The sequence below is a fragment of the Saccopteryx bilineata genome, chromosome 4 (genome assembly GCF_036850765.1).
Source record: "Saccopteryx bilineata isolate mSacBil1 chromosome 4, mSacBil1_pri_phased_curated, whole genome shotgun sequence".
NCBI lineage: Eukaryota > Metazoa > Chordata > Mammalia > Chiroptera > Emballonuridae > Saccopteryx > Saccopteryx bilineata.
Window position 1 is genome coordinate 203,166,091 of NC_089493.1, and position 243,793 is coordinate 203,409,883.

The following is a 243,793-nucleotide window of genomic DNA, read 5'->3' on the forward strand; positions in this document are numbered from 1 at the left end:
ACCAGACAATCTCTATATCTGCACAATGAAACAACAAAAAATAATGTATACCCACAAGCATTGTAAAATTAAACATATTAGAAATGTGTGCTTTCTCTTTTCTTTCTTTTCCATTTAACCAGACTGAGCCATAGCAACGTGTGACCGGGTACAGCTAGTTTAAAAATAAATTTTAAAATTAACAAAATTTATGATTTTTATTACATTAATGAAAAGTTTTAAAATAGTAAGAATAACAAGGAAAAAATATGTGGATACTATCATTGAAAATAATTTGTTAAGTAAAGTGCTAGGCATCAGAATAGATGGTTATGCCTGCATGCATGCGGGAGGGGTGTGTGTGTGTGTGTGTGTGTGTGTAAATAAAAACTATCCCTGACTTTCAAGCACTTACCACATTTTCTTTTTAAAATAAATGTTCACCTTGAGAAAACCAATCTGTTATTTTATCATTGTTATACTGTCAGGCTGAAGCTATTTATAAGAACTATGTATTTCTTATAAAAGCTGTATTTAGTTTATTTATAATTAAATCTACCTTTCTACTTGTTGTGTTACATCTGTTTTGATTTATTAAAATACATAAAAGTGTTTGTAAAATTTTTACTGTTCCTGAAGGGAGTTAAGCTCAAATCTTCATAAATGCCCCAAACTTCTGGATTCCAAGAACTACGTAAAATTTCAACAAAAATTCTGCATAATGACAGAGTTGCCCACTTTTTAGTTTGCCAAATAAAAATGTTAGCAAAAACTACCCTCTAGTATTACCACTGTCTCATTAAAGACAGTAGGAAGGATGTTTGCACTCATTTGAATACTAGTACAGTAGCCATTTGTATTCCTCTTAATTAATGACTGCTCAATATTTTGAGCTAATGGTCTTTAGACACTATTTTTTTTAATTCTCAAAATATTTTTTGGCCAATGCTATATTGACCTTTTCAATAACCATAAACATATCTCAAGAGGAGACCTGACAGAATTTAATCACATCTAATGAAAAGTGTAATTAGTCACAACTATATCTTGCTCTCACCTGAAATATTCTCAAATATATACATGTCATACATATAGTATTTAAAAATACATAATTACAGTCCAACAACACTCATGAAAATGTCCTCTCACCTTCCCAAATATCCTCCCAACCCTTTTCCATTTCAGTTAGTAGTCCTAACATTCCTCTAGTTAGGCTCCAGTTAGGGTCCTTGACACCTCTCTCTCCTCTCATTCAAATCTAGTCAGTAATTAAGACCTCTAAATCTTCTTTCATGATGTCATGATGTTGCTCACACATCTCTTCCTCTTCATTACCTACTTACATCAACAGAGTCTAAACCAGGGGTCAGGAACCTTTTTGGCTGAGAGAGCCATGAAAGCCACATATTTTAAAATGTAATTCCGTGACAGCCATACAACAACCTGTGTATGTTCGCATTATCCAATAAAAATTGTGTTGTCCCGGAGGACAGCTGTGATTGGCTCCAGCCACCCGCACCCATGAACATGAGCGGTAGGAAATGAATGGATTGTAATACATGAGAATGTTTTATATTTTTAACACTATTATTTTACTAAAGATTTGTCTGCAAGCCAGATGCAGCCATCAAAAGAGCCAGATCTGGCTCACGAGCCATAGGTTCCCGACCCCTGGTCTAAACCATTATCATTATTTAGACTTTTCTAAAATATTTCCTTTATTGTTCCTCTGTAGCAGTTTTTTTTTCTCAATATAATGCCAGATTAATCTTCCCAAAACTCCACTGCAGTAAGCATTTGTAATCAACTTCTGTGCTTAGAATGGAAGTTAACATCCAACTTCTGTCACACTCAATGACTGCTAGAAAACTCAGAGCAAAATTTGTGGTCTGCAGCTTGCAAGCATATGGAGCTTTGTGGCATGCCTTATTTGTGGCTCTATTTTAATTTCCTTTTTTCTCTTTTGCCCACTAAAAATTTAGTCTTGCTATATATTATAAATAATTGAGTAAGCCCCGTAAAGTGAAGTTAGGAAACAAGGCAGGGCATAAATAAATATGCCTAAGCAATTATTAAAGGCAGTAACAGTTCCTTTTGTCATTCATCACCATACATAACCATCACCTAATTGTCATACATTTATTCTATGACTACTCTGCAGCTTCTACTCTTGGCTTGGGGCCAAGAGCATTATAATTGTAGTAATAATACCATATATTTTATACTTTTATTTTCTATGGTTTTTCTTCCCAATCCTCCATACACCTCAAGAATCCATACATCCTCGTCTTTCTAGTAACATTTAGTCCTGTTGTCAGTCCTGCTTACTGAACATTGGTGTTAGAATCAAGTCTGAATTTTATCTGTTCTAAACCACTCATTGTTCCTAAACTTGAGCATCCTTTTTCCTTCTAAACCTCATTCAGCCCCAAACCTCTTTTGGTATAATTATTTGCTCTAATGCATATAAAACTTCTACTCACTATGGTTATAGATATGGGTCCGTTATTTGACCAGAAACCATTTCTGAATTATAATTATCTGAATCATTATAGCTCTAAATATCTTTTCGTGAGGATAGACTCTTCACTCTATCTAACTCCATATCCTAATACTCTCCCATATACTCTTAGGCTCACTCTTTACGGGTCACACCTTCAGTTTTTATAGGACTCCATCCCCACTTATTTGTATGATTTCGCTCTTTTTGAGTCCTCATTATCATCCAAGGTGTGTAATTGTCCAGAGGGTCTCTTAGTTTCCAACCTAGAGATACAGTTCCCATGTTGTGTCATGCACGCTATTGCCTCATGCTTCCAGGGCTTTAGAATTCAAGAGCTTTTTCTTTTTTAAAGAAGTTTTCCATGGCTCATATATCCACGTCAGTTTGCAAAAATTTTCACATACTTTATTTACCTCTAGTTGAGCTGTCAGAACACCAACATTAAAAAAAATGGTTAGGCCTGAACAGGCAGTGGCGCAGTGGATAGAGCGTCAAACTGGGATGCGGAGGACCAAGGTTTGAGACCTCGAGGTAGCCAGCTTGAACACGAGTTCATATGGTTTGAGCAAAGCTCACCAGCTTGGACCCAAGGTCGCTGGCTCGAGCAAGGGGTTTCTCGGTCTGCTGTAGCCCCACAGTCAAGGCACGTATGAGAAAGCAATCAATGAAAATCTAAGGTGTCGCAATGAAAAATTAATGATTGATGCTTCTTATCTCTCTTCATTTCTTTCTGTCTGTCCCTATCTATCCCTCTCTCTGACCCTCTCTCTGTCTCTAGGGGAAAAATAATGGTTAGTACTTGCTTAATGTCAAATGGGATAAATACAACGACAGAATATTGAAGGACAAAGTTGTCAGTGAAGGCTGGAGCTTCTAAAGGTAGATTTTGATTTAAGCCTTCATACAAGGATTAGGAAAGAATGAAAGGTAGGGGAAACCAAAAATGAGGGTAAAATATTCTGGGTTTTTTCTGGGAACAGTGAGTGAAGTTCAGGGAAAGAAGCAGTACAAAATATCTAAGTAATTGGCCAAGAGTAGTTTTCTTGATATATGTGTTTGTGTGTGTGTATGTGTGTGTGTGTGTGTGTGTGTGTGCTGCTCACAAAAATTAGGGGATATTTCAAAATGAATATGAAGCGATAAAAAAAATATTTGATATTTTTATTAAACAAGAACTTCAGAAAAACAAACAAGTCAAAGAAAGTTGCTCAATTATGCAAATTAGATGCAAACTCAAGTATCATGATTGAGTAGCAAGTGACATTTTGGTGAGGGTGAACAGAAGCATGTCAAACTGTGCCACACATTGCCTGTTCAGTAGGGTGTATGGTCACCCAGGACTGCCAAAACACTCTGACAGCGATGAGGCATGGACAAGATCAGAGTGTCGAGCAGTTCTTGTGGGATCCTCTGCCACTCTTGCTCCAGGGCAACTTTCAGCTCAAGAAGTGCTGTGGGAGGCATTGGACCGTTTGCCAGACATCTTCCCAGTGCATCCCAAGCATGGTCAATGGGATTCAGTCTGGAAAACCTGAAGGCCAGTCCATGTGTTCAATTCCTGCCTCCTGAAGCATGTTGTTGATGAGATGCACACAGTGGGGCCTTGCATTATCATCCATGAAAAGAAAGTTGTTTCCAACTGCTCCAGCATAGGGTACCACTATAGGGTGCAGGACCTCATCTCGATATCTGACAGCAGTCAGAGATCCGTTTCTGATGATGTGGAGGTTTGTACAACCTCTAATGCTGATGCCAGCCCACACCTACCACCACCAAAGGAGTCCCTTTCTCGCATGAAACATGGATTCTCCCGTGTGCCTTGTTCATGTCAGATCAGGACATAATGATTGGCAGGCTGCAGACTGAACCATGACTCATCAGAGAAGAGGATAGCTGACTCCTCATCATGTATCCAATGACAATGCTCATCAGCTCATCAGTTGTTCATTGACTGCTTTCTCATATGTGCCTTGACCGTGGGCCTTCAGCGGACCGATTAACTCCTTGCTCGAGCCAGCGACCTTGGGTCCAAGCTGGTGAGCTTTGCTCAAACCAAATGAGCCTGCGCTCAAGCTGGTGACCTCGGGGTCTCGAACTTGGGTCCTCCGCATCCCAGTCAAACGCTCTATCCACTGCACCACTGCCTGGTCAGGCGAGCCTGTTGATTTCTTAATGTGATACTCTTTTTAGGGCAAATTGGAATTAAGCCACTATCTTGGCAGAAGCACTAAATTGTTAGAAAAGTAAATAACTATGGTATACAAATGAAGTTATGTAGCTAGTTCCACTAAAGACTTTAAATATTCTTTTGTAGAATGGTACCTTATTAGTTAACTACATAAATAAAAGGAATACCCTAGCAAAAGAATACTAATAAATGGTATGTTAGATGGTAGTACTGAACAGGGCTTTTCATACATATCTGTGCTTACCAGGCAGAGGGCATAGAATATACATAGGTTTAGAGTTGTGCTGTTCAATACAGTAGCCACTAGCCAAATGTGACTATTAAATGAAAATTAAAAATTTATTTTCTGAGTCATACTGGCCACATTTTTCTGTGCTCAGTGGTAGCTAGCAGTCACTATATTGTATGCACATAAAGGATATTCCCAGTTCACAGAACATTCTGTTGCACACTGATAGTTTAGAAGCGGAGATTTAGGGCTCCTAGGGGACAAGGAAAAATCCAATTTGCCTGAGGCACAAAGTTGGAGGGTTGTGAGAAACTGGGGAAAGATGGCTGAGGGTAATCAGAATCTAGATTATGGAGGGTCTTGTATTCCATGCTCAGAAATTTGGACTTTATCATGAAAGTGTGCAAGAATTTTAAGCAGAGGGGCAACATAGTGAGACTTATTTTAGAAAGATCACTCTGGCTGTACACAGTTTTGGATTGGTCAACTCTATTACTAGTGTAAGTATTCTGTGATATTGGAAACACAGAAAATAGGGCTAGTTTGGAGTGAGGAGAAGTACTGAATTCTGTTTTGAATCTGTTGAATTTGAGAAGATAGTTGGGCATCCATTAAGCAGTTAGATATATGAATGTGGCACTCAGCAGAGATACCTAGGCTGAAGATAGAGATTTGGGAGTTGTCAGTTGATACATGATTTTGGAAGCCATTGAAAGGAAGATGTGTGGTATGAGAGAGGGCCAAGGTAGAATCATAGTAAAGTCAACACTGAGGGAAGAGAGAGAAATGAAGCTCACTTAGAAGACCAAGAAGGAAGAATGACGTTTGTGCAAACATTTGAAGTTGATTGTATAAACAGTGCTTTTGAACTGTATTTAAGATTTAGGAAAAGGGTCAAACCCACTTTCTACTTATATAGGAGGAAGATGGCAGATAAATTATTCATTGTGGTTTGTTGAGGCAGTATGGTGATGCTAAGCACACCTACTATGGAGCTACTCTGTCTGGGTGTGAAAACTTGACCGAGATTTACTCAGTGGTACTTGGGCAGGTTACTTTACCACCCTAAGCCCTTGGTGTCCTCATCTGTAAATGAGGATGAGGATGATAATAGTACTTATACTTACTGAATTATTATGCGAATTAAAAGAGTTAACATATGTGGCCATGGCCATTGACTCAGTGGATAGAGCATTGGCTTGGCATGTGGATGTCCCAGGTTCAATTCTTGGTTGGGGCACATGGGAGAAGTGACATCTGCTTCTCTCCCCCTTCTTTCCCTGTTTCCATCCTGCAGCCAGTGGCTTGATTGGTTTGAGCATGACCCTGGGTGCTGGGGATAGATCAGTTGGTCTGAGCATTGTCTCCCAACTGGGGTTGCTGGGTGGGGCACGTGTGGGAGTCTGTCTATCTCTCTTATATTTTTTTAAGTGAGAGAGAGAGAGCGAGAGTGCCAGACAGGGCCAGACAGGAAAGGAGAGAGATGAGAAGCATCAACTCTTCGTTGTAGCAACTTAGTTGTTCATTGATTGCTTTCTTATATGTGCCTTGACCAGGGGGCTCCAGCTGTGCCACTGACCCCTTGCTTAAGCCAGCGACCTTTGAACTCAAGCTAGCGACCATGGGGTCATGTTCCTAAGATCCCATGCTCAAGCCGGCAAACCCACCACCAGCTCAAGCTGGTGAGCCTGTGCTCAAGCCTGCGAGCTCAGGGTTTTGAACCTGGGTCCTCAGGGTCCCAGGCCAATGCTCTATTCACTGTTACCACCTGGTCAGGTGAGTCTGTCTTTTTATCTCCCCTCCTCTCACTTAAAATAAAAGAAAACATGTAAACAGTTAACAGTGCCTGATACATAATAAGCATATTAATTATTACTATTGTAACACCACAGGATCATTTGAGCTTTACAGTGTAGTTCTTTAACTGTTAAAAGTTTAGCCATTGTTAATTTCCACATTAACTATTGTTTTATGTTTTTAATTTTTAAGTTATTAAGTTTCACACTATTGGTTCTCTGAATCATATCTCACAGCATTTGAAACTACTAAATTATATAAAGTATCTTTAATGTGCACGACATAAAAACAAATGTATAAATGGTAGGTGAATTCAGTGTGGACATCAAGGATTTGGGAATTATGATTTCAGTATAAAGAAGTACAAATATATTTGTTTTAGACTTTTTATTTAACATTCACTCTTGCTAACAGATATTCTGTTGCTTTATAGCAGTCTCTTCTTAGTGGAGGAGTTCATTTATTTCCCGTTTTGCTTTAATAGAAGATAAAGGAACAAAGTTTTAGAAAGGAGTTACATGCTTAGCAGTGCCTGTTGCTGCCAAGTCCAGTAAAATGAAGTCAGGAAAGCCTTTCTTGGGTGCAGTTATTTGACAGTTGGTGAATGTGGTGACTTGCAGTGTCAGGGGAAATCACTGAAGTGGATTGATGAGAAGTGAGTAATGGAAGGCCACTTCTCCAAAAATCTTAGAGAAACTTTACACCGTCAGTGATTCGCAGTGTCGAGAAATAAAGGGCAGGGAATACCTCAAAAGAAATAATTATTTCTGATCCTAGACTTAATGTATCCACACAGAAAGTATCTTCAAAAATAACTGCCACTGAGCTTAGCTACCCCTATTCATCCTTGCTGTTATCTCTCACTCACCCAGTTGACAGTTTAGCAACTGGCTGTTATTATGAGTGACTTTAACATTTATTTGGAAGCCTATCCAGTACAATGGTTTCTTCTAAGTTCCTTGTCCAAAACATTTTACTGATTCTCACCTCTAGGCAACTTTCAGCTATTCACTGCCATAGTCATTCCCTAAATCAAACTCAAACCTTGTAAACACCCAAAACCACTCAATCTAGTTTCATACAACTCTCTTTCTGATCATATTCTGCTGTCCTCTGGCATTCTCATTCATTTACTGCTGATACACTTATTCCTTTGACTTAGAGACTCCTTGTACACTCTTTGCTCTATGTTTTTCTCTTTCAGCCTCCTGTTACCTTTACTTCTTTCCAACTCAGCATTTTTCTTACCAAGATCCTAAACTTCATTGCCAAACTGTCATTCATAGCACCCACTTAGTGAAACCTTAATTCTGCATCAAGAATTGACCATTTTCTTCACATCTCAGCAGGGACTGTTAAGCCCAGCTAGAGGAAAGACCAGAGTGCTGACAGTAAAAGTCAGTGGTCTCTTACCTCAACTGGGCAAGCCCTCAATATCATCCAATAAGCCTTCCTGGTTTGTCTGTCAGAAGGCCTTCCCATGATCTGTAGCAGCTTTCCAGACCTCTCCTCAAAAGTGTATCCCTTCCATTGCCCACTCTCATCAGATGTTCTAACCATTTTCCCCTCTTATTAACAGAAGGCTATAAATTTAGCCTCTAAATCCATCCTTTCTTCCTTTTCTCTATTGTGCTTGTCCACAGACCAGCTGTTAATAAGATACAACATACATATATATATTTAAAACACTCAATGAAATGGGTATAGAAGTCCCTCAACATAATAAAGGTCATATATAACAAAACATCAGCCAGTATCATACTAAATGGTGAAAAACTGAAAGCTTTTCCTCTAAAATCAGGAACAAGACAAGAATACCCACTCTCTCCACAGTTACTCAACATAGTACTAGAAGTTCTAACCAGAGCAATCAGGCAAGAGAAAGAAATAAAAAGCATCCATATCAGGAAAGGAGAAGTAAAGATGTCACTTTTTGCAGATGACATGATCCTGTTTATGTAAAACCTTGAAAAATCCACTGAAAAACTATTAGAGGCCCTGACTGCTTGGCTCAGCAATAGAGTGTCAGCCCAGCATGTGAAAGTCCCAGGTTTGATTGCTGGTCAGGGCGCAGGAGAAGTAACCATCTGCTTCTCCGCCCCTTCCCCTCCTCTCTCTCTCTTCCCCTCCTGCAGCCATGGCTCAACCAGTTCGAGCAGATTGGCCTTGGGCACGGAAGATGGCTCCCATGGCCTTGCCTCAGGTGCTAAAAGAGCTCAGTTGCCAAGCAATGGAGCTGCGGCTCCAGATGGACAGAGCATCGCTTGGTAGAGGGCCTGCCAGGTAGATCCTGGTAAGGGCACAAAAGGGAATTTGTCTCTGCCTCCCTGCCCTTTCACTTAATAAAAATAAAATCTATTAGAAACAATAAACAAATATAGTAAAGTCATGCAATACAAAACCAATATTCAAAAGTCTAGTGCTTTCCTATATGCCAACAATAAAACTTTAGAAAATGAATTGAAAAAACAATTCCTCTTACAATTCAACAAAAAAATAAAATACCTAGAACTTAATAGAGGATGTGAGGAATCTATACACTGAAAACTACACGATGTTATTGAAAGAAATTGAAAAGACACAATGAAGTGGAAAAATATTCCGTGTTCCTGGTTTGGAAGAATCAACGTGGTTAAAATGTCCATATTACCCAAAGCAATATACAAATTTAATGTCATCCTCATCAACATTCCAATTTTTAAAGAAATAGAACAAAAAAATCACCAGATTTGAATGGAATCATAAAAGACCCCAAACAGGCCCTGGCTGTTGGCTCAGTGGTAGAGTGTCGGCCTGGCGTGAAGAAGTCCCGGGTTCGATTCCAGGCCAGGGCACACAGGAGAAGCGCCCATTTGCTTCTCCACCCCTCCCCCTCTCTTTCCTCTCTGTCTCTCTCTTCCCCTCCTGCAGCCAAGGCTCCATTGGAGCAAAGTTTGCCCGGGCGCTGAGGATGGCTCTGTGGCCTCTGCCTCAGGCGCTAGAGTGGCTCTGGTCGCAACAGAGCTACGCACTGGATGGGCAGAGCATCACCCCCTGGTGGGCATGCCAGGTGGATCCTGGTTAGGTGCATGCGGGAGTCTGTCTGACTGCCTCCCTGTTTCTGGCTTCAGAAAAATACAAAAAAAAAAAAAAAAAGACTCCAAACAGCCAAAGTAATCTTGAGAAAAAAGAATGAAGCCGGAGGTATCACCTTACCTGACTTCAAATTATATGATAGAGCCACGATAATCAAGAAAATATGGTATTGGCAGAAAACCAGACATACAGAGCACTAGGACAGAATGGAGAGTCCAGAAATAAAACCACATATACGTAGAAAAATAACCTTTGACAAAGAAGACAAAAACACACAATGGAGAAAAGAAATGGTGCTGGGGAAATTAGAATATCACATGCAAAAGAATGAAATTTGACTACAGTTTGCCCCCCTGCACAACAATGAATTCAAAACGGACCAAAGACCTAAATATAAGATCTGAAACAATAAATTACATAGAAAAAAACATAGGTCTAAACTCATGGACGTTGGCCATAGAGAACAATTTATGAATTTGACCCCAAAGGCAAAGGAAGTAAAGGCAAAAATAAATGAATGGAGTATATCAAACTAAAAAGCTTTTGTACAGTTAATGAAACCGACAACAAAACATAAAGACACCCAATCAGATTGGAGTTGATATTAAAAAACAGCAGCTCTGACAAGGGGTTAATATCCAAAATATATAAAGAACTCACAAAGATCAGCAACAAACAAGCAAGCAATCCAATTAAAAAATAGGGAGAGGAACTGAACAGACACTTCTCCCAAGAAAACATACAAATGGCCAACAGATATATGGAAAGGTGCTCATCTTCACAGCAATTCAAGAAATGCAAATCAAAACTACACCCGTTAGATTGGCTGTTATCAACAAGATAGGTAAATAACGAGTATTGGAGAGGCTGTGGAGAAAAAGGAGCCCTCATTCACTACTGCTGGAATATAAACTGGTACAACCATTATGGAAGACAGTAAAGTGGTACTTCAAAAAATTAAGAATAGATTACCATATGACCCAGCAATCTCTCTACTGGATATATATCCCCAAAACTCTAAAACATTGGTACACAATGACAGATGCACCCCCATGTTCATCTCAACATTATTTAAAGTGGCCAAGACTTGGAAACAACCAAAATGTCCCGTGACAGAGGATTCAATGAAGAAGAAGTGGTACATATCTACAGTGGAATACTACTCTCATAAGAAATGATGATATAGTGACATTTACAAAAACATGGATAGACCTTGAGAACATTATACTAAGTGAAACAAGTAAAATCAGAAAAAGCCTAAGAACTATATGATTCCAGATATAGGTGGGATATAGAACTGAGACTCATGGACATAGTAAAAGTGAAGTAGTTACCAGGGGGAGGCAGGTGGGAGAGAGGGGAGTAAGGAGGTACAAATATAAGGTGATGGAAAATGATTTGACTTTGGGTGATGGGCACACAATGCAATCAGCAATTCAAATACTGTGGAGATGTTTACCTGAATCCTATATACTCATTGATCATGTCACCCCCATTTAATTTCTAAATTTAAAAAATATATACTGCTCACAAAAGTTAGGGGCTATTTCAAAATGAATAGGAAGTAATAAAAGAAGCATTTGATTTTTTTTATTAAACAAGAACATCAGAAAAGCAAACAAGTCAAAGAAAGTTGTTCAATTATGCAAATGAGATGCAAAACCAACTTTTATTTTATTGGTGAAAATGTACTATACGAAAGGCTGAAAGTACTGGAGTATCTTCATGTTTGCTGAAAGGAGATTCATCAATGGCTGTTAAATTTAATGAGAAGCAAGATATCTGCATTGTCTCAAAGCATCCCTGTTAAACATTGGAAAAACAGGACTAATGGACAACTGGACAATTAGTATGAAGATAGGCATCCAACGCCTCCAGATGTAAGAGTCTGAGAAGGCCACATCACTATGGTGTTACTATGGCCAGGGACACATCAAGTAAATCTAAACAAGAGGAAATACTAATAAAACCAAATTGATTACAATGCTATAAAATAATTGGATTGCATTCTTCAAACACCAAGGTAGTAAAAACCAAAGGCTAAGGAACTAGACTAGATTACAGAAATTAAAGAGGTTAGACAACTACGTGTAATACATGATTCTGGATGGGATCCTGTACTAGAAGGGAAAAAATACTAAAATAAAAAATTATTTCTCGGAACAAGTGACAACACTGGGTTACAGACTGTAGACTGTACTGATGTTAAATTTCCTGACTATAACAGTACTGTGATTGTTTAAAAGAATACTTTCATTTTTTTAAAAATACACACTAAGGTATTGAGAGTTAAAGGACATGATATATATACAACCTAGTCTCCAATGGTTCAGAAAGTATAATGTGAATGTGTATATGTATCTGTGTATAGAGATAGAAATAAAGCAATGCATATTTTTTTAATTATTGAATCTGCACAGAAGGTGCATTGCAAGTATTAGAACACTTGCAACTTTTTTGTAAATATGAAGCCACTTCAGAGTAAATCATCAAAAATTAAAACAGAGGAAAAGAGTAAGCTTTTACATTTTTTACATGAATTTTTGTCATTTTTTTAAACCAAGTAATATCATCATTTTATAAATGAGAGAAATAGGCTCAAAAAAAGATCAAGTGACCACTTCCAGAACAGGGGTCTCCTTGTTTTTTGAACAACTCCATTATGTTGCAGTCCAATGGCCAAAATGCTTCTGATTCCTGGAAGCTAAAAGGTCTTACTTACAGTGTCTACAGCTACTACTCAAGTTTTAAACTTTTAATGTGATGAATACAGTCTCTAATATAAGCACCATAAATTTCATCAAGTAGAAAGTAGTATATCAAAGTGCTTAAATGAACTCTTAATAGTGTTTGGGTTCAAATTCAAACAGTGCAGTGCTCTAGCTTTTGCATGCGTTTGTGCATGCATGCATGTGTGCATTTTGTGTGTGTGAGAGAGGAGAGAGAGGGAAAGCGAGATCTTGGGCAAATTAATCACGTGTGCACCAATTTCCTCATAAGTAAAGTAGAATCAAAGAAGTACAGTATCTGGTAACAAGCAATAGGATGTTAAGGAGCACTATAAAGCCAATATCCAAGGCCACCATCACAGCCGCCTGGCCCATGCAGGTTCGCATTGGATTCAGACAGATGGTAAAGTAACAAGGGAGCCAAAAACTGAAGGGCCATCATCTTTAATCCTAGCTTGCACCCAGTGGGCAAGTAAAAACACACACTGGGCTCCAAAACTCACTCATTCAGTGCTCACAAAGCTACTGACTTATCCGAGTTTCCTAGAATTAAAGGTTTCTAGCTCATCAGACTTATTCACCTCTGTTCCCCATCTCCTTCCTTCTCCCTGCACAAACTCTGCATGAACTGGCTTCTCACTCAACACTCCGCCATCTTGGCTGCTTCTCCTCTCCTCCACGTGGCCTTTCTCTGCTCTGCTCATGCGTGCTCTCTCTCTCTCTCTCTCTCTAATGCTAATCTCAGGAACCCAGAGAGCAAGCTCCCTTTCTGCCCCCATTTTATAGTGTAGAAATTAAAACCTTTAACCCAATATACAAAATAGGGAAGTCTCTAATACAAAGTCACTTATCTGAGGCATGATGGGATTGTACCACCACACATCAAAAAGGGTGGGGCCTGACCAGGCGGTGGCGCAGTGGATAGAGCGTCAGACTGGGATGCGGAAGACCCAGGTTCGAGACCCTGAGGTTGCCAGTTTGAGCGTGGGCTCATCTGGCTTGAGCAAAAAGCTCGCCAGCTTGGACCCAAGGTCGCTGGCTCGAGCAAGGGGTTATTCGGTCTGCTGAAGGCCCACGGTCAAGGCACATATGAGAAAGCAATCAATGAACAACTAAGGTGTCACAATGCGCAACGAAAAACTAATGATTGATGCTTCTCATCTCTCCGTTCCTGTCTGTCTGTCCCTGTCTATCCCTCACTCTGACTCTCTCTCTGTTAAAAAAAAAAAAAAAAAAAAGGGGGGGTGGGAAAGGCTTAGTCCTAAAACCATGCCCCAGGCTACAAGGATTCTGCCAGCCCACAGCCCGCCCTCAACACACATTAATATCACCTGGGTGACAGGCCTCCCCGTGGGCAGCGCCATCTTTAACAAAGTGAGCATAATATATTTTATCTGCCCAACAAGCACTGAATGAGATAATAAAGTATTATACACAAATGTACAATACTGAATGTTAGCTATTTTTATTTTAAATCCAATCTGTTCAGTCACCTCAACAGCACTGATCGTCAAAGCCATACTTTGCTTTTTCCAAATCAGATCCAAATCTAATAAAAGTGGGAAATCAGAGCCTCTAAGAAAAAACATCTTAGATGTTCACAAACCATAAAAGTAATTAATTGTAAGCAAATGACATGCAAAAGAGACTGATGCAGACTTATGGGTCAATTCAGCAGCTGAAATATTTTGCTAATAAAACTGTGGAGTTGCAACTGTTTTAAGGTGCCAAAAAGCTGAAAATTGATATTGATATTCTGGGAGGAAAGGTCAGGCTTTCTGGCTGCAGGAACAATGGGTCATTCAGTTTTAAATCCAAAATAAAGGTTAACAGAGAAACTTCTTCTCTTTCAACAGGAGACAGGATTTATATACCACCTTGCACTGATTGTAGTTCCTCCCCCTTCCTGGAATCTTGAGAGTAAAGTATCTCTAGGTTAGTGAGGGAAGATGAACCCTGAAAGATCTGTAAACATCTTTGATTGTTACCTTGAAAGTCTTAATGTTTCTGTATATCCCCTAAACCAGGGGTCCCCAAACTACAGCCCTTATGCGGCCCCCTGAGGTCATTTATCCGCTGCACGCACCCCACCCCACCCCCACCCCCCGCACTTCTGGAAGGGGCACCTCTTTCATTAGTGGTCAGTGAGAGGAATACTGTATGTGGCCGTGCCAAAAAGCGCATCACCGCTCACGTACAGTACTACTGCCAGTGACACGGGACGCACGTATCACAGCTAGCAGTGACAAATATGGAACCGGACATTAACCATCTCATTAGCCAAAAGCAGGCCCATAGTTCCCATTGAAATACTAGTCAATTTGTTGATTTAAATTTACTTGTTCTTTATTTTAAATATTGTATTTGTTCCCGTTTTGTTTTTTTACTTTAAAATAAGATATGTGAAGTGTGCATAGGGATTTGTTCATAGTTTTTCTTATAGTCCAGCCCTCCAGCGGTCTGAGGGACAGTGAACTGGCCCCCAGTGTAAAAAGTTTGGGGACCCCTGCCCTAAACAAATGTTGTCAGCCTGTGCCATGATGTCATGCTCTGCCCCGCCCGTGTGTGATCAAGGGTATATAAACAGCCTCTGAACTACTTTGGGGGCTGGCACACAATTTGGGTCTGTTGCCCTGTGTCAGCCATATGTGACCGGCATATTTAGTAAATCTCCTTTAATAAAACTTTTCAAAAACTTATTTGGACTACATGCCTCTATGAAAACCCGCAGAATTGTGAATTGGGTACTTTATAACACAACAAGCTCCTTGTTAGAAAAATCCATCATTTAAGTGTACAGAATGAAAAATGAAAAGAAATTAGTTATCTTACCTGAGAACTAGGAGAAAAAACTGTATTCCACATGCTGTATTATAAGATTTCAGTCAATTTAATACAGTCAAAATTTAACCCCAATTTCAAATACTAGCACTTTCCAGACTGCCCTATCTTCTTAGTAAAATTTAACTTAAAATTTAATTACACCCTTCTGACATCTCCAAAGTCATGAGCAAAGGTACTTTACCTTAATTTAGCATGAATTTAGTGGCAGCCTGTTTTGTGACAATAGTGATTAGTACTGAGAGATTTAAAATTTTTTAAAAGTAAAAATGATTACAATAAAATATAAAGTTACTATGATCTGTAAGTTTGAAACCCTCTCCCTAACAATTTAGAAATCATTTTTCTGTGGTACTTAAAATATTCTTACTTTTTTAAAACAAAGTGCACATTGTTTAGTGTCCGATTTTAAAACTCATATTAATTTATAAAATTACAGTTTTGTTCATAATAACACTAACTACTCTCTACTCATAAGATTATTACTGTTTGAGACTGGGGGAAGGCTGTCTTAGTGCAAAGGGGCAAAGGGCATCGTCCAAGAACATTGTAGAAATCGGTTCGTCCATTCAAAAAGCGCTTAACGGCTCCTTGCTCCTATACTCCAATAGTTTCCCATAAGCAACACTCCCTCCAACACTTCCTCTCAACTCCCGAAACACTCTTTCGCCCTAATATGAGAATTTCTCCAAGTCTGATCCAACAAATGTTAAATTAGCTAGAAGTATTTGCTCAAATTTCAGATCCCTGCGTCCCAGACCAACTCAATCACTCTTTGGGGATAAAACTTAAGGTCTGCAAACGGTGCTTGTTTCACTGAAGTTTGAAAACTACTCCAGATCCTCCACACCCGCCCCTGCCCGCCGACCCAGCCCCAGCCCCGCCGACCCAGCCCCAGCGCGGCGGGACACGTTACCGCCCGGCCCTGTGCAGTCTCAGGACGACCCGTCTCCAGGGAGCCCGGGCCCGGTGACCGCTCCGCCGGGGTCTCCCGCCCCTCCGGGGTCCCCCACTCCTCAGCCCCGTCCCTGCACCCCAAACCTTTCTCCTCACTTCTTTAAATCGCTGCTGAAGAGCCCGAAAGCGCCAGAGGGGGAGATGGTTGCGGTCGCCTCCTGCCCCAGCTCCATCGCCTCCCCTCCCCCAGGCTGCTCATTGTAAGCGAAGCTGTTGCCAGACATGCTGCGGGGCTAGTCGTGCTTGCGGGTCCCGTCCGGGGTTCTCTCGGAGCCGCTCGGAGCCAAAGAACACGGAACAAAACTAGTTCTCGCGCGGAGGAGCACGCGCTGGCGCTTCCGGACTCGTCACGGATTCCTAAACCGACCCGGTGGCCCACCCCCTGCGCATGCGCATTGTGCAGGACGGCCGGAGGCCACCGCGGGACGCTACGGGTCCGGTCCGGAATCCGCGCCGCCGGGTCTTTGCGGTGGCTGATCAGCTCGGACCCTGGCCGTGTCTGACGGCGGCCCCGAGTGTGCACCAGATGAGTCCAGGGCTTCAAAGTTTCCTAGAAGGAAGGCACTTATTGTACCCATTCTGATCCCTTAAAGGAGGCTCCCGACCCAGACCAGCAGAAGCCTTCAGATTTCTCCTGAAACGCCAGGGAACACACCAGATCCATTCACCGTACACAGGACGATTCCCCTTCCTTCTTAGACTGGTTTCTGCTCCCTCCCTCCAGCCAGCCTCACCTTGCCTTCGCAAGCAACTTTCATCCAGTAGCTCTCCACTTTAATGAAACTTCTTTCCGCTGTATTTTGTAAGACAAGCATTACTAATATCAAAGCCTGAGTTTTTTTAACACAAAATAAAGAAGTAATAATTTCTAAAAAAAATACTAAACAAATATTAAATGCAAACATTAAAATGACCCAGTAGGGCCCTGGCCAGTTGGCTCAGCGGTAGAGCGTCGGCCTGGCGTGCGGGGTACCAGAGTTCGATTCCCGGCCAGGGCACACAGGAGAGGCACCCATTTGCTTCTCCACCCCCCACCCCCTCCTTCCTCTCTGTCTCTCTCTTCCCCTCCCGCAGCCAAGGCTCCATTGGAGCAAAGATGGCCTGGGCGCTGGGGATGGCTCCTTGGCCTCTGCCCCAGGCACTAGAGTGGCTCTGGTCTCCGCAGAGCGACTCCCCGGAGGAGGGGCAGAGCGTCGCCCCCTGGTGGGCGTGCCGGGTGGATCCCGGTCGGGCGCATGCGGGAGTCTGTCTGTCTGTGTGTCTCTCCCCGTTTCTAGCTTCAGAAAAATACAAAAAAAAAAAAGTTAATTTATGCAGGTATTTGAGGTACATATAGACATCATAGTAATGAAAGAATCAGAGGCACTTTCACAGACATTAGAATAATAGAGAAATTTTATATCTAAAGTGAATATAAAAGTCTTAAAGGCTTAAAATTGAGCAATGTACCGTATCTCCCCATGTATAAGACGCCCGCATGTATAAGACGCACCTTAATTTAGGGACCTGAAATTTGAAAAAAAAATGTATTACATAAAGCTATTGAATCAAGTTTTTTTTTTAATGTTTTTTTATTTATTCACTTTTAGAGAGGAGAGAGAGAGAAAGAGAGAGGGGGGTGAGGAGCAGGAAGCATCAACTCCCATATGTGCCCTGACCTGGCAAGCCCAGGGTTTCGAACTGGCAACCTCAGTATTCAAGGTTGACACTTTATCCACTGCGCCACAACAGGCCAAGCGAACTCAACTCCCATCCATTAGCTTGTTCTCCTCTGTGTCTGATGACAACTCACTATCTTCATATATTGCCTCGTCCTCAGTTCCACTTATGGCATCTGAAATGCCACAACCACTGTGTAAGATGCACCCAGTTTTTAGACCCCAAATTTTTCGAAAAAGGGTGCGTTCTATTCATGGGGAAATATGGTAGTTTTTGATGTTAACAGTTAAAGGAAATAAAAAAGGAGGCCCTACAATGGTCAGAAATAAATCTTCGTGATACCATAAAAAATTTCCTAAACCATTGATGTAGAGTATATAATGCATGCAAATGTGCCAGTGCAGCTGGAGCAAATAGTGTGACAGCAGTTGGTATAATAGCAGATGGAGTGATTATAATAGAAGTAAAAAAGCAAAAGGGGATAAAGCAAAACTCCAAGATTTAAAATTGAGTGATTTACCTTAAATTAGGTGGTAAATCACTCAATTTTAAATCTTGGAGTTCAGAATTCAATCCAAGGGCCTATGTTTGAGGAAACTAATAAAAATTTTGCTAGAAGTCATTCAGAAGGCACTGAAAAAGAACACAGCATTTATAATGGAAAAATATTTCAAACCACTTAAAAATTCAATGTTAGCAGAATAGTTAAGGAAATCATGGCACTACAACTCAAGAAAATATGTTACTGTATGTATATTATTAACATGAATACTATTTTCTTAATTGGGACTTCTTTTGTTACAAATGAAAGAATACCTGTTAAAGCAACTTAGCAAAAAATAAATGGGAGAAAAAGATGTGGGGTAAGAGACCTATTGACAAGGGTTGCACTGCTCTCAGAGATGAGTGGCTCTAGGGGCTCAAATACCTCCCACCCCCCAATTTTCTCTCCTATCTCTCAGCTCTGCTTTCTCTCTGTGTTGTCTTCATTCTCTTGACTTGCAGACAGCTGAGGGCATAGCTGCAGGGAGCTTCAACTTTACAAAATCACAGTTTAGCAACCCCCAGGAAGTAGTCTTTTTTCAAGAAAATTCCCAGGATAGGGCTCTGATTGGCCCCACTTGGGTCATATGCTTATCACTGAGCCTAATCGTGGTGGCTGTGGAGATGCATTATTATGACTGGTCAGGGCTGGGTCATTTGTCCACACCTTTGACTGAGGAAAATACCCTAGGATCAAATGATTGAAGTGAAGAAGGCACAGTTCCACAATGGACAAAGGGGTGTTTGTTGTTATTGGATAGGGGCATAATGGTGCTAAGACAGAAACAACAAATTTCTGTGTCATATAGCCACAGTGAAAGTACCTGTTACAAGGTTACAAAGTGCCAAAAGCCTGGGGAAAGTGGTCCCACAGAGTGCTGAGGCATTCTGGACACGCCTAGAGGCATATAGAAAGGCACTTTGAAAACAATTGGCTCCCAGCCCCACCTGATTATGCTAGTGGCTCTAACTGATAGAGCCTTACCAGAGCCCTGCGCTGAGAGGGAATAGAATGGGGATTTGCCAGCTCTTTGAGCCTCTTACTCTCCAGGCAGAGCAGCAGCAACCCCATAGCTGGATCATCAGGCTGCTAATTCAGGAAGGAAAGACTAGGAGAGAAGCTCTGGGAAAACGGACTCTCTCATTGTCGGAGCATGCAAATGCTAATGAGCCTCAACTGCCAATGAGACTGAAGCCTAATATATGACATCGCCATAGAGATTTATCAATTGCAAACCTCTACCTAAGCCTGCCACAGGGGCAGAACTCGGGGTACAGAGTCACCGACCAGGAAGAGGGAGAGGAAAGAAAAGGCAAGAAGATAACCTCTCAAAATCAAGAATAATCCACAGGCTTTATAACCTTTTCCATTTTATTTTATTTCTTTGTTTGTTCCTTTCATCTTCTTGTCTTGATTACTTTCTTCTTCTTCTTCTTCCACTTTGGTCGTTTTATTCTCTGCCAGTCTTACTCTTTCCTCTTCTTGAACTACACTACCCATAAGTGTTACATTTCCCATTTTCTTTCTTTTCTTCTTTCTTTCACTCTATGAGAGTTGCACGCCAAAACCCTTAACTCTCTCTCTTTTTGTTCTTTTTTCTTTTTTCTTCTTTTTGTTTTGTCCTCTCTTTTTTTCTCCCTCTATATTAATTTCTTCTTTTCTCCTTTACTTTTCCTCTCATTCAATCCTCAATCACAAACAAATTATTTTATTTGGGACTCAAATTTTTCTTTGTGACGCTTTGGGTGTTTTTTACTTAGCTTTTTTAACTCATTAGCGTGCTCACAACCCTGGCTCTCCATTTTATCTAGTTTTTGCTCCACTAAATACAATAGTAATTTTTAAATTTTTTCCCATTTTTCCTGTTTCCCTCTTATCCCTCTCATTATATCTCTTAGTCAACTATCACTTAAAAGCAAATCATTTTATTCTTGACACAATTTTTTTCCTTTTTTGCATTTTGTGGGTCCATACCCCCCTTTTTTGCTCCTTTATCACTTCTCCCAACCTCAGGCCCTCTGTTATAGGTAATTTTTGTTCTACCTATAATGTGTTTAGAACAATATAATTCACAGATCATCACAATTTTTTCTCAAGGAGGGGAGAGGAGAGGAGAGGGAAAAAAGGGAAATAATAATTTCTTTTTTACTTTTTATTCTTTATTTTTTTAATATATTTTTTTAATTTTTTAATTTATTAATTTTAGAGAAGAGAGAGAGAGAGAGAGAGAAGTGGGGAGGAGCAGGAAGCATCAACTCCCATATGTGCCTTGACCAGGCAGGCCCAGGGTTTTTAACCGGTAACCTCAGCATTCCAGGTTGACGCTTTATCCACTGCACCACCACAGGTCAGGCCTCATTCTTTATTAATTCTCATTAGTACTATCAATAAAACCACCCTCAGATGCCATTAAGGAAAAGGAAATCAAATATCATGGATACAAAAGACAAAGAGATAGCACTGATAGATGAGGAAAAATCAATGGAGAAAAAATTTAATATATTGGAAATCTTGGAGCTAAATGACAGAGTATTTAAATTAGAAATCCTAAAAATACTCACAGAGATATACAAGAAAACACAGAAAGGTAATTTAGGGAGCTCAGAAAACAACTCAACGAACACAAAGACTATATTACCAAGGAAATTGAAACTATAAAAACAAATCAAACAGAGATGAAAAACTCAATTCACGAACTGAAAAACAAAGTAACAAGCTTAGCTAATAGAACAGGCCAGATAGAAGGTAGGATTAGTGAAATAGAAGACAAGAAACTTGAGGTACAAAAGAGAAAAGAAGAAAGAGACACAAAAATTAAAAAAAAAAAAATGAGAAAGCCCTACAGGAATTGTCTGACTCCATCAAAAAGACTAACATAAGAATAATAGGTAGGTCCTGGCTGGTTGGCACAGTGGTAGAGTGTCAGCCTGGTGTGCAGGAGTCCTGGGTTCAATTCTCGGCCAGGACACACAGGAGAAGTGCCCATCTGCTTCTCCACCCCTCCCCTTCTCCTTCTTCTCTGTCTCTCTCTTCCCCTCCTGCAGCGGAGGCTCCATTGGAGCAAAGTTGGCCCTGGTGCTGAGGATGGCTCCATGGCCTCTGCCTCAGGTGCTAGAATGGCCCTGGTTGCAACAGAGCAATGGCCCAGATGGACAGAGCATCGCCTCCGGTGGGCATGCCCGGTGGACCTTGGTCGGGCGCATGTGGGAGTCTGTCTGACTGCCTCCTTGTTTCCAACTTCAGAAAAATACAAAGAAATAAAAAGAATTATAGGTATATCAGAGGGAGAAGAGAAAGAAAATGGAATGGAGAACATATTCAAACAAATAATAGAAGAGAACTTCCTAAGCCTGTGGAAAGAATTAAAGCTTCAAATTCAAGAAGCAAACAAAACACCAAGTTTTCTTAACCCCAACAAACTTACTCCAAGGCACATCATAATGAAATTGGCACAAACCAATGACAAAGAAAAAATTCTCAAGGCAGCCAGGGAAAAGAAGAATACAACATATAAAGGAAGGCCTATTAGATTATCATCGGATTTCTCAACAGAAACTCTACAAGCTAGAAGAGAGTGGACCCCAATATTTAAAGTCCTGAAAGAGAGGAACTTTCAGACAAGAATACTATACTCATCAAAGCTATCCTTCAAATATAAAGGAGAAATAAAAACATTCACAGATACAGAAAAGATGAGAGAATTTATCATTAGAAAACCCCCACTCCAGGAATTACTAAAGGGGGTTTTCCAACCAGATACAAAGAACAAAACAAAACAAAACCACAAGTAAAAGCTCCACCAAGAACACAATAAAACCAAATTTAAACTGTGACAACAAAAACAAAAAAAAGGGGAGAGGACGGAGATTAACAGTAGCAAAGGATGATGGAGTGCATAAGTACTCACAAGATAGTGTACTACAATGAACAGAGTAAGAACCCTTTTCATTACTTAATGGTAACCACCCTTGAAAAAACCACCACAGAAGCACATGACTTAAAAAAAATAGCAACAGAGGAAAGAAGTACGGAATACAACCAAACAAAAACAAAAGATAGCCTGACCAGGTGATGGCGCAGTGGATAGAGCATCGGACTGGGATGCGGAAGGACCCAGGTTCGAGACCCCGAGGTCGCCAGCTTGAGCGCGGGCTCATCTGGCTTGAGCGAAAAGCTCACCAGCTTGGACCCAAGGTTGCTGGCTCCAGCAAGGGGTTACTCGGTCTGCTGAAGGCCCGCGGTCAAGGCACATATGAGAAAGCAATCAATGAACAACTAAGAAGTCGCAATGCGCAATGAAAAACTAATGATTGATGCTTCTCATCTCTCTCCGTTCCTGTCTGTCTGTCCCTGTCTATCTCTGCCTCTGTAAAAAAATAAAATAAAATAAAATAAAAAAATAAAAATGACTAAAACTGACAAAAGAAGAAATAAAAATTAAAAAAAAAAACAAAAGATAGAAAAACAAAAGAGAAGAATCAAACAAGATACAAAACTAACAAAAAGGAATTTATAAAATGGCAATAGGGAACCCACAAGTGTCAATAATTACTCTAAATGTAAATGGATTAAACTCACCAATAAAAAGACACAGAGTAGCAGAATGGATTAAAAAAGAAAATCCAACTGTATGCTGCCTATAAGAAACACATCTAAGCAACAAAGGATAAAAACAAATTCAAAGTAAAAGGCTGGAAAACAATACTCCAAGCAAATAACATCCAAAAAAAAGCAGGTGTAGCAATACTTATATATAATAATGCTGATTACAGGACAGCAAAAGTACTCAGAGACAAAAATGGTCATTTCATAATGATTAAGGGGACACTGAATCAAGAAGACATAACAATCCTTAATATATATGCACCAAACCAAGTAGCACCAAAATATATAAGATAACTACTTATTGACCTTAAAACAAAAACTGACAAAAATACAATCATACTTGGAGACCTCAATACACTGCTGATGACTCTAGATCAGTCATGCAAACAGAGAATCAATAAAGATATACTGGCCTTAAACAAAACACTAGAGCACCTGGATATGATAGACATCTACAGGACATTTCATCCCAAACTGACAGAATATACATTTTTCTCCAGTGTACATAGATCATTCTCAGGAATTGATCATATGTTGGGCCACAAAAATAACATCAGCAAATTCAGAAAAATCGAAATTGTACTAAGCATATTTTCTGATCATAAAGCCTTGAAACTAAAATTTAACTGCAAAAAAAGAGGGAAAAAAACCCACAAAAATGTGGAAACTAAACAACATACTTTTAAAAAATGAATAGGTCAAAGAAGAAATAATAAGCACAGAGATCAAAAGATATATACAGACAAATGAAAATGACAATATGACATATCAGAATCTATGGGATGCAGCAAAAGCAGTGATAAGAGGGAAGTTCATATCACTTCAGGCCTATATGAACAAACAAGAGAGAGCCCAAGTGAACCACTTAACTTCACACCTTAAGGAACTAAAAAAAGAAGAACAAAGACAACCCAAAACCAGCAGAAGAAAAGAAATAATAAAAATCAGACCAGGGCTTGACCAGGTGGTGGCGCAGTGGATAGAGCATCAGACTGGGATGCGGAAGGACCCAGGTTCGGGACCCCGAGGTTGCCAGCTTGAGCGCGGGCTCATCTGGCTTGAGCAAAGAGCTCACCAGCTTAGACTCAAGGTCCCTGGCTCCAAAAGGGGGTTACTCGGTCTGCTGAAGGCCCGCGGTCAAGGTACAGGTGAGAAAGCAATCAATGAACAACTAAGAAGTTGCAACGCGCAACGAGAAACTGATAATTGATGCTTCTCATTTCTCTCCATTCCTGTCTGTCTGTCCCTGTCTATCTCTGCCTCTGTAAAAAAAAAAAAAAAAAAAAAAAAAAAAAAAAAAAAAAAAAAAAAAAAAAAAAAAAAAAAAAATCAGACCAGGAATAAATGAAATAGAGAACAGAAAAACTATAGAAAAAACTAATAGAACAAGGAGCTGGTTCTTTGAAAAGATCAACAAAATTGACAAACCCTTGGCAAGACTCACCAAGGAAAAAGAGAAAGAACTCATATAAACAAAATCCAAAATGAAAGAGGAGAAATCACCACGGATATGATAGATATACAAAGAATTATTGTAGAATTCTATGAAAACCTATATGCCACTAAATTCAACAATCTAGAAGAAATGGATAAATTCCTAGAATAATACAACCTTCCTAGACTGAGTCAAGAAGAAGCAAAAAGCCTAAACAGACCAATTAGCAGGGAAGAAATAGAAAAAACTATTAAAAACCTCCTCAAAAATAAAAGTCCAGGTCCAGTCGGTTATACTAGTGAATTCTAGCAAACATTCAAAGAAGACTTGGCTCTTATTTTACTCAAAGTCTTCCAAAAAATTGAAGAAGAAGCAATACTTCCAAACACATTTTATGAGGACAAATAACCCTCATACTGAAACCTGGCAAGGACGGCACAAAAAAAGAAAACTACAGACCAATATCTCTAATGAATACAGATGCTAAAATACTAAACAAAATACTAGCAAATCGAATAGAACAACATATTAAAAAAATAAGGCCCTGGCCAGTTGGCTCAGTGCTAGAGCGTTGGCCTGGCCTGCAGGAGTCCCAGGTTCAATTCCTGGCCAGGGCACACAGGAGAAGCACCCATCTGCTTCTCCACCCCTCCCCCTCTCCTTCCTCTCTGCCTCTCTCTTCCCCTCCCGCAGCCAAGGCTCCATTGGAGCAAAGTTTGCCTGGGCACTGAGGATGGCTCTGTGGCCTCTGCCTCAGGCGCTAGAATGGCTCTGATTGTGGCAGAGCATCGCTCCCTGGTGAGCATACCAGGTGGATCCTGATCGGGCGCATGCGGGAGTCTGTCTGACTCCTCTCCATTTCCAACTTCGGAAAAATACAAAATAATAATAATAATAATAATAATAATAATACAACAAGATCAAGTGGGATTCATCCCAGAATCTCAAGGATGGTTCAACATATGTAAAACGGTTAACATAATACACCAAATCAACAAAACAAAGAACAAAAACCACATGATCTTATCAATAGATGCAGAAAAGGCATTCAATAAAATACAACACAATTTTATGTTTAAGACACTCAACAAAATGGGTATAGAAGGAAAATATCTCAACATGATAAAGGCCATATATGATAAACCATCAGCTAACATCATATTAAATGGCACAAAACTGAAGGCTTTCCCCCTTAAATCAGGAACAAGACAGGGTTGTCTACTCTCTCTACTCTTATTCAACGTGGTGCTAGAAGTTCTAGCCTGAGCAATCAGACAAGATAATGAAATAAAAGTCATCCATATCGGAAAAAAAGAAGTAAAGGTATCACTTTTTGCAGATGATATGATCCTATACATCGAGAACCCCAAAGAATCTACAAAAAGATTACTAGAAACAATAAGCCAATATAGTAAGGCCGCAGGATACAAAATTAACATACAAAAGCCCATAGCTTTTCTTTTTTTGTTGTTTTTTTGTTTGTTTGTTCTGTTTTTTTGAAGTTGGAAACGGGGAGGCAGTCAGACAGACTCCCACATGCGCTTGACCGGGACCCACCCAGCACGCCCACCAGGGGGTGATGCTCTGCCCATCTCGGGGCGTCGTTCTGCCGCAATCAGAGCCATTCTAGCGCCTGAGGCAAGGCTACAGAGCCATTCGCAGCACCCGGGCAAACTTTTGCTCCAATGGAGCCTTGGCCATAGCCTTTCTATATGCCAACAATGAAATATTAGAAAATGAACTCAAAAAAATAATCCCCTTCACGATTGCAACAAAAAAATAAAATACCTAGGAATAAACATAACAAAGAATGTAAAGGACCTATATAATGAAAACTACAAAGCATTGTTAAAGGAAATTGAAAAAGATACAATGAGATGGGAAAATATTCCTTCCTCTTGGTTAGGAAGAATAAATACGATCAAAATAGCCATATTACCCAAAGCAATATACACATTTAATGCAATTCCCATCAAAATTCTAATGACATTTTTTAAAGAAATGGAACAAAAAATCATCAGATTCATATGGAACTATAAAACACCCAGAATAGCCAAAGCAATCCTAAAAAAAAGAATGAAGCTGGGGCATTACAATACCTGACTTCAAAATATATTATAGAGCCACTACAATTAAAACAGCATGGTATTGGCAGAAAAATAGATACTCAGACCAATGGAACAGAATAGAAAGTCCAGAAATAAAACCACATATATATGGTCAAATAATTTTTGATAAAGGGGCCAACAACACACAATGGAGAAAAGAAAGCCTCTTCAACAAATGGTGCTGGGAAAACTGGAAAGCCACATGCAAAAGAATGAAACTGGACTACAGTTTGTCCCCCTGTACTAAAATTAATTCAAAATGGATCAAAGACCTAAATATAAGACCTGAAACAATAAAGTACATAGAAGAAGATATAGGTTCTAAACTCATGGACCTTGGTTTTAAAGAGCATTTTATGAATTTGACTACAAAGTCAAGAGAAGTGAAGGCAAAGATAAATGAATGGGATTACATCAGACTAAGAAGTTTTTGCTCAGCAAGAGAAACTGACAACAAAATAAACAGACAGCCAACTAAATGGGAAATGATATTTTCAAACAACAGCTCAGACAAGGGCCTAATATCTAAAATATACAAACAACTCATAAAACTCAACAACAAACAAACAAACAATCCAATAAAAAAAATGGGAAGAGAATATGAACAGACACTTCTCCCAGGAAGAAATATAAATGGCCAAGAGATATGTGAAAAGATGCTCATCTTCATTAGTTATTAGAGAAATGGAAATCAAAACTGCAATGAGATACCACCTCACACCTGTTCGATTAGCTATTATCAACAACACAGGTAATAGCAAATGTTGGAGAGGCTGTGGAGAAAAAGGAGCCCTCATTCACTGTTGGTGGGACTGTAAAGTAGTACAAACATTATGGAAGAAAGTATGGTGGTTCCTCAAAAAACTGAAAATAGAACTACCTTATGACCCAGCAATCCCTCTACTGGGTATATACCCCCAAAACTCAGAAACATTGATACGTAAAGACACATGCAGCCACATGATCATTGCAGCATTATTCACAGTGGCCAAGACATGTAAACAACCAAAAATCCCTTCAATAGATGACTGGATAAAGAAGATGTGACACATATACACTATGGAATACTACTCAGCCCTAAGAAATGATGACATTGGATCATTTACAACAAAATGGTGGGATCTTGATAACATTATTTAAAAAAAAATATGTTGAAGACTTTATTCATTTTAGAGAGAAGAGAGAGAGAGAAGGGAGGAGGAGCAGTAAGCATCAACTCCCATATGTGCCTTGACCAGGAAAGCCCAGGGTTTTGAACTGGCAACCTCAACATTTCAGGTCAATGCTTTATCCGCTGCGTCACCACAGGTCAGGCGTCTTTATAACATTATACGGAGTGAAGTAAGTAAATCAGAAAAAAACAAGAACTGCATTATTCCATAGGTAGGTGGGACATTAAAACAAGACTAAGAGACATGGACAAGAGTGTGGTGGTTGGGGGGGAAGAGAGGGAGGGAGAGGGGAAGAGGGAAGGGGAGGAGCACAAAGAAGACTAGAGAGAAGGCAACAGAGGACAATCTGACTTTGGGTGATGGGTATGCAACATAATTGATTGACAAGATAACCTGGACATGTTTTCTTTGAACATATGTACCCTGATTTATTGATGTCACCCCATTAAAATTAATAAAAATTTTAAAAAAAGAAAAAAAGGAAAGTACCTGTTACAAAATGTTAAATAAAAATAATAGAATAAATATTGTATCTATTCTATGATTACATAAACTTTGAATTCATATTGACTGGAATTAAAAGGGAAGTTAATGAATAAAATAAGAACCACTGCCAAAATAAGAATTATTTGGTAATAGTTCTCAAACAAGAACAATTTCGACTCACCCCACCCCAGGGGATATTTGGCAATGTCTAGAGAAATTTTTGGTTGTCATAAATAAAAAAGTGCTATTGTTATCAAGTGGGTAGAATACAGTGATGCTACTAAGTATTCTACAATTTTCAGGACAGCATCACCCCTCCAAAAATAATTACTTAAACCAAAATGTAAATAATGCTACTATTGAGAAGCCCTGGCAGAAGTGAAACAAAAAAATTAATTTTTTCTTTAAAATGATCTCTTGTTGTTTGCTCAATAGAAGCAAGGAGAAATAAGAAGGAAAGAAAAAAATGAAAAAGAAAGCAAATAAAAAATGAAGGATGGGCCTGACTTTTGGTGGTGCAGTGTATAAAACGTCGACCTGGAAATGCTGATGTTGCCGGTTCGAAACCCTGGGCTTGCCTGGTCAAGGCACATATGGGAGTTGATGCTTCCAGCTCCTCCCCACCTTCTCTCTCTCTGTCTCTCCTCTATAAAAATGAATAAATAAATTTTTTTTAAAAAATTCAATAAAAAAAATGATGTATGGTGATCTCAGAGAAGATGATGAAAGAATTAGGGGCACAAGTATATTGGAAATCAAAACACCTTATTTCTGGTCCTATCTCTACATTTAACTGGCAGTGTGACCTTGGAAAATCACAGACTCTTTGAGACTCAGTTTCCTCACTGGTAATAAAAGGAATTAAGCTGGTTAACGTCCTCTGAGGTTTTTCCAGCTCAAAAAAAATTTTTTTAATGTATTTTTCTGAAGCCGGAAACGGGGAGAGACAGTCAGACAGACTCCCGCATGCGCCCGACGGGGATCCACCCGGCACGCCCACCAGGGGCGATGCTCTGCCCACCAGGGGGCAATGCTCTGCCCTCCGGGCGTCGCTCTGCCGCGACCAGAGCCACTCTAGCGCCTGGGGCAGAGGCCAAGGAGCCATCCCCAGCGCCCAGGCCATCTTTGCTCCAATGGAGCCTCGGCTGCGGGAGGGGAAGAGAGAGACAGAGAGGAAGGAGAGGGGGATGGGTGGAGAAGCAGATGGGCGCTTTTCCTGTGTGCCTTGGCCGGGAATCGAACCCGGGACTTCTGCACGCCATGCCGACGCTCTACCACTGAGCCAACCAGCCAGAGCCTCAGCTCAAAAATTTTATAACATTACCTTGGACAGTTAAGCAGATTTAAGAAAAAGGTAATCAAGCTTTAAAAAATTTTTTATTTGCCTGACCAGGCGGTGGCGCAGTGGATAGAGCGTCGGACTGGGATGCAGAGGACCTAGGTTCGAGACCCCAAGGTCGCCAGCTTCAGTGTGAGCTCATCTGGTTTGAGCAAAAGCCTACCAGCTTGAACCAAAGGTCACTGGGTCCAACAAGGGGTTACTCAGTCTGCTGAAGGCCCGTGGTCAAGGCACATATGAGAAAGCAATCAATGAACAACTAAGGTGTTGCAAAACGCAATGGAAAACTAATGATTGATGCTTCTCATCTCTCTCCGTTCCTGTCTGTCTGTCCCTGTCTATCCCTCTCTCTGACTCACTCTCTCTCTGTAAAATAAATAAATAAATAAATAAATAAGAATTTTTTAATTTATTGATATGAGAGCAAGAAAGAGAGAGGAAGAGACACAGAGAGAAAGAAACATTGATTTGTTGTTCCACTTATTTATGTAGTTTTTGGTTGATTCTTATATGTGCTCTGACCAGGGATCAAACCCGCAACCTTGGTATATCAGGGAAAACTCTTTAACCAACTGAGCTACCCAGCCAGGGTAGTAATCAAGTTTCAATAATATATGTTCATGGGCCTGACCAGGTGGTGGTGCAGTGGATAGAGCGTCAGACTGGGATGCGGAAGGACCCAGGTTCGAGACCCCAAGGTTGCCAGCTTGAGCGCGGGCTCATCTGGCTTGAGCAAAAAGCTCACCAGCTTGGACCCAAGGTCGCTGGCTCCAGCAAGGAGTTACTCGGTCTGCTGAAGGTCCCCTGTCAAGGCACATATGAGAAAGTAATCAATGAACCACTAAGGTGTCGCAACGAAAAACTGATGATTGATGCTTCTCATCTCTCTCAATTCCTGTCTGTCTGTTCCTATCTATTCCTCTCTCTGTCCCTGTAAAATAAATAAATAAATAAATAAATAAATAAATATATGTGTGTGTGTGTGTGTGTGTGTGTGTTCATGGCTACTTATAAATCCTGGTCTTGATATAAAATCAGTTATGTTGCCAGTCTAAATAACTTAGGCTAATGGGCTTTTTCTCAGACATTGGCAACAGAAAAAAAGTAACACACAGTCCATTTATCAGTACTCTTTTCTTCAAATTTTTAATTTTCTTTCAGTAAAAAAGAACACATAAGCCTAGACCCAGAAAAATTCTGTATTATGAGTCTAAGAAGGCAGGCAAAAGGTGAAGGGATTAATCAAAGAAAAGAAAAAGATCACAGACACTGACAACAGTGTGATGATTACAGGAAAGAAAGGGGGTGAGAGGAATAGAGTAAGGGGAGTAAATGATGATGAAGGAGATTTGACTTGGGATGGTGAATGTACAGTGCAGTTTACAGATGATGTATTATGGAATAGTACGCCTGAAACCTAAGTAATGTTATTAACCAGTGTCATCCCAATAAATAAACAAACAAACAAACAAATAATTAAATAATAAGAGATTAAGGAGACAAAAAACAAAATGCAATGTATGAAACTTGACTGGATCCTGAATTTAAAAAGAAAAATAACATAAGAGATATCTTTCAGACACTTAAATGTGAATATATACTCTGTTACATATTATTGAATTAATGTCACCTTTTTAAGTTTGGTTATGTAAGATAAATTTCTGATTTCTAGGAGATGAATGCCGAAATATTTATGGGCGAAGTGTTATGATACTGCAACTTACTTTCCAGTGGATCAGGAAGAAATAGTCTCCTTAAAATGTATATAAAAGATATAGCCCTGGCCGGTTGGCTCAGCGGTAGAGCGTCGGCCTAGCGTGCGGAGGACCCGGGTTTGATTCCCGGCCAGGGCACACAGGAGAAGCGCCCATTTGCTTCTCCACCCCTCCGCCGCGCTTTCCTCTCCGTCTCTCTCTTCCCCTCCCGCAGCCGAGGCTTCATTGGAGCAAAGATGGCCCGGGCGCTGGGGATGGCTCTGTGGCCTCTGCCTCAGGCGCTGGAGTGGCTCTGGTCGCAACATGGCGACACCCAGGATGGGCAGAGCATCGCCCCCTGGTGGGCAGAGCGTCGCCCCATGGTGGGCGTGCCGGGTAGATCCCGGTCGGGCGCATGCGGGAGTCTGTCTGACTGTCTCTCCCTGTTTCCAGCTTAAGAAAAATGGAAAAAAAAAAAAAAAAAAGATATAAAAATATATCTTGTTGTATCTATATATTTGAAAGAGAGAAATGTGGTGAAAAGTTAATATTTGGTGAATCTAGATAAAGTGTATGCATGTTATTTGATTTTCAACTTTTCTATAGATACGAAATTTTATTGTGAAAAGAAAAAGAAAAAGCACATATATCTAAAATGTCAACATTTTAAAGGTTCTTAAAGTTCTAACCAATTTCCTTAGTGTACCTAATAGAGAATAGATAGCAGTACAAGTCGGAAACCCTCAAATGACCTTCATCACCATGTAAACTGCTAATCTGTGTGACTGAACATTATTTTGTAAGAGTCATCCACAATACCATTGATAAGGAAATGGATTATTAACTTTCAATTAAATGTGACTATCAAGGAAATGTGATACTCATGTAAGGCCTGATTACCACGCAAACAAAATATACCAGAAAAATACACACAGCATTTTTCTGAGAAGTGCACTTGCCCAATTATCTCCATTACTAACTTCCATACACCTAGTTTGGAACTAATAAATCACAAGATTCAATAAATTATTTTGGACCAACTCTAACCAATCTGTATGTCTCCATTTAGATTATAAATTTCTCAAGGGTAGTGACTGTATCTTATTCTTCTTGATGTCTTTCTACCTAGCACAGTACACTACAGAGTCAGTAAATGCTGGTGATGTTTCTTGCAATGAAAATAAAGGAAACTGCTGAATCTTTCAACCCAGTAGGATTTTTTTGTGTGTGTGTGACAGAGACCGAGAGAGACAGAGGGACAGACAGACAGGAAGGGAGAGAGATGAGAAGCATCAATTCTTTGTTGCGGCACCTTAGTTGTTCAATGATTGCTTTTTCATATGTGCCATAGGGGAGGGGCTACAGCAGACTGAGTAACCCCTTGCTCAAGCCAAGCGACCTTGGGCTTAAGCTGGTGAGCTTTGCTCAAACCAGATGAGCCCACACTCAGCTGGTGAGTTTGGCGTTTCGAACCTGGGTCCTCAGCATCCCAGTCCAATGCTCTATTCATTACGCCACCACCTGGTCAGGTAACCTAATAGAATTTTTGAAAGATAATAAAGTTCTTTATAATTATTTGACATTGCCTGGATGCGATTCTATTGTTTGAAGAGTTTAACAAAGATTATAAAATTTAATTAACTCAGAGACAGTGAAGAATACTTGAGAAGATTTTATTTTCCCTTCATAACTGCAATCAATAGGATAAAAATTGTCCCCAAGCAGTCATTCTTGTCACATGAGCATATACCATACAGTTATTTTGAAGTCCCAGATGATATCTTCTCCCATTGTTTCATGTTTCTTGACTGTAAAGGTTAATAGAAAGGGCCCACGTTCATTAGAATAAAGTACAAAAACTATAATCTGATCCAATTAGTAAAAGAAGCTCTTGTCTGGGATAAGTGGTAATTCCAGTTGTAGGCAGCAGAGGGCAGAGGTAGTTGTTTTCACAGAAAATATGAGGTAGTAATTGCTTGTTTGAGTTTCTCTCTTAATTTTAATTCAAAATGTTAAAATCTTATAAATTATTTATCTTAAGTACTATAACTCATCTTTTTTTTTGCCCTTCTTTTCTAGCAAATATGTTTTGCCATATAGGTCAACACTATCAATAATTTTTGTTTGCTCAGTTTTTAACTCTCTAATTGGGTCCTCAATTACTATTGACAAGCATAAATATCCCAAGTTGGACACTAGCATAATTATACCACTGCTATAAAATGTTTCTTTTTGCTCCTATAAGAGATTTTTAATTAAATTTAACAGATATTTATTAAGTAATCATAATGTAAAAGTACTGTGGATGGTGGCATAAGAAAAATAAAGGTGAACAAACATCTACCTCAGAACAAGAGGTTTAAAGCAAGAGTCTGGCGATTGTGAATATAAGACACGCAACTCTGAACACTATTTCATTTCAAATCCTCTCATATGATTATCTTAGACCTCTGGTGTCTTGAGACGAGCTAGTGTCAGCATTCAAAACAAGAGCACCCTGGCCGGTTGGCTCAGCGGTAGAGCGTCGGCCTAGCGTGCGGAGGACCCGGGTTCGATTCCCGGCCAGGGCACATAGGAGAAGCGCCCATTTGCTTCTCCACCCCTCCGCTGCGCCTTCCTCTCTGTCTCTCTCTTCCCCTCCCGCAGCCAAGGCTCCATTGGAGCAAAGATGGCCCGGGCGCTGGGGATGGCTCTGTGGCCTCTGCCTCAGGCACTGGAGTGGCTCTGGTCGCAACATGGCGACACCCAGGATGGGCAGAGCATCGCCCCCTGGTGGGCAGAGCACCGCCCCATGGTGGGCGTGCCGGGTGGATCCCGGTCGGGCGCATGCGGGAGTCTGTCTGACTGTCTCTCCCTGTTTCCAGCTTCAGAAAAATGAAAAAAAAAAAACAAGAGCAAATCCATGTTGACCTATTTTGTCCATATGTTGACCTATTTTGTCCATTCTTTTTCCCCATTAGTGTTTCTGCTAAAGCAATTAACTCTGTTTAATGCATAATCAGGGATTCTCAGTGAATTATTTCACTGCTCTCAACTTCAGTATCTCCAACAGTAAAATTAGGATAGCAGCATAAATTTTAGAGTATAGTGGTGGCCAAATGAGATATGGAATGTGAAAGTATCTTCACAGCGCATGTCACCTGTAGGTGTTCAATAAATACTAGTTGTTTTTCTCTGTCTGCGTGTCTACCAGTAGCATATCAACCATTTGACTAGCTCGACATTCAGGACCACAAGGGTGGTATGGCAAAGGAAAATTATCACTGTTTCCAGTGATAATACTGTTAAAACCCTGACTTCAAAGCCTCTCTGCAGGATATTTTTTTCTATTTGATTTGTATTCCCTCTGCTCCCCTCATTCCTCAACCCTTACTGCCCCTCTGAGAGTCCCAACAACCCAAGTTTATTTCCCACTGGGTACCCTACTTGCATAAAGTTCTGTTGTTTAAAAACAATTAAAGATAAAACACAGAAAAGCACACAAATGTTGATAAAAGAATAATAATTTAGATGGCACCATAAGAATAAAAGACAGAAATAATAATAAGAGTAATTTAATATATTTCATTCTTCTGATATGTGAAAAATGGGGCAAGATTCCGAAGAGAGAAGAAGTAGCTTCAATTACTGTTAAGTATGGTAAAAATCATTTTAAGACATTGCCAATCAGTCAACAAGATAATGCTTTATAAAACCAGAATGTATTTGTTTTTATCATATCCATGATGAATGGTAACATTTTTACTAAACTAAAGTAGATATGAGTGTGTGCTACTGTCATATGTTTGAAGTCTTAGACAAGTTAGTAAGAATAGCACATCGTTTTTAACCTCTTTAAACAGAGGGAAAAATAAATAATTCAACTAAAAACTGGTGTCTGTTGTGCTGATCATGCACTTAATTTAAAACAAATATAAAAAATCCCTGTAATACACAACATCAAAGCAATTTTGACATTATATTAGAGAAAACCTTTTGCTTTGTCTTAAAGTAATGAAATTCTAAAAATATTTGAAGTAGCAAGTGCTAACATAACAATAACATTTTGGAATATGTTTATCAAAAATATACTTTCTTGGAGTATTTTTATTCAGTCATTTTTTTGGTCTAATATGATGATATTTTACAGTGGAAATATATGACCTGATTTTTTTTCTGCTGAACTCAAGAGAATACAATTAAACCAGCAATTACTAGAATTCAGCAAAACTAAAACAGCTGAAGTGGTATTGATTAGTTATTTATAATAATGTAATTTTGATGATAATTTAAGGTTATTTAGTAAAGGGTTTAATTTCCTATCTAAAAATTATTCTTTTCAATTAGAAAGATATACTCCAAATAATTCTGTATTTTTGTTATATAGTAGTAAAAATTACTTGAAATGGCTGGAGGCAAAAACAGAATCATTTCCTGAGTCCAGCAAGCCATAACATTTCAATATAATCTAATGAGTAGAGTGAATCAGTAATGCAATCATTGTCAACTATTTTTGCTCTTCTCCCAGGCACTAGAGTGAAGAACAGAGTATTTGTCAAATATTAAACATTTCAGACAAGAGCTAAGGTAATTTAACTTTTTTATTGCTACATTTAGGCGTTGGCTTTAAACAAATTAAAAATGAAGACAACTAAAAACAAAAGTAATTTACTAAATCATGGTTACCAATCAAATCATGAACAATCCAATTGCAATATTTGGCTTTCCTTGGGTTCCTTTCGTATTGCTAAGATATTGGACAGGTCTGACTGAAAAGGAATATTTTGCAGAAAATAAGTTCAGAATGCTCTCTCCACAAGGCTGAAATAGGAATATAGTGCCGGAGGCTATCATCTTATTTTGTAACTTAGATGCTTTTGCTGCACTTCCCTCTAGGTATTACTTGCCCTTGGAATGATTAGCATTGGTTTCAAATTCCCAGTTCACAGGCTCATCAATCTGGTGAGGCTCCAGTAAATTTCCTAGGCAGCTTAGGTCAATGACCATTAAAAATTCAATTATTCCTACTTGATCAGGTGGTGGCGCAGTTGATAGAGTGTCAGACTGGGATGCGGAGAACCCAGGTTCAAAACCCAAGGTCACCAGCTTCGGCATAAGATTGTAGATATGATCTCATGGTTGCTGGCTTTAGCCCAAAGGTCACTGGCTTGAAGTCCAAGGTCACTGGTTTGAGCCCAATGTCACTGGCTTGAGCAAGGGGTCACTAGCTCTGCTGTAAACCCCCCCCCACACAAGGAGGAACATATGAGAAAGCAATCACTGAACAACTAAGGAGCTGCAATGAAGAGTTGATGCTTCTCATCGCTCTCCTTCCTGTCTGTCTGTCCCTCTCTCTGACTCTGTCTCTGTCAAAAAAAAAAAAAAAAGGAACAGTGACCCAATGGTCCCAATGTCCTGGTCATCAGGGTAAACACACACACCAACAGTGGTTTTAAATATAGCATAATCTTTCTTTCTGTAGTTTAAATCTAAAATGTGAGGCCCTGGCCTGTGGCTCAGTGGTAGAGCATCGGCCTGGCATGTGAATGTCCTGGGTTCGATTCCTGGCCAGGGCACACAGGAGAAGCACCATCTGCTTCTCCACCCCTCCCCCTCTCCTTCCTCTCTGTCTCTCTCTTCCCCTCCCACAGCCGAGGCTCCATTGGAGCAGACTTGGCCTGGGTGCTGAGATTGGCTCATGGCCTCTGCCCCAGGTACTAGAATGGCTTTGGTGGCAACAGAGCAACACCCCAGATGGGTAGAGCATCGTCCCCTGGCTTCTAGCTTCAGAAAAATACAAAAAAAAAACAAACCTGGAAACTTAAATGTGATCATCTAAAATACCAAATCTATTACTTTTAAATCATTTAAAATGTATTGATTTTTTGTTATATAAGTTACTGTGCTAGAAACAGTGAATATAAACTATAATACTGTTGGATAAATATTTACTGAATGATGACCTTGTGTCTAGCCCTTTTGTAAGTTCTTCAAATGAATCAGTCCAGTTAATGTTTACAATAACCCTACAAACATGAATAAGGCATGGTTCTGTCTTTTAAATTTGGATAATAAAAGTCCCACTCTGGTCTTCATCTGACTATGCCACTCCCTACAGTTCTAGACAATGTGCTTACCTACACCTGCCACCTCATTTCTAAACCACTTTAGTTACATGAGGCTCGGCATTGACTGAATAAATGGCTTAAGATCACTTCAGGGAGGATGTGACCCTTTTCCCCTTGTCCATCCTGCTTAGAGTAGATCACGCCACCTCTATTGCACCTTAGTCCTTTGGTCAACTTTGAAAGTTTGTCACGCTCTTCCTTTTGACATATTTTTTTCTCATGGCTTTTGGCTCCCCATTCTTCTTGGTTTTTCACCAAATTCACTCACTGTCTTGGACTACCTTTGCTATTCCTCATTATACCCCCAACATCTGACTGTTCAAGTATTTCAGGGCTGTCTTCAGTCTTCTTTTGCCTTCACAGTCCATTATTAAGAAGTCCTGTAAAGATGGGCAGAGAGCTCTAACAGGTTTCTGTGTGTAGACAAATTAGAGTTCCCTAGAAAAACCATCAAAGTAAAAGGCTCAAAAACAGAGTTTAGGAAAACAGTTAAAGGCATTAGCTATATGTAGACTGGAGGAGAAATGGCATCAGGTGATGTAATAACCGTATGTCTTTAAATACTACTTTTAAAAGCTTCCAGGTAGAAAAAGAATTAAGCTTTTCTGTATGTCTACAATAGAGAGAATCAGAACAAGGGAGTGTGAGTTTGAGAGTGTAAGAGACTAGATAGATACGGAGCTTTCTAGTCATCACAGCAAGAATGGCTTGTCATGACAAAGAAAAAAATACCCTGGCACTCAATGTATGTGGTTATGGGTCAGGGCTATGGGGCTGAGGAGAGGGAGTAATCATATAAAATTGATTTCAAGAATTGGAAGACAGTTAGACTATATCATGTTTGAGTCTACTCTAGTTTGGGTAATCTAAGATTAATTCTTACCTTAATAAAAATAACCATGATAGTCATGATAATTCTAGAAGAGAAAATTAAACCTGGCTTATGAAAAGTTAAATCCAATGAAAATACAAAAATTTTGTCATTGCTTTAGCATTCACATTTTATTCTGTCTTCTTTCATTTTCAGAAATGAATTCATATGAAGCAAATATGTAAAGGAGGGCAGTAGAGGTGAACATATTGCAGAAAAGGCGGTAGGTAGTTTGACTAGTAAACTCATCAAGTTGAGACAAGTGTGAAAATCATTACAATCTGAATTTCTCACACATCTCAGTTTTTTTCCCCTTTAAACTTCCTAATAGGAAAAGTTGAATTCACATTATTGGCAGCAACACTATTTGCTCTCACTTCAATAAAAAAAAAATCATAATTAATTAAAAATACCTCCTTTTCTACATTTATTTTAGACTTGAATGTTTTGCTCCCTATGGTTTATTTTCTAGTTTCTCAAAAGACCAAATCTTAAAAAACTCACTCTTAAACCCATTAGGAATATGTGTATTTCTCTATTCTTTGGGTAAGTAAATTGAAAGGGAATGGCATTTGATTTAACACTTTTTAAATTCTGTAGACTATATATCAAAGGTGTTTCAGAAAAAGTAAATACAGCAATAAAGTGTTATTTTATTCTGTATTTCAAGATAATATTATTGACCATTGTATTACTTGTATATTAATAAAATTAGAAAAAAAATTAATTTATAATCTCATCAGCTTTTATTAATGCTATATTTTTCTCTAACACAACAGTCTTGCTATCTTTTTTAAATTTTATTTATTTTTTTATTTTATTTTTTTACAGAGACAGAGAGTGAGTCAGAGAGAGGGATAGACAGGGACAGACAGACAGGAACGGAGAGAGATGAGAAGCATCAATCATTCATTTTTCATTGCGCGTTGCAACACCTTAGTTGTTCATTGATTGCTTTCTCATATGTGCCTTGACCGTGGGCCTTCAGCAGACTGAGGAACCCCTTGCTGGAGCCAGCGACCTTGGGTCCAAGCTGGTGGGCTTTTGCTCAAACCAGATGAGCCCGCGCTCAAGCTGGTGACCTCGGGGTCTCAAACCTGGGTCTTCCACATCCCAGTCCGACGCTCTATCCACTGTGCCACCACCTGGTCAGGTCAGTCTTGCTATCTTATTAAAGGCAGAAAGAATCTTTTTTAAAGTCATCAAATCTCGAATAAATCACAGGTAAAATAATAGTGTTTCTTTGAGCATCTCTTCTGTGCCTGATGCTTTATATAAATTATTTTCTGTTATTAATAAACTGCTTTCTATTTACAGATGAGAAATATGATGCAACACAGAATAAGTGCTGGCAAGGATGTGGAGAAAAGGGAACCCTCCTGCACTGCTGGAGGGAATGCAGACTGGTGCAGCCTCTGTGGAAAACAGTATGGAGATTCTTCAAAAAATTAAAAATGGAACTGCCTTTTGACCTAGCTATCCCACTTTTAGGAATATACCCCAAGATCACCATATCACTGATTCAAAAGGAGAAATGTGCCCCTATGTTTATGACAGCATTGTTCACAATAGCCAAGATCTGGAAACAGCCCAAGTGTCCAAGAGTGGACGAGTGGATTAAAAAGCAGTGGTACATATATACAATGGAATACTATGGGGCCATGAAAAAGAAGGAAAACTTACCTTTTGCGACAACATGGATGGACCTGAAACTATTATGTTAAGTGAAATAAGCCAGGCAGAAAAAGAAAAATATCATATGACCTCACTCATTTGAGGAATACAATGAACAATGTGAACTGAGGAACAGAATTGAGACAGAGGAGAGATAAAAGGGACCAGAGAAAAAGAGGATAGAGGGAAAGGGGATGATAGGATGGGATAAACCTGAAGGGAAGGAGGGAGGGCACTATGGGGAGGGGAGCAAGGGAGATGTTGAGGGGAATATGGGGGAGGGGGGATGCATTTGGGGCAACACTAGAATCTATGTAAATACAATAAATTAAAATCAATAAAAATTTAAAAATATATAAAAAATAAAAAGAGTTTTAGTTACTACTTTTCCAAGGTCACAAAACTAATACGTTGCAGGGCCCAAACTCAAAGTTTGACATCTGTTATCCCATCTAGCACTCTTACTCAACTATGTTACATTCCCGATAAAGCATTATGTGCCAGGGACTATTTTTGCCTACCAAATATCCATTCTCTCCCTCTTTCTTATTGTAACAGAAGACTGAATTTTAACTGAGCACATTGCTCAGTCCAGGCTGCTTTTCAGCCTCCTTTGCAGGTACAAATGAGCATGTAACTAGAGAATATATAAAACATGTAAATTGTAAATGGAATGTTTCTGCAACTTCTCCCTCCCCAACCCGTCCTTACTTTGTGAACTGTAGATGTGATGCCTAGACATTTAGCAGCTATTTTGACCCATCAGATGAGTTTGAGAATGGGTACCAAGCCTGGAGATAGAAGGGCATATCCTAATGTTCCCTTGGTACATCTTGGAGATGCCATGCCAGTTCTGGTCTGCCCACTCTCAGATTGCTTTTACATTATCAAAAAATAGACTGTCACCTGACCAGGTGGTGGCACAGTGGATAGAGCATCAGATTGGGATGCAGACAACCCAGGTTTGAAACCTCAAGATCACCAGCTTGAATGAGGGCTCATCTGGTTTGAGCAAGGCTCACCAGCTTGAGCCCAAGGTCGCTGGCTTGAGCAAGGGGTCACTCAGTCTGCTGTAGCCCCTAGTCAAGGCACATATGAGAAAGTAATCAATGAACAACTAAGGTGCTGCAACAAAGAATTGATGCTTCTCATCTCTCTCTTTCCTGTCTGTGTGTCCCTATCTATCCCTCTCTCTGTCTCTTTTTGTATCTGTCACACACAAAAATAAATAAATAAAATAAACTGTCATTTTTTATTTTTGTAGCCAGATGAATTTACTTCTGTTAGACATAGCATATCATGCTTGGTATCTTTTCATGAAATTAAATTTGAATTTGCTGCCTCCTCCACTCTCTTGTGTCTCATCTCTAATTTCCTTCCTTTAAAATTTTACTTATAACCCAATGTGTCTATAAAGCCTTCCCAAACTACTATTTCCTCTATGGTGAATTTCAAATAAGTTAACATATTTATAATTCTTTTTAGTATTTTATTATGGAAAATCTCAAATATGTACAAACTTAGAATAATATAATGAAGAGTCTTGTTCTGTTTTTAATATAAAGAGTGTTTCCTTATTAATCATCAGGGCTGTTTTGGCTTCAGAGACTGAATTCCCCACATCTCTTCTGGGTGCATCTTTCTGCAGCTCTGCCTCATACTAAGAGGAGGCCTCTTCTAGATTCCTTCATAGATAAAATTTAGAAAGTAATGTAACTAATATGAAGTATAATACAGGTGTCCGTAAAGTCATGGTGCACTTTTGACTGGTCATAGGAAAGCAACAAAAGACGATAGAAATGTGAAATCTGCACCAAATAAAAGGAAAACTCTCCCAGTTTCATACCTATTCAGTGCACTTCGATGTGGGCTCATGCACAGATTTTTTAGGGCTCCTTAGGTAGCTATCCCGTGTAGCCTCTACAGACTCGTCACTGACTGATGGCCTACCAGAACGGGGTTCCTCCACCAAACTGCCGGTTTCCTTCAACTGCTTATCCCACCAAGTAATGTTATTCCTATGTGGTGGCATTTTGTTATAAACGCGCCGATATTCACGTTGCACTTTGGTCATGGATTCGAATTTAGTGAGCCACAGAACACACTGAACTTTCCTCTGTACCGTCTACATCTCGACTGGCATGGCCGTGGGCTGCTCTGCTATATACACGGTGTTACGTCATCATCTGCACATGCGCACATGCTGCCACATCATTCTACAGAAACTGGGAGGGTTTTCCTTTCATTTGGTGCAGATTTCACATTTCTATCATCTTTTGTTGCTTTCCTGTGACCGGTCAAAAATGCATCATGACTTTACGGACACACTGTAGTTGTTAACTCTTAGTTTTTAAAAATCTTTTTTGTTCACTATATTAAGCCAAAGACATTTACATTTTGGCATGTGGAAGAATATCAGGAAGATCTCTTTAACATGCAGAGTCCTGGGCTCAAGCTCTGGAGAGTCTAAGTTGACCTGAGGGGTTTTTATTTTTAGTTATAGTACCAGACATTCTAATGTTGATGCTCTGTATTCTAAAACTTTGTTAGAAACTGCTAGTAACCCTTTTGTACCACATATTTTTGTTATGGATTTAGCATTTATTAATTACATTTTAATTTGATTACATATAAACTATGTTCATAATAATAAAATATTATTTAGTTGCTTCCTTAAAATACAGCTTCTTAGCCCTGGCCGGTTGGCTCAGCGGTAGAGCGTCGGCCTAGCGTGCGGAGGACCCGGGTTCGATTCCCGGCCAGGGCACACAGGAGAAGCGCCCATTTGCTTCTCCACCCCTCCGCCGCACCTTCCTCTCTGTCTCTCTCTTCTCCTCCCGCAGCCAAGGCTCCACTGGAGCAAAGATGGCCCGGGCGCTGGGGATGGCTCTGTGGCCTCTGCCTCAGGCGCTGGAGTGGCTCTGGTCGCAACATGGCGACGCCCAGGATGGGCAGAGCATAGCCCCCCTGGTGGGCAGAGCATCGCCCCATGGTGGGCGTGCCGGGTGGATCCCGGTCGGGCGCATGCGGGAGTCTGTCTAACTGTTTCTCCCTGTTTCCAGCTTCAGAAAAATGCAAAAAAAAAAAATATATATATACAGCTTCTTAATGTGGAACACTGTGGGGTACTCCCAGATCAGCCATGGCTTTGAACCACTCAAAAAATAGTAACTCTCATGACCATATGTTCCAAATTTTTTTCTTGATTTTTATTTTGAATGGACAATACATTTTCCTGGCTTAAAAATCAAAACAAAGCCCTGGCTGGTTGGCTCATTGGTAGAGCACTGGCCCAGCATGTGGGTGTTCCAGGTTCAATTCCTGGCCAGGGCACACAGGAGAAGCAACCATCTGCTTCTCCAGCCCTCCCCCTTCTCCTTTTTCTCTTTCTCTCTCTCTCTCTCTCTCTCGTCCTCCCACAGCCATGGCTCGATTGGTTCAAGTACATCGACCCTCAGCACAGAGGATGGCTCCATGGAGTCTCTGTCTCAGGCACTAAAAATAGCTCGATTGCAAGCATGGTCACAGATGGGCAGAGCCTAGACAGGGGATTCCTAGGTGGATCCCAGTCAGGGCACATGTGGAAGTCTGTTTCTCTACCTCCCCTTCTCTCACTTGGAAAAAAAATAGAAAAAAAGCAAAACAATATTAAAAGATATACATTAGAAGTAATATATTTACTCTTTGCCCTTTTGTCCCCTAATTTAGTTTATTTTGTGCATTTTTTTTTCACAGTTGCTTTATGTTTATCTTAAGCAAAAGCTAAGGTAGGGAACAAACTCTTCTGTACTTTTTAAAAAAAGTTAACTTGCCTGACCTGTGGTGGTGCAGTGGATAAAGCGTCAACCTGGAAATGCTGAGGTTGCCAGTTCGAAACCCTGGGCTTGCCTGGTCAAGGCACATATGGGAGTTGATGCTTCCAGCTCCTCCCCCACTTCTCTCTCTCTGTCTCTCCTCTCTCTCTCTCTATCTCTGTCTCTTCCTCTCCTCTCTAAAATGAATAAATAAAAAATAAAAAGTAATAAAAATTAAAAAAAATAAAAATAAAAAATAAAAAAGTTAACTTGTCTTAAGAACTTTCTTATCAATGCACAGAGAGATTTTTCTCTTGTTTTAAAAGCTGCATGGTATTGTGTGGATGTGGCATCATTTAACCAGTCTTATACTAATGAATACATTTTTTGTTCCAATGTGTTTTTATTATTACAAATAATGTTTCAAGAAATAGCCTTTCAGTTACACATAAAGTTACCATATTCCCTAGCAATTCCACTTCTAGACATATAACCAAGAGAAATGAAGACCTATGTTCATACAAAACTTTGTACACAAGTCTTCACAATAGCATTTTTCATAATAGTCTAAAAGTGGAAACAACTCAAATATCCATCAGCAGATGAATAGAAAAACAAAAGTGGTATATCCATGCAATGAAATATTATTCATCCATAAAGATAGTGAAGCACTGATACATACTACAACATGGATGCATCTTAAGGTGTGGAAGAATCATTATGTTTAATGACAGAAGCCAGACATAAGAGATCACCTACTGTGTGATTCTATTTATACAAAATGTTCAGATTAGGCAAATCCATGGAGACAGAAAGCAGATTAGTGCTTGTTTGTGAGGGGCTTGGAAGTGGGAGCAGTGAGCAGTGACTGCTAACAGGGTTATTTTACAGGTGATAATGTTCTGGAACTAGATAGTGCTTGAAGTAGATAGTGCTTGATGGTTGCATGAACTTGTAAATATATTAGAAATCACTAAATTGTGCACTTTAAAATTATGAATTTTATGGCATGTTAATTGCATTTCAATTAAAAAAATAATTTGTACAGGCCCTTGCCTGTTGGCTCAGTGGTAGAGCGTTGGCCCCATGTGTGGAAGTCCCAGGTTCTATTCCTGGTCAGGGCACACAAGGAGAAGCACCCATCTGCTTTTCTACCTTTTTCTCTCTCACTTCTCTCTATATTTCCCTTCCCCTCCTGCAGCCAAGGCTCCACTAAAGTAAGTTGGCCCCTGGAGCTGAGAATGACTCCATGGCCTCTGCCTCAGGTGCTAGAATGGCTCTGGTTGCAGCAGAACAACGCCCCAAATGGGCAGAGCATTGCCCCTTAGTGGGCTTGCTGGGTGGATCCTAGTTGGGCACATGCAGGAGTCTGTCTCTCTGCCTCCCCACTTTTCAGTTAAGAAAAATACATATAATAATAATAATAATAATAATTTCATATGAGTATAAGTCTTATAGAATATCCCAGAAGTGGAATTGGTTGTGAAAGGTCGTGCACACTTTTTTTACTTTGTAATTTTTATTGATTTGGAAATTTTTTTCTCTAGCTTTGTGAGCCAGTTTATACTCCCATCAACATGTATAAGGAGGATTGTTTCTTCATAACCTTGCCAACAGAGTGTGTTGTCAAACTTTTAGAGTTTCATCAATCTGATTTTTTAAATGATATCTTGGTATAGTTCTAATTTTCTGCCCTCCTATTGTGAGTAAAGTCAAGTCGTTGTTGGAGTTTGTTGTTGTTTTGCCTGTTTCTTACCAAAAATTTAATTTATTGGAATGCTTGTTTGTACTGTTACGTGTTGCTACATAAGAATCTGTAATTCTTATGTCAGGAAGGAGCTTGCTCTGTTTCTAACCCTCCCAATCAACCCCAATTGTAGTTCAGCCTACAGTTCAGCATGTAGTTACTCAAATTGCAATGATTCTCTCTAGCAACAAATTGAACCTCTACAGAAAATGAACCAATTGACATAAAAAGAAAATAATAGCTGAATTTTCAGCCTTTGAATCTGAGCTTTGAAAACCAAACAAAGGCTACAGCCTCTTCAAATTACTGATTACACAATAACCTCTGAATTCTGATGTCTAATTCCTCCCTCTCCCCCACCCCAGGGTCAAATCAATGACTTGTAGCTCTTTTATTCTATATAGAAATATAGACCATATAAACACTGTTTATTCCTTAAATACATTTATTTGTATAGTTCTTTACATCATTGAAGATTAATCATCCTTCTTTGTAATAACTTAGATCACAAAATGTGCCCATTTTCTGTGTGGATTAACAGTTTCTGATAAATATTCCCATTTTGAGATAAATGACAAATCTGTCTATCAATGTTGTATAGCTATTTCAACTTTCAGTGGTAATACTTTAGATTGTATAATTTCAAACATACGTTGTTAATGTAATTTTAAAAATACTCTCAAATTCATTTCTAAGCAGATACATAATTTAAGAGTTTAGTTATACTTTACACCAATTTTCTCTAAACAGCATTTTCCCTAACTAGATCTGAAGTGTTAACATCTCTTACTCTCAGAAAAGTTGTTTAAGATTGTAGAAACAGGCTCTGGCTGGTTGGCTCAGTGGTAGAGTGTTGGCCTGGCGTGCAGGAGTCCCGGGTTCGATTCTCGGCCAGGGCACACAGGAGAAGCGCCCATCTGCTTCTCCACCCCTCCCCCCCCTTCCTCTCTGTCTCTCTCTTCCCCTCCCGCAGCCAGGGCTCCATTGGAGCAAAGTTGGCCCGGGCACTGAGGAAGGCTCCATGGCCTCTGCCTCAGGCGCTAGAGTGGCTCTGGTTGCAACAGAGCAATGCCCCAGATGGGCAGAGCATAGCCCCCTGGTGGGCATGTCGGGTGGATCCCGGTCGGGCGCATGTGGGAGTCTGTCTGACTGCCTCCCCGTTTTCAGCTTCAGAAAATGCAAAATAAAAGATTGTAGAAACAAAAGCCAGAGCTGGAATGATAGTGAGAGCTAACATTTATGGAGCACTTACTATGTGCCAATATGTGCCAGGCTCTGTTCTAAGAACTTTATGTTAATTCATTTAATTTTCACAGCAGCCTCTGAGGTATAGATGATTATAATTATCCCCCTTCTTACAGATGAAGAAACCAAAGCATCTGGAGATAAATCTCTTGATTCAAGGTCATCCAGGTGGTAACAGTATTCCAGCATAAAAAGTCTGATTCTACTGCCCATGCTCCTAACCAATGCCCTATATTAAATCTCTGGAACAATTTGATTCAGCATTCATTTTATATATATGTATAATTTATTTATTTTAGAGAGGAGAGAAAGAGAGAGAAAAAGAGAGAGACAGAGAGAGAAGGGGGAAGGAGCAAGAAGCATCAACTCCCATATGTGCCTTGACCAGGCAAGCCGAGTTTTGAACCAGCGACCTCAGCGTTTCCAGGTCTATGCTTTATCCTTTGCGCCATAACAGGTCAGAATCCAGCATTTATTTTAGAATTACACCGCCTGAAACCCAGGGAGGTGAAGTGCTTTGCATTACAACCCTAGCTCTCTGTTCTTGCTACCTTAGGGAGGATGGACCAATAAATCTTACATGAATCATGAATTAGTCTGGTCTGGCTATGTTTGGACAATTGACATTATAATCTGTTTAGGAAATTATATATCAAGGCTTGACAAATTTAGTAACTAAAAATATAAGATTAACATTGAATTTCAGATAATTGAGGCAAAACTCTTTAGTATAACTATGTGCGATGTAATATTTGGGTTATTACTTATATTAAAAGATTATTCAGGCCCTGGCCGGTTGGCTCAGTGGTAGAGCGTCGGCCTGGCGTGCAGGAGTCGCGGGTTCGATTCCCGGCCAGGGCACACAGGAGAAGCGCCCATCTGCTTCTCCACACTTCCCCCTCTCCTTCCTCTCTGTCTCTCTCTTCCCCTCCTGCAGCCAAAGCTCCACTGGAGCAAAGTTTGCCCGAGCGCTGAGATGGCTCTGTGGCCTCTGTCTCAAGCGCTAGAATGGCTCTGATTATGGCAGAGCGACCCCCCAAGATGGGCAGAGCATCGCCCCCTGGTGGGCGTGCCGGGTGGATCCTAGTCGGGTGCATGCGGGAGTCTGTCTGACTGCCTCCCTGTTTCCAGCTTTGGAAACAAACAAACAAACAAACAAAGAAGATTATTCATTGTTTATTTGAAATTCAAATATGCCTGACCAGGCAGTGGCACAGTATTATAGAGCAGGGGTTGGGAACCTATAGCTCGCGAGCCAGATGTGGCTCTTTTGATGGCTGCATCTGGCTCACAGACAAATCTTTAATAAAAAATAATAATAACATTAAAAATAGAAAACATTCTCATGTATTACAATCCATTCATTTCCTACTGCTCATGTTCATGGTTGCGGCTGGCTGGAGCCAATCACAGCTGTCTGGGACAACACCAATTGTTTTTTTCTATTTTATTTTTTTTACAGAGACAGAGAGAGTCAGAGACGGGGATAGACAGACAGGAACGGAGAGATGAGAAGCATCAATCATTAGTTTTTCATTGCGTGTTGCGACTCCTTAGTTGTTCATTGATTGCTTTCTCATATGTGCCTTGACCACGGGCCTTCAGCAGACTGAGTAACCCCTTGCTGGAGCCAGCGACCCTGGGTCAAAGCTGGTGAGCTTTTTGCTCAAGCCAGATTAGCCCACGCTCAAGCTGGCGACCTTGGGGTCTCGAACGTGGGTCCTTCCACATCCCAGTCCAATGCTCTATCCACTGCGCCACCACCTGGTCAGGCTCAACACCAAATTTTTATTGGATAATGCATAATCTCCAAGGGTCGTTGTGAGGTCAGGAAGTAAACTTCCCTACTTTTTTTTTTCTTCCTTTTTTTGTATTTCTCTGAAGCTGGAAACTGGGAGAGACAGTCAGACAGACTCCCGCATGCGCCCGACGGGGATCCACCCGGCACGCCCACCAGGGGTGACGCTCTGCCCACCAGGGGGCGATGCTCTGCCCCTCTGGGGCGTCGCTCTGCCGCGACCAGAGCCACTCTAGCGCCTGGGGCAGAGGCCAAGGAGCCATCCCCAGCGCCTGGGCCATCTTTGCTCCAATGGAGCCTTGGCTGTGGGAGGGGAAGAGAGAGACAGAGAGGAAGAAGGGGGGGGTGGAGAAGCAAATGGGCGCTTCTCCTATGTGCCCTGGCCGGGAATCGAACCGGGGTCCCCCGGATGCCAGGCCGACGCTTTACCGCTGAGCCAACCGGCCAGGGCCAACTTCCCTACTTTTAATCAAGTAGTCAGCTAGCTAATTGCAGAAACCCTTTTGACGAAGAAGATGGCTAAAAGAAAAAAAGATGAGGAGTATTGTACTTTTCAGCAGGAATGGACAGAGGAATTCACCTTTGTGGAGAGAGCAGGTTCTGCAATGTGTCTAATATGCAATGATAAAATTGCATCGATGAAACAGTGAAATATAAAGCAGCACTTCGACACACGCCACGCTACATTTGCATTGAAATATCCAGCGGGGGACAGCAGGAAGAAAGCATGTCAAGAGCTACTGTGCGGAGTGCAAGCTAGTCAGCAGCAACTCCGTGTTTGGACCCAACAAGGTGACTGGAATTCGGCTAGCTTATCTGGTGCTTTAGCAATTGTGAGAAATGGAAAACCATTCACAGATGAGGAGTATGCCAAAACAGTCATGCTTGATGCTACCAATGAACTTTTTGACGACTTTGGATAAAGACAGATAATTAAATGAATAAAAGACATGCCTCTGTTGGCAAGAACTGTTCATGTTCATACCATCATGATAATAAATCAAATTGAGGCAACACAAGTGAAGGACATAAATGAAGCACTATTCTTTTCTCTCGCTTTGGATGAGTCAACAGACGTAAACCATTTATCCCAGTTCAGCGTGATTGCAAGGTATGCTGTCGGTGACACACTACTGAAGAAAGTCTTGCTGGATTTTTTTTTTCCAGAGACAGAGAGAGAGTCAGAGAGAGGAATAGGGAGAGACAGACAGGATAGGGAGAGAGATGAGAAGCATCAATCACTAGTTTTTCATTGCGACACCTTAGTTGTTCATTGATTCCTTTCTCATATGTTCCTTGACTACCAGCATTCAGCAGACCGAGTGACCTCTTGTTTGAGCCAGCAACCTTGGGTCCAAGCTGGTGAGCCTTGCTCAAGCCAGATAAGCCCACGCTCAAGCTGGTGACCTCAGGGATCTTGAAACTGGGTCCTCCGCATCCCAGTCTGATGCTCTATCCACTGCACCACCGCCTGGTCAGGCAGTCTTGCTGTTTTGCCTATGAAAGAGACAACAAGAGAGGAGGATTTACTCAAGTCTTTCACTGAGTTTGCTAAAGAAAAAAATCTACCGATGGATAAACTTATTTCGGTGTGTACTGATGGTGCTCCGTGCATGGTGGGGAAAAACAGAGGATTCGTAGCGCTTCTTCGTGAACATGAAAAGAGACCCATCCTAAGTTTTCACTGCATCCTACATCAGGAGGCGCTTTGTGCCCAGATGTGTGGTGAGCAGCTTGGTGAGGTGATGTCGCTGGTCATTCGGGTGGTGAACTTTATTGTTGCCCAAGCTTCAAATGATCTCCAGTTTAAAGCACTGCTGGAAGAAGTTGGGAATAATTATCCTGGTTTGCTTCTGCACAGCAGTGTGCGTTGGTTGTGAAGAGGGAAGGTGCTCAGTCATTTCGCGGCTTGTCTGAGCAAAATCCGGACTTTTCTTGAAATGAAAAGTGTCGAGCATCCTGAGTTAGCTAACACCGAGTAGCTCCTGAAGTTCTACTATCTCGTGGACATGACTGAACATCTGAACCAGCTCATTGTGAAAATGCAAGGCATTGGAAATACAGTCTTAATCCTTCAACAAGCAGTGTTTGCATTTTAAAACAAACTGGAACTCTTCATTGCAGACATTAAAACAGGTCGTTTACCACACTTTGAAAAACTGGGAGAGTTTAAAGATGCATGCACAGCAAGTGACCCTGCTCAACATCTTGATCTCCACAGCTAGCAGGCTTCACATATAATCTTCTGCAGTCATTCAAAGCTCGCTCTGGAGAATTTCGTGAGCGCACTCATCTTTTAAGTTCATCACCCATCCACACAAATGTGCAGTGGACAGCGCCAACCTGAGTTACATACCCGGAGTCTCCGTCAGATTTTGAGCTACAGGCTGCTAACCTGAAGGCCTCAGACATGTGGGTAAATAAGTCCAAGTCACTGAATGAAGATTTGGAAAAACTTGCACGACAGCAAGTAGAGTTGGTGAACAAACACAAGTGGGGAGAAATGAAAATACTTCAACCGCTGACCAGCTGATTGTCAAAACTTGGAACGTGCTTCCCGTCACATACCACACTGCAATGTGTGAGTATTGCTGTACTGACAATATTTGCCCTACGTATGCATGTGAGCAATGTTTCTCACATCGAAAGAACGTTAAGACCAGCCTATTATCATGTTTAACGGATGGAAGTCTCAACGCCTGCATGAAGCTTAACCTCACCACGTATCAACCAGACTACAAAGCCATCAGCAAAACCATGCAGCACCAGAAGTCGCTTTAATGGTAAGAAGTACTTTATTCATCATTGGTTAGCAACAGCATAACAACGTTATTAAAAAAAATTCAGAGACTTATTGTACTTAAAAGTGTTGGTCTTACATAAGATGCACACATTTACTTGTATTTAGTGTTAAACATATCGTATGGCTTTCATGGAATTACATTTTTAAATATGTAGTGTTCATGGCTCTCTCAGCCAGAAAGGTTCCTGACCCCGATCTAAAATGTCTGGCTGTCTGGCCTATGTCAGGTACTGACATACTGGAGGCTCCGCACACATTTTCTCATACATGACATACCTTTGGAAGTATTATTATCTCCATTTTACAATTGAAAAAATGGGAAATCAGAGAGGTGAAAGGAATCTGAATGTTATTTTAAGAATTATTATGAGCAAATAAAGAAGCATTTCAGGCTTTTGAAGATGGCAGCAGAGTAGGCGGACGCCCAGACGCCCAGCTCTCAACACCAAACTGGAATACAAATGAATTTAGGAAAATCAGCATGAAAAACCAACACTGAACTGCAAGAACAGCTCTCAAAAACCAAGGAGCAAAGAGGAAGCCACAATAATCCTGATAAGGAGTGCCTGAATCTCCTCTGCTTACAGGAACGGAAGGGGGGGGGGTGAGGCTGAGAGCCCAGAGAGGATTTCACAGAGGAAAAAGAGCAGTAACTACTGCTCACAGCCACTTACCTGGTGACCAGGGAGCAAGGTGGGTTGAAAAGACCAGCTTATCTCCCAAGTGGAAAGGACAAGGAGAGGGACAGACTGTGAGGGGCTAAGGTATACAAGAAACGAAATAAAAAAGCTGACTCATTCGTGCTGGAGGCGGCCATAGCTGGGGGAGGGACTGAACCTTTCACAAAACAGAGCTAAAGTGCTTCCGGATCAGAGATCTCCGGACATCTATCCAGCTCCAATCAGCGCAACAAGACACAGCTGAAAACAAGAAGTGGGGAGGAGGGGCAGTAACTCAGGTCTCCATGGAGATCTGAGATACACCTCCCCCTACTGAAGCTGAAAAAAAAACCCTGCCCCCAGTGAGATTAGTTGGTGGAAGAGACCTTCAGCGTCTCAGGTTACACCCACAGCATTCCTGGTTACAGTTTCAAGGAAGCCCCCTGCTGAGATCAGTTAACAAGACTATCACCTGTTAAGAAAACAAACAAATCAAGACTTCAAAGCTGCCCAAATCCGAAAGTGGATTACAAATAATAGCTGATACCAACCCAAGAAGACCTAGAAATAACACAACTGAAAACTGGAGGCAGACAACACCAAGCCTAGACTCAACCAACTCTACAAATAAAACACCATTATGAGAAGACAAAGGAGTGCAACCCAAATGAAACCACAAGAGACACCTTTGAGAGATGAGCTGAGTGATATGGAAATAATCAAACTTCCAGATGCGGAGTTCAAAATAATGATTGTAAGGATGCTTAGGGATCTTAGAACAACAGTGGAGGGGGAGTTTGAAAACCTAAATAAAGAAATAGCAAGTATAAAAAAGGATATTGAAATATTAAAAAAGAATCAGTCAGAGATGACAAATACAATATCAGAAATGAAGACCACAATGGAAGGAATTAAAAACAGGATGGATACAGCTGAGGATCGAATCAGCGAGTTGGAGGACAACTGGAATGAAGGCATGAAAGCAGAGAAGAAAAGAGAAAAGAGACTCAAAAAGTCAGAGGAAACACTTAGAGAGCTCTGTGACAACATGAAGAGAAATAACATCCGCATCATAGGGGTTCCTGAAGAAGAAGAAAAAGAACAAGGGATAGAGACTTTGTTCAATCATATCATAACTGAAAACTTCCCTAAATTAATGCAAGAGAAACTCTCACAAGTCCAAGAAGCACAGAGAACTCCATTAAAGAGAAACCCAAAGAAACCTACACCAAGACACATCATAATTAAAATACCAAAGCTAAGCGATAAAGAGAAAATATTAAAAGCTGCAAGAGAAAAAAAAGTTATCACCTACAAAGGAGCCCCCATAAAGATGACATCCAACTTCTCAACAGAAACACTTGAGGCCAGAAGGGAATGGCAAGAAATATTCAAAGTAATGCAGAACAAGAACCTACAACCAAGACTACTTTATCCAGCAAGGCTATCGTTTAAAATCGAAGGAGAAATAAAAAGCTTCCCAGACAAAAAACAACTCAAGGAATTCATTACAACCAAACCAACGCTGCAAGAAATATTAAGGGGCCTGTTGTAAACAGATCTAAGTTGGAAAAGAATATAGCAAAAAAAAGGAATACACCTTTAAAGAAGAAAATGGCAATAAACAACTACATATCAATAATAACCTTAAATGTAAATGGATTAAATGATCCAATCAAAAGACATAGGGTAGCTGCATGGATAAGAAAACAGGACCCATACATATGTTGTCTACAAGAGACACACCTTAGAACAAAAGACACACATAGATTGAAGGTAAAAGGATGGAAAAAAACATTTCATGCAAACGGAATTGAAAAAAAAAGCTGGGGTAGCAATACTTATATCAGACAAATTGGACTTTAAAACAAAGGGTATAGTAAGAGATAAAGAAGGCCACTACATAATGATAAAGGGAGTAATCCAACAGGAAGATACAACTATTATAAATATCTATGCACCTAATATAGGAGCACCCAAATATATAAAACAGACTTTGATGGATTTAAAGGGCGAGATCAACAGCAATACTATAATAGTAGGGGATTTCAATACCCCACTAACATCACTAGATAGATCCTCAAGAAAGAAAATTAACAAAGACACAGCAGACTTATTGGAAACACTAGATCAACTTGATTTAATAGATATCTTCAGATCCTTTCACCCTAAAGCAGCAGAATATACATTCTTTTCAAGTGCTCATGGTACATTCTCTAGGATAGACCACATGTTAGGGCACAAAAGTGCTCTCAACAAATTTAATAAAACTGAAATCATATCAAGCACTTTCTCCGATCACAACGGCGTGAAACTAGAAATGAATCACAGCAGAAAAGCTCAAAAATTCTCAAACACATGGAAACTAAATAGCAAGGTGTTAAATAATGAATGGATTAAGAATGAGATCAAAGAAGAAATAAAAAAATTCCTAGAAACGAATGACAATGAGCATACAACAACTCAAAATTTATGGGACACAGCAAAAGCAGTGCTGAGAGGGAAGTTCATAGCACTACAGGCACACTTTCAGAAGCTAGAAAAAGCTCAAATAAACAACTTAACCCTGCATCTAAAAGAATTAGAAAAAGAACAGCAAGTAAAGCCCAAATGTAGTAGAAGGAAGGAAATAATAAAGATCAGAGCAGAAATAAATGACATAGAGGCTAAAGAAACAATACAGAGGATCAATGAAACTAGGAGCTGGTTCTTTGAAAAGGTAAACAATATTGATGAACCTTTAAGTAGACTCACCAAGAAAAAGAGAGAGAGGACTCAAATAAATAAAATTAGAAATGAGAGAGGAGAAATAACAACTGACACAACAGAAATACAAAATATTGTAAGAAAATACTATGAAGAACTGTATGCCAAAAAACTAGACAACCTAGATGAAATGGATAAATTCCTTGAAACATACAATCTTCCAAAAATCAATCTGGAAGAATCAGAAAACCTAAACAGACCGATTATACCAAATGAGATCGAAACAGTTATCAAAAAACTCCCAACAAAGAAAAGTCCAGGGCCCGATGGCTTCACAATGGAATTCTACCAAATATTCAAAGAAGAACTAACTCCTATCCTTCTCAAACTATTTCAAAAAATTCAAGAGGAAGGAAGACTTCCAAGCTCCTTTTATGAGGCGAGCATAATTCTGATTCCAAAACCAGGCAAAGACAACACAAAGAAGGAAAATTATAGGCCAATATTTCTGATGAATATAGATGCTAAAATCCTCAACAAAATATTAGCAAACCGGATCCAACAATATATGGAAAAAATCATACACCATGATCAAGTGGGATTTATTCTGGGGAGGCAAGGCTGGTACAATATTCGTAAATCAATGTGATTCATCACATAAACAAAAAGAAGGAGAAAAACCATATAATTTCAATAGATGCAGAAAAAGCATTTGATAAAATCCAGCACCCATTCATGATCAAAACTCTCAGCAAAGTGGGAATACAGGGAACATACCTCAACATGATAAAAGCCATCTATGACAAACCCACAGCCAACATCATACTCAATGGGCAAAAATTAAAAGCAATCCCCTTAAGATCAGGAACAAGGCAGGGGTGCCCCCTTTCACCACTCTTATTTAACATAGTCCTGGAAGTCCTAGCCACAGCAATCAGACAAGAAGAAGAAATAAAAGGCATTCAAGTTGGAAAAGAAGAAGTAAAACTATCATTATTTGCAGATGATATGATATTATATATAGAAAACCCTAAAGTCTCAGTCAAAAACTACTGGACCTGATAAATAAATTCAGCAAAGTGGCAGGATATAAAACAATACTCAGAAATCAGAAGCATTTTTATACACCAACAATGAACAGTCAGAAAGAGAAATTAAGGAAACAATCCCCTTCACAATTACAACCAAAAAAATAAAGTACCTAGGAGTAAACTTAACCAAGGAGACTAAAGACTTGTACTCGGAAAATTGCAAAGCATTGATAAAAGAAATCAAGGAAGATACAAACAAGTGGAAGCATATACCGTGCTCATGGTTAGGAAGAATAAACATCATTAAAATGTCTATATTTCCCAAAGCAATCTATAAATTCAACGCAATACCAATTAAAATACCAATGACATACTTCAAAGATATAGAACACATATTCCAAAAATTTATATGGAACCAAAAGAGGACACGAATAGCCTCAGCAATCTTAAAAAAGAAGAATAAAGTGGGAGGTATCACACTTCCTGATATCAAGATATACTACAAGGCCGTTGTACTCAAAACAGCCTGGTACTGGCATAAGAACAGGCATATAGATCAATGGAACAGAACAGAGAACCCAGAAATAAACCCACAGTTCTATGGACAACTGATATTTGACAAAGGAGGTAAGGAAATACAAAATGAAACTAGATCAACAGCTTACACCACTCACAAAAATAAACTCAAAATGGATAAAAGACTTAAATGTAGGCCGTGAAACCATAAGCATCTTAGAAGAAAACATAGGCAGTAAGCTCTCGGACATCTCTCGGAGCAATATATTTGCTTATTTATCTCCACGGGGAAGTGAAATAAAAGACAGGATAAATAAATGGGACTATATCAAACTAAAAAGCTTTTGCACAGCTAAAGACAACAAGAACAGAATAAAAAGACAAACTACACAATGGGAGAACATATTTGACAATACGTCTGATAAGGGGTTAATAACCAAAATTTATAAAGAACTTGTAAAACTCAACACCAGGAAGACAAACAACCCAATCCAAAAATGGGCAAAAGATATGAATAGACACTTCTCCAAAGAGGACATACAGATGGTCAATAGGCATATGAAAAAATGCTCAACATCACTAATCATTAGAGAAATGCAAATTAAAACCACAATGAGATATCACCTCACACCAGCCAGAATGGCGCTTATCAACAAAACAACACAGAATAAGTGCTGGCGAGGATGTGGAGAAAAGGGAACCCTCCTGCACTGCTGGTGGGAATGCAGACTGGTGCAGCCACTGTGGAAAACAGTATGGAGATTCCTCAAAAATCTGAAAATCGAACTGCCTTTTGACCCAGCTATCCCACTTTTAGGAATATACCCCAAGAACACCATAGAACGGCTCGAAAAGGAGAAATGCACCCGCATGTTTGTGGCAGCATCGTTCACAATAGCGAAGATCTGGAAACAGCCCAAGTGTCCGTCAGAGGACGAATGGATTTAAAAGCTTTGGTACATATTTACTATGGAATACTACTCAGCCATAAGAAATGATGACATCAGATCATTTACAATAACATGGATGTACCTTGACAACAGTATACGGAGTGAAATAAGTAAATCAGAAAAAAAAAAACTGAGATGAATCCATACATAGAAGGGACATAAAAATGAGACTCAGAGACATGAACAAGAATGTGATGGCAACAGGGGCGGGAGGTTGGGGGAGGTGGGAGGGGGTGAAGAAGGAGAGAGGGGTTAGGGGAGGGGAGGGGCACAAAGAAAACCAGATAGAAGGTGACAGAAGACAATTTAACTTTGGGGGAGGGGTATACAGCACAATCAAATGTCAAAATAATCTAGAGATATTTTCTCTCAACATATGTACCCTGATTTATCAATGTCACTGCATTAAATTTAATAAAAAAAAAAGAATTATTATGAGCAATCGAAGCCTCATATCTGGGGTTCTGTACTGTTTGTCGTTGCATTCTACATTAGGATCTATCGTATTGCCCAAGGAGAGAAGTTCTTGTTGATATTATTTTTAGAAAAGTGCCGATTGGCTCAGTGGTGGAGCGTCGGCCTGGCGTGCGGAATTCCCGGGTTCGATTCCCGGCCAGGGCGCACAGGAGAGGCGCCCGTTTGCTTCTCCACCCCTCCCCCTCTCCTTCCTCTCTGTTTCTCTCTTCCCCTCCCGCAGCTGGGGCTCCACTGGAGCAAGGATGGCCTGGGCGCTGGGGATGGCTCCTCGGCCTCTGCTCCGGGCGCTAGAGTGGCTCTGGTCGCAACAGAGTATCGCCCCGGAGGGGCAGAGCATCGCCCCCTGGTGGGCAGAGCGATGCCCCCTGGTGGACGTGCTGGGTGGATCCCGGTCGGGCGCATGCGGGAGTCTGTCTGACTGTCTCTCCTGTTTCCGGCTTTGGAGAAATACAAAAAAAAAAAAAAAAAAGGAAAAGTGCCATAATAAGTGCCATAATATTGTTAGTTCAATATGCCATTATAACACAATGTTTGACTACCAGATGATTGGGAACAGTGACAGGGATGTAGATAACTAGATACACAGTCGCTAGGTCTGAGAGCCAGAGCTCTTGCCCATCTCTACTGCATAACTTCCTTCATCTGACCAGTCTGTGAGAGAGCTGCCATAGTTGGTTACCTTCCATTTGTGACCTCAAAATATTGACCGTTCTGCTTGCCTCTTTGTATAGCTTTAGGCTCTGGAGCTAGGGAGGACATTATTTTTCCCCTTAATAACATTATGGACCTGCTCAAACCTCAGACTCTCTGAGGTTGTAGTCAAAGCACTGGGCTCTAGTGAATGGGTTTCCACAGGGAAGTTCTCATGATTTTAGTTTTTAATAATGCTTTGGTGAATCACAACATTTCTTTTGATACTCTTTAAATCTTCACAGCCCCTCTCTCAAGGAACATGGCACATATTGCCCTGGGAGCTTGGTTACAAGACAGTAGAAAGCCACAATGCAATGTTTATTGCCAGTAAACTCTACTTTCATCCCTGATCACAACTATTATCCCTGGACCAAGCCTAAGTTTCTTGACATTCTCATATTTCAAAGCATCCCCCCTAGTCCAAGAAACAGTTTCAAAGGTCAAAACATAGACCTGTTCCAACTCTTTGTCCTCCAAACTGGGCATTATTTCCAAATTATTTCATCATTGAGTCCTCCCAAAAGTTCATAAGGGTTCAGGTTCATATAACTCACTCAAATAACAGGAGGTATGCAAATTAGCCTTCATTGTATCATTCTAGGACTACATATCCCTTTTTGAACTCTAGTTAAAGAAATCGAAGTAACCCTATCTTTCCACTATTAATTTCAAATTTCTCTTTCTTTGGCTTCTGAAATTGATCTATAGTTTTTCCTGGCAAGTCCTACCTAGGAAATTAGTTGCTCCACCCTCTATTGAACAAGAGAACTCTGCTTATATCTTTATTATCTATAGAAATTATTATTTTGTATTGGTAATACAAATATTGGGTTCTGCCAAAAGCAGGACCTTGGCTAAAAGTGACAAGGAATTTGGATAGTATTACAAGGAGGCCAGAGTGAAGAAGAGGGGAAAAAGAGACAGATAAATAAGGAAAGTCAGTAAAGTAGAAATTATTATGCAGTTTATAGCTGTGGGTAACTGGGGCCCAAATCCCAGTAGGGATTCTCTATGGAACCATGTAAAACGTTTCTTATAAGTGTCCTTTGAATGATGAGAAGCCAGAGGCATTTACTTACCGATTCTTGTCCCCCATTGGTTGGGATTTTCCTTGGGATGTTAATTACACACACACACATACACACACACACTTACTCTTATTCTACAGGCAGTAGAATAACTTCGGGGAACTCCCTGAAGCAGTAAAGCTGAGAAACTCAGTGGACACTAGTAGTGAGAAGCTATCACGGTACATGGTTACTATCTACCACAGCTCAAGTCAGAAGTGGCCAAAGGAATGCCACCTGGGGTACCAATGATATCTATCATACTTCTTCATACATCTCTGATCCCTCTAGATTACATATTTCTCTGGAGAATTCATATCCTTGATGCTCAGCACAACATCTGACATAGATGGAAGCTAAATAATTGCATGTATGAATGGCTAAATGGATGAATTTACAGATGGATGGAGAGACAGATGGATAAATGCATGGATGGGTAGATGGATGATGATAGGGCCAAAAAAAACTTTTTTTGCATGAGATTTACACTTATGGCTTTTCTAACCTCTTTTTGTTACTTTTTTTAAAAAGTAGTTTTTACCATACGTTCTGAATTTTCGCCATATAATGCTATGTTTTATCATGTATATAAAAACTGTAGTAAGCCTAACCTGGTGGCACAGTGAATAAACCATTGACCTGAAATGTTGAGGTCACTGGTTCAAAACCCTGGGCTTGCCCAGTCAAGGCACATATGAGAAGCAACTACTATGAGTTGATGCTTCCCCCTTTGTTGGGGACCAAAAAGCCAACAGGTTTTTTGCAGTTTAGATTTTTGGGGGACAGAGGTGTGGGGAACTGGCAGTAAGCTGACAGTCTGCCCAACCCCCCACCTCACTTGTTCTGTGAAGTTGCTAAAGGCTGTTAAGCTGTGGTGCTGGATTGTTTATACTCATCCTATCCCCCATGTCCCTTGGAAAGACTGAAGGCAAGTTTCTTTTATCCTTTGTTTTGTGAAGTTAAGATGTTATGTATGGTGGGGGTTCTGCACTTGGTAAAATTCTTGGGTTGCCTTGGAAATGTGATCAGAGATCTCTGATTTGCTAATGGCTTCACTTTGACCTATAAATAAAGCAAAAAGTGGGTGTGGAGTGCATTCTGTTTTTGCCATCAGCAATTGCAGAGCCCTCTCAACCCCAACCTTTAGTTCCCACTCAGGACCTGGAATTACTAGCCATGCTGGTTCATGGTGTTGTAAAGTACCCATACCTCAATTCCACAGGTTTACGTAGAGACACCCAGCCCAGATGAATTTTAAGGAGTTTATTAAAGGAGGAGATTTGTTAAATATGCCAACCCCATATGACTAACATGGGGCATTCGCAGACACAAATTATGTCATGTGTCATACATTTGTGCACACACACACAAGGTTGGTGGGAAAAGGAAGAGGGGGATGGGACATAATGTATTAGCAAGCTTACAACATTTGTCTATCGGACCTATAAAAAAACATTTCTACACATCAAAACTCACAAGGTAACACAATAGGAAAAATGTTATTCCACACATTAAAAGATATTCCTAAATTTTCTAGTGTTCATTTGCCATTCCTTTGTTTAGAGATATATACATTAATTACACACTTTCAGGAGGGGAGGGGTAGTTTCCATAGTGCTAGAGGATAAATGTCTGCAAATGGCTCATCAAATAAGAAAAGGTTTTTTTCAATTTCACCCTTTCTGCACCTGGCTATTTACCTGCTTCCTTACAGGTGTGGGAGAAGGATGGGAATCTAAATCTCCTTCCCCTCTTCATTTACAATACAGTGCTATCGGCCATCCTGAGTTGGTGCTAATCATACAAATATAGAAATCACATCACATTCACAAAATCTCTCTGCATGCTTATCCCAAATCAATAAAATGTCCCTTTAAGTTTCCTAAACTTCCCTGGCCGGTTGGCTCAGCGGTAGAGCGTCGGCCTAGCGTGCGGAGGACCCGGGTTCGATTCCCGACCAGGGCACACAGGAGAAGCGCCCATTTGCTTCTCCACCCCTCCGCCGTGCTTTCCTCTCTGTCTCTCTCTTCCCCTCCCGCAGCCGAGGCTCCATTGGAGCAAAGATGGCCCGGTGCTGGGCATGGCTCTGTGGCCTCTGCCTCAGGTGCTAGAGTGGCTCTGGTCGCAACATGGCGACACCCAGGATGGGCAGAGCATCGCCCCCTGGTGGGCAGAGCGTCGCCCCTGGTGGGCGTGCCGGGTGGATCCCGGTCGGGCGCATGCGGGAGTCTGTCTGACTGTCTCTCCCTGTTTTCAGCTTCAGGAAAAAAAAAAAAAAAAAAAAGTTTCCTAAACTATTAATATTAATTTTGTAGCTTTTTGGTACCTTACTACACTCCCCACTGGTTTTATATCCTAAGTCAAATCTTTGAATTAATTTACTGAAGAGTAAGAGGCTGTTGAGTAGGAATATTAGCTTATAACATGTAATAGATATTTAACCATCAGCAATAATAGCAATACAGTTCACTAAAGAAACAAATGTTATTGATTGATTTTATATAAATTACACAAACTTTTTGTAACTTACATAAAATTAACTGGCTTTCGTTTTACCCTAGTTTCCCTTTTCCAAAGTCTGATTAAAAAGAGAGTCCTTAGTGAGTTTCTTCATGCATTAGCCATAGGTGGACCGACCAGCTTCTGGTTTGTGGTTGGAGTAGGGCATGCCATCCTTCTCAGTGTTAACTTACAAGGGTTGGTGGGGTCAGTTTCCACTGTCCCCAGGGCGTCTCTGCTGGGACTGAAGGTTTTAACCAGCTATGTTGGATTCAGGCGGGCATGCCTTCTACCTTGGCAGCAGTGGGAGTGGTCAGGATCACAGTGTGTGGACCCATCCACATGGGAGTCAATTCTTAGGTGATGTACTTCTTCACCCAGACTGAGTCCCCAGGCTTAAAAGGATGTACTGGATATCCTGGCAATTCTGGAAGCACTCTTGGACAGTCTTTTGAACAGCCTGCTGAGTAACGTGCAGATCCTGCAAGTACTCAAGAAAGGAGTGGTTAGATTTCCTTTATGATTTGATTCATGCATTTTATTTGCCCTGAACTTTTTGGTGCCTATAGGCACAAAGTAACTTCAAATTAGTTTCTAATTAATATGAGGTTCCCTTACTACCAGCTTTGAGACTGTGGACACAAATGCAGGCCCAACACTAGAATGGGCAAGCTAAACTTGGAAAGAATTCTATATAGTAACTTCCTAACAACTGTCACTGTGCCCTATTTTAGAAGGAAAACCGTTTATTTATTTGGCAATTATTTTATTTATTTATTTATTTATTATTATTTTTTTAATTTCCTGAAGCTGGAAACGGGGAGAGACAGTCAGACAGACTCCCGCATGCGCCCGACCGGGATCCACCCGGCATGCCCACCAGGGGCGACGCTCTGCCCACCAGGGGGCGATGCTCTGCCCCTATGGGGCGTTGCTCTGCCGTGACCAGAGCCACTCTAGCGCCTGGGGCAGAGGCCAAGGAGCCATCCCCAGCGCCCGGGCCATCTTTGCTCCAATGGAGCCTTGACTGCGGGAGGGGAAGAGAGAGACAGAGAGGAAGGAGGGGGTGGGGGTGGAGAAGCAAATGGGTGCTTCTCCTATGTGCCCTGGCCGGGAATCGAACCCGGGTCCCCCGCACGCCAGGCCGATGCTCTACCGCTGAGCCAACCGGCCAGGGCCATGGCAATTATTTTATTAAAGTCTATTTCTAAATATTTACCTGGGAAAATTCCTTTCTCACTGTTTCTTTCTATAATTTCTTTATTTTTGCTTAGTATTTACTTGGACATAAACTAAACATTCAGATATGCCTTTTGTAATAAATTCTAAGTCTGGCTTCTCTAATTTTCTCTTTCCTGTTGGCAAAATATTTTTCTAATTGGTTTCAAATAAACCTTTGGCAATAAGGGTCCCAAAACCCCACTGGTTTTGTGCGGCATTTCCCTACTCATTTGAATTTCGAATTCCTATGTTCCGATTTTTAGGCAAACTGAAAAAATATAAAATAAACAATAAAATTAAAACAGCTAATGTTAACAAATGTTATAACAAGTGTTCTAATACAATAAAGTGATTAAAGCCCATTAGGTTATCAAATAAAGTTCTAACTAATACAACAAGATCCAAAATAAAATCATTATAGTCTTAAATGTCCTTAACATAATTTTACTAAGTCCATGCTGACACTATTACTGTTTCATATTATTTGTAAATGTAACCCAATTTCTACTTCAGTCTGAGAAATGTCCCAAAGAGCTGGAGTCACACATATTTAGGAAAAGTCCACAAGGCACTGGAACTGTGGTCACATTTCCACACTGCAGCTAGAGTCCAGGTCCTAATGACCACTGCTTCTAGCTGGAATTAGGAGCAGGTCCCAGCCTAAAATATGCATGGTGCATTGAGACAAGAGGAATAAAGGAGACACTATATATTAAACAAAGCAACAGAAAATGAGACTGTCAATACCCACTATAGAGATCTTTGAGGGATAAATAAAACTCGAATATTAGGCAAGGTATAGTAAGTGGCCCTTGTGTTTACAAGAAATGAGATCAGTTTACCTGCTACTTGAAAGAAATACCCTAGGCTCGTCCATGGTGATGTGAGATGGGGTTGATGGCCCTGGGCACCTTTAACCTTCAGTGGCAAGTCCAAACAGGCTGGGCAAGGTCAGGTCACAGGTAGCTGGATTAGAGCTGGAAGAGACTGAACCCTCCCTTCCAGAGGCAAGGGGGGCAGCTTACCTTCCAGTGTCCGTTTTTCTCACAGCAAAGGCATGTCCCTAGTGAGGGCTGAGAAACCCGGCAGGCCTTAGCTCAATTACCTTTTTTCCACTCTTGAAGCTGGAACCTGATAGAATCCTATGAAGCCCCTTCGGGGCGCTGGAGCCTTTAAGGGCATATGCCAAAAGCTGCTATTTTCCTGATCTCTTTTAGGCTCTATTTTCCTTTTCTGTTCCTCTCTTGGTCATTATAGACCTTAAAAGCCATGTTCAGAAGATCTTGCTGAGGGGCTTGAGGGTCCGTATCTGTTTATATAAACTTTTTGGGAAAAAACAAAAACAGCATTATTAGCTGGATCAAATAAAAGAGGGTAAAAGTTTGCAAGAGAAACAGGTTTGGCGTCTCCTTTAGGATTTCATAGTCTTTCTGCTGCTGAATAACTCAGTACATTAGCATTTAAAAGAAATTTTTAAACAAAAAGCATGATAAAAATAGATTTGCAGGAGTTTCAGGTTATGACTTTCTTATATTATTTAGCATTGAACAATGTTGTTTCAAAATGATAATAAACTAAACATTACATAAAAAGACATTAACAATTATTATATATTTTATAATATTTAAACTAAGATTTTAATATCATGAGACAGCAAATAAAAGGAATTAACAAAAGACCTTTGAAATAACATATACATTTCTAACATGAAAAATATTTTTTCACACATCAGTGGAGGACAATAAGTCACTACTCCTAACCCAGTGGTCGGAAAACTTATTAGTTAATAGAGCCAACTATTAATAGTACAACAAATTGAAATTTCTTTTTAGAGCCAAAATTTAAATTTAAACTATATAGGTAGGCACATTCCCTATTGAGGCAGTGCCCACACATGGCACTCCATTAGAGATCTATACCCAAGGGGGCAAAAGGCCTTATGTGGTCAAGAAGAAAGAGGCATCTGGTGGGCTTGTCCCCTCTTGCACATGCCAAGGCTGGCTGAACCCTAGCCTGGTCACGCTTAGATGGCAGCGGCAGCGAGGCTCTGAGCTTAGTTCCAAAGTGGTGCCTAACCTTCCCAGGGCTCCTGTCCCCTCTTCCTCCGCTGCCAGTTTAGGGACATGGCTGTCGTGGGAGAGGTGGTGTGGACGGGCAGGTGTTTGGACCAGGCATTTTCTTTCTTTTTTTTTTTTTCTGAAGCTGGAAACGGGGAGAGACAGTCAGACAGATTCCCGCATGTGCCCAACTGGGATCCACCCGGCATGCCCACCAGGGGTGACACTCTGCCCACCAGGGGGCGATGCTCTGCCCCTCCGGGGCGTCGCTCTGTGGAGACCAGAGCCACTCTAGCGCCTGGGGCAGAGGCCAAGGAGCCATCCCCAGCACCCGGGCATCTTTGCTCCAATGGAGCCTCGGCTGTGGGAGGGGAAGAGAGAGACAGAGAGGAAGGAGGGGGAGTGGAGAAGCAAATGGGCGCTTCTCCTATGTGCCCTGGCCGGGAATTGAACCCGGGTCTCCCACACGCCAGGCTGATGCTCTACCGCTGAGCCAACCGGCCAGGGCCTGGACCAGGCATTTTCAAGAACTAAGCCGACTTTCACTTTCTCCCTCCCAGCAGCTATTTAGCTTTATTTCTTACAACCAAAGCAGCTAATTAAAAAATACAATTTTTATAAATTTACCTTTCTAACAGTGGGCTGCTTTAGCCCACATGAGGTTCCAATTTTCCCGCAATTCCCTGAAAATTCTTTTTACAATTTTTACTATTATGGCTAAAGTAGTGGGTCCCCCTATGAATCCCATGCCTCCCACATCAGATAACAATCATGCCACACCAAGGGATTGGGGAAAGGCAGGGGAAACTTGGAGGGGACCCAACACTCACTTCGTCCCCTCAGGAGAGGGTCGGAATCCTTCTCCCGGTGACAGTCTTGTACATTTTACATTTATTTTCCCTTTTAATTCTGTTACTTATGATTCCATCACTCCTTCTGGAGCTGCAATTTAATTCAAGAAACTGACAATTAACTAGCAAGTTCCACACCCGTGGTTTGGTAATCTCTAAATCTTTTTTCTTTTCTCTAATATTTTTCTAAAGCAAAGTTCCAATTTTTAATACTATTCCTACCCTGTATTTTCTAAATGGGCAAAACCTTTTTTGGTCAGTAGGTGGATATCTGAAACTAGTTTCTATTCTATATTTCCTTTAGTTATCACACCCTTACTCTAGTGCCCTTCCCCCCACCATTCCACACACAGCACGTCCTGGCCCTGCCTTCCACTCTTCTTTCACTGAAATCACTTACATGCCAGCCGTTCCCTAGAGGCTGGAGAAACACTTTTAATTTATGGGCTCCACTTTTCTCTCACCCTCTTGGCTGCTTGTAACCTGGGACATTTATTTTTCCAATGTCCTTCTTTTTTGCAATATGCACATTGATTTCTTTCCAGTATAGCCCTAGTTCTTCTCGAATCGCTTCCTTTCTCCCCTTCTCTATTTCACTCCTTTGGGGTCCCTTAAAAGAGTTTGACTCTTGGAGTACTGCTACTATTGCTTTAGTTATTCTTTTTTTCTGTTTCTGATTCGAATTTGGCTTGACTAAAAAGACATGGTACCCGCTCTGTATTGAGTATGTTTTAAGCCACTGTGGCGGATTCATTGTCAAATTTAACCATTGATCAATGTACTATAGAGGTATTAATTATTACATAAGACAAGGGGAAAGAGCCAACAGAAGAGAATAATTTCTTCAGTACAAACAATTCACCATTTAAGATTGTTTTCTAGTTTTTAAGCCAGAAACCTCTAATTTTTAACACAAGAACTCAAGGCAGGCCTTAAAATCAGACACATTTAAACCTTAAATGAAGACTTCACATATACAAATAATCAAGAAATTTAAATGAGCATGCTCTATTTCAATTAAAATTATACCGGATATTTTTCTGACAAAGCTCCATAGACAAGGGAAGGTTTCCCCCTAGTGGCCTCTCAGGTGCATGCAGGCCGTGTCCCTGGAAGAACTTTAGACTCAAATTCAGAGGTTTTAGACAGAATAAGATCTGACGAACACAGAGAAGTCTCTGGAAGTGTGAGGTGAGATCTATCAATCCAGGTTAGCTCAGTCTCCACTGATGCAGTGATGTGAGACTGATTAATCTTAGCTAATTCAGTCTCCACTAATGCCTTCCTAAAGCATAAATGAAGTCCCCACTAATGTTTTTTGCTGAGAGCACAACTAGATACCTCTGAAAGTTTGAGGCAAGACCTGGTCCCCATTAATGTCTTTCTAGTGTATAACCAGACGTCTCCCAGCAAAGCCCGAGGCAGGACCTAAAAACTCTCTACCAACATCTTGGTATTTGGAAAGCCTATTGCATGGGAGAGACGTCTGGTCCCCATGCAATAGCCCAAACAGACAGACTAGTTCCAAACAGCAAAGTAGAAGATTGGCCCTGCCTACCTCTCCGGAGTTCCAAACAGCAAAGCAGGAGATTTGCCTTACCTACATATCTCCGGAGTTACAAATTTGTAAAGCCACAAATCTACCCTACCTACATCCTAGTCCCAAACAGAAAAGCAAAAGCAAGAATTAAGAGGAAAGCCAGAATTCAGTAAAGCAAAGGAGTTGCCTTACCTATCGCCTTGATTTCCCTGCTGAATTGTCCAAATTGTCGAATTTGGGAATGGGGAGGCATCTACTGGGGAACTGTCTGAACCCACAGTAAAACCAGGAGCCCTGAAAACATCTCAGGTGGCACCTCTTCTCGAGATTCCAGCAGGGTCAGGCAGCTCCCCGGAGAGACTGTCCAATTTGGGGTGTCTCTACCTGGTGACGGGAATCACTGCAGCCCCATGTGGGGCGCCAAATGTTGTAAAGTACCTGTACCTCAATTCCATGGGTTTACATAGAGACACCAAGTCCAGATGAATTTTAAGGTGTTTTATTAAAGGAGGAGATTTATTAAATATGCTGGCTGCATATGACTAATACAGGGCATTCGCAGACCCAAATCGTGTCGTATGTCCGGGCACAGCCCTTGCAGCAGGTTATATACCTTTGTTCACACACATACAGGTTGGCGGGGAAAAGAGGAGGATGGGACATAATTCATTAGCAAGCTTACAACATTTGTCTATAGGACCTATAAAAACATTTCTACACATCAAAACTCATAAGGTAACACAATAGGAAAAATGTTATTCCACACACTAAAAGATATTCCTAAATTTTCTAGTGTTCATTTGCCATTCCTTTGTTTAGAGCAGGGGTAGTCAATGTTTTTATACCTACCACCCACTTTTGTATCTCTGTTAGTAGTAAATTTTCTAACCACCCACAGGTTCCACAGTAATGGTGATTTATAAAGTAGGGAAGTAACATTACTTTATAAAACTTATAAAGCAGAGTTACAGCAAGTTAAGACATATAATAATAATTACTTACCAAGTACTTTATGTCGGATTTTTGCTAATTTGGGCAGAATAAATCTTTATAAAACATTTTACTATAGTTAAATCTATCTTTTTATTTATACATTGCATACATAGAAATTACATTAGTTAATTGAATTATTAATGGGATCCCTAAGGCTGATGCTGGGAAACTAAATATTGAATATCTGGTTCCATTTTTGTGAGGAACGAACGAAGGTCTCCCCTTTCGGAAATATTCAGGAGGTTTCTTTCTTTCGTCATAATATGATTAACAGCACTAAATCCTGATTCCACAAGATACGAGGTAGGGAAAGATATCAATAAACTGAATACCTTTTTCCACATATTTGGATATAAGACCGGCATTTTTTTATTTTGCCATAGGTTTTGCCACCACTGTTGAATTTGTTTATTTTCTTCATCATATCTAATTTTTTTTTTTTTTTCATTTTTCTGAAGCTGGAAATGGGGAGAGACAGTCAGACAGACTCCCGCATGCGCCCGACCGGGATCCACCCGGCACGCCCACCAGGGGCGATGCTCTGCCCACCAGGGGGCGATGCTCTGCCCATCCTGGGCGTCGCAATGTTGCGACCAGAGCCACTCCAGCGCCTGAGGCAGAGGCCACAGAGCCATCCCCAGTGCCCGGGCCATCTCTGCTCCAATTGAGCCTTGGCTGCGGGAGGGGAAGAGAGAGACGGAGAGGAAAGCGCGGCGGAGGGGTGGAGAAGCAAATGGGCGCTTCTCCTGTGTGCCCTGGCCGGGAATCAAACCCGGGTCCTCCGCACGCTAGGCCGACGCTCTACCGCTGAGCCAACCGGCCAGGGCCATCATATCTAATTTTTAATAGTTCTTCTTGGCAAGTTGTATCAGCCTCTTCAATATTTGTGGTAAAACGATTTTTCATCCAGTCATACACCTTCAATTTCAAAATATCTTCAAATTGTTTTTCCATGTCCAATTTAAGTTCGTTGAGGTGGCTACTGAATCTGTCAATATCCTTAGGAGTTACATCATCTTTTATAGATTATAATTGAGGAAACTGATGAAATTCTCTTTTCAATAGATTATGACAAAGTAGTTCAAGTTTGTCAATAAATAATAGCACAATATGGCCCTGGCCGGTTGGCTCAGTGGTAGAGCATTGGCCTGGCATGTGGAAGTCCCGGGTTCGATTCCTGGCCAGGGCACAAAGGGGAGGCGCCCATCTGCTTCTCCACCCCTCCCCCTCTCCTTCCTCTCTGTCTCTCTCTTCCCCTCCCGCAGCCGAGGCTCCATTGGAGCAAAAGATGGCCCGGCGCTGGGGATGGCTCCATGGCCTCTGCTCCAGGCGCTAGAGTGGCTCTGGTCGCAACGGAGCAACGCCCTGGATGGGCAGAGCATCGCCCCCTGGTGGGCATGCTGGGTGGATCCTGGTCGGGTGCATGTGGGAGTCTGTCTGCCTCCCCGTTTCCAGCTTCAGAAGAATACAAAATAATAATAATAATAATAATAATAATAATAACAACACAATACTTTGGCAACCTATAAGAGTTTTATTAGCTTCTTGAAGCTGCAAATTGACATCGTTAAATCTCTTGAAAATATCTGCCAAGTAAAAGGCATCATTCTTTACTATTCTTTAACTGTTGACACAGATTGGTCTCATTATTACTTTCAAAAGATTGTATGGCACTATCATATAATGCGAGAAATCTAGCCAAAGATGTACCCTTTGACAGCCACTGAACTTCTGTGTGCAAAAGTAACTTAATAAAATCTTCATTATTGTCCTGGCAAAGCTGCTGAAACATTCTATCATTCTTTGCATTGGATTTGATCTTGTTTATGGCTCGAATTATTATACTTAATGATGAATGGAGACTTGTACTTAGATGTTTTCCTACAAAATGTTGTCTGTGCACCACACAATAAATACATAAAACATTTGGCACTTCCTGCTTCAAATAAGCAACAAATCCACGATAGTGACCTACCATCGATGGTGCTCCATCAATAGCGCATGTAACAATATTATTCAAAGGAATATTATTTTTGTAAAGTATGTTCTCACAATATTAAATATAGATAATCCTTTTGTATCTGTGATGAGATTTATTGCGAGTAGCATTTCTTCTCATAATATATTGTTTTCATCAAAATAGCGTACATATACCATCAATAAAGCATCATTATCTGCAATGGTAGATCCGTCCAATTGCATGGAAAATGAAGAGTTTTGGAGAATACTTATGTTTGTTTTCAATATTAACTGCCATTTCATCAATTTGTTGCTTTACTGTGCTATCACTTAGGGGCAATATTTTTAAAATTTGAGGTATATCCTGATGCATTACTGTTGAGATAAATTCTTTTATAGAGGTTATTACAGTTTCTCCAATATTATAGCTTTTACCATTTTTAGCAATTATTTGTGAAATGCGATAAGTGGCAATTAATCCATCTTTGTTCGTTGTATGTTGTTTCTTTTTTTTTATTTTTATTTTATTTTATTTTATTTTATTTTTTTCCTTTGTATCTTTCTGAAGCTGGAAACGGGGAGAGACAATCAGACAGACACCCGCATGCGTCCGACCGGGATCCACCCGGCACGCCCACCAGGGGCGACACTCTGCCCACCAGGGGGCGATGCTCTGCCCCTCTGGGGCGTTGCTCTGCCACGACCAGAGCCACTCTAGCGCCTGGGGCAGAGGCCAAAGAGCCATCCCCAGCACCCGGGCCATCTTTGCTCCAATGGAGCCTCAGCTGCGGGAGGGGAAGAGAGAGACAGAGAGGAAGCAAATGGGCGCTTCTCCTTTGTGCCCTGGCCGGGAATCGAACCCGGGACTTCCGCATGCCAGGCCGACACTCTACCGCTGAGCCAACCGGCCAGGGCTGTATGTTGTTTCTTAAATGATGCAATGGCAGTTGAACGATTTTGAAATTTTTTATGTATTTCCTGAAAATATTCAATGGGCTTGTCCTTGTCATTTGGATGCTATGTAGAAAGATTTTCTCACAATCAACCTGGCTTCATTGCCTCATTGGATAATGTTTTATTGCACAATAAACACATTGGATGTTGTTTATTTGCAACAGATTCTATAAAACCCATCTTCAGATACTCTGGCGAATAGCTGTGTATTTATTTTTTTTTGAGACATGGGCTCACGATATTTCACAATATTTTGTTTGAAGCTGTAAGCACATGCTTGCTCTCAGAAATCTAACTACGTACTGACTTTAGTTTCAATTATGTAACGATTTAGCTTCACTTAAGTAACGTGAACAAAACTTACATGCTTGAAGTCTGTTGTATGGTCACAACATTACAAGTGTCGTGGTTGAGTGAGAGTTTGTCGAGACAAGACTGAGTATCTGTGGTTGTGTGTTTTATAAAATTTTATGTAGTGAGTGTTGGCCAATGCCATCACTTCTTTGCGATTGGGGTGAAGTAGCAAGACATCAGCTAGTTTTGGCAGTCCAAGGCGGGGGGTTCCTAGAATGTCACCGTATTACCCTAAAATCTTGGAATTGAGACAAAAATATGAGTTAATTCGTGTCTTCATTGTCCAGCAGTTTCTGTCATAGAAAGAGGCGTCGAACCATGGAGTTCTTTGTCTACAGGGTAATAAAATGACAAATTGCTAGTTTTTGGGTGACAATAGTGATCATAAACTGCCCGCCAGATCAGGTGGCGGGTGTGGACATGGGGTCAGGTACATGGCCGCTTGTGGATGCGGGCCAGGTGGTCGCGAAAGAGGTTGGGTGCGGTCCTAATACAAATGCCCTGTGACAGAGTCTGACCACTGTCCTGATCTTGACTGGTCCACAGTTAGTCGATTAGTATGTAATTGCAGTGCTGTTTGGTTGCTCCGCTACTGCCCACCATGAAAGCTGGAATGCCCACTAGTGGGCGGTAAAGCCCAGGTTGACTACCTCTGGTTTAGAGATATATATACATTAATTATACATCTTCAGAAGGGGAGGCGTAGTTTCCATGGTACTAGGGGATAAATGTCTGCAAATGGCTCATCAAATAAGAAAAGGTTTTTTCAATCTCTCCCTTCCTGCACCTGGTTAACTATTTACCTGCTTCCTCACAGATGTGGGGGGGAAGGATGGTAATCTAAATCTCCTTCCCCTCTTCATTTCTAATACAATGCTATCAGCCATCCTGAGCTGGTGCCAATCACACAAGTATAGAAATCACATTCACAAAATCTCTCTGCACGCTAGTCCAAATCAATAAAATGTTCTTTAAGCTTCCTAAACTATTCATATTAATTCTGTAGCTTTTTGGTACCTACTACAGTGGCACCCCTTCTCCCCCTCCCTTTCTATCTCTTCTCTCTAAAATCAATAAGTAAAATATGTTTTAAAAATCTGTTATAAGTTTCTAAAAAGATTTTTTTAACAATGAAATTTCTATATAAAAAGTAAAATTAAAGAAACTTTTTGCCTTCCCTTTGTCTGCTTCATCACCCACTCTTCACCATAAAAGGCAAAGGAAGATCAGTGATCATAAAATAACTACTTTGTCAGGCAAAGTTCTGAAGAAATTAATCATATTTTCACAAGGGTATTAGACTAATTTCCTAATTAAATTGGAGTTTGGTACACAAGTTAATTTGAAAAATAATCTTTTATTTTTTTCCGAAGTGAGAAGGTGGGGGGCAGACAGACTCCCGCATGCACCCGACCAGGATCCACCTGGCATGCCCACCAGGGGGTGATGCTCTGCCCATCTGGGATGTTGCTCCGCTGTGGCCAGAGCCATTCAAGTGCCTGAGTCGGAAACCATAGAGCCATCCTCAGCACCTGGGCCAACTTTGCTCCAATGAAGCCTTGGCTGCGGGAAAGGAAGAGAGATATAGAGAGAAAGGAGAAGAGGAAGGGTGGAGAAGCAGATGGGCGCTTCTCCTGTGTGCCCTGGTCAGGAATCAAACCTGGGACTTCCACACGCTGTGCTGATGCTCTACTGCTGAGCCAACTGGCCAGGGCTTTGAAAAATAATCTCAATGGAGATTTAGCAATGTGTGATTTAAAAAATTAATGTTAACATAAAAATAATCAAATCCAATAATTTCTAAATCAATAGAATCAATGTTCTAGAGCATTAGTTCAAGCTGAAAAGCTGAGAACTCAAACCTACCCATGTTAGGTTAGCCTGTGGACAAGCTCACCAAAGAACAACTTCAAGAGAACCAAGGGAGTGACGTCACGGAAATGGCGCCGTGAGCAGTGCTTCCGACAGCTCTCCCCTAAATCACAACAAATTTATCAACTAGAAACAGAAAAATTTATCCTCGGAGCATTCCGGAGTTCCACACAAACTGATAGCGAAAGGACTGTTATCACTTGAATCTGAGAGACGAGGGTGTGGAGGAATCTACCGCAGCGACGTTCATTCAAGCCGCGAGGAAGTGCGCCTGTGGTGAGTCAGCCCACATTTGGGAGCCGCGAGCCGCCACGCGCGCCCGGTCCGGTTGGGCACCGCTAACGTTCCCAGCGGCCCGCACACAGCGAGTGAGAGTCGCCAGCCACCGGTGTCTGGAGCACCCCATTCGCGCGCGTGCCCTGGGCATTCCATGCGCCCAGAGCGCCCTACTGGCCCGCACACCCAGGTGCTCCATTATCCTGCGCCTGGTGCGATCCAGCCGCCAGCGGCAGGGCGAGCGGGAGAGGCTTGGGAGATTCTCTCCGTGGGCGGGGCACCTCACCCAGCCATTCAAGCTAACAATCAAGCGTTGGGGGAGGGGCGCGCGCAGGCAGCCTAAAATACCTTCGGAAGCACAGCTGCGACCCAATCACTGAAATTAGCTTAACCCATGAAATCTGCGCACCCTCGGTTCTAATTGATAAGATCTCTCTCAGTTCAGCGATCCAAGACAAGAGGCATGCCTCTATTTTTTAGTGCCTCTCGCTAAAGGGGCGGGGGCAACTTCTGATTGATAGAGCCTCCATATTCAGGGATAAACACTAACAAGAAGGACTTGGCAGATAATAAGATCTATACTACACTAGTCGCAAGCAGAGACTAGTGCCTCTTCTTCCCTGCAATAACAGGCTACAAAGTGTGGAAAGCCTGGGTTGAGAGGTCCAACTAAATGATAGGCGCTGAACAGTCACCTTGACAACAATTGACTCCCACCCCCGCCTGATTAAACTGGAGGCCCTGACTGTCAGAGCCTTTCCCAAAGCCTTGCACTGAGTGGGGATAGAGTGGGGATTTCCCAGCTCTTTGAGCCTCTTACTCCCCAGGCAGAAGCAGTTGCAGCCTTATAGCTGGATCACCAGGCTGCTAATTCAGAAAGGGGGGACTAGGAGAGAGAATCCAGGAAAGCAAACTCTCTCATCGTTGGACCCTGCAAACGCCAACAAGCCGTGACTACCAGCAAGACTAAAGCCAATTATATGACATTGCCATAGAATCCCATCAACTGCAAATCCCTACCTAAGTGTGACACAGGGGCAGAGCCTGGGGTACAGAGTCACCGACCAGGAAGAGGGAGAGAAAAGAAAAAGGAAGAAGTTAACCTCTCAAAATCAAGAAAAATCCACAGACTTCACAACTTGATCCACTAATTTTTTTGTTGTTGTTGTTTGTTTCTTCTGTCTTATTGCCTTTATTTCCTCCACATCGGTCCTTCTATTCTCTACCCATCTTATGCTTCCCCTTTCTTGAACTACACTACCCATGAGTGTTGCATTTTATTTCTCTTCTTCATCCTCACCCTCCTTTAAGGTTATACTCCAAAACACTTAACTCTCACTCTCTCCTCTTTTGTTTTTTGTTTTTTTCTGTCTTGCTTTATTTTGTTTTTTTTCTCTTCCTATTTTATTTCTTCCTTCGTTTTTCTCTTTTTCTTATTTTTTCCTTTCTATTCGTTTTTTCTTTTCTCATTTTACTTTCCTCCCATATAATCCTCAATCACGAACAAATTAGTTAATTTGGGACTCAAGGCTTTTTTTTGGCTTTATTTCTCTTTTTTGCTTTTTTTTTTTTCTTGTTTGTTTATTTTTGTGGCATTTTAGGTCCTCCCAACCCAAGGTCTCCATTGTATTTAATCTTCGCTCCACTTAATACAACAGATTTTTACTTATTATTTTTATTTTTTTCTTCTTTATTATTCTTTTTTGTTCCTTTTTTCTGGTACCCTCTTATCCCTCTCATTATTTCTCTTAGTTGACCATCACTTACAAGCAAATCATCTTATGCTTGTCTAAGATTTTCTTCCTTTTTTTTTTTTCTTTTTTTTTTTTTTTGCATTTAGTAGGTCCCTACTCCCTTTTTTTGCCCCTTGAACTCTTCACCCCAAATCAGGCCCTCCATTATAGGCACGATATTTCCCTGAGGAGGGAAGAGGAGGGAAAGAGAAGAAAGAAAAAAGGGGGAAATAATAAATTATTACTGTTTTTTTGGGGGGGTGTTTTACCTTTTTTTTTTCTTCTTTTTTTCTTTTTCTTTTTTTTTTTACTTTTTACTCATTATTAATTCTAATTAGTGCTATCAACAAGACCACCCTCAGATGCCGATAAGAAAGAGGAAATAGAATATTATGGATACAAAAGAAAGAGAGGTAACACAAATAGATGTGGAAAAATCTATGGAGAAAAGACTTAACATATTGGAAGCCTTGGAGCTAAATGACAGAGAATTCAAAATAGAAATCTTAAAAATATTCAGAGATATACAAGAAAACACAGAAAGGCAATATAGGGAGATCAGAAAACAACTCAATGAACACAAAGAATATATTACCAAGGAAATTGAAACTATAAAAACAAATCAAACAGAAATGAAAAACTCAATTCACGAGCTGAAAAACGAGGTAACAAGCTTAGCTAACAGAACAGCCCAGATTGAAGATAGGATTAGTGAAATAGAAGACAAACAACTTGAGGCACAACAGAGAGAAGAAGAAAGAGACTCAAAAATAATAAAAAACGAGAAAGCCCTACAGGAATTGTCTGACTCCATCAGAAAGAATAATATAAGAATAATAGGTATATCAGAGGGAGAAGAGAAAGAAAATGGAATGGAGAATATACTCAAACAAATAATAGACGAGAACTTCCCAAGCCTGTGGAAAGAACTAAAGCCTCAAATTCAAGAAGCAAACAGAACACCGAGTTTTCTTAACCCCAACAAACCCACTCCAAGGCACATCATAATAAAGATGACACAAACCAATGACAAAGAAAAAATTCTCAAGGCAGCCAGGGAAAAGAAGAGTACAACATATAAAGGAAGGCCTATTAGATTATCATCAGATTTCTCAGCAGAAACTCTACAAGCTAGAAGAGAGTGGACCCCAATATTTAAAGCCCTGAAAGAGAGGAACTTTCAGCCAAGAATACTATACCCATCAAAGCTATCCTTCAAGTATGAAGGAGATATAAAAACATTCACAAATACAGAAAAGATGAGAGAATTCATCAACAGAAAGCCCCCACTCCAGGAAATATTAAAGGGGGTTTTCCAACCAGATTCAAAGAACAAAAGAAAACAACACCACAAGTAACAGCTCCACCAAGAACACAATAAAACCAAACTTAAACTGTGACAACAAAGGAAAAAAAGGGGGGAGAGGATGGAGATTAACAGTAGCAAAGGACGATGAAGTGCAGAAATACTTATAAGATAGGGTACTACAATGAATATGGCAGGTACCCTTTTCATTACTTAATGGTAACCACCCTTAAAAAAACCACCACAAAAACACTTGACTTAAAAAAGGTAGCAACAGAGGAAAGAAGTATGGAACACAAACAAACAAAAACAAATGATAGAAAAACAAAAGAGAAGAATCAAACTAGATACAAAACTAACAGAAAGCAATTTATAAAATGGCAGTAGGGAACCCACAAGTGTCAATAATTACACTAAATGTAAATGGATTAAACTTACCAATAAAAAGACACAGAGTAGCAGAATGGATTAAAAAAAAAATCCAACTATATGCTGCCTACAAGAAACACATCTAAGCAACAAGGATAAAAACAAATTCAAAGTGAAAGGCTGGAAAACAATACTCCAAGCAAACAACACCCAAAAAAAGGCAGGTGTAGCAATACTCATATCTAATAATGCTGACTACAAGACAGAAAAAGTACTCAGAGACAAAAATGGTCATTTCATAATGATTAAGGGGAAGTTGAATCAAGAAGACATAACAATCCTTAATATATATGCACCAAACCAAGGAGCACCAAAATATATAAGACAGCTACTTATTTACCTTAAAACAAAAACTAACAAAAATACAATCATACTTGGAGACCTCAATACACCGCTGACGGCTCTAGATCGGTCATCCAAACAGAGAATCAACAAAGACATAGTGGCCTTAAAGAAAATACTAGAACACCTGGATATGATAGACATCTACAGGACACTTCATCCCAAAGCGACAGAGTATACATTTTTCTCTAGTGTACATGGAACATTCTCAAGAATTGACCATATGTTGGGCCACAAAGACAATATCAGCAAATTTAGAAAAATTGAAATTGTACCAAGCATATTTTCTGATCATAAAGCCTTGAAACTAGAATTCAACTGCAAAAAAGAGGGGGAAAAACCCACAAAAATGTGGAAACTAAACAACATACTTCTAAAAAATGAATGGGTCAAAGAAGAAATAAGCGTAGAGATCAAAAGATATATACAGACAAATGAAAATGAAAATACGACATAGCAGAATCTCTGGGATGCAGCAAAAGCAGTAATAAGAGGAAAGCTCATATCACTTCAGGCCTATATGAACAAACAAGAGAGAGCCGAAGTAAACCACTTAACTTCACACCTTAAGGAACTAGAAAAAGAAGAACAAAGACAACCCAAAACCAGCCGAAGAAAGAAGATAATAAAAATCAGAGCAGAAATAAATGAAATAGAGAACAGAAAAACTATAAAAAAAATCAATAAAACAAGGAGCTGGTTCTTTGAAAAGATCAACAAAATTGCCAAACCCTTGGTAAGACTCACGAAGGAAAAAAGGCACAGGACTCAAATAAATAAAATCCAAAATGAAACAGGAGAGATCACCACAGACATCATAGATATACAAAGAATTATTGTAGAATACTATGAAAAATTATATGCCACCAAATACAATAATCTAGAAGAAATGGATAAATTCGTAGAACAATACAACCTTCCTAGACTGAGTCATGAAGAGGCAGAAAGCCTAAACAGACCAATCAGCAGGGAGGAAATAGAAAAAACTATTAAAAACCTCCCCAAAAATAAAAGTCCAGGCCCAGACGGTTATACTAATGAATTCTATCAAACATTCAAAGAAGACTTGGTTCCTATTCTACTCAAAGTCTTCCAAAAAATTGAAGAAGAAGCAATACTTCCAAACACATTCTATGAGGCCAACATAACCCTCATATCAAAACCTGGCAAGGATGGCACAAAGAAAGAAAACTACAGACCAATATCTCTAATGAATACAGATGCTAAAATACTAAACAAAATACTGGCAAACCGAATACAACAACATATTAAAAAAATAATACATCATGATCAAGTGGGATTCATCCCAGAATCTCAAGGATGGTTCAACATACGCAAAACGGTTAACGTAATACACCATATCAACAAAACAAAGAACAAAAACCACATGATATTATCAATAGATGCAGAAAAGGCTTTTGATAAAATACAACACAATTTTATGGTTAAGACTCTCAACAAAATGGGTATAGAAGGAAAATATCTCAACATGATAAAGGCCATATATGATAAACCATCAGCCAACATCCTATTAAACGGCATAAAACTGAGGACTTTCTACCTTAAATCAGGAACAAGACAGGGTTGTCCACTCTCTCCACTCTTATTTAACGTGGTGCTAGAAGTTCTGGCCAGAGCAATCAGACAAGACAAAGAAATAAAAGGCATCCATATCGGAAAAGAAGAAGTAAAGGTATCACTTTTTGCTGATGATATGATCCTATACATCGAAAACCCGAAGGACTCCACAAAAAGATTATTAGAAACAATAAACCAATACAGCAAGGTCGCAGGATACAAAATTAACATACAAAAGTCCATAGCCTTTCTATATGCCAACAATGAAATATTAGAAAACGAACTCAAAAAAATAATCCCCTTCACGATTGCAACAACAACAAAAAAATACCTAGGAATAAACATAACAAAGAACGTAAAGGACCTATATAATGAAAATTACAAAGCATTGTTAAGGGAAATCGAAAAAGACACAATGAGATGGAAAACATTCCTTGTTCTTGGATAGGAAGAATAAATATAATCAAAATGGCCATATTACCAAAGCAATATACAAATTTAATGCAATTCCCATCAAAATCCCTATGAGATTTTTTAAAGAAATGGAACAAAAAATCATCAGATTTATATGGAACTATAAAAAACCCCGAATAGCCAAAACAATCCTAAGGAAAAAGAATGAAGCTGGGGGCATTACAATACCTGACTTTAAACTATATTATAGGGCCACGATAATCAAAACAGCATGGTATTGGCAGAAAAATAGACACTCAGACCAATGGAACAGAATAGAAAGCCCAGAAATAAAACCACATATATATGGTCAAATAATCTTTGATAAAGGGGCCAACAACACACAATGGAGAAAAGAAAGCCTCTTCAACAAATGGTGTTGGGAAAACTGGAAAGCCACATGCAAAAGAATGAAACTCGACTACAGCCTGTCCCCGTGTACTAAAATTAATTCAAAATGGATCAAAGATCTAAATATAAGACCTGAAACAATAAAGTACATAGAAGAAGACATAGGTACTAAAATCATGGACCTGGGTTTTAAAGAACATTTTATGAACTTGACTCCAATGGCAAGAGAAGTGAAGGCAAAGATAAATGAATGGGACTACATCAGAATAAAAAGTTTTTGCTCAGCAAGAGAAACTGATATAAAAATAAACAGACAGCCAACTAAATGGGAAATGATATTTTCAAACAACAGCTCTGATAAGGGCCTAATATCCAAAATTTACAAAGAACTCATAAAACTCAACAACAAACAAACAATCCAATTAAAAAATGGGAAGAGGACATGAACAGACACTTCTCCCAGGAAGAGATACAAATGGCCAACAGATATATGAAAAGATGCTCAGCTTCATTAGTTATTACAGAAATGCAAATCAAAACTACAATGAGATACCACCTCACTCCTGTTAGATTAGCTATTATCAACAAGACGGGTAATAGCAAATGTTGGAGAGGCTGTGGAGAAAAAGGAACCCTCATTCACTGTTGGTGGGACTGTAAAGTAGTACAACCATTATGGAGGAAAGTATGGTGGTTCCTCAAAAAACTGCAAATAGAACTACCTTATGACCCAGCAATCCCTCTACTAGGTATATACCCCAAAACCTCAGAAACATTGATATGTGAAGACACATGTAGCCCCATGTTCATTGCAGCACTGTTCACAGTGGCCAAGACATGGAAACAACCAAAAAGCCCTTCAATAGAAGACTGGATAAAGAAGATGTGGCACATATACACTATGGAATACTACTCAGCCATAAGAAATGATGACATCGGATCATTTACAGCAAAATGGTGGGATCTTGATAACATTATAAGGAGTGAAATAAGTAAATCAGAAAAAAACAAGAACTACATGATTCCATACATTGGTGGAACATAAAAATGAGACTAAGAGACATGGACAAGAGTGTGGTGGTTATCAAGGGTGGGGGGAGGGAGGACATGGGAGGGAGGGAGGGAGGGAGAGAGTTAGGGGGAGGGGGAGGGGCACAGAGAACTAGATAGAGGGTGGCAGAGGACAATCTGACTTTGGGCGAGGGGTTTGCAACATAATTTAATGACAAAATAACCTAGACATGTTTTCTTTGAATATATGTACCCTGATTTATTAATGTCATCCCATTACCATTAATAAAAATTTATTATAAAAAAAAAAAAAAAAAAAAGAGAACCAAGGAACATCATGGGAGTGTCAGTGGGAGATGCTGACAGCCAGCCACTAAGCCTGAGGCCCTGAAGCCACTGAAGGACAGCTACTCTTCCTTTATTCTTTCACAGGTAATGTGTTTGATGGGGAAAGAGTTCAGTCCCAGTGGATGGAATAGGAGAGCCCAGGATGGTTCTGTGGACAGAGGCTGAGGTCTGAGAGGGATGCAGTGTGAAATGCATCCCTTAATTGCCTTTAGTAGATCCTTCAGAAACTCATGCCAAATTCCTAGGGAGAAAAAAGCTGTAATAGAGAAGACACTAAATAAAGTTATTATTACTAGAAGCACAGCAAGGAACTGACAACAGACAGCTCTGCCTTGAGTGAGGAAAATAATACCTCACTTCAGAACCAAGAACCTTGCCAATATTGAGAGAACGGAGAAAGAGGTCAGTCAGGGCAACAGGGGTCAACATTATGCACTTCCAGGTAGAAGAAGAGGGAGATCAAATAAAATGACTTGCAGAGAACAGTAGTAACATCAAGAGGAGATGGTGGAGGCCTTGGCCGGTTGGCTCAGCGGTAGAGCGTCAGCCTGGCGAGCGGGGGACCCGGGTTCGATTCCCGGCCAGGGCACATAGGAGAAGCGCCCATTTGCTTCTCCACCCCCCCTCCTTCCTCTCTGTCTCTCTCTTCCCCTCCCGCAGCCAAGGCTCCATTGGAGCAGGGATGGCCTGGGCACTGGGGATGGCTCCTTGGCCTCTGCCCCAGGTGCTAGAGTGGCTCTGGTCGCAGCAGAGTGACGCCCCGGAGGGGCAGAGCATCCCCCCCCTTGTGGGCAGAGTGTCGCCCCTGGTGGGCGTGCCGGGTGGATCCTGGTCGGGCGCATGCGGGAGTCTGTCTGACTGTCTCTCCCCGTTTCCAGCTTCAGAAAAATACAAAAAAAAAAAAAAATAAATAAAAAATAAAAAAGAGATGGTGGAGGCATCCAGGACACCAGCTAGGTGGCAGAGTAGAGATTAAAACCACACTTCATGCCTTTTAGGTAGCACAATCGTAAAGGGACCCTCTAATCCTCTAACCCTGTCACTGCCCATTTCAGGCCACACCACACTGACCAAGATAAGTTTCAGATATTTGCTAGACAACACTAATTTTTGTCCTTCATGTGCAAAGTTTCTGTAAACTCAATTGATTAAATATGCAAATGAGACAGTATTAAATATATTTTAGTATTTACCAAGGTAAAGAAAATTAAAAATAAAAAACTTATTTGACCTGATTATAAAATTTAACTCATATGTAAATACTTTATTATTTAGCAATTGATATCCATTAAAAGAAAAATTCTGTATTGCCCTATCAGCTTGCATAAATTTGAAAACACAATTTTAGAATGACATTCTATTGTATTACTCCACCAAACACACAAAGGAAAAAAAATCATTTGAGAATATATAGAAGACTAAAGTCAAATTGTAAATCAACAATGCTAAATCCATGAAAAGATTAGTATATAACCATTAAAATAATGTTTTTTTAAAATGTGTGATAACTTGTAAAAACATGTTATATTAATAAATAAAAAAGGTAAAATAAATAGACTGTAGAGAGTAAAGGTACAATTTTATTTTTAAGACATAAAGTTACAGAAGAAAATAAATGCAACAATACACTATTTTTATTTTATACTTTACTTTCCATTTACTTAAGAACCATCCATTCTTTTTTTTTTTTTTAATTTTTTTTTATTTTTATTTATTCATTTTTTAGAGAGGAGAGACAGAGAGAGACAGAGAGGAGAGAGAGACAGGGGGGAGGAGCTGGAAGCATCAACTCCCATATGTGCCTTGACCAGGCAAGCCCAGGGTTTTGAACTGGCGACCTCAGCATTTCCAGGTCGACGCTTTATCCACTGCGCCAAGAACCATCCATTCTTTAACAACTTAAAAATAAGTGCAGAGGAAAGAATACAGCTTAGTTTTTACTTTAATAAAATGTGTAAGAAGCCCAAGTCGTCACAGAATTTAGAATTGAAAAACTGACTTTACAGATCCAGAAAAAAACTGCTTTGAATCATATAATTCTGTGCCTTAGCTTATAAATCACCATTTTTTCTCCCACATGATCTGGAACAGATATCTGAAACAAATTGTGTGTCTGGCAAGTTATCTTGCTGAAAGGAGCCCCTTGGTAAAAGCTGACTGATGGTACAATATAAGGCCCTTCCTACTGGATCTTTCCCAAAATTTAATCATGCTACTCAGTGTAAAACAAAACAAAACAATGTTCAGAGTTTTAAATCCAACCTTAGCAAGGAGTCTCCCTACATACGCTCCTTTTTCTTACCTGTATCATTTGCCCAGGAGTGTCTTAGGGCTAAACATTGATACTGGCATTAATTATATGTTACATTTATAATTAATTTACTTTTGATCAACAGGTACAAAAATATTTCTTTTTTTTTTAAGATTTTATCTATTCATTATGGGGGGGGGAGAGAGAGAGAGAGAGAGAGAGAGAGAGAGAGAGAGAGAAGGGGGGAGGAGCTGGAAGCATCAACTCCCACATGTGCCTTGACCAGGCAAGCCCAGGGTTTTGAACCGGCAACCTCAGTGTTTCCAGGTCAACGCTTTATCCACTGCGCCACCACAGGTCCAAAAATACTTCTGGAAGGTGATCTATGTCATAATAGGAGTGTCTTTGTAGGGTAATAGCTGGCTACATCAGAAAAACAACCATGTGATTTAGGGTGGAGACTTTGAGCCACATGGTATCAGTTGACCTGGAGACTGAGTTCAACCATGTGGGTAATCAGTCAATCAATCAATTATGCCTATGGAATGAAGTTCCAATAAAACTCTGAACACCAATTCATGCATACTGTCAAGCGATGCTATGAAGTTACTGGGTCATTACTCTACAGGAGAAGACAATGAAAACAGCTTTCAGAACCCTCCCAAGCTGTGTCCATTGCTTCTCTTCCTTTGGGTGATTTTAATGTGTATTATTTCCCTGTAATAAATCATAATTGTGAGTATAATAACTTTTAGTGAGTTCTATGAATCCTTCTAGTGAATTACTAAACCTGAGGGTAGTTTTGAAAATTTCCCAAACCTGCTAGTGGTGTCAGTGTTAGGGAGTGTGCCCTCAAACTTTGCAGCTTGACTAACTCCAAGCATGTAGATAATATGTAAAAATTGAATGTAGCCTGACCAGGCAGTGGCACAGTAAATAGAGCAGTGTTTCCCAATCTTTTTTGTGCCATGACCCACCTTAACCTTTCTAAAATTTTTATGTCCCACCCTATGTAACATACATAATTTTTAACAGTAAAAAATTGATTTGTTCACTTAATAAACATAAATGATAGGTTCTAGGAAGAAATCACTATGAAATCGTTAACAAAACACAGTAAGTAAAATTTCAAAACATATAATGAAAAACAGAAATTTAAATTCCAAATAGTTTTAATACAGATTTTTTATATTAATTTATTACTTTAATTTAGTGTGATCCTTGCACTTGATGCTTGCTGCACAGAGATTTTATATTAGGTTCCAATTTGGTTAGCTTTAGTCTCAAGTCTCCACGTTGTGTTATATCCAGCAGATTTCTTTTTTTTTTTACCAGTAAATCATTTACAGCACTAAATCCACATTCAGCTAAAAATGAAGATGGAAATGGTAGCAATAGTTTTCTTGCGCATTTGGTTGAATTTGGGTATTTGATTTCTGTTTCCTCACAAAGCCATGCCATCGCTCCTTTGATATTAAATAAAGCTTTAACTGACTCATCATTTTGCAATTCTGCGAGTTCTTCTTGATACTGCATATTTGATATATCAGACAAATCCACTAACATTGGCTGCATCATCCATGTTGGGAAATCAATTTGTTTTAAATCAGAAAATCTTTCTTTTAAATCAGCCGATAGAATATTCAAATGATTGACAATAACAAGTAAAGCGATATCACTTACTTCACATTTTTGGAGCCAATGAAACTGTTTAAAGTTTTTGTTGTTAATATGTTTCTGACATAACTCAATATTGGTAATGAAACCAAATATCTTTGCTTTTGCATCGACAAGAGTTTTATTTGTTCCTTGAAGTTGCTTATTTAATATATTTAGTTTTTCAAAGATATCGGCTAAATAACTCACAAATGCTTTATCATCTATTGTTAACAGATACTTCATTTCAGGTTTGTCGCTTAAAAAATCACTAAGAGTATCAAACAGTTCCATAAATCTTTTCAAACAGTTTCCTTTAGATAGCCATCTTACTTCAGTATGAGGTAAAAGTCTCACATGGTCTTCATTTTGTTCTTCACAAAATAGCTTGAAAAGACACTCAAATTTGGCACTAGCTTTAATAGCATTAACACACTTTATTACTGTATGTAATACTTCATTCAGAACAGGCGAGATGTTTTTAGCTACCAAGTTTTCCCTATGAATAACATAATGCACAAGAATCATTTCTGGATTCACATCTTTCATCAATATTAAGCAGCCATTTTTCTTGCACATCATATTGGGAGCACCATCTGCAGCACAAGATGTTATATTTTTCATTGGTATATCATTGACATCTAAGTAGTTTTTTAGCTTATTACAAATATATATCTTTGGAGGTAGTGGTGCTTTCTAATCTTTTACAGAACAACATTTCTTCAGCAAAATGTCCTTTATCAATATATCTTACGTAAGCTATCAATACTGCCTCACTGTCTCTCAAAGTTGATTCATCCATTTGCAAGGATAATTTTCTTGTTTTCAGCTTTTCAATAAGTTGTTTTTCAATATCCTCACTCACTTTGTCTATTCTTCTGCTAACAGTATTGTCACTGAGTGGCATAGCTTTTACATCTTTGTCATCTTTTTCAAGAACCGTTTTAAGCCCTGGCCGGTTGGCTCAGTGGTAGAGCGTTGGCCTGGCGTGTGGGGGACCCGGGTTCGATTCCCGGCCAGGGCACATAGGAGAAGCGCCCTTTGCTTCTCCACCCCCCACCCCCTCCTTCCTCTCTGTCTCTCTCTTTCCCTCCCGCAGCCAAGGCTCCATTGGAGCAAAGATGGCCCGGGCGCTGGGGATGGCTCCTTGGCCTCTGTCCCAGGCACGAGAGTGGCTCTGGTCGTGGCAGAGCGACGCCCCCTGGTGGGCAGAGCATCGCCCCTGGTGGGTGTGCCGGGTGGATCCTGGTCGGGCGCATGCGGGAGTCTGTCTGACTGTCTCTCCCCGTTTCCAGCTTCAGAAAAGAAGGGAAAAAAAAAGATAAAAAAAAGAGAACCGTTTTAAGAAATGCTGATATTGACGGTTTTATTAAATTCTCTCCTATAGTGTGATTTTCTCCAGTTTTAGCGATGAATAAAGAAAATTGATAACTAGCCTCAAGAACACGATTATTAGTTGAAGTATGAGCAGTAAATAGAGACTTTAATGTTGTTCTTTTTTCAAAATTTTTCTTTAAAGTTTTAAAGTACGGCCTAGCGTGCGGACGACCCGGGTTCGATTCCTGGCCAGGGCACACAGGAGAAGCGCCCATTTGCTTCTCCACCCCTCCACCGCGCCTTCCTCTCTGTCTCTCTCTTCCCCTCCCGCAGCCAAGGCTCCATTGGAGCAAAGATGGCCCGGGCACTGGGGATGGCTCTGTGGCCTCTGCCTCAGGCACTAGAGTGGCTCTGGTCACAACATGGCGATGCCCAGGATGGGCAGAGCATCGCCCCCTGGTGGGCAGAGCGTGGCCCCCATGGTAGGCGTGCCGGGTGGATCCTGGTCGGGCGCATGCGGGAGTCTGTCTGACTGTCTCTCCCTGTTTCCAGCTTCAGAAAAAAAAAAAAAGAAAAAAAAAAGTTTTAAAGTAACTCAAATCTGAATTAATATGAGCACTATGTTTCGCCTTCAAATGCGCCTCAAGACGACCTCGTTTCATTGATTCGTTGGTCAAGCATTGCTGGCATAAAAGAAAAAAGGAATCCGCTCATCGTGAACAGTGGGTATGAACCCAAATTTTAAATATTCCTCCAAATATTGACGAGTTTTTTTCTTGCTTGCACCACTCATTTTACTATGGGCTATAAGAAATAAAAATAAGATCAATTAAAAACTAATATTAAAATATGTGTTAAAATATATTCAATGTGACATAGAGTAAACGTATACTAAAAATTCATATTTATTTAAATGTATATAACACATTTACTACACTACCACCGCAAATCAAAAGGTATCTATATTTTTTCCACTTGACAAAATTTTCTGGAAAGTTATGCTTCTAAAATTAAAACTGTCATGCATGCACTATTATAGCCCCAATAATATTTATAAAATATTAGTGCTTTATAGCCCCGATGCAAGAAGTACTTAATAAAGAGTTTAATATTGATAAAAATAAAATCAAATACTTACCAATTATATCTATACAATATATATATGTATATTTATTAAATCAACAAGCTTTTACAACAGTTTTGACTGACACTTATTTCAAATTAACACCAACTGAATGATGTGAAACACTAAAGAAGTTGCGATGGGCCAATTAGGTGAGAATAACTGCGTTGTTTAGCGAGTTTTTAAAACGTCTGGGGTTCCCCGTGGCAGACAGCACGCTCCGCGGTGAACCCACGATGAAGTTTACTTGACGACGCCAATCACCCAGTTGATATTTTGGTCTCGTCAAACGAAATTATACTTAATAATTATTTACCGCAATTATTTAAGAATTGCATTTTTTGTTAAATTTGGCACTGATATCTAGCATTGCATTTAAATGGCCTGGGGCAAAAGAGTTAAAGTCGTGTCGAGTCCATTTTCAAATTGCTCCCCTTAACTATCGAATTGCCCCCCTGTGGGGCGTGGGGCCCACATTGGGAAAAACTGGAATAGAGTGTCGGCCTGGGATGCGGAGGACTCAGGTGCGAGACCCCGAGGTCGGCAGCTTGAGCGCAGGCTCATCTGGTTTGAGCAAAGCTCACCAGCTTGGACCCAAGGTCGCTGGCTTGAGCAAGGGGTCACTCGGTCTGCTGTAGCGCTACAGTCAAGGCACATATGAGAAAGCAATCAATGAACAACTAAGGTGTCGCAATGAAAAACTAATGATTGATGCTTCTCATCTCTCTTCATTTCTGTCTGTCTGTCCCTATCTATCCCTCTCTCTGACTCTTTCTCTGTCTCTGTAAAAAAATTGAATGTAGTAAATTGGTCCTCAGGCCATATTTTGCCAATTCCTGATCTTGCTTATTAAATGATCTATACAGCATAAGTGTATATATAATTTGTTGCAATAAATGTAAAATTCACAACTGTGTCCAAACAAGCTGTAATATTCTACCAATCAAAATAGAGTCTTTAATTATCAAGATTTGCAGATATTTTACATATACATAGAATAACTGAACTACAACATATTTATGACAAAATCGATGCTGAAAACAAACAAAAAATCCCAGAAAGGATTTGTACCTTTGGCCCATAGAAAAAGAGATGCCAAACAACACCTGTTTTTAACATATAAACATTTATTTCCATGTTTTGATGGTCAACATGTCCTTTCAATCTTGTCAAAGAGATTGTAGGAGGAAAAAAATCATATGGCAAGCAGGCTGCATTCATTTTAAATCTGGTTTTCATTTGAAATAAACTCAATTTTTTGTTTTTACCATATTCTGCTCAATATGAGACATTTTTGGGATGGTATAAAATAATCTTACTATTTTATAATTAACTATTAACCATGGATAATTTATTTCTTCAACTGAATTTTCTATAGTAGTTATAAAGTACCATAGGCTGCTATAATTTAATTGCCAAGTTAGACTTGCTGGCATGAATGACTCTTTCTAAGTGACTGACATATTATAACTAAAATATCTACTGGCTAGATAGTCATCTATATAATATCAGAATATGTCCTATCCTCTAAATAGTTTCCTTCCCTCTCATATTGGTGGGGAAGCTGTCTGACATCAGCAACAGTATCCACTTACACTTAGCTTATTGTCTGGCATGTGACAAATACTGTGTACTCAGCCAGGATATCCTTGAACTTTCTGACAACCAGCACCCTTCTGACTTCAGGGAAGAGAGCAGAATGGGGCAAATTCACATTCCTACACTACTTTGTTTCAGCGGTAACATGGGCCCATTCCTAATTTCTCACAACATGGAAAACACTGCACTGTAGCACTGTAGCACTTAAAATATTACTGAAGGCTTGAAAATATTAAAGGATAATTGGAACATAAAAAAAGAAAATATATAAAATGGAAATTTAGATAGATATTGGTCCTAGAGTCAATCAGCCATTGACCTGCACTAAGGATCCTCTGCAACCATCTCCCTCTTTAGCCCTTAGTGTGTCACAAATAGCCAATGTCATCTGGCTATGTATCTCTATCATGTCCTCCTTAACCCGGGTCCAGTCCTACTGCCACCAACGAAGAGAGAGGATGAAGTCCTCCATTTCTCTAATCTCAGGCCACCTTTATTCTTTCTCCAGGAAACTGACTATGGGACTACCATTTTCTTCAGGAGAGATTACCCCACCCTCAACCCTCACCTTCAGATATCATTTGGCCCCTCCTACCTATGCCAAGTGACAAATATTTGACAAGTACAATTCCCAACCCTTGGCTCATTCAGCTACAAGCAGCATCCCATGTGAGGCATTAACTATCCAGCATCTGGTAGGCTGCAGCAATCCAGTGTAGTTTCATTTCAGTCTCCCTCTCAGTATGCAGAAGAAAGAAATTAGACCTATGAGTCCCCTCTGACATGGTCCTAGTCTCATAATTTACTGTGAGGAAAATTGAAGAAAAAGGTACTCTCATCTCTCAAAAACAATTCTTTTAGAATCAGTAGAAAGATGCCCACCTACCCCCAACTCTGTAGTAGTCTCATTCTAGAAAGACATACAATTTAGATTTCTAAATGTAATTTAACATCTCAATTTGAAACATGAGCATTTGGTTCAATGTGTCCATACGAACAATGGCCAGGCATTTGTTTGCAACAAATTGATTTTAGAAGTTTACCAAGGTACTCACAATGAGAACAAACAGAAAGGAGGACCCACGTTTAAGGACAAATTTCCGTGTCCAAGAATGCAGAAGCAGTTCACCACTGTTCTAAATGATTTTCTGGTTTCAACAACTTCCCTGAGGCACCAATTGCACTGGTATGTGATTATAGACAGCAGCTGAATGCTCTGGTGATTTAGTTGTCTAAAAGGTCAGTTAGTTCTTACAAAGTCCATAGTCCAGAAACTCTGGTTATAGTGAGAAACATGTTTGTGTTTTTCTATTTCAAACAGCCCTTCTTTCCTCACAATATTTAATTATTTCTGCTGTAGAAATGTTTATAAACATACCTCTACCTTAGAGATGTCTGAAAATATAGGCACTTTGAAACTGTGAGGTTTATTCAAACAACATACCTATGTGCCACGAACCAGTGCAGCTAGTAATTCCAGGTCCTGAGTGGGAATGGCGCGGAATTGAGAAAGTAGACGTAAAGAGAAAAAGGATGGGCTCTGGAGGACTCTGCAATGCAAAAAGATAGCGTGTAAAAGGCAAGTCTCCACCCTCCTACCTGCTTTATTTATAGGGCAAAGTGAGGTCATTAGCAAATCAAAGATATCATTAAAACAAAGTCACATTTCCAAGGCAACCCAAGAATTCTCCCAAGTGCAGAAAACCCCCACCATACATAACATCTTAACTTCACAAAACAAAGGATAAAAGGAAACTGCCTCAAGTTTTTCCCAAGGACATGGGGGGTAGGAAGAGTACAAACAATCTGGCACCACAGCTAACATGGAGGTGTGGAGAAAAACGGCCTTAGCAACTTCACTAAGCATGTGAGGTGGGGAGTTGGGCAGACTATCAGCTTACTGCCAGTTCCCCACACCTCTGTCCCCCAAAAATCTAAACCACAAGGACCGGTTGACTTGCGGTCCCCAACACCTGTGTGTGAATAAAACAAGAAATACTATCCAGTAGAAACTATTGAATATTAAGAGAGAAATTGTAGTAATATATATAGCCTGTATAAGGCTCCAGATATGGCCTGGTTTGTGTATGAAAGTGTTACTTTGCCTGACCTGTGGTGGCGCAGCGGATAAAGTATTGACCTGGAGCAGTGTTTTTCAACCAGTGTGCTGTGAGACATGGTCAGGTGTGCTGTGGGGAAATTAAACATGGGCCCCCAAATTACGGCCCGTGTGCCGGATAGGGCCCACGGAGACTATTTATTCGGCCCGCCGCCAGCCACCTCCATCCAAACATAAACATTCCCCTCAAAATCCCTCCAGCTATCAGTGACAGGAAGAGTGGAGGCACAGGGAATGCTCACTGACCAATCACCTTGTAGGATTCATCCCGACCACTAGAGATGAACCAATAGTAGGCCGTCTCTCATCCACACCCAGGAAGGTCCCTGCTCAGGCTGCCGTACACTTGTACACTTGTCATTGTGTGGCCTCGGCGAGTAGTTGAAGCTGCTACTCCTCCCCATGGTCCTGATTTCTAATCCTGGTCAGGACTGGAGGTAAATGTTGCCACCACTAGATGAAGCCTCAGCCTCAGCTGGTTATGTCTATCCTGATGGTATAGATATTTGACCTTTTTCTTTTTAAAAGAGGCCCTGCAGAGGGTAATATACAATGCATCACAATGCATCACAATGTTATCTATATTGTATATGGCCTCCTGAAGGGTCATGTTCTTAAAGAGCTCAAATCTCTATATACACCATCAAAACAGACAGAACCAAGGCCCCTGCACCCAGCTGACCATGGGATTTGAACCCACAACCTCAGGGAGAACTCTAGTATTTATCAGAATCCTTACCTAGAAAGCAAACTTCTCAACCTGATAGTAGAGATGCTCTGAGGACTTATGATGTTAAACAAGTACCCAACATTTTCTTTTTTTTTCTGAAGCTGGAAACAGGGAGAGACAGTCAGACAGACTCCCACATGCGCCCAACCGGGATCCTCCCGGCACGCCCACCAGGGGGCGATGCTCTGCCCATCCTGGGCGTCGCCATGTTGCGACCAGAGCCACTCTAGCACCTGAGGCAGAGGCCACAGAGCCATCCCCAGCGCCCGGGTCATCTTTGCTCCAATGGAGCCTTGGCTGCTGGAGGGGAAGAGAGAGACAGAGGGGAAAGCGCGGCGGAGGGGTGGAGAAGCAAATGGGCGCTTCTCCTGTGTGCCCTGGCCGGGAATCGAACCCGGGTCCTCCGCACGCTAGGCCGACGCTCTACCGCTGAGCCAACCGGCCAGGGCTACCCAACATTTTCTAAAATTGATTTTGTCCAGTCTCTATACAGAGAGAGTATTTGCCAAATTGATTTGAACCCACAACCTTGATGAAAGCTCCAGTATCTATTAGCGGGACTGTATATATGAGGGGATACATGGGACTGTATATATGAGGTTACATGGGACTGTATATATGAGGGGTTACATGGAACTGTATATATGAGGGGATGTTACGTGGGACTGTATATGAGGGGATGTTACGTGGGACTGTATTTATAAGGGGATGTTACGTGGGACTGTATATATGAGGGATGTTACATGGGACTGTATATATGAAGGGGTTATCCTTTTTTATCTAACTTTTTTTTTTTTAAATAAATGTAATTTATTTAAAGGACCTCTGCCAGGCATATTTCACTCTTGTGACAGTTTGGGATCTCAGCAAGACGAGCAAGTGACAGTGATGGAGAAGTTTTTGAGAAGGGAAAATGCAAATGCTGAACAGGGCCCTGGACAAAATTCTGACCCAGATGAAGGCCCTAGTATGAGTGGTCGACAAAAGAAAAAAGACATGACGGTGAGCTCGAGGCAATACAGTGCAAGCTATCTTTCATTTGGATTTACTTTCACCGGGGATGAGACAGCACCGACTCCGCTGTGCTTGGTGTGTGGTCAGAAGCTTAATAGTGCCATGGTGCCAAGCAAGCTTAAACGCCATCTCCAAACGAAACACCCTTCCGTTCAAAACAAGCCGATGGACTATTTTGTACACTTAAACGTACAAACAATGAGAAACGGGCAACTTTTTTGAGAAAAACCACAAAAGTAAACGAGAGAGAGCCCTCAAAGCTAGCTACCTTGTTGCTGAACTTATAGCTAAATCAAAAAAGTCCCACACTGTGGCAGAAACATTAATACTGCCAGCTTGTAAAGCCACTGTAAATGAGATGCTTGGCCCTACTGTGGCCAAAGAGATAGCTAAAGTGCTTCTCTCAGATAATACAATTGCCAAACATTGATGACATGTCTGCAGACATTGAAACTGTTGTTTTGGAAAAGGTGTGCATCAGTAAGAAATTTGCCTCGCAACTTGATGAGTCGACGGATATTAGTGGACATTGTCAGCTCTTGGCCAATGTGCGTTTTGTGGATGGAGAAGCCATTAGAGAAAACTTCCTATTTTGCAAGGCACTGCCAGAAAAATCAACAGGAGAGGAAATATTTCGGGTCACGTTGGAATATCTTGATAAAAGCGGGCTTACATGGGAAAACTGCACAGGTGTCTGCACTGACGGAGCTGCAGCCATGGTCGGGCACATCAAAGGCTTTGTAAGTAGGGTCAAAAAAAGAAACCCAGATGTTATTGTTACGCACTGTTTTTTGCACCGTGAGGCCCTCGTTGCAAAGACCTTACCAGCAGATCTAGCTCCTGTGTTGGATGATGTTGTGAGCATAGTAAATTTTGTGAAGATGTGACCTTTGAGATGTTGCTTATTTGCGTCTTTGTGTAAAGAAATGGGAGCGGAACATAAAATCTTATTGCTCCACACAGAGGTCCGGTGGCTGTCAACGTGGAAAGTGCTTGTCTGTGTGTATGAGTTGCAAGAGGAACTTAAAGTATTTCTGACAAACGAGAGGTCCAATTACTCAAAGCTGCTTGCAAATGATGAGTGGTGTGCAAAGCTGGCATACTTGGCTGATATATTTCATTATCTAAATGAACTGAACACACGGATGCAAGTCCGAAATGAAAACCTGCTTACAAGCACTGATAAAATGAACGAATTCCATTTAAAGGTGCAGCTCTGGCAACAACATGTGCAGCGAGGCAACCTTGAGATGTTCCTGCTCACTGAGAAACAGCATGATGGCAACACTGCTGCAATGTGCGAGGTGACTGGCAGACATTTGAAAACTCTTGAGAAGAGGTTGTCATTTTATTTCTCTTCAGCCTTCACAGAATGCCTTGACTGGGTTAGGGATCCATACAGCTCAGTATCCATTGCTGGAAAGGACATGACTTTAAAGGAGCAAGAGGAACTCATTGAACTGAAACAAGATTGTGGTTTAAAGCTAAAGTTTGCTGATCTTCCTTTGGACAGTTTTTGGTTATCTGTTGCAAAGGAGTTCCCCATTCTGGCCAAAAAAGCTATTTTGACATTGCTCCCATTTTCAACCACATATCTATGTGAGCTGAGCTTCTCAAGCTTGACTGTGATAAAAACTAAAAACAGAGAGAAACTGAGAACTGTTGAGGAAGAGCTTCGTGTGTGTCTTTCTACCATTCCTGCCAGGATATCCCTTTTGTGTTCATCGAAACAGGCCCAGGTTTCATACTAAGTGAGTATAAATACATTTAGAAACTATATTATTAACTATACGTATAATATGTACTGTGTTAGAGTGTCATTTTGGTAGGTGGTGTGCCCCAGGATTTTATAAATGTAAAAAATGTGCGGCGGCTCAAAAAAGGTTGAAAATCACTGACCTGGAGTGCCAAGGTCACAAGTTCAAAAACCCTGGACTTGCCTGGGCAAGGCACATATGGGACTTGATGCTTCCTGCTTTCCCCTCTTGTTTCTTTCTCTTTCTCTCTCCCCTCTCTAAAATTAATAAAGTCTTTTTGTTTTAAAGTGTTACTTTGACCAAAATATGCCTCTTTTACCTTTATAAAGAACCATCTTGAAGGCCAAAACATATAACTTTTCAAAAATTAAATTGTGGGATTTATACATTGTTTTTCTTTTTCCTAATTCACTAATGTGTCCAATATTTATTAATTATATTTCTTTAAGTTTATTTTGCAATTATGTTCCTAAATTTTTAAGGTAGATGCTTAGTTATTTACTTAAGTTTTTTTTGCAATGATAAAATTATTTATATCTACGAATTGTCCTCTTGTGGAAGGAGGGGCAGGCCCCCGCTTGGCTTGGAAGGAAGAAATGAAAAGAATACAAGGTAAAGGAGCCAGCTGGGGTAACCGAGTCAGCCAGTGATAAATTATCTGTATCCCGTAGTCACAATACAAAACAAGAACAGCAGGATCTGTATGTAACTACGGCCAGTGATCTAGAAACCCCTTCCCCCTTGCTGACCCCACCAAAGCTTTCCCTCCTCTCTCCTTGAGTCCTGGGAAACCTTAAAGAAATCACATGCCCGTTGCTTAGATACTGTAAAGGTATATAACCCGTAAGAAAGTCAACTTCGGGGAGCCCGTGTTTTGGAGTTACAAGTCCCACATGCTTCACCGGCTTTAATAAAACCTACTTCCTTCATCAAGTTTTCTGGGTGTCTTTGTCTTCCTTTGATTCCTGCAAAACTCTAAATATAAGAACCATTCCCATGTGTTTTAAGTGTGGTATTGTCATTATTACCAATGTCTAAATAATTTGTTATTTACATTTTCATTTAATTTTTCGAACCCAATAGTTATTTAGGAGAATCTTTTTAAGTTTCAAAATGGTTAGTTTTTACAGCATTTTGTGATCTGAGGATTTAACCAATACAAATTTTACATACCCTTTATACTATTTCCTTTTTGGCTTAAAATATTATCATTTTTTTGTTAATATTTCATGAAAATGTGAAAAAAGAGAGTATCTACTAATTATCTGGTACTTGTATATTAATATATATATATATTTTCATTTTTCTGAAGCTGGAAACAGGGAGAGACAGTCAGACAGACTCCCGCATGCGCCTGACCGGGATCCACCCAGCACGCCCACCAGGGGGCGATGCTCTGCCCATCCTGGGCGTCGCCATGTTGCGACCAGAGCCACTCTAGCGCCTGAGGCAGAGGCCACAGAGCCATCCCCAGCGCCCGGGGCCATCTTTGCTCCAATGGAGCCTTGGCTGCGGGAGGGGAAGAGAGAGACAGAGAGGAAAGCGCGGTGGAGGGGTGGAGAAGCAAATGGGTGCTTCTCCTGTGTGCCCTGGCCGGGAATCGAACCCAGGTCCTTATATTAATATTTTTAATAAAATAAAGCTTATTAATCATGCTGAAGTAGTTCAATATCAGATTTGAGCTGCCAGAAAAGTGAATCAGTGAATTAAGAAGAATAAATCAGTCAATTGTGATTTTTCAGTCTGAAGAACAGAAAGAAGAAAAGAGTGAAAAAAATGGACAGATTCTAAGAGACCTTCAGAATATCATAAATCATACAAACATATGTTTAATGAAAGTCTAAGAAGGAGGAGAAAGAATGAGTCAGAGAGAAATAAATATTATCCCCAAACTAACCAAATTTGATGGAAGACATTAATCTACACATTGAAAATGCAGAACAAAGGAAAAACTCAGAGACATCTAAACCTAAATAGGCAAAGTGTCAACAAAGACAAAGAGAGAATCCTAAAAGCAGCAAGAGAAAAGTAACTCACAAATACAAGAACTACTCAAAATTTACAACTGACTTCTCATCTGAAACTATGAAAGCCAGAAGGCAATGAGATAGCACAATTAAGATGCTAAAAGGCTGTTAACCAAGGATTCTGTATTCAACAAAACTGGTCTTCAAAAATGAGGAGAAATTCAGACATTCCCAATTAAAAAAAAAACCCCAGCAAATTTCTCGTTAAGAGTCTTGTCCTACAAGAAATACTAAAGGGAGCCCATGGTAAAATTAAAGGATACTAGACAATAACTTGAATTCACCTGACAAAATAAAGAACATCAGTAAAAGTAACTATAAGCAAATATTTAAAAAATCATATGTGTATTTTCACTTGTAACTTTTCCTCTATCTGAATTAAAAGATAATTGCATAAAGCAATAACTATAAAATTGTGCACATAGATATATAATATACAAATATGTAATGTACATGACAACAATATCACAAAGGAAGGGGGTAAGAAAGGAACTATATTGAGGCAAAGTTTTTGTATACACTGAAATTAAGTTGCTTATTGATCCAAACTTGATTGTTGTAAGTTAACTATAGTTTACTACGAGTATCTTGGCAGGCAACCATGAAGACTAACTTTAAAACGATATACTAAAAAATAAGAAGCATAAAATGTGCCTGACCTGTGGTGGCACAGTGGATAAAGCATCGACCTGGAAATGCTGAGGTCGCCAGTTCGAAACCCTGGGCTTGCCTGGTCAAGGCACATATGGGAGATGATGCTTCCAGCTCCTCCCCATCTTCTCTTTCTGTCTCTCTCTCCTCTCTCTCTCCCGCTCTGTCTCTCTCTCTCCCTTTCTCTCTCCTCTCTAAAATGAAGATAAAAAAGAAGCATAAAATGATGCTCTTTGTTAATCATTGGGGGAATGCAAATTAAAACCACAGTAAGATATCATTTCACATCCACCAGAATGACTATAATAAAAAAACATAGAAAATAACAAGTGTTAGCAAAGATGTGGAGAATTTGGAACTCTCGTGTTTTGCTGGTGGAAATATAACATGGTGCAGCCACTTTAGAAAACATTTTGGCAGTTCCTCAAGGACTAAACAGGGATTTATATATAACCAAGCAATTTCATTCATAGATATATAACCACAATTATTAAAAACATATATTCACACAAAAATTGTACATAAATATTCATGGTAGTATTTCACATAGTGATAAAAAACAAAGAGATGTTGAATATAGTTTGTGAAATTTTTCTCCATTACAAGCCTTGCTTTATATGTAAAGCTATTCAACAACCTTGTATAGAATTTAAGGAGTCAGTAAATGGAGGATGGAGAAATAAGAAGGTAAAAGGGTAGAATGGAGGATCACAGAACAGGAGATGAATGCTAACTAGTTAAGAAAGGTAAATGGAGAGCCCTGGCCGGTTGGCTTAGCGGTAGAGCGTCGGCCTAGCGTGCGGAGGACCCCGGTTCGATTCCGGCCAGGGCACACAGGAGAAGCGCCCATTTGCTTCTCTACCCCTCCGCCGCGCTTTCCTCTCTGTCTCTCTCTTCCCCTCCCGCAGCCAAGGCTCCATTGGAGCAAAGATGGCCCGGGCGCTGGGGATGGCTCCTTGGCCTCTGCCCCAGGTGCTAGAGTGGCTCTGGTCGCAACATGGCGACGCCCAGGATGGGCAGAGCATCGCCCCCTGGTGGGCAGAGGATCGCCCCTGGTGGGCGTGCCGGGTGGATCCCGGTCGGGCGCATGCGGGAGTCTGTCTGACTGTCTCTCCCTGTTTCCAGCTTCAGAAAAATGAAAAAAAAAAAAAAAAAAAAAAGTAAATGGAGAAACAGAGGAGACAAAAAAACAAATGCCCAGATATTTCTTCATCATGATATTTGTATCTCACAGCCTTTTCTTTCCTCCATGATATGAGATATTCATATATATATATGAATATAACAGAATATATTATATATATATCAGGATAAAGAGGGTGAAGTTAACATGCTCAATGGCTCTATGGCTGCTCTTACTCCATTACAGGTATTAGCATATATGAAACATTTTCAGACTTTTTCTTTTTTTTAAATTTATTTATTTATTTATTCATTTTAGAGAGGAGAGGGAGAGAAAGAGAGGGGGGGGGGAGGAGCTGGAAGCATCAACTCCCATATGTGCCTTGACCAGGCAAGCCCAGGGTTTCGAACCGGCGACCTCAGCATTTCCAGGTCAACACTTTATCCACTGCGCCACCACAGGCCAGGCTCAGACTTTTTCTTGAAAGAAAAACTCTAGCTGGCTGTGGTAGATATGAAGATTCTCTGTCTAGACTGTCTTCAAGAAAGGACTTGATGCCTAGCAGTGGGGAGTGCAGCCAGCAGGCAGCCTCTAAGTATAAGCTTTTCCCAGAGAGCTGCTTTGCCTGAAGCCTCCCTCTTCCTAAGGCAGCTTTGCCTCTGGTGACTGAATGAGGTAGGGGTAAAAAGTCTTGCCCATTGGGGGTACTAGTGTCCGAGTTCCATATCAGATGGGATGAAGATTTTAGTTCTGCATAATAGTTCTCTCTCTCTCCAGTCCTGCATCATTCCCTATTTTACATAAGTACCATTCCTTTTTTTTTTTTAAGTGAGAGGAGGGAAGATAGTGAGAGAGACTCCTGCATGTGCCCCGATTAGAATCCACCTGGCAACCCCATCTGGGGCCAATGCTTGAATCAACTGAGCTATTTTTAATGCCTGAGACTGATACTCAGAACAACTGAGCTATCTTCAGTGCCCTGAGCAATGCTTGAACCAGTCAAGCACCTAGCTGTGAGAGGGGAAGGTAGGGGAGAGGGAGGGAGAGAGAAGCAGATAGTTGCTTCTCTTTTCTGTTCTGACCGGGAATTGAACCTGGATGCCCATGCACCAGAATGACACTCTATCCACTGAGCCATCAAGTCAGGGCCCATAAGTATTTTATTTTATTTATTTTTTACAGAGACAGAGAGGGATAGATAGAAACAGAGAGAGATGAGAAGCATCAATCATTAGTTTTTCGTTGTACACTGCGACACTTTAGTTGTTCACTGATTGCTTTCTCACATGTGCCTTGACTGCGGGCCTTCAGCAGACCTAGTAACCCCTTGCTGGAGCCAGCGACCTTGAGTCCAAGCCAGTGAACTTTTGCTCAAACCAGATGAGCCCGCGCTCAAGCTGGCGACCTCAGGGTCTTGAACCTGGGTCCTCTGCATCCCAGTCTGATGCTCCACCCACTGCGCCACCGCCTGATCAGGCAGTATTTTCTTAATAAAACAAGTTGTTTTCATTTTATTTATTTATTTATTTTTTCTTAAGTGAGAATCAGGGAGGCAGAAAGACTCCCACATATGCCCTGACCAGGATCCACACTGCAAGCTCCCTAAAAGGCAATGCTCTGCCCATCTGGGACCATGGCTTTGTTGCTTGGCAACTGAGCTATTTCAGCACCTAAGGCAAAAACATGAAACCATCCTCAGTGCCCAGGGCCAACTAGCTGCAACTGAGCCATGACTGTCAGAGGTGAAGAGAGAAAGAGAGAGAGAGAGAGAGAGAGAGGAGGAAGAAGAGGAGTGGTGGAGAAGCAGATGGTCACTTCGCTGGTATGCCCTGAGTAGGAATTGAACCCAGGACATTCCTATGCCAGACTGACAATCTACTACTGAGCCAACCATCTAGGGCACCACTTGTTTTAAAAGCTCTGATGCACTGTTTGCTTCCAGACTCTCTAAACCAGGGGTCGGGAACCTTTTTGGCTGAGAGAGCCATGAATACCACATATTTTAAAATGTAATTCCATGAGAGCCATATAATATGTTTAACACTAAATACAAGTAAATGTGTGCATTTTATGTAAGGCCAACACTTTTAAAGTACAATAACTCTGAATTCTTTTTAATAACGTTGTTATGCTGTTGCTAACCAATGATGAACAAAGTACTTCTTATCATTAATGCGACTTCTGTTGCTGCATGGTTTTGCTGATGGCTTTGTAGTCTGGTTGATATGTGCTGAGGTTAAGCTTCATGCAGGCGTTGAGACTTCCATCCGTTAAACATAATTGTAGGTTGGTCTTAACGTTCTTTCGATGTGAGAAAGACTGCTCACATGCATATGTAGAGTCAAACATTGTTATTACAGCAATACTCACGCTGCAGTGTGTGGTATGTGATGGGAAGCGCGTTCCAAGTTTTGACAATCAGCTTGTCTGCAGGTTGACGTTTTTTCATTTTTCCCCACTTGTATTTGCTCACCAACTCTGTTTGCTATAATGCAAGTTTTTCCAAATCTTCATTCAGTGACTTGAACTTATTTACCACATGTCTGAGGTCTTCAGGTCAGCAGCTTGTAGCTCAAAATCTCTGACGGAGACATCGGGGACATAAATCAGCTCGGCGCTGTCCATTGCACACTCGTGTGGATGGGTGATGAACTTAACAAAATGAGTGCGCTCACGATATTCTCCAAAGTGCGCTTTGAATGACTGCAGGAGATTAGATGTGAAGCCCGCTAGCTGCTGGAGATCAAGATGTTGAGCAGGGTCACTTGTTGTGCGTGCATCTTTAAACTCTCCCAGTTTTTCAAAGTGTAGTAAATTACCTGTTTTAATGTCTGCGATGAAGAGTTCCAGCTTGTTTTCAAATGCAAACATGGCTTGTTGAAGGGATAAGACTGTATTTCCAATGCCTTGCATTTTCACATTGAGATGGTTCAGATGTTCAGTCATGTCCACGAGATAGAACTTCAGGAGCCACTCAGTGTTAGCTAACTCAGGATGCTCAACGTTTTTCATTTCAAGAAAAGTCCGGATTTTGCTCAGACAAGCCGCGAAACAGCTGAGCACCTTCCCTCTTGACAACCAACGCACATTGCTGTGCAGAAGCAGACCAGGATAATTATTCCCAACTTCATCCAGCAGTGCTTTAAACTGAAGACCATTTAAAGCTTGGGCAACAATAAAGTTGACCACCCGAATGACCAGCAACATCACCTAACCAAGCTGCTTGCCACACATCTGAGCACAAAGCGCCTCCTGATGTAGGATGCAGTGAAAACTTAGGATGAGTCTCTTTTCATGTCCATGAAGAAGCGCTACGAATCCTGTTTTTCCCCACCATGCAAGGAGCACCATCAGTATACACTGAAATAAGTTTATCCATCGGTAGATTTTTTTCTTTAGCAAACTCAGTGAAAGACTTGAATAAATCCTCCCCTCTTGTTGTCTCTTTCATAGGCAAAACAGCAAGACTTTCCTCACGTAGTGTGTCACGAACAGCATACCTTGCAATCACGCTGAACTGGGATAAATGGCTTACGTATGTTGACTCATCCAAAGCAAGAGAAAAGAATGGTGCTGCATTTATGTCCTTCACTTGTGTTGCCTCAATTTGACTTGCTATTATGCTGGTATGATCGTGAACAGTTTTTGCCAACAGAGGCATGTCTTTTATTGGTTTGATTATCTTGTCTTTATCCAAAAAATTGTCAAAAAGTTTATTGGCAACATCAAGCATGAATGTTTTGGCATACTCCCCATCTGTGAATGGCTTTCCATTTCTCACAATTGCTAAACACCAGCAAAGCTAGCCAAATTGAAATCACCTTGTTGGGTCCAAACATGGAGTTGCTGTTGACTAGCCTGCACTCTGCACAGTAGCTCTTGACATGCTTTCTTCCTGCTGTCTCCCGCTAGATATTTCGATGCAAATGTAGTATGGCGTGTGTCGAAATGCTGCTTTATATTTGACTGTTTTATCGAGGCAATTTTATCATTACATATTAGACACACTGCAGAACCTGCTCTCTTCACAAAGGTAAATTCCTCTGTCCATTCCTGCTGAAAAGTAAGATACTCCTCATCTTTTTTTCTTTTAGCCATCTTCTTCATCTAAAGCGTTTCTGCAATCAGCTAGCTGACTACTTGATAAAAGTAGGAAAGTTTACTTCTTGACCTCACAAGGACCCATGTACGTTATGCATTATCTAATAAAAATTTGGTGTTGTCCCGGAGGACAGCTGTGATTGGCTCCAGCCACCTGCAACCATGACATGAGCAGTAGGAAATGAATGGATTGTAATACATGAGAATGTTTTATATATATATATATATTTTTTTGCATTTTTCTGAAGCTGGAAACAGGGAGAGACAGTCAGACAGACTCCCGCATGCGCCCGACCGGGATCCACCCGGCACGCCCACCAGGGGGCGATGCTCTGCCCACCAGGGGGCGATGCTCTGCCCATCCTGGGCGTCGCCATGTTGCGACCCTCCTGGGTGTCGCCATGTTGCGACCAGAGCCACTCTAGCGCCTGGGGCAGAGGCCACAGAACCATCCCCAGCGCCCGGGCCATCTTTGCTCCAATGGAGCCTTGGCTGCGGGAGGGGAAGAGAGAGACAGAGAGGAAGGCGCGGCGGAGGGGTGGAGAAGCAAATGGGCGCTTCTCCTATGTGCCCTGGCCGGGAATCGAACCCGGGTCCTCCGCACGCTAGGCCAACGCTCTACCGCTGAGCCAACCGGCCAGGGCATGTTTTATATTTTTAATGTTATTATATTTTTATTAAAGATTTGTCCGTAAGCCAGATGCTGCCATCAAAATAGCCACACCTAGCTCTGGAGCCATAGGTTCCCGAATCCTGTTTTAGATGCTCCCACTCTTTCCTCCTATAAGATAAGGAAGAGAATAGCCATTATAAATAAATCTGACTTTAAAAAACATTCTCAGCGCCTGAAGAGGCGGTGGCACAGTGGATAGAGCATCGGACTGGGATGTGGAGGACCCAGGTTCGAGACTCCGAGGTCGCCAGCTTCAGTGCGGGCTCATATGGTTAGAGCAAAAGCTCACCAGCTTGGACCCAAGGTCGCTGGCTTGAGCAAGGGGTTATTCGGTCTGCTGAAGGCCCGCAGTCAAGGCACATATGAGAAAGCAATCAATGAACAACTAAGGTTTTGCAGTGTGCAACGAAAAAGTAATGATTGGTGCTTCTCTTCTCTCTCCGTTCCTGTCTGTCTGTCCCTGTCTATCCCTCTCTCTGACTCTCTCTCTGTCTCTGTAAAAAAAAAAAAAAAAAAAATCTCATTAAAATAAAGAGAGTATCTGAAAATAACCTCTCTTTTATAAGAGACCTAATAATCAGTAGTAGGGCATTTCTTCTAGGAAATCAGAAAATTGGTTAGACTGTTATTATTCCCTCTCTTATAAGAGTCCCTTGAAGATTTATGCATAATTTGGAGTTTAAGAATTGTAAACTATTCTCACTTTGAAGACTTTTGTGAAATTGCATAGATATTAGGTAATATTAAGTACATTTATATAATTTATGGTTCATGAAACAAACAATCAGTTTTCTGAAATTGCACCTAGATAAAAATACCAGTGGTCTGCCTTCTCTCTCTTCATACACAGTATCCAGTGTAGTCACAGGGCTGTGATAGTCATTTAACTATATTTTTACATTAGTATATATTATATATTGCTATATTTATTATTACTATTCACTGTGTATTGTAGTATATATTATATATATACACAAAAAAAGTATGTTATATTATATAATTTATATATTTTACTATAATACTATTTTACTTTTTCTTATTTTTTTATAGTATTTTAAATATGATCATTGATTTATGCTTCAATATTTAGGTATAATTATATGTATGTAAATGTATGTACAATAATATATTTGTCTTGCAAAATAAGGATAATTTCACCATAATGTTCTCATGTAGACTCTTATATGATATAAAACAAGTTCCACAATTAGTTGTTGCATCTCACTGGCCCATACTATTTGAAATTCTTCCATGGTTGTTGTATGAAGTCAATAGTTAAGACTTCAAAATTTCAGTTCACAAGACTTGATCATAGCAGCTACACAATTCTGTTTGTATTGACTAATAAGTTGGTTGCTCTTAGTCTTATATTTGGACTTACTCTGACTAAAGATGTGATGTGGTAATCCTTTTAAAAAGCAAAGAAATCTTAACAGTAAACACAATTATTTCTTGAGTACCTTCTTTGAGTGGAATGCTGTGCTGAGCTCTGTGGTTATACACTAGTATAAAGATAAAATTTCACCCTGCCTTCAGAAGAGAGACAGATACATTCATTCACTCCAAATATTGTGAGCTACCATATATGCTGGGCATGTACCAATAAGTTGATACCTATAGGATTTAGTGTATCATGAAATATATAACAAAGATTTAAATTGTTTTCGATACTATGGCAAAGGAGAGATAAATTTTGGATTAGGGATAGCCAGTACATATTTATTTAAGACAGGATACTTGAAACTGGCCATGAAGGATTGATTGAACCTGAGAAGTAGAAATTGAGAGGGAGAAGGACATTCTTGGTAAAAGGGATTCTATGTGCATGTATAGACTTGGGTAAACTGAATCTCAAAATATACATTTATTTTTGTTATGTTTATTGTGTTCCTGTACTATAGAATACTTTTATCAAGTTGAGTCATAAAAGAGTACCACTATGATGTAACTATCTGAAGGATACTCAGACCATTCAGCCTTTTGAATAGCATAAAATCACATGGGAAATGTGACTACATTTATTATTTTTTTAGCTTATTGATTTTCGAGAGTGAGAAAAGGAAAAAGAGAGAGTGAGAAATACTGAATTGTTGTTCCACTTATTTATGTATTCACTGGTTGCTGTTTCTCTGCCCTGACTGGGGTTGCTTATGTGCCAAATTGGAAATTGACCCTACAAACTTGGTTTGTCCAGACGACTCTCTAACCACCTGAGCTACATAGCTAGGCTGGATGATTATTATTTTTTTTTTTTTTACAGAGACAGAGAGAGAGTCAGAGAGAGGGATAGACAGGGACAGACAGACAGGGACGGAGAGATGAGAAGCATCAATCATTAGTTTTCCATTGCAACACCTTAGTTGTTCATTGATTGCTTTCTCATATGTGCCTTGACCATGGGCCTTCAGCCGACCAAGTAACCCCTTGCTTGAGTCAGCGACCTTGGGTCCAAGCTGGTGAGCTATTGCTCAAACCAGATGAGCCCACGCTCAAGCTGGCGACCTCGGGGTCTTGAACCCGGGTCCTCAGCATCCTAGTCCGATGCTCTATCCACTGCGCCACCGCCTGGTCAGGCTGGATGATTACTTTAGATACAACTAGTTGGCTGGGGCCGGAATTGGCTTAGGTGGTAAGCATGGAAGACAGTGACATGATTGCTGGATTTAGCCCAAAGGTCACTGCCTTGAAGCCCAAGGAGTCACTCGGTCTGCTGTAGTACCCCCCCATCAAGGCACATATGAGAAAGCAATCAATGAACAACTAAGGTGCCACAATGAAGAACTGATGCTTCTCATCTCTCTTCCTTCCTGTCTGTCCCTCTCTGTCTCTCTCTCTCTGTCTCTGTCACACACACACACAAAATTAAATAAATAAAATTTTAAAAAAAGATCACACAGCTGGTTTGTGGGAGAGCTGGAGCTAGAAACTAGTTTTGATTTTTCATTCTTTGTCCTATCAAATTTAGGAGGCAGTTTCTGGAAAACGAACTACTTTAACAAGTGAAGTCTCCTGTATGTTGACTTTCTTTCTATCTTGCACATAGCATCTCTTCTTCCAGTATAAAATAGTGTTAACCAAATCTATTAATTTAATGTCTGAAACATGAGTCAAGAGCCCTGAGATGTTCTCAGTTCCTCTATTCACTTTCTTCATGACTGAGGCAAATTACTTCACCAGGCCAAACTCAGTTCTTCATCTGTCATGAGAAAGGCTAAGGTTCCTTTCAGCTGTTATGTCCTATAAGGCTACATTCATGAAAGCTAATAAATTAATAAGCTTAACTATGGACTATATGTCTGAATATCTTTATGTCAGTGTTCTTTCTTCAAGTGTGGTCAGAACACCATCTCTATCAGAATCACCTGGTATAATTCTGCAATTAAAAATTGCAGAATTTTTTGCCTGACCTGGCGGTGGTGCAGTGGATAGAGCGTCGAACTGGGATGCAGAGGACCCAGGTTTGAGACACCGCAGTCGCCAGTTTGAGCACAGGCTCATCTAGTTTGAGCAAAGCTCACCAGCTTGGACCCAAGGTCGCTGGCTCGAGCAAGGGGTTACTTGGTCTGCTGCAGCCCCACGGTCAAGGCACATATGAGAAAGCAATCAATGAACAACTAAGGTGTCGCAATGAAAAAACTGATGAATTAGATTAGTAGTTGTCGATTTAGAGGTGTAACGCTGGTGGTTGAGGCCAAGGAAGTTCTCACTGAATTTAGGCAGATGGTAGAGGAACTGAGGAGCTAGAAAGTATCAGGGCCATACTTGTTTATTGGAGGTTCGCAAAGACAGAAAAGTGAATAAACAACAAAAGGAAAAGAGCAAATAACAAAGCAAATTCTGCTTTTTGCAATGAAGGGCAGAGGAGCAGAAAAACCGCACCTCAGGGTGGCGGGAGAGTGATCTGGGAGAATCGCCGCCAAGGGAAGCTCCTGCAGCCTTACACAGACCACATACAGGTGGCGCTGTGTAAAGCCAGTATCCAAGGCCACCATCACAGCCACCTGGCCCATGCAGGTTCACATTGGATTTGGACAGTCGGTAAAGAAACAATGGAGCCAAAAACTGATGGGCCATCATCTTTAATCCTAGCTTGCACCCAGCAGGCAAGTAAAAACACACACTGGGCTCCAAAACCCACTCACATTCAGTGCTCACAAAGCCACTGACTTATCCGAGTTTCCTAGAATCAAAGGTTTCTAGCTCACCAGACTTATTCACCTCTGTTCCCCATCTCCTTCCTTCTCCCTGCACAAACTCTGCACAAACTGGCTTCTCACTCAACACTCCGCCATTTTGGCTGCTTCTCCTGGCCTCCTCCACGTGGCCTTTCTCTGCTCTGCTCTCTAATGCTAATCTCAGGAACCGAGAGTGCAAGCTCCCATTCTGCCCCTATTTTATAGTGTCAAAATCCAAACCTTTAATCCAATATACAAAATAGGGAAGTCTCTAATACAAAGTCACTTTCTGAGGCATGATAGGATTGTACCACACCACATTAAAAAGGGTGGGAAAGGCTTAGTCCTAAAACCAAGCCCCAGGCTACAAGGATCCTGCCTGCCCACAGCCCGCCCCCAACACACATTAATATCACCTGGGCAACAGCTTCCATGTGGGCAGCGTCATTTTTAACAAAGTGAGCATAATATATTTTATCTGCCCAACACGCTGCCAGGCACCCATGCACTAATCAGGCAAAGTGCTTGCAGCCAGTATACCCTCAAGCAAGCCTTATACAGCTGTTTTATCCACAAGAGGTATTTAGGCCACTCTTCCCAACCTTTTTCACCTCTGAAGTCATAGTACCCATAAAAAGTAATAAGATTTATGTGGCTTACTGTGGTTAGAAACCTTAACTTGACTCTTTGCCAATGTGCATTTCACAGAAAACTCTGCTATAAGTATCAATCAGAAAAAGAAGTTGTAGAAAAAAATATATATATTTGATCCCTTTTTTAAGACAGTGCCAAAACTATGTATAGATATATAAATTTCTGCATGAATATGTATTATATATATTACATATGACTGTGTATTATGTGAGTGTAGCTATACAGTATTATATAAGAATATTGAAAGGAACCTATCAGGTTGTTAATGTAGGGGAAGAGAGAAGGGAAGGCAAGGGATAGAATTTTAAGAAAGCGAGAACATTGTATGTTATGAATCTATGCATTTATGTAAAACAATGTATCTATAGACATTTAAATAATAAAAAATGTGAGTCCAGGGACTCCGAGATCCCTTAAAGCAGAATCTCAGGGATAGGATATGTGAAGAGGTGGATATCTGCACCATTAATGAGTATGCCAAATGATTCTGGAATAATGAAGTCTGTATATTTTTGCACTAGGTGCTAATGTCAATAGCCGTAAACACAGCATATTTGGAAATTACCATCCTGCACTACAGGTTCAGTTGATCCTCATTGTCTTGGAACACAGTATATGCATTATAAGTAGCTGCTGATTTTTTGGGTCATTTGGAGGACACGTAGAGGGAGTGAGGGCCAAAGTGCTGAGAGAAGCAGATCAATTGTGCAAGATGAAGCCCAAGTAAGATGAGGAAAAGCACCTGAGAGCAGTGGGCTGGGCCCCCTTGCCAATTTCAAATATTCAACAAATACTATTTTTCGGTATTAAATACATTAGTGCATTTTCCCATGTCTTATTTAATTTATCAATACTTAAATACTGTAACCCTTAACAGACCCACAGAAGTGAAGTCAGTAGCACAAGTAGTATCAGAACTGGGATTTGAACACATAATTGGGTTTTGAACACTAAAGAATCAACCAGACATGAGGCTGATGCTGACAATAGGATGGTGAGCACAACAGATTATCTGCTCTTTTTAAATCTAAACTTTTGCAGTTCTGGCATGATAATCCTTGTCTGTCGTCACTTACTAGTTGACATTCCTACTTGGCTACCTAGAAGCAGCTTGTCACATATGCTAACCCCGATCCCGCCAAAAACAGATTACAGCTAAATTTGATTTTTTTAAAAATTATTTTCTTTTTTTTTTAATACTTTTTTTATTTTTTATTTATTCATTTTAGAGAGGAGAGGGAGAGACAGAGAGAGAGAGAGAGAGAAGAGGGGAGGAGCTGGAAGCATCAACTCCCACATGTGCCTTGACCAGGCAAGCCCAGGGTCTTGAACCGGCGACCTCAGCATTTCCAGGTCAATGCTTTATCCACTGCGCCACCACAGGTCAGGCTAAATTTGATTTTTGTCCATGTTTTCACAGCAGGGAAAAAATATTTCCCGGCTGACTTTGCATAGCGCAAGCCTCCAAAAGGCCAAGGCAACTTCCAATTCTTAGGCACCTACCAAGTAAAGATTATTCTGGTTCTTTGTAGCTTCCTCTGCTAAGTACCTTTCTGTTAGTGCAGAAGGAAGATTAAAATGAGGGAAAGAGATGCCTCAATTCAGGGGTGATGTAACGAATGATTCAAATAAATTCCTTACACATATCCGTTTTCCAGCATTCACGTTCTCGGTGTTGGGGAGTGAACAGGAAAAAAAATCAGGTGTATATTTTGTGCCCAAATGCTTGAAATTAAAAACGGCATTTTTGTTGTCTATTAGTATTAACATCTCTCGACTTGAGGGCCCCCCCCCCCCCCCATCATTTCCGGAGAAGTAGCCATTTTGCAGATTTCAGAGGATAGAACAGGGGCTGGACTCGGGTACTAAACCTTGTTTCCCAAACCCCTGCGGAGCCAATCCGGACCAAGAGCTCTGAGGTTGTACCCGTGATTTGGCAGCAACCTGGAGTCGGAGGGACCGGAAGGTGGGGTCAAAGGGGTGCAGAGTTCATCAGCTGGGGCCGGCCCCAGAGGGCGCCCCCTCTAAAGACCGCCGCGGGGGCCCCGGCTCCCCACGCCTGTGCGCCGGGAACGCGGTTAAATAGCCACTCCCTCCCAGGTGTGTCCCCTGCGTCCCGAGCTGCCTTCTCGTCCCCGGGCAGTGGTCTCAGTGGGCATTTTTTTTTTTTTTTGCCCACAAAATACCATCTCTTTCTCCAAATCACAGTCAGCCACAGGAGCCGATTTTAAATGTACTACAGAGCATTCGAGTCCACCTAAACGTGTTGCTGGTCAGGCTAGGAGGCGGGATCTCAGTCTGGCCGTAAGACCATAGGACGGATCAGGCCCTGCTCCCTCCGCCCTTACCTCCTGTTCAGTCGGAGCCAAAGCCCGGAGCGCGCGATGCCGGCCTGCAGGAACGGGACAGCGAGCGGAGCGGCCCCGCCGGCCTGGAGCCCGCGCACCGGGCATGCTCAGTGCGCGGCCAGCCCCGGGCCCGGCGCGTTGTACCCGGATCTGCTTGGCGGCGGCGGCGACGTGAGCGCGCGGGGGGCGGCGGCCTCGCCTCGTCGTCTTCTCTGCGCCTGGTCTGGTGGGTGACGCCGAGCGCGGCGAAATGTCGGATTTCGATAGTAACCCGTTTGCCGACCCGGATCTCAACAACCCCTTCAAGGTGAGCGCGGTCCCCGGCACCTCCTGCCGCCGCGGCGCCGTGGGTGGAAACACGAGTTCCAGCGCGGAGCTGCGCCGCCCCTGCGCCTCTCGGCGCCTGGACCGGGGCTCGGGGCCGCCGCTCCCTTTGTGGGTTCGCGCGCCCTGCGCCACTCGTTCCGGGGTCCGACAGTAACGCGGCTCCACGTCCCCGACCGAGCAGCGGCCCCGCGCGCCGGCAGGGTTTCCGGCCCGCCTCCGGGAGCGGCCGAGTGGGAGCCCCGGGCGGGTGGGGTTGTCACCTGCCAGGCAAGTGCTGCTCGCCGGGCCGGGACGGGGAGACGGCGTGGGTGGGGGCGCTCGCCCGGTGGGGGCTCGCCCCGGGGGGGGGGGGTTGTCATGGAGACTCCTGGCGGCGGCGAAGAGCTATGTGGACTGATGGCAGAGGTGTGGAGGAGGTGAGGGCACTGAGTACGCTACAATAATTAAAAAAAAAGGTTGTGTTTTTATTTTTCAAACTTGTTTTGTGCCCAGATACCACCAGCGCCCCCGCCTCCCTGTCCCTACATTTAGGCTCAGGTTGAAGGTCTGATATCAAAGTTAAAAATAAACACACCTGGAAAAGAATAGTGCACGTGGACGATCACCTTTTGCTCTGAAGAATTTAAACGACGGGATATTTTCCAAGCTCCTTGTGCGTCACTGGCTCTCTGGGCTGTATGAGGATACCATTTCCCACTAGAACTTTTTTCCTTTTTGGAATCTACCTTATCAAACACAGCTTCGGAAGGCTCAGAAACGGGCATCGGAAATTCATTATCTGCGCCTAAATTAATGCACTGTTTAAATAAATTTAAAAGTGCCCTAGGTTTTTTAATAAGCGCAGCTGCTTAGCACGTGAAAGTTTCCAAATGTTGGTTGAAGTTGTTTAATTTTCCTTGGATATATGCAGTAGAAACCTTAATTCGAAGTCACAAAATGAAATGGTAACTTTAATTTGTGGTCACATAAGTGTCACTTCTTGCTTGTTGAGTTTACATCTTCTTATTCCTGGTTTTATCTTATTGAGAATCCTGGAAGAGGAAAAGTATCCCTATTCTGATTATTAACCTGATTATTAGATGGATTATATTACCCAGTCACTATTCCTTTGCCTCTAGTGTCACTTAAGAAAATTTTGTACACCTGGCCTGGACCTTACAGGTTTTTACTGATGATATGGGTGGACTTTAAGGAGACCCCCCTCCCCCGAAGTTTAGTACAGTATAGTATTTAGTGTTCCATCATTCTGTGTTTTGGAAAATTGGATTATAGACATTTTAGAGATATTTTGTAACTTGCCAAATGGGTGTTATTTAAAGATTTTTTTTTTTTCCCCTTGAAGTTGGAAATGGGGAGGCAGTCAGATAGACTCCTGCGTGCTTTCGACTGGGATCCACCCGGCATGCCCACAGGGGGCGATGCTCTGCCCATCTGGGGCGTCAAGCCTGGGGCAGAGGCCAAGGAGCCATCCCCAGCGCCCGGACCATCTTTGCTGCAATGGAGCCTCGGCTGCGGGAGGAGAAGAGAGAGACAGAGAGGAAGGAGAGGGGGATGGGTGGAGAAGCAGATGGGCGCTTTCTCTGTGTGCCCTGGCCGGAAATCGAACCCGGGACTCTTGCACGCCAGGCCGACGCTATACCACTGAGCCAACCGGCCAGGGCCTAAAGATGTTTTAAAAGTGTAACAGTAAGAACCTGTTAGCTTTTCCTAATTAAGATAATTCATTGATGTTTTTTTTCCAGCTTCTGACAGTGTGACTCTTTTCTATTTGGTCATTCTATTTTATAGCTCATTTTATATAGCTAGTTTGCTTGTTAGTGCATGACATTGTCTTCTTCTTAGCCCAGACTGCTCTTTTGTGACATCCAGTGTTGCTACGACAGTTTCTTTTTCTGCCATATATAAGGTTGTTGTAGTAATTTTAAACCCCAAAATAATTTTAAATATTCATTTATTATGGTGTAGAATTAAAAAGCTTTTCGTTCTTTTTTTTTTTTTAAGTGAGAGGAGGGGAGATAGACTCTGTCATGCGCCCCAACCAAGAGCCACCTGGCAACCCCATCTAGGGCTGGTACCCAACTGAGCTATGGCTGACAGACATTCAAACCAGTCGAGCCATTGGCTGCAGGAGGGGAAGAGAGAGGAGCAGATAGTTGCTTCTCATGTGTGCCCTGACTGGGGATTGAACCGGGACGTTGCACGCCAGGCCAATGCTCTACCCACTGAGCAACTGGCCAGGGCTGCTTTTTGTTTTTTATAAGTGGATACACTAAGAGAAAAATTTTGTTCAAGTTCATAAAATATTTCAAGGAATGGATAATATAGACTTAAAGAAGACTTTTGGTGACAGTCAAATCACAGGGTATCTAACCTTTTATCTTTCTATTTGTGGCTAGCTGCTCTTCTTCTCCCCAAAGTAAAGCTTTACATGTATAGCATATTTTATTTCTACTTTTGCCTCCCTTCTATGTAAATGTGATTTTTGGAATAGCATTTCTTGTCCTCTATACTTAAATATAAAAAGTTTCTAGAGTCATTTTTGTTTTTACTTTTTGATCATTCTTTTCAAATGTTTTTATCTGCTATATTATAAAATAATGTTCATATTTTAAAAATAAGATAGTTCATATTTTAAAAATATGCTAGTTCATATTTGGCAACTACCTGATTTTTTCGTGATTAAAAACTACTTGATTTTCATTGCTTTTTCAGTTCTTTTTTTTTTTTTTTCTTTTAAGCTAGAGAGAGAAACATACACACACAACATACAGACAGAGGAAGGGAGAGAGATAAGAAGCATCAACTCGTAGTTGCGGAACTTTAGTTCACTGATTGCTTCTGATACGTGACATGATATGTGTGCACTTGTGCATGAGTGTGTGCATGCACGTGCTCCATCCCAGCCAGTGACCCCTTGCTCAAGCCAGTGTCCTGAGTTTCGAATCTGGGTCCTCAGCGTCCCAAGTCGAAGTTCTATGCACTCTTCCACCACCTGGTCAGGTACTTTTAAGGTTTTTTTTTTTTTTTTTTTTTGAGACAGAGAGTCAGAGAGAGGGATAGATAGGGATAGACAGACAGGAATGGAGAGAGATGAGAAGCATCAATCATTAGTTTTTCCTTGCGACACCTTAGTTGTTCATTGATTGCTTTTTCATATGTGCCCTGACCGTGGGGCTACAGCAGACCGACTGACCCCTTGCTCGAGCCAGCAACCTTGGGTCCAAGCTGGTGAGCTTTTTGCTCAAATCAGATGAGCCTGTGCTCAAGCTGGTGACCTCGGGGTCTTGAACCTGGGTCCTCCGCATCCCGGTCCGATGCTCTATCCACTGCACCACTGCCTGGTCAGGCAGGCACTTTTAAGTTTTTTAAACATTTTTTTCCCCTTCACTTTTATGTTAGGAACACTTTTGTGAGCATCTTTAATTAAGTTACTGTATGTCATGAAAATAATTTTTAGGGTGATATCTTCAGATAATGTGACTGTGGTGGTTTACTTGATTTCATTATTTCATTAGCTGTTAAGTTATTTAGTGGATTTAATTCATTTTTTGAGTGCCTGTTTTATTCTGGTGGTTGTGATAGGCTCAGTTAATGAGTCATGCCATTTGAATAGTTTTCATTGTGCATCAGACTGGAAATGTGTAGTAATCTGGAAGAAAATACTTGATTAATTATATGACTGTTTCTGATAATCCAATCTTGAGTTGTTACAATGTGGTTTTAAAGCTAGAAAGGAAAATATTTTCTGTAGAGTCAGTGTATATATTTACAAACTAATTGCTGTATATTCCTTGTTCTTTTCAGTTGCTCATTTTTTTATTCAACAGATACTGAAGAAGTATCTATTTATAAGGGTATTAGTCTAACACGGAGACACACATTTTTTTTCTCTCCATTTTTCCGAAGCTGGAAATGGGGAGGCAGTCAGACAAACTCCTGCATGCGCCTGACCGGGATCCACCCGACATGCCCACCAGGGGGCGATGCTCTGCCCCTCTGGGGCGTCGCTCTGTTGCATCCAGAGCCATTCTAGCGCCTGAGGCAGAGGCCACAGAGCCATCCCCAGCGCCTGGGCCATCTTTGCTCCAGTGGAGCCTTGGCTGCGGGAGGGGAAGAGAGAGACAGAGAGGAAGGAGAGAGGGAGTGGTGGAGAAGCAGATGGGTGCGCTTCTCCTGTGTACCCTGGCTGGGAATCGAACCTGGGACTCCTGCATGCCAGGCCAACGCTCTACCGCTGAGCCAACCGGCCAGGGCCGGAGACACACATTTAGGAAGTGAAATAAAAGGAATGAGTTCAGTAATCAGCAGAAAGATTGGTGATACAGGCTCTTCTATGACAGTGTAAAATGTATGAGTGGCCCTGATTGGGTAGCTAGCTCAGTTAGTTGGAGTATCATCCCGATACACTAGGGTTGTGGGTTTGTTCCCCAGTCAGGGCACATATAGGAGTCAACTGGTGAATCCCTAAATAGGTGTAACAGCAAATCTGTCTCTCTCTCTGTCTTCTCTTTCCTCCTCTCCCTCTAAAATTAATACATAAAAAAGTAAAATAAAAAAATTAAAAGTCTTATAAAGCCCAGGTTTGCCAGATGTTCTTCATTAAAAAAAGAAAGAAAAAAGAAAGTATGATTAAGTACCAAAATGAGTGCAGCTTATTCAAAGGAGGGAACAATGAGTGGTCTGAAAACCTTCATGCCTCCTAATATGCTTTAGTATTTTATTTTATTTTTTTTACAGAGATGGAGAGAGAGTCAGAGAGAGGGATAGATAGGGACAGACAGACAGGAACGGAGAGACATGAGAAGCATCAATCATCAGTTTTTCGTTGCGACACCTTAGTTGTTCATTGACTGCTTTCTCTTTTGTGCTTTGACCGTGGGCCTTCAGCAGACGGAGTAACTCCTTGCTCGAACCAGCGACCTTGGGTCCAAGCTGGTGAGCTTTGCTCAAACCAGATGAGCCCATGCTCAAGCTGGCGACCTCGGGGTCTCGAACCTGGGTCCTCCAGCATCCCAGTCCAACACTCTGTTCACTGAGCCACCGCCTGGTCAGTCAGCTTTCGTATTTTTTTTTCTTTTGTATTTTTCTGAAGCTAGAAACTGGGAGAGACAGTCAGACAGACTCCCGCATGCGCCTGACTGGGATCCACCTGGCATGCCCACCAGGGGGCAATGTTCTATTGCAACCAGAGCCACTCTAGCGCCTGGGGCAGAGGCCAAGGAGCCATCCCCAGCGCCCGGGCCATCTTTGCTCCAATGGAGCCTCGGCTGCGGGAGGAGAAGAGAGAGACAGAGAGGAAGGAGAGGGGGATGGGTGGAGAAGCAGATGGGCGCTTTCTCTGTGTGCCCTGGCCGGAAATCGAACCCGGGACTCTTGCACGCCAGGCCGACGCTATACCACTGAGCCAACCGGCCAGGGCCTAAAGATGTTTTAAAAGTGTAACAGTAAGAACCTGTTAGCTTTTCCTAATTAAGATAATTCATTGATGTTTTTTTTCCAGCTTCTGACAGTGTGACTCTTTTCTATTTGGTCATTCTATTTTATAGCTCATTTTATATAGCTAGTTTGCTTGTTAGTGCATGACATTGTCTTCTTCTTAGCCCAGACTGCTCTTTTGTGACATCCAGTGTTGCTACGACAGTTTCTTTTTCTGCCATATATAAGGTTGTTGTAGTAATTTTAAACCCCAAAATAATTTTAAATATTCATTTATTATGGTGTAGAATTAAAAAGCTTTTCGTTCTTTTTTTTTTTTTAAGTGAGAGGAGGGGAGATAGACTCTGTCATGCGCCCCAACCAAGAGCCACCTGGCAACCCCCATCTAGGGCTGGTACCCAACTGAGCTATGGCTGACAGACATTCAAACCAGTCGAGCCATTGGCTGCAGGAGGGGAAGAGAGAGGAGCAGATAGTTGCTTCTCATGTGTGCCCTGACTGGGGATTGAACCGGGACGTTGCACGCCAGGCCAATGCTCTACCCACTGAGCAACTGGCCAGGGCTGCTTTTTGTTTTTTATAAGTGGATACACTAAGAGAAAAATTTTGTTCAAGTTCATAAAATATTTCAAGGAATGGATAATATAGACTTAAAGAAGACTTTTGGTGACAGTCAAATCACAGGGTATCTAACCTTTTATCTTTCTATTTGTGGCTAGCTGCTCTTCTTCTCCCCAAAGTAAAGCTTTACATGTATAGCATATTTTATTTCTACTTTTGCCTCCCTTCTATGTAAATGTGATTTTTGGAATAGCATTTCTTGTCCTCTATACTTAAATATAAAAAGTTTCTAGAGTCATTTTTGTTTTTACTTTTTGATCATTCTTTTCAAATGTTTTTATCTGCTATATTATAAAATAATGTTCATATTTTAAAAATAAGATAGTTCATATTTTAAAAATATGCTAGTTCATATTTGGCAACTACCTGATTTTTTCGTGATTAAAAACTACTTGATTTTCATTGCTTTTTCAGTTCTTTTTTTTTTTTTTTCTTTTAAGCTAGAGAGAGAAACATACACACACAACATACAGACAGAGGAAGGGAGAGAGATAAGAAGCATCAACTCGTAGTTGCGGAACTTTAGTTCACTGATTGCTTCTGATACGTGACATGATATGTGTGCACTTGTGCATGAGTGTGTGCATGCACGTGCTCCATCCCAGCCAGTGACCCCTTGCTCAAGCCAGTGTCCTGAGTTTCGAATCTGGGTCCTCAGCGTCCCAAGTCGAAGTTCTATGCACTCTTCCACCACCTGGTCAGGTACTTTTAAGGTTTTTTTTTTTTTTTTTTTTGAGACAGAGAGTCAGAGAGAGGGATAGATAGGGATAGACAGACAGGAATGGAGAGAGATGAGAAGCATCAATCATTAGTTTTTCCTTGCGACACCTTAGTTGTTCATTGATTGCTTTTTCATATGTGCCCTGACCGTGGGGCTACAGCAGACCGACTGACCCCTTGCTCGAGCCAGCAACCTTGGGTCCAAGCTGGTGAGCTTTTTGCTCAAATCAGATGAGCCTGTGCTCAAGCTGGTGACCTCGGGGTCTTGAACCTGGGTCCTCCGCATCCCGGTCCGATGCTCTATCCACTGCACCACTGCCTGGTCAGGCAGGCACTTTTAAGTTTTTTAAACATTTTTTTCCCCTTCACTTTTATGTTAGGAACACTTTTGTGAGCATCTTTAATTAAGTTACTGTATGTCATGAAAATAATTTTTAGGGTGATATCTTCAGATAATGTGACTGTGGTGGTTTACTTGATTTCATTATTTCATTAGCTGTTAAGTTATTTAGTGGATTTAATTCATTTTTTGAGTGCCTGTTTTATTCTGGTGGTTGTGATAGGCTCAGTTAATGAGTCATGCCATTTGAATAGTTTTCATTGTGCATCAGACTGGAAATGTGTAGTAATCTGGAAGAAAATACTTGATTAATTATATGACTGTTTCTGATAATCCAATCTTGAGTTGTTACAATGTGGTTTTAAAGCTAGAAAGGAAAATATTTTCTGTAGAGTCAGTGTATATATTTACAAACTAATTGCTGTATATTCCTTGTTCTTTTCAGTTGCTCATTTTTTTATTCAACAGATACTGAAGAAGTATCTATTTATAAGGGTATTAGTCTAACACGGAGACACACATTTTTTTTCTCTCCATTTTTCCGAAGCTGGAAATGGGGAGGCAGTCAGACAAACTCCTGCATGCGCCTGACCGGGATCCACCCGACATGCCCACCAGGGGGCGATGCTCTGCCCCTCTGGGGCGTCGCTCTGTTGCATCCAGAGCCATTCTAGCGCCTGAGGCAGAGGCCACAGAGCCATCCCCAGCGCCTGGGCCATCTTTGCTCCAGTGGAGCCTTGGCTGCGGGAGGGGAAGAGAGAGACAGAGAGGAAGGAGAGAGGGAGTGGTGGAGAAGCAGATGGGTGCGCTTCTCCTGTGTACCCTGGCTGGGAATCGAACCTGGGACTCCTGCATGCCAGGCCAACGCTCTACCGCTGAGCCAACCGGCCAGGGCCGGAGACACACATTTAGGAAGTGAAATAAAAGGAATGAGTTCAGTAATCAGCAGAAAGATTGGTGATACAGGCTCTTCTATGACAGTGTAAAATGTATGAGTGGCCCTGATTGGGTAGCTAGCTCAGTTAGTTGGAGTATCATCCCGATACACTAGGGTTGTGGGTTTGTTCCCCAGTCAGGGCACATATAGGAGTCAACTGGTGAATCCCTAAATAGGTGTAACAGCAAATCTGTCTCTCTCTCTGTCTTCTCTTTCCTCCTCTCCCTCTAAAATTAATACATAAAAAAGTAAAATAAAAAAATTAAAAGTCTTATAAAGCCCAGGTTTGCCAGATGTTCTTCATTAAAAAAAGAAAGAAAAAAGAAAGTATGATTAAGTACCAAAATGAGTGCAGCTTATTCAAAGGAGGGAACAATGAGTGGTCTGAAAACCTTCATGCCTCCTAATATGCTTTAGTATTTTATTTTATTTTTTTTACAGAGATGGAGAGAGAGTCAGAGAGAGGGATAGATAGGGACAGACAGACAGGAACGGAGAGACATGAGAAGCATCAATCATCAGTTTTTCGTTGCGACACCTTAGTTGTTCATTGACTGCTTTCTCTTTTGTGCTTTGACCGTGGGCCTTCAGCAGACGGAGTAACTCCTTGCTCGAACCAGCGACCTTGGGTCCAAGCTGGTGAGCTTTGCTCAAACCAGATGAGCCCATGCTCAAGCTGGCGACCTCGGGGTCTCGAACCTGGGTCCTCCAGCATCCCAGTCCAACACTCTGTTCACTGAGCCACCGCCTGGTCAGTCAGCTTTCGTATTTTTTTTTCTTTTGTATTTTTCTGAAGCTAGAAACTGGGAGAGACAGTCAGACAGACTCCCGCATGCGCCTGACTGGGATCCACCTGGCATGCCCACCAGGGGGCAATGTTCTATTGCAACCAGAGCCACTCTAGCGCCTGGGGCAGAGGCCAAGGAGCCATCCCCAGCGCCCGGGCCATCTTTGCTCCAATGGAGCCTCGGCTGCGGGAGGGGAAGAGAGAGACAGAGAGGAAGGAGACGGGGAGGGGTGGAGAAGCAGATGGGCGCTTCTCCTGTGTGCCCTGGCCGGGAATCTAACCCGGGACTTCCGCACGCCAGGCCAACGCTCTACCACTGAGCCAACCGGCCAGGGCTTGCTTTAGTATTTTAATATGCTAATTGACTGTGTTAGAAAATTCATTTGGAAATAATATTTAATGTAATTTTTAAAATAGAATAAAAATTTCAAGATTGGGAGCAGAAAACCTTAAAATGTACTTAGTCAGATCTTGTTCTATGGATGGAAAAAGGCCCAGAGATATGATAATTTACATTTGGCAACCATCCTAATTTCTTGTTTAAAAACTATTTGACTTCCAGGCCCTGGCCAGTGGCTCAGTGGCTAGAGTGTCGGCCTGGCGTATGGATGTCCTGGGTTTGATTCCTGGTCAGGGCAATAGGAGAAGCGACCATCAGCTTCTCACACCCCTTTTCTCCCTCTTCCCCTCCTACAGCCATTGGCTCGGATTGATTTGAGCGTGGCCCAGGGCGCTGAGGATAGCTCCATTGGAGTGCATCAGCCTCAGGCATTAAAAATAGCTCGGTCCTCCAGAGCATCAGCCCAAGATGGGTTGCCAGCTGGATCTCATTCAGGGTGTATGTGGGAGTCTGCCTATCTCCCCTCCTCTCACTGAAAGACAAACACACAAAAAAACCCTATTTGGCCCTGGCTGGTTGGCTCAGTGGTAGAGCGTCGGCCTGGCGTGCGGGGGACCCGGGTTCGATTCCTGGCCAGGGCACATAGGAGAAGCGCCCATTTGCTTCTCCACCCCCCCACACCACCCCTCCTTCCTCTCTGTCTCTCTTTTCCCCTCCCGCAGCCAAGGCTCCATTGGAGCAAAGATGGCCTGGGCGCTGGAGTGGCTCTGGTCACGGCAGAGCGACTCCCCCGAGGGGCAGAGCATCGCCCCCTGGTGGGCAGAGCATCGCCCCTGGTGGGCGTGCCGGGTGGATCCCGGTCGGGTGCATGTGGGAGTCTGTCTGACTGTCTCTCCCCGTTTCCAGCTTCAGAAAAATGCAGAAAAATGCAGAAAAAAACAACAAAACAACAACCTTATTTGACTTCCATTACTAACTTGCAACTTGCTCATCATTGTATATCCAGGTGTAGCTAGTGCAGAATTGGCATTAGGACTTAGATCTCCATTCTGAGTCCATTGCGGATGGCACTGTATTTGGCTGCATTTTGCACACTAGATTTGTTTTGTATTTGATACAGTTGATCTTGGCTTTGTCATTAACTAGCTGTGAGACCTTGGAAAGTTACTTAGCTTCTCTATATTTAAGTTTACTATTCTGTAAAACAGGATGGTGGTATTTGTACCTTCTCCACAGAATTAATAGGACTAGATGAACATGCATTTAGCATGTAATAAGTGCTCAATGCATGATGGCTTTGATAGTAACAAGTAGTATTAATAGTAATTTAAGAAACTTTAATTATATAGTATATTACTATATTATTCTTACCTTATTAATTTGGTGAAGTTCATGTTTCATTTGAATCTTCTAGAACACTAGTATTAGCTTTTTGGCAAGTCATATCTGAGGAATTAAGGCCTAAAATAATTAAGTGATTTGCTCTGAGTCACCCCTGCTAGACTAGATCCAGGTTGTCGGAATTCTAACGCTTTGTCACTACATATGCTTCCTCTCTAATTAAAGAACTCATTTAAAATTGAGCACGATGTTCAGTTTGTTTTGGCCTCAAAAATTAATTCTCTATTTAAATTAAATTAATTCTACTTTGTCTCTTAAAAATGGCTTACAACTCAGCATTCTTATTTTTGTTATCTTTAAGTTAGAGTTAGTTGGATGTAATCTAAGAGTTCAGTGGAAGTTGAAAATTGAAAACCTTGTCATTAAAAAGTGACCCATAATTCGAAGATGTTATCCATTTTGTTTTCATTTACATTAATCTGATGTCACTCCTCCCTTCATTTAAAATTGAAGACTGGAGGTTGGGTAGCACTAGGAAAGGATTTTGAGGATTTCTTCTGTGATAGTCTTAACTTTGCCAACTTTTCATTCAGTATTAATCTGGACATAGTGATAGTAGTTTAAAGTTTATGGCAGTGGTCGGCAAACCGCAGCTCGCGAGCCACACGCGGCTTCTTGGCTCCTTGAGTGTGGCTCTTCCACAGAATATCATGTGTGGGCCCTACTTCAATAAGAAATGTATCTACCTATGTAGTTTAAGTTTAAAAAATTTGGCTCTCCAAAGAAAATTCAATCATTGTACTGCTGGTGTTTGACTCTGTTGACTAATGAGTTTGCGACCACTGGTCTATGGTATTTTACATTCAGGTCAACTTCATGAGTTTCCACTCTCTTTTTCTCAGGTTGATATTTTAAAACATGTTGAACTGTTGATTATATTTCATCAAAGTAAGATGCATCATTTACCACTGTATCGGTTATCTGTTGCTGTATAACAAATAGTCCCAAAATGTAGTGGCGTAAAACAGTTATCTGTTCACTAGTCTGTTGCTTGAGCTAGAATTAGCTTGACAGTTTATTTTCGAATGTTATTGCCTGGAGTCACTCATTTGGTTTCAATTATTTAGCCCATTATTTTCAACTGGTGTGCCATAAGAATTTTTAAAAAATACAATACCTGACTGTTTAGTCAGGGGCATTGACCTCTTTTATATTGAAAAATTAAAAAAAAAAATGACAACAGCTAATATAACTAAAAAATAGCAACATCCAATATAACAGTAGCCATCTGGTGTGAATGCCCTGTCTTGAACCATAACTCTATAGGTCATATAATAGAGTTGGACCTTATTGGTCAAGTTGCATAATAAGGTCACATTTGATTGGTTAGTTTTTGGTACCAGAAACCCTTATATACAAGTACTGTATAGGCACCTGATTTTTTTTACTTGGAGCAAAGAGGGTAAATAATTACTACTACTACTATTATTATTTTTTTATTCATCAAAATTATATCTATTTTTTGTCAGATGGGCAAAAAATATATTATTTGATGTGCTGTAGAATTTTAATAATTAGTTTATGTGTGCCATGAGGTGAAAAAGATTGAAAATCGCTGATCGAACCATTTGAGGATGGATGATGTTCTCACCAGTGTCTTGCAGTTACCTGGGACTGTCGGTGGGGGCAGCATTTGGTTCTCTTTCCTGTGGCCTCCCTGCTAGGAACAGCTTAGCCTTAGGTGTTTTACATAGTGACAGCAGTGTTCCAAGCAAGGAAGAGCTGATGCTGCAAGGCTTCTTGAGTCATTTCCCTTCTGCTATATTCTGTAACTCAAAACAAGCCACAAAGCAAGTCCAGATTCGAAAAAGGAGTGAGGAGGATTCGATTCTACTTCCTGATGGGAGCTGCTGTGTCCCTCTTGATACAGACCTAGGAACTGGAAAGATACACCCAGCATCAAATTGTGAGACAGGTACAGGATAATCTCAATGCACACTTCCATTCAAATAAGGGAGGATGGAGGCATAACTGCTTGTCCATACCAAGACTGAAATCCAGCCAGCTTCATGTTGTCATGGCTTCCTACTTTGGGGGCAGTGAGTGTTTTTTAATTAGGTCCCATTTCTACTACTTGGAAATCTTTCTCTAATTTGTTACTTCTTTTGCTTTTGTCTAACCTCTGAGAAGTCATTTTCTTCTGTGATAAATGACTGCTGTTTGCAGTTGAGTAGCACTTTTAGTCAGCTTCCTACTCATTGAAAGTTGGGAGCCCAGAAGCCTCTTTTCATTTTGAAATGTCTCTGTTCCTTTTAGTTCAGGCTGGCCCAACTCTCTAACAATTTCTTGTTAATCTTTTCTGGGTTCAAACTATACCTTAAAACAGTGGTTATATCAATCTTTTAACACTTGGGAATGGGTGAAAATAGAATTACTTTGGGGACAGCTAAGGCAGAGATCACCCTGAACACAAGAGCATTCGACTAAGATCATGGGGTCTATAATCTTCATACAACATCAGGGACTGGCACAAAATTTCTGGCGGACCAGTCTGTGGATTGGCAGTTGAAAACACTGCCTTAAAACACATCCATAATTTTCTGAGACAGTTGTTTTTATGTAGGATAGAGTGTCAGAGTGCTTTGGATCAACACTTTTAAGATATTTAGATAACCTTTTCTCCTAGGTTGAGTATCTCCCATGGCTGTGAAACTCTTGGGCAGGAACAAGGGAAGGCTGCTAGTGTGGGTGGGATACATCTTACAAGTGTTACATTGACAAAACTAGTATTTGAACAGTTCTGTTTTGGTCCCATAAGTCTAATAATCATAATTATGGTAATACTGACTGTGAAAAATTTTGGAGGTAAACTCTTCTTTTGCTGGTATTACCAAAACAAAGTTTTTTAGAGTACAATTAATACTTAATAGTGCTGAATGCAGATTCAGGAAACATGTTCAGTATTTTTTTAATATTCACCAGGGTGATAGAGTTCCTCAAAAATATATATTAGAGTAATGAAATGAAATTATTTCCTAAAAATGAATACAATATTTGTTCTGGTCTATCTCATGGGTATTGTCTTTAATTCCAGTCCATATTTAAAGAGTGGTTTGAACAAAGTAGAGTGTATCCTAAGAGGTCAGAATAGTCTTGGTCTGGAATGAAGTCCTAGGAAGAATAATTTAAGTTTAAATTACTCTGGGTTTTAACTATAGATGGCAAAAGAAAAGTATGAATTTTTTTTTTTTTTTGGTATTTTTCTGAAGCTGGAAACGGGGAGAGACAGTCAAACAGACTCCCACATGTGCCCGACTGGGATCCACCCGGCACACCCACCAGGGGGCAACACTGCCCACCAGGGGGCGATGCTCTGCCCATCCGGGGCGTCGCTCTGTTGCAACCAGAGCCACTCTAGCACCTGGGGCAGAGGCCAAGGAGCCATCCCCAGCGCCCGGGCCATCTTTGCTCCAATGGAGCCTGGCTGCGGGAGGGGAAGAGAGAGACAGAGGAAGGAGAGGGGGAGGGGTGGAGAAGCAGATGGGCGCCTCTCCTGTGTGCCCTGGCCGGGAATCGAACCCGGGACCTCTGCACACCAGGCCGACGCTCTACCACTGAGCCAACCGGCCAGGGCCAAAAGTATGAAATATTTTGATAGTTGAAGTGTTTTTAGTTGGTTGAGTGAATAAACCTGTTTTTGGCTTCAGAGAAAAAAAAACATAAGGCTAATTGGCAGAGTTTACATGGCTATATAGTTTGTCCTAACATAAAGATTTAAAAACATCTATTAGAATAGCCTGACAGTGGTTTTTTGTTATGGAGTTCTCCAGCCCTTAAAGAAATTGAAGCAGAATCCAGATGACTTATCAGAGATGCTAACTAAGGCTTAGAGATCTTTTGTGTCTCAAGTTTTTTGTTTTTACTTTGAACTCTGTAATTGTTACATTTTTGTACTGGTATGGACCATTTTGTGAATGCATAAACTCTCTTTATCTTGTAATCTATTGGATATTGGGAGTATATCTGATCATCTCAGCTAGAGAGGAGGCTTCATGTTCTAGGGGCTTGCTATGCTCAGATCCTCAACTTCTGCTGAGGGAACAGCCCTAAGCCTTTGCTTACACAAAGCTGGTCACATCCTTTACTGTGTGACCCTTGCCACACCGGCCTTAGCTGACTGATCTTACCAAAGTTACCTGGTCCAATAGAAGCCAGTCTGTGAGCTGATCAGGAGCAGATGGCTTTGTCCTAAATTTTGACCCAGTAAGAACAAAGATAGTTAACTATGCTGTCTTTCTTCAGGAAGTGAGTTGAAAGCACAGAGAAAAGTCAGGTGGGTTTTGTAAGGTGGTCAGCAATGGGGGAAGTCACGTGAGGAACTCAGACTCGGGAACTTTGGCTAGAACCGCCCACAACCATGCGCGCCAAAAGAAACTTCCCAGGAGTCCTTTGGAAAAGAGCAATGACCGTCTGCCAGCCAGTGAGATTTCACCACGTCATATTAGCTCGACCACCCTAGGGACCCTTTAAATATCTCCCACAGGGTCACCCCATGTGACTTCACTGGCCGGTGTCCCCCAGACCAGGAAACATCATTGGGCGGGAAGTGCTGTGTATTCAATAAAGTACAGAGCTTATCCACACATTGTGGCTATGCCCCTTCCTTCTTCCTTGGCGGGGTAAAATACCTTACATTTGGTGCCGAAACCTGGGAGGAGTCAGAAGTCCGCAAGGACCGCTCCTCTCCCCTTCCCCTCCGAGAAAGAACCAGGACCTCCGACCTTCCACCCACTTCGGCTCACGGTGCGGTAAGTCCCCTGCCTCCAGCCTCCCCTCGCCTCAGTTCTTTCCACTGAGACTCCCTGTCCGAAAGCACAGCTGTGTCAGGGACCTCGTTTCTGTTCTGTTCCGAGTGTTTGTGTGCCCGTGGAAACGTCCCGAGCACATCCACTTAAGTGGCCAGAGTTTGAGTTGCAGGACTGCAGTTCTCAACTCTGACCACTCCGAGGACTGAGGGCGGCCGTGGGGCACAGGAATCTAAACCTAACCCAAAAACACTCCTGGAGTTGCTTTGTCCGAAATCTCTCCCTCCCTGAAGAAGAAGAAACTGTTCTTCTCCTCCGCTGTGGCCAGGCCACAGAACCCACTGGATAATCGAACCAGGTGGCCTCCTGAAGGGACTTTCAGTTTTAATACCCTCACCAATTTAACTATCGCCAAAAGAACTGGGAACTGGTTGGAGATCCCTTACATTCAGGGCTTCTAGTTATTCGCGCTCCTGTCCTAATCTCTGTGCCGCCTGTTCTACCACACAGGCCCTTTTTGGCCAGAGAAACCTCACCTAAAACCTCCACTCCAGATTTTTCCTTCTCCGCCAAATCCCAACTCTCTCCCCCTCCTGCCTGACCCCCGGGGCACCCCTCTCTCGGGACCCCTCTCTGGTTCCTCTGCGGACCTCTTCACTTGGGTCTCTTCCCTCCAAGAGCCCCCTCTCCTCCCTTCGCTGGATCCTGTTTCTCATTCACCTGCAAATACCATTCTCTCTTTCTCTTCCCCTGCTGGCCAGGGGCCCCTCCCTTCTCCACTGTGTTCTTAAGCCCCTCCTCCATCAGGCCATTCTCAGCCTGCCATTTGTCCTTACACCAGTTTGCAGGATGCCCAAGGCCCAACTCCAATCTTCTTACAGGAAGGCCTGGCCCTGTCCTACCTCTGGCTTCAGCGTTTCTTGCTGGATCTGGCTGCCTCCTCCTGGGGAGCCCACCTCCTCTTATTCTCAACCCCCAAGCCCCTATGCAGGACCTGTGAACATGGCATTTAAAGTTTTTATTGATCACGGTTAGTAGGAAACGGCCGAGGCTGTTCTCCAGGCCCACATGCAGCAGAAGGTAACACTCCAAACCCAGGCTCTTGTGGCAGCCCTGAGGCCGGCAGAGCGACAGGGGCAAGGCACAGGAAGTGCCCGACCCAAGTCCAAGCCGCAAAGAGGAATCCCACCAGCAACTTGCTTTAAGTGTGGCAAGCAGGGTCATTGGTCCCAGCAGTGTCCCTGCCCGTGACTGCCCACTGAGCCCTGTCCTGACTGCAAGCAGCCTGGTCACTGGTGGAGCGATTGCCCCCTTTGGGCAACAGGCTCATCCTCAGTGCCTCTACGTGGAGGACAAACCACTCAGATGGGAGTCCGGTCCAGCCAGGCGGGCCCACCACTCGAACTCCTAGACCTCATGAATGGCTGACATGGCCTGGACTCGGAGACCCCCCATCATCCTCCCAAACCCAGGGGAATGCTGCAGGAACAGGTAAGTCCATCTCATTTCTTGTGGACACGGGAGCTGCCTTCTCTGTTTTGCCATCACACTCTGGACCTCTAGTTCCCTGACGGGTCTCGGTTACGGGAGTGGATGGGACCCCTTCCATTCCCCTTCATACACCACCTCTGACATGCAGTTTTTCCCCTTTGTACACCACTCCTGGCATACAGTTTTGCCTCAAGTTTTCTGGGCCCTACTCTTCTCCAGCTCACCAAAAGGCTGGACCCTGCAGACCCCCCTATTACTCCTCTTTTTTTTTTTTTTTCTTTCATTTTTCTGAAGCTGGAAACAGGGAGAGACAGTCAGACAGACTCCCGCATGCGCCTAACCGGGATCCACCCGGCACGCCCACCAGGGGCGACGTTCTGCCCACCAGGGGGCGATGCTCTGCCCATCCTGGGCGTCGCCATGTTGCGACCAGAGCCACTCTAGCGCCTGAGGCAGAGGCCACAGAGCCATCCCCAGCGCCCGGGCCATCTTTGCTCCAATGGAGCCTTGGCTGCAGGAGGGGAAGAGAGAGACAGAGAGGAAGGTGCGGCGGAGGGGTGGAGAAGCAAATGGGCGCTTCTCCTGTGTGCCCTGGCCGGGAATCGAACCCGGGTCCTCTGCACGCTAGGCCGACGCTCTACCGCTGAGCCAACCGGCCAGGGCTACTCCTCTTTTTTAAATCATTACAGGACCGCATCCGCGAAGTTTCTCAAGTCACGGTCAAACAAATGTCCCTCACGACTCCTCTCAAAGCCACCACCTTTTGATCTCCCCCTCCCCACGATGCCCCTAATCAGCAGGAAGTAGCCAGACGAATAAGCGGCACCCCTAATTAACACAAAAGATTGGAATATAGGGTGGTCAGCAATGGGGGAAGGTCACGTGAGGAACCCAGACTCGGGAACTTTGGCTAGAACCGCCCACAACCATGCATGCCAAAAGAAACTTCCCAGGAGTCCTTTGGAAAAAAGCGATGACTGTCTGCCAGCCAGTGAGATTTCACCACGTCATATTAGCTCGACCACCCTAGGGACCCTTTAAATATTCCCCCATGTGGATCACCCCATGTGACTTCTCTGGCCTCTGTTCCCAGGACCAGAGAACCTCATCGGGCAGGATGCGCTCTGTACTCAATGAAGCCTTTTTATTATTCCATACTTTGTGGCTACTCCCCTTCCTTCTTCCTCGGCGGGGGAAGATACCTTACAGGTATAATGGGAACAACCATGGAAAGACACAAGGAAAGCCTAATTATCTTTTTTTTTTTTTAAACAGAGACAGAGAGTCAGAGAGAGGGATAGATAGGGACAGACAGACAGGAATGGAGAAGAGATATGAGAAGCATACATCATCAGTTTTTCGTGGCAACACCTTAGTTCAGGGGTTGGGAACCTTTTGGCTGAGAGAGCCATGAACACCACATATTTTAAAATGTAATTCCATGAGAGCCGTACAACGACCCATGTACGTTACGCATTATCCAATAAAAATTTGGTGTTGTCCCGGAGGACAGCTATGATTGGCTCTAGCCACCCGCACCCATGAACATGAGCAGTAGAAAATGAACGGATTGTAATACATGAGAATGTTTTATATTTTTAACATTATTATTATTTTTTATTAAAGATTTATCTGCGAGCCAGATGCAGCCATCAAAAGAGCCACATCTGGCTCGTAAGCCATAGGTTCCTGACCCCTGCCTTAGTTATTCATTGATTGCTTTTTCATATATGACTTGACCGTGGGCCTTCAGCAGACTGAGTAACCCCTTGCTCAAGCCAGCGACCTTGGGTCCAAGCTGGTGAGCTTTGATCAAACTAGTTTGAGCCTGCACTCAAACTGGCGCCCTCGGGGTCTTGTATTGCCTGGATCCTGATGATTGCTCTGTGAAGCCTCAGCCTCAAGCAGTAAAAATAACTCAGTGGGGAGCATGGCTCCAGCTGGGCAGAGCTTCAGCCCCAGATGGGGTTGCTGGGTGAATCCTGATCAGGGCACATGTGGAAGTCTGTCTCTCTATCCCCCCTCCTCTCACTTGGAAAAGAAAAAAAAGCATCTCTACCACCAAAAACTAAATACAGGTTTAATTCTATCATGTAGACCTATATTCTACATTTTGATCTGTATTCAGTCTAAATACAGATTTAATTCTATCATGGTTTTCTCAAGAAAATTTACTTTGCATTTACCTTTTAGCAGTTCTGGTTGAATGAAACACTCAGGTCACTTCAAATGGTGGAGGAAGGAAGGGTATTTTCAAGCAGTGGTTTTCAATCTTTTTATGCTTGAGGACCCATTATTTCTACTAAGGCAGCCTGTACTGTCCTATACCTTCTGATTTCACATGGTAGACCAGTGTGGAGCACCTGTTTCCCTTCCCTGTGTGCCGTAAGAGGTCTTTGTAGACCTGGACACAGAGAGCATTCCAATGATCTCCTTTTCGCTGGTATTTGGCTTTGGATGCTTTTAAGAATTGTTAATGCTAGTTCATCACCTGATGGATATTTGAGTTGTTTCTACCTTTTGACTGTCAGGAATGATGCTGCTATATACATTTGTGTACAAGTTTTTATTTGAACACTTGTTTTAAAATCTCTTGAGTATATACCTAGGAGTGGAATTGCTAGGTATATGGTAACTATTGAATCATTTGAGGAACTGCTGGACTGTTTTCTCAAGTGGCTACACCATTTTACATTATTGCCAGAGGTGTAAGAAGATTCCACTTTTACTACGTCCTTGTTTACAGTTGTTATTATCTGTTTTTGATTCTAGCCATCCTAGTGGGTGTGAAGTGTCTTGTGGTTTTGCTTTTCACTTCCTTGATGGCTATATGTTGAGCATATTTTTATGTACTATTGCAGGGGTCGGGAACCTATGGCTTGTGAGCCAGGTGTGGCTCTTTTGATGGCTGCATCTGGCTCGCAGACAAATCTTTAATAAAAAAAAATGTTAAAAATATAAAACATTCTCATGTATTAAAATCCATTCATTTTCTACCGCTCATGTTCATGGTTGCGCGTGGCTGGAGCCAATCACAGCTGTCCTCTGGGACAACACCAGATTTTTATTAGATAATGCGTAACGTACGCGGGTCGTTGTATAGCTCTCACGGAATTACCTTGTAAAATATGTGGTGCAAAAAGCTTCCCGACCCCTGTGCTATTGGCTATTTGTATATCTTTTTTGGAGAAATGTCTATTCAGATCCTTTGCCTATTTAAAAATTGGTTATTTGTCTTTTTGTTATTAAGTTGTAATAGATTTTTATATATTCCAGGTAAAGGTCTTTTATCCAGGTATATGATTTACAGATATTTCATTTGTTGATTGTCTTTTTACTTTCTTGTTAATGTCCTTTGAAGCAAAAAGGTTTTAATTTTGATTAAGTCCAAATTATTTTTATTTTGCAGTTTGTATTTTGATATTGTATCTAAGAATCCTTTGCTAAATCTGAGGTAATAATTTAATCCTATGTTATCTTCTGAGAGTTGTAGTTTTAGTTCTTACACTTAGGCTTATGATTCACTTTTAGTTAATTTTTGTTTATGGTGTGAGATAAGGTCAAACTTCGTTCTTTTGTGTGCTGTTTCAACACCAATCCAGTTTTTCCAACACCATTTGCTGAACAGACAGCTCTTTCCCCATTGAATGATCTTGGCACCTTTGCAAAAATCTCTGTACTCTTTCTTAATATATTTTTTGAAAAACAAATGGAATATTTTATTTAAAAAGTCCTTTATATTACATGCAGAATGGCTCCCAAGTACTGATAATTGTCCCTAAAGTATATCTATTCACTTACTCAGCTATCAGGATTGCCAGAGCTAGTGTTGCAACTGCTTCTAAATCCCTGCTTGCTTGAAGATATTTTTAAAAACGGTGTAATAATGGGCTTTACACTTATTTTTAGAATGTAATTTTGAACACAATGTTAATATTACCAACTTTTTTTTTCCTTAAAAGAAACACTTTTTTTTTATTTCACAAACTACAGATGAATAACTGAATAATTTTAGCATATAAACTATAATAATGGAACCTGTTAAACCTAATAAAGCAAGGAAATAAGTGCATATTTAAGGTGGTGTGCATTTTGAATATTGCGAGATCAAACATTGAGTATTGGAAGGATCAAATTGGAAGGAGCCCTGGCCGGTTGGGTCAATCGTCGAGTGTTGGCCTGGCATGTGGAAGTCTCGGGTTCGATTTCTGGTCAGGGCACGCAAGGGAGAAGGGGCCATCTGCTTCTCTACCCTTCTGTCTTCTCTTTCTTTCTTTTTCTCTCTTCCCTTCCCACAGTCATGGCTCAGATGGTTTGAGCAAGGATGGCTCCATGGCCTTGCCTCAGGCACTGAAGCGGCTCTGGAGCAACGGAGCAAGGATCCCAGATGGGCAGAGCATCACGCCCTAGTGGGCTTGCCCGGCGGATCCCAGTCATAGTGCATGTGTGATTCTGTCTGTCTGCCTCCCTGCCTCTCAATAAAAAATTAAAAATAAAACAAAAACAAAAGAAGGGATTTTGAATAGTATACGCTGATAATTTTAACTTGATTAATAGTTAAACAAGAAAAAATATATTTGACATTTGAATGCAAGTAAGTATATGTAGCTTTTAAAAGTTTTTGCTTATCAAACAGTCAAAACAATGCATATTGTAGAAACATATACACAGCAAGTATTGGCAGTTTCCACTTTCTCTAAAGAAATAAGCAGTGGCTGGGTTGGATACATGCTTTTGGCAGCCATTTTACTTGCGGGAATTTTCTAATGGTGGTTAGAATTCTCATATGTCGATTTGGAATATATGTGGAAAGTGGTGGGAAATGAAAGTGGGAGGTGGTGGGAAAAGAGCATCAGGAATATTGGCCAGTTATGGCCAGTAGCTGGTATAGTAGTGTAATTTTACTACTATTAAGTAATTTTCCTAGAGCTATTGATGCTTCTTTCAGGTTGATTTATTCAGTCTTGTGGTTTTATTTATGGCCTATTCCTAATTTTTGGTCTCAGTCATAAATTTTAATGACCTGCTTGCAAGTATTTGGAATATTGTAATAATGCAAATTAACACTCACAATACTTACAAGAAGTATATTACATGCTTTTTCTATTTGGTTTAAAACAACGTTTTATGGAAATGTTTATATTTGAATCTCAGGAATTTAGCCACCATGTCGAGTTAAGTTTGCAGGAAAATATTCTGTGAACTATATATATTGCAGTCAAACATTTCTGTGTTCTTATCCTGGTAGTAAGGGGATTAGAAGAAGGAGTAAATGAAGTTTGCAGAGATTTGTCTGTCTTCCCTTAGTAGAGAGCAGTAGGGAAAACAGTGGCTCTGGAACCAGGCTGCCTAAGTTTGCTTCTTGCCTCCTAGCTAGGTGACCTTAAGTAAATTTTTCTTCCTTCCATACTTAGATTTGTTTTTTGTTTTTGGGTTTTTTTTTTTACATTTCTTATAGCTCCAGGAATTTTTTCCCCCCTTGAATTAAGACAAAGATGGGAAGCTCTTAAAATAACGAAGTAAAGGAAATAAATAATGGTTCAGTATTATCTTTGGTTGCAACATGTGATTATTTATTCTCCTTTATTTCACCCCTAAATTGCCTGTATTTTATAAGGCAGACTCAATTTTTTTTTTTTTTTCTGAAGCTGGAAACAGGGAGAGACAGACAGACTCCCACATGCACCCGACCGGGATCCACCCGGCACGCCCACCAGGGGGCGACGCTCTGCCCACCAGGGGGCGATGCTCTGCCCCTCTGGGGCGTCGCTCTGTTGTGACCAGAGCCACTCCAGCGCCTGGGGCAGAGGCCAAGGAGCCATCCCCAGCGCCCGGGCCATCTTTGCTCCAGTGGAGCCTTGCTGCGGGAGGGGAAGAGAGAGACAGAGAGGAAGGAGAGGGGGAGGGGTGGAGAAGCAGATGGGCGCTTCTCCTGTGTGCCCTGGCCGGGAATCGAACCCAGGACTTCTGCACACCAGGCCGACGCTCTACCACTGAGCCAACCGGCCAGGGCCTCAAATTTTTATTAACTTTAAAACTTTTGGGTATCAACAGAAATAGTAACAAAAACAAAACATACAATTACTGATTGTCTTATAAAGCTTAGGACCTTTAGAAGCTATTGTATATCACACACAACTTGAAGTAAGGAGGATAATGAGAGCTCATTTTATTTTTATGACAAATCACCTTGTGATGTAAGTTTTGTTTAAATGTTGGAAAGTTGTGTACTTAGTTGTTCAATGTGGGTAATTTTTAAAGAGGACATACTGTGTTCTTTTTATTATATTTGAGTTTCTAAAGTTATGATTACTTTTTAAAGTCGTAGGAAACTAGCAGAGATGAATTCCTGTTCTCACAAAACTGGAATTCTGAACATTTTTCTCCCCATAGATATATTGTTGTAGAGAATACTTAGATTTGGTGGTGCTATGATTTTAAGTACTGGCTTGGTAAGCTTAACCACCAAATTATGAAGAGTAAATTGTTTGTTTAGCCAGAACTCATTTCATAAGAAAATCTTCTATGAACTATACAATTACTTTCAGGTGGAAAAAAATAAATTTAAAAGTTAAATGCCTATCTTATGACCAAATTATTAAGAAATTTGTTTGCATGCCTTTACTTGGCACTTTTAGTGTAGTTCTGGTATTTTAGCATTTAACATATTAAAGGAGCAGATGACATGACACTGTATGAAGAGAACCCTAAACATTCTAACAAAAAACTATTAGAACTGCTAAATGATAGCAAAGTAGCAGAATACAAAATAAATATCCCCAAATCAGTTGCATTTATATACACCAGTTATGAACTATCAGAGAAATTAAGAAAACAATCCCATTTACAACTGCATTAAAAAAAATACACAGCAATGAATTTAACCAAGGATGTAAAATACCCTTACTTTGAAAATTGTAAGACACTGAAAAAAGAAATTGGAGATACAAAAAGGGGAAGCATATACCATGTTCATGGATAGGAAGAATTAATGTCATTAAAATGTCCATACTACTCAAAGCAATCTGTAGATTCAACACAATTCCTATTGAGATACCAATGGCATATTTCACAGAACTAGAACAAGTATTCCAAAAATTTATATGGAACCACAAAAGACCCTGAATAGCCTCAGCAATCTTGAGAAAGAAGAACAAAGTTGAAGGAATCATGCTACCTGATATCAAGCTATACTATGAGACCATAATAATCAAACAGTGTGGTACTGGCATCAAAACAGACATATAGAGAAATCAATGAACAATTAAGGAGCCACAATGAAGAACTGATGTTTCTCGTCTCTCTCCCTTCCTGCCTGTCTGTCCCTATCTGCCTTTCTCTCTGACTCTCTCTGTCTCTGCCACAAAAAAAACAACAACAAAACCAAAAAACAGACATAGATCAATGGAATAGAATAGAGTCCAGAAATAAACCCACACCTTTATGGTCAATATTTGACAAAGGAGGCAAAGTCATACAATAGGTAAAAGATAGTGTATTTAATAAATGGTGTTGGGAAAATTGGACAGAAGATATGTGTAGATAAATGAAGCCAAAACACCTTCTTACAGTATACACAGGAATAAACTTAAAATGGATTAAAGACTTAAATGTTAGGCTTGAAACCATATACTGTATTTCCCCATGTATAAGACCCTCTCATGTATAAGGCGCATCTTAATTTTGGGGCCTGAAATTTGGGGGAAAAAAAGGTATTACATAAAATTACTGAACTCATTTTATTCATTATAAACTTCATACAACTCTGTACCCACACGAAAAGGCAGGAAATGCAAGTAAAAAATCTACAACCACTGTAAGATGCAACCAGTTTTTAGACCCCAGATTTTTTGAAAAAGGGTGTGTCTTATACATGGAGAAATATGGTTAAGTCCTTGAAGAAAACATAGGCAGTAAAATCTTGAATATTTCACATAGCAATATTTTTTTTGATATAGCTCCTCAGGCAAGGGAAACAGGAAAAAAATAGCTGGGACTACATTAAAACTAAAATGTTCTTGTACAGTAAAGGAAACCATCAACAAAATGGAAAGACAGTCTACTGAATGGGAGGACATATTTGCCAATGATACATCTGATAAGGGGTTAATATTCAAAATTTATGAAGAACTTGTGAAATTCAACATTGAAAAACTAATCCAATTAAAAAATGAACAAAGGACCTGAAAAGACACCTCTTTAAAGAGGATATACAGAGGGTCCATCGACATATGAAAAGAAGTTCAAGGTTATCATCAAAGAAATGCAGATTTAAACCCACAGTGAGCCTAACCAGGTGATGGCACAGTGGATAGAGCATCGGACTGGAACACAGAGGACCCAGGTTCGAAACCCTGAGGTCACTGGCTTGAGCGTGGGTTCATGGGGTTACTGGCTTTAGCATGGGATCATAGACATGACCCTGTTGGTGGCTTGAGCCCAGGGGTGCTGGCTTGAGCAAGGAGTCACTTGCTCTGCTATACCCCCCCCCCCCCCGTCAAGGCACGAGAAAACAATCAATGAACAACTAAGGTGCTGCAATGAAGAATTGATGCTTCTCCTCTCTCTGTCTGTCTGTCCCTATCTGTTCCTCTCTCTGTCTCTGACACAAAAACAAACTACAATAAGCTATCTCCTCACACCTGTCAAAATGGCTATCATAAATAAATCAACAAACAAGTGTTGTTGAGAATGTGGAGAAAAGTGAATCCTTGTGTACTGTTAGTGGTAATGCAGACTGGTGCAGCCACTGTGAAAAGCAGTATGGAGTTACCTCAAAAAATTAAAAGTGGAACTGCCATATGACCTAGTGATTCCACTGCTGGGAATATATCTGAAGAAACCTGAAACACTAATTCAGAAGAATGCAGGCATTCCTATGTTCACTACAGCATTATTTACAATAGTAAAAATTTGGAAGTGACCCAAGTGCTCATCAGGAAATGAGTGGATAAAAAAAGCAGTGGTACATTTACATGATGGAATACTACTTGACCGTGAAAAAGAAGGAAATCTTATTTTGCGACAGCACTCATTGTATGGACCTGGAGATTATTATGTTAAGTGAATTAAGCCAGTCAGAGAAAGATAAGTACTGGATGATTTCATTTACATGTAGAATCTAATGAACAAAATAAACTAATAGCATAGAAACAGACTCAGCCCTGGCCACTTAGCTCAGTTGGTTAAGAGTGTTGTCCTGAAACAACAAGGTGATGGGTTCAACAAGGACTGTACCCATCTTCGGTCAGGGCACACACAGGAAGCAAGAAAGAAATGCGACTGAGTGGAACAACAAATGGTTCCCGTCCCCCTCCCCTCCCTCTTTCTCTCTCTGTCTTCCTAAAAATCAATAAAAATTAAGCCCTGGTCAGATAGCTTGGTTGGTTGGGCCATCATCCTTGAGTGTGGAGGTTGCCAGTTTGATTCCCAGGTCAGGGCACATGCAGGAGTAGCTTGATATTCCTGTCTCTCCCTGCCTCTTTCAAGGAAAAAGAGAAGAAAAAAGAATAGAAGCAGACTCATAGATACAGAGACCAAAGTGACAGCTGTCAGAGGGAGGGAGAGTTGAGGGGCTGGGTGAAAAAGGAAAGGGATTATTAAGCAAAAAAACTAAACTCAGAGACACAGAATAGTATGGTGATTAGCAAAGTGCCAGGGTGTTGGGGGAGGTAGAAGAGGGTAGAGGGAGGATAAAGGGTGATGGAAGGAGACCTGACCGGTAATGGTGAACACACAGTACAGTGTACAGATGTGTTAGAACTGTGTACCTGACACCTATAATTTTATTAACCAATGTCACCCCAATAAACTCAATAAAAATACAAAGAAAATGCAAAAATAAAGGAGAAAGACAGAAAACCCATTAATCTTGGTGGAGAACAGCTATGTATGATAAATTTTTTTTTGTGTACAAATCTCTTGACAGTTTATTGAAAATAAAAGAAATTTATGTGGGAGGACATTGTTCCCCCAATTCTTGGATATCAGTTCAGTGACTCAGTCCTTAGTGGTCAAAGGTGATTGAACTTATGGTCAGTTGAACAGACATGACCAAATATTTTCCTGTTCTACAGGATCAATCTTTTTTTCATGTCTGTAGATTTCAGTGCATTTATATTGGGATACCTAGTTCTATTAGCTACTCAATTTCTCAAATTTCCATTGACATTTTGGTGGTTTAGTATAATAGGATGCTAAAATAAAGTATCTAGTTTGTAAGTATTCAACACATATGTCTAAAAATCTGATTAAAACATTAATATTTGTTTTCTTAATTTCCCCCGAGGTACACATCCCCTCTTGATAATCTTCTTGCTCTTAATTTTTAGTAAACTTTGGGGGGGGGGACTTTGGGAAGTAGAGAGGTTTCATTCCCTCCTTCCCACGTTCTTGCAGAGCAAGCCTACAGCTTTTATTTTTGTTTCTGATGTGCTTTCAATTTATCCTTACTGCTTGCTATTTGCCAAATTTGAGGTTCCTTATTCAGTAGCTGGTTTCATTTGGTTAAGGTAGAGGATCTGGCAAGGTGGGTGTGGTTTGAGAAAGTTGATGAGGCTGGAAAGGTAGACAGGTGCTAGGCTAAATGGTCAGAACTTTGTATCTCATTTTGAGGAATTTGTATTTTATCTTAGTTAGTGGAAATCCTCTAAAAAATTTGAAATGGATGAGGGACTGAGGCGAGGGGTTGGAGGAGGGGAACAACAAGATTTAGATACTCAGTTTTGAAAAGTAACTTTGATAACTGTGTTGAGGAAGATAGGTAAGAGGAGAAGGTACCATATGGATGAGAGAGCAGTGGTCCCCAGACTAGCAGCAGTGTTTCACCTTGGAACTTGTTAGAAATACCCCAGACCTGTTGAATCAGAAACCCTGGGGTAGGGTGCATCAGTCTGTGTTTTATTTGATTCTGATGCTTGCCCAAGTTTGAAACTAGGGATATGGAAGCCAATGAGGCTACATTATAGTTTGCAAATGCTGTTCACATTAATTGTGTAGTTGATTTTGTTGAAATGTTCATTATGTTCACGTTTCCCCTTCACAATCAAGAGAAATTGAGTAGACATCCAGGATTTTGTGCTTTAGTTATTTATGTAAAGACCTAATATTAAAAGATTTGGAAAGCTAGGGTACTGTGGTAATATATTATACGTACTTGTGAAAGGGGTCTCTGTCTAGGATCATGTGGGAAAATAAACTTCGATCAGTGGCAATACTGGAGTAGTCTAAAACCAGTAAGAGGTCTAGATGTTACTTGTATATGACATTGATTTGTCATGTGGCACTTGAAATCTGTATTAGGAAAAACTGATTGAAGATATAAATAGAGGGAACATGAATTTTTGTGGAGCCCAAAGGAAAGAGATGGTTGATTTTCCTAAGATTTGCTAAGTAGCTCTTGTGCAGTCAGTTCTGTAGCTATTAAGAGGTGGTCTACTTTTAGTTTTTGTATAATAGTTAGCTGATTTGTATCTAACCCAGTTTTCATTTATTTTTCTTTGAGGGTGTAAGGGCTCTGGATTTAAATTTCAACTTTATTGGAATAGGACTGAGTAAATCTGATAATTTTCTTTATTTTGCTGTTAGCTTTGCTGGGTGACCAGAAGTACAGGTAAAACAAATGCTTTGTAAATATCAAAATTGTGTCTTAAAGGATAAGTAATCTTTTTTTTCTCCTTCAAATTTTATTTCAGGACCCATCAGTTACACAGGTGACAAGAAATGTTCCACCAGGACTTGATGAATACAATCCATTCTCGGATTCTAGAACAGTAAGACTCTTCTTAATTATACTACTTTTAAATGTTAAAAGTGAAACTAAATAACAATTATATATCAATTATGCTTTAGTTAAATTTATGTAAAACAAGGTGTTAGTTTTTTATTTAGAATTTGGCAAATGAATTTTTATTTTTTTTAAACAGGAGGGATTATCAGTAGTAATTGAAAATTCTGTGGTCCTAGTGAAATACTTCAAGTTTTCTTTTATGTTTACAGGTTAAATCGCTAATAATCTGTTTAGATGTAAATCTTACTCGAGTACTTAAATAGGAGAGGGTAGTGTTCTTTTGGTATATGTGCCATATTCATGGTAATGTAGGATGATTGTTTTCTTACAATGAGAGAGACCTGTGTATGGACTGTACCATGAATATTGTATGATTGTCATTTGAAGGATGTTATTCTGAATAGCTTGGTAGACTAGAAGAATGTCTGAAACTTTATCTGGCCTAGGAACATATTCTTTTCTTCTTTTTATTATTTATTTATTTTGTATTCAGTGCGAGGAGGGGTGTGGGAGACTGCAAGCTGGTAAAGCCCGTGCAGTGTGAGGCTTAGCCAAAGTCTGAGTTCTCCCCCCACACCTCCATATTGGCTGTGAAGCTGAGTATTTGCACTCATCCCATCCCCCCACTTCACTTGCTTGCTTAAGTTGCTGGAAGCAATTTATATGCCCTTCCTCTCACCCTTTGTTTGTTCTCATGTTGGTTGATTTCTGTTATGCAGGGTGGAGGGTTTCTGCACTTGGGAGAATTCTTGGGTTGCCTTGGCAATGTGTGACTTTGTATCAGAGACTTCCTTATTTGCTTTTGGCTTTTTGCAAGCTATCTTTTGCCTTGCAAAGAGGCTGCCCAATCCCATCTTTTTTCTAAGTTTATTTCTTCATCAGTGCCATTCCCACTCAGGACCTGGAATTACTAGCTACGCTGGTTCTGGTTTGCAGCAAGTGGCGCCTGAACAAGAACCTGAGGAAGGGAAAATTAAACGAAAGGCAGGTGATGGAACTCTCCAAGTGCACTCAGTGAGTAAAGTTTTTGAGTATAGTTTTTGGGGAAAGTAGTGTTGGGAGTAATAAATTATGGGACAATTAGGGTCAAAAGTAAGGGACCTTTTTGTAAGAATACGTATGTAGCTAGAATGCTTTTTGCAATATGTTCAAGATGTGTGCCCCTGGTTCCCGGAGGAGGGAACAGATATTTCTGCTACAGGGGAGCAAGTAGGTCAAGTTCTGAAGAGGCAGTGGTTGTGAGGAGACTAGGGCAGGAGGAGTGAAGGTGGCAGTCTCTCTGGCAGTTGGTGCTGTGCTTTGTGGCTTGGGGGCCGAGGAACGTGGGGCAGTGCGGCTGCTCCTAGTTCTCTCCGGCTGCTTAGTTTGCTGTTCAGCTGGATTTGGGGTGGAGGAGAGGTCTCAGCATAGTCAACCTAAACTGCCAGTTGCTGCAGCTATGGAATTTGAGAAGGGATAGGAGACTCAGGTATTAGGAAAGTTACAGCTTTTCCTGTTATTGTCTGATTTTCTTTAATGTTTTAGCTACAATCCTCTGAACTCTCATTTTGTTTCTTTCCTATTCTTTGCCTGGAATTTAGACAGGGAACCCCTGGTGGATCTGATTACAAAATTTGCCAGCAGTTGCCGAGTATTTTTCTTGGGGAAGTTTTCCTTAGTTCCATCCATTGTCAGTCCCTCTGTCAGAAAATGCCCTGACTGAGATCAGGCAGGTGTCTTTCTAGTATGTTGTCCAAAATGTGTGTGCTTTTGAGGTCTGAATTAAGTTCTTGCGTGCAAAAATTGGAAATGCCGGCTCTTATACTGAAAAAATAGAAGTTTCATCCCTACATTTTTTGTTAAAATTGGAACTTGTAAGGAGTGCTCATTTAATTTAAATAGAATGGAATGTAGATCCTAAAGACTGCCGATTTAGTTTGTGTTTTATGAAGTCTTCTGAGTTGAGAGCCAAATAGCAACTAAGGTATTAGAATTAAACAGATTTATGTGTTATATTTGTGTTTCTGTGCTGTAAATTGTCTTGTTTGTGTGTGAAACTGTACTCAGGTCTCTGAAACAAAGGAATTGAGCAAAATTAAGCAGGTCCCTGATAAGTCATTTCAAGAATTTGTCTCAAACTGCTTCAGGCAGTTGGAAGAAAAGTATAGGATGCTAATTCTGCTTGTCAGGCCACATTCTGCAAAAGGGGCCCCGAGGAAATTGAGAATTTGGCTCCTCTGATGCCCTGAAATAGGCATAACAATACAAAAATGAAAATTCAAAGGACTCTTAAATACAGGAGCTGATGTATCTGTTATTGCTGAGCAACATTGGCTTTTTTCTTGGCTCATGCATGAAGCAGTCACAGAGCTGCGAGGCTTAGGGCAAAGTAAGTTCCCCCAACAAAGCTCTAGGTTTTTTACAACAGGAAGATAAAGTCATACTGGGCTTTTTCAGCCTTCTGTGCTCTCTAGATTGCCTGTTAATTTATGGAATAAAAATGTTTTGAAAGGTATGGGAGTGTTTGTTATTTATAAAAGCATATACTTATTTCCTTACTATCCTTAGGGTCAAGGCATTGTAGAGCCCATCAAATGCTTTATGGTCAATTATAAAAAATAAAAAAGGGAGTCATGCCCTGAAACTCCTGCAAATCTTCTTTATCATGCTTTTTACTTTAAAATTTTTTTTTGAATACTGATGTACAGGGCCATTCAGTGGCTGAGAGAATCTGGAATCCAACAAAGAAAGCCTTCCTTGAAGTAATTTGTTTTGAACATTTTCTCCTCAGGACTTACTGCAGCTGAGCATTTTACACCAGCTGAGCATTGGCCTAAGTCTCTCATGTTGTACCGGGATATATTAAATGGCCCTAAGTGGCAAAATTCAATCAAATTACTAACTTGGGGGGAAGGGTATATTCCAGTTTTGTAATGAACAGGTCCTCTTTGAATGCCAGCCTGGAACAAGGAACTGTGAAGCCTCATCGTGGATTGACATCAGCCTTTAGAAAGCAATCTGGTTCCCGAGATCCAGATTGCCCATTAAGTTTAAGGCAAAAGCTTAACGCGCTGGAAGCAGTGGTCATGGGACTTGGAAACCAGCTACAGAGAGTGAGAATGTGACAATAGTTCCAATGCCATGTGGATTTTTCCTGAGTGTGACTCCTGCTCCTTGTGACAGTTCTCAATGGGACTGAAGTAGGGTTGGATTGCATCTGCAGGGAATGTGGAACGGTGATGGTGTCAGCATGGATTAGCATTAATTTACTAAGGACATTCAAAACAGCAAAGACTCTATTATAGATCCTGCTGTATTGGCTAAGAATTTGCTTGATAATCTAAAAGGCTTTCATCCCTTTAATGTATTAGGACACTTGTCTGGACATCTGTTAGAATTGGCTATACTAATTTTGTGTTTGTTCTGTATTTTTCCAGTCTGCATCTGAATTGGAATCTGGGAAACTGGAAAATCAGATGAATGCAAATCTCAGCACACAAATTAAAAAAGAGAGGTGGGGATATGTGGGAGACTGCAAGTTGGCAAAGCCCATGCAGTTTGAGGCTTAGCCAAAAGCTAAGTTCTTCCCCCACACCTCCATATTGGCTATGAAGCTAAGTATTTGTACTCATCCCTTCCCCCTCTCTTCACTTGCTTAAGTTGCTAGAAGCAATTTACATGCCCTTCCTCTCACCGTTTGTTTGTTCTGTTCTGATGTTGGTTGATTTCAGTTATACAAGGTGGAGGGTTTCTGCACTTGGGAGAATTCTTAGGTTGCTTTGGAGATGTGTGACTTGGTATCAAAGAATTCCTTATTTGCATATGGCTATATAATAAAGCAGATTGGGGGCTCTTGGCTTTTTGCAAGCTATCTTTTGTGTTGCAAAGAGACCTCCCAATCCCATCTTTTTTCTGTCTTAAATTTATTTCTTCATCAGTGCCATTCCCACTCAGGACCTGGAATTACTAGCTATGCTGGTTCTGGTTGGCAGCAGAGGGGAGGCAGAGAGAGAGACTCCCACATGTGCCCTGACTGGGTCTACCCGGCAAGACCACTAGGGGGTGATGCTCTGTTCATCTAGGGCATTGCTTCGTTGCTCAGCAACCAAGCTCTTCTTAGTGCCTGAGGCAGAGGCCATGGAGCCATCCTCAATACCTGCAGCCAACTCTTTCCAATCTAGCCATGGCTGCATGAGGGGAAGAGAGAGAAGAAGCACAGGGGGAGGGATAAAGAAACAGATGGTCGCCTCTCCTGTGTTCCCTGACCAGGAATCAAACCTGGGACTTGCACATGCCGGGCCAATGCTCTACTGCTGAGCCAACTGGCCAGGGAGGAACATATTCTTTTCAAAATTTAGTCTTGATTTATAAAATGTAGGAGTATGAAAAAAAATTCTTATACAACAGAGGTTCTTTATGCTGGATGCATATTAGAAGCACCAGGGGAGTTTTATTACATTATCCATGAAGACCCTAATATCTTATGGTTAGGACAGTTGTTTTTTGTTGTTGTTGTTGTTTGTTTTTCTCTTAATCCTTTTATTGTGAGCCAGTTTTGAGAACTATTGACATAAGTTCTGTTGAGATTTCTCCCTCAACATTTCTCTGGCAGATAATTTTGTCTTCTGTGTTTGAATCTTGATTTAAATATCATACTCATGATGTCCCTAGTTTTAAAACCATTGTTGGCTTTTGAAATGTTATCCTCTTAACAGTATTAGAGTTCTTCAGTTGTATGCTTGGAAATACATTATCAGTATATAATGATCCTTACTCAATCATCTTTTTCTGATGTATGATTTTTGTAGTCTAGAGAAGAATTCAAAAATATTGTGTAGGGTTTTGCTTGAAAACTTTTCAAGATTTATTAACTTTAGTTTTTAGAAGAACTTTGTACAAAGTGAGAGCATTAAAATACGAATGAACTTTAAAATTTCACTTTATTTTGAAGCCCTCATTTAATACCCTTTGCTTATGTGTAGCAACTGCAACCCAGGCTGAGATCACAGATATTAATTGAGCAAGTAAATTTTAGATTGAACCATGTCAAGTGGCCATTAAATGGACCAGTTTTTTTTGTTTTGTTTTTTCATTTTTTCTGAAGCTGGAAACGGGGAGAGACAGACAGACTCCCACATGCGCCCGACCGGGATCCACCCGGCACGCCCACCAGGGGCGACGCTCTGCCCACCAGGGGGCGATAATCTGCCCATCCTGGGTGTCGCCATGTTGCGACCATAGCCACTCTAGCGCCTGGGGCAGAGGCCACAGAGCCATCCCCAGCGCCCGGGCCATCTTTGCTCCAATGGAGCCTTGGCTGCGGGAGGGGAAGAGAGAGACAGAGAGGAAAGCGCGGCGGAGGGGTGGAGAAGCAAATGGGCGCTTCTCCTGTGTGCCCTGGCCGGGAATCGAACCCGGGTCCTCCGCACGCTAGGCCGACGCTCTACCGCTGAGCCAACCGGCCAGGGCCTAAATGGACCAGTTCTGACATGTAAAAATGGCGATTTCATCTGGTGGGGTGGAGATGGGAATAAGACTTTTTAAAGTTTGCTGATAAAGAATAAAAACAAGTTTTTATATAATTTTTTGAAAGATTTTACTAGCAATAAATATGTTTAACCTTGACAGGAGCTGCTTCAGATTATTTTTTATCAGTGATAGCAGTATTATTCTTTTTCAAGTTGTCTACTTTGTGCCACGTGCTTTGTCTATATTTTATTGAATTCTTATAGCATTCAAAATTAATACTTTTTAAATGAAGACTCTAAGACAAAGGTCATCTAGCTTATAAGTGGCATAACTGATTTATAAACTCATCTGTTTTTTTGTAAAACTTTTGCCTTTTCCATTTTGCTAATATGGGGGTCCTTGGGTTACAACACAGCTCCATTCCTATGACAGTAATGTAACCCAAATTTTTGGTGTATGTTGAAACACACCCTAGGCTATGTCACCCACCTATCCTAACACAGTTGTAAAATCATAATCTAGAACATAAAAACACAACTAAATCACAGAAAAAGGAAAAGGACAAATATACTGTACACTATATTGTAGTAACAAAAAATGACAAAAATGAGTATAAAAGAAAGTATGATGCTAACAGCGTAAACCGAAACACTCACATCTCAATTATTTTAAGTTTTTATGTGAGTGAGCACCGTAAACACGAAATATCTGTTGAGACTGTCAATACCTGAGAACCCCCGTACTGTCTTTAGAGATAGATGCCTAAGAAATAGAAGATATAGTCCCGCTATATGAACACTGAATATTTTCTCACCTAATATATCCAGGAAAAACAAAATGTAAAAATGTAAATTATGGTCAAATGTTGAGATTTTATAGTTAAGGAAAGGTTTAAGTAGGTACATAAGCAAGAAATAATGACAAGCCATTTTTACAATGAAACACTGATACAATGCCAGAACCAGGAAAGTTATTATGAGAGCACTTGTGTATTTCCACTGAACTTTCTATATGGTGAAAAGCACAGTTGAAATAATAAAAAAAAAATTAAAAATGTATTTGTTTCCTTTATGTGTGATTTCAGAAATTTGTCTTTTTTTTCCCCTTGTATGACCATGACTATTTTTCAAAACAGATTAGATGCACTTGGATAATTGATTTAAGTGATATATTAGAATTTAATCTAAATATTATTTTAGTGGTGGTGTGAATATAATTGGTGGTTTTCATAGTCAAAATGAAGCTTTGTTGCTTAAAAGTGTGGTGAGCTATTTGAGGTCAGCTAGGAAGATCCTTCAGAAGGGTGAGTGTATAGAAAATTTCTGCCTTTTTCTTTTCCTCTTTTTAAGATTAGATTTTCTTTTATGTTTGGTTTTCTGTCTAAATGGACACTTTAGTGTATTGAAGGAAGGCAACAATTAAATATTTTAATAATTTTAATTTATAGATTAATTCACTCTAATTATACATTCAGAGAAAGGAGTTTTCACAATATAAACTATGTCAGTATGCTGGCAATATATCAGAAGGCTAGATGTGTTATAAAAGTTGAGGGCAGTCTTGAGTTATGATATAATTTATGTTTTTTGAACTAAAATGCATTTTCCCATTGAACTTACACTGAGCATGGTGGGTAGGTTCCCCTACCTGTTCTTTAAAATTTAATGTATAAATTACTAGAATTGGTTCAACCTTGGGAATCAGTGTGAATTATGGAGGATATTTCTCTTTTAACTTAGGTAACAGTTGAAAATGCATGCTGTAGTTTGATTTTTCACTAGTTTCAGCCCCTGGTGATGGCATTCATGGCTTTGGAGATGGTGTCTTCTGGGTACTGAAGTACAGGGATAGGAACATCTCTGTGTGTGGGCAAGTGTGGCGCTACTGATGCAAATCCTTAGTGACATTTCTCAGGGCCTTGGCTTGCTGTCATGCTGATTTTCTTAGGGATAGGCTACTGCAGGGGTTGGGAACCTATGGCTCACGAGCCAGATGTGGCTCTTTTGATGGCTGCATCTGGCTGGCAGACAAATCTTTAATAAAAAAAATAATGTTAAAAATATAAAACATTCTCATGTATTACAATCCATTCATTTCCTACTGCTCATGTTAATGGTTGCGGGTGGCTGGAGCCAATCACAGCTGTTTTCCAGGAATACACCAAATTTTTATTGGATAATGTGTAACGAACATGGGTCGTTGTGAGGTCAGGAAGTAAACTTCCCTCCTTTTAATCAAGTAGTTAGCTAGCTAATTGCAGAAACCCTTTCGTCGAAGATGGCTAAAAGTAAAAAAGATGAGGAGTATTGTACTTTTCCGCAGGAATGGACAGAGGAATTTGCCTTTGTGGAGAGAGCAGGTTCTGCAGTGTGTCTAATATGCAAAGATAAAATTGCATCGATGAAATGGTCAAATATTTATATAAAGCGGCACTTCGACACATGCCATACTACATTTGCATCGAAATATCCAGCGGGGGACAGCAGGAAGAAAGCATGTTGAGCTACTGTGCAGAGTGCAAGCTAGTCAGCATCAACTCCGTGTTTGGACCCAACAAGGTGACTGGAATTCGGCTAGCTTTGCTGGTGCTTTAGCAATTGCGAAAAACGGAAAGCCATTCACAGATGGGGAATTTTCCAAAATATTCATGTTTGATGTTGCCAGTGAACTTTTTGATGACTTTTTGGATAAAGACAAGATAATCAAATGAATAAAAGACATGCCTCTAGGCCCTGGCCGTTTGGCTCAGTGGTAGTGCTTCAGCCTGGCGTGCAGAAGTCCCGGGTTCGATTCCCGGCCAGGGCACACAGGAGAAGCGCCCATCTGCTTCTCCACCCTTCCCCCCCTCCTTCCTCTCTGTCTGTCTTTTCCCCTCCCGCAGCCGAGGCTCCATTGGAGCAAAGATGGTCCGGGCGCTGGGGATGGCTCCTTGGCCTCTGCCCCAGGCGCTAGAGTGGCTTTGGTCGCAACAGAGCGATGCCCCGGAGGGGCAGAGCATCGCCTCCTGGTGGTGGGCAGAGCGTTGCCCCCTGGTGGGCGTGCTGGGTGGATCCCAGTTGGGAGCATGCGGGAGTCTATCTGACTGTCTCTCCCCGTTTCCAGCTTCAGAAAAATACAAAAAAAAAAAAAGAAAGCAGTCGATGAACGACTAGGGTGTTGCAACGTGCAATGAAAAACTGATTGATGCTTCTCATCTCTCTCTGTTCCTGTCTGTCTGTCCCTGTCTGTCCTTCTCTCTGACTCTCTGTCTCTAAAAAAAAAAAAAAAAAAAAGAAAAAAAGAAGACATGCCTCTGTCGGCAAGAACTGTTCACGATTGTACCATCATGATGGCAAATCAAATTGAGGCAACACAAGTGAAGGACATAAATGCAGCAACATTCTTTTCTCTCACTTTGGATGAGTCAACAGACGTAAGCCATTTATCCCAGTTCAGCGTGATTGCAAGGTATGCTGTTCATGACACACTACGTGAGGAAAGTCTTGCTGTTTTGCCTATGAAAGAGACAACAAGAGGGGAGGATTTATTCAAGTCTTTCACTGAATTCACTAAAGAGAAAAATCTACCGATGGATAAACTTATTTCGGTGTGTACTGATGGTGCTCCGTGCATGGTGGGGAAAAACAGAGGATTCGTAGTGCTTCTTCGTGGACATGAAAAGAGACCCATCCTAAGTTTTCACTGCATCCTACATCAGGAGGCGCTTTGTGCTCAGATGTGTGGCGAGCAGCTTGGTGAGGTGATGTTGCTGGTCATTTGGGTGGTCAACTTGACTGTTGCCCGAGCTTTAAATGATCTCCAGTTTAAAACACTGCTGGATGAAGTTGGGAATAATTATCCTGGTCTGCTTCTGCACAGCGATGTGCGTTGGTTGGCAAGAGGGAAGGTGCTCAGCCGTTCGCGGCTTGTCTGAGTGAAATCCAGAATTTTCTTGAAATGAAAAACGTTGAGCATCCTGAGTTAGCTAACACTGAGTGGCTCCTGAAGTTCTGCTATCTTGTGGACATGACTGAACATCTGAACCAGCTCAGTGTGAAAATGCAAGGCGTTGGAAGTACAATCTTATCCCTTCAACAAGCCATGTTTGCATTTGAAAACAAGCTGGAACTCTTCATCGCGGACATTGAAACAGTTCGTTTACTACACTTTGAAAAACTGGGTGAGTTTAAAGATGCATGTACAACAAGTGACCCTGCTCAACATCTTGATCTCCAGCAGCTAGCGGGCTTCACATCTAATCTCCTGCAGTCATTCAAAGTGCGCTTTGGAGAATTTCTTGAATGCACTCGTCTTTTTTTTTTTTTTTTATAAATAAATTTTTATTAATCTTAATGGGGTGACATCAATAAATCAGGGTACATATATTCAAAGAAAACATGTCCAGGTTATCTTGTCCTTCAATTATGTTGCATACCCATCACCCAAAGTCACATTGTCCTCTATCACCTTCTATCTAGTTTTCTTTGTGCCCCTCCCTCTACCCTTTCCCCTCTCCCTCCTTCCCTACCTCCGCGCCCCCCTCCCCCATAACCACCACACTCTTGTCCATGTTTCTTAGTCTCGTTTTTATGTCCCACCAATGTATGGAATCATGCAGTTCTTGTTTTTTTCTGATTTACTTAGTTCACTCCATATAATGTTACCAAGATCCCACCATTTTGTTGTAAATGACCCGATATCATCATTTCTTATGGCTGAGTAGTATTCCATAGTGTATATGTACCACATCTTCTTTATCCAGTCTTCTATTTTTTTTTTTACAGTGATTAGAGCCTGTAAGCAAACTCTTGGCCAATACAACAACAATCCATAAAAGAGTAGTGTCCTTAACATGTTCACCAAGTCCAAGTTGGCACCAACACCATTCCAGATCCCTGCAAATGCAACCCAACCCCAGTTCAGTCCATTAGGAGCTGTCCCAAGGAGCAGGAGTCCAGAAAAAGTCCACATCCAGGAAAAGTTTGCATGGCACTGGAATTGTTGTCATAATTCTATACTTTGCAGCTCACGTCAAAGTCCCAATGACCACTGCTTCTAGCTGGTAATGATTCAGGTAGACTAGAAAAACCATCTGTAGCATGTGTGGAGATGGAGCTTCTGTTCTCCTCTGCCTGGAGAGATGAGACCAGGGTGCTATTCCCTGGAGCTCTGCAACTGTGGCGTGGTAAAGAGAACCTTGGGATACACTAATAAGCTGGGTGGCAAAGGTAAATTCATAATAGAAGTTGGCAAAAGGGGGAGAGAGAGCTCTAAATAAGGAGTAGGTCCTAGCCTGAAATATGAGTGGGGCATTGAGGTAGGAATAAAGGAAGCACTATATATTAAACAAAGTGGCAGAAAATAGGACTGTGAACACCCACAACAGAGATCTTCGAGGGAAGAATAAAAAACCTGACTATTTAGGCAAGACATAGTTAAGTGGCCTTGTGCAAATGAGATCAGTTTACCTGCTTCTTGGAAGAAATACCCTAGGCTCGTCCATAGTGTCGTAGATGGGGCCGACGGCTCTGGGCACCTTCAGCCTTCAGTGGCAAACCCCAGCATTCTGGGCAAGGTTAGGTCATAGGTGGCTGGAGCAGGGCTGGAAGAGACTGAACCCTCCCTTAGAGGAATGAGGGGGAAGCCTACCTTCCAGTGTCCCTTTTTTCTCACAGCAAAGGCATGTAAGCCTGGCAGGCTTTAGCTCAATGACCTTCCTTTCCACTATTGAAGCAGGACCCAGATGGAATGCTATGAGACCCCTTTGGGGCGTTGGAGCCTTTAAGGGCGTATCCTAAAAGCTGGTAGTTCACCTGATCTCTATTGGGCTTTTTCTGCCTCTTGGTGCCTTAAAAGCCATGCTCAGAAGATCTCGCTGAGGGGTTTGAGGATCCCCATCCACCTACATAAACCTTTTCCATATATCTGGAGCTATTTGGAAAAAGACAAAACAGTGTTATTAGCTGGATCAAATAAAAGAAGGTAGACGTTTGCAGGAGAAAAAAATTTGGCATCTCCTGTTCATCAGTGTTCAAAAGAAATTAAATTTTTTTTAAGTAAAAAGCATGATATGGTTGACCCATAGGAGTTCCAGGATATGACTCCCCCCTTGTAAATTTTTTTTAAATTGACCTTAAAATATTTGCTGGGTACACTTCAATAATACCTTGACTTTAAAGATTGTAAGAAATACCCATAATTCGAAAGGTTTGACAAAATACAGTAAATGCGGCCCTGGCCGGTTGGCTCAGTAGTAGAGCGTCGGCCTGGCGTGCAGAAGTCCCGGGTTCGATTCCCGGCCAGGGCACACAGGAGAAGCGCCCATTTGCTTCTCCACCCCTCCCCCTCTCCTTCCTCTCTGTCTCTCTCTTCCCCTCCCACAGCCGAGGCTCCATTGGAGCAAAGATGGCCCTGGTGCTGGGGATGGCTCCTTGGCCTCTGCCCCAGGCGCTAGAGTGGTTCTGGTCACGGCAGAGCGACACCCTGGAGGGGCAGAGCATCGCCCCCTGGTGGGCAGAGCGTTGCCCCCTGGTAGGCGTGCCAGGTGGATCCCGGTCGGGCGCATGCGGGAGTCTGTCTGACTGTCTCTCCCCGTTTCTAGCTTCAGAAAAATACAAAAAAAAAAAATACAGTAAATGCTTTTGCTACATATGCAGGAGCATTGTCCATTTTAACCTGTTTAGGAAATCCAATAATAGAAAAATGCATACAGACAATGAGCTATAACATGTTTAGCAGCCTCTCCTGTTCTGGCAGAGGTTACTATAAATCCCGAATAAGTATCCACTGTAACGTGGACATAGGACTGTTTGCCAAATGAAGGTATATGAGTAACATCCGTTTGCCAAAGTTGTCCTGGTAGGAGTCCTTGAGGGTTAACTCCAAATGAAGGTACAGATTGTAGAGTAGAACACCTTAGACAGGATTTACCAATCTGCCATGCTGCTTCCCGAGAAAGTTGACACTGTTTACACAGGGCTGCAGCGTTCTGGTGATGAATAGTATGAGACTGAATTGCTTGATCTGTCATGGTTGCTCCAAATAATTTCCTTTTGGGTAGCTTGATCAACAAGGGCATTCCTTAGTGCTAAAACTCCAGGGAGCATGGAGTGAGCTCGAGTATGCCCTATAAAACATGGAACTCTATATTGACATAGAAGTCTTTGAAGAAGAAGGAACTGCTGAAATAGTTCATCAGCATTTGTCCCTAAGACAGCAGACTTTATAGTGAAAACAACCATAGTAAATATTTGCTGTCTGTATATAGATTAAAGGAGGAATATGGCAAATGCTGAAAAGCCATGATAATGGCATATAATTCTAGTCTTTGAGCTGATTTTAAGTTGACTGTTTTAGTATAAAGTTGTCCATTGATTTACAAAAGGGATTTGCCATTTAGTGGAAGTTTCCCAGAGCCATTGTTGTTGATCCTTTGAAAAAAGGAAGAACAATAATTTTGAGGCTCAAAACCTATAAGCTGTAAGGGTCACCTATGCCCCTTGATAATCCAGAAAGTGACAAGATCAAAATATGGAAGTGTAATCCATGGGCTGTTAGATGGTTCAATGTGCCCAAGCTGTAGCTGCTCTTGTACCAATCTAGCAGCTGCCCTAAGTTTCTCCTGAGAAAGGGGCCATTGGTTTACCCATACAGGATTATCTGATTTCCAAGTAATTGGGGTCTGCACAATGCATTATCGGGGTAGCAGGAGCTACCAAGGCCCCTGCGCGCTCATCTTTTTAAGTTCATCAACCATCCACATGAGTGTGCAGTGGACAGCGCCAACCTGAGTTACATCCCCGGTGTCTCTGTCAGAGATTTTGAGCTACAAGCTGCTGACTTGAAGGCCTCAGACATGTGGGTGAATAAGTTCAAGTCACTGAATGAAGATTTGGAAAGACTTGCACGACAGCAAGCAGAGTTGGCGAGCAAACACAAGTGGGGAGAAATGAAAAAACTTCAACCCGCAGACCAGCTGATTGTCAAAACTTGGAATGCACTTTCCGTCACATACCACACACTGCAGTGTGTGTGTGTTGCTGTACTGACAATGTTTGGCTCTACGTATGCATGTGAGCAGCCTTTCTCACATCTAAAGAACGTGAAGACCAACCTACGATCACATTTAATGGATGGAAGTCTCAACGCCTGCATGAAGCTTAACCTCACCACGTATCAACCAGACTTCAAAGCCATCAGCCAAACATGCAGCACCAGAAGTCGCATTAATGGTAAGAAGTACTTTATTCATCATTGGTTAGCAACAGCATAACAATGTTATTAAAAAGAATTGAGTCTTATTGTACTTTAAAAGTGTTGGTCTTACATAAAATGCACACATTTACTTGTATTTAGTGTTAAACATATTGTATGGCTCTCATGGAATTACATTTTAAAATATGTGCCGTTCATGGCTCTCTCAGCCAAAAAGGTTCCCGACCCCTGGTGTAAGATGATTCAGTACATAAAATAGAGTCATAAGAACTGGATTCTAATGTAGACCCTGCCACTGATTAGTCGGTAACTTGAGGCAATCCGTCTAACCGCTTTAGACATTTCCTTTTTCTTTAAATGTGTAAAAATGGAGGCAGAATGGAAAATGTTATGAGAAATAATTTCTAATATCAGTCTTTTTCTGAAAATGGATAGAAATTGTATTTAGTAGTTTACCTACATAATTGTATTTAATAGTTTGCCTATCTTTAACACTAAAAGTATTTTCTGTGCCTGTATGCCTGCCTTCATTTTTTTTCTTGTGCATTTTTTTTTTTATCTTTCCCTTCCTCTTTGGTAGCCTAAGTCTTGTTTTTCTTGGAGCTTATTATCTCTCCTTTCTGAAACCAATCTTCTTTGTTTCTAATCTCAATTAATGGAAACTGTTGCCCTGTATCCTCTTAGTGTTATTGGCTAGAAATACCTGCGTCCTTTTGGCTCAAACAACTTTTTTGTTTTGATTTTTTTTTTTACACCTAATCAGTTGCTACATCCTGTCACTTACACTTCCAGAAGATAGTACTTGTCTGTTCTCTTCATTCCCTCTAAACTGTGCTAGTTCAGGTACTCCTTTGAAATAGTACAGTGGCCTTTCTACTTACTTTTTTTTTTTTGCACTGTGACTAGATTATTTTCTGAAAGTAGAAGTCTTCGTAGGTCTACACTTGATAGAAATTATATATTGATTATGCATTGCCTATTTAGTAGTGTGGCAATATGGGGCTCTACATGATTTGACCTCAGATTGTCTTAAAAAATTTTTTAATGTGCTATTTTTAGAGCAGTTTTAGGTTTACAGAAAAATAGCAGAAAGTAGAGTCCTCAAGTATTTACCCCTCTGCTGTGTTTTTAGTGTTATCCTCTGATGTGCCATTTGCTTCAACTTAAGTCATCTACTGACTAACACCCAACCCTGTTGAGACCACCACCCCTAGACCTTTTATTGGTCATTGAATGGAGTCAAGAGAGACTGGGTTTGTTCATAATGCCTGGCTTCCCAAGATCATTCTCACCTCTTTCAGTGGATCCAGATGAACCTCTCATACTAGATATATTAATTTTCTATTGTCTTGTAATGAATTACTACAAACTTAGCAGCTTGAAAAAATATTTATTATTTCACCATTTCTGTGGATCAGAAATCTGGGCACAGCTTAACTGGGTCATTTACTCAGGGTTTTACAAGGCTTGATCAAGATATTATCTGGGCTGTATTCTCATCTAGAGGCTTTATTGGGGAAGAATCTGCTTCCAGGCTTATTCAGGTTGTTGACAGAATTAATATCCTTTTGATTATAAGACTGAGGGCCCTGTCTTTGCTGACTGTCAGCTGGTGACTGCCCTCAGTTCATAGATGCCATCCACAGTTCCTTAGCACGTGGCCTTCTCCAACATGGTCACTTACTTCATTGTCTGCAGAGTGTTTCTCACTCTAGGTTGCTAAAATGAAGTTTTACATAGTGTAACATAAGAGAATGACATCCCATTATTTATACCACATTTTGTTGGTTAGCAACAAGCATTGGACCTGCGTGTATTAAAGGAGAGGGTATTCTATAAGGATGTGACATCAGAAGGAGAGCGTCATTGAGGTCATTTAAGGGTCTGTACACTGCCCTGAAATAAGAATATGTTACTCCATATCTCTTCACACCCATTTCAAAGGGTTGGAGTAGAGCGCCCAGAGCTCCTGTCCCTTCTTGCCCACACACTTGTCTAAGTTTATCAGTACTAATCTTATTATGCCTTTTATTCCTGTTTATGTCAGTCTCTATAAGAAACCCCAGACTCCCAGGGTACTTTTCATGTCCTGGATTTTAATCCTCATGATGCACTGCACATTCTTATTCTGTCCGCTTCTATTTCCTTAATTTCTGAATCTTTCCATTATGCTCTGTAGAAGTCACAGTCCATTTTCATCAAAACCTGTACATCCTTATCCTTTTCTATGAATGTTTTGTCTTTTGCTCTGTTTATGTCCTCATAAACTGACCACTTTATGGAGACTCTTTTACCTTGCATCCTTCTCAAAAACTAGCTGCTTTTTCTCTCACAGTTCTTAGACAACTGGGCACAAAGGTGGGTGGGCCTGACTGGTGGGGCCGCAGCATATAAATTATCAACTTGGAACGCTGAGGTCGCTGGTTCAAAACCCCGTGGCCACTGACTGACTTTGAGTGCGGGCTCATCAGTGCAGGATTGTTGGCTTGAGCAGGGGAATTGTCCACATGATCCCAAAAGCTCACCAGCTTGAGCCCAAAGGTTGCTAGTATGAAAAGCCTAAGGTCACTCGCTTGAGCAAGGGGACACTGGCTTGGCCCCAGTCAAGGCACATTTGAGAAGCTCAGTGTACAACTAAAGTGACAGCAGCTACGAGTTGATGCTTCTCACTCCCTCCCTCCTTCTCTTGGAAGCAATCAATGCACAGTAAAGTGAAAGCAACTACAAGTTGATGCTTCTCACCCTGTCTTACCCTTCTCCCTTCCTGTTTCTCTCAAAAAAAAAAAAAAAAAAGTCAGGTTGATATCTTATTTCTCATTGCTGCTTCTGGACATACTTTCTTTTTTTCTATCTAAAAAATCTCCACCTTTGAATTTCATGTCATTAGATTATATTTGGGACCACCACTCTTTGTGGCTATTATCTACTGACTCCTGTAGAAATAACTCCTATTTCTCTTTCTAAAGCTTTCTTAATTTTAGTTCTTTTTTTTTTTTTTTTTTGTATTTTTCTGAAGCTGGAAACGGGGATAGACAGACAGACTCCCGCATGCACCCGACCAGGATCCACCCGGCACGCCCACCAGGGGGCGATGCTCTGCCCCTCCGGGGCGTCGCTCTGCCGCGACCAGAGCCACTCTAGCGCCTGGGGCAGAGGCCAAGGAGCCATCCCCAGCACCCGGGCCATCTTTGTTCCAATGGAGCCTTGGCTGCGGGAGGGGAAGAGAGAGAAAGAGAGGAAGGAGGGGTGGAGAAGCAAATGAGCGCTTCTCCTTTGTGCCCTGGCCGGAAATCGAACCCGGGTCCCCCGCACGCCAGGCCGATGCTCTACCGCTGAGCCAACCAGCCAGGGCCAATTTTAGTTCTTGATTTGCCATTGCTCTAAGACTATTCTGATTTTGAATTCTTAGTGATGGTATTCCCAACATTCTGACTCTCAGTTCCTTGACCTCATTTCTTCCATTGGTTTTTTTATTATTATTATTCATTTATAGAGAGGGGGGAGAGAAGGGGGGGGAGAGAGAGAGAGAGAGAGAGAGAGAAGAGGAGGGGAGGAGTGGGAAGCATTAACTTCCATATGTGCCTTGACCAGGCAAACCCAGGGTTTTGAACCAGCGACCTCAGTGTTCCAGGTTGATGCTTTATCCATTGCGCCACCACAGGTCAAGCTCTTCCATTGATTTTTCCCTTCCATGTTATCTCAAGTCATTCACTCCCCTGGTCATATCCTAGACTCATTGTAGTGACTATTCTATAATTTTAACGTGTTTTTTTTCGTCATCCCTGTAGTTCTTCAATTTCAACACCTCTTTAAACTCTACCATGCCTTCTAATTTTTTGATCCTACCTAGGTCACTGTCCTTTATTCACTTTGTCTTCTCTCAGCTTAAATTTCACATTCAATCATTATAATCACTCCCTTGTATGAACCTTCAACAGCCTTGCTTTCCCCTCTCCCCATTCTTTTGACATAGTCCCTTGGCTAAACACAAGTGTTGGTTAAATACAACTATATCCTCTGTCCATACTGTTAGCAGCCAAATACGGTTGGAGAAACTGTCCTAAGGGTCTCACTTTAAGTTCATGACAAGCTCTGAATTGTGCTGAATATTCTAGTCATTTAATTGTCTACTTTTTTTCCCCTCCTCCTCATCTTTAAATCTCTTCCATCTCTTCACTCTCAGTTGATATCCTTGCATATTTTGCTGAGAAAATTAAAGCAGTCAGTAGAGAACATCCATAGACATCCATGATCACTTCTGTCTACCAGCATTTGGACACATATACTCTGCTTTCTTGACTGTTATTTAGACATGAGCTATCGGTGCTTCTGTCTAAAGCCATTCTCTCTGTTTGTGCACTAAATTCTATACCCTCTCACCTTAAGAACTTTGCTAAATTGCCCCCTCCTACATTCTTAGTTTTTTTCACTTTCTACTGGGTCATTCTTATAAAAACGTGTTTTCCTCCATCTTAGCAAAAAGTCATGAAAATATATTCAGTTATTTTAGCAGCTTTTTGGGAAATATACTTAATATATACTCATTTAAAGTGTACAATTCAGTGTTTTTTAGTCATCATAGAGTTGCATAAGCATTGTCAAATTCTAGTTTTAGAATATTTTTGTTCCTCCCACTCCAAAAGAAACTGCATTTTTTAGCAGTCATTCACACTCCCCTTTACTGTTTAGCTTTAGGCAACTACTAATTTACTTTCTGTCTCTATAGATTTGCTTATTCTGGACATATCATATAAATGTAATCCTACGATATGTGGTCTTTTGTGTCTGCTTTTTTTTCACTTAGCATGATGTTTTCAGAGTTCTGTGTTGTAGCATGTATCAGTAAGTACTTAATTATTTATTTATTTTTTATTTTTAGTCAGAGACAGAAAGGGAGAGAGATGAGAAGCATCATCTCATAGTTCTGTTACTTTAGTTGTTCCTTGATTGCTTCTCATATGTGCCTTGACTAGCTTGCTCAAGCCAGCGACCATGGGATCATTTTGATGATCCCATGCTCTGGCTGCTGACCCTGCGCTCAAGCAGTGACCGCAGAGTTTTGAACCTGGGACCTCAGCATCCCAGGTAGATGCTCTATCTATTGCACTACCACCTGGTCAGGCCATTTCTTTTTATTTTTTTTATACCACTTTCTACTTATCCATCAGTTGATAGGCATTACATTTTTTTTCAGTGTTTGGCTATTATGAACATTCTGTGTGGACATACGTTTTCATTTCTCTTGGATATATATCTAGGAGTGGAATTGCAGGGTCATATAACACTGTTTAATATTTTGTAGTGCTACCACACTTTTCTCAAGCAGCTGTACCAGTTTACATTCACATCTGCAGTGTACAGTATAAGGGTTCAAATTTTTCCACACCCTTGTCAACATTTGTTACTGTTGTATAGCTATTCTTGTGGATATGATTTGATAGCTCCTTGTGCTTTTGATTTGTATTTCTGTAATGGCTAATGATATTGAAAAAATTTTAATATGTTTATTTGACATTTGTGTGTTGTCTTCGGAGAAATGTTCAGATCCTTTGTCCATTTTTAAATCAGGTTATTTTTGCCCTGGCCGGTTAGCGGTAGAGCGTCGGCCTAGCGTGCGGAGGACCCGGGTTCGATTCCTGGCCAGGGCACACAGGAGAAGCGCCCATTTGCTTCTCCACCCTTCCGCCGCGCTTTCCTGTCTCTCTCTTCCCCTCCCGCAGCCGAGGCTCCATTGGAGCAAAGATGGCCCGGGCGCTGGGGTTGGCTCTGTGGCCTCTGCCTCAGGCGCTAGAGTGGCTCTGGTCACAACATGACGCCCAGGATGGGCAGAGCATCGCCCCCTGGTGGGCAGAGCGTTGCCCCTGGTGGGCGTGCCGGGTGAATCCCGGTCGGGCGCATGCGGGAGTCTGTCTGACTGTCTCTCCCTGTTTCCAGCTTCAGAAAAATGAAAAAAAATAAAAAATAAAAATAAATAAATAAATCAGGTTATTTTTTTTAACTTTTTTTTCATCTTATTTTTATTAATTTTAATGCAGTGACATTGATAAATCAGGGTACATATGTTCTGGGAAAACATCTCCAGATTATTTTGACCTTTGATTATGCTGCATACCCCTCACACAAAGTCAATTAATCTCCATCACCTTCTATCTGGTTTTCTTTGTGCCCTACTCTCCCCCCACCCCCTCCTTTCCTTCCTTGCCCCCTCCCCACCCCTCCACCCCACTCCTTGTTACCATCACATTCTTGTCCATGTCTCTGAGTCTCATTTTAATGTCCCATCTATACCTGGGTTCATATAGTTCTTAGTTTTTTCTGATTTACTTATTTCACTCTGTATAATGTTATCAAGGTCCATCCATGTTATTGTAAATGATCCGATATCATCATTTCTTATGGCTGAGTAGTATTCCATAGTATATATGTACCAAAGCTTTTTAATCCACTCGTCCTCTGACGGACACTTGGGCTGTTTCCAGATCTTCGCTATTGTGAACAATGCTGCTATAAACATGGGGGTGCATTTCTCCTTCTGGAACCATTCTATGGTGTTCTTGGGGTATATTCCTAAAAGTGGGATGGCTGGGTCAAAAGGCAGTTCGATTTTCAATTTTTTGAGGAATCTCCATACTGTTTTCCACAGAGGCTGCACCAGTCTGCATTCCCACCAGCAATGCAGGAGGGTTCCCTTTTCTCCACATCCTTGCCAGCACTTATTCTGTGTTTTGTTGATGAGCGCCATTCTGACTGGTGTGAGGTGATATCTCATTGTGGTTTTAATTTGCATTTCTCTAATGATTAGTGATGTTGAGCATTTTTTCATATGCCTATTGGCCATCTGTATATCCTCTTTGGAGAAGTGTCTATTCATTTCTTTTGCCCACTTTTGATTTGATTATTTGTCTTCCTGGTGTTGAGATTTACAAGTTCTTTATAAATTTTGGTTATTAACCCTTTATCAGATGTACTGATATGTCAAGTATGTTCTCCCATTGTTTTAGATGTCTTTTTATTCTGTTCTTATTGTCTTTGGCTGTGCAAAAGCTTTTTAGTTTGATATAGTCCCATTTGTTTATCCTGTCTTTTATTTCCTTTGCCCGTGGAGATAAATCAGCAAATATATCGCTGTGAGAGATGTCGGAGAGCTTACTGCCTATGTTTTCTTCTAAGATGCTTATGTTTCACGACTTACATTTAAGTGTTTTATCCATTTTGAGTTTATTTTGTGAATAAGTTGGTGGTCTAGTTTCATTATTTTGCAGGTTGCTGTCCAGTTTTCCCAACACCATTTGTTGAAGAGGCTGTTTTTACTCCATTGTATGCCCTTACCTCCTTTGTCAAGTATCAGTTGTCAAGCAAGGCTATCATTTAAAATTGAAGGAGAAATAAAAAGTTTCCCAGACAAAAAAAAAAAACCTCAAGGAATTCATTACAACCAAACCAATGCTGCAGGAAATGTTAAGGGGCATGGTGTAAACAGATCAAAGTGGGAAAAGAATATAGCAAAAGAGGAATACAGCTTTAAAGAATAAAATGGCAATAAACAACTACATATCAATAATAACCTTAAATGTAAATGGATTAAATGATCCAATCAAAAGACATAGGGTAGCTGCATGGATAAGAAAACAGGGCCCGTACATATGCTGTCTACAAGAGACACACCTTAAAACAAAAAATGCACATAGGTTGAAGGTAAAAGGATGGAAAAAAAACATTTCATGCAAATGGAAATGAAAAAAAGCTGGGGTAGCAATACTTATCTCAGACAAAATGGACTTTAAAACAAAGAATATAGTAAGAGATAAAGAAGGCCACTACATAATGATAAAGGGAGCAATCCAACAGGAAGATATAACTATTATAAATATCTACGCACCTAATATAGGAGCACCTAAATATATAAAGCAGACTTTGATGGATATAAAGAGCGAGATCAACAGCAACACTATAATAGTAGGGGATTTTAATACCCCACTAACATCACTAGATAGATCCTCAAGAAAGAAAATTAACAAAGAAACAGCAGACTTAAAGGACACCCTAGATCAGGGGTTTCAAACTCACGGCCTGCGGGCCGCATGCGGCCCGCCGAACAATTTTGTGCGGCCCGCAGACTAATCCACGGGCTTACTTAATTTTGTCCAAAATATTTTGAACTTCGTGGATTAGTCTGCGGGCTGCACAAAATTGTTCGGCGGGCCGCATGCGGCCCTCAGGCCGCGAGTTTGAGACCCCTGCCTTAGATCAACTCGATGTAATAGATATCTACAGAACCTTTTACCCTAAAGCAGCAGAATATACATTCTTTTCAAGGCTCATGGTACATTCTCTAGGATTGACCACATGTTAGGGCACAAAAGTGGTCTCAACAAATTTAACAGGATTGAAATCATATCAAGCACTTCCTCTGATCACAATGGCATGAAACTAGAAATCAACCACAACAGAAAAGCTCAAAAATTCTCAAACACATGGAAACTAAATAGCAGGTTGTTAAATAACGAATGGATTAAGAATTAGATCAAAGAAGAAATAAAAAAATTCCTAGAAACGAATGATAATGAGTATACAACAGCTCAAAATTTATGGGACACAGCAAAAGCAGTACTGAGAGGGAAGTTCATAGCACTACAGGCACACTTTCAGAAGCTAGAAAAAGCTCAAATAAACAACTTGACCCTGCATCTAAAAGAACTAGAAAAAGAACAGCAAGTAAAGCCTAAATGTAGTAGAAGGAAGGAAATAATAAAGATCAGAGCAGAAATAAATGACAAAGAGACTAAAGAAACAATACAGAGGATCAATGAAACTAGGAGCTGGTTCTTTGAAAAGGTAAACAAGATTGATGAACCTTTAACTAGACTCACCAAGAAAAAGAGAGAGAGGACTCAGGTTATTTTTTTAATATTGAATTTTAAGAGTATAAATTTTGGACACATATTTCTTGCCAAGTGATTTGCAGATATTTTCTTCCATTCTGTGGGATAGCTTTACACTTTCTTGGTAGTGTTTTGTTTTTTTCTAAGTGACAGGAGGGGAGATAGTGAGAAAGACTCCTGTAAGTACCCTGACCGGTATCCACCTGACAACCTCCATCTGGGTCTGATGCTCACAACTGAGCAGTTTTTAGCAAGTTATCCTCAGCACCCAGGGCCAAGCTCAAACCAATTGAGCCACTGATTGCAGGAGAGGAAGAGAGAGAGAAAGGGTGAGTGAGGGGGAGAAAAGCAGATGGTTGCTTCTCTTGTGTGCCTTGACCGGGAGTAGAACCCAGGATGTTTATATGCTGGGTTGATTCTCTATCCACAGAGCCAGCCAGCCAGGGCCTGGTAGTGTCTTTTGATGTACCTAAGTTTTAAATTTTGATGTTAAATTTGTCTATTTTTTCTTTGATTGCTTATGTTTTTGGTGTTACGTCTGAGGAACCATTGCCCAACACAAGGCCATAAAGACTTACTCCTGTGTTTTCTTCTACAAGTTGTATAGTTTTAGTTCTTACATTTAGGTTTATGATTGATTTTGAGTTAATTTTCATGTATGGTATTAGATAGGTGTCCAAATTCATTCTTTTGCATGTGAATATCTACTTGTTCCAGCACTATTTGTTGAAAAGACTGTTTTCCCCCATTGGAATATCTTGGTGCAAATCAATTGATGATACATGTAAGGGTTTATTTTTGGACCTTCTTGTTTTATTGTGTTGATATGCATTATTATTCTTATGCCATTACCACACTGCCTTGGTTACTGTAACTCTGTAACAAGACTTTATCTTAACCTAATTTTCCTTTCTATCCATTTCTGGCATTCCTTCCCTGAAAAACTTTCTGTGGTCTGCATTGCTGCAGAAATTCTCTGACGATTGTGTCTACTTCAGTGGTTTTCAACTTTTTTACACTTGGAGACCAGTGGTAATAGAATTATTTTGGGGACTGCTAAGGCAAAAACCATCCTGAGTATAAATTAATTCACATAAGAGCATGGGGTCTACACTCTTCATACAACATCAGGGTGGTTAACTCTTTCCCAGACCAGCACGAAATTTTTGGCGGACTGAAGAACACTGCTCTCCTAAAAGATTCCCTCCCTCCCTCCCTCCCTCCCTCATCCCTGGAACGGAGAGAGATATTAGAAGCATCAATCATCAGTTTTTCGTTGCGACACCTTAGTTGTTCATTGATTGCTTTCTCATATGTGCCTTGACCATGGGCTTTCAGCAGAGCAAGTAACCTCTTGCTCAAGCCAGCGACCTTGAGTCCAAGCTGGTGAGCTTTTTGCTCAAGCCAGATGAGCCCGTATTCAAGCTGGCGACCTCAGGGTCTCAAACCTGGGTCTTCCGCATCTCAGTCCGAGGCTCTATCCACTGTGCCACCGCCTGGTCAGGCCTAAAAGATACTTTAATAAGGGTTTTACTCCCAACAGTTTACCGAAATGCACTTGTCAAGGTAGCCAGTCACATTAAAATTGCCTAATACAGTGGTAAATTTTCAATCTTAACCTTAATTATCATCAGCATTGACTTCAATCAGTATCTCTTCCTTAGGATACTTTCTTTATTTGGATTTCAGAGCACTTGAGTTTTTCCTTCTCAGTCTCCTTTGCTGGTATCTTTCCTCCTCTTTCCCCTTTACTCCTGATACTGGAGTATATCAGCAGTTAGGCTTTGCCTCTCTCCTCTGTGCTCACTCAAATGGTGAGCTGATCCAATCTTACAGCTCTAAATACCATCTACATGCTGGTGACTCCACATTTACATTTCCAGAGCAGACCACTGCTCTGAACACCAGACTCATATATTCTGTTGCCTACTAGACATGTCTACCTACATGTCTAAGAAATTGCAAATTCAGCATGTCAAAACTGAACCGAATCCCCTGTTCATAAACCTGCACATTTTCAGTCTTCCTTATTTCTGTCCTACTGGTCGCTTAGGCCAAAATCTTGGTTTTGTTTCACCATTTCCATTTCCTGATATCTCACATCATTTTGTCAGGAAGTCTCTATTGGCTTTCCCTTAAAAATACATCCAAAACTGATGCCTAATCTCCATAAGCACGGTTTGGCTAAGATGTGATCATCCTTGCCTGGAATACTGTGGTGGTGGTTTCTTAACTACTGTCCTTCCATCTACCTTTGCCCCATTTCAATCTGTTTCCCACTTAGCAGCCAGAGTGAGTTCCTTAAAACATTAAAGTCGGTAATTTCAGTACTGCATAGAACTCTTTACTAGCTTTTATTCTTCATAGTAAAACCAAGGGTCCTTGAAATAGCCTATAATTTGGTTCCTATTATCTGTCATTTCCTTACACTCTTCTCTCTCACGTATTCCTATCCCACACTCTTGTCTCCCTCTGTATGTCAGGCAGTCTCCTGACTGTGCACTGACTCTCCCCTCTGCTCAGATGACCTTCCCCCCAGTGTCTGCGAGGCTGACTTCACATCCTGATCATCTTTGTAAAATGATCTTCACTCCACCCTTATAGCCTCTTTACCCTGTTCTTTTTGTTGTTGTTCCATAAAAAATTTTTGCTTTCTTAAGATAGTCTACAATGTATTTATTATAAGAATTATTTATCTCCCATTGCTAGAATGTAAGCTTCACAAAGATTGGGATATTTACCTGTTTCATTAATGTATCCCAAGTGCCTATAACTGTTTGTGGTACATTGTAGTTGATGAATAAATGCTTGATAAATTTATGAATGATATGTATTGGCACGTTTGTTTCTTCATGTGCCTTTCTCTGCTTGGAAATTTCCATCCTTCTATATCCCTTCTTTCCTCCTATTATGCATCTCCTCCCAGTTATTCTTATTTTTGAAAGCCTTGTTTTAAAATGGTTGTCTGGGGCCATGTGTGGGGTCCATGTGGGCACCATTGTAGTGCTGTTCAGTGTGGGGTTGCCATAGCAGACCTGCAGTAGCTTTGGGTGCAGGAGGTGGTAGACTCCATGGTAGAGTCTGGAGAGAGGGATTTTCTGGAATATGCAGGGCCTCATGTTCTGGTGCAGCTCTGGCTGTTGTGCGGATGGTCAGGCGTCCATGCGGCAGGTACATGAGTGCATTGAGTGCTACCAGACGCCTCTGACTCAAGCCCAGACCCTGGTTACCAGCAAGATGGAGAAGTTCCAGGACTGCTTGGCCTAGTGTATCATGCATTGCTACAGCAAAGCCAAAGATTCAGTAGATGCAGGGAGTGAAGAGCTTCAGATGAAATGACAATTGGGGAGCTGTGTGACCAAGTGTGGATGACCACATAGACTTTATTCCAACCATGACCAAAAAGGTGAAGGAGACTGTCTCATTCATTCAGAAATAGAAGTCTTTGCCATTGGTCTTTGAGGATGAAGGTAGGAATCTGTTTAGAATGAAGAATGAGAATTTTGGTCTTTTATTTTTTACTTTTTGCGAGAGAGAAAGGGAGAGGGAGAGGGTGAGAAGCATTGACTTGTAGTTGCGTCACTCTATTTGTGCACTGACTGCTTCTCGTACATTTCTTGACCTGGGGCTCAGGCTGAGCCAGTGACCCCTTGCTCAAGCCAGAGACCTTTGGGCTCAAGCCAGCGACCATGGGATCATGTTAATGATCCTGTACTTAAGCCAGTGATCCCGCAGTCAGGCTGGCGATCCCTTGCTCAAGTTGAGGAGCCTGTGCTCAAGCTGGTGACCTTGGGGTTTTAACTGGAGACCTCAGCGTCCCAGGTCAGCATTCTACCCACTGTGCCACCACTAGTCAGGCAGAATTTTGGCCTTTCAAGCAAAGTTTGTGAATGAAGAAATTAAGGATGGCAGTGAGTTTAAAGAATGGTTCACATGCCTCTGGACACTGGTTCTTTTTGTTTTAATCCTATAAAGTGAAATGGAAAACTGGTGCTAAAAGTTGGACCTGGGAGTTTTTGAGAGCCTAAATTTTATGTGGCAAATGCTTATTCTGGCAGCAGGCATGTCCCTCAGACTAAGCCAGAGCACTCGGAGGTACCAGCAACTGACAGGTCCCTCTAACCTGCCACTGATCTGGTAGAAGGGGAGGAGACATGTTTCTGTTTGTTGCCAGTCTTCTGTTTACCAGAAGCATCACCATACCTTTTTCATAAACTAAAACAGAATCGGTGAGGTCATTAATTTAGAAGGGGAAAAATTGTTTCTGGGTCCTTGTTTTGCTTGGTTTTGTTTTATATACAGGGGCATGAAGTTGATTAAGGTGTGGAGTTTGGAGTGGTTTGGATAAGAACTTTGAAAGTTTCCTTTGGATATCCATTTCTGTCCATCAAGATGAGGATATACACTTTTAAATTTCTCACACATTACATCTTTCAGCTTGGAGATGCTCCAAAAACATGAGAGGCCATGTCACACTTGGTGTGGTATATAGATCTTCCATGCCACTGGCTGCCACGATGGCCCCAAGCCTGTCCTCAGCAGAGGGACAGGACAGCCTTGCAGTGGTACTCTCCCTCCGAGGGAAAGGGGGTTTGATTGTGCCTTATACCAATATCCAGGAATGAACAGTGACAGAGGAATTGTTGGCTGCTTAATCAAGAATGTTATAAAGTACTGGGTTTAGAAAAAACCCAGGTTTTTCAGGAATGAAACCTAAACCCAGTGTTGTTTTTATTGCTTTCTAACTTCCAGAGCCCTGCTGCGACAGTCTTTTGGCAATAGGAAGGTAAAACGTAAGCAACTTCCGGAGCCGTGGATCCTTTAAAGCAAAAAAGGGGTAGCCCCTCATTGCCAGATAGCATTTTTGCCTGGGGCCTTTGCAGCATGCAGTATTCCTGCCCCAGCTCTGGCAACTTACCATTTTGATAAGGACATTGTTGTCTTTTACCAACTATATACTCTGTCTGTTTGCTATTTTAGGACTGTGATATACTATATTTATCTAGTGGTCTGGTTTTGAAAAATAAATAAGGTTTCATTTTTCCTTCAAAAAATGGTTATATATTCTGATAAGGTTATTTTTATTTGTCTGGATCCTAACATTGGTATGTATCATTTTCACTATCCTTAATAACAAGGGAATCTGTGTTAAGCACAGCCACAGCCAGTTCTTGTCTGCTTAGTCAGAGACTGTGATAAAGTCAGCGAAAGTTGCACAAAGTTTTAGGTTTCTTTTGGACTCTCTCCACTAAGTGAAAAGGATAGGACAATGGGTCATAGAAGCTGTAAACTTTGTTTCCTTAAAAGGGAGTTCTCAGATTTCCAGGTGTCTCTGAATCACCCTGGGGAGTTTGTAAAAGTACAAATCCCTTGAAATTATAATCAGTATGTCCACCGTGAGGCTCAGAGTCTGCATTTTTAATAAGCACCAGGGATTTCTGATTCCAAGATGTATGAACACATTAAGAAGCATTGCTTTAGATGCTGAGTGTGCATAGGAACTTGATTGGTTTACAGATGGAAGAGAAAGGGAAGAAAAAGCAAGGAGAAATTTTCTTGATTAGGTGTTTAAAATATGGGAGAAAACCAAAAAGGAGAACATATATTTATTTATACACAAGAAAGACAACTGTGTACATCATGCCTTAAAGGGATCTTGACTATTGTAATTTATTTAATAATGAAACACTTTTGGAATTTCCAATGTAGAGAGTTCCAATGTAGGAACAGTCCACCCACTATTGTATTACCATGATTGTTAGTGTTCTTAATTCTATTGAGCCAAAATATGTATCTTCCTATAATTTTATTGGTTCTAGTTGAATACTCCAAATCCACATAGCACAGGCAAACACAGTAAGGTAATTTGTGTTAAAATAGAAAATAATTGGAAACAACCTAGGTGTTCATTGATGGATGACTAGATAAAATTGTGTCTGTATATGCACACACATATATACATATACTGTACACAGTGGAATATTACTCAGCCATAAAAAAGAAGGAAATCTTCCCATTTGTAACAACATTGGATGAACCTAGAAGGCATTGTGCTAAGTGAAATAAGTTAGAGACAAATCTTTTTTGATCTGACTTGTATGTGGAATCTTGAAAAACAATCGATTAAGCTCATAGATGAAGCGAACAGATGATGGTTGCCAGAGGTGAGCAAAATGGGTCAAAAGGTACAAACTTCAGTTATAAGTCATGGGCATGTAATGTATAGTATGGTGGCTGTAATTAGTAATTCTATATTGGATATTTGAAAGTTACTAAGAGTAGATATTAGAAGTTCTCATTGCAAAAAAAAGATTAACTAGATGAGGACAGATATTAACTAGAGTTACTGTGGTTATTTTGTAATATATACAAATACTGAATCATTATATGGTATACATGAAACTAACTATAATGTTACATGTCAATTATACTTCAATAAAAAATAAATTATGGCCCTGGCAGGTTGGCTCAGTGATGGAGCATTGGCCCAGCATGTGGAAGTCCCGGTTCAATACCTGGTCAGGGCACACAGGAGATGCAACCATCTGCTTCTCTACTCCTTCTCCTTCTCCTCTGTGTATCTGTCTGTCTGTCTGTCTCTCTCTTTTCCTCTCCCACAACCATGGCTCAAGCAGTTTGAGTGAGTTGGCCACAGGCATTGAGGATGGCTCCGTGGCCTTGGCCTCAGGTGCTAAAATTGACAACCTTCTTTTTTTTTATTTATTCATTTTTAGAGAGGGAGAGAAGGGGGGAGGAGCTGGAAGCATCAACTCCCATATGTGCCTTGACCAGGCAAGCCCAGGGTTTTGAACCGGCGACCTCAGCATTTCCAGGTCGACGCTTTATCCCCTGCGCCACCACAGGTCAGGCAGGTGCTAAAATTAAAATGACTCTGTTCCTGAGCAGTGGAACAATGGCCCCAGATGGGCAGAGCATCGCCCCCTGGTGGACTTGCCTGGTGGATCCTGGTGGGGGTGTATGCGGGAGTCTTGTCTCTGCCTCCTTGCCCCCCCCCCTCTCTCTCTCTCTCACACACACACACACACACACACACACAAATAAATAAATAAATAAAATAAAATAAAATAAAAACAAAAACCCTTAACCTTCATAACCGGTGAAATCTCATCTACCAAGGGAGAAGGATATATAGTTTTGCTCTGCCAGAGTTTGATTTTCATTCTGCCCCTGGTTACTTTCCTCTTAGGCTCCTGACTTGCCTGAATTTTTTCCTCTGTCTCCATCTCTGCACCTTCTGCTTTTCTCAATACTTAAGGTTTTTCCCAGGGTCTGCTAGAGCAGACATAGTTTCAGAGTTGTCAGGAGAAGACCTTATCTTACTCTGGTACATTAAGCTGTACTGGAGTGTCCTCATTTTTCTTGCAGATGGGTTGACTTTGCTTGTGTATCTGGAGTTTTAATGAGAATAAAATGAAGTCTGATATGCTTAGAAGTGCCCAGTGATGCAGAAAGGTATTCCTTCTTGGATCTCAGATTTTCCTTCCGGTATCATTTTTCTTATTCCTAAAGTAGAAGTTTTTTTGAGGGTCTATTGGTAGTAAGTCTTTGAATATTTATCATTTATCACCTTGGTCCTCAAATGTAATTTCATGGGATTTAGAAATCTATGTTGACACTTTCATCAGTTTGGCACATTCTGTTTGGGCTTTTCTTGTTGCTGTTAAGAAGTTAGCTCTCAATCTTATTGACATTCCTTTATGTAAGTTTGTGTCTTTTTTCTCTTGCTGTTTTTAAGACCTCTTGTTCTTAGGATTTGCTCTTTCACTATGATATTGTCTACATGGTATTATTATTATTTTTTAATTTGGTTGGCTTTTGGAGTTTTGAACCTGAGAATTAGTGTCCTGACATTCTGTTTGAATATTGATTTCTGCTCATTTCCTCTGTTCCCTTCCTCTGAAGCTCTTGAAGTTTTCAGACTTTGTTGTCATCTCTCTTAGCCTCTTGTGTTTTTTTGTTTTTTTTCTCTCTCTCTGCTGCATTCTGTGCAGTTTCTTTAAAGCCACTTCCATTTTTCTAATTATCTCTTCATCTTTGTGTAGTCTGCTGTTTAACTTGTCTATTAAATTTTCAGTTACTACTGTTTTCATTTTTATGAATTCCAGTTGATTCTTTTTAAGATGATGTTTCATCAGTTCTGATAGTCTCCTGTTGCTGAGTCATATTTTTATTACATACTTTTATTTTAATTTTTTTGTGACAGAGACAGAGAGTCAGAGAGAGGGACAGATAGGGACAGACAGACAGGAAGGGAGAGAGATGAGAAACATCAATTCTTTGTTGTGGTTCCTTAGTCTCTTAGTTGTTCATTGATTACTTTCTCATATGTGCCTTGACCAGGAGGCTACAGCAGAGCAAGTGGCCCCTTGCTCAGGCCAGCAACCTTAGGCTTAAGCCAGTGACCTTTGGGCTCAAGCCAGCAACCATGGGGTCATGCCTATGATCCCACACTCAAGCCAGAGACCTCAGGGTTTTGAAGTTAGGTCCTTTGAGTCCCAGTCTGATGCTCTATCCACTGTACCACTTCCTGGTCAGGCCTTATTTTTATTTTTTATTAAACATATCTATTTATATTTATATACCACATGTCTTATTTTTTAGTTTATATGCTCATGGTGCTTGTCTCCTTCTGTGTTTAAATCATGAGCCAGTTTCTTGAAGATTTTTAACTGTGAAGATTTTTTGAAGCCCAGTTTTAAGTATGTTCGTCTACTTTTGCCAAGTGCCTTAGGTCATTGCCAATCTGGGATCCTTTGAAATGGAATTTTAGCTTGGATTATTTTTTCAATGTTGGTAGTGTGAAAAGACTTCAAGTTTGGTAGGTTTATGATGAAGTATTATTTATTTTTACTCCTCCTTCCCTCCCTTCCCTTGTCCGCCCCCTCTCCCTCCCTTTTTCTTTCCATCCCTCCGTCCCTCTGTTCCTTCCTTTCCCCCTCCCTCCCTTCCTTGTTTTATCCTGAGTCAAGTGCTAGACAAGCAAATAGTCCTACTGTTTCTCTCTGTGAAGTAGCTAGTTTTCTTTTTTCTGTTTTATTAAGTGAGAGGCAGGGAGGCAGAGAGACTCCTGCAACCACCCTGACTAGGATCCACCTCGCAAGCCCCCTACCAGGCGATGCTCTGCCTGTCTGGGCCACTGCTCAGTTGCTTGGCAACTGAGCTATTAGCACCTGATGTATGGCCATGGAGCCATTCTCATGCCTAGGACCAACTTTGCCAGAACCATTTGAACCATGGCTGCATGAGGGGAAGAGGAGGAGGGGTGGAGAAGTAGATGGTTGTTTCTCCTGTGTGCCCAGATCAGGAATCGAACCTGGGACTTCCACACATCGGGTGGAAGCTCTACCACTGAGCTAACCAGCCAGGGCCTAGTTTTCTTATCCACTAAGAATGTTGCTTTTTAAAAAAAAAAATATTGATGGTCACGGAAATGGCGCCGTGAGCAGTGTGTCCGACAGCTCTCCCCTAAATCACAACAAATTTATCAACTAGAAACAGAAAAATTTATCCTCGGAGCATTCCGGAGTTACACACAAACTGATAGCGAAAGGACTGTTATCACTTGAATCTGAGAGACGAGGGTGTGGAGGAATCTACCGCAGCGACGTTCATTCAAGCCGCGAGGAAGTGCGCCTGTGGTGAGTCAGCCCACATTTGGGAGCCGCGAGCCGCCACGCGCGCCCGGTCCGGTTGGGCACCGCTAACGTTCCCAGCGGCCCGCACACAGCGAGTGAGAGTCGCCAGCCACCGGTGCCCGGAGCACCCCATTCGCGCGCGTGCCCTGGGCATTCTATGCGCCCAGAGCGCCCTACTGGCCCGCACACCCAGGTGCTCCATTATCCTGCGCCTGGTGCGATCCAGCCGCCAGCGGCAGGGCGAGCGGGAGAGGCTTGGGAGATTCTCTCCGTGGGCGGGGCACCTCACCCAGCCATTCAAGCTAACAATCAAGCGTTGGGGGAGGGGCGCGCGCAGGCAGCCTAAAATACCTTCGGAAGCACAGCTGCGACCCAATCACTGAAATTAGCTTAACCCATGAAATCTGCGCACCCTCGGTTCTAATTGATAAGATCTCTCTCAGTTCAGTGATCCAAGACAAGAGGCGTGATATTTTTTAGTGCCTCTCGCTAAAGGGGCGGGGGCAACTTCTGATTGATAGAGCCTCCATATTCAGGGATAAACGCTAACAAGAAGGACTTGGCAGATAATAAGGTCTATACTACACTAGTCGCAAGCAGAGACTAGTGCCTCTTCTTCCCTGCAAAAACAGGCTACAAAGTGTGGAAAGCCTGGGTTGAGAGGTCCAACTAAATGATAGGCGCTGAACAGTCACCTTGACAACAATTGACTCCCACCCCCGCCTGATTAAACTGGAGGCCCTGACTGTCAGAGCCTTTCCCAAAGCCTTGCACTGAGTGGGGATAGAGTGGGGATTTCCCAGCTCTTTGAGCCTCTTACGTCCCAGGCAGAAGCAGTTGCAGCCTTATAGCTGGATCACCAGGCTGCTAATTCAGAAAGGGGGGACTAGGAGAGAGAATCCAGGAAAGCAAACTCTCTCATCGTTGGACCCTGTAAACGCCAACAAGCCGTGACTACCAGCAAGACTAAAGCCAATTATATGACATTGCCATAGAATCCCATCAACTGCAATCCCTACCTAAGTGTGACACAGGGGCCGGCCTGGGGTACAGAGTCACCGATCAGGAAGAGGGAGAGAAAAGAAAAAGGAAAAAGTTAACCTCTCAAAATCAAGAAAAATCCACAGACTTCACAACTTGATCCACTAATTTTTTTGTTGTTGTTGTTTGTTTCTTCTGTCTTATTGCCTTTATTTCCTCCACATTGGTCCTTCTATTCTCTGCCCATCTTATGCTTCCCCTTTCTTGAACTACACTACCCATGAGTGTTGCATTTTATTTCTCTTCTTCATCCTCACCCTCCTTTAAGGTTATAATCCAAAACACTTAACTCTCACTCTCTCCTCTTTTGTTTTTTGTTTTTTTCTGTCTTGCTTTATTTTGTTTTTTTTCTCTTCCTATTTTATTTATTCCTTCGTTTTTCTCTTTTTCTTATTTTTTCCTTTCTATTCGTTTTTTCTTTTCTCATTTTACTTTCCTCCCATATAATCCTCAATCACGAACAAATTAGTTAATTTGGGACTCAAGGCTTTTTTTTGGCTTTATTTCTCTTTTTTGCTTTTGTTTTTTTTTTTTTTTTTTTCTTGTTTGTTTATTTTTGTGGCATTTTGGGTCCTCCCAACCCAAGGTCTCCATTGTATTTAATCTTCGCTCCACTTAATACAACAGATTTTTACTTATTATTTTTATTTTTTTCTTCTTTATTATTCTTTTTTGTTCCTTTTTTCTGGTTCCCTCTTATCCCTCTCATTATTTCTCTTAGTTGACCATCACTTACAAGCAAATCTTCTTATGCTTGTCTAAGATTTTCTTCCTTTTTTTTTTTTTTCTTTTTTTTTTTTGCATTTAGTAGGTCCCTACTCCATTTTTTTGCCCCTTGAACTCTTCACCCCAAATCAGGCCCTCCATTATAGGCACGATACTTCCCTGAGGAGGGAAGAGGAGGGAAAGAGAAGAAAGAAAAAAGGGGGAAATAATAAATTATTACTGTTTTTTTGGGGGGGTGTTTTACCTTTTTTTTTTTTTTTCTTTTTTTATTTTTTTTACTTTTTACTCATTATTAATTCTAATTAGTGCTATCAACAAGACCACCCTCAGATGCCGATAAGAAAGAGGAAATCGAATATTATGGATACAAAAGAAAGAGAGGTAACACAAATAGATGTGGAAAAATCTATGGAGAAAAGACTTAACATATTGGAAGCCTTGGAGCTAAATGACAGAGAATTTAAAATAGAAATCTTAAAAATACTCAGAGATATACAAGAAAACACAGAAAGGCAATATAGGGAGATCAGAAAACAACTCAATGAACACAAAGAATATATTACCAAGGAAATTGAAACTATAAAAACAAATCAAACAGAAATGAAAAACTCAATTCACGAGCTGAAAAACGAGGTAACAAGCTTAGCTAACAGAACAGCCCAGATTGAAGATAGGATTAGTGAAATAGAAGAAAAACAACTTGAGGCACAACAGAGAGAAGAAGAAAGAGACTCAAAAATAATAAAAAACGAGAAAGCCCTACAGGAATTGTCTGACTCCATCAGAAAGAATAACATAAGAATAATAGGTATATCAGAGGGAGAAGAGAAAGAAAATGGAATGGAGAATATACTCAAACAAATAATAGACGAGAACTTCCCAAGCCTGTGGAAAGAACTAAAGCCTCAAATTCAAGAAGCAAACAGAACACCGAGTTTTCTTAACCCCAACAAACCCACTCCAAGGCACATCATAATAAAGATGACACAAACCAATGACAAAGAAAAATTCTCAAGGCAGCCAGGGAAAAGAAGAGTACAACATATAAAGGAAGGCCCATTAGATTATCATCAGATTTCTCAGCAGAAACTCTACAAGCTAGAAGAGAGTGGACCCCAATATTTAAAGCCCTGAAAGAGAGGAACTTTCAGCCAAGAATACTATACCCATCAAAGCTATCCTTCAAGTATGAAGGAGATATAAAAACATTCACAAATACAGAAAAGATGAGAGAATTCATCAACAGAAAGCCCCCACTCCAGGAAATATTAAAGGGGGTTTTCCAACCAGATTCAAAGAACAAAAGAAAACAACACCACAAGTAACAGCTCCACCAAGAACACAATAAAACCAAACTTAAACTGTGACAACAAAGGAAAAAAAGGGGGGAGAGGATGGAGATTAACAGTAGCAAAGGACGATGAAGTGCAGAAATACTTATAAGATAGGGTACTACAATGAATATGGTAGGTACCCTTTTCATTACTTAATGGTAACCACCCTTGAAATAACCACCACAAAAACACTTGACTTAAAAAAGGTAGCAACAGAGGAAAGAAGTATGGAACACAAACAAACAAAAACAAATGATAGAAAAACAAAAGAGAAGAATCAAACTAGATACAAAACTAACAGAAAGCAATTTATAAAATGGCAGTAGGGAACCCACAAGTGTCAATAATTACACTAAATGTAAATGGATTAAACTTACCAATAAAAAGACACAGAGTAGCAGAATGGATTAAAAAAAAAATCCAACTATATGCTGCCTACAAGAAACACATCTAAGCAACAAGGATAAAAACAAATTCAAAGTGAAAGGCTGGAAAACAATACTCCAAGCAAACAACACCCAAAAAAAGGCAGGTGTAGCAATTCTCATATCTAATAATGCTGACTACAAGACAGAAAAAGTACTCAGAGACAAAAATGGTCATTTCATAATGATTAAGGGGAAGTTGAATCAAGAAGACATAACAATCCTTAATATATATGCACCAAACCAAGGAGCACCAAAATATATAAGACAGCTACTTATTGACCTTAAAACAAAAACTAACAAAAATACAATCATACTTGGAGACCTCAATACACCGCTGACGGCTCTAGATCGGTCATCCAAACAGAGAATCAACAAAGACATAGTGGCCTTAAAGAAAATACTAGAACACCTGGATATGATAGACATCTACAGGACACTTCATCCCAAAGCGACAGAGTATACATTTTTCTCTAGTGTACATGGAACATTCTCAAGAATTGACCATATGTTAGGCCACAAAGACAATATCAGCAAATTTAGAAAAATTGAAATTGTACCAAGCATATTTTCTGATCATAAAGCCTTGAAACTAGAATTCAACTGCAAAAAAGAGGGGGAAAAACCCACAAAAATGTGGAAACTAAACAACATACTTCTAAAAAATGAATGGGTCAAAGAAGAAATAAGCGCAGAGATCAAAAGATATATACAGACAAATGAAAATGAAAATACGACATATCAGAATCTCTGGGATGCAGCAAAAGCAGTAATAAGAGGAAAGCTCATATCACTTCAGGCCTATATGAACAAACGAGAGAGCCGAAGTAAACCACTTAACTTCACACCTTAAGGAACTAGAAAAAGAAGAACAAAGACAACCCAAAACCAGCCGAAGAAAGGAGATAATAAAAATCAGAGCAGAAATAAATGAAATAGAGAACAGAAAAACTATAGAAAAAATCAATAAAACAAGGAGCTGGTTCTTTGAAAACATCAACAAAATTGCCAAACCCTTGGCAAGACTCATGAAGGAAAAAAGGCACAGGACTCAAATAAATAAAATCCAAAATGAAACAGGAGAGATCACCACAGACATCATAGATATACAAAGAATTATTGTAGAATACTATGAAAAATTATATGCCACCAAATACAATAATCTAGAAGAAATGGATAAATTCGTAGAACAATACAACCTTCCTAGACTGAGTCATGAAGAGGCAGAAAGCCTAAACAGACCAATCAGCAGGAGGAAATAGAAAAAACTATTAAAAACCTCCCCAAAAATAAAAGTCCAGGCCCAGACGGTTATACTAGTGAATTCTATCAAACATTCAAAGAAGACTTGGTTCCTATTCTACTCAAAGTCTTCCAAAAAATTGAAGAAGAAGCAATACTTCCAAACACATTCTATGAGGCCAACATAACCCTCATATCAAAACCTGGCAAGGATGGCACAAAGAAAGAAAACTACAGACCAATATCTCTAATGAATACAGATGCTAAAATACTAAACAAAATACTGGCAAACCGAATACAACAACATATTAAAAAAATAATACATCATGATCAAGTGGGATTCATCCCAGAATCTCAAGGATGGTTCAACATACGCAAAACGGTTAACGTAATACACCATATCAACAAAACAAAGAACAAAAACCACATGATATTATCAATAGATGCAGAAAAGGCTTTTGATAAAATACAACACAATTTTATGGTTAAGACTCTCAACAAAATGGGTATAGAAGGAAAATATCTCAACATGATAAAGGCCATATATGATAAACCATCAGCCAACATCCTATTAAACGGCATAAAACTGAGGACTTTCTACCTTAAATCAGGAACAAGACAGGGTTGTCCACTCTCTCCACTCTTATTTAACGTGGTGCTAGAAGTTCTGGCCAGAGCAATCAGACAAGACAAAGAAATAAAAGGCATCCATATCGGAAAAGAAGAAGTAAAGGTATCACTTTTTGCTGATGATATGATCCTATACATCGAAAACCCGAAGGACTCCACAAAAAGATTATTAGAAACAATAAACCAATACAGTAAGGTCGCAGGATACAAAATTAACATACAAAAGTCCATAGCCTTTCTATATGCCAACAATGAAATATTAGAAAACGAACTCAAAAAAATAATCCCCTTCACGATTGCAACAAAAAAAATAAAATACCTAGGAATAAACATAACAAAGAACGTAAAGGACCTATATAATGAAAATTACAAAGCTTTGTTAAGGGAAATCGAAAAAGACAATGAGATGGAAAAATATTCCTTGTTCTTGGATAGGAAGAATAAATATAATCAAAATGGCCATATTACCCAAAGCAATATACAAATTTAATGCAATTCCCATCAAAATCCCTATGAGATTTTTTAAAGAAATGGAAGTGGGCCCTGGCCGGTTGGCTCAGCGGTAGAGCGTCGGTCTAGCGTGCGGAGGACCCGGGTTCGATTCCCGGCCAGGGCACACAGGAGAAGCGCCCATTTGCTTCTCCACCCCTCCGCCGCGCCTTCCCCTCTGTCTCTCTCTTCCCCTCCCGCAGCCGAGGCTCCATTGGAGCAAAGATGGCCCGGGCGCTGGGGATGGCTCTGTGGCCTCTGCCTCAGGCACTAGAGTGGCTCTGTTCGCAACATGGCGACGCCCAGGATGGGCAGAGCATCGCCCCCTGGTGGGCAGAGCGTCGCCCCCTGGTGGGCGTGCCGGGTGGATCCCGGTCGGGCGCATGCGGGAGTCTGTCAGACTGTCTCTCCCTGTTTCCAGCTTCAGAAAAATGCAAAAAAAAAAAAAAAAAAAAAAAAAAAAAAAGAAATGGAAGAAAAAATCATCAGATTTATATGGAACTATAAAAAACCCCGAATAGCCAAAACAATCCTAAGGAAAAAGAATGAAGCTGGGGGCATTACAATACCTGACTTTAAACTATATTATAGGGCCACGATAATCAAAACAGTATGGTATTGGCAGAAAAATAGACACTCAGACCAATGGAACAGAATAGAAAGCCCAGAAATAAAACCACATATATATGGTCAAATAATCTTTGATAAAGGGGCCAACAACACACAATGGAGAAAAGAAAGCCTCTTCAACAAATGGTGTTGGGAAAACTGGAAAGCCACATGCAAAAGAATGAAACTCGACTACAGCCTGTCCCCGTGTACTAAAATTAATTCAAAATGGATCAAAGATCTAAATATAAGACCTGAAACAATAAAGTAAATAGAAGAAGACATAGGTACTAAACTCATGGACCTGGGTTTTAAAGAATATTTTATGAACTTGACTCCAATGGCAAGAGAAGTGAAGGCAAAGATAAATGAATGGGACTACATCAGAATAAAAAGTTTTTGCTCAGCAAGAGAAACTGATATCAAAATAGACAGCCAACTAAATGGGAAATGATATTTTCAAACAACAGCTCTGATAAGGGCGTAATATCCAAAATTTACAAGAACTCATAAAACTCAACAACAAACAAACAAACAATCCAATTAAAAAATGGGAAGAGGACATGAACAGACACTTCTCCCAGGAAGAGATACAAATGGCCAACAGATATATGAAAAGATGCTCAGCTTCATTAGTTGTTAGAGAAATGCAAATCAAAACTACAATGAGATACCACCTCACTCCTGTTAGATTAGCTATTATCAACAAGACGGGTAATAGCAAATGTTGGAGAGGCTGTGGAGAAAAAGGAACCCTCATTCACTGTTGGTGGGACTGTAAAGTAGTACAACCATTATGGAGGAAAGTATGGTGGTTCCTCAAAAAACTGCAAATAGAACTACCTTATGACCCAGCAATCCCTCTACTAGGTATATACCCCAAAACCTCAGAAACATTGATACGTGAAGACACATGTAGCCCCATGTTCATTGCAGCACTGTTCACAGTGGCCAAGACATGGAAACAACCAAAAAGTCCTTCAATAGAAGACTGGATAAAGAAGATGTGGCACATATACACTATGGAATACTACTCAGCCATAAGAAATGATGACATCAGATCATTTACAGTAAAATGGTGGGATCTTGATAATATTATAAGGAGTGAAATAAGTAAATCAGAAAAAAACAAGAACTACATGATTCCATACATTGGTGGAACATAAAAATGAGACTAAGAGACATGGACAAGAGTGTGGTGGTTACCAAGGGTGGGGGGAGGGAGGACATGGGAGGGAGGGAGGGAGAGAGTTAGGGGGAGGGGGAGGGGCACAGAGAACTAGATAGATAGAGGGTGGCGGAGGACAATCTGACTTTGGGCGAGGGGTTTGCAACATAATTTAATGAATAAACAACCTAGACATGTTTTCTTTGAATATATGTACCCTGATTTATTAATGTCATCCCATTACCATTAATAAAAATTTATTATAAAAGAGAAAAAAAAATATTGATTTTTACAGAGAGAGAAAAGGAAAGAGAGAGAGACACAGAGAGACATCGATTTGTTGTTCCACTTATTTATGCATTCATTTGTTAATTCTTTTATGTACCCTGACTGGGAATCGAACTTGCAACCTCGGCATGTTGGGATGACACTCTAACCAACTGAGCTACTTGGTTAGGGCCGAGCATATTATGATACTTTTGTAGGGAGACCTGGCTTTATGGAGGTGCGTCAGATTGATTTTAGCTTGCATGGCTTCTCAATTTTTTTCTCCAACTTATTAAACCCTAGTGATTTTGTGAATGGCATGACATCAAGGTCAAGGCTCTTCTTTGTTTGGATTTGCAGTTTTTTTTACTTTCTGCCATCCCAGGATTTCCTGTCAGCTAAGTTATGTATTTAAAATATTATTTAAATAAAACTTGATCTCTCATTTTTAGGTGTTACATATTGGGGGTTCACTACAATGCGTTGTCTGCTATGTTGCCAGAAATAGAAGTCTTGAGTGGATTCGTTAATTTTTTTTTTTTTTTTTACTCATATGTGTAGGAGTAAGCAGTTGGAAAAGAACAAGGAGCAATCATCAGAATAGGTCCTTAATATAATAGCAACAGCCTGACCTGTGGTGGCGCAGTGGGATAAAGCATCGACCTGGAATGCTGAGGTCACCAGTTCAAAACTCTGGGCTTGCCTGGTCAAGGCACATACGGGAAATGATGCTTCCTGCTCCTCCCTTCCCTCTCTTTCTCTCTGTCTCCTCACTAAAATGAATAAATAAAGTCTTAAAAAAATATTATGACAATAGCTGTACTTGGCTTGAGGTGGCTAATTAAGTATGTTGTGGTTGAAGAAAATACTGGATCCCAGAGCTGAACAGAAATCTACTGATGTCTGCAAATTTGAGGAAATTATCAGGATTACAGCTATCCTTGATATCTGCTCTTAGAAATTTGTACCTTTCCAGCATTTCTCATCATTGACATACCACAAACAGTTGTGACCTCAAATCTATCAATTACTAGCTCTAACCCAACCTTCATCCTTAATACTTCATTTGCCACTCAAAACTGAAGAATTTCTAATAAGGTTTCAACTGGTTTGGGTTCTTTCTTCTGTGCTTTTTCTGGACTATGTTGCCAAACTAACTTGGTCAGGCATTGTATTTGATTATTGTTTTGTTGTTGCTACACATTAAACCAAGAGAGTGAGACTTTAGGACTATGCTTTTTTAGTTGAACAGTTAGGACTGATTAGCTATAGTGTTTTTGCCTATTAATATGAGATACTGGGTTAGGACAGAACATTTATAATTCTTTGTGTAACAACAGATTATAGTGGAGATAAAAAGAAAAAGAGGCCTGACCTGTGGTGGCGCAGTGGATAAAGTGTCGACGTATTAACGCTGAGGTTGCGGATTTGAAACCCTGGGTTTGCCTGGTCAAGACACATATGGGAATTGATACTTCCTGCTCCTCTCCCCCCCCACCCTTCACTCTAAAATGAATAAATAAAAATATATAGGCCCTGGCCGGTTGGCTCAGCGGTATAGCGTCGACCCTGTGTGTGGAGGTCTTGGGTTCGATTCCCAGCCAGGGCACACAGGAGAAGCGTCCGTCTGCTTCTCCACCCTTCCCCCACTCCTTCCTCCCTCTCTCTTCCCTTCCCACAGCCAAGGTTCCATTGGAGCAAAGTTGGCCTGGGTGCTGAGGATGGCTCCCTGGCCTCCACTTCAGGTGCTGGAATGAGCTCCGGTCCCATTGGAGTGAGGGCCTAGATGGGCAGAGCATCGCCCCCTGGTGGGCATGCTGGTGGATCCCGGTCAGGTGCATGCGGGACTCTTAGTTTTATCATTTATTATTGGTATAAGCTTTCCCCATTTTACTAAATGTTTTCCAGAACTTTTAAATACTGTACCTGCATAATATACTGTATGTTTTATAGATGTATCACAAGTATCTAAACAAATTTAGGACAGTTGGGTTCTTTCTAACTTTTTGCTTTTATAAATAATGCTATAGTGAGCATCTTAAAAATACACTCATTTGTGCATATCTTGAGTTATTTTTTAAGACTAGCTATTTATGGGTCATAGGGTAGAAATACTTCTGTGTCTCTTGCACATAATGCAAAATTATACTCCAGGATTAGTTATGAATTAGTTTATGCTCCTCCTATTAGTGTGTAAGAATATCCATTTTACTGCATCTTTTCCAAAATGTGGTGGTAATTGTATAGTAATAATCATTTAAAAATAATTAGGTGAAATTTGCATTTCTTTACTAATAAGGTTGACATTTCTTATGTTTATTTTTCTTTTGTCTTTTATAAGTTGCCTGTTAAGATTTTTTAAAAATTCATTTTCCCCTACAACAGGTTATTTTTTAATAATTTGTACATATGAAAGATACTAAATAATTGACTTACATTTATTACTTATTTAAATTTTGTCCTGTAATCTTGCTTATAAAATACTTTATATTATCAAAGTTCTAAATTTTTATGTAGTCATATATATTACATTTTCATTATGATTTCTTTCTTTTTACCTTGTCTAAATGTTTAGAATGGCTTTTCTCCAATCCACGGTCAGATAATCATTTCTGTTGTGTGTACCAGATTATATTCTAGTGTCTTTTTAGTTTCCTTTATCTTTTCTTTTTACTTTTCCCCTCCCTCCCTTCCTCCCTCCCTCCCTCCCTCCCTCCCTCTCTTTTTTTACAATGGACTTTAATCCATTTGGAATTTATTCTGGAGAGATAAAGGGAACCTGATTCCCGCCCTCCAAAACATTTAAATAATTGTCCCACTAGCATTTATTTGAAATGCTATCTTGGTTATATGCTTTAATTTTTATATGTAACATCATTGTGTATGTACTATAATTCCAAATTTTGGTATTTCAGGCTTTGTGTTTTTCTATCTTATGGTTGTGAAAATATATGTCACCATTTTTCACTTCTTCATTACCAGTGAGGTTGAGTTTATAATTTTATTGGCCATTTCTGTTTTCTTTGTATTCTCTGTTCAGTTCTTTTGCCCATTTTTCTATTAGCATTTGTATTTCTGTGGATTTTTAACCATTCTTTGTGTTTTCTGAATAGTAATATTTTGTTACATTTATTATAACAAATTTCGAGCTTTCAAATACTGATGATCCTCATTGGCAAAGTGGAGGTTGTGCGTTTATTTTACATCTATCTGAAGTATCCCGTCTTAACTCTTTTCAAGGGGTATTAGTGGGATTCTATCAAGAACTATCCTTTTAGGGGACTTGCATGTAGCCTTCTTAAAAGGGAAGAGTTGATTGTGTTGTATCAGAACAGCGAGACACAGATGTTTTGCCACACAATTAAGTAGCCAAATTAAGGAGTCTTTATTTTAAAGCCTGCGACCACATGGCGACCTAAGTCATTCAAATCATGCAACCTCAAACACAGTCTGGGGCTAGCTTTTAAAGACAAAATTACATGCTGATTGGAGAATGGGGAGGAAGGGAAGCCTAGCAGTAAAACAAAGCAGTGAAACAAGCTCTCTTACAATGTTTATCTATAGGATTAACTCAAGGAGGAACATTCTGGGAACCTCTGCAACCTTGCAGAACTATCCAAGGCCACAACCTGGGAAACCAGCCTCAAGGCCAGGGGTAGGGAGTCTTTTAGAAAAAGTACGTTCTGCTAAAAGTCTCTTTGTTTTAGAGAAAGTAAGTTCTGCTAAAAGTTACTCATGCTAAGAGCCTTTCTTTTCTATATTTCAATTGTTAACATTGGTGTAAATCATTTAGTTCAGTGCTATGTATATTTTGCTAAAAAGAAATACTCAAAGTTTGTTTTCTTTTTAACATGTGGGATTTTAGAGTAGTGTGTGGTGAAGTATTAGAGGTAGTAGTACCCAGATTGAAGAGTACAGAAATGAAGGAGAAAATGGAGGTGGAGAGCTTAGCTTAAACAGGTTTTTGCCACACACTTGACTATGAGAAGGTAGGAGAGGAAGATAGGCAGTTCTTGACATTTTGCTTTTTTTTTGGTATTATGCCTTTTGAAAGAAGTTAAAGTTGGATCTCTGTTATATAATTTGCCCTTTTCTTAATCTTCCTAGCCTCCACCAGGCAATGTAAAAATGCCTAATGTACCCAGTACACAACCAGCAATAATGAAACCAACAGAAGAACATCCAGCTTATACACAGATTGCAAAGGTTAGTTTATGTTACATTTAAATTCATATTGGAAATTACAATAACAGTATCATTTACTTTCAGAGCAAAATAATTCTTATTCATTGCATTCCTTATTGTTTAATTTTTAACTTTTGAGTCTATAATACTCATACATCTTGAATCTATAATACTTATATATCTTTTTCAGCTGTTAATATGTCCTTTATTCCATGATTAGCAGTTACTGAATTCATCTATTACCTTGCTGTACAGTTTTTATAGTGAAATTTTTATAAATCAGAATTTCTTGCCCGACCAGGTGGTGGCACAGTGGATAGAGCTTCAGACTGGGATGTGGAGGACCCAGGTTCGAGACCCCGAGGTCGTCAGCTTGAGTGCGGGCTCATCTGGTTTGAGCAAAGCTCACCAGCTTGAGCCCAAGGTCACTGGCTCGAGCAAGGGGTCACTTGGTGTGCTGTAGTCCCCCGGTCAGGGCACGTATGAGAAATTAATCAATGAACAACTAAGGAACCACAATGAAGAATTGATGTTTCTCATCTCTCTCCCTTCCTGTCTGTTTGTCCCTCCGTATCTGTCCCCCTCTCTCTCTCTGTCTCTGCACCAAAAAACAAACAAACAAACAAAAATTTCTTAACCATATCCTTCTTTCACCTCATTATTTTATAAAAATAAGAGATTATAAATTTTTGCTTGGGAACCTTATTGTACCATTTAACCCTACTCATAAGAGCCAATTCGGTTGCTCTTTTCTTCATTTGTCTATTTTCCTCAACTCTTTCCTTTCTCTGTTGTTCACTCATTTAGGCACAAAGATCACCTTAATTTCATTTTCCCAATTACCTTAATATCCTGACTACTCTTAGAATTTTTTCCTGTCCTAATGTGCCCAACATTCCCATTAAGGGTTTCATAACCAAAAGACCTAAATGGGTCAAATATCTGTATAATATTTTCTGAAACTGTAATTTTTAGTGAATTTCTATATTTTGGAAGAGCATCTGAATTAAGTTTCTAACATAGTAGAAGGAGGAGTAGGAGATAGCAGATCAGTGTTACAATATTTTATACTTATAACAGCCTGTTCACTTACTGTTTTTTGTTTAGGAACATGCCTTGGCCCAAGCTGAACTTCTTAAGCGCCAGGAAGAGCTAGAAAGAAAAGCAGCAGAATTAGATCGTCGAGAACGAGAAATGCAGAACCTCAGTCAACATGGTAGTATACAAGATGTTTGACATAAGAGTGACTTGAAACACTTGAAAATATGCCTGCACTGACTCTAGGTCATTTGGTTTGTGAACAAAACTCTGCCCTGCATTCTTCTTTTAGCAAGGAGATCAGACACAACAGTTTTTCTACTTGATACTCTGTAGCTCTTTGATCTTGGCTAATTTGCATAGTCTTTGATAGATTAGAACAGTGTTAGCCTTATCACATAGAAAGGGAATTCGAATATGAGAATTTTGGTTTATTCTAAGGCCAGGTGCCTTTGATTATTGTCTCTCTTTGCGACTAATGAAACTTTATGAGTTGCATGAGATTGTGCCCTACATTTAACTCTTAATTAGCCTAGTTTTAGATGATCTATTCCTGTCCTCACAACTATATGTATCTGTCAGTCATGTTAAAGAAATATGTCTGTGATGACTTGGAAGCTTAGGGTATTTCAATGATGCTAAAGAAATAAATGCTCGATTGAGTTGATTATTAGCTATGAAATCTATTCAAGCTATGACTACTACCAAGGGAGTATTTTAGGGAAAGCTAATAGTGTCTGGTTAGACGAGGTAAGAGAGCTAGATAAGTCATTGCTAGTATATCTGGGAGAGTGATGGACTGACAGACAGCAGTAATAAATGGTCTGTTTTTTCCTTATCCTAGAAGGTGTAAATTCAGGGTCTCCTGAGGACTCACTTATCCTGTGCCATTTTCTTGCTTGCAACATCAGAGACAGCACTTCTAAAAGGAGAAACTAAAGGTGTAATTGAGAGATCAGTGTTTCTGAAATACCTATAACTAAAATTTATTGTATTTCCTTAGTATTAACTAATTATACAAGTTATTTCTATGAGAGATAATTTTAGTAAAGGTTGTAACGAAGAGTGGGAAATTAAGAGTTAGATTTGTAGTATGTTACATATTTAATCCTCAGTACAATTCTGTGAAGGATGGTGTCGTTGTTATTCTCCTTTTTCAGATGTAGAAAAAAGTCTTCATGTCGTTGAATAAGTTGCCCAAGGTCTCCTAGATATAAGTGGCTAGGCTCTTCTAGTTCTAGAGCCTTGTTCTTTATTGTTGTGCTCTGCTGCTTCTCACATAGTATGAGACTTGCATGAGAATGTATAAACTGTGAAATTTGAAAAGAATGATAAACTATGGAGACATGTTAGGGAATCAGAAATAGGTCATGCTTTTTTACTGCTATGAACATTTTCCTGATATGTAAAATCTATGCAAAATCTAATTTTAAGAAGTTGTGGGGTTATAATATCTAAAATGAGAAAATGGCCTTTAGATGTTATTTTATGGCTATTTTTAATGTTTGAATTCTTGCTTTAATTTTATATTTCCTCTACCGCTTCTCTATTTTCAACCTAATTTTTTAATATAGATACATTTTTTTCTTTTCGGTTTGAATTTGGTTTTTCTTTAGATTTTTTTTTTCTTTTTTATTTTTTTGGTGACAGAGAGGGACAGAGACAGGGACGGATAGGGACAGACAGACAGGAAGGGAGAGAGATGAGAAACATCAATTCTTTGTTGTAGCACCTTAGTTGTTCATTGATTGCTTTTCTCATATGACCCGGGGGCTACAACAGAGCAAGTGACCACTTGCTCAAGCCAGCGACCTTGGGCTCAAACCAGATGAGCCTGTGCTCAAGCCGGCGACATTAGAGTTTTGAATCTGGATCTTCGCGACCCAGTCCGACGCTCTATCTACTGTGCCACTGCCTGGTCAGGCTCTTTAGATTTTTGAAAATGCTTTAATTCCTTAGCATCTTTCTTAAGACTGTTTCATGTTTTATCAATAATTTTGTAATTTGCTTATATGTCATTTGGAAATTATTTTTTTTTGAGAATTTGGGAACTCTGAATTTAATACTTTGGTGTTGGTTACTCTTGTGTTTTTTCATGGAGTTAATGGCAGAAAACTCAGAATATTCAAAAGCTGAGTTTTCCTTTTCCACACAGATTAGGAATTATATTGCAAGATATAAGATGCTGAGAAAGAAATTATAGAAATTAAAAACTGCATCCTTGCACATGAGAGCCAGACTCTTGGGACTCTGAAATAAATTTGTTTTTAGGGCAGAGTCACAGGGTATGTGTCCCTAAGCTCTTTTTTTTCTTTTCTTGTTTCAACTGGAAATATATAAATGATTCCTGATAAATATTATATGACACTGGAAAATTACTTTACCATCTAATGTTTTCTAAAGTGATTCTGGGAAAAATTTTAAATATAAAGACTAACTTTCAGAGTTCCAAGAATTTAGAATACACTGTTATATTTGTAAAACACCTACTAAAACAATGGATAATGTTCTTTATTCTGAAACTAAAAAAATAAGAACAGCACATAATTGTCCTAATTTTCCTTTTAAATTTTGCAGGCAGAAAAAATAATTGGCCACCTCTTCCTAGCAATTTTCCTGTGGGACCTTGTTTCTATCAGGATTTTTCTGTAGACATTCCTATAGAATTCCAGAAGACAGTAAAGATTATGTACTACTTGTGGATGTGTGAGTACAGAATAAATTATATGTTTGTGAAACAAAGCTTATATTTTATTGTCAAAGTCAACTATTTTTTGAAATTCATATATTAAGGATAGTATCATTAATTGGTCTTTTCTATAAATGTTTTAATTTTTATAGTGAAATATATAGTTGGGTACTTCAAAATTGTATTATGTGTGATAAAATCTTAAGTTCTTAGCTGAGGAAAACCTCTATCTTAAGAACTGGCCTTCTTTTGAGGAAAGGACTTCTCTGTCACGTAGATACTAATATTATGCAGTAACTCCTTTTCCTTGGAAAAATCTTATCTGGGCAATATTTGCTTTGAAAAAATATGCATACTATTTTATGCTAATGAAGGTCATTAAAATTCTATTAAAGCATTATGATTATTTTTAAAAAGGGATATAAAATATTATATTATCATAAACTGATATTTTTTATAGTTTCTTATAGCTTTGAACACAATTTACACTTTATTTTCAAGTGGGGATGAATGCTTCTGTTGTTAAAAGGACCTAATTAATACAGCATGTTTTATTGAACAGGACATTAGGATGTAAATTTTAAGTTGTGATGCTCACATTGCTTTGAGTATAATTGTCATGGAACGCTAAAAGAAAATGTCAAGCTGTTAAGTAGTTCGCTGTGTTTATACAGAATTCCCATTTACTCTGTTTCATTTTCATTGCAAACAGTAGTTTCAGTTCTATTTAATACCGTTATATCAGTAGGAGAGGTAGCTGTTACATCTTTTCACCTGTACAATCTCTGGGTTAATGGATAATTTGTAGGGTGCCTTCTTGAAGAAGATTTATGTTTTTACTGTTTGATTAGGGAGCCTTTGTTTCTTTCCAGATCTATGAGGTAATTTTCTTCAAAATCTTTTAGGCACATTCTTCACATATGTGTAGTTGCTCTGGACTGAGAAGCAATTCCTTATGGATAGTAAATTTTTAACCCTTATTTTAATTTTATTTTTGATACTTCATTATTGATCTTTTATCTTTTGCTGAATTCCCAGTGTCAGTGTTATACATTGTTAACATTAAATATTTTGATTCCATGTATATACATGTTAACCAATCCATATTTTATTTAATCAATTTAATATATGGAAATATATAGATAATATTTTTTTTAATGGGCAAAAATTGGCCTAGCATTTTAGATATAAGTTCTTTGTCTTAGTGAAAAACATATTTTGATGGTAGGATGGGGTTGTAAGATAATTCAATAAAGAATTTAGTAAATAGAGATTGAATGGGGAAGGTGATTTTTAATTGAATGATTACTGCTTTATCAGTGCTGATTGTTTCAAAATAGGTCTATTTTGTCTTAGAATATACAACTTTCTGAGGTTCTTAAAAATGATATAGTTGGCTATAGTTTTTCTCAATTCTGTTTAGTTGGCAGATCTGTTAATTGTATTCAAAGAGGGCTCAAGATTCCAGTTAAGGTTCTGATTTGAAGAAGTATTACCTGAAACAAAGTAAGATCTAGTATCAGCTTAGTAATGCCTCTACATTTCATAGAGGAGAAGGTAGTTAAATAAGTTATTTTCAAGAAGTGTCAACCTGTTACTGATTTTGGAGTTGACTAATACTTTCACACTGTAATGATAATTATAATGATAAATAACTATTTATTGAGAATTTACTTTGTGCAGGTCACAGTGCTAATCATTTTTATATATATTGTTATTAAATTGTAACCGTACTATGAAGTAGGTACTGTGTTATCTAGTCTTATGGATAAGGAAACTAAATCACAGAGAATATGAGTAACTTGCCCAAGATTACACAGGAGATAATGTTGGAGTTAGATAGCTTGACTTCAAAGCACAGAGTCAATGGCTTTAGGCGACCCCTGTGTTTTGGTCGTTCGACCCCCGCCGGGGTCGCGACCCACGGGTTGAGAACCGCTGGTCTAGATTTATGTGTTAAACTAGTACCAAAATGAAGAAGTAGTTGACATTTAAAAACCCAAATGTGATGCAGCTATGTTTTCAGAAGTACCTTAATTGAAGTGAATAATTTACTTATAAAGGAACTGAAGCAATTAGAAATATCATTGTGAAGTGAATCTCAGCCTTTTTTTAGTGTACTTTTGATTTTAAAGAAACAGAAAGAAAAAAATAAAAATAAGCCAGTTACAGTAAAGACCAATTAGTAAAGAAGATACTATACTATTGATATTATAAAGCTGTTTATGTTTGGTGTCTATATTGTATTACAGACCTTAACAAGCAGAATTGATAGGTACAAATTTAGGTCCACTAATACCAGATTTTGCTTGCTTAATAGAGCAAATTTTATATGTAGAAGAGTCATTCAACTTGCAAATCATGTAAACAAAATGGCCTAAATATTTCATTAGTGTTCTGCCTTGGAGTCCAATAAGTAGATTGCAATTGGGTTGAAAGTAGCAACATGGAATGCATTTCACATTGTCTTGGCTTTCTGTATGTTTTTTGATCTCTATAAATGGACTGATTGTTTAGTACATAGGCCTAAATATTTTACTCTTCATCAGAGTGCAAATAAGTATCTTTCTGATTATAATTGTTGGTTACTAAGAAGACACTTAGAAAAGTAGATTACACAAACTTAAACTGATATTTTTATACTTAAACCTGAAAGAGTTTTTGTGAACTTTAAAATATGTACTAATATCCATATATTGTTTTTTTTTATTTTATTTTATTTTATTTTTCATTTTTCCGAAGCTGGAAACAGGGAGGCAGTCAGACAGACTTCCGCATGCGCCTGACCGGAATCCACCCGGCATGCCCACCAGGGGGCGATGCTTTGCCCCTCTGGGGCGTCGCTCTGCCACAATCAGAGCCATTCTAGCACCTGAGGCAGAGGCCACAGAGCCATTCTCAGCGCCCGGGCATACTTTGCTCCAATGGAGCCTTGGCTGTGGGAGGGGAAGAGAGAGACAGAGAGGAAGGAGAGGGGGAGGGGTGGAGAAGCAAATAGGCGCCTCTCCTGTGTGCCCTGGCCAGGAATCGAACCTGGGACTCCTGCACGCTGGGCCGACACTCTACCACTGAGCCAACCGGCCAGGGCCCATATATTGTTTTAAGCAGATTAGTAAATAAACTTTTAAAAATTATTTCTCTGAAGGTTGATATTTGAGTTAGAATGGCCTGAACATTGAATATTTTTTGAATTCTGTTTTTAAGTCCTAAGAGTCCTTTTATTTTGAGGCAAAAGATTTTGAGTAAATTTGTTAGTAAGCTAGCGTTCATGAGAGTTAGAAAGCCTAATGGAAATAAAGTAAGTCATTCTTGGGTAATAGAATGGAATGAAATTTTAAGGCTATAAGAACTCTTGCATTTCTATATCTGAAAAATTGAAACAAACAGATTGATTAGTTCAGTAGTATTATATCATTATAACCTACATCTTTTCCTCTGGAGCTTTTTCATCTACTCTAGAGATTGTATATTTATCTGGTTGTTAAATGAGAGCAAATTTGGGTGAGGCATCCTAGAAGGTGTCCTGTTTCATTAGTTATTAATTTTATTTGATTAAAGAGATTTTAAAGTTTGTTTTTAATGTCTGTTAAGATTTTAAAATTATTTAAATTCACTAGGTTTTTCATTTCTTATTTATATATTTAGTGACAGAGAGAAAGAGAGAGTGACAGACAGGAAGGGAGAGAGATGAGAAGCATCAATTCTTCATTGTGGCTTTTTAGTCTCCTTATTTGTTCATTGATTGCTTTCTCATATGTGCCTTGACCGGGGGACCACAACAGAGCAAGTGACCCCTTGCTCAAGCTAGCAACCTTGAGCTTAAGCCAGTGACCTTGGGCTCAAGCCAGTGAGTGGCCTTTGGCTTCAAGCCAGCAACCTTTGGGCTCAAGCCAATGACCATGGGGTCATGTCTGTGATCCCATGCTCAAACCAGCAACCCGGTGCTCAAGCTGGTGAGCCAGTATTTAAGCCAGTGACCTCGAGGTTTTGAACCTGGGTCCTCTGTGTCCCACTCTAGCGCTCCATCCACTGCACCACCACCTGCTCAAACTCATTAGTTATTTTTAATTTAAGTAGTTGTTGGTATATTTTTATTGTATTGATAATTTATATTAAAATTATTTTAACTTTTGAAATAATTTAATTTTTTTCTTTTTAAGTGAGAGGCAGTAAGCTTAGCAAAGGGACAGAGAGACAGACTCCCACATGTGCTCTGACCAGGATCCACCCAGCAAGCCCCATATAGGGATAATGCTTCGCCCATCTGGGGCTGCTGCTCTGTTGCTCTACAACTGAGCTATTTTAGCGCAGGAGGTGAGGCCATGGAGTCATCCTCAGTGCCTGGGGCTAACTTGCTCTAACAATTGAGCCAGCTGCGGGGGCAGGGGTAGGGGAGAGAGAAAGAAGGGGAAAGAGGGAAGAGGAGTGGAGAAGCAGATGGTTTCTCCTCCTGTGTGCCATGATCGAGAATTGAACCTGGCACTTCCACATGCCAGCTTTACACTCTACTGCAAAGCCAATGGGCCAGGGCTAGATTTATTTTCTATAATAAATTCAGACAGTGAATAAATTTTTGAAAGTGCTTAAAGTTATTAATTATAGCAAGTAAATGTAGTTCTTCAGAATTATAGTGTAGTTATATGTTATTCAGATTTTTTTTGTTTTTGATTTGTCAGGGAAAGTAAATTATTAACATAAGAGTTTACCAAGATCTATTTGTGTTAACTGAAGAAAGGCCTGCCACAGGAGTTGAAATGCATCATAATGTACTTTTTTTCTTTAATAAGTTTAATTCTTTACCAAAACACAGTTTGTATCCCAGGACTTTAAAGAAAATGGACAACTCAATTAAGATGAATAATCCTTGCCTGATCAGGTGGTTGCACAGTGGATAGAGTGTTGGACTGGGACACAGAGGACCCAGGTTCGAAACCCCGAGGTTGCTGGAATGAGTGCAGGCTGATCTGGCTTGAGTGCTGGCTCACCAGCTTGAGTGTAAGATCATAGACATGACCCCATGGTCGCTGGCTTGAGCCCAAAGGTCGCTGGCTTGAGCAAGGGGTCACTCATTCTGCTCTAGCCTCCCCTACCCCCCAGTCCAGGCACGTATGAGAAGGCAATCAATGAACAACTAAGGAAACTAAGAAGTCGCAACAAAGAATTGATGCTTCACATCTCTCTCCCTTCCTGTCTGTCTGTCCCTATCTGTCCCTCTCTTTGTCTTTCTTTCTGTCTCTGTCCCACACACACACAAAAGATGAATAATACTTATAAATTATATAGTCACTGGAAATTTCTACTGTATTAGTTATTTTTAGTCCAGTGATTCTAATTTTATTGCTTAGAAATGTCATGGTGATGAGATTGCATAGGACCCTTCTCATCTGTGTATAATCTGCTCAGTGAGATGTGTGCAGCCCCACTCTAAAAAATATAGTTCTGAGTGTAGGATCTTTTTCCTCCCAAGTCCTGGTTCTTTTCTTGGCAGGAACTACTTTCTTTTTGGGCCTTAGATAAAGAGACATACCTCATTTTCAGGTAGTGCTTCTCTGGGTTAACTGTGTAACTTGCTCTTTAGGAAAAGGCCAAAAGAATTTTTGCCAAACAGTGCATTGTATTAGGACACCTTCTTCTGTGCTTACTCCATTTTCAAATCAAATACATAAGAAACCACAATATTTTGAAAAATAGTGAATGAAAACATGGATTAGAATAAAATTTAGTTGCTCTTGGAAGTATTTTTTTCATTTATAAATTTTGTTGAATGAACTCATAAATTGAATGTAAACATTTCTTTTTTTGTGTTTTGATTCCACAGTCCACGCTGTAACACTGTTTCTAAATATCTTCGGATGCTTGGCTTGGTTTTGTGTTGATTCTGCAAGAGGGGTTGATATTGGATTGAGTATCCTGTGGTTCTTGCTTTTTACTCCTTGTTCATTTGTCTGTTGGTACAGACCACTATACGGAGCTTTCAGGTAAAATGTGTGTTCTTTAAAAGCTGTGAAGTAATAATTTGTGCCACACCTTAAAGGGAAATTTGACAGATTTTCGTTAAATTTTTATTACTGTATAACACTTTCAGAAAAATCTGTATATCATATGCCTGTGTATTCATTAGTTTTTTTAAGTCATAAAATCCCACTTTTTCTCCAAAATCAGAAATATTAAACAAAAAAGTGAATGAATGAAAAATGAGAGCGGCCTTAGGTCTTAATATTTGTGAAAAAATTCTATTCCATATGATATAATTTAAGAAAAATTTTGCTCTTTATTCCCTCCTTCAAAAAGAAATCACGAGTGGTGATTATTGCATAAATCTTAAATGAACCCCAGTAAGGTAAAACATACATATGTAATATTGAAAGTGTATAGTATTTTTACTTAGCAATTTTGTAATTATTTTTTGTGTAAATTCACTTTTGGTTTTTCAAAAGACAGGAAGATTTTAAGACTATTTAGACTATATGATGAAGTGTACTTTGCATGGTATATTTTAATCACTGCTTAGGATTAACTTTTAATAAATGCATGTTGTGTGGCATATTAGTAGGTGTTGTGGAAAAGGGGGTTCATTAGCTTAAGTTTGAGAATAGCTGGATAATAAAGTTAAGCAGGTTTCTTAATTTTAGGGTTTCTTAGATTCTTAATATTTAAGAGGCTTGTGTGCTTTGTGATTTAACTATAAAACCGTGATTGTTAGTAGCAGTACAGTATTATTATTATTTTGTGGAGTACCTTTTTGGTCTACTGTTTTAAGACATAAACTTTGGGAAATGCTGATTTAGATGATAGCCTTATTTGAGTCCATATATTCAATTATCAATTCATTTTTATTTGGATAAGCTAATTTATGAATAATGAACCTTTTTCAATTCTCATGAATGAGAGGCAGCATTATTATGAAATAGGCATGTACTGTATAGATATATTAGGGAAATTGGAGGACCACATTTAATTGTTTCAACTTTTTTTTTCTTTTTTTTTTTTCTTTTCTGAAGCTGGAAACGGGGAGAGACAATCAGACTCCCGCATGTGCCCGACCGGGATCCACCCGGTACACCCACCAGGGGCGGTGCTCTGCCCCTCCGGGCCGTTGCTCTGGCACGACCAGAGCCACTCTAGCGCCTGGGGCAGAGGCCAAGGAGCCATCCCCAGCACCCGGGCCATCTTTGCTCCAATGGAGCCGTGCCTGCGGAAGGTCAACTTTTTTTTTCTATTTTCAACATAAATTTCTTTGATTAACTGGAATGTTGACCACCACCACCCCTCCCCCCTCCCCCGCTACACACACAGAAAATGAAATTGGAAACCCAGATATGTAAACGGAGGGGAAAAAAAGAAAAAACGAGAAGATTGGGGAATTTGGAAAGAAAACTAAATTGGTTAGAAATAAAATGAAGCAAAAAGAATAGAGGGAGGAGGGAAAATGAAAGAACCTTTGGATATATTGAAATACAGGAATTTGTCAAGGAATGGGACGAGGGATCCTTGTACATGTGGGCTGGAATACAGTAAACGGACCTGTTTGCTCCATCACGATCTAGGAAGAGATTTACTGCTGGTCTTTTCCTTGTTATCTAAGCCTGGCTGACAAGGTTTTTTAATTTTTAATTTTTTGACATCTGGTCTCTGAGACTGTCTACTTTCATCACGTCATCAATATATCTTTAATGATACTGGTATGTGGCAGTGGGGATATATCAATTGAGACTAATGTAGCCAAAACAAACTATTGAAAGCCAGTTATTTGCCTTTTATTACTCAAAGTCACTCAGTTCCTTTTATTCACTTTCTTTGCCAGTTGAAATAAAAATGCTTTGAGGAACATTTTTATTTCTGGAATTATTAATCTGTAGGCTAAATTCTTAGCTATATCTCATCCCTTTAGAGCAGTGGTCCCCAACCCCCGGGCCATTTTGTATCAGTTCGCAGAGAAAGAATAAATAACTTACATTATTTTTGTTTTATTTGTATTTAAGTCTGAACGATGTTTTATTTTTAAAAAATGACCAGAGTCCCTCTGTTACATCCGTCTAAGACTCACTCTTGATGCTTGTCCCGTAAGTTCAACAATTATATTTTAAAATACCAGTTTTTACGTCGGTCTCATAATTCTATTTTGTGCATTTATGCATCCCACCCTAAAGGCCGGTCCGTGAAAATATTTTCTGACATTAAACCGGTCCGTGGCCCAAAAAAGGTTGGGGATCACTGCTTTAGAGTATATCACAATATATTAATTATCTGGGTTTTGTTATTTGAAGCAGAACTGAGAGGAAAAAAATTTTATGGGGAAAGTTGAAATTAAAATATTTGAAATGATTAATAAATCTTAGTGTGTAAATTGGGAATTTTCTTTATCCAGATTGCCAAGTGTTTCTGAGTCTAAGTCTCTTCAGAAGTACTTAGTAAAGTTTGTTAAACATTTATTCATCACAGATTTCTTCCTTAATTATGAAACTTTCAAAGAAGGTATACTGGGTATGATTATTTATATTATATGGTTTTAAAGTGATTATGTGTATTCATATAGGTACTTTATTTGAGATCAGTTTTGATAGGGATTTCTGCTTTTGAGAAAGGGCAGAGTCAGCAGAAATACAAGTGTTTCATACTATGTTTTAAGAATGATGATTAAGAAATGAAACACAAGCATCTGAACATACTATGTAAGTCAGTAGAAAATGGGTAACTGAAACTTTTAAGCTAGGTTCACACATTTCTTAAAAGAGGTTGTTATTGAAAACATTTATTTTTTAATCAGACCCCTGACTGAAGCTAAAGTGATTTTTAAAAGTTTTTCAGGTTTTATTCTTCTGTGGCTAATGATACGTTAGCCTTCTCTGTCATAAAATTATTTATTTACTGCAAATTTTATTTCTCCACATTTCCCTATATGTGACAAAAAGACAAGTTAGTAATAAGAACAGTGTTGCCGGGGTTGATTTTAGAATAAACCATCATTGCAAAAATATAAGTTAGAGGCGGCATTAGGTTTGAGAATGTGATTGGATATCTATATCTGTACATACAAATATAGACATAAATAAATATTTATATATTTTTTTTCCCCAGAGGAATATTTTTTCCTTGTAGATGAGTAATAAGTCCAAGTTTCTAGCGTAAGCTGTTAGCTTTGTGGTGGAGTGCTAAAAGTAACTGGAGGGCATATCAGAAAGTCTTTATTCTAGAATGATTCATTCTTTGTTTATTGTCCCTTGGTCAGTTGGATTGTATTTTTAATTGCCATGTATAGTTTATCTGCTCTTTTGCCTCCTGTTTACTTACTCTAAAAGTAAATAAATTTAGTATCTCAAGAAATTCCTTTTAAAATGATAACTATTAACCTTGTTATCAAGAACTTGCAATTAGCTTAATAATATGATGGCTGAATAAACCATTTTTTATATTAACTCTAACCTGAGACAAGTATAATTGCTTTTACTGAATTATAAATTAAGTTAAAGTATAATAGCCTTAAAACTCATTGAAATAATTGTCTAGGCCCTGGCCGGTTGGCTCAGTGGTAGAGCGTCGGCCTGGCGTGCAGGAGTCCTGGGTTCGATTCCCGGCCAGGGCACACAGGAGAAGCGCCCATCTGCTTCTCCACCCCTCCCCCTCTCCTTCCCCTCTGTCTCTCTGTTCCCCTCCCGCAGCCAAGGCTCCATTGGAGCAAAGTTTGCCCAGGCGCTGAGGATGGCTCTGTGGCCTCTGCCTCAGGTGCTAGAATGGCTCTGATTGCGGCAGAGCGACGCCCCAAGATGGGCAGAGCATCACCCCCTGGTGGGCGTGCCGGGTGGATCCTGGTCGGGCGCATGCGGGAGTCTGTCTGACTGCCTCCCCATTTCTGGCTTCGGAAAAGTACACACACACACACACACACACACACACAGAAATACTTGTCTACATTTAACTGATTATTCAATAATCTTATGTAAGTCAAACTGATAATTACGTATAATGATTTTTAAATGTGATAAAGGTAGACTCTATTTAGGTATAATCATTTTTAAGTTATGTGTAAGAAGTTGGTTTTCCATTTTCATCTGTATTTCTGTTTCAGTATTTCATTTGTAACTTTATTATTGAGTTCTCTTAATTTTGATTCTTTTAGAAAAGTATTACTATTAAGATGGATAACTTATGATTGAAAAGCATTTGGAAAATATGAAGTACCCTAAAGTTAAATTAATCACTGACAGTATGCTAGGCTGGAGATACAAAGAAGACATGGTTACATGTTCTCTAGAAATGCAAAACAAATTATTTAAAAGTAGTCAGTTTAGAAACTTTGTAGTAGAATCCATATATAAAAATTGGATGATATTCAAAACACCAAAAATGCCTTAATTCCAAAGGAATTTAATGTTGATATCATACTTAGTGATATCTCTTTAAATATAAGATCAGTTATTTTCAAGTTAGTCTTCTCTTGGATTACCATTCAGATTTTTAAATATTTTTCTCTGAAATTTGGGAAAAACCTTGTTTTTACTGGCACCATCAGAATATTAGAGGTTCATGGAAAAGATGGTTTTCAAACTGTATAACTGTTCTATATGAATATGATGCCTCTTTTCAACCAAGAGCTTCTTTTATTGATTATACTTAAAGGACTCTGTCTTCTATCAGGTAATCCTGTTGCCTGAATCTGAAGAATTATACAGAAACGTTTAAAGTGTATGTGCTTTTAAAAGTTAAGTTTATTAGGTATTAAAATTAAAATTGGAGTTGTAATTTATATTTTAAAAAGATTGTAACTTTGTTCTTTTTTTGTTTTGTTTTGTATTTTTTTTAAAATGAGAAGCAGGGAGGCAGGCAGGCAGGCAGATTCCTGCATACGCCTGACTGGGATCCACTGGCATGCCCACCAGGGGGCGATGCTCTGCCCATCTGGGTCATTGCTCTGTTGCAACCAGAGCCATTCTAGTGCCTGAGGCAGAGGCCACGGAGCCATCCCCAGCGCCTGGGCCAACTTTGTTCCAATGGAGCTTTGGCTGCAGGAGGGGAAGAGAGAGAGAGAGAAAGGAGAGGGGAAAGGGTGGAGAAGCAGATGAGCCATTCTCCTATGTGCGCTGACCGGGAATCAAACCCAGGACTTCCACATGCCGGCCGACGCTCTACCACTGAGCCAGCTGGCCAGGGCTTTTTTGTTCTTAATGTTATATTTTCACAAATCACTAAGCATTATGTAAATATTAGATAACTCTTAAGGAGGCAATGTGTTGTTGAAAAAGTGTAACTATTGGAAACATACTAAGAAAGGGTTAGAATTCAGGCTTTTCCATTTAAAACTTGTGTGCTCCTAGAAAAATGAAGTAAAAACTCTTAGTGCCTCAGTTTGTTGAATATAAATTGGGGATAATATTTGCAGAGTTAATAAGAGGATTAGACTTCTTTTTCACATTTGAAGAATAATTTTGTATAGGGTTCAGAATTTTAGTTTGGTGTTTTTTTTCCCCCAACACTAAATATTTTACTTTACTTTCTTGCTTGCATTGTTTCTCGGAAATCAGGTGTAATTCTTTTCTTTGTCCCCTATAGTTAAGGTGCTTTAGTCCCACTCTGGTTCCTCTCAGGAACTTTTCTTTATCTTTGATTTTCTGTGGTTTGAATATGGTTTGCGTAGCTGTAGTCCTGTTTGTTGTTCTCAGACCTTCCTGCATTTGTTGTTTGGTATCTGACATTAATGTGGGGAAATTCTCAGTCAGTATTGTTTCTAATATTTTTCTGTTCTCCTTCTGCTACTCTTTTGTAGTTGTCCCACAGTCCTTGGATATTCTTTTCTTAAAATCTTTTTCTCTCTGCTTTTCAGTTTTGAAAGTTACTATTGAGATGCCCTCAAGCTCAAGATTCTTTCCTCACCATGTCCAGTTTACTAATAAACCCATTAACAGTAGTCTTCATTTCTTTTACAGTGTTTATGATCTCATAGCATTTATTTGGTTATTTCTTAGGATTTACATCTCGCCATGGCTGGGTAGCAGTTAGTTAGAGTGTTGTCTCAATATGCTAAAGTTGTGGATTCGATCCCCGGTCAGGGCACATACAAGAATCAACCAGTGAGTGTATAAATAAGTGGAGCAGCCAGTCTACTATATGTTTCTCTCTCCATCTCATTCTCCCTCTCCCTCCCTTTCTCTCTCTCTAAAAATCAGTAAATAAAATTTAAAAAAATTTTCATCTCTCTGCTTACATTACTAATCTGTTCTTGCTTTTTGTCTACTTTATCCATTATAGCCTTTAGCATATTAATCAATCATAATTGTAAATTTCTAATGTGATAATTCCAAATTTCAGCCATATCTGACTCTTTCTTAGGAGATAAATAAGTTTTATGTATGAAAATGAACATGCCTTTTCTATTATTGCAAGGCTTCTAGTGAGTCAGTGTGAGTGTGGTGGTCATGTGTTTCGGCAGTCCGGTCAGGGATTGCTGTTTTTTTAAATTGTTGTTGCTGTGATTGCCCTTAGTACCCCGCAGACTTCCAATTCCTTTGCTCTTAAATTACGTTTAGGGTGAGGCGTGTTTTTCCAGAGGCACTGGAGCTGTGTGTGCTCCGTTGATCCCCCTTTGTGTCTGCCTCGCTACACTCTTTGTCTCCCCCAGGAGTAAACTGTTGTTACTTGTCACTTTATTTTTCCTAGGGTGGTGGTAGGCGGGTGGAGACAGGTGAAGAGAGGAAGATAGTCTTTGTTGTTCTGGTTCCTCCTCACTCTGGGCAGGGGTGTCTCTGGGGAAGGGTGGTCCAGCCTTCCTGGTAACCCTGCCCCTCCCCTTCTGTAGGGTTTCCTTGTAATCTGGGCCAGTGCATATTCCTGACTCTCCTTTAGTGTTAGAGGGCTTTTTCTGTGCCCTTTCCACAGCTGCGCTGGCTGTTCCCTTTCTCTGTCCCTTAGAAAGATGGTGTTTGCTGTCTTCCCTCCCCCTCCACTTAAGGCTTGTGTTTTGTGGGAAGTTAGGAGAGTCTCTCGGGACTGCTGCTCCCTCCCTCAGACTTGTACCTAGAGTGAGGCCTGTCTCCAAGCCTGCTTTGAACATCAGGTGAGGTCTATGGAACAGAGCCTGTGAGTGAGCATGAATTCCCCTTGAGCTTTTGGCTCCTAGGGGTGCTGTACTCATACTCTAACCAACCTTCAGCCTTCTCTAATTTATTATAGGCTTTTGTTGAATTCTTCTTCTCTGCTTGTATGTCATTCAGTGCTCCAGGTAAACAAGTGCTAGTCTTTTGTCTCTCCTTGAGTTAATTTCTGGTTAGTTGGTTGCCCTCTGATAGGTTGAAGTGCAGCTGTGATTTTTGCAGATTATCCAGCTATTGCTTGATTTTAGGGTTGAAAAGCAGTGCTCTTTCCAATTCTATATACTAAGCAAAAGCATTTCCTCACTACCTTTTGGTTTTAATTTAAGAGATACAGGAAAGTTCCCTCTTAGACATGAGACTTACTCCTTTGGTGTTTAAACTGTCCTATTTATTTATTTATTTATAGACGTTTTCAAGGCTCTTCAATTTTTCTTTTCATCATCTACAAATGTTTCTTCTAACATTTTATTATTACTTCTTTCAGTTAACTATTATTTTTAAGGCGACTTGTTGTGAATATCCTTTTGTGCTATCTGGCATAATTTGCTATTCAGAAAAATCAGTATTGTCCGATTCCCTTCCTAGAAGAATAGCTGAGATGCAGGAGGGTATTAATTAGCTTTGGAGTTTTCAAATTCCTAGTTCTGTTAAAAAATATTTGAGATTTCAGTAAACAAAGAAATAATATAAGATTCATGAAATAAATGTTTTAAAAATATTTTTTGATGAGTCAGCCCTATATTCTTTGTGTGTTTTTTTAATCTGGTCATTTTGTACATACCTGATGTTAAAAGGAAATATAAATAAACTGAGTACCCTTGTTCCTAGAACAGCAAAAGTAGGTATGTAAGGGACATTATATATGGTGTAACTAAAGAGTGGGTTAGTTATGCTTTCTAAATCGAAAGGCAATTCAGTTGTGAGATTTCAGTTGTTACTCAAGGAACATCTTTGACTAATCAGTGAAAGTTTAGTAAATTCCAGTTTTTATTTTCTTATTAGCTGCAAAATACTATTTAATCTGTTTATTCTCCCTAATTCTTTTTAAAGTGGAGTATTCTAAAGACTAAATTTTTATAAGTGAAAAGAAAATGAAAAATCTCCCCTTATGTAAGAAATACTACATTGAGCTTTTCAGGTTAATTAAGATCATGGTATCCTATTCATTGATGATTAGCTTTCTTGGACAAGATAGAATTGAAATAATATCCTAGAGATAGTTTTACCAAATGGTTAAAAACAGTTCTTTGGCCTGACCAGGTAGTGGTGCAGTGGATAGACCCTAAGCCAGGGACGCTGAGGACCCAACTTTGAAACTCCAAGGTCACCATCTCGAACACAGCCTCACCAGCTTGAGCGCAGGGTCACCAGTTTGAGTGTGGGGTCATAGACTTGACCCCATGGTTGCTGGCTTTAACCCAAAGGTCACTGGCTTTTGAAGCCCAAGGTCACTGGCTCGAACAACAGGGCACTGGCTCTGCTGGAGCGCCCCCCCCCCCCATCAAGGCACATAGGAGAAAGCAATCAATGAACAACTAAAGTGCCTCTACTACAGTGGTTCTCAACCTGTGGGTCGCGACCCCCGGGGTCGTGACCCACAGGTTGAGAACCGCTGCTCTACTAAGAGTTGATGCTTCTCATCTCTCTCCCTTTCTGCCTGTCTGCCTCTCTCTCTCTAAAAATAAAAAAAACAAAAACAGAAAAACAATTAGCTTTATAGATACACAGATCAATCTCAACATTTTTGTTGCCACCTCTGTATTTAGGTCACTTAACCTCTCTAGATCTGCTTATTCATCAGTAAAATGGAGTTAATATTAGTGCCCACCTCATGGCAGTATTATAAGCATTGAATGGGTAATGCATTGCCCCTGGCACATAAAGTTTAACAAAGGCTAGCTATCATCACAAAATACAGAGTTAATTAAGTACAGAGGACCCAGAGCTTGAATCCAGGTTGTGGTATAGTTTTTAAATTGTCTAAGTTTAAAAATTCATTCTATGTGACTTTTCCTTAAGCTCTTCTACTTTTGGCAGAGTAGAAAATGAGAAGACGAAATACAGGGTCTCTTGCATCCCGGTTCCATGCTTTTTCATGTAGATTAGTCTAGTGAGTAAGTAGTTCTTAATAGGTTTTAAATTTTAGACTCCATTATGAATCTAAAATCTTTTGAGTCCTCTTTCTAAGAAAAGTACAGATATGCAAAATGTTATGTGCAGTTTGTGTGGGCTCATGGTTCTACGTTTTAAAGCCAATTTCAGCACAGAATTATTAGAGGGAAAATGGAGTTGGTTTCAATAATCTTGCATCCCAAAGTAACAAAAACAAGGAAAGTAGCTGTACTTCATAGGTTCCTTTTTATTTGAATGCCTGTATAGCATTAAGAATTTTATGTATTACTTTGTTCTAGTGAAGTTACCAACAATGTCCCAGAAAATTTCAAGATCTTATCAAAAGCCAAATGTCATCTCTGTAGGTAGAATATTAATTCTGTGAACAAAACAGTTTTAGTGCACTTATACCAGTATGATAGAGGTTCCAGTAAGTAACATTTATTAATTGCTTACTGTGTACCTGAAGATATTCTGCTGTGCACTTGACATGTATTATTTCATACATATAAGAATAGTTCCATTCATATATCCATTTTGCAAATAGAAAAATCTCAAATTTAGGCTTAGATTTTACTTGAAGTTACACAATTTTAAATGGGAGAGTCTAGATGCAAACCCAGGTCTGTCTCTATAGCTACATGCTCTTAACTATTACATTAGTTACCAGAGGTAAAATGTTTAGTATTTTAGTGAAGTTGTGCCCCCTTTGTCATGGTTAAAAGTGAAATTACTGTTAACTTTTTTGAAATAAATTGCTTGTCTTCCTTGCTTCCCCAAACTGTGGTTGTAATTAATATCTCTGTTGATATGTTATATGAAATTAACTTGATAAGATCATACAAATCTATTTTCTGAGATTTATTATGATAAATTAGGGAAGAACTTTAAAATATTTCATTTACTATTGATTTTAGAGAGAGAGGAAGGGAGAGAAAGAGAGAGACAGAAGAAGGGAGGGAGAGAGAGGGAGAAAGAAATTTTGTTGTTCCACTTATTTATGTACTCATTGGTTGTTTATTGTATGTGCCTGACCTGGCATATCAGGGCGATGCTGTAACCAACTAAGCTATCCGGCCAGGGCTAGGGAAGAACTTTTAAAATTAAAATAATAATATTGGCAGAATATTATTTAAAGACATTGAACCAAAAACAACTAGCATATTTGAGATTCAGTTTTCCAGGAGGCTTTGATCTGGAAGAGCCAGGGAGGCAAGTAATAGGAAGCTTTTATTATTTGTTTATTTATTCTGATGAGGAAGTAGATTATTTAGGTGGGTTTATTATGAATAAATATTCACAGGACTGTAACTACTTCATTGTAAACTGAGGCAGATTACAGTTTAAAATGTAAGTTACATAATAATTTATAATAAATTACATAAAAATAAATAGATTACAACAGAAACTTAGCTTGAATCAATTGGTACTATATTTTCTAACTATTTCTGCTCTTTCTGCTTTGGCTTAAAATGGCTATGAAGAAGCTGTGTTATTTAAACAGTCTGCTTTCTAATTCTTCCTGTATGTGAGACTCACCACCTTTGGCTTTAGATGCCAGGAGAGGTCCTACAGCCCCAAGGATGTTTTTTCTCCTTTCTTTTCCTGTGACTCAGGCTCAGGTAGAGCCCTCCTCCTGGGAGTTTTCCGTCCCTCTCAGAGCTCCTCAGCCTTTCCTGGCTTTCTCCTCAAGCTTCTCAGACAAACTTCTAGTTCATGTGATGATTGCATTGCTTGTTAATTTACACTTTACAGAGTTTTCTACTATTTGGTATATGGGAAATTATTTATACTTAATATGCTTTTTAGCACTGTGACTAGCTCATTTTCTTTTTGCATACAAGTTTATTAAGAACTTATATTTTAGGCTTTTAGCAGGGAATGCATCCCCTTATTATAAAATTGTTTTTACAGAAGAGACAGATTTCACCTTTTAAAATCATTTTGAGGCCCTGGCCGGTTGGCTCAGTGGTAGAACGTCAGCCTGGTGTTCAGGAGTCCCAGGTTCGATTCCCGGCCAGGGCACACAGGAGAAGCGCCCATCTGCTTCTCCACCCCTCCCCCTCTCCTTCCTCTCTGTTTCTCTCTTCCCCTCCCACAGCTAAGGCTCCATTGGAGCAGAGTTGGCCTGGGCGCTGAGGATGGCTCTGTGACCTCTGCCTTAGCCGCTAGAATGGCTCTGGTTGCAACAGAGCATCGCCCCCTGGTGGGCGTGCTGGGTGGATCCCGGTTGGACGCATGCGGGAGTCTCACTGCCTCCCATTTCCAACTTCAGAAAAATACCAAAAAAAAATCATTTTGATATAAAGAACCCTATCAGTGACTGCTTTGTATAGTTAAAAATGAGGCAACCTTTTAAAAATTTGAATGTGATTGATTTTGTAATAATTTAGATATATTAGGTAAAGTTCAGATAGTTAAATAGATGCTGGTATATGGAGTTTGTATCTCAGAGAAATTTGAAGTGTTTCAAAATAATCATTTTTTTTAGCATGGCAAATGTACAAAGAAATGAATTTTGCTGTTTCCTTGTCCAGAAACAGAAATATCAGTTAAGTAAGGCAAACAAGTTCTTTTGAAAGATACTTAGCCTGCTTATAGTGTAAAAGTAGAAAAAATGGGTTTCAAAGACTTTGAGGTTTCCATTTGATCAATTTAATCTAACTGTACATTTATATGTACTCACTATACATACCAAACAGGAAGGTGAACTAATTTGAATGTTCTTTCATTTGTATTTGAAAGCAATATTTTAGAAATATTTTCATTTTAGTAGGACTGCTTAATTTTAAAACATATTCTGTACCTTCTAATAGATTTCTTAGCTAGAAGTTATTAGGCAAGTTTAACTTCTAAAATATATCCACATGTTGGTAACTGAAGTAGCTGTTGTGAAGCCTTTTTTTTTTTTTTTTTTTCAGTGAGGGGAGGGGAGGCAGAGATAGCTTCCTCCATGCGCCATGACCAGGTTCCACCCAGCAAGCCCACTCCTGCTCTGCCTATCTGGGGTGTTGCTCCATTCTGAGCTCTTCTTAGTGCCTGAGGTGGAGGCCATGGAACCATCTTCAGTGCCTGGAGCCAACTTTGCTCCAATGGAACCATGGCTGCAGGAGTAGAAGAGAGAGAGAAGTGAGAGGGGGAGGGGTAGAGAAGCAGATGGGCACTTTTTCTGTGTGCCCTGACCAGGAATCAAACCTGGGACATCTACATGCCTGGCCGATACTCTACCTCTGAGCCAACGGCCAGGGCTGTTGTGAAGCCTTTAGATGTTATTTTATATATGAAGCCCTTATTCAGAGTATATACTGCATATGTAATTTTAACCATTTTGATATTCTGGTTTCTTGGTGCACAGTTAATAAAGTAAAAAGCGTTACAAGAAAAAAATATTAAGTTATAGTCTCATTCTCTACCAAAGGGACAAGGAAATAGAAATATATTTTAAAAGTATCTACTTCAAAACCATAGAAAAACATTGATTATTAAAAGTGGTAATTGTTTACCTAGTGAGCCTGGAGAGAAGCAGCATACATGGGTTCCTATTTGGTATTAAAATAGCATTCTATATTGTTGACTTTATTGTAATTGCCTATTTGTTTTTTGATGTAATTTTTTTAAGTTTTGTCATTAATATATTACTGATAGACTTGCTGTAAAAGTGGAACCATTTGATTTAAATCTGACTGATTTAGAAACCATTATTCATGAATCATTAAATCTGCTCTTTTGCCCTTCAAAGAAAAGGCTGATTCTAGAGCTGGGGCAGAGAAGATACAAGATAAATATGTATCAAGTACTTAAGCAAACAGATTCTAAAGATGGAAGACTTTAAGCAACCAAATAAGTAATGATAGTGTTTAATTTTAACTGAAAGAGTTAAATATCCACGAGTCCATACTGACAAAAACAAATGATTAATAAATCAATGGAGCTGAAGGGACAAATCTTCCTTACAGAAGACTGTCAAATAATAAGTGTAGATTCTACTCCTTCTACAGGTTGGGCTTGATTGTCCTCTGAGTGTGGGACGGACTTAGTGACTCATCTTAAAAGCTGAGAACATGTTTGCCAGGCAGAAAAGAGGATTGTGTCAGGCATTCTATTGAGATAACAAGACATGCTATTCCAGTTCAGAGCTGTGGGAGCAGAGGATACATGTATGTATAATAAAGAGATGGACATGCTATTTCAGTTCAGAGCTATGGGAACAGGTTACATGTATGTATAATAAAGAGGAGGACATACTGTTCCAGTTCAGAGCTGTGGGAGCAGAGGTTACATGTATGTATAATAAAGAGGTGGACGTACTGTTCCAGTTCAGAGCTGTGGGAGCGGAGGTTACATGTATGTATAATAAAGAGCTGGACGTACTGTTCCAGTTCAGAGCTGTGGGAGCGGAGGTTACATGTATGTATAATAAAGGGATGGATGTACTGTTCCAGTTCAGAGCTGTGGGAGCGGAGGTTACATGTATGTATAATAAAGAGGTGGACGTACTGTTCCAGTTCAGAGCTGTGGGAGCGGAGGTTACATGTATGTATAATAAAGAGGTGGACGTACTGTTCCAGTTCAGAGCTGTGAGAGCGGAGGTTACATGTATGTATAATAAAGAAGTGGACGTACTGTTCCAGTTCAGAGCTGTGGGAGCGGAGGTTACATGTATGTATAATAAAGAGGTGGACGTACTGTTCCAGTTCAGAGCTGTGGGAGCGGAGGTTACATGTATGTATAATAAAGAGATGGATGTACTGTTCCAGTTCAGAGCTGTGGGAGCGGAGGTTACATGTATGTATAATAAAGAGGTGGACGTACTGTTCCAGTTCAGAGCTGTGGGAGCGGAGGTTACATGTATGTATAATAAAGAGGTGGACGTACTGTTCCAGTTCAGAGCTGTGAGAGCGTCGGTTACATGTATGTATAATAAAGAAGTGGACGTACTGTTCCAGTTCAGAGCTGTGGGAGCGGAGGTTACATGTATGTATAATAAAGAGGTAGATGTACTGTTCCAGTACAGAGCTGTGGGAGCGGAGGTTACATGTATGTATAATAAAGAGGTGGACGTACTGTTCCAGTTCAGAGCTGTGGGAGCGGAGGTTACATGTATGTGTAATAAAGGGATGGACGTACTGTTCCAGTTCAGAGCTGTGGGAGCGGAAGTTACATGTATGTATAATAAAGAGGTGGACGTACTGTTCCAGTTCAGAGCTGTGGGAACAGGTTACATGTATGTATAATAAAGAGGTGGACGTACTGTTCCAGTTCAGAGCTGTGGGAGCGGAGGTTACATGTATGTATAATAAAGGGATGGACGTACTGTTCCAGTTCAGAGCTGTGGGAGTGGAGGTTACATGTATGTATAATAAAGGGGTGGACGTACTGTTCCAGTTCAGAGCTGAGGGAGCGGAGGTTACATGTATGTATAATAAAGGGATGGACGTACTGTTCCAGTTCAGAGCTGTGGAAACAGGTTACATGTATGTATAATAAAGGGGTGGACGTACTGTTCCAGTTCAGAGCTGTGGGAGCGGAGGTTACATGTATGTATAATAAAGGGGTGGACGTACTGTTCCAGTTCCGAGCTGTGGGAACAGGTTACATGTATGTATAATAAAGGGGTGGACGTACTGTTCCAGTTCAGAGCTGTGGAAACAGGTTACATGTATGTATAATAAAGAGGTGGACGTACTGTTCCAGTTCAGATCTGTGGGAGCGGAGGTTACATGTATGTATAATAAAGAGGTGGACGTACTGTTCCAGTTCAGAGCTGTGGGAGCGGAGGTTACATGTATGTATAATAAAGAGGTGGACGTACTGTTCCAGTTCAGAGCTGTGGGAGCGGAGGTTACATGTATGTATAATAAAGAGGTGGACGTACTGTTCCAGTTCAGAGCTGTGGGAGCGGAGGTTACATGTATGTATAATAAAGGGGTGGACGTACTGTTCCAGTTCCGAGCTGTGGGAACAGGTTACATGTATGTATAATAAAGGGGTGGACGTACTGTTCCAGTTCAGAGCTGTGGGAGTGGAGGTTACATGTATGTATAATAAAGGGGTGGACGTACTGTTCCAGTTCAGAGCTGTGGGAGCGGAGGTTACATGTATGTATAATAAAGGGGTGGACGTACTGTTCCAGTTCCGAGCTGTGGGAACAGGTTACATGTATGTATAATAAAGGGATGGACGTACTGTTCCAGTTCAGAGCTGTGGAAACAGGTTACATGTATGTATAATAAAGGGGTGGACATACTGTTCCAGTTCAGAGCTGTGGGAGCGGAGGTTACATGTATGTATAATAAAGAGGTGGACGTACTGTTCCAGTTCAGAGCTGTGGGAGCGGAGGTTACATGTACGTATAATAAAGAGGTGGACGTACTGTTCCAGTTCAGAGCTGTGGGAGTGGAGGTTACATGTATGTATAATAAAGGGATGGATGTACTGTTCCAGTTCAGAGCTGTGGGAGCGGAGGTTACATGTATGTATAATAAAGAGGTGGACGTACTGTTCCAGTTCAGAGCTGTGGGAGCGGAGGTTACATGTATGTATAATAAAGAGGTGGACGTACTGTTCCAGTTCAGAGCTGTGGGAGCGGAGGTTACATGTATGTATAATAAAGAGGTGGACGTACTGTTCGAGTTCAGAGCTGTGGGAGCGGAGGTTACATGTATGTATAATAAAGAGGTGGACGTACTGTTCCAGTTCAGAGCTGTGGGAGCGGAGGTTACATGTATGTATAATAAAGGGATGGACGTACTGTTCCAGTTCAGAGCTGTGGGAGCGGAAGTTACATGTATGTATAATAAAGAGGTGGACGTACTGTTCCAGTTCAGAGCTGTGGGAACAGGTTACATGTATGTATAATAAAGAGGTGGACGTACTGTTCCAGTTCAGAGCTGTGGGAGCGGAGGTTACATGTATGTATAATAAAGGGGATGGACGTACTGTTCCAGTTCAGAGCTGTGGGAGTGGAGGTTACATGTATGTATAATAAAGGGGTGGACGTACTGTTCCAGTTCAGAGCTGAGGGAGCGGAGGTTACATGTATGTATAATAAAGGGATGGATGTACTGTTCCAGTTCAGAGCTGTGGGAGCGGAGGTTACATGTATGTATAATAAAGAGGTGGACGTACTGTTCCAGTTCAGAGCTGTGAGAGCGGAGGTTACATGTATGTATAATAAAGAAGTGGACGTACTGTTCCAGTTCAGAGCTGTGGGAGCGGAGGTTACATGTATGTATAATAAAGAGGTGGACGTACTGTTCCAGTTCAGAGCTGTGGGAGCGGAGGTTACATGTATGTATAATAAAGGGATGGATGTACTGTTCCAGTTCAGAGCTGTGGGAGCGGAGGTTACATGTATGTATAATAAAGAGGTGGACGTACTGTTCCAGTTCAGAGCTGTGGGAGCGGAGGTTACATGTATGTATAATAAAGAGGTGGACGTACTGTTCCAGTTCAGAGCTGTGAGAGCGGAGGTTACATGTATGTATAATAAAGAAGTGGACGTACTGTTCCAGTTCAGAGCTGTGGGAGCGGAGGTTACATGTATGTATAATAAAGAGGTAGATGTACTGTTCCAGTACAGAGCTGTGGGAGCGGAGGTTACATGTATGTATAATAAAGAGGTGGACGTACTGTTCCAGTTCAGAGCTGTGGGAGCGGAGGTTACATGTATGTATAATAAAGAGGTGGACGTACTGTTCCAGTTCAGAGCTGTGGGAGCGGAGGTTACATGTATGTATAATAAAGAGGTGGACGTACTGTTCCAGTTCAGAGCTGTGGGAGCGGAGGTTACATGTATGTATAATAAAGGGATGGACGTACTGTTCCAGTTCAGAGCTGTGGGAGCGGAAGTTACATGTATGTATAATAAAGAGGTGAACGTACTGTTCCAGTTCAGAGCTGTGGGAACAGGTTACATGTATGTATAATAAAGAGGTGGACGTACTGTTCCAGTTCAGAGCTGTGGGAGCGGAGGTTACATGTATGTATAATAAAGGGGATGGACGTACTGTTCCAGTTCAGAGCTGTGGGAGTGGAGGTTACATGTATGTATAATAAAGGGGTGGACGTACTGTTCCAGTTCAGAGCTGAGGGAGCGGAGGTTACATGTATGTATAATAAAGGGATGGATGTACTGTTCCAGTTCAGAGCCGTGGGAGCGGAGGTTACATGTATGTATAATAAAGAGGTGGACGTACTGTTCCAGTTCAGAGCTGTGGGAGCGGAGGTTACATGTATGTGTAATAAAGGGATGGACGTACTGTTCCAGTTCAGAGCTGTGGGAGCGGAAGTTACATGTTTGTATAATAAAGAGGTGGACGTACTGTTCCAGTTCAGAGCTGTGGGAACAGGTTACATGTATGTATAATAAAGAGGTGGACGTACTGTTCCAGTTCAGAGCTGTGGGAGCGGAGGTTACATGTATGTATAATAAAGGGATGGACGTACTGTTCCAGTTCAGAGCTGTGGGAGTGGAGGTTACATGTATGTATAATAAAGGGGTGGACGTACTGTTCCAGTTCAGAGCTGAGGGAGCGGAGGTTAGATGTATGTATAATAAAGGGATGGACGTACTGTTCCAGTTCAGAGCTGTGGCAACAGGTTACATGTATGTATAATAAAGGGGTGGACGTACTGTTCCAGTTCAGAGCTGTGGGAGCGGAGGTTACATGTATGTATAATAAAGGGGTGGACGTACTGTTCCAGTTCCGAGCTGTGGGAACAGGTTACATGTATGTATAATAAAGGGGTGGACGTACTGTTCCAGTTCAGAGCTGTGGAAACAGGTTACATGTATGTATAATAAAGGGGTGGACATACTGTTCCAGTTCAGAGCTGTGGGAGCGGATGTTACATGTATGTATAATAAAGAGGTGGACGTACTGTTCCAGTTCAGAGCTGTGGGAGCGGAGGTTACATGTATGTATAATAAAGAGGTGGACGTACTGTTCCAGTTCAGAGCTGTGGGAGCGGAGGTTACATGTATGTATAATAAAGAGGTGGACGTACTGTTCCAGTTCAGAGCTGTGGGAGCGGAGGTTACATGTATGTATAATAAAGGGGTGGACGTACTGTTCCAGTTCCGAGCTGTGGGAACAGGTTACATGTATGTATAATAAAGGGGTGGACGTACTGTTCCAGTTCAGAGCTGTGGGAGTGGAGGTTACATGTATGTATAATAAAGGGGTGGACGTACTGTTCCAGTTCAGAGCTGAGGGAGCGGAGGTTACATGTATGTATAATAAAGGGATGGACGTACTGTTCCAGTTCAGAGCTGTGGCAACAGGTTACATGTATGTATAATAAAGGGGTGGACGTACTGTTCCAGTTCAGAGCTGTGGGAGCGGAGGTTACATGTATGTATAATAAAGGGGTGGACGTACTGTTCCAGTTCCGAGCTGTGGGAACAGGTTACATGTATGTATAATAAAGGGATGGACGTACTCTTCCAGTTCAGAGCTGTGGAAACAGGTTACATGTATGTATAATAAAGGGGTGGACATACTGTTCCAGTTCAGAGCTGTGGGAGCGGAGGTTACATGTATGTATAATAAAGAGGTGGACGTACTGTTCCAGTTCAGAGCTGTGGGAGCGGAGGTTACATGTACGTATAATAAAGAGGTGGACGTACTGTTCCAGTTCAGAGCTGTGGGAGCGGAGGTTACATGTATGTATAATAAAGGGATGGATGTACTGTTCCAGTTCAGAGCTCTGGGAGCGGAGGTTACATGTATGTATAATAAAGAGGTGGACGTACTGTTCCAGTTCAGAGCTGTGGGAGCGGAGGTTACATGTATGTATAATAAAGAGGTGGACGTACTGTTCCAGTTCAGAGCTGTGGGAGCGGAGGTTACATGTATGTATAATAAAGAGGTGGACGTACTGTTCCAGTTCAGAGCTGTGGGAGCGGAGGTTACATGTATGTATAATAAAGGGATGGACGTACTGTTCCAGTTCAGAGCTGTGGGAGCGGAAGTTACATGTATGTATAATAAAGAGGTGGACGTACTGTTCCAGTTCAGAGCTGTGGGAACAGGTTACATGTATGTATAATAAAGAGGTGGACGTACTGTTCCAGTTCAGAGCTGTGGGAGCGGAGGTTACATGTATGTATAATAAAGGGGATGGACGTACTGTTCCAGTTCAGAGCTGTGGGAGTGGAGGTTACATGTATGTATAATAAAGGGGTGGACGTACTGTTCCAGTTCAGAGCTGTGGGAACAGGTTACATGTATGTATAATAAAGAAGTGGACGTACTGCTTCGGTTCAGAGCTGTGGGAGCGGAGGTTACATGTATGTATAATAAAGAAGTGGACGTACTGCTCCGGTTCAGAACTGTGGGAGCGGAGGTTACATGTATGTATAATAAAGGGGTGGACGTACTGTTCCAGTTCAGAGCTGTGGGAGTGGAGGTTACATGTATGTATAATAAAGGGGTGGACGTACTGTTCCAGTTCAGAGCTATGGGAGCGGAGGTTACATGTATGTATAATAAAGAGGTGGACGTACTGTTCCAGTTCAGAGCTGTGGGAGCGTAGGTTACATGTATGTATAATAAAGGGGTGGACGTACTGTTCCAGTTCAGAGCTGTGGGAGCGGAGGTTACATGTATGTATAATAAAGAGGTGGACATACTGCTCCAGTTCAGAGCTGTGGGAACAGGTTACATGTATGTATAATACATGTAACCTATGGGAGCGGAGGTTACATGTATGTATAATAAAGAGGTGGATGTGCATGTTGGACTTCATCCTGCCATCAGTGGTTCTCAAACATTAGAAGATATAAGAATCACTTAGAAGCTTTCATGTAAAAAATAATTTTACAATATGACATAAAGGAGGTGGATCTTGAAATAAGAGACAGCAGCCGTGTAGATCCAAGAAGTGACAGAAGTGGAAGGAAGTAGTATTCTGGAAGCCAAGGTCAAACAGTGTTTAAGCACCATTAAGTAAAAAGTGATTCTTCAGAAATTTGGTTTAGAAATTCATAGAATACTTATGACTTTGAAGTACCTCTGGAAGGGAGTATATAAGAAACCAAGTTAGAGTGGATTGAGAAGTGAATGAGAAGAGAGAGGTAGAGGAAATCAGTGGTAAAACACTCCTTTAAGATTTTTATTATTGATGGGAAGGAGGGGGAACATAGAGGAAGTGGAAATTTTAGCAGTGGAGACCGAGTTCTGTTTGAAGATGACAACTATGTTTATGCACTTACAGGAAGTGCCTAGTGGAAGCAGTGAAGACAAGTTAGGGAGAGGGTAAGTCATTACTGAAGTACAGTGCTCTGGAGGAACTAGAATGATAGGGTGAAGATTTCTTAGTAAGTGTTAGTTTTGAAAAGATATACTTCTTCCTCACAGCTAGGCAGCAGGGAAGGTTGGTGGTACCATAGAGAGCAGGACATTGAGGTTTATTTCTATGGCTTCTGTTTTTCTCTCAGATGAAGGAAACAGTTTTATGCTGAGATTAAATCAAAACATTAAGGGCATTGGAAAGTGTGTTTTGGATTTGGAATAGTCACTATGATGAATAGAAAATGGAGTAAGCTCAGGACAGTTGAAAATCTTGTGAAACAAATCAAATCTAATGATATGTTAACCCTTTGAGTAGTGAGTTTTTTTCATGCTTGCTGACCCTGGAAGTGAATTTTTTTCAAAAAATGAAATTAGTTCCAATTACAGTTGTATTAACTTAAAGTCATGTATGTTTGATAACCAATTTATGGAAACAAGAACATTTGCCTTTTTTTTAATGTTGCCTTACACATTTTTAAAATAAAATTTTTTAACGTGTTTATTAAAATCATGAGGATGTTCATGAATGTTCATACTACTCAAAGGGTTAAAAAGATACTATGTTATGATCAAGTGGATGGAACTTATTCCAGGGATTTAATAATTCATTAATGGATGGGAAAACTCAATATTATTACATTGTGAATTCTATCAGATGGATCTATAGATGTAATGTAGTTCCAATAAAAATCCCAGTGGACTGTTTTATAGAAATGATCAAGGTGATTCTAAAAGGTAAATAGAAATGTAAAAGCCTAGAATAGTTAAAACTTTGAAAAAGGACATCAGAGTTGGAAGACTAACACTATCGAATTTGAAGACATTAGGAAATTCCAGTAATCTTAATTATGTGATATTGATATAAAAGTAGACAAATAGAACGGGACAGAATATAATATCCAGAAATAAGCCCACCCATATATACCATATCCCCCCATGTATAAAACAATCCCATGTATATAAGACACACCTTAATTTGGGGGCCAGAAATTTGAAAAAAAAAATGTATTACATAAAGTTATTGAACTCAAGTTTTATTCATCATAAAATTCATACAACTCTTCATCCACGTGAAAAAGTGGGAAATGCAAGTAAAAAGTCTACAACCACTGTATAAGACACATCCAGTTTTTAGATCCCAAATTTTTTGGAAAAGGATGTGTATTATACATGGGGAAATACGGTAGATTACTGACTTTTTTTTTTTTAGCAATGGGGAAGGGTTATGGAGAGCGGAAGGGAGAGAGGAAAGAAGCATCAACTCCTAGTTGCAGCAATTTAGTTGTTCATGGATTGCTTCCCATACATGCCTTGACCAGGCAGCTCAAGTCAAGCCAGTGAAACCTTGTTCAAGCCAGTGACCTTGGGCTTTAAGCCAGCGACAGTGGGATCATGTTGATGATCCCTCACTCAAACTGGCAACCGTGCGCTCAAGCTGGTCAGCCTGTACTTAAGATGAGCCTGAGGTAATGCAGTGCAGAAAGAACCAGTTTTTAAAGAAAAGATGCTGGAATAATTGGATAACCATATGCAAAACTAATAAAAGAAGAACTACACAAAACCCAAAAACAACAAACTAATTCATACCTTAAACAATTTTTTAAAAATTAACTCAAAAAAGGGACACAGACATAAATAAATGTAAAACCAAAAACTAAAAAATTTGTAGAGGAAAAACAGGAAGAAAAATCTGTGGGCTCTTGACTTTGGCAAAGATTTCTTGGATACAATAATAAAATCAAGATCCATAAAAACAAATGGATAAATTGGGGTCGTAAAAGGAAAAAACTTCTTTTTAAAGACATTCTTAAGAGAATGAAAAGACTAGCCACAGACTGGGAGAAAATCCTTCCAACCATGTATCTGACAAAGAACTTGTACCCAAACTCACAAAACTCAACAGTTAAAATCTCAGAAAAAGATTTGAACAGTTCACCAAAGATATTACATGCTTGACAAAAGCACATGGGAAGGTTCTCAGCAACATTAGGTATCAGGAAATTGCAGATTGAAACCAGATGAGATACCACTATATACCTGTTAGAATGGCTAAAATTTAAAGGAGTGATCACACCGACTATTTGATGTGGAGGAACTGAACACTCCCTGCCACTGTCAATGTAAAGTGGAACAAACGCTGTGGGAAACAGTTTGGCAGTTTCTTAAAAAGTTAAATGTATTCTTCCCGTGTATTCTAGCTATCCCACTTTTATATAGGTAGTTACCCAAGAGAAAAGGAAGTATTTATTCACATGAGGACTTACACATGAATGTCTATAACAGTTTTATTTATAATAGATTAAAAAACTAGAAACTGGCCTGACCTGTGGTGGCGCAGTGGATAAAGCGTCGACCTGGAAATGCTGAGGTCGCCGGTTCAAAACCCTGGGCTTGCCTGGTCAAGGCACATATGGGAGTTGATGCTTCCTGCTCCTCCCCCTTCTCTCTCTCTGTCTCTCTCTTCTCTCCCTCTCTCTCTCCTTTCTAAAATGAATAAATAAAATAAATAAATAAATAAATAAAATTAAAAAAATAAAATAAAACTTCAGATTTAAAAAAAAACAAAAAAAACTAGAAACAATCCAAATGTCTATCAACAGGCCAGTGAATAAAATGGACACATGCAACATGAATGAATCTCAAAATAATTGTGCTGAGTGAAAGAGGGAGACAAGAAAAAAGTATATAGTGTGTGGTCCCATTTATATAAAACTCTAAAATATGAAAACTATAGTGAGAAAACAGTGGGGTGGGGAGGGAGGGATTACTCACATGCAGAAGGAAACTTGGGATATGCTTGCTATTTTTATTGGAGAAGGTTCACTGGTGTGTATGTGTATGTATATGTGTGTGTGTGTATGTCAAACCATCAAATTGTACATTCCAAATATTTGCAGTGTATTGTTAATTATAATTCAGTGAAGCTATTTAATAAAAAAAAAGTAAATCAATTTTTTTGTCAACATTTTGTGGTACAACTGGAAATCAAAAGGACAAAGTGCAATAATGAAAGCAGTGTCATCTAGTGTTGGGATGAAGGGTTCACATAAATCATGCTACTGTAATTTCAAACCTCAGTTGCCACTGGTATTTTAAAAAATATTTTTATTTTTTAATGTGGAGTGTCAGTCTGCATGTATTGAGAAAAATGACATTTTCCTTTTTTTTCTTCTCCCCTTTTTATAAAAAGGAGTGACAGTTCATTCAGATTCTTTGTATTCTTCTTCGTCTATATTTGTCAGTTTGCTGTGCATGTTCTACAGGCTGCAGGATTTCACAACTGGGGCAACTGGTAAGTCATTTAATTACTGTAGTTAATCTGTTCATCTAGTATCTTTATGTAATTTTTGACTTCCTAAAAATATTTAACAGAGGAAAGCCAGATTAGCAAAAGTAAACAAAAGTTAAAACTGCATTTTTTAGTATTTAAAAATTTTCTAAGGCATACCCTTTGGACAAACCATTCTTTTTGAAAATTATGTTTCCATTTTTAAAAACAGCACATTATGTCTAGTTTAAATAAAATGTGTATATAGAGTGAGAAGGAGATTGAGGAGTGATATATATAACGGAGGGCCAAAGATAATGGGAAGGAGAGAAAAAATTCAAGGATTTTAAGAAGAAGAAGACCCATTATGTGAAAAGCACTATTTTAGGTATACAAACATGTTTTTCAAATACACACATTTGCACATGGACACATGTCTTTGAAAAGTGGAACCACTACATACATATATAGACTTTTTTTTCTTTTTTATTAAATTTTTTGGGATGACATTGGTTAATAAGATTATATAGCTGTCAGGTGTACAATTCTGTAACACACGGTCATGGTATTGTGCTTTCACCACCCCAGGTCAGGTCTCCTCCGTCGCTGTCCTTCCCGCCGTACCCTCCTCTACCTATGCCCACCCCCTTTCTCTCTAGTGATCACCATACTGTTGTCTGTGTCTGTGAGGTTTTTGTTTATTTGTTTGTTTTAGATTTTATTTGCTTTATCCCTTCACTTTTTTCACCCAGTCCTGCCACCCTCCTCCTCTCTGACAGCTGTCAGACTGCTATTTGTATCTATGAATCTGTTTCTATTTTGTCTGTTAGTTTATTTTGTTCATTAGAGTCCACATGTGAGTGAAATCATGGTACTTGTCTTTCTTTGACTGGCTTATTTCCCTTAGCATAATGCTCTCCAGATTCATCTATGCTGTTGCAAAGCGTAAGATTTCCTTCTTATATATAGCTGAATAGTTTTCCATTTGTAAATGTATGAGTTTTTTTATTCACTCATTTATTGATGAACACTTGGGCTACTTCCAAATCTCTACATATATTTTTAAACAATAGAATCATTCTCAGCATAGCAAAACGGTCACTCAGTGGGGGACCCTCAGTAATGGACACTATTTGGACCCAGGCTTTGAGGTAACAGCAGGTCTATATCTCTATACCCCCTGGAGGAAACATTCCATGAATGAAACGGCAGGTGGGAGAGTACATGTCTCTACAGTTAGAGCTCCCTCTCTCCTTTCTCTTATAATTGAGTTGTATACAGTTGAATTCTTGTAAGCTAAAAGCGTTTATGGGACTGATATGCTGCACTTTGTACATAAACTAAAATGATCACATAACTAGAGTGTATTGAGGACTTACATTTAGTATGCACTACTGAAGCAGTAGTGACTGGCAGTCAGACAGCTGTCTGTAACTTGCAGATCCTCATGGGCACATATATACATTCAGGGAATTTATATAGGTATTTTAAACCAGTTCTAGGGAAAAGTAGCATTTGTTATTATTTTAAATAGTCTTTGGCATTTGAGGGAACAGAAATGCTTTGAATGTTTAATTAAAAAACTTGTTAACAGCACAAGTTTTTCATTATGAAATTAATGTCTTGCTTTTTAGCACAAACTTAGAAAACATGTTAAAATTGAGCATAACCATGTGTGTGGTAATGAAATAGCAAGGAGTCTGCTGGTGAGGGTATATACAGGATGATCTGTTTTAAGATAGACCTCATGTAATTCAGCATTTTTAAAAAAAATTAAACTGTTTGGCCCTGGCCGGTTGGCTCAGTGGTAGAGTGTCAGCCTGGCGTGCAGAAGTCCCGGGTTTGATTCCTGGCCAGGGCACACAGGAGAAGCGCCCATCTGCTTCTCCACCCCTCCCCCTCTCCTTCCTCTCTGTCTCTCTCTTCCCCTCCCGCAGCCGAGGCTCCATTGGAGCAAAGATGGCCCGGGCGCTGGGGATGGCTCCTTGGCCTCTGCCCCAGGCGCTAGAGTGGCTCTGGTCGCAACAGAGCGACGCCCCGAAGGGGCAGAACATCGCCCCCCGGATGGGCAGAGCGTCGCCCCCTGGTGGGCGTGCCGGGTGGATCCTGGTCGGGCGCATGCGGGAGTCTGTCTGACTGTCTCTCCCCGTTTCCAGCTTCAGAAAAATACAAAAAAAAAAAAAAAAAATTAAACTGTTTATTTTAAGTTAAGTGTAGATTCACATACTGTTATAAGAAATAATGCCTAAAGATCCCAGGTACTCTCTACCCAGTTTTCCCCAGTGGAAATATCTTGGCAAAACTATGGTATAATAATATTATTTTACATTCCCACCAACAGGGATGGCTTTACGAATAAAGCCACGATAAACATTTGTGAACAGATTTTTGTGTAAAACATTAGTTTTCACCTCTCTGTGATAAATACCCAAGATTATGATTGTTGGTTCATATGGAAGTTGCCTGTTGAGTGATTTTTAAGAAACTGACAGACTGTTTTCCAGAATGGCTATTCCATTTTACATTCCCACCAACAATGTGTAAGTGAGTCAGCCTCCACATCCTTACCAGCATTTGGTATTGCCACTTTTTATTTTAGCCGTCCTGTTAGGTCTGTAGTGGTAGCTAATTGAGATTTTAATTTGTATATACCTAATGAGTCATGATGTTGAACTCATGTGCTTAGTTGTGATCTTTGTATCCGTATTGGTGAAATATTTCTTAGTGTCTTTTGCCCATTTTTTCTATTTTTCTTTTAACTATTGAGCTTTGAAAGTTCTTTCATATTCTGGATGCTGATCTTTTGTTGCATATATGGTTTGAAATATTTTCTTCCATAATTAAGCAGACTTTAAAATTAACTTTTAAAGAAAGTGATAATGAACTGCTTGGTTTATAAAATCTGCCTGACCAGGCCATGGCAGAGTGGATAGAGTGTCAGACTGGGATGCAAAGGACCCAGGTTCAAGCCTCAAGGTCTCCAACTTAAGCGTGGGATCATAGACATGACCCCATGGTCACTGGCTTGAGCCCAGAGGTCACTGGCTTGAGCAAGGGGTCACTCACTCTGCTTGAGCCCCCTGGTCAAGGCACATATAAGAAAGTACTCACTGAACAACTAAGGAGCCGCAACAAAGAATTTGATGCTTCTCATCTCTCTCCCTCCCTGCCTGTCTGTCCCTGTCTGTTCCTGTCTCTCTCTCTTTCTCTCTCTCTCTCTCTCACTAAAATATATATATATATATTTTACATATATATATCTACTCTATATAGAGATATATATAGAGAGATATATGTGTGTGTATATGTATATATATAAATAGAAATATATATAAAAAGTCTGATGGTATACACCTAAGGTTGGAGTTTGATGTCTGGGTTTGAATTCAGACTATGCTGTTTATTAGCTGTGTGACCTTGGCAGATACTGAGTATCACTGTGATTCAGTTCCCTCCTGCAAGATAAGGATTAACAACAGCATTATTGTATTGTATTGTTGTGAGAATTAAATGAGTTAACACGTATAAAGAACATGAACATTGTTTAGCTCATAAGAGCTAAATGTTAGTTATGTTATTTTTTTAAAGGACTGCATTTACTTATTTGCCTGTTTATACTTTTTATTACTTCATAGTGGTTGGATTTCATCCCTTACTGGTCTCAACCAAAGTATTCCTGTTGGAATCATGATGATAATCATAGCAGCACTTTTCACCGCATCAGCAGTCATCTCACTAGTTATGTTTAAAAAAGTAAGTGAAACTTTGCAAATTATTATAGTGAAACTCATTTTCCCATTTGCTCTTACTTTAGTGTAATCACAAGCATTTCTTTTTGTTGTTCTGCAGTTTTGCTGTCTGAGAATTACTTTTTCCAGTTAAAAAGTTGTTAATAAAATTTTTTAGAAAATTACATCACATTTTAAAGTTTCTGTAAAAAGGACATATTTTAAAGTCCTATTAATTGAAGTCTTTTTTCATCTATTTAAGAGTCAATCTGGTTTTTAAAATTTGATTATTTTTTATATATTCTGATTTTTAAAAATATTAAGTATATTAGCCTTGTTAATGAAGTGTGGTATGTGCATTTGTTTTTGTTTTTTATTTTTTTGACAGAGATAGTGTCAGAGGAAGGGAGAGAGATGAGAAGCATCAATTCTTCGTTGCAATTCCTTAGTTGTTCAGTGATTGCTTTCTCATATGTGCCTTGATCTGGGGGCTACATCAGAGCGAGTGACCCCTTGCTCAATCCAGCAACCTTGGGCTCAAGCTGGTGAGCCTTGCTCAAACCAAATGAGCCCACGCTCAAGCTGGTGACCTTGGGGTTTTGAACCTGGGTCCTCCGTGTCCCAGTCTGACTTCACTGCACCATGGCCTGGTCAGGTGGCATATTTTTTATTTATATTTTTTATTAATTGGGAGGCAGAGAGGCAGAGAGATAGACTCCTACCATGCACCCTGACCTGGATCCATCTGGCAAGCTGTCTATGGGGTGATGGTCTACCTATCTGAGGTGTTGCTGTGTTGCTGGGCAACCAAGCTATTTTTTTTTTTTTTTTCATTTTTCTGAAGCTGGAAACAGGGAGAGACAGTCAGACAGACTCCCGCATGCGCCCGACCGGGATCCACCCGGCACGCCCACCAGGGGCGACGCTCTGCCCACCAGGGGGCGATGCTCTGCCCATCCTGGGCGTCGCCATGTTGCGACCAGAGCCACTCTAGCGCCTGGGGCAGAGGCCACAGAGCCATCCCCAGCGCCCGGGCCAACTTTGCTCCAATGGAGCCTTGGCTGCGGAAGGGGACGAGAGAGACAGAGAGGAAAGCGCGGCGGAGGGGTGGAGAAGCAAATGGGCGCTTCTCCTATGTGCCCTGGCCGGGAATCGAACCCGGGTCCTCCGCACGCTAGGCCAACGCTCTACCGCTGAGCCAACAGCCAGGGCAACCAAGCTATTTTAGCATGTGAGGTGAGGCCATGGAGCCATCCTCAGCTCCTGGGGCCAACTTGCTTTAATCATTTGAGCCATGGTTGCCAGAGAAGAAGAGAGAGAGAGAGAAAGAAGGGGGTGGGGAGGGTAGAGAAGTAGATGGTTGATTCTCCTGTGTGCCCTGACAGGGAATTGAAGCTGGGACTTTCATATGCCGGGCTGATGCCTACACTGAGCCAACTGGCCAGGGCCATTTTATTTGTTTTTAAAATTTATTTATTTTTTATTTTAATTTATTTTTTTTACAGGGACAGAGAGAAGTCAGAGAGAGGGATAGACAGGGACAGACAGACAGGAACGGAGAGAGAGATGAGAAGCATCAGTCATCAGTTTTTTGTTGCGACACCTTAGTTGTTCATTGATTGCTTTCTCATATGTGCCTTGACCGTGGACCTTCAGCAGACCAAGTAACCCCTTGCTCAAGCCAGCGACCTTGGGTCCAAGCTGGTAAGCTTTTTTGCTCAAGCCAGATGAGCCCGAATTCAAGCTGGCAACCTCGGGGTCTTGAATCTGGGTCCTCTGCATCCCAGTCCGACACTTTGTCCACTACGTCAAGCAAAAAAATTTTTTATTTTTTAAAATTTTATTTTTATTTTTAGTGAGAGGAGAAGAGGCAGAGAGATAGGATCTCACACCTGGATGAGGATTCACCTGGCAAGCCCACTAGGGGGTGATGCTCTGCCCATCTGAGGCCATTGCTTCATTTTTTAGTGTTTGAAGCAGGAGCAACGGAGCCATCCTCTGTGCCCAAGGCCAACTTGCTTGAACCAATCGAGCCATGGCTGTGGAAGGGGAAGAGAGTGGGGAGGGGTGGAGAAGCAGATGGACGCTTCTCTTGTGAGCCCTGACCGGGAATCGAACCTGCGACTTCCACACACCGGGTCGATGCTCTACCACTAAACTAACCTGCCAGGGCCTGATTTTAAGATTTAAAGACTAAATTACTTATTTAAGAATATAAAGTGAGCTGGTGGCAGGTTCAGGTTGGGTTATGACATAAATTTTGTTTTTAGTGACTGCCCAATTAACCTACACTTTTTAGAATTCCCAGGGCTGTTTTCATGCCTTAAAAAGTCATTTCATAGAGTGGAAAATAAATCAATGTTTTTATTTATTTATATAAAGCTTGTGTTTTAGATAAATATTTTTTCATATTCTGCATGTGTCCAAACATGATATAGAAACCCTGAGAGTAACACCTATGTTTTAAAATGATAAAGACTTTAGAGTGGGTGTCACTCTAAAAAACATAAGTCTATACAACGTTTTTCTTAATTCTTAAATACCTAGTAACTTGAGAATAGGTACAAGAAATGCATAGAAATAATTGTACCTTATATTTAAGAACACTTTCCACTCTTGAAGTATTTTACTTTTACATTTGCCTTTTGTTCTTCTCAAAACTCTATGAAGGTTAGACTGTGTTGTTTCTGTCCAAATTTTGCTACTCATTTTCTCTCATAAAAGCTTTTATTTCTTTTCCAAGTGACATATACATACTATGGAAACTCAGCTTTGTAGAGTTACTAAACCCTAAAGTCTTTTTTCCGCCTTCCTCCTCCTGGAACGGTGTGGCCTTCTGTGCTCCAGGTGTCTGCCGCCCTCAGCCTTCATAATTGTGTTCTGACTCTCATTGCCTGAGACTGTTCCTTCTCTTTTCATTTTTCTGTTCAGCTTTTTAGTAAAAGTCTTCTTAAATGCAGTCAGCTCTGCTTTTTGTGCTATAATACTATCTTTTTTTTGGAGGACTTTCAACCTCCCTCATTGATTCAGTTTCTTCTCTATTTGGGTGGCCTGGAATCTGGGAGTTGGAAGATATAATGCTTGCATTACATTTAATGGAATCTTCAGGTGATTATTTACAGCAGCAGTTGAGTGGTATCATCATTTCACAGTAATACATTATAAACTCATCATTTTTTTCTCAGAAGAATTTCTTTTTGAAATTCTTAATTCATATTCAAGAAACATTTATTAAGACTAGATGTTGTATGATTCTGTTTTTATGAAATGTCCAAAATAGGCAAACCTGTAGAAACAGAAAGTAGATTAGTGGGTGTCTATGGTTGGGAGTGGGGTGGAGAGTGACTGCTAATAGGGAATTTCTTTTTGGGGTGATGAAAATGTTCTAAAATTAAGTTGTATAGAGAACATAGTCACAACACTCTGAATACACTAAAAACCATTGATTTGTTCACTTTAAAAGGCTTAATTGTATAGTTACAAATTTTATCTCAGTGAAACTTTTTTTTTAAAGGAACATTTATTAAATACCTGCTATAAATGAGGTGGTGCCAAGCACTTTTTCAGGTGACTCTGTTTAACATTTGTGTCAGCACTGTGACTATATCTGTCCGTGCTTCCATTGCCTTTTTTAGTCACTTTCTTAGATTATGTCTGTATATCTCTATATATTTTTACTATTTTTCTGTCTGTCCTCTTTTTCAGTCACAACCTCTGTTAATCAGATTTTTTTTTTACTGGTAACATCTTGCTCCCACTTTCTTTAGTCCATTTGATACATAGTTACTACACACCCAGCACAGTGAAGTTTTCTGACATGGACCTGGGGGAGGGAATGCGCTGTGGTCACTGCGGGGAGGTAGCGCTAGCCCCTTAGGGAATGCGCTGTGGTCACTGCGGGGAGGTAGTGCTAGCCCCTTGCCCAGCTCCTGGAGCCTAATGCTCTGCTCTAGTTGAACTGTGTGCCCCAGTTTCTGTGCACGCAGCACGTGCGTGTCCTCCCCAGCTCTCGTTCATGCTATGTTTCTTAACTTTCGGGTGGCTTCACCCACCATTTCTGCTAGTATCTTTCTAAGGACTTGCTCAAATCTTCCTGACTCTTCCGCAGAATCTTTCTCTTACCCCATGTCTTAGGGATTGTCATCCTCAATATTCTTCGGGAACTTGCTGTCTGCATTACACACTGTAGGAGCTGGTCACATTTTCTGGGTACCCAGCTTGTTAAGTTCCTTCAGGGTGAACATCTTTTAGCATTGGAATTAAAAGAGACGGGCAAGAGTTTTGGAACCACACAACTCAGGTTGAAATTCTGGCCCCTGCACATACAGCTGTGTGAACTGAGGCATGCTCTGGTAAGCACTCAGGTTCCTTGTCCTCACCCACACTCTGAGCTCCCCGAGAGCAGGGACCTTGTGTGTGCTTTCCAGCTGTATTCCTCACATCTAGAGCAGTGACTGGCAGAGAATGGCATGTGACGGGCACTCAGATATATGTTGAATGAATGAAGAAATGAGAATAACTGCTACTATAGTAGGGGTGTGAGGATTAAATGAAACAATGAATGTCAGTTGCATAGCACAGGATCTCAATTAAAATTAATTTTCTTTTCTGGTCTTTTTGACCCCTTTAACATTTTATATTCAGGGTCTGGTTTGATGTGTACTTTCGTTCAGTAGGTGCCTGTATCAGTACATATTCCACCAGATAAACAACAGAATGAAGGTATTACTGTAAACAATTGACTTATGTGGTTTGGGGGCTGGCTAGGTGAGTCTGAAATCTACAGGATAGACAGTCAGGAAGGTTTGGAAACGCAAGCAGAAGCCAAAGCTCTAGTCACAGGTGGGATTTCTTCTCTCTCAGAGAAATATCAGTTCTGTTCACAAGGTCTTTCAACTATAGTAATTCAATCAGGTCTACCCCGATCATTCAGGACACTCTTTTTTTCTCAGAACGAACTGATTATAGATGATAATCACATATGAAAAATATAATACCTTCACATCATTACCTAGATTGCATTTGATTGGTAACTAGAGACTATAACCTGATCATTACAACATCTCTTTAGACAATTCCTTTATTATTCCCAATATATTGTTGAGGGTGCTTTATAAAACTAGAAATGTAATAAAATTAGAGTACAAGGGAGGGTTTTGTGGTATGTTGCAGGTTCCATTCACTTGTTAAACAACCAGTGAAGAGTGTGTGTCATGTGCCAGGTACTACATGCACTAGAAGCTTCTTGCTCACATTTCTGTGTGGAAGATGAATGGGTACCATGAGCCAGTGATTTAGTGGCTAGTAGAGGGCCAAATGCAGGGAGTGCCTAAGAGGGGACACCTAACTAAACTTTGCAGATCTCTTTTAGTAGTGAGGTCTTTTTGTGTTGCTTTGCATGAGATATGATGAACAGGAGTTACTTAAGTTAAGAAATAAAAGGGAAGGGAGAGGGTAAGTAGGTACCACTTAGCAGGGATACCATTTCCATGGCATATTCAGGGAAATTATAAGTGGCTGAAAATGGGTAGGAAATAAGCTTGGTGCTTGAGTCGTGCAGGGAGAAAAGTGGACTCTTGGTTGTGGAGGACAGGCAAAGATGAGGCTGAACACACACCTGTGTTCTTATATTCTGTAGGGTCTTATATACTAGGAAGCCTTGTTAGAGATTGGATCTCTTCCAAAAAGAGATGGTGAGCTTAGAAGAGGTTCAGAGAGGAAAGTGGTTAAATTGAATCAATTTGAGCTTTAGAAAGACTATTTAAGAATAGATTTGGCATTTGTGGGGTACAGATGTGGTACCTGGAGAAATTTAGATTGGGAGATAAACTAGGAAGCTGGTTAGTAATGATGGTGGCCTAAACTAAGAGAAAGTGAGCAGATAGTGATTGATTTGACTAGAACTTGGAAGTGGAGGATGAGGGAAGACTCAAGGATAAAACCGAGGTTTTTAGATAGGTTGTTCAGGAAGAAGAGCAAATTTGAGTATGATGTTTTCAACTGTGTGTGTGGAGAGTTTAAAATTCTGGTGGGGCATTAAAGTATAATCACTTGGTCGGCTTTTGGATATATTAGGTGAGAGCAAAGGAAAGGGCTCTAGGCTGGATTTCTAGACTTGGGAAGTACTGACTTCTTGATTTAAAAAAAAAAAAAAAAAAAAGCCTAGAAAATGGATATGCAGTGAGAAGAGGGCTAGGGTAGAATATTCCCAGTATTGAAGAATCTGCGGGGGGGAAACATAACTAGCAGTGGTGGGGAATGTGGTGCCAGGTGATTAGTAGAGTCTGAGTGTCGAGGAAGTGTTGATTTTGCAGCTGATGTGCAGCACTCTGAAGTATGTGACCTACAGTGTTTCCCATGTACACAGTTCTTCAGGGTCCAGTTCATGAAAGGTAAAGTGTTAGAGCTGTGCTTGTTGAATGCAAGATATTCAAAAGAAACAGGACTGCTTCTCAAATAAAGGTATTGATATAAAAATTATGCAACATACTCTATTTTGGTTGACTTTTTTTCTTTTACTTAATAGTTAAAGAAGTTCCCAGTTACCTCTTATTTATATGTGTTTATTGTCTTTCAGTCTATACAAGTTTCTAAACTTCTCTGAATCTCATTTCAAATTCCTGTGAAAAAAGAAATTTAAATGAGATGATTTTCTGTTTGAGTTTATAAGTATAATCAATGAGAATAATATAAGCTAAAATATAATTTGAGACAGCTTTCATATTTTTAACATCAAAGATTTCTCTTACTTTGATAGATCCAATAAAAACACCTGATTTCTTTTTTTCTTTTCCACACTTGCTCAAAACTGGCTATTTAAAAAAATAGAAAAAATCCTTTGGGGTTATGTAGCCATAGTTTATAACCACTAGGTGTCAGGCTCTTCATAAATAGTTAATGCCCTATAAAAATTATCTGTACACACAATATTTTGACTCTAGAATCATTATGTTTTATTAGGATATTCTGTTTCTATCCCCAATTAAATGCACTCTGTGGTGTGTATATAATATATATATATATTTTTTAATTACAGTGAATACAATTTTGAAAATCTTGTTAGCATTCTTACATCTTACATAGTTGGAGTAGGTGGTCATTGGTATATAGCACTTGAGCACTATGGTACTTAATGCTGTTTCTCCCATAGTGTCATCTTATCCAAAATTTAAAAATTGCAGAAATGCCTGTCCCTTGTACCTCTTCATAAATAAGAGAATAGTTCACTCCTTACCTTTCCAAGATAGATTTCTTAAATTTTTCTTACATAGTTTTTTTTTTTGTGTGTGTGTGTGACAGAGTCAGACAGAGGGACAGATAGAGACAGACAGACTCCAGGAAGGGAGACAGATGAGAAGCATCAATTCTTCGTTGCAGCACCTTAGTTGTTCATTGATTGTTTTCTCATATGTGCCTTGGGGGGGGGGGGCTACAGCAGAATGAGTAACTCCTTGCTCGAGCCAGTGACCTCAAGCTGGTGAGCCTTGCTCAAACCAGATGAGCCTGTGCTCAAGCTGGCGACCTTGGGATCTTGAACCTTCGTCCTCCGTGTCCCAGTCCAACACTATCCACTGCGCCACCGCCTGGTCAGGCCTTACATAATTTCTAAATGGAATTTCTTTACTTTTTTTTTTTTTTTTTTAAAGAAAATAGCTTTCTATAACAAACTATTAGAATTGAATAATAGTTTTTGGCTAAGGCAGAGGTATTATAAGTGGGTCTAATAACAATGAATGAATGAATCACATATTTATATATCTATATCTATCTATCTATCTATATATATATAATGGGAATCCAAAACTTTCTCTTTTTTTTAATTGGTATAAAAGCTACAATAGCCTGACCAAGTAGTAGTGCAGTGGATAGAGCGTCCGACTGGGATGTGGAAGACCCAGGTTCGAGACCCTGAGGTCGCCAGCTTGAGTGTGGGCTCATCTGGTTTGAGCAAAAATTCACCAGCTTGGACCCAAGGTCACTGGCTCAAGCAAGGGGTTACTCGGTCTGCTGAAGGCCCGCGGTCAAGGCACATATGAGAAAGCAATCAATGAACAACTAAGGTGTCGCAATGCGCAACGAAAAACTAATGATTGATGCTTCTCATCTCTCCATTCCTGTCTGTCTGTCTGTCTGTCCCTGTCTATCCTTCACTCTGACTCTCTCTCTGTCTCTGTTAAAAAAAAAAAAAAGATAGAATAACTTAGTATGGAAAAGACAAATAGATAATGCATAATTCATATTCTTTTTAGGACCTTCTTTTGAATGGCTTTTTTTCCCCCATTAAAAACATAAGTTTCCCTAAATGCTTAACAGTTTTTTTTCTTTACCAAAATATCTATTCGGCAAATACTCTTATTTTTGTGGGAGGGTATAGAATTTGGCTATACAATTTGGAATAATGACAAGTCTCATTTATTAGTTAAATTGGTGTTTTGCAGTAAATGTTTTGTGACAATCTATTATATGTACAGAGATAATCCTGGAGTAAAAGTGACTTCACTTTTCTTTGAAAGCATTGTTACTGTTCACCCCCTTTTGGGGGGGCTTTATTTTGGATATAGGATAGAATGCTGATAATTTTACTGTACTGGTGTACTGTAATCATAGATAGGCTCTCTCACTACCCCCATTTAGCTCCCCTTTCAGTCATGCAACACTGTAGTCTTTTCTGATTAGAAATCAGTTTCAGATGATTTACATTGCCTATGAAAGTGCTGGTCTAACAGACAGTATGGTGGTTATGAGAGGAGAGGGGGTGGGGAGATAGTAGAAGGTAAAGAGAGGCAAATATATATATGTTGATAGAAGATGATTTGACTTTGGGTGGTGGTCACATAGTGCTATATATAGCTCATGTATACTCTTGAATCTCTAGAAAAATTGACATTCTGAGCAGGTTTACATTCTGTCCTCGGTATTTTTAGTACACTTTGCCCTTAATTTTTATTTTTTAATAATTTACTATAAGTACTAGGTTACTTATAGTACTTGTTTATATATTTTCCCAGCTTTTAAAAAAGTTGAAATAATTTTGGTGTGACAAGGATCTTATAATAAAAGCATGAATTTTTGAAATGGTGTTCTGTAAGCTTTAATGAAAACATGTTTGGATTATTTTATTAAATAAGGTACCATAGTTCTTTTCAATTTTTAAAAAATTTTTCATTGATTGAGAGGGGGCAGAGGGAAGGGAGAGACAGTGTAAGAGAGAGCATCAACTTGTTCCACTTAGTTCCATTTAACTGTGTGCTCATTGACTGATTCTTGTACATGCCCTGACCAGGGATCAAACCCGTGATCTTGGTGTGCTGGGATGATGCTTTATCTACTGAGCCATCTGGCCAGGGCCTTTACTTTTCATATACTTATATTTTGTCATACACCAACCCACTGTACACTAAGATATTTCTGAAGATAAATTAAGGAAGCAGGATTCCCTTCTGGATTTGCGTCTTGACTATGACACTTATGCAGCTATTTAAAAATTAATTTTTATTAGTACAACACATTTACATAATTATTTTATCCTGAGGAAAACTCCCAGAGTCAAGGCAACAAATATTCTTGTTTTATGGAAAGTAAATGAGGTTTTGAGTGACAGTAGTTTTTGAGCGTTGTGCACTGAACACTTATGCAGTCTTTTCCCTCTAGTTGGCTCTCTGGGTCTATATAGATAAAAAGACTGTTGAGAAATGTGTGCTCTTCCTACCTTTATTTTGCCTCTGTGTTCTGTGAGGCAGTGAATTTCATTTTAAGTAACTAAACTTTGAAGCCCATATATATCACATCAGCTACTCAATACAAATTTGAAAGCAGTCCCAGGTTCGAAACTCTGAGGTTGCTAGCTTGAGTGTGAGCTCATTTGGCTTGAGTGCAGGCTTTCCAGCTTGAATGCAGGTGCTGGCTTGAGCAAGGGGTCACTGGCTCAGCTTGAGCCTCCCCCATCCCCAGTCAAGGCACATATGAGAAGCAATCAATGAACAACTAAAATGATGCAACTATGAGTTAATTCTTCTCATCTCTCTCTTGTAAAAACAAAAAACAAATTAGAACACATGGTTATTTATCCCTATAAACTGTGGGGAAAGGGGGAGTCACTGCACTGTGATTGGGTCTAGCAAATAAAGTTTATTAGGGTTCTATAATGCACTTCATTTTTTAGAATCTAATCATATGTACTCACTGTGAGATAATTTCTTGATTACTACATAATAGTAATAATTCATCTGTACTTTTAATGTTCCATAGAACACTTGGTTTTGAAAGAATAAAAATAATTACTTCTATACTTATGATAGGGCTATGGTTACTAGAAGAAAAAACTTTAGGATTTATGAGTATATGTATTTGTCAGTCTTCTCTTTTTCTTCCTAACTTTTTCACAGTTTGTAATGTTTGTCTCCTCTCTTCTCCAAATCCCACTGCGATTGTGTTTGATCTTCCATCCCCCTTTCCACCCCATCCCACCTTTAGTCCGTTCAGTGTATGGATCTTTCAGGTGCATCTGTGAACACAGCTGGGGTTCCTTCACTGTCTTACAGTTGTTGAGTTTGCTGGATTTCAAGGGGAGAGATCAGGAGTATCTCTCATGCTACCATTACTTTTAATATTTTCTTTAAAAATTGAAAAGAGAGAGAAATCCAAGGCATTTCAGTGTGTTGACTGCATCATAAAAGTGTTTTATGTAAACCAGAAGATTAAAAAAAAAAAAAAGACTGTGGCTATAGAGAAAATGATGGTAAAGGAAATGCAAAGGAAGGAAAATTTTATAAAATCATGGAAGTACCAGCCTGATAGCTTGCTTCCCAATGTTTCTCAGAGGATAGAATGCAAATCAGAATAGCTGTTTTATTTAAATTGGTTTGAAAACTAGACAGAAGCATCTGACTGACCTTTCAGAATCTATCTCACAAAATCAAACATGGAAGAAATGAAAACATTAAAGTTAAATTTAAGTTATCTGGATATATATAAAGTCCAAATGTTTTAAAACTGGTTTTATGTTGAAGTTGGTTACTTTTTCTAAGCTGCTGCTTTACAATGTAGACCCATGGTTCCAATTGTTCTCTAAAGGAAGAAGTTAGGAGCCAGCCACAGTTGCAACAGTTGTAAACAGTACTCCATTAGGCCCTAATATTACTATTTAGTAACATCTTTTGAATGAAAGTTTTGGTAGGTTTAGATGCTCTGTTTAAAATGACTTTGACCCTCCCTGGAGCATGCCCGTACCTTTAACTACCCTCCTCTCTACTTCCCCCTCCTCCCCGTGCCCAGCACATTTCTCTTTCTCCGTGCTTCCCCTTCTTTTTCCTCTGTAACTTGTTTCCTAAAGCCCTTATCTTTTACCTCTGTGACTTTCTAAATAATCTCTCTCTTATTAAAAAATAAAATGATTTTTAGCCTGACCTTTGGTGGTGCAGTTGATAGAGCATCAACTTGGATCCTGAGGTCGCTGGTTTGAAACCCCAGGCTTGCCTGGTCAGGGCACAAACAAGAAGCAACTACTATGAGTTGATGCTTGCTGCTCCCCCACTCCCTTCTCTCTCTTCTTTCTCTAAAAAAAACAAAAGAAATTTACTAAAGAAAAAAAAAAAATTTTTAAAGATGGGCAGTGGGGACTGGCCTAACCTATAAAAATATCAATAATCAAAGAAGTGACTGAATACACACTAAAAGTATAATGAACTTAAGTGGTCTTAGACTTAGGACAAAGTTCTCATTCACCTAGAACAGGGGCCCGGAACCTATGGCTCGTGAGCCAGATGTGGTTCTTCTGATTGCTGCATCTGGCTCGCAGCCAAATCTTTAATAAAAAAAAAAAACAACGTTAAAAATATTAAACATTCTCATGTATTACACTCCATTTCCTACCGCTCATGTTCAAGGCTGCGGGTGGCTGGAGCCAATCACAGCTGTCCTCCGAAACAACACCAAATTTTTATTGGATAATGTGTAACGTACACGGGTCGTTGTGAGGTCAGGAAGTAAACTTCCCTCCTTTTAATCAAGTAGTCAGCTAGCTAATTGCAGAAATCCTTTTGACGAGGAAGATGGCTAAAACAAAAAAAGATGAGTATCGTACTTTTCAGAGGAATTCGCCTTTGTGGAGAGAGCAGGTTCTGCAGTGTGTCTAATATTCAATGATAAAATTGCATCGATGAAACGGTCAAATATAAAGCGGCACTTCGACACACACCATACTACATTTGCATCAAAATATCTAGCGGGGGACAACAGGAAGAAAGCATGTCAAGAGCTACCGTGCAGAGTGCAAGCTAGTCAGCAGCAACTCCGTGTTTGGACCCAACAAGGTGACTGGAATTCGGCTAGCTTTGCTAGTGCTTTAGCAATTGTGAGAAACGGAAAGCCAGTCACAGATGGGGAATTTTCCAAAACATTCATGTTTGATGTTGCCAATGAACTTTTTGATGACTTTTTGGATAAAGACAAGATAATCAAACAAATAAAAGACATACCTCTGTCAGCAAAAACTGTTCACGATCGTACCAGCATGATGGCAAATCAAATTGAGGCAACACAAGTGAAGGACATAAATGCAGCACCATTCTTTTCTCTTGCTTTGGATGAGTCAACAGACGTAAGCCATTTATCCCAGTTCAGCATGATTGCAAGGCATGCTGTCGGTGACACACTACGTGAGGAGGAAAGTCTTGCTGTTTTGCCTATGAAAGAGACAACAAGAGGGGAGGATTTATTCAAGTCTTTCACTGAGTTCGCTAAAGAAAAAAATCTACCGATGGATAAACTTATTTCGGTGTGTACTGATGGTGCTCCATGCATGGTGGGGAAAAACAGAGGATTCGTAGCGCTTCTTCGTGAACATGAAAAGAGACCCATCCTAAGTTTTCACTGCATCCTACATCAGGAGGCGCTTTGTGCTCAGATGTGTGGTGAGCAGCTTGGTGAGGTGATGTTGCTGGTCATTTGGGTGGTCAACTTTATTGTTGCCCAAGCTTTAAATGATCACCAGTTTAAAACACTGCTGGATACCTGACCAGGTGGTGGCGCAGTGGATAGAGTGTCGGACTGGGATGTGGAAGGACCCAGGTTTGAGACCCCGAGGTCACCAGCTTGAGCGTGGGCTCATCTGGCTTGAGCAAAAAGCTTACCAGCTTGGACCCAAGGTCGCTGGCTCCAGCAAGGGATTACTCGGTCTGCTGAAGGCCCGCGGTCAAGGCACATATGAGAAAGCAATCAATGAACAACTAAGAAGTCACAAGCGCAAGGAGAAACTAATGATAGATGTTTCTCATCTCTCTCTCCGTTCCTGTCTGTCTGTCCCTGTCTATCTCTACCTATGTAAAAAATAAAATAAAATAAAAAATAAAATAAATAAAAAAAATAAAACACTGCTGGATGAAGTTGGGAATAATTATCCTGGTCTGCTTCTGCACAGCAATGTGTGTTGGTTGTCAAGAGGGAAGGTGCTCAGCTGTTTTGCGGCTTGTCTGAGTGAAATACAGACTTTTCTTGAAAAGAAAACGTTGAGCATCCTGAGTTAGCTAACACTGAGTGGCTCCTGAAGTTCTACTATCTCGTGGACATGACTGAACATCTGAACCAGCTCAATGTGAAAATGCAAGGCGTTGGAAATACAGTCTTATCCCTTCAACAAGCAGTGTTTGCATTTGAAAACAAGCTGGAACTCTTTATCGCCAACATTGAAACAGGTCGTTTATTACACTTTGAAAAACTGGGAGAGTTTAAAGATGCATGCACAGCAAATGACCCTGCTCAACATCTTGATCTCCAGCAGATAGTAGGCTTCACATCTAATCTCCTACAGTCATTCAAAGCGCACTTTGGAAAATTTGTGAGCGCACTCATCTTTTTAAGTTCATCACCCATCCACATGAGTGTGCAGTGGACAGTGCCGACCTGAGTTACATCCCCGGTGTCTCCATCAGAGATTTTTTATTTTTATTATTTTTTTTTATTTTTCTGAAGCTGGAAACAGGGAGAGACAGTCAGACAGACTCCCGCATGCACCTGACCGGGATCCACCCAGCACGCCCACCAGGGGTGACGCTCTGCCCACCAGGGGGCAATGCTCTGCCCCTCTGGGGCATCGCCCTGTCACGGCCAGAGCCACTTTAGCGCCTGGGGCAGAGGCCAAGGAGCCATCCCCAGCGCCCGGGTCATCTTTGCTCCAATGGAGCCTTGGCTGCGGGAGGGGAAGAGAGAGACAGAGAGGAAGGAGGGGGAGGGGTGGAGAAGCAAATAGGCGCTTCTCCTATGTGCCCTGGCCAGGAATCGAACCCGGGTCCCCCACACGTCAGGCCGACGCTCTACCTCTGAGCCAACCGGCCAGGGCCTCCATCAGAGATTTTGATCTACAAGCTGCTGACCTGAAGGCCTCAGATGTGTGGGTAAATAAGTTCAAGTCACTGAATGAAGATTTGGAAAAACTTGCATGACAGCAAGCAGAGTTGGTGAGCAAACATAAGTGAGGAAAAATGAAAAAACTTCAACCCGCGGACCAGCTGATTGTCAGAACTTGGAACGCGCTTCCCATCACATACCACACACTGCAGCATATGAGTGTTGCTGTACTGACATTGTTTGGCTCTACGTATGCATGTGAGCAGTCTTTCTCACATCGAAAGAACGTTTAAGACCAGCCTATTATCATGTTTAATGGATGAAAGTCTCCACGCCTGCATGAAGCTTAACCTCACCACGTATCAACCAGACTACAAAGCCATCAACAAAACCATGCAGCACCAGAAGTCACATTAATGGTAAGAAGTACTTTTATTCATCATTGGTTAGCAACAGCATAACAACGTTATTAAAAAGAATTCAGAGACTTATTGTACTTAAAAGTGTTGGTCTTACATAAAACGCACACATTTATTTGTATTTAGTGTTAAACATATTGTATGCCTCTCATGGAATTACATTTTAAAATTTTGGTGTTCATGCCCTGGCCGGTTGGCTCAGTGGTAGAGCGTCGGCCTGGCGTGCAGGAGTCCCGGGTTCGATTCCCGGCCAGGGCACACAGGAGAAGCGCCCATCTGCTTCTCCACCTCTCCCCCTCTCCTTCCTCTCTGTCTCTCTCTTCTCCTCCTGCAGCCAAGGCTCCACTGGAGCAAAGATGACCCGGGTGCTGAGGATGGCTGTGACCTCTGCCTCAGGCGCTAGAATGGCTCTGGATGCAACAGAGCGACACCCCAGAGAGGCAGAGCATCGCCCCCTGGTGGGCATGCCGGGTGGATCCCGGTCGGGCGCATGCGGGAGTCTGTCTGACTGCCTCCTCGTTTCCAGTTTTGGAAAAATGGGGGAAAAAAAATTGTGGTGTTCATGGCTCTCTCAGCCAAAAGTGTTCCCGACCCCTGACCCAGAATATTCACTTGAGAAATATAGAAGATGTACCCAGTTAGCTGAGATTAAAGTCTTGAGTACATCACTGTTCAGTAACCCATATATAAGGCAACTGGTAAAGTGAGTATTTATATCAAAAATCTTAGAATTATATTTGTATAATATTAAATTTTACAAATTTATCTGCAGTCCACTTATTCCTCCCATTATTGCTTTGGTGGTCTTAGGAATCTTTTCAACATAATTTATTTTTCAGGAAAAGGAAATTTTGCTTTGAGCATTAAAATGGATACATGGTTCTTTATTTATTAAATGGTTCTTGAAATAATTCTTGGTTAAAGGTAGAAGTTCTTCACATTGGTTGGAGGAGATTTGTTATCTTCAGAAGTCTAAAATCACTCTTGAGAAGTTCTTCTTGGGACTTACCCAGGTTTTCAAGAAACTGTTCAAAAGCTTTTACCTAAGGACATAGACTTGTCTTGTAATTTCTGGTTCTGTGTTTGATATCGGATGCAGCTTTCTTCTCCTCTTTCTTCTCTTCATTGTTGGAATGGCATCTAATTCATGCAGATGGAGCTTATGTTTCCAATAGTAAACGATCAAACTGATCCACTTTCTGTAAATCAATAGACACTGAAATTCAACCTCTGTTAGGGTGAACACTAAAAGGGCTTTCAGCAAATGACTGGTTCCTTTGCTAACATTGACATCCAGCTGTGGAAAACAGCACTGGAGCATGATTCTCCACTCACGCTAGGGATGTTGTTTGTCATTCTGATGTCATTTGGCTACCTGGCTACTTCCTTCAGTTGCTCCTTCAAATGCTCCCAATATTGAAGTGAACTGTAATGCTTTGGAAGCTTTGTTGAAGGTCAACAGTAATTGTTTCAGGAACAACAGCTAAAATTTTATTGCAACTTTTTTAATTTCCAAGAATATCTTGATCAAACAGTCATATTCCTTAAAATGTTTATTGATTATGTATATAGATTTTCTGACAAAAGGGTGATTTTTTTCACTTAGGTGAACTTTCTTTTTAATGTCTTGACCACCATTTACAAGGCTCAAATAATCAAATATCCCAGAGTGTACCACGGAGGATAATTTTCTAACTGATTCAACACAGACCCAATCAATGAACACCTCTTCTTCCGGAATGTATCCAGAAGCAACGCTTAAATTCATAGTCCTTTAGTGCTCAGCCAATTTGTATGGCGTCATAATAAAGGACCAACAGTTAGAATATATGAGCCCTGTCCAGTGGAGGACTCAGTGGTAGATAGAGTGTCGGCTTGGCATGTGGATGTTCTGGGTTTGTGGGTCAGGGCACACAGCGGAAGCGCCTATTTCTCCACCCCTCCCCCCTCACTCCTCCATACAGCCATGGCTCAGTTGGAATGAGTTGGCCCCTGGTGTTGAAAATGACTCCATGGCCTTCACCTCAGGTGCTAAAGAAGAGCTCGGTTGCTGAGCAATGGAGCATCGCCCCCTAGTGGGCTTTCCAGGTGGATCCCGGTCGCGGTGCATGTGGGAATCTGTTTCTGCCTCCCCTTCTCTCACTAAATTAAAAATAAAAAAAGAATATATGTCTGCAGACCTGATATCTCACGTTATCATCGTCTGTCATTTCAGTGTCAGCACCAGTTCTTTTTCCTGAGCCTGGGAAGCTCCCAGTTTCACTGTATTATGTTGTTTGGGTCGGTGGGAATATATCGTGCTTATATCAGTCTTGTTTGGATTCATTTTCTGCATCTCCTTTTCCAGATCATTCTGGTTGTTGAAAGATAGGTAGCAGAAGTAAATATCTAATCTTTCATTGTGAATGAAAATCAGCAGTGTTGAAAATAATTCTGTATCGGCCCTGGCCGGTTGGCTCAGTGGTAGAGCTTCGGCCAGTCATGCAGCAGTCCCGGGTTCGATTATTGGCCAGGGCACATAGGAGAGGCACCCATCTGCTTCTCCACCCCTCCCCCTCTCCTTCCTCTCTTTCTCTCTCTTCCCCTCCCTCAGCCGAGGCTCCATTGGAGCAAAGATGGCCTGGGTGCTGGGGATGGCTTTGTGGCCTCTGCCTCAGGCGCTAGAATGGCTCTGATTGCGGCAGAGCATCGCCCTAGTGGGCATGCCAGGTGGATCCCGGTTGGGCGCATGCGGGAGTCTGTCTGACTGCCTCCCTGTTTCCAGCTTCAGAAAAATACAAAAAAAAAAAAAAGTGAAGGAGAAATAAAATCTTTCTCAGAAAATAATTCTATATCATTGCACCATAATGGAGTAAGTGGTAGTACTCAGTATAGGGAAAGAGCTTCTGGTTAATCAAGTTTAAGCAGCTCGGGCAGCTTGGAGGGGTCAGCTACCTCCACGGAGTGCTGTACTCAGCCTGGCAGGATTACTGCAAGAATTGGTGAGGAGCTCACAGGAGCCTCCAACTTTGTATTTTACATGGACAGTTTCATTTATGTCCAAGTTGCAGCTACCATTTATGTGCCAATGGTTTCCGAGACCATGTCTCTAGCCCATTCCTCTCTTGAGCTCCCAATGAAATCTTCGCCTGCCTGCTGTGGCAGGCTAGAGGAGGTAGGTCTTCAGAATGTACGAATGTTTAAAACCTCACCCAGCATCTTTATCCCTAAACCAGTCTATCCTTTCTATTCTCTTTCTGTGACGACTTCCCATATTCAAACTTGACTTGAATGTCTTTTACTCGTTCTGCTTTTTTTCACTTGACATTTACTCCATAATTACCAGTTCCTATCAAAGTTTGGTGAAAGAACTGACTTTAGTGCACTGCCCCCATCTTCTAGAACTGCTTTTGTCAAGCGTCTAATTTAGACCTAATCACAGTGCACTGTAATTACAAGTTCACTTTTCTGTCTCACTCTCTCCCCGCAAGTTTGTAGGCATGTAATAAATATTCTAATTTGCTTTTATTATTTAATTTATCAAATTAGTCTTAAATTGAGTGGCTGATGCTATATGTATTGATGTGCTTCATAGTTTATACATCTTAAAACATATGTTAATAGAGTGTTTTTCAACCCATACTCATGAAAATAAATCCCAAGATTTGAGCGATGGATCAGTATGGGCAAAGAGTTCACAGAAGTGTTTCTTTATAAATTCTTTAAATCTTGACCATACACAAAAAGTTAAATGGTATACAGAATAGAGTAGCAGAGGTATCTTTGGGAACATAAATAATGCTTGGTACATTAAATGATGAAATGATATCATGTGGTTATAACATGGTCAATGGTGTATATGTAGCCAATATAGAAATAGATAAGGCATTATTTCCTTTGATTTGTCTAGGGTAGTAAATTAATGTATTAAAGTCAGAATGTCTTCTGTTTTGTTAAACCATTTTCTTATAATGCTATAGTATGGTAATTAGGTACAGCAGAAAAAAACTTTTTTCATTTGACTAAGTTTTTTATATTTGTTTGGGATAGGCATAATTATCTCTTCTGCCTTGGGGATTAAAAAGAAAAACCTATTAAGAAAATGTTTAAATACGATATTATGTGCCAATGTGGTAGCTGATGTTATTGATCTTAGGCATCAGGCGTAGTATCTACTCCTGCTCCTTTTATCTGAGTAATGTTGAGACTCATTGAGGAACTATTGAAAACGAATGTGTAGATCACTTACCTTCTGCTTTTTGTGCCTCTGTAGGTGCATGGACTGTATCGCACAACAGGTGCTAGTTTTGAGAAGGCCCAACAGGAGTTTGCAACAGGCGTGATGTCCAACAAAACTGTTCAGACTGCAGCTGCCAATGCAGCCTCCACTGCAGCCACTAGTGCAGCTCAGAATGCTTTCAAGGGTAACCAAATCTAGAGGGACTCCAAACAATACACTGTTATGTTTTACTGTACCTTTTTCTCCAGTTACTGTATTCTATAAATATTTTTATGTTCAAAACATATACACACACAGTACACACAGCATGTATATCTCCTATTCACTTGTGCATGGGCAAGAACCAGAAAAATGTCATCTTATTATTTACCTACTAGTTTCTTAAGATTTTAGAGCCCCTTGCAGAAAAAAAATGTTACATGCTAAATATTCTCCATATTTTGGGGGGGATGAATGTTCAGCACATTTATTTCAGTGATGAGACACTGAAATTAATATGGTACTTATGATTAAAATTTCATTTAATACTAGCTGCAATCATTCTTTCAATAATCTTAGACTTAAGGATTACACATTGGAGCAGTAAATGGATGCTTCAGAGACTTAGGGATTTTTAATTGGCTTGCTTTTTAGTGGTTTCAGTCACCAGTGAGGAGCCTATGTGCATTTTGTAGTAGATAATGTAAATTTTATCTTTTTATTTTCTTTTTTTAGAGTAGTTGATATTTTGATATGAATCTTTGATCTTGCATGGGCACCATGTTTCTTAAAAGAATTAATATTAGCACTGCTTATGGTTGTTAGAATGGGGAATTGTTTGTAGGATCATAGAAATGATTTTCTGTTGTAATAGTTTCTTTTAAATAAAAGTTTATTGGGGTGCAATGTGAATATAATATGCAGTGCATTATCCAAAAGAAAAACTAGAAAACTGATGGAATAGAATGTAGTGATGATAATACTTTTTTTTTAAATTTTCAGTATTCATATCATAGTAAAATATTACTTATGGAAACTTGGGTATATTCTTGTGCTTACCCTTTCTAATTGAACTGAGGTTGTGTTAGGCAGCTCTTTTTGGGTGAGTGTGTGTAATTTTTAACAGAGTTATTAAAGTCTACCCTAACTCCTTGTCCATAAAGAACGTATAGTATTTAAGGGATTTTTATAAGTGTCTTATCTCTAGTGGCACTAAAGATAAAAAAGTCCCTTGTATTTCACATATACTTGAATCCTTAATACATCTGTCTTTCAATTTTTGAGACAGACTGAATATATTAAAAATTTTAATAGTAGAAAAAATAAAACATTTAACTTGTACCAAGCAAGAAAATATACAGTTGAATCCATTAATTACGAATATAATCACTTTAAAATTGTTACTGCGCAGCACAGGAATTCACTCTTACATGCTTGGGTTGAGGTCTGAATCAACTTCAGTGCTGATTAAAAGACTTGAGATATTTGTAACACCGTGAGGCTGTGTTTGGGAGTCATTAGCTAATTTAAGATTACAGAGTAATAGGTACTGATTTATTCAACTTGGTTTTAAGTAGGCTCATTTATTGGAATATATTATTTGAGACTGCACATCCCTTCAAAAAAAAGGCACAGATGGTTAAATCACTTTCATTCTTCTCCCCAAATCTGGAGTTAAGATGAGTTTCACGCTGGGGCTGGATGGTGAATTCTCACTATTTATGAAAGAAGCTTTGCATGATAGTGCTACAAGGTGATGCAGAGCCAAGTGTTGTTTACATTTGTTGTATTTGGGACTTTATTGAAGTAATATACTTGGAATATATCGATATTTCTTTTATTGTGATGAAAATAGGGTTCAGAGTTTGAATTTAAATCTTATATGAATATTTCTGATCAGTGATATAATCTCAACCTACTGTGTCAACCAAATAAGCCAGTCCAAGTTTTTCACAATCTGTAATCTTATTGGTAATCTGTTTCATCTGTGTGCTTTATTGAGTGTGGATTTTACAGACATTCAAAACATTAACCACAAAATACAACAAGAACACTATGTCCATGATTATATTTCAAGTCCATTCTTGTTTAAAGCAAAAATGAAAGATTATCATTGACACTTGAAAAATACTGAGATACTTTCCTTTAAGAACAAGAATGCTTTTTATCTATTCTGTAGAAACCCCCATTGTTAAATAGCAAAAACCAACAGTACCTTTTTTGTGTGGATGGGGAAAATGTTGTTATAAATTCAGTTATTTGGGTTAAAACAAGCTTATGAGAGAATTGTTTTTTAAAAGCATAAATATGAATTAAAATGATGGCAATGCTTACAGTTTGATAAGAGGTAGGAGTTTTAAACTCTTATATTTTCTATTCTCTTAACAATAATTAGTAAATAGTCTCGTTTTCACTCAGCAAAAATAAAAAAGTGTTTTATATTTCATATTAGCATTACCCAGTACTGGAATCATGAAATGGTCTTCACAGTGTAAGGACCCATGTCATTTTTCACTTTGCAGTGTTAAGTTGTGGCTGTTTTATACAAAACTCAAGTTCGAACACTGGAAAATCATTGCTCAGTGATGTGTAATTTGGGACTTGGATTATTTATCTGGGGATGTTTGTATATTTTGTCAGTGGTAATACTGCGCTGCCATCATGGTGACTGTCATGGTTCTATATATAAACACCCTCCATCTGTCCCTCTAATGTTGCATGTTTTCGGTGGTTTGGAAGTTTTGTATATTTATTGTATTAACACAGAATGTCCTAAAATAAAATGCTGTTTAGTGGATGTGTGTTGTATAATTTTAAATACGTTATTAGCACTTCAGAGGTAGAATTTACGCTGAGGGTTTAATGTATAAAATTTTCTCATTTGAATTAAAAAATAATCTGTATAATTTTATCATGTGCTAAACAAAATAAACATATAAAAGATTATTCAAAAACTCTCGTCAATGTTAAGTGACAAGTTTTCTGTTGCGTTAAACCTTTGCAGGTAGTGAAATGATGAGCTTCACTCATATTAAATATTTTTGACTATTTTAAGGTCAAAATATGGACTATCTAGAGATTCAAAATGGAAAAATGTTTTTGTGGCTCAGATTTTCCTAGGGGTGGAATGAACGCCTCTCCTAGCATTGCCTTGATTCGAGTGAGCTTGTGTTCCATTTCCTGACCTCGCTGCTGTTGCTGTTTTATGTACTGATGAAAATACTTGCTGGACTTTTCACTTGGTTATTTAAAGGGTATGTTAAAATATATATAATCATGTTCATGGTGAATCTTATTTTGAGAATATTCAATTAAAAGAGTAGCATTTTCAATTTTCTGGGTGTTATCTAAAAGTGAGTTTGGATTGTAATTGGATATATCACCTATAAATCATGTTGAGATAATGTATGGCTTGCATTTTAGAGAGAATTTATGTTAAATTTATTAATTCTATAAATTATTTGT

The 243,793-nt window shown here is 40.3% G+C and overlaps 2 protein-coding genes and 2 pseudogenes across 6 annotated transcripts in view; 2 read left to right on the forward strand and 2 right to left on the reverse strand.

The window, feature by feature from the left end:
• AP3B1 (adaptor related protein complex 3 subunit beta 1) overlaps positions 1-16,668 on the reverse strand; it is a 318,239-nt gene extending 301,571 nt beyond the window's left edge. For all 3 annotated transcript variants that reach the window (XM_066273625.1, XM_066273623.1, XM_066273626.1), the window contains exon 1: positions 16,395-16,668. In XM_066273625.1, coding sequence (XP_066129722.1) covers positions 16,395-16,522 — 128 coding nt within the window. In that variant the 5' untranslated portion in view covers positions 16,523-16,668. The remainder of the gene's footprint in view (positions 1-16,394) is intronic.
• Positions 16,669-111,039: 94,371 nt separating this feature from the next.
• SCAMP1 (secretory carrier membrane protein 1) lies at positions 111,040-243,206 on the forward strand. 3 transcript variants are annotated; one of them, XM_066273627.1, is made up of 10 exons: positions 111,040-111,230; positions 139,762-139,839; positions 140,739-140,870; positions 184,074-184,172; positions 185,259-185,367; positions 187,767-187,895; positions 193,697-193,856; positions 217,563-217,664; positions 221,276-221,393; positions 240,383-243,206. In XM_066273627.1, the coding sequence occupies exons 1-10, from the start codon at positions 111,174-111,176 to the stop codon at positions 240,545-240,547; spliced, it is 1,149 nt and encodes a 382-aa protein (XP_066129724.1). In that variant the 5' UTR covers positions 111,040-111,173; the 3' UTR covers positions 240,548-243,206. The 3 variants fall into 3 exon arrangements, with proteins under 3 accessions (XP_066129724.1, XP_066129725.1, XP_066129727.1); XM_066273628.1 differs by lacking the exon at positions 140,739-140,870; XM_066273630.1 differs by lacking the exons at positions 139,762-139,839; positions 140,739-140,870.
• On the forward strand, positions 165,497-165,818 carry LOC136334036 (protein FAM136A pseudogene; annotated as a pseudogene).
• LOC136334037 (DNA primase small subunit pseudogene) lies at positions 237,066-238,340 on the reverse strand (annotated as a pseudogene).
• Positions 243,207-243,793: the final 587 nt, after the last annotated feature.

Coding starts and splice junctions, on each gene's coding strand:
- SCAMP1 (XM_066273627.1), top strand. CDS start 111,174: ATGTCGGATTTCGATAGTAACCCGTTTGCCGACCCGGATCTCAACAAC. Junction 193,857..217,562: donor CCACTATACGGAGCTTTCAG/GTAAAATGTGTG, acceptor TTTTATAAAAAG/GAGTGACAGTTCATTCAGAT. Junction 217,665..221,275: donor TTTCACAACTGGGGCAACTG/GTAAGTCATTTA, acceptor ATTACTTCATAG/TGGTTGGATTTCATCCCTTA.